A 221336-nucleotide genomic window follows, 5' to 3' on the forward strand; every position below is an offset into this window, starting at 1 on the left:
TTTTTCAATTTTATTTGATACAAAAAAAAGATTTTTAAGCTAAAATTTTCGAATTCTAATCTATAAGATATTTTTATGCAAAAACCATTAATAGATTTTTTGAAGACATGAAGAGCTGTAATTTGAATGCAAAATGATGTTGACACATTTATTCCCTGCGTGATTAGAAATCATTTCTGTAAATGCCTATGTATTTGGGATGTGAATTCCTGTGGACCCACTTCTGTGACCAAAGCCAGGCTTTACAGAGCCTGGGAAAACAATCTCCTGGGTATCTGTATATTCTTAGTCTGATTCCTTTTTTCTGATTTCTTCTCTGATGAATCCACGAGAGGGCACTACACAGCAAGAGTAATGCAGGTGCGTTTTACTGCAGCTTTCTGAAAGACAGCACCCAAATCGTCAGATTAAGGAGGTTGGTCCCCAGCATCATTCACTTTTAGTATTTAAAAAAATAATTTGATGTTAAGTCGGGAAAATTACTATATTTACTGTAATTTTTAGGTGAACTTTGTCTTCTGATGTTGAAATACATTGTTATATTTATTTCCTGTTTTCACAACTACAAGTTCTATATAATTATTGAAATTTGAAGCAAACTGGATTTAGAAAGTAATCATGATACTAAAGGTGCTGTGGCCATGATGAAATAATCCTCAAATAAATACAGTGAATTAAAACCTGTGAAAATTAGTGATAATAAATTATCAAAACAAACCCAACAACTGCTTCAATACTTAAGACAGAATTAGGCAACTACTGCTAAGTGCCTACAGTACATGCAGTTTTGTACTTGGGTAACAGCATTTTTGACATGGGTTGTCTCATCCTATTAAAAATAACATGAATACAAAGGTTGTTGCAGTAATTGGAAAAACTGAACTATTTAAATCTGATTAGAATTTCTCATTTAGACCCAAAGGCTTGCTGTGCTATATTTCTGATTGTACTTGCATTAATTAGTGATTAAACCACCTGTGCTTGGGACAATAGTGCACTGGCTGTGCAACGTGGTGGTGAAGAAAAGGATCCACCTGATGTAGGATAAAAATTCAGCATGTCTTTCTGATTGAATTATTTTAATTCTGTGTAATAATTGAATGAAATGCTTCTTTCCTAATAAAAGTTGATGTTCTGAATATCACTTAGCTAGTGAACTAAAAAAGCTAAGGATTTAAGCCAAAGTGGCAAATGGTTGTTTAAGCATTTCACAGATGTAGTAGGTATTTTTGTGTGATCCTGTCACTTTTCTTTCCATGGTAGAAGGTGTCACACCTCATTTGTCACACGTTAGGCTTGGAGTTTATCTTCAGTTAGAACAAGCCTGGAAACATTTCTAAGATACCTACCAGAGGTTCCTAACTTAGGCATTTTCAACAACATCAGTGTGAGCACTGACCATGATCTGCCTTGTGCAGTGGCCAGTTTAACCTTTGTGCTGGGCTCCTGCCTGAGAATGCCACCATAGCCATGACAACTGCATGGCTTGATCCACCTAGAGCAAGCTGCAGTGTGGCCCCAGTTGCTCATACGTGCTCTGCATAAAGGTGAGCAGTGTTCATTTTCTATGTCTACTTCTGATGCACCACAATTTGAACACTAGTACAGAAAGCAGTGGCTTGTAGAGGCAGGATATAAAATTCATGCTCTCCAGGAATCAGGTACGGGGAGCTTTAGCCTTATTTTCAGAGTTTGATTATGCTGTTTGAAGGTATAATTTATCTTTGAATTTGAGCTCTGCTCAGTCCTGAGAGCAGCAGAAATAAAGATACTACATGTCACAGCTTGCAGATGGAGAAATAACTGTTCCTTTCACTTCCTGCAGAGATGTGGGTTTGTGTCCCATTGAGCTTGCTTGCATCCTCTTCCACTCCAGGACCCAGCCAAGTGCATGTGTGTAAGTGTGTGCTTTTGGGTAAATAAACACCAAAGCACTCACAGACAGGTATATACACACACACTCACACTCTGCTTTGTCTTGCATATAGAAGGGGAGAAGGATGGGTGTTCAGACAGCAGGCTGTGAGCACGTGAAGTGTGGGAAGACGGTTTGTAAGGATAGTGCAGAAGGTAATTTTCCTCAATGAATTACAGCTGTACTGATTGCTGAGCAGTGGAGACAGCCTTGCCTGCCCAATGAGCATGGGGGTTATAAAAGAGTGGGCTAGTTAGATGAGAGTTAAGTGGAGTTAGAGTTTCAGAGTCTGCTGGCTGTGAGAAGGAAGGGACATGTGGCTGTACAAGGGGTAGACAAGGTAAGAAGATGCTGTGTGAGGCATAGACAGGGTCAGGCAGTTGTGTAAGAGACAGGTTTGGGTTAGCCAGTCATGAAGAAGGAAGCTTTGGATGTGAGGAGTCAGTGCAGTGTGGATCTGCCTGTGAGGGAAGGAGTTAATGCTGTGTGGAGTTACCTGAGAGAGGCTATGGAAAGTTTTTAATAAGAGGTTGGTGATGGTGCCAGTCGTGTCTGTCTTCATATAATTGCTTCAGTGAAGTATGCATGCAAGCTGCTGTTTCTTTACAGCTGGGATGAACAGAGGTGAATGCAAGTAGAACTGAGTGGTAGAAATAAGGAGTATTAAAGTTACATTTAAAAAAGAGATTAAAAACTAGCAGAAAGCCACAGGAATTGTAAGCATTTAGCACAACTGAACAAGTATGTGGGGGGAAAAAATTGGTTGTGTGCTTCTGCAGCTATATTAACTTAAAGCTGATTTCTGCACAATGTATTTAGTGGTACACACTTACTCCAGGCAAGAAGGGATGGTGGAAGCAGAATTTTTAGTAGTTGTGTGTGAACTTCATAAGGAGACCTGTGCTCTCTTTGCAGTAGGACAGCAGTTGAGAGAGTGGGGGCTTTCAGGATGGGTATGTAAAACTTCTGGGGAGAAATGCAAATGCCTTTCAGCATCTGTCTGTGAAAAATGCATTAGTTCTAGGGGAAGTAGGCTGAAGGATGTGTGTGGGGATCCTGACCAGAAGACCATGTTATATCATTAGTGATCCACAAAATTCAACCTGAGCTGTATTGCACATGCAGCTTTGCCTTCAGGCTGGTGCTGTGCTGCCTCTGTCTCTTGGCTTCAGGACAGATTCAGCCCACTCTCTGTGAAAAAAGAGCCTGCAGGCAACTCCCACCATGTACCAGAGGTTATGTCACCTTTGTGGCCTTGCCTTTATCTAAAGGTGCAGCAAGAAGTTCTCATGCGAACATCCTTTCTGTTTGACAGTAGAAATGATGGAGTGGTTTCCTTGCAATAAAATCCTATAATAACCCAAATTACAACATTCCATGAATGTTGAGCTCCACATGAGCTACGTGGCCATCAGAGAATAATTTGATGCTGAACATTCAAAATTGTCAGCAGCAAACAGGACCTAAAATTACCTTTATTTTTCTTCTCATTTTACTGTTATCTCTTAAGTGATACCTTACAGAGTCCAAGTGCTTGCTTTCTTTCTGGGATCATAACAGAGCAGCAACTTTGTGCAAAAAGAGGTGTCAGGTGAGAACTGGTTGTACATTACCTGAGTTTTCTGAATTATATCCTTGACCTTCCCAAAATGAGTGCCAAAATGTATTGAGAAATGTATAAATTGTTTCTTTGACAACTCTTTGGAACTCATGGAACTCATATTAGAGACTATTTTCCACAATGCTAAGTTCTGTTTTTGCCTTTTTTCGCCCAAATTGGTGATAAATCTGAAGGCATCAATGTTACAACTTGTAGACCTCATGAGCAGGGAAGGAAATGTTTAGCTCCAGCTTGCCCTTTTAGTCATGAGAGGACTGCATAGAGCTCAAGGTCAGCATAAAACCATACAAGTCCTGTGAACTGGTCCTGCAATTTATCCCTTGAAATTATCTCCTTTTGTAAGAACAAAATTCTCTAAAATTTTTGGCACAGTTAATTGGAATTGTGAAAAAAAAAATAATGAATGTATTTAAATAAGTTTTCCCTTGATTTTTTTGGACCAAAAAGATAACAGTAGGTTGTAGCTGAGAATTTGACTTCTATAACTTCTTTGAAGGTTTCTACATTATTCTTGGTAATTTAATATTTTCCTGATGTTCCAAGACTACAGTTCTAGTTCACTTTAATCTGTGTATGAATAATTGAGCAGTAGTTTTTATATAGTGTTAGTCCAGTAGAACTACTGAATGTTCCCAAGCTATTTACATGAAAGATGAACAGTTCTGCCAGCAGAAGATGATTAATCAAAAGAAATGGTAAATTATGTATGGCACTTACCACTTCTCCTTTTTCTCAATAACTGTTCAAGTGATAATGAGTGGCATTAAATATGGAGAAATAAATTAAGAAGTCCTTATAAAAATCAGGTAAAAATAGAAGTGATAAGATACTGTATTGTTTGAGACATATACTTTAATCTACGGAGATTTGATAGAAATCATTCTCCTAATCATTTTTGGCAGTATAAGTAGAATGGATGGAACACGCTTCAAAAAAAACCCCAAACTTTTCTAAGTCTTTCCTATTTGAAGTGAGTGAACAAGTTAGTATCTGGGGGTGAATGTGTTGAGGCAACAGTTTTATTTTTATCATGGTTTCTGTATGTGGAAGAGATACATTGAACAAGAGGGGAAAAACAGAAAAATAACTAGAAGAAGCCAGGAGCAAACTGTATTTGTACAGCTGGGAGCAAGAACAGGAAAAGGAGTAAGACCTAAGCCTCATGGTGCCATACTCTTAGTAACTGTTGCATTCATGACTACCAAGGCCATCATGAAGCAAAGATTGAAGAGAAAGATGATATATTTGATTAGACTCACTGACATGACTGAAAAAAGTGAAAAATCTTATTTAGACACACTGAGCCTTTTTCAGCTGTCCTACTCTCTACTGAAAGCAACAGCAATAGTAGCTAAAAAAAAAAGAATGATTACAGCAGTGAACTATTATGTCCATTCACTTCTAGGTTCAGAATAACCTAAATGAGGAATTTTACTTAAGGATGCTTGTACTAAATAGGACAAATTTATTTTAGCTCTGCTTTCTCAATAAGGAAGACCCTTTCCTTTGGATTTATAACATAAGTTATCCCTACAGCAGTTAGGTGGAAAGGATGGTTTTACTTCCTGAACAGAGCCTTTTCACCTATAGAGATCTGCATGTGCTTTTCTGGGGATCAGGATTTTTTCCTGTTGCTGTATTTGAAAGTGAGAAGTGTTTTAAAGCTGCATTACAAATCCATCTCTGCCTGTTCTATTGTGATTTAGATTTGAACTCTTGTCACTTGAGCTAAGAGATGTTGGATTGAAAGTAGCCCTGAAGCCATCAATCTGTGTAAGGAGCTCATGTGACACAGCATCATATGGTTACAGGTGCATGTAATGGCTATAAAGGTGCTGGGTGTGTGACTGCTGCGGTGCCCAGTCTGGAGTTTTCATGATTTAGCAGATAAGATCTGATTTTTTTTTTTTGATGGTGTAGTGGGTAAGTGATAGGTATGGGATGAATAAATCCTTACCTTTATAATCATCAAATCATAGAATGACTTGTGTTGAAAGAGACCTTTGGGTTTATGTAGCTCCCACCCACAACCCTTCCTCTAGACCAGGTTGCTCAATGCCCCTTCCAGCCTCAAATGCTTCCAGGGATGGAGGACCCACAGCTTCTCTGGGCCACCTGTTCCAGTGCCTCACCACCCTCACAGTGAACAATTTTCTTCTAATATCTAATCTAAAATTGCCCTTTTTTAGTTTAAGACCGTTCCCTGTTGTCCTATAATTACATGCCCTTGTGGGAAGTCTCTCTTCAGATCTCTTGTAGGCTTCCTTTAAGTACAGATGTGAAGGTAAAAGTGTTCTTGATTTGGCTATCAAAACTTTTGCATATACATTGTGTTCCCTGCATTCTTCTTTTACTATTACTGGCTAGCAATTCAACGCATGGGGAAAAAAGCCAGATATAAGTCTTCATTGTTTCTTAATTTTCCAGGGGATCATTTCAGAATACTAAGGAAATAGTTCAAAGGGGGGAAAAAAGCAAACAACTTGGGATCCAACAGCCAGTAGAATGCCAGCTTTTCCCAAAAATGTTTATTTTATTATTCTTGTAAACAATCTTGAGTGAGTATATTAAATTAAAAGTGTACAAAAATGAACTACTGTGTTTTCCTGGTGCCTTTGAAATATTTGATTTTGAAAAGGATGATTAAAACTAATTAAATATATTCAGTGCTTACAGTTAAAACCTGGGTTTTTTTTAATAGGCTGTTTGGCTTTCTTTGTTTTCAGTGGCTTGTTTCCCTTGGAGTCTACTCTTTCTTTTTCTTAATGCATTACTCTATCAAAAGATCACTGTTAGAAAGCATACATTTATATGACTTATATTACCGTTTCCTATTTGAAGTTTTAGTGAGGAAAACCCAAATCTGACTAATCAAATGCTTATAAGATGTAGGGTAATCAAAACTACTGGAGAAAGATATAATTTTCAGCTTTATTGGTGATGGAAAATTGAATACTTGCCAGCCTTCTACCCCCAATTTTTTTTAGACTTTTCACATGAGAAATGTTATCTTGACTTTTTTTCCAGTGACTCCCATGCAGTTTTGTTGCTGAACATGTCATTACATGGCAAGGAATGCCCCTTTGCCCAGGTTGTGTCCTCTCCCAGCATCTCGCCCAGCCCCAGCCTGCTCGCTCATGGTCAGAGAGAGGAACACAGAAAGCCTTGACCTTCTGCAAGGACTGCTCAGCAATAGCTAAAAGGTTGGTTTGTTAATTAGCTCCACTGCCAGCCTGATCCTGCACACCCTGTAGAATCTGAAAGCAGCCACTGCGGCTCCCATGCATTTTCATGCTTAATGAAGGTTCTATGGCCTAGTTATTTAAAAAGAAAATAAATTAAAGGATGTGAGCTCAGATTTAATTTTGCATTTATGTTGAAAACATTACTGTTACATGTAAAGAAAAGTGTGAACTTAAAAGCCTAATTCAGTTTCACAGACAAAAATGCATACTCTCTGGTGAATATGCAAATGCCATTTGTGCAGTTTTTAATTTCTTATCTCTTCAACTCTTGCTGCTATTAATTTGCATTGTCCAAAACTCAGAGGTTGCCTTTTTTTTTTTTTGTAAGAAGATGGAAAGAAAAAAAAGCTTATTGTTATTTAGGTTTTTAAAATGTTTTAGTCATCAGTTTGGAGATATAACCAAAACAAACACATTTTAAAATAGATGGTTCATTTCCCAGACTAGACAGCATTGGAAGACCTATAAATACACTGCATGTGTCTGTTCCTCTACTGGGAAATCAAATGACGTTGAAATATATTTTGAAGAGCTGTGATGACTGCTATCTTAAAATGCTGTGGGTTAATTTCCTACACATGTAAATCAGTCTGAAAGCTATGAAAAACGTGATCAAACAGCATCTGATACATAGCTAATGACCAGAGAGGGGCACTATCACCACTTCACTTGTTTTAATACTTCAGATGCTCTTAAATGTTGTTCTGTCCTAATTACAGTTGCTACAACAATATTACAAGATTGGCAGTGGATTGACTACATCTAAGACATATTTTCCAGTGGCATATCAATGAGCTCTTGTTCCTCCAGTTGTGTCCTACAAAATGACTCAAATAGTTCTGTGATTTGCTCAAATGTTCCTCATGAACATTTTTGATAGCTTTCATGTATTTTTAGTTCTGTGAACCATGGTGGTGATCATTACAGTTTCTGCTTCAAAGCTACTCTTTTATCACTCTCTAGTGCCATTAGAAGACCTCAATTCTGCATTTTTTTCCCGGGTTTTCTTTTGCATACAAGGGAGTCATATTCAAATTTTTCAATAAGCATAAAAATAATTGCACTGCCAGAAGTGCTGTTTGCCAGTTAGCTGATAAATTACCAGGGTAAACAAATAAAAGGATGTATAGTACCAGAACTGTACCCAGTTAGCAAGATCATTCTTCTGCTTTTATCACAGGAAAATCACTGTGGGAGTGACTGAACACTGGCACAGGTTGTCAAAGGGCTGTGTGGAATCACCATCTTTGAAGATATTCAAAACCCATCTGGGTGTTGTCTTGGGCAACCAGATTTAGGAGGCCCTGTGTGAGTGGGCATGTTGGATTAGATGACCTCTGGAGCTCTCCTCCCACTGCAGCCATGCTGTGGTTCTGTGAAAGAAAATATTTGCCTCCACACACAACCCAAACAAAAACCTCCATCAAATTTAAAATGAGCATATGCAGAATAATACAGAAAATACCACACTTTTATTATGCTACTGTATGGACCAATTTATTTAGTTTAAAATTGCATGACACAATCTAATGTTGGAGTTGAGTTTGACTTCTCCCCTAGGAATATCCTCAGACTAAGTAAATATGAGTTACATAGGTAAAATTAATGGTCAAATCTCTGCAACCTTAAGATGACTGCAGAATTTTATTTTACTAATGCCTAAAACCTCCCTAATTATTTTAATAAATACTCTTCAGTTATTATCACATAGGTTATATAATGTCATCTTTTTGTCCTGAAGGTGATGACTGTAAACACTTAGATAAATCTTTAAATTTTAACTCTGGTGATGCTAAGTATGCATTCAAGGAAAATTTAATACTTACACATATGGTGATGGGTGGATGAATGACATGGCCAGGGTCAGACATGGCTGATCAGTGCCATGGCAAGGGGAGTGTGCAGAGGGCATCAGTTCAGGGCTGGGCCTGGCTCTGGGGAGCCCATGACCAGGCAGAGCTGGGGGAAGCTGGAGACCTGGCCTCCTGCTGCACAACTGGAGTAGGGTGAGGGGAGCCTCATCGTTGGAGTGCTGGGCCAATGGGTAGCGTGGAGTGAGCCTGGGGAGTCAGGGCATGGCTGCTAAGGCTGGTAAAGGACCTGAGAAAACAGATGTCTTTGTACTCACCCTTGACAGAAAATACATGTTTTAATAGTCTTAACCAGAGCTTTCTGTCTGTGAGTTTTTAAAGATTGAAATGCCAAAGTAGGGTTGGTCATAATGATGAATTTGTGCAATAGAAATCCCATAAAATGCTGAAATGGCTGATGTGGGAAGGGACTTCTGGGGGTCCTTGGGTCCAGAGTGTCGGCCTGGACAGGAAAACCCAGAGCCAGGTGTCCAGGCATCCAGTCCTCAGCAGAAAATTCTAGAAAGAAAATGGGATAGATTTTTGTCTTGCCTCAGGTATCCTGAGCTCACTGAAGAAATCAACTGGGATGTTTTCAAGCAGTTAAACAGCACTTTGTGTTTCAGACATTTCCTTGTTTTACTCCACTCCTATGTGGTCTCTGATTTACGTCAGCTTACTGATTCCCTGCTGAATACATAATGGGTTTTTTTTTGGTGTGAACTAAGTTATATCTCACATATTTTTGTTCTTTATATCCTCAACACAGCTGTTCTTAGGCACATGCAATTCTAGGGGAAAACATCAGATATTGGACTTTATTTTAAAGGCTGATGATTTCCTTCATAGTAGACTTGCTTCAGAAAGTTTTCTTTCTCTGGTTGCTTTAGATTGGGGAATTGTTCAGTTGGTTGACATACTGTTGAATCATACAGAAGATATCCTGATTTTAGTTTTCCAGGTACTGTGCCAATACCTGAGCAGAACCTGCATGTTTTGGCTTGCATAAGTGCAGCTGTTTACATGGCTGAATTCCAGGTTAAAATCAGAGCAGGTATATTTAGCACTTGGTAGTTTGGAGGTGTGTTCTTATTGATTCTGCTTTCTTTTGTGAGAGGTTGAGAAAACAGGGAGGATCACAACAATGAAGGAGCTGTAATCTGTAGCAATAGCCCTGTACCAGCTCTATGGAGCTAAATGCAGGACAGGCCACACCAGCTAATATGGCAGCACTGGGGTGAAACAAGACACATAAGAAAGCAACTTGTACCCTCTTGAACAACAATCTGAGACTAAATTCCAGGTATAAGGATTCAACATGCAGAAAAGGTTTTCTGGCTAGAGAGACTTGGGGTACTTGGAGAGTGTGTGATACTGGGGGCACTGCTGGCACCATAGATCTGTGGTGGATTAATTACTGTCGGGTTACTGGTGCGGTTTGGGTGCAGATGAAGGGATATTTTCAGGATCTTTAAGAAACAGTGTGGTGAGACTCCTAAGTCTCTGGAGACAGCTGCTGTGTGAGGAGAAATGCTGAGGGCAGGCTTGTGGATTGGTAGGCTATGGCTGTGGAGAGTCAGAGAGCTGTTATGAACAGACTCCAGTGGGAGAATTAGTTGGCTTAAATATTATTGATTTGGGTATTGAGAAAGAAGACATGTATTGAAATACTCAGGGAAAACACCTTTCTAAGGGTTCAGTTCACCCCAGGTACTGTTTCTTCCATCTTCCTTGTCTTTACTTCCCTCATCACTGAGGGTTACTCCCAGTCCCTTTTGTGAGGTGATGGGTGGCAGAGGTAGTTTGGATCGGTGTGTAGCAGTTTCCTTCTACTGCTCCTTACTTCTTTTCTGTTGCTGCTTCTTAAATTTTTCCATTGATCTGTGCTGGTCTTATCCATGGGACTATGGCATATTGTTGGCTTATGTTAATGCTGTCCTTCAGAACCCCCAGGTCCTTCCCCACAAAACTGCTTTCTATCTCGTTGGCTGCCAGTGCTTGCTGGTGCTTCCATGCTGCAGGACTTTACATTCTCTCTTGTGGGAACTCCATGGGCTCTTTTTTGTTGAGGTGCCTGTGAATAGTGGCACAATCTTATGTAACCACTACTCTGCCTGATTTTATGTCTTATGGAAACTTGGGGAGGATGCACTGTATCCCATAATCCAGATTATTAATGAAGTGGATGAACAGTATTAGATCCAGTACTAGCTCCCATATATCCCTATAAACTCGCCTCCACCCAGACTTTGTGCCAGTGATGAAAACCCCGTGAACCTGGCAATTCAAAGAACCACGGAATGACGACAGGGCAAGGCAACTCTGGAAGTCATGTGTTCCAGCTCCCTTCAAGGGAACTCAAGTAGGGCCACCAAGAGCCAGTTGCCCATGACCATGTTCAGTTGACTCTTGAATATCTCTAAGGATGGATATCTCTCTGGGTAAGGTGTTCTAGGTCAAGCTCAAAGTGAAAAAGTGTTTCCTGATGTTCAAAAGGAATGTCCTGTGTTTAAGTTCATTGCCTCTGGTCCTGGCACTGGGTGCCACTGAAAAGAGCCAATTCTCTCTTCTTTAGAATAGAATTATCAAGGTTGAAAGAGGTCTTTAAGATCACCAAGGCCAGCCATCAACCCACCACCACCACTGTAACCCCTACAACATGAAACCATCACTCAGTCAGACAGCTCTTGAACATATCCAGGGATTGTGGCTCCACCACCTCTGTAAGCAACCTATTCCAATGCCTGACCACTTGAACAATGAAAAAAGAAAAGTCTTATATCTCATCTGTATCTCTGCTGTCTCAGCTTAAGGCCTTTCCCTCTGGTCCTCTCACTGCAGGCATGGTAGAAGAGACCAGCCTCTACCTCACCAAAACCTCAGGGAGTTAAGTGATGAACCTGAGCCTCCTCTTCCCGAGACTAAACAAACCCAGCTCCCTCAGATGTTCCTCATATCATAAAGCACATTCTTTAGTCCTTTCTCAAGCCCTGCTTCCCTTTGCTGGACATGCTGTAGCACCTTTACTACCTCCCTTCTAGTGTGTGTGCACATGGATGGGATCCAACCCTTTCCCTATCCTGAGCCTCCTCTTTCCCAGGCTACAGAGCCCCAGTCTAGGCTAAACTGACCTAGATATATATATAGTAGTGATACCAGATCAAATTCCTGTATCATGAAATGTGTTGTGTTCTATCAAGGAATGACACAATAAAAAAGATTTTCCATCAAAAAGAATGCAGGCCTTGGGATTTGGAGTTGTACTTCCGAAGTGGCTCAATTTCTTCATCCAGGTAATATGATCGTCCAAGGCTTAGTACTCTAAATCTTACTGCAATAATTCCTTTCATTTGCTTGATAAATCTCAGGTCACCAGTCCTTGCTGGAAGTTCAAATCCTGCATCTGGCATTATTTATGAAATTTATTCCATCAATTTAATTTATTTCACCAGGCATTTATTTATGAAGTGAAGTACCAGGGCTGTAGCATCACTGTCTCATAGGGAAGCCAAACTGCACTAGCAAGTAGTGTGCAAATCTGTGATAACTCACTGGGACAGCAGGTCTTACAGCTGTGTTATGTATTACCTCCTTTGTAATTTAAATAGAATCTTTTTTATCACAGCAATTTGAAAAGCAATGGAAAAGATAATCATTGAGGCAACATTATTACTGTAACAGAATAAATCGTTGTCTGAGAAGGGAAAGCCTATCAGATAAAACAATTTCCTCAGATTAGCATAGGTGTTGCTGTTTAGTTGCCTATGGTGAAATTCCTGCCAGTGTAGGATTGCTGCCCTTTACTGATAATGGTGGTTTACAACAGCAGCAAATTTTGTCTCTTTTCAGTAGGAGGTACTTTGTGGAAACACTGACAGGTATTTTTGACATTATGTGAGCAAGGAAGTGTGAGTTATGATGGCCCATGAGAACACAAAAACTACCAGAAAAAAAGAAAAGAACCTCTATTGATTTACAGGCTAGTGGCAGTCAAGTGTGTAAAGGGAGCTAATAGGTGGTGAGTACCCAGAGATGCATGTAGTGAAATGGCTTAATGGTGCTTGCACAACAAATTAGAGGTAAACTCCAGATTCAGTTATTAGGTTACTGTTTTCTGGCCATGTGTCTTCATGTGTAGTGAAACATTTTTAAATTGTGATTTTGTATTGTTGACAGACCATGTTTGTGTGCTTTTTAGCTGCACAAACATTTCTGCAGTTCCTTCCAGTGGTCGTGGAGCACCTGTGCAGGAAATACTCTAGAGTCCAAACAATGTCATAGCAGCTGAGTGGGAATTCTTACTGTGGAAAATAAAAATGCTGCTTCCACAGGAAATTCCAAATCACCTATTCCCATAGCTGCCATAATGCACTTATTGCTACATGGCCTTTATAGATGGCCATAAATGGTTGCTGATCTACACTTGACTTGTACTCAAATTACTGATTTTTCAGCACTCATAAATCAGTGTGCTGTCACTGGCAGACACATTTATATCCTGCATCTAGCAGGCTTTTGTCTTAGAGTGGCATTATATTGCTGCTGAACATAAACAGCTCTAATTAGATGTAGAATCATGCTTAACTTAGGTAATAATGAAGAAGAGACTAATATTGAGACACTACTCGATTTCTTCTCAGATTTCATTGCTTCTTGGCAAAACAAAAGCATTTCAAAATCAGCACAGCTGGCAAATTGTGCATTCCATTCATAAGGAGAAGTTACTCAGTGATGGATGTCATACCAGGCTGAATATAAGAACAACAGTGCAGCAGGGAGAGGGAAGTAATTCTTCCCCTCTGTCCAACACTTCAGGGGCTGCTGCTGGAGCCCAATACTCAATTTTGGGCTCCTCACTACCAGGCAGACATTGACATGTTGAATTAGTCCAGCAGGAAGGCCACAGGGTACAAGAAGTGATTGAGAGGACCAAGTGGGTTTGTTCAACCTGTAGAAGAACAGGCAGGGATGGTGCTGCTCTCTAGAACTCTCTACAAATTATGGAGAGATTAACCCACAATCTTCTCAGAGTTTCACAGTGGAAGGATGATGGGCAGCAGACACAACTAAGAATATGGAAAAAGCTGATGGTATGTGGGGGAGAAAAAACCCCATAGGAGTGGTAAAACACTGGATTAGGATTCCAGAGTAGTAGATACTACAAACTCAGTTGTGTAACTTTCTCTCATTATACTTGATTTGAGCAGGATGTTTAAGTGCGAGAGGTCCTTGTCATCTATACGATTTTTTTAATATATGTTACTGTAATAATTCTTTACTGCCTTATAGACAGCTCCCCCACCCCCCCATAAGGGTCAGGAAAAAGTGTTTTATAACTACAGATAAACCCACACCCATTAGACAAATCCTGTCTGATTGACATGTCTGCATTCAGAGCTGGTGATTATCTGGTCCCGCAGTGTAGGGAAATGAGGCATAGCCTCCAAATCTAGATTTACCTAAGCAAAGTATTTTTGAAACACTTGCATTAGTAATTGTACATGTGAAATAAAGGAACATTCTTATAGTCTCAAAGGACTGCAATCATCTTGCCCCAAAACTGGGGAATGTTGTTGTCTTGAACAGTTTCTTCCTGAAGTGCAAGGACTGTTGCTTCGACTGTCTTTCTTTCATTAAAAATAGCAATTAGCTAGTAACAAAAATAGCAGTGTGTTATTATTTTAATCCGAACCTTGGCACTTAACATCATAGGCCTTTTCCCTTATAGGAAGGGTAAGATAATAAACATGTACCAGGTCCCAGTCATGTTACTTAATGCCTGAATGGTAGTCACTTGGATTATACCACAAATATAAGGTTATTTTAAAAATTGATGTATCAAAGTGATTGTGTTATGGGCAACAAAATCCTGCAAGTTAGAGGAGCTGAATGAATGAGTTTGTGTTTTTAAAAAAAAAGTTCCACATCCTTGTTCAATCAGTGTTGCCTGAAATGAATTTGTATTACTGGGGTTGACATTTCATAGTTCATTGGGGACAAATGATGTGAATATATTAATAAAGTCATATATGTTATCATGATAGGTGGAAGTGAAAGGGAAGGTTGACAAGAAAGTGACTCAGAGCAAGCATTTAAAAGTATTCTACAAACATTTAGTATTAATGTGTAATCAACTAAGTATATTTATGAAGAAATTGTGTGGTTTTGTTTAGTTCATAGACTTTTTTGAAGTTATTTTTAAATTTTCTTTTTAATATTTTCTTTTGTCTACTTTTCTAGGAAAGAAAAGTACATTAAAATGTGCAGTAAAGTGTCTTTCTCATACACAGCTAAAATAGATAGGCTATAGTTCAAGTAGGGTTATGCTGTTAGTCCATATTTCATCTGGGTCTTTAATGGTCAGTGAAGTTAATGGAGTTATGTTGATTTATGTCAGCTGATGATCTAACCTTATATCGTGTTGTTTTGTGGTTGAGGCACATGGCTTGGCCTGCAGGCCCTAGTCTTGCTCCCTGTTTGGACAAATGAACAAAGAACATCCAAACATACAAACTGTAGTTTGTGAACTATCTTATTATAAAATAATAAGTTTCCACTACCATTCAGATTTCTTAAAAGTTATGCTTTTAAAACCAGAAGGTTTTAGTTCTTATAAAAATATAGTAAATGCATGCTGGAACACTCTGCTGTACTTGGTCTTGTACTGGGCATGTCCAGTCTTACTCTGCATTTCTGCTGATAAGCTCTAAGTTTTTAAAGCCTTCATTTTGGCAGAGGCTTCATCTTCTGAAAGCAGCAATCCTACCTAGGGAAGAAAAAAATACAGATTTTTCTCTAGTAGTTATCATTCTTTCAGCTCTTCAATAATGAAAATGCATCAACCATAATAAAATCCAAATTAATTTTTCAGCTTAAAGTTGTCTTTTCATGATTGATAGGTCTTGCTAGAGCCCTTAGTTTGGAATAGTTTCAACATATTTCTTTCTCTGGTCTTATACTCTGAAGGGTTGGAAATGCAAAATATCTGTTTTGGGTATCATCAACATTAAATCCCTGGAGTATAATAGCAGTTTGTTCTGTACTTTCAACTTTAACCAATGAACTCAGTATCTCAGCTGTTTTTTATTATCTGTGGAAGCTGCTGCATGGCAAAAGGAACTCGGAGAAAAGAGGAACTTAGCTGTCACGTACCTTATAGCACATCATAACTTGAACAGTCTGTATTTACTCTTGGTTTGCCAGAGACAGAGAGATGGTGCAAGTATTGGTTACTTAAAAGAATATGGAAATCTTGAGACCAGTCAAATGCTTTTTGTTTTGTGCTGGTATTGCCAGTGTGACTTGTGTTCTCTTACATGCATGTCTAGCTTGCTTCTGGACATCTGCTTTATGTTACCTCTCCTTGCCTGCTCCCCACCGTCTCTCTCAAACACAGATTTGGGAGCATAAAAATAATTTCTGACAAAGTATGAATTGAGGTCAGCTTTTTTTGGCATTGAGCTTAAAATTAATTCATATTTGACACTCAAGAAATTATAGCAAAATACAAAAATTTTTAAACCCAGTTAGAAGCCTGTTTAGTTTTAGATTAATTTAAGATTTTCAGTAAATAATGACAGTATCTTATGCTGCACATGCAGTCACTAGAAACGTTACTAGATTAGTGATCAATTTTACTCTTCCAAAAAAGATGAAAAAATACCTAAGTCACTGTCCAACAGTAAGATTATTAAAATACTTGAGAAAAAAACCACAACTTTTTTAACATCAAAATGAAGGTTTTTGTTAAATGAAATATTTAATGTGTATTAACCTGTGAATAACAATAGTAAGTCTTTGCACTCTGAGGGACAAAAGTTTCTTACTAGAATGTGATAAAAATACCTCTTGTGTCAAAGGTATTTCAAGAAAGAAAGAGCTTTCAAGTGGGTCTAGATGTAATGTACTTGCTAAAATATAAAGGATGCCTGTAAAAGTCAAATACAGATCTGTCTCATAGCTTGTACCAGCTGATGAATTTAATGTTCTTTCCACCTTCCAAGTCCTTCAAAATAGTTGCATATGTTTATATAACAGTTCAACAACTAGGGTTGAAAACTTATTGATGAGTTACTGCCTTGTGATTAAATATAAGTAAACAAACATGCTATACTCTTTAGAGAACTTTCTGTACATCAGCTAAAATTATTCCTGAAAGCTCTTAATTAGTTTCTTCTTATTATAAGATTGTTTTTATTTTTACCCTAAAGTAAACTGAGTGGAAATTCATTACACTTTTTCTTGTACTGTTCTTTGTTTGTCTGTTAGCTAAAAGCCAAAGAAGTGGCTGCGTTATTTTTCTGTCATTGTTTCCATATAAATCCCTGTTGCTCAATTTCTCTTTCGATTGCTCTGCAGAGATCCCATGCGCAGATCAAAAAAGGAGTTTTAATTGATCAGCTATGGCTTCTCTTACATGTAGAATCCATAGTGATGTAAAGATGGCTAGCAGCATAAAAGACCTTGTATTTGTTACCAAGATGGGTTTTCTGATATTGTATAAATGGTATTCCTCTTATTTCAGCTTGCATGGTTTATAATGAATTTTATTTACCATTTTATTTATTTATTTTATCAACTTCATACCATCTTTAAAAAGGTTGCTAAATAGCTAATGTGAAGAAGCTGTTATCAGATGTTCTAAAACTGAGGTGAAGTAATTGTCAGCAGCTGTTCTTTCTGCTCTTCTGCTTAGACATTACACAAGGTGAGGTTCTAGTTTAAATGGCTTTCATCAGGGTACCTAATTTGGGGTTGAACTTTGTGGAGACTGTTTTTGTTTTGTAATGGTGGTTTCAGGTAAGAGTAATTTCTTACTGAAATAATTAGTGTTTCTTGAGGAAGTCTTACCGTGCATTTGTGTTAGTACATGGTCTTTCAATACCAATTTAAAGTCAAAAGATACTTGGACTAATTCTGCTCCTGTCCTGGGATTCTGTGTGCATGCTGGCTCATGCTAGATAACCTCCTGAAGAAAAACCATCTGTAGTGATTGCTTGTCATTCTAGGCTTTTGCTGCAAGATTTCTTAAAGCTACAATTTATCCCCACAAGGAAAATCAAATACGTTAAGTGAAATGCAAGTCACCCTTTTTATTAAAAGCTATAATCTCTATATTTAGTTTTAGATTTGTTTTTTGATAAATTAGGTTTGGATCATGCATCAATAGTTTTTTCCATGCTAAGAAAAGCTGAATGTTAAGATTTAGTTTGCTATAGATGCTTGCTGTGTCCCTTGTGCTGGTGGGAATAAAATTATTAAAAGCCTTATGGATGGATACACACCATAATAAAACTCCTGCAAAAGCTTAGTGGTGAAGTCCTGTGCATTCGTACTTGGGGGAGCAATGTTTGTGGCAGCTTGGAGTAAAAAAGTCTGGTTTTGGGAAGGAGATCAGCTTGCATTCAGAATACCTGCAGAAAGCTTTTAATGATATGAACTCATTAATTATGTTGATGATTATTTTACAGTGAAGTTTATAAGTTACTATGCTTGGGAACATTTACATGTCTTAGTGGTTACAGCACCCCCATCTTTCTTCCAAAATGCCGTAAAGGAAGATTATAGAACTGATTCTTTTGGTTCATTCTGTACATATAATGATTTTTCTTTAAAACCTGCTGTTGCAAAGTTGGTTTGGTGTAAATTCTGTGGTGAATGAACAGACAGCAATGTGTCAAAAGTGAACTTTGCAGTTTGTTTACTCTCCAACACTTACTTCATAGCACTTTACAGCCAGTCCCATACATAGTGACCTTTTAATTGCACAGTATGGTACTAGAGCCACCTGCAAAGAAACTGCTTTTATTCTGGTGAACTTTTTTAGTCTTTGTTATCATATTTTTTGTATGGGCCTCTTAGTAATTCTTAAGGAGTTTTTGTTTGTCTTTTTTTTTTCCCAAATGTAAAAATTTATTTCAACTCTCTCTGAAAAGACAATTTTAAATTCCCAGCTGGACTGAGGAATCCTTTACAGTGCTTTAATACAACATAATGTGTCTATCAGAACACTTGATCTCATTCTTGTGTGACACTGGAGCTGTCTTGCATTGATATCCATCATCCAGTGGCAACACAGAAACAAATCCATGGGGTATTCCCAGAGACCATATGTGTCATGGCAGATCACTGAAGTTTAATTGCTATCATCTGTCATACATAAGATATTTAATAAGGAATCTTGTTCCAGATCATCAGATAGGACCACAAAGATGACTAAGGAAATGGAAGATCTCCTATGTGGAGAGGCTGAAGGGAGATGGGGCTATTCAGCCTGGAAGGGAGAAGGTTCATGGTAACCTTATCCTAGTTTCTAAATGCTTGATGGGAGGGAATGATGAAGAGGGAGCCAGATTTTCCTCAGTAGTGCCAGCTGGCTGGGTGAGAAGCAATGGTACACATTAAAAACCATGAAATTCTGATTGAACACAAGTGGGTTTTTGGTTTTTTTTGTTTGTTTGTTTTTTTTTGTTGTTGTTTGCTTGTTTGGGTCTTTTTTGTTTGTTTGTTGGGATTTTTTTAAGTGTAGAATAGTGGTCAAACACTGGCCCATGTTTCCCATAGAGGCTGTCAAGTCCCATCTGTAGAGTTACTCAAAACCTGGCTGGACAACCTGTTCTGTTGTCCTGGGCATTCTGCTGCAGAAGGGTTGGACTAGATTTGGAGATGTCACATCCATCCTCAGTTATGTATATAGGCCATATGTGTTGCCATATATTTTTTTTTAACAGGATTCTAAGTAGAAATCCAACTTGGGCTTCAAATACCCTTGGACTAAAACAGTTCTTTTTGCATTCCAGAGTTATAACATTACATGAGAACAGTATGATTTTTCTAGTTTCTCCAAATGAGCGTCTTTCCACATAGGGAGCAAGGATTGCTTTCTCCCACATGCTAGCATAATCAATACACTGTTTTACATATCACTACCTGTCTAAAATACAGAAACAAGTTATCTACTAGTCAAGTTTCCTGATACATGACAGTCTAAAATCAGCTGTTTAATTTCTTAAAATGTCTTGTTCAGGCTAAATTTTTTTCATCTTTTGTCTCTATATTCTACCTTTCTTCTACTTCATCATTTTTACTCAATTTTGGTGTAGTGAAAACTACAATTGGAGCAATTTAGCTTTTTCCTGAAACTAGGGGAAAAGAGTAATTTGCCCCATGTCTTTATTACTTCAAGCAGGTTGTCAGGAAAATTGGCTGAGCCTATAAGCACGTATGTTTTCCATAGATTGTGTCTGGTACTTAGAATGACTTTTCCTATCGTTGCACATCTGCAGTAGGTTTTGCTGGGTTCAGTGGCTTTAGATGAGTCATAAAAATCTCTTGTGTGTTGTCCCTAACGCTTTTGCTGGCCCAGATAGCTGGAGCTGCTTGCTTGAATGAAGGAGCATTGTGTGAGGGCAGCAGGAGCGTAAACTAGGACAAGAAGCACTTTGGCTTTAAGGTCTCCTGGCAGTGAGATACAAACATGTAAAGGGAAGGGATTCTTGATTTTTACTTCTATAGATGATGAGAAAGAGAGACTAAGCTGCTGCTCCTGCCTCTTTTAGCTGTCACCTTGGTTTGTGAGTGTGCATGGGGAATGTGACAACCAATGGCACACAGCTGAGGCTGAGAGCACAGGGGAATGTCTGAAATCAAAAAATGTAGTGGCCCCTTATTTCTGCTTTCCTAAAAGAAAGGGAAACTTTTGATGGGAAATTTAACAAGTTTGAGGTATTAGGCTATGATTGAGGGTAGGGTTGCCCCAAAAGGGCACCCACACACATTTAGGAGTGTGAAACAATAATGTGTTCTCCTCCAGTGCCTTTGAATCTTCTTTTCTGGTTATCACCTGAGAACATCATGGGGTCCAGTGGGTGATTAGAAGTAGCCTTCTTGATGCTAATGCGGCAGTGAAACACCTGATCTCCATTAAGACCAGGGCAGATGCCTCAGAACTTTAGGACTTTGGGAGTGTTTCACTGATGAAACCCATCAAGACGGTGAAAAAATTTTGAGCTGATCATCAGACCTGCTGTCAATTTTAAACAGGTTTTCTAAAAAATTAGGCTTCAGTGAGTTGTGTTTGGCTTTTCAATCCATCAGTCCATTTAAACCAAATTTACCAGGGTCATGAGATACTCAAAAATGTGAAGTTTGGATTTTCATGAAAATCACTGTCTGTTTTTGAAATGGACCAGCGCCATATTGAAGAAGGAGCTGTGTTGAGGTCAGCAGGCAAGCTCCAGGCTTATCTGCACATGCAAAAATGGCTGAGCAGGCTACATATAGCAGAGTTTTTCTTAGTAACTGCTGCTCCTTGCCTTGGCTTTATGCACAGGAGCTGTTTGTGTTTGGGAAGGGGAGGATGCAAGGAAGTAGGTCACTTTCAAAGAAATAGGCTTTTTTTTCCCCCTCTGCTCTTTGGGAAACCTCTTGTGGGAAGTGTATCCTCTGTTTTACAAAAACTGTCTGAGGCAGACTGTTTGATGATGCCTAGTTATCAGAACACAAATGTCTTTGCTTATTCTCTCTCACTAAAGGACTCCTCTCATTGCCTCAATTTGTTCTGCAGCTGTAGAAGAGTTTAACTCTCAGGTTTTCATTTTATTCTGTCCCTTTAGGATGCTGCAGGTTTAGAAGGATATTTGATATGGACTGTGTAAGTTTGAAGACCTGTATTTTCTTTCCAGTCACAAACTGAAGAGCTAGCCAGAGAAAACTTCAGCTTTCATCAGTGGTCTTAAAATTCACATGGTAGTGTCCTGACATATTTCAGTCTTCAAGAAATGAGTTCCCCTCATAGCTGTATACCTTTTTCTAGCCGTTTTAAATATCTACAGAATTATTTTTTATCCCTTTAATGTATCATGCAAATCTGATAGGCAGATAGGAAAACTGTCTAATGTGGAGAGTTTATAGCACTTTGTTTCAAACAAACAAACCAGCCAACCTAAACCCCCTCACGGTCTTCAAAGAACTTCTCTGTACCTGCTCAGCACATGCCTAGCCGTGTGTGTTTGCTCAGGAGAATATCACAGCTCGTATTTAAAATATGCATTGTAATATACATCTCGTGGGAAGGTGTGGAAGGGGAAGTTGAAATGGCTCTTTGCTGATGATAAAATCAAAACAAAAACAACTGCCGATTCCCCGGCCAGTCAGCTTGCTGGGACATTTTTATAATTCTTTTACTCTGTTGTTGGAGGTCTCCAATTAGCCTCAAACTGGAGCTCGCAGCTTGTGTGTGAAACAGGCAGCTGCTGGCACGCAATCCTCCCTGAAGTTGTTTCCTTTCCTTTTTCCTGAGATTTAGCGAGGGGGGGGAAGGGGTTGGAGTCACATGGATACAAAGCTTTTGATTAATGTCCAAGTCTGTGCTGCTGCGGAGGCTTTCCAACCTCTCAGCTAGCAGGGCGAGCTGGGAACCAGTGACCGCTCGTTTCCTCCGGGCTGTGTCCCCTTCCTGACGGGAAAGGAGCGCGCTCGGGGCTCGTCGCCTGCGGAGCGGGGCGAGCCGGGGCAGCAGCGCGGAGGGGACCGGCCCGAGCCCGGCCCCGCTGGGTCACTTGGCGGGGTCTTTTGTTGTCCTTGTCCGGAGCGCAGCGCCGGGAGAAGGCGCCGGGCTGGGAGCTCCGATCCTCCTCGCTGCACCATGACAGAAGAAAGCAAGGGGGAAGGCAAGGGGGAGAGCGGGAAGGACTTGGAGAAGCAGCTTCGCTTACGCGTGTGCGTCCTCAACGAGCTGCTCAAGACGGAGCGGGACTACGTGGGCACGCTGGAGTTCCTGGTGTCGGTGAGCGGGGCCGGGGCCGCTCCGGGCAGCGGGGCTGCAGCGGGGCCCCGCCGGGACAGGGATGTCCCCCGAGCTTGGCTTGAAAGGGACGGGAAAGGAGGGAGCGAGAGTAACAGGTCTTGAAAGAGCCGAAGAGGGGTCGCGCTTTGCCCACCCCGCCCGGATCCCCGGCCGCGCTTTGGCACTGGAGATCTCCGCGCGTGGAAGCGGATGGGGGTGATGTGTTTGGGTTCCCCCAAACCTAAGGGGTCTGGGGGCTTGCGTTCATTTTAGGGCACCGCTACTTCATTTTGGTTCCACTGCTTGGGATAGTGTCGGAAAGGCAGCGGTGCGGGGGGAGGGAGCAGGACGGAGGGGGTGCTGGTGTGCAGCAGCTGCTTGGCATTAAAGCCACATGTGGCACTCACTCCTGTCTTGTGATACAGGGTCAGCTGGGAAGGTACCGCGTTCTGCTGAGCTGTGCCCTGACAGTTTTAGCTTCCTCCTCCATTTGAATATCACTGTTCGTAGATTATTGGTGCCAGGTAATAACCGTATCAGAAAGGCAGGAGTTCTCACTCTCTCAGAAAGCCGAAGTGACAAATGATTGCAGAACAGATGTGGGCAGTGTTTCATTTGTCCTGATCTTGGTAGCATCAGTTTAGGGCTCTGATGTGATAAATGTGTCCAAATCTGCTGCTTCAGATTGCAAAAGTTTTCACAGTAGCCCCATCATAATTTCTCTCCTCCTGTCCCATTGAAGAGGGGAAATCCTTCCAACTGCAAACTTCCTGCTTTGCTGCCTTGAGAATTGTGGACTTTCTGCTTATTACCATGAAAGAGGAAATTCTTAAGTTGGCTGTGACAAGGAGAATAAAAGCACAGACATTGGAGTGAAATAAGATCTACAGAGTAGCTTATTTTCTCCATATGTTTATCCTCAGCAGAACCATGAAAAATGGTAAATGGTCCAATGTGTTGGGGTTTTTTTTTTGTTGGTTGTGGTTTTTTTAAGTTTAGGATGTATATTTGAAAAAGAGGCTATATGATTATTTTACTTGTTTCCATTTAATGATCAGGTTTTACCTATTTAAAAAAAGACAACCCAGCTCTTCTAAGGCAATGTTCTTCCATATTTTACCTTAAGCCACAAATTTGGTGTATGCTGGAGTCTTGGATTTCAGCAACTTCGAAGAATTTGTAGTATCTTTAATTTTGTATTCTAAGGTTTTAGACATAAGATATATGAGTTCAAGAAGTAAGTACTCAAATTCCCTTAAGGATCAGAATCTGTATGTGTTTCAAGTTCTATCCAGGCACTGAATTCGGTATTGTCTTTTAGTGGTTTGGATCAAGATGATCTAAATAAATCATGTGGAGAAAGGAAGAAGGGTTGGTGTTAAATACTTGGTTCTACATCAGTTTTTTAAATTCATTAATGATTGTGGACAGGGTTCAAGTGACAGTTCAGAGATGCAAATCCTTCACAGAAATGTCACATGTTCTGATTACACCTAAGTTTTGTTTGAGGAAACAACTTCTGAACTTTCCTTTGGTCTACCTGCTAGGACTGTTGTTGAGATCAGCTGTGATGGTGGATTTGAGGGCCACTGGATGAGGGCCAGTCTGGAGACAGTCACGCTGATTTATGTAAGCCGTCAAAACATCATTGCAGGATGGGTTTATGTTCAAGTCAAAGTTAACAGTTCCAGGTCATCTCAGTGTTGTCAATGGAGCTCATGGTGGTAGAAACCATGTTTCTTTTATAACTGAGAAGCTGAAGCCAGTTATAGTCTCCTTAAGAGGTTGCTCAGAGTACCTGCAGTTTTCATTGTAGTTACTAGGGTATTCACTTATATAAATATTCACAGGGTATTAACTTAGATAAATGAAAGAATCCCTGTGCATGGCTACAGAATGAAGAGGTTATAAGGGGGAAGTGACTTGCTGGTGTGTGTCAACATGGGAAATGGTTTGTTGGTTTCCCTACACTGAAACATACCTGTTATATGCTAGATTTATTTACATTGGAATTAAAAGAGTATTGCTCAGAACAAGTTTCTGGTTGTTTTTTTAAAGTCTTTTTTCCCCTCCACTCCTCTATGGTTGCTCATCCTCCACTTATCAGTGTAGTGCAAAGTATCTTGGTTTGACTTGTCAAAAGTCTGTAACACTGTAAGGTGCAAAGCAGAAGACTTGATATATTTGTTACTTTATTAGATAGAAGTAGCTGAGTAGTCATTCCCATGCAAATTTATTCACCTCTTTTTTGTCTTTATGCTGTGTAAATACAATATATTGTGTTACATCTGCACTCATCACAAAACAAATCTGAGTGAAAAGGTCTGGTTCTACTAATATTATTCTTTCCCATCTCCTGAATCTTCCAGTAATAAACTGTAGTAGTGTAGTCTGTTGAGATTTCAGTGATACAGAGCAATAACAATTTTGGGCCAATTGCAGTGAGGTATGTAAACATATGTGAGGTGGATAAACTTAACTCGCCCAGTAGTTGCAGCAATGTTGGAGGGAGGAGGCATGCACAGGAAATTATGAATAAATGCTTATACTTTTCCTTCAGACATTTCATTACATCTAGAGTGTCATTGCAATACCCTCAGTATTCTTTCTACCATTTCTTGAAAGTAACAAGTGATGGAAGAATTTATTTAAGACACTAAAACACTTCCAAAAACTATATATCTAGATGGAGGTTATTATTTTTTAAAATAACCTACAGTATTAAGTTTCTGTTATGAACACTTGGTGCTTTACTGGCTAAATTAACAATATAGTTTTTTCTACTTCTGGATGTTCTTGCTGGTGATCATACCATTTTCCCGAGGCAAAAATCTTTGTTTTCCAATGAAAGAGAAGCTTTACTTGCAAGAATAGAGGAAAATATTTTTTTCTTAGCAAAATGCACTTTCTGGAGGGGACAGAAAGCAACAGTTGGTGAATATTTGCACTGTCTAAAATAATTGTGTTGTCCAACTGTATGACTGAATAATTAATAAGTACCTCAAGTAACTATGCTAAAGATGCTGTAAAAAAGTGACGTTATGCCTCATTGCTTTGATTCTTTACAGCAAATGTCTATTTACTGTGATCTGTGTAAACATAAGGAAAATTTCCTGTGTTGCCCTATGAGCACAATTAGCCTGGAGAAAAGGAGACTGAGGGAAAACTTTTATCACTTTTTACAAGTACCTGAAAGGAAGCTGTAGTGAGGTAAGAATCAGTCTTATTTCCCCCACTAACAAATGCCAGGACAAGAGGAAATGGCTCCAGGCTGTGCTAGGGGAAGTGTGGATTGGACAGTAGGAAAAATTGATTCACTGAAGGGGTGTTCAGGCATTGGAATAGGCTGCCCAGGAAAGTGATGGAATCGCCATCCCTGGAGGTGTTCAAAAACATGTAAATGTGGCACCTGGGGATGTGTTTTAGTGGTCAACATGGCAGTGCTGGGTTACTGGTTGAACCTGATGATCTTGGAGTCTTTTTCAACATTAATGATTCTATTCTATGACTAACTAACTAGAGCAAAATTACATGAACTTTTCTAAGATTCTCATTGGTCTGTGATTTTTATGCTGGACAATGTGATTTTTAATGAGAGCTTTAAAAAAAGTTGGACTTTTTTTTTGTAATTTGCTGAATGCTTTTGTGCGAAGTTTCATTTACTGTGTAATCAGGATAATCACTTGAATCCTCAACATAGCAGTAGAAAAGTACAGTACAACTGTACAGTACACCAACCGCAGCTGATTATAAGCTACACTTCTGTGTGTCGGCAACTTTTCGTTCTTTGTTCATATATAAGCTGCAAGTCTGGGTGTCAGCAACTGTCTTGGGTTACAATACAGAGTGTGATAAAAGGTATCTATTCTATCACCATCTGTTGAGGGTGGGGGCAGTGATCCTAATCTCCGTGGGAGATATTCTGCTAATGGGCCATCCACTGAAACCAGGTGGGGCATTGTTCTTTATCTTTTCACAACCAATCCTTCCTCCAGCGAGTCATTTTCTGCTAATGGCCCATTGAGTCCCACTGTGTGACTGATAAAATTACTGCATCCCATTGGGAGTTGCTCCAGCCAGGGGGAAGAGCCCAACATTTCTTACCAAGATAAAAACAGAGGTTTTGGGACACTAAAGGAGCCCCTTTCTCCACTGGACTCCAGAGGGAAACAGGATTTCTCCACATTACCACTGGACCTCTGGAGGGAAACTGCACCTTCTGCAGGAGCACTGCTTCAACTGAACCACATCTGTCACTGCAAGGGGACTGCAACCACCATTTAATGGGACTGCTACCAACACCCTGCCTGACGGGGTGTCAGGTTGTACTCTGACTTTGTCAGGGTTTAGAGTTTGTTTCTTTGTAGTACTGTATTTCTATTTTAATTTCCCTAGAAAAGAACTGTTACAGTAATTTCACGAATACAAGCCACAGCAATTTGACAAAAATTTTGGTGGAAACCCAGAAGTGCGGCTAATACTTGGGGGCGGCTAATATGTGAATAATTTTCTGACATTTACAACCCCAGATGTACCAGCCAGGGGCGCCGAGCCGAGCACCTGCCAGTAAAAGCTGGCATTTCGCGACTGTTACAAAGTGTTACTCTGTTGCCCTGGCTCCCTGCGGGCAGCACGGGGGGCGGGGAGAGAGGCAGGAGAGCTCTCTTCTTCCCTCCTCTGCCGCAGCCTGGGTGGAGAGACGGGGGGGCCCCGCGCCACCATTGCCGTGGCTCAGGGAGGAGGAGGGGGGCTCTACCCCCGCCCGGCTGGCGCCGCGGCGGGATCAGGGCCAGGGCGAGCGGCACCACCGAACTGGGCCACCTGACCCCATCAACAGCCCCTAGCGGGCCAAGCCTGCACAGCCTTAGTTGAGCCAGTAAACCCCCCGCCATGCTGCGGTTCTGTTAGTATTTGGCAACTTTGTTGCACGCGGGTCCTCGCTGAGAACGACAGAGCGGCTTATATTCAGGTGCGGCTTATTTATGGACAAAGAACGAAATATTTGCCAACACCCAGAGATGCGGCTTATAGTCCGTGCGGCTTGTATTCGTGAATTTACTGTATTCCTAATTCCCATATCTTTGCCTGAAAGCCCCTTGATTTCAAAATTTTAATAATTTGGAGGGAGGGGGTTTACATTTTCCATTTCAAAGAGAAGCTCCTGCCTTTCTCAGCAGACACCTGTCCTCCAAACTAAAACAGCAACTTTTCATTCTTTGTCCATATATAAGCCACACCTGATTATAAGCCGCACTTTGGGTTCAAACCAAAATTTTAGTCAAAATGGTGCAGCTTATAATCATGAAATTAGTAAAGAGTTGCTAAAAAGTGACTAGTTGAATTTGTCACCTTATGACCTGATATAAGGCTTATTTCTTATGTTTGTGATTTACATTAATTGACCAATAAGGGCAAACCAAACCATAAACAATTTTAGGATGCATGTACATATATGTATGCATACATATATAAAATATACATATATATTTTCTGGAAAGAAACTCTATTTTGGAATAGAAATTGGAAATGTAATTTATCTGCTACACTTGATACTTCAGGGGATATCCGTGGATGTAGAGTTTTAATTTTCTATGGCAGAGATTGTTTCGCTGGCGCAGTTTTGTGTTCTGAAAGATTTGACGTTGATGGGAATAGAAGCAGATGTTGGCACTCCTGTCAGCCTTCCCCACTGCCTCAGCTGGGGTGACTAGTTAGATTCTTGAAGCAGCTGGGGGAAAAAAACAAAGCTAGTTTATTATGTAGACTATAGTATGGTTTACAGAGTCTCTCAGTGAATGTATGTTTCTGCCAGTTAACTCGAAAGTATCAGTTTGATTTTATTATATCCTACTGTACTATCTTCTGCTTGCACTAAAGTTTAAAAAATGGTTAGTTTTCTTTAAATGTGTCCTGTTAAGGGAAGCAGGATCCTTACTTTTCAATTGGTATGAAGAGATACTGTTTATAAGGTTTATTGTGCAGCCTTTTCAGTTGTCTGTGTGACTCCTTGGGATCTGTATTCCCCTGTCTCTTGGCTCAATACATATTTCTCTGATTGTTGAGCAGGCTAATTATTTGTTGAAGTGATTATAGTAATTGAGACTTCAGGCAACCTTCATAATCAAATTCAATGTTACTAACCCTGACTAGCAACAGAGGATTTATGTCATGGATGGAAACTCCTCAAGTGATTATGCTATATAATAAACTTAGATTTGGGCTTCCCACAAAAAGAACAATTTATAGATGATCTTTTATGGCTGTAGTTTGATATAAACAAAGTGTCTGTGTGTATTGTTTTTGGGTGCATGTCTATATATGTCACTGAATACCTTAAATTGGAAAGGTCCCATAAGGATCATCTAGTCCCACTCACTAAATATGTTATATGTATATCTCAATTATAGTGATGATTAGTGACTTCATAGTGCTTTTCATAATTGCATTTATATTTTATAAAAGGGATTTAAATGAATGGAAGGGAAGGGTTTTAGCTGGCTGCATTTTTTGATAAGGTTATGTGATTTCCTTTCTCTTCAGGAAAAGAAAAACAGCATTCTATGGCTACTTCATCATAAAAAGTCAAAAGGAAGTGCAAACACAATTACTATAGAAAGTCAATATCTTTTCCATTCACTTCCAATTTCTGCTGTTTTTAAACTTGCTTAAGTGTTAACTAAAAATGTGAGTGTGGCATTCTATTTTTATTTGACTTTGCTTGTCTATATCAATGGCACCACCTGTGGTCCCTGTAAGAGTAAGAGTAACTGCTTAAAAGCTGTTTATTTATTTGTGACCCCAGCCTCAAGGTTGAACAGTCTGCTTTATGGAGTGGATTAGCAAGAAAGATTATTTTTTGTGTGTGTGTCTTTACTAGGTGAGCACAGAATTCATGCAGTGTAGGACAATGGCAAAAAAGCAGAGTTTTTTCTAAAGAATTTTCAAGTACGTATCTTATCTTGTTTGGAATTGGAGGGATTTATGCTAGACAATGAAAAATGTTTCATACTTTTCAATGTATTTGCTCTTCCTGCTCTCAGCTACATTTAGATGGTATTGTGAAAAACTCTTCTTTAGCAAGAAAGGTGGTTTGTTGAGCTGTTCAGTGAAAAACTTAGAATACTGAAAGGGGAAATCTTTGTTCCATAGCATTTAAGAAACTTTCCTGTTCTTAAGACTTATTGTAGGCGAAGGCTTAGTCTTTTGAAGACTATAATATGCTTAGAAGTGTTATAAAACTTCATGATTTATCTGTATTTTTAAATAATATTTGCAGGGTTCCAGTTATTTCTTTGCTCTGCCTTCTAGCTCAGTCCTAACTCTCCTGGCACACGTATTTCACAAATCTGTAGTGTGAGCTGCAAATTTAGAAGAGGCTACTTGGAGGGCACCATTCATCAAAACATCCAGGTTTAAGTTATTCTGTGCAACCTAATGCTGCTGAATACTATGCTGTCTTTAGTGATTTCAGATATTTATGGAGACAAATTTTTCAACCCTCTTTGGTAGGAATTTTTGGCAACGTTTATAAATACCAAGCTTCAAAACTAGGTCTCCCAAGTTTGGTTTGTATTTATTTGGTAAGGTTAGCATGAAGAGCAATTTTGTCAATTAGATGAAGTCATTGTCACAGTATTACAACATGTGAGAAATCTAAACCATGTATCTCTAAAGTGTCTGTCCCTGTTTAGAAAGGATTTGGATTACCCATGAATGAAATACAGGTTTGAGCCAAGGTAATGAATTTTATTGAAGACTCTGCCATTTTTGTAAGTGTCTTGAACTTGTAGTCACATACTCATGCATATTATTTTTCAGAAATTTTGTTTAACTGTTTTTACTTTAGGACTCAACTATATGCTTTTTGATTTGGTTTTCTGTTTGGGATTGAGCAGGATTGTCACTGTTTTGGTGAACATGTGGATTGGTGTGGGACTGGCTACTCAGGAGGAATGCCAGAATGAAGATAGCAAAGTGGAGTCACCACTCCTGGAGATGCTCAAGAGGTGTCTGAATCTGGTGCTGGGTGATATGTTTTAGTGGTAGAGTCCTGTGCCTGGGATGGCACAACCCTGTTCACCTGCACAGGCTGGGAGCTAGAGAGCAGCTTTAGAGGTTACTCCGGGAGTACTTGTGGACAAGAACTGGAACATGAATCAGCATTGCACCCTTGCAGTGCAGAAAAGAACCAGCATCCTGGGACTGTTCTAGCAAGGGTGTTGTCACTAGGTTAAGGGATTTGATTCTTTACCCTCTGCTCTACATCTGTGAGACTTCTGAGAGTCAAATTTTTGCCCCCCTAATTGAAGAAATAATTTTGCCTACTAACTCAAGTCTGGGATGGACCAGCAATGTGAGGGGGGGGCAGGAGCATATTGCTGTGAAAAGGCTGAGAGAGCAAGGTTTCTTTGGCCTTGAAGACTCAGTGCAATTTTTATTATTGTCTACAATTCCCCAATGGATAGATGTGGGCAAGATGCAGCCATATTCCTTTTAGAGGTGCACAGTGGTACAAGGAGAGGTCATGGAAGATGGGAATTCTGATGTGATGTGAAGGGAAAAAATATTGCTTACAGTAAAACTGGTGAAAAACTGGTATAAGTTGCTCAGAGACTGTTTTTTATTTTGCTTAAAGGTTGTCTAGGCAAGATTGGACTACCTGTTCTAGTTGACACTACTCTGTTCAAGCAATTGGGCTAGATGACCTCCTTTCCAGCCTCCATGACTCATCAATTTGCAATTTATTGCCATGACATAAAAAAAGGCTGACTGCCTTGAAGTTTCAGCCAATTTCAGGAGAACAGAATTTTCAGGTTTGCATCTCTTTCCTTTATACTCTGAAATTGCAGTGTCAATGGCTGGCTGTACTGTTCAGCAAGCAATCATTCAAAATTCAAGAGAAAACTCAATTTTAGGGGTTTTTAAAAATTTCATGTGTTTTATTTTTGCTCAGGAAACAGATAATCTGTCACTTTTGTACTGTTTTCTATTCGGAGATGTCTCAGTGCATTGCTTTTATTAATAAATCAAGCCTATGTAGTTCTACAAATGGGCAACTTAGATCTTGATTTTTGGGTCCCTGTGGAAGTTTGTGCCAGTACTAGAAATATAATCTGATGCCTTGATTCCCAGTTCACTACTCTGACAGCAGAGTAACCCTTTCCCTTCATATATAATTGATGCTAAAAGAATGGTTGCCTACTTAAAATGTCTGAGAAGCTGCAAAGATAACTGTTCAAAGCCAGCTTCATTTTGAGCAAGCTTGATTGCTCCTGGGATTGTCTCATAGGCTCCTTACAGTTGAATTTGTGCTGTTGTAGGGACAGAACTGAGAAATTAGGGGTTGAGACTTATTTTAGGTCCCATGAGACCTCCAGATTGTCCTTTGTGCTTTTGGCAGTCTGGCTGCCAAGTCATCTGCACCCCTGATGAGCTTTCAAGTACAAGGTTGAAGAACATGAAGGGAATGTGTAGGACAAACAGAACTGAAGTGGGTACTGGAAAAAAGTAATATGTTGTTGTTACTGGGTGGCTTTCTTTATTCAGTGTAATTTGTGTGATGCAGGCCCCTTGACAAATTGATAATATCTTGATGAATAAAGAATCTAATCCTTGACCTTCCTCGAAGTTTTGTATGAATTCTCACTTCAAAATGAAATTTGTCTGTTGGTGCTGATATTTGTGCCTGAATTTTAAATACATTATATATATGTTGGCATGTTTACTTTCTAAATGAATTTTTGCCTATTATAGTAACTAGAGCAAGCGACCACTATAATTAATACGATGGTGAATTTACATTAAAAAAGTGTTTTGTCATTTGACCTGTGAAATAAATTGTTAATTTTCTAAGGTGGTTTAAAAGGAGTCATTCCTAGAGTGAGGGATGAATGTGTTCTTATGTGTTGACTTAACAATCCCAGTTGCTTTATGCCTGAATCAAATATGTTGTGTGACATATGACAGTGTGATTGATGTCTGGGATGCTATGAATTTGTGCAACAAGGCTGGAAAACCACTTCATTTTGTTGCTTAGTCTTTGGTGCTAAGTTACTCAAGGAATTTAAGAATATGGTGTAAGATATCTGGATTCCTGGGAGAAATAGCATGCTACAGCATGCTTTGAGACATCCTCTGACTCGATCTTAAAGACACACTGTAGTGTGAGTGTGGTCTTTGCTCTAAGAGTCACAGAGGCATTTGAGACTTAAACAGATGTGGCAGCAACTGAAGCTCTGCAATATATAGGCACCACTTTCATTAAAATGATACCACAGCCTGACAAGTTAGAGGGAAGAAAAAGTGGCACACAGCTAGAGCTACTGTTGTGTCACTTGTAAAATGTTTGACTGAATAGTTTGTATTTACCTTTTTGTTGTCTGGGAGAAAGAGCTATTTTGCAGAAGCCATAGGAAGCAGGAAGGCAATAAATAAGTCCCAATTCATAGAATGCCTTTGTAAAAATGACCACCCTACCTTTATAATGAGAGCTGCTTCCTTCCTGTTACTGTCTGTTGATTTTTGTTCATGAAAGGTATGATAAAATACCACTTAAAAAGGAACTTGCTGGATATGATAAACACCTAAAATGAGACATGCTGGAAGGAACCTGTGAATTGCTGTGACAGATTTAAGAAAAGGTCTATCCCACTTGCTGTGATTGTGGCCAGGACAGGTTTTAATTTTTGCAGTAGACAGGAGGAGGCATGGCTAGGACACAGAGATCATTCTACACCATCTCACATCATTGGTGAGAGTGTGAAGAAGGGAGTGTCTTAGGGGAGAAAGGGGTTCCTTCTGGTCAGGGTAGCATGGTGGAGGCAGTGGTCAGGTATTGCTGTTTCCACCTGAATCACTCCCCTCTTTCTCGTGCCCTCTGCCATTAGTAATGGTGTTGTTACTGTTTTCTTATCTCATTGCTGTTTTCAGTAAATTGTTCTTACCTCAACCTGTGATCTTTACCTTTTGTGCCTCAAATTCTCTTTTCCAGCCCACCACAAGGGAAGGGGGGAGCAGGGGCTGAGTGAGTCAGTGATGTGTGGTTTCAGTAGAAGCACTAAATTGGGGAATACCATTACTAAACTACAACACACAGTATTTTTTTTATAATGGTAAGCAGTAACATTACTCAGGGAGTTTTTACTTCCTGACTGGGGGCTGTCTCTCCTGAAGAGTGTAGGTGTAGTACCTGGTTGCAAACTAAGTGATTTCTGAGTTTGATTATTTTTGTATTTGTGTGTTTTTTGGCATCTGTAACTTCTGAATGTGTATCCCATAAAATTATTCCTTTTATGCATTTTAAATATCCTGTCTAAAAAATTTGCTGACTACTTGCATCACTATTTTTGTTGTTGGAAATCTAATTATTCTTTTTATGAAATCCCTTTCATATGTTCAATCATCTTTCACATTCCTTTGTGATGAGTTCTTCTGTTTCATTGATCTTCTGCCTATTTCTTTCTTGGTCTTTTGCATACAATTTTCAGAGGGCAAAAGCATCCCCAAACATGTGTAATAGATGTTTGAGGTACTGAATTATGACAAGAGGAGTCATAATTCAGGACCTCATACTTGTCATAATAACATCTTTCTTGACTGAAAGACATTAGAATTCTGTTTATCCTTCTGCAATATGTAGTTAGCACTTTACTTAGGCCCTTTTTCACCTCATTTCTTACCTTTGTATATCAAAAGTGGTTTTTAGAGATTGGGAAAGATTCTTGAAGTATGACTTGCAGCTGCCATTTGCTTTCTCTTACCATTCTGTTTTGCTTTGTGAATGGGGAAAAGATCTAGAAAGAGGTCTCAGTGAAGGATTAAGTAGCCAAGCAGGAAAAAATATGAACAGTAAGAGCTATGAGATTACAGTTCTGCGCTCTGCAAATAGGAAGGAGAAAATAGTAAGGAAAAATACACTAGCAAGGTAGAAAAGGAAGAAGGAAGGCTTATGAAAATTAGTTCTAAAAATGAAAACTTGCGCAAAAATCCCCTTTGAAACATGCCAAGTATGTGATGAGATTTCCTCATACTGTAGTGTGTGTGTTAATAGGACAGGCATCACTGGCTTTTGCAGTGTTAGATGAGATGCTGCTCATGGTCCCAGAAGCTAACAATCTTACTGGATGCTTGCTGTGAGTGTGGAGCAGTACAAGTGCAGTGTTTTTTAGACATCTTCAAATACAGCTTGAGGTGTGAAAATACCATTATCTTTGAATTTGGTTATTGTGTGCTAATTTGTTTTTATTTTATGATAAAGTATGAATTTTCAATAATTATCAAGAGACAATTGAGAATTTTTTATTGGAGAGAGCAGCATATGAGATATCTTTTACTGATAAAAGAGGTTAGCTAAAGATAACTCCAGGTTTTCAGGAGAGTGTGACTGATTGAACATCTCAAAAGTGCTAAGTTGCAGGTTGTTTCCATAATGTTGGAAATATCTTTGGCAGAGCTGAGGTCTTTCTGTGGCTTAGAGTTACAGCAGAGGGATATTAAGTAGAATTGCATCTGTTGTTTTCTCTAAGTGGAAAGGTTCATTTTCTATTAAGATGTTGGTTATGCAGTTCAGTTACACAGAACAACACATAAACACCGTTAATAATAATACTGGACTTAATTAATGGAAATAACAAAATTAATTAGTTTTAGATCACATTTAAATATCTTGTAATATACCTGGAAGAGTTTTTTTATGTGGGCAGGGGCAGAAGAGCAAAGAGCTGATAGCAATAACTTTTCATTTACTTTTGGGTTCATTTATCTCTTTGACACTGCATGAGATCCTGTTTATTAAGAATAATGCCTGGAAGTTGGCAGTTATATTCTGTATGAGTGTGTTAATTTCTTCCCATATGCTACGAGGTTGTCCTTACAGGAAATAAAGGGACTTTTTCCCATGTTTAGCGGTACTGAGCTGTTACAATAGTCAGACCGGACAGAAACAATGGGAAGGAAAGTTTCCTGTTTTCTGCAGATATTGAAGTGGTCTTCGACCCTTACCAAGGAAGATCTTTGGTTCCACTGTGACTGCACAGAGAACTGATTGTCATTGCTGTTTGAAGATGTTGTGATCTCTCTTGCAAAGCAGTGCTTCACTCTTAAATGTTTAAAGTCAATTTGCTGTCCTTTCTATCCATCTCAAATACATCTCAGTATTTGCACTTAGAAATAGCAAACTGACAGCAGGCAATGCTTCAAGTTGTCTCTTTATAAATACTCAGATATATTATGCTGTGTTTAGAATAGTTTTAGATAGGTGATGAAATAAAGCTTGGACCTGACTGATATCCTCAAAAGGAAAGCAGAGGAGAATATAAATGTAGTAACTTGGAAGCTTTTCATAGTAGTAAGGATTTGAACTGCAAAAATGAATCATGGTTTGTTTTTAGTCTACTGTGCCAGGACAAAATTGGGGAAGGCTGGTAAATCAGCATCTCGGCAAATACTCTGAAATTTTCATGTGAAGCTGAGGATAAATTATGCTGATACTGCTACAGTGTAAACTGTGATTTTCTATAGGTGGGGAAGGACAAAGACTCTGACTGGCCTCACAAAAAATACTGTGAAAATCTTTTGAGTCAATACTCAACCTGTAAGTTCAAAAGTGATTGCTTGTTTTTAAATTTCACGTACTTATGTTATAGAACATTCTCAGGAGTTGTAGGAGATGACTGTCAGCCATGATTAAAGATTATTTTAAGTAGAATACATGAAGATAAAAGTTGAACAGGAGCTGTACTAGTGGTAGAATTACTTCATAATTTCATTTAGTAGGCCACGTGAAGAAACTTCTTCCAAGTTAGGATTTTTTTAACAAGTAAAATTCTATTTTATAGTTACAGTAGTTTATAATCTGTTATACTGCCAATTTTTGAGTAATTAAGTTGACTAGTTACAACTCAATCTCTTGAAGTTTTTAACTTTGATATTGTAATGCTCTTTTCAACACCTACAATCCACTAAAACATAGGTTTTCCAAATTAATTTGCAGGGTACTTCTTCACTGGAAAATATTTTTGATTCCTTCACACACTTTTTTGGGTCTGTCAAAATTTTCAGGTGAATTGGTTAACAAAGCTTCTCTTGTTTCCCTCTCAAACTTATTTGGTACACAAATGCCACTTTAAAATGGCTATCAATGCAGGATTACATAAAATACTCTCTTGCCCTGACATTTAAACAGATTTTCTGTAGATTACTATATGGTATGTGTGAGCAAGTGATGCTGACAGTTGCTATATCATGAAAAATGATAGGACCAGTTGAAGTTTATTTGGTCATCCCGTGAGAAATGTGTCCTGGAACTACACTGGATTAATTAGTTTTCATCTCCATTACAGCAGCATCCAGCACAGAAAGCAACAATTTCTGCACTTTTAGATTTTGCTAATAAAAAAGCTTGGTATCTGGACCAAATGAGATATTCTTATTATAATAAGAAAAAATAAAATATTAAAATATGACCACCATGACAACCATTATGCATTTGCATATTGCATATCTTTGTAATGAAAAATTCCCCATATTTACTTGCCAAGTGCAATTTGGCTTTTGACTGCAAGAACTAGTAGATGTAAAACAGGGCTTTGACAAAACGTTATTTTGTGTCTAAAATGTTTGTTCTTTGTATGCTGTTGTCTTTCTTAATGTACCATGGCAATGAAAACTGTAATGGCTATTCCAGTCCTTTTCCTGTTGTTTTCCAGCCACCAGCTCTGGGATAATACAATACTCTGACTTTCCTATTTATTTCTAAAACATTTAATTTCACTTTTTATTGAAAAATTAAAATGAAAAACCTTTTAATTAACTTTTAATAAGAGTAAATATTTCTTATATTCTGACTAGTGGTAACAAATAAAGCATTTACTACAGTTATGCCACAGACTTCCAAAAGCAATTTACCAGTACATCACAGCAATTCTAGTTGCTGACTCTTTATTTCATTTCTGCAAATTTACTTACTTGGTTTTGTCTTTGAGGAGATGGTGGATGGGTACTGATAGATAACTGGACTTGAGATAGGTGCAACATTCATTGTCAACAGGGCAGCTGTAGCTTTACTGTGCACTACAGATGGGAAGCAAATAGTAGCATATTAAATATTCTTATTGTGGTATGAAGTCCAGTTACAGTGAAAGACTTGTTTTTTTTCTGGTTAATGAAAAATGTAGATGAACTGCAGATTTTCCACATGCAACCAAATTCCACTTCTAAGGTTTTAAGTGAAAATGAAGCATCTTAAAATAATATTTTTGGCCTTTAGAAAGCTTATGCTACTACAATAAACCCCAATATTTTAGGGGACTACTGTTTTCCTAAATGCAAAAATTCGTGAAAAGTTGCTACATCAGGTGCTATCAGTGTGAAGACCTGTCACATCACTTTATAAATTAGTTTCTACTTAGCAGATTCTGAGATACACTAGGAACAGAGGGCTAGATATATCTGTAATTCTGATTTACATGCCTGCACCTAATATTACATGGAGTCTAAGGCCATCATGAGCCATGACCAGACCTAAGATGTGAATATGATTAACATAAATTATGAGGTGGCCTTATTCTGTGCCCAGCTAAGACAAAGACCTGAGGAGCCAGACTGCTGGTTAAATTTCAGATTCTCCTCAGCTCTCCAGTGCTTCTGGTGCAGAGTGAAAACAGTTCAGCTGCCAACACTCTGCTACCCCCACCTATTCCACATGGGCACAGGACTTTGGGCCCCTTTGGCACAAAGGGGCAGGAACTTTGTCCCAGCCTCTGCATCTACTTTGATTTGATAATATTATACTTTTTTTACTGCTCTTTTAATAAATGCTACTCAGGACTTTGCCACCTGGGCTTGGGGAATTAGATACTGCTGCTCCTATCAAACAGAGGCTTTGATTTTTCTTAATTAAAAAGTCGATGTCTGGCTTTTCCCTTAATGAATGTCTTCAGTGATAACTGAAGAATGAAAATACATTTAGGTTATTCTAAGTTTTCTGTAAACAAACTTTTACACAACAGACTTCTAAATTTGTATGCTCATACTTAGGATGTCCACTTAAATGGAAAAATTGGGAAAATGAATGTTCCTTAGATTTTAGGGAGAGTTAGGGAAGGGGCTGCTACTGCCATTCTAATACCAATTTTCTTTTCAGGTTTGTTTCGGGGCAAATAAAGCTGTGCAAAATATGAATAATAAAATAATTATGGCTGTGCAATATATGTATAAGCATATGTTGTTATGGGGTCAGTCCTAACCTGAGGCATTTACTGGAGATGCCTATGTCAGGAGTTTATCTAAGCAGTTAATGGATGAAGACAAACTTGGGTAGGAGACTTTGTGTCTTTCCTTTTTTGCTCAGTTTTCAGTTACTGAATTAAGTTAAATACCCTTCCTAAAAGCTGGCTAATAGATTTGTCCCTTGTTGCTTTGTTGGTGTTATCATGGAATGGATTTGGATTGGAAGGAATCTTAAAAATAATCAATCTCCAACCCCCCCTGCCATGGGCAGGGAACCTCACTAGACCAGGTTCCTCAAAGCCTCATTTAGTCTGCCTTCAACAGTGGAGTTCACAACTACTCCTGTAGTGAGTAGTTCTTCACTCTCCCAGTTCCTGCTTTCACTTTCTGCAGCTTGGGTGATGGGGCTGGGATTCTTGCTGGTGAAGACAGGTAAAAAATGGCATTGAGTTCCTCAGCCTATTCCTTAACCTGGTAACCAGGTTACCAGTATCCTTCCTGAGTGGACCCACGTTTTTCCCTAGTCTTCTGTTGCTGATGTACCTAAGGAAGCTGGTTTTGTTACCCTGGATGTCCTTGGCCAGATTCACTTATGCCACTACTCTAACTTTCCTAACCATCTCCCTGACTGTATTCTTCTTGGGCTACCTTTCCCTACTTCCACCCTTTTAAAGCTACGTGTTTGAGTTTAAGGTTGTCCAGGGGCTACTTGTTCATCTATGCAGCTTTCCTGGCATTCTTGGCTGATTTCCTGTTACTTCAGAAGATTTCAGTCAGATTTTTCTATAAATTTTCAGCTTTAGATTTCCATTGAAAACTCTTCCTTATGCTGTGAAGAATTCCTTTATTCGTATTCAGGTTTTTTTTCTTTGTCTCTTCTGCCTGCTTCTATTATGAATAAAAGATAACAGCTTTTGTCACCTCTCTTTGGTAACCAAAAAATGAATTCACTTAGCGACCATGAATAAAAAGCTTGTTTCCAGAAGCGTACTTCATGTTTGTGTTTGAAAAGGCTTTTACTGGAGCTACTGTACATGCTCAAAAAAGCAAAAAGAAGTTAACATTATCCTGGAACTCTAGTGTCATAATGGAAGTGCTTTGTCTTAGTTTAAATAAATATTTACTCTGAATGTCCAAATTTACATTAGCTAAGAAGACTCTTAATGTGTATTGTAGATTGTGTATTCTGATACTAGTGCTGGATAACACATAATGGATAAGCATTCTCAGAATGCCAGAATTATTCTGAGATGGTGCATTCAGACTTCCATTATTTGGAACAACTGGAACTCAAGCCATACTGCTCCTGACAGAGGTGCCACTTGCTGTGGGGTGGGTATTCTGACAACTGGCATCTGGAATCAAAGATGGGAGGGAGCAGAGACTGAGGAATGCTGCAAAAACTGCTAGCCCTGCCAATAACAAATTGCAAAATAGGAGACTTGAGTGTCTGGAATTTTATTTTCTTGGCCCAAGCACTTTAAAAATTATGGTTAACAAAGTTTGAGTGTGTACCTACGGATACTGGAGGCTTTCTGTGGGTCTCCTGGAGTTGGTTAGGGAAATAGCATGAGGGGTAAATTTGTCTGCTAGTGACATGTCTGAATCTCTGGATAGTCCTTTCCAATATAGTTTGGCCTGCCATAATGCAAGAAAATGTGATGTGAAAGGCGCTGCATCCTTCTATTGAGCAGGATCGCTGGTACGAAAATGTAGCCAGCAGCCCTGACGGAGAGTGGGGGAAGAGGAGCAGGTTTTGAGGACCTCGGGGAGATAATTATTTTTTGAATCAGATGGAGAGATCTGGTTAATTTTAAGATATTACAGGGAAAATACAACAATGTGATAGGATGCAGGTGTTAAAAATATTTTAAATATAAACTGGTGCCTTTCAGAGATATGCTTGTGCCCTCTGTTAATGAGGGGTGCCTAGATAGTGCTTTATTGAATTAATTTATAAGAACCCCACTCATTTTATCTCAAGGTGTAAAGTTTTTAAGGCCAAAAGGGATTTTTAAAGTTCCATATTTTAATAAATCTATAATATTGAGAAAATGCAATAATGCTCATTTTGTACAGAACACTGGGTGTTAGCATCCTTCTGCATGTATTTAATCACTTAGCACAAATGAAATGTTTATCTTTACTGTTTTATGGCTAAGTCAGTAAAGTACATTTGCTTTTAATAAACAGATCCGATGCAAGAATAGAGTTTTCTGTGTGTTTGTTCAGGAAACTGGCACCTTCATATTTGGTAGGATTTCATTAAACATGAGGGAGAGGCAAAGTGGAGGATGCAGTAGGGTTATTTTCCTCATGTCAGAGAACAGGCTTTTGCTCTTGTGCGTGAATCCAGTCAGCTCAACCAAGTGAAAAGCTCGGAAGCGACCCGTGGAGGCTAATTAGAAGCCTCCACCATCACTGCCCACAGAATCTGTTTGCACTCAGTGTTCTTGGCACCCTGCACACCACTGCACTGATTTCACTCTTCATCTGCCACCTTTCTGCAGCCGCTGAGCCTGTTCCAGGCCAGAGCCCCTGGCTGGAGCAGGATTTTCCGAGTAGTTGCATCTCTGATAGCCTGCACCCTTTCAGTACCGAACCTTAAAGTTGGATTGGGAAAGAATTTGACTCTTTTTCCCACATGATGAACATGTTCATCAGGGATCAGGGGAAAAGGGTATAGTAGCATAAATCAACAGAATTATGAGCTGGGAGTGGATGATAGCAGTGGAAAGGGCGAGCAAGCAAGAACAGGCAAAAAAAGCCAATGAATTGTAAGCAGAAATCAATAGATTAAAAACACTTGAGTGCACTCTGAATAAAAAGATTGTACTGAAATTCTGAGTTTCTAGGTCTTGTTGTTTGTTCCTGGTTATTTAGAAATAGTCATGAAACACTAGGAAAGTGAAATTCCTTGCTCTGGTAAACTCCAAGGTTTACTTACATACTATTACCAGCAGGTCTTCTGAAGCAGTAGAGACTTCTGCTTTGAATGTAAAAGGCTAATGACTTATGCAGAGGTGAGTAGTATCAATTTACATGTCCGAATGTATGCTTTTCAGCTTAAACACAATTACTGGAGGTGTACTTGTGCTCATGGTAATGCAGTTCCTTTGGACAGAGAGGAGCAGGGAAAGATTAGACTTCATTGCAGTGCCAGGGACTGGAACTTCTGCTAAATCTGTTACTCCTCTTGGGTGATTTCATTGTCATCATGTATACAGATTTTTTTTCACTGTAGAATATCTACTCAGAGTTATAGATAAAGATATAATTCTTGCAACAGTATTATGAGATCAGGTACAACATGCCCAGTCCCTGTTCTCTCAGTTAACCAATATACTAACCCTTATTCTGCTTCCTGCCAAGGTTGTCTCTGCTTGACCAACCCAATTTTTTCGCAGCAGCCAGGGAATATGTTTTACTGAGGATCTATCGTGTGATGTGGTATGGGAGTGATCACAAAGTCCATTGCTTTCCCAGTGTATCCTCTCTCTCAGCTTTTGCCAAAGCACTTCACACTTCATCTGTAGTTTTGCCTATGGGAAAAAGAGATGGTGAGAGGTGGAGGGAAGCTTCTCCTGGAGTCCTACTGGTCCCCTGCTGGAAAAGGTTCCTTATATGAAGAAGAGATCAGTAACCTTCCTCTTGCTCTAAGTCAGACCTTTCCTTCACAGTTTGGGATTTACCTGTTGAGGTCTTGTAGCTGTAGGTTACTTGAGATGCACTACAGTATATATTTTTCAATAAAATAGGATGCTTTTTAAAAGTAATTTAGCAAAAGAGAAATGTTCATTAATGAAAAGTATAAAAGCCCAGGGGTTTAATTACATTTACAGTTTGAATGGAAACATATCTGCATAAATGCTTTGAGTAGACGTGTAAAAAGAACAGTTCTGGAATGGGAAAACTTGGATATTATATAGAGAAGTTTCTGAAAACTGAAGTGATAAACTTGAATTATGTGCTAGGCACCTTAGTATATTAATATTTTAAATGGAAGAAAACCATTAATACAGTATTCCACAGAAAAATGTTATTTTCCAGTTCTGATGTTTTAAATGCATATTTAAAGCTGTTCTAAGAGGTGCAGTCTAAGGACTATTTGAACATAGTTAAAGACTGTGGAAGAGAATGAAACAAATACACATCTGAAACAGTCATTGTGATTGTTCTTTGAAATTTTTACTAGTGTGTATTCCAAGTCTGACTCAGCTCTGAAGTTAATTAAATGAATTAATGGCAGTAATATTTAATACTTATAATGTAGCATTTATGAACTTTTTTTTTGTTAAATGAATGGGACCTCTATTACTAATTTAGAAGAAAATGTGAAATTATATTAACCTAATAGATTTTGTATAGTTTTGTATGTCCTGAAGACTCACTGGATGTGGTACTTCAATCAAAAGCACATGGCAGTCCTTATGAGTGAATAGAAGAATAGGGATTTTGCTGCTAGAGTAATTGCATGGGATTTGCTGTTAGAGTAATTGTATGGCAATAAAGTCGTGGGTTTGTTTTTCCTTCTTGATCAGTATGTCCTGACACAAAACCAAAGTCAAACCTTTAAGGACAGCAGACTGCAAAGCCTCTGGGGTCGGCAGTAACTTCGGAGAAGTATGCAGGGAGGTCAGAGATCAGTTTAGGGGCCCATTTATCAAGGGAATGAGCACGGGGGGCTCTGTCCCCATTGGTTCTTGAGTTGATTTAGAAAGCAGGAGTGAAAGCAACAGGATGGAAGGCGCAGCTGAGATCTCTCAAGCAGTGCATGGATGGCACTGAATGCCTTTCTGGGTCATGGTCCTTTCACCAGGGAAGGGCTGGTTCCCCAGTCCCCCCAGCAAAGGGAAGGGTGAAGGCCCCAGCTGGGGAGGAGGAGGAGCAGGGCATGTGGCTCACGCCGCTTCATTCACAAGCACAAGGATGGCAGAGGGCCCAGACTCTTCACAGAAGTCCTGCACAGCAGCTTTCAGTCTAAATTCATGCCACTGATTAGATGCAAAGTTTCTTTTCATTCACAGCAGCCAATTCGTTCCAGCGAACAGAGAAACATAACATAAAGTATAGAAAACACAGCCAGAGGTTGCCAATTCCTAGGCAGACTAAAACCTTTTTGCTGTAGCTGAAGTATGCTTATCATGTAGATTTTTCCCTCATCAGGACTTGTTTTCAAAGTTAAACACAATGGCAGAGTGGGCTCTAGTAAGCATTTGGTATGCTTTGAAACTTTACTGCCTAGCTAATTAATGTGATTGCAGTTTGAAGTATGGGCTGTGTCACTGTTGTTTCTGTAAAGAAAAAACTATGGAGAGTTTAGAATAAAGCTGTAATAGTCGGCATGACTGTAATCAGCTTTTTGTCAAGGTTTTTTTAACCTTGCAAACTATCTGTACCTGTTTTCACATGTAACATTTTTGTGTCCGTGCCTAATTAGAACTGTGAAATTTTTAATTTGTGGGCTGGCTGTTTTCGCCCCACTCCAAATTATGTTAATTACTGAAAACCTAATTGAAAGACAACTGTTTGCAGTAAGGAAAGAGTTCTGTGGGTAGAAGAAAATATTACAGAAGACCTTCCCATTTACTAGCTATTAATGCTCTAAGGATGAGTCTGTATGACTTAGAAAATGAATTTGCTTACTAGATCTTTATATATTGTGAAGCAAATTATCCTCTCCTGTACTGTCATTGCCTTGCTGGGTTTGAATAGGTTTTGTAGAGGTAAGAAAGTGAGCAGATTTTTTTCTCTACTTAGATGTCTAACCAGTCACTTTTACCAGTCACTTTTGAAATGCTGCTTTTCTCTAGTGTTGTGGCTTGTTTTGCATGATTGCTGTGGTGTGTGCAGTCAAATGTTGGGGTAATTTAGGTCTCAGTGATTTTGTGAAATGAAATTAAAGCTACAACAGACTAATTTTTGTCTTCTGAGCTTGACATCCCACTGGCTTGGTAGGTAAAGAGTCCCAAAACTTATTCCAAACTGCAGTCAGAAGCATTGAAGGGTGATACAGTTATGGGTTCAGTGCATGAGAAAAAATTAAGTATTTCAAGGAATTGAAGATGACGGTGAGTTAGGAGAAAAGATCTTAGTGATCTAAATTCATAGGATGAGCTAAGTACTGTCGTGCCCAATCGTTACTAGGTCTGACCAGAATAAAAGGGCGTTTGTTTATTATTGCTGTCTGAGGACATTCTTCTTCCCCTCTGTTGCACTAAGCTGTCTGCAGTTTCTTGTGCTGCTTAAAAATGGAAACAAACCTTCATCATTAAAATATTTGCATAGCTGTTTTGTTTAGTCCTCAACTGTACTAAAGCACAATTGAGAGGTGGTATTAAAATTATTTGCAACCAACAGAAAATATACTTAGGAAAAAGGACCCCAAAAAGTGTATGAAAACAAAGCAGTGCTTACAATAGTTCCCTGAATGATGATGATTAGAGTATTATTTTTGTGGTTTTTCAAGTGGTAAGAAGCGTTCTCATTGTTAGTGGAACCTAATTAAAAATAATTATGCTCTGGCATTTTCTTTTCTGATACAGTTTGGGCTGCAGAGGTTCTCCATGATCTCCCTTAAAGTTCAGGAGTGGTTTTTTTGTTAAATTGTTGTGGTTTTTTCCTCCAGATGAGATGTATTAAAGTTGTCTCAAACATGTTAATATATTTGAAATACAATGTGTTGCACCTCACGTGCCTTGAGTCTTGAACTGAAGGTCAGAGATCTTTGGAACCATATACATTAATTTATGAAGCTTAGTGTGATAGTAAAATTACCTGAATTTGTTGTTCCCCCCAAATCCAATGGCAGTTACAGAATTTCACCTGGATTTTTTCTTCATTTTCAAAAAATTGGGCTCTGTATACCCATAATTGTTTGGGGACCTTTTTTCCATTGCTACATGGAACTTGAAAAAATATTTATTTTCTTTGTTTCATTGCTGTATGATTATGATTTGATGGTTAAAAATGTAAACTAAAAGACAAATTCTGATGCACCATTTTTTTCCTTTTTGGTGCTTCAAAAAGTTGTAACCCCTTGCAGTACTACATGGATTACTTGTTTTTTTACCTGTAAGTTGGGGAACAAAATTTTCTAGCCTCACATTTTTGAAATTTTTCAACCTCTAAAACTTTTTTTCAATGTACCACCCAAGAATTTGAGAGTAAGACTATGTTGGTTGTTCTTGATGATGCCACAATTTCATTAAAGGAATACAGTAATTTCACTACTGTAAAGGTGCACTGGAGTATAAGGCGCACTTCTGGACGCTGGTGAATTTCCGAACTTTGTCCATATATAAGGCGCACCAGAGTATAAGGCGCACTTTTTGCTTGCAGTGAGGATCCGTGCACAACAAAGTAACAAATTAGTAACAGAATCATGCAATCATGGGGTTTACTGGCAGGTGCTCAACTGGGAAACGTTTTTCACGGATCAGCATAGCCTTTAACGCAGCCCCAGGCGCCCTCCCTGTGCTGCGGGCCCCAGCACTCCTGCCTGGTGCCAGCTGCTGCGGGCTGCCCTGGACTGCTGGCTCTCGTGGGCCACCCCAGGCTGCTGGCTCTCGCGGGCTGCAGGCTTGCACTTCCAGGTTGGCAAATTTCCAGACTTTCTCCTTATATAAGGTGCTGTGGGGTATAAGGCGCACTTCCGGGTTCGGACCAAAATTTTAGTCAAAAGGGTGCGCCTTATACTCGTAAAGTTACTATAGTTTAATTCACCAAACTTAGTTTCATTTTTTTTGAATGAAGCCTTGGGGTTTTTTAAGATGATCCAGAAAGCCTGAAGACTATGCCTTTAAAATTCAATGTGAGTTAGAGATAAGACCCATATATGTCACGCGTTGCTAACAGATAGACTTTCAGGTGTATTTGTCTTATCCAAAGAAAGCTGTTAACAAATGGCTCCAGCACAGAATTCCTGTACTCTGCAGGTAATGAGGAATGCTGTCTGTCCTTGATCATCATACTCTTTGCATGCACCAAACTTTAGAGGGCTGGGATACAGTTCAAGCTTCTTAAATGAAGGAAGTCCAAATTTATGCTTGAACTTAATGTCTTTGAAATTTGGCCCATAAGCAGATTATTAGCATTTGTAAGTATGTATTTCCTCTACTAATATTTCTGTAATTTCTCTTAAGCTTTTTGACTAAAAGCACTCTTAAATATAGTCAGTGGTATAATTCAGTGGGTAAATTCCTCCACATAGTTCATTAAATTGAGTGATTTGCTTGCTGATAGAACCTGTTTCTAGGAATGTGCAATAAATTTCTAACTCTGAAATATCTGATTTTTATGTGCTTAATAATTAACAATTAATTGTAGATATTGCAGATTATGGTGACATTAGGATATAAGGGATCTACATAATAGATATTGATAAAAATGCTCTTTGAACAAATCTGCTGCAAATCCTCTTGGTTCCAAGATGGTAAGAATTTATAATGGTTTTTCTTTTTTAGCTTGCAAGGAAGCATAAAAATGATTTTTAAATAAGGACAGTAATAGCAGCTTCTCTTACTGATACTATAAGCAAGCAATATAATATACCTTCATTTAAACTCCTTCATAAACTCCTTCATTTGCTATACCGATCCCCCTTCACAAAAAAAAAAGTATCTTTTGGCAGTACTGTCTTCCTGTGTCTACCTGTGAATTCTCCTGCAAAGGAGTCTTTGTGAGATAATGCAATCTAGCAAGAGATCATATTATTGTCAAAAGGAAGTAGGAGCTATTAGTACTTGAGAATAAGTTAATAAATGGTATAAAAAGTAAAAGATAGGCTCTGGTTGTGCTGGTCTTGAGAAAACAGAGTTAGCTTCAGACCTAAGAGATCATCTGTGATAAGGGATCTGTTGAAGGGATCATCTGTTGAAGGGATTGGTGTATGTGGGTCAGAAATCTATGAAGCAGATTGACAGGATGTCAAATACTTTATAGGTCAGATGAGGATTGTAGTTATCATTTGGCATTGCTCAGAAATACAGCTCTGTACTGGTTAAGAAGGTCATAGAAACCAAGTTCTTGCTTTTGAAGAAATTTGAAAGTGAAATTAAAAATAAAATACAAGCAATAATAATCCACTAGAGAGTTCCCCTGATTTTTATATAAACTGTGTATCTGAACTGATGCCTGGCTTCCTGGATGTGATCATAGAATTGCCGTAAGTGGTGATTTTAAGCCTAAACTGATTTTTTTTCTCACGGCATTGAATTCCTCTACTGTGTGGAGAAGGCAAATGGTGAATCTTCCCATTGCAAAGGCAGCTCTTTCCTGTGTGTTCTTACCTGGGGTGGTGTTTGTAGGATGAATAAACATACTCTGTTTTGCTTTGGACTTTTAACTGTCTTGAAGAAAATCTCCACATCTCAATTTTATTTGCTATTGCAACAGATGATATATTTCCTGGTGACTTTGAGTGAAAGTTCCTAGAAAGACAGTAAGATTTGGCAATAGTCTCAAAATGTCTTCTCACAGTTATCGTCACCAAAAAGTTGTATTTCACAGCCTTATGGATCCTTAATTTTTGGGACTAGGAATGCATGGAGAAAAATGGAAGGAAATTACATATCTTGTTAGATCAAATGTGCTTTTTCAGGAAGAATTTCTTCACTAAAAGGGTGGTTAAGCATTGAAATGGGTTGTTCAGGTAAATGGTGGAGTCACCATTCCTGGAATTGTTCAAGAAATAACTGGATGTGGCAATTAGTGGCGTGGTTAATTGCCATGGTGGTGTTTGGTCAAAGGTTGGACTTGATGACCTGGGTTCTTTTCCAAACTTTGATTCTATGAACCTGTGTTGTAACTGGGAGAAAATTATTACCATGTTTGGTTTTTGTTTTTAGATTTAAAGAGCTCTTTCTATATCTCTATGCTAAAAGTAACTCACAGTGGTCTGGTGCCTATAGGATTGTGACCTGTAAATTTAGGAATTAGGACCTGTAAATTTAGGAAACACCATACTAGCCAGTGCTACCACAGTTCTGTGGAAGCAACTCATTGGTATTATGATAAAGGTTCATGACTTCCATCTGTTTTTTATTGTAAATTCATAGTTGTTAAAGAAAATAAAGAAACACATGATATTTCAAAGTTAATGACATAAGAATCGCCATACCTCATAACCTTGCTCCTAATTTCTAAAGCAAAAAACTCAATATAAAATTTACTTCAAAACCTCACAGAATTATGTGAAAAATGAGTGTGCTTTATCTTTTGTGTATTTCATGCAGTTTAAAGAAAAAAATTACAATTCGTAAGAAGTTGGCAAGTTCTGCAGTTCACACCTGCTGCAAATTTTGTAAAAGAAAATCCATACAATTAACTTAATCCCAATGCAAGAACTAACCACTTTCCAAAATGGGCTTTTTCCTGCACCTAGTGCAGGCATGCTGAAACATAAGTGTAAAAGGAAGGTTTCTTAGTTGTATGCCTATGAAAATCTTGGACACTAATGGAAATTCAATTGTGCATGGGCTTTAAAACAGTTTGCTAAAAATTATTCATCTAGGATAGTAAGATTATTCATCTAGGATAGTACGAGTGCTATCAAGTTTCTAGCCCCAAGTAAATTCTTGCATTGTGGACATTATGATGATTTTATTCATTTTACATACTAAGTGATAATACTAACAGTTGTCATATGGTTTTTGCTTTTTCATCTCCTCTGCAGGACAGGAAAACCATGTGTAGTTAGTTGATATTTGTTTCAGGAAAGCTATGTTTTTTTTGGGATTTTTTTGCCTTTTTATTTTTTTAAATTTTTTTTTTAAAATTTCTTTTTCTTCATTGTTTTGTTTAAATACTCCTTTTGCTTTGTTTTTGTTAAGGAATGACAAAATCAAAGAATGAGTTCTGCGCTTGAGGCGGAAGGTAGCCAAGACAGCAATGTGCCTTATTTCCTGCAAGGACATCAGGAAGTGTTTCTTGTACAACCACTGACTATGCAGTCAGATCTCAGATTTTTTTGTTATGTTTTGGCTTTTTTTAAAAAAAATGTGAATTTATAAGATCATTACTTGCAGAGAGCTGTGTGGACCCTAGGGAGCAGAAATGTCCAACGTAGCCATTCCACTGAAGTTTTACAATCTGTTACATAATCAAGGCCCTGTCTGTGTGATTTTTGTGAAACCATATTGAAATTCTGTAGAGAAGGTGAATACATGTGATTTTTTCAGTTTATTTTGCTGTAGATCTGTGTTCTGCACATTCTGGAATTATTAGGCACCAAGGGCTTCATACCAGAGTATATTTACCTTTACGTGGGTCTATTATGAGCCTTAATAAGTGTTCCAGATGAACATAAGTCCACATAAGTGGATTTGATGATTTTGTGGCTTTAGTCCTCTCAGTTTTGATTCTCCTTCATGGAAGAATTAAGCCTTTTAATTGCATCTTTGCTGAACTCACTTTTCTTTGCAAAGAAAGCCAGTTGATTTTACATATTTGTGTCTTTTTTGCAAATATGTCGCAGCACCCCCCTTTCACTTCCAGCTTCTACAAATTCAATATGTAAAAAAATGTTACTGAAGGTTGCAAACAAGTTGTACATGCTCATTGTATTGTTACTAATGTGCTTCCGTACACTTGGATGAGGGGCATGATTACTGGTTTCCAGTTATTCAGAAACTGATGGTTTTTGCACTTGTATTGCCAGTAAACCTTAAAAAACCGAACCCCAAAATAAACAAGATGTCTTCCACCTCCCTCCCCCTCCCCAACAACCAATGACCAAAAAAGGAGGGGCAAGCAGAAAGCAGGAAAAGCACCATCTAATGTTTAGCCCTCTGGGGCTTTGCACATGCTTTGAAAAGCGTGGCTTGTAAGCCTTAAATGATTTAAGGATTGTTTTGTTCTGGGTTTTCCCCCCATGATTTGGTATTTTAAGATGTTACCAGGATAATCTTTAAAATTTAATCCAGAACACTACCTAAAAACATGCAGTTTTCAAACTGCAAACGTAATTGACTAATGCATGAAAGGGGATAGAAATACTTATTAAATAATGACATGGCATCACAAGCACTGGGTGTGTTCTTGACATTGTTTCAGTCAGGAGTGTTAGCTACCAACCTCTTGCTTTTGAGGTCTCTGACCTAATGCCTCTTTGAGAGGAGTATTCTTGTTCTTCTAACATGGAAAAAAGGGGTTGAGTTCCTGTTTGCATCAGCACATCCTTATTGTTCTGGCTGCTTTCTCCAGGTCTTCCTTTTTTTTTTTTAACCCTGTGACGGAAATTGAGTGAAACATTTATCAGGGCTTTGCTTTTATAGAGTGTAGAAAAAAGTTGGACCTTGAAAGTTTATACAGTCAAATGTGTTTTGATGAGGGGGGAAAAGGTAGAAACATGCTAGTTAGGTTAATATACTCTACTGAGGATTACTCTATTTCCAGAATACTACATTAAATTACACGAAAAAACCAGTTCTTTGTGTATGCCAAATATCTAATTAACCAACACTTTTATGAGCTTTGGAGGCTCAAATCTGATACCTTTAGCATATAGTCCTATGGATAAGGAAAAAGAGTAAATGTTGATGCTGGATTTTGCCTTGCAGACTTGGCTGACAGTTCATGTGTGAAAAATATATTTCAGTAAGAGTTTCTGTCCTTTCAAGGGGTGAATGACCAGTATAACAAATTAGCAAAGCATCTTGATCATGGAGTTTAAACCCAGTAAGGACCTAATCAGGTCCTTGGAATCCTGTAAGGGAACTTAAAAATATGTTCTAAAATCATTGTAATGGTCTAAACCAAATTCCAAAAAAAGCATTACGGTTCAGTTCATTTGTGAAGAGTGTCAATATTCTAACAAAATCTAGCACTGACACTTTATTTTTGGTTTAAAATAGTCTGGTGTAATATCATGTTACTTTAAATGGCAAGCATAACATTTGTTGAAAATATGTTGCTGAATTCAGTTATTTTCACCTGAGGATCATCTGATAGCACAAGATCTACAGGAGCAGGACTGAACCATGCAGACAGACTATATAATTTGTTAGGAAGGCCAAACAAGGGAATAAACCTGTTACATAAAATGGCAACAGTAATAGAAAATCGAAAACCTGGAAAAAAATACCATCCTAATTATGCATCAGTTAAATCATAGCCTGACTAGTTTTACCTCTAGGGCCTCCTCATTTGAAAGAGTACATTTTTAATCTGTGTAATCTGACAATCTGGCCTCCATGTAGCTTAGATTTAGCCAGTGAGAAAATATTCCACTTTGCAAATTTTGGTGGTTTGGGTTTTGTAAGAGAGGGTATTATACTAATGTCCCATCCATCAGCCTTTTTTTCCTGCATCCTTGTAATATTTACTTCTTTGGAAGGCTATTCAAACTGATTGTTGAAGAAGTCTTTATATGTTATATGATGGAATTCTAAAGAAAGTACTGAACTATTATTATTTCTTAGACTTAACTCTCTGACTAGCAGGAAGTCTGCTCTGGGCTTCTAAAGTCTTTGTTGTTGGTACCCAGATATTTGTCTTCCTTGGAAGTTCCAGGTCACTTTTAAATTTCTAGAAGTTCTGTTCGTATTTTGTACTTAAAGAGCGTTGATTTTATTTAGCATGGTAGTGGATCTGATAACAGTCGATGTAGTTGACTCTTTATCAGCTCCCGTGAGTGGGAAGACAGCTAACAAAGCACTTTATAGTGGAAATCCTGTATGCATACGCACAGTCAAAAGTCAACTTTAGCAAAATCTGATTTGATTTATTCATAAAGTGGTCAATAAACAAAATTTATTGCAGGATAAACATTGAAAAGACCATTATCAGTTTGCAAAGTCAATATTTCACCAAAATCAGTGACTAGGCATGCAGTTCCTTTCTGAGAGCAGGACTTGCTTTGTGGAAGTGAGGCCGAAGCAGACATGTAGGTCCTCCTGCCTATCAGAGTTGTTGCAGCACTCGCTCCAAACAGACACAAACAGTAAAGCTGCGGATGTTTTCCTGTGGTCAGAAATTAATCCACTGGCGTTTATGGGGATTGAAAAGAGCATACATAGTCTAAACATAGGAGCTGGAAGGATTGTGTCTACTTGGCTTGTCTCTAGTGCTCAGGAATCTCAAAAACTAGACACATCAGACCTTTGGTCAGATTTTACAGCACTGGAAATTTTGAGACCAAATAGCTTGAAGGAACTGCTGATGAGTTTTCTTCTGGAGATCACAGGACCTTTCACATGAACATTGAACCCACTGGTTCAGTACTGTGGGTCGAGTTCATTCAGACTCCATTAATTTGTCAGAATTACAAAATTCTACTGCCTAATCTAGAAAAGTTTTAAATAGCTCATAGCTCAACAAGCTCACAATCCATGAATTACCAGGAGCAACTTTATGCAATGACTTGCCACTGAATACAGAAGAGGTTTTGGACCTTGGAGGCCAAATCTGCCTGTTCTGTACTATACTGTGGGATCCCATGGAAAAAACAGTAGTCTGGTTTGTTCCTAGAAAGGAAACTGTGGGACACAAGATGTGAACTTCAAGAGTTAGATCTAGACTAAAATGTTCGATCTACATTAACGAGGAAATGAACAGAACAGGGCGTATCCAATAAGCAATAAGATCTTTATGAGGGGAAGGGAAGCACACATTCAGTTCCAATAAATGCTGAACACTTCAGGAAGAAAAGAGATTTGTTTTATTATTTGTTGTCATGTAATTCCCTGGTATGATAGTCTATGACCATCTAAGAATCTGATTGTATAGGAGTAGGAGTTAATGTTCTGTTGACAGCTTTGCTTGTTCCTTAGTTTGAGAAATTTCCAGATCTTTGCATTCTGCTTAAATGAAGAATGTGAAATAGCTTGAGGATAGCTGCCAGACTGACAACACTGCATTGAGACTTGTGCAAGGTACATTCAGAAACCCTTCTGGTTTCCTAGTATGCTGTAATCCAGAAAATTTTCTCTGAGAATTTTTCATGTGCAGAAGAAATTTGACAAAGAGAGACACTGTGAAGTTATAATATACTTATCCTTTTGCTGAAAGGGAGCATGTTATCAAATCTTTTCAAATTCATGTCTGGTTTGGGAAGTGAAAATAAAAATACAGATTATTGCAGAGTATTTAGAGAATGACCTAGTCCTGTTTCCTTGAACACAGTTTGTTGCATAGGTAGGTATTTGTATAAAGCCATGCTGTTCATTACATATAGGTAATGTGACAGGGTGTGTATTTCTAATTGACTTCTCAGTCTGATCTTGCTGCTGATCTGATCTTTTTCATACTTTAGCTTCTGAAAAAGCCCAAGGCTAAGACCCCTTACTGTTTGAAAATACACCAAAACTTGATAATACAACATGACAGGAAAACCCCTTTGGCCATTAAATCCTCCAAATACTCCTTGCACTGGCCTTGCAAAGTGTGTTGATGTATTGAGCTCTTAAGGTGTAGCTCAGCCAAGAGTAGCTCTATCCTATTTTTACTGAGGATGTGGCTTCAGTCTGGCCCAGCTTTTCTGCACATGGAGATTTTTTTTTTTTCCTTGTCAGGCTTATTTATTTGACCGTGATCTGGATGCTCTAAATCTTGCCTGCTTCCATACACTTACTCTTGTCCAGAAGGACTCAATAGTGTTGAGGCCTCCACCCACCTTTGTTCCTTAGGTGAACTCTGATTTTTAAAAATAGACAGGAAATTGTGTTCTTTTCCTCTGGTTTATTTCTTTGAATGACAGTGAAAAAGAAGTGTCCTTCTGTCTGAAAGGATAGTTGAAAAACAATATCTGGATGTCAGCCATCCTTTTGGAAAATGAGATGAGCTTTATAGTGCCTCCAGTAAGGATCCTGTGTCTTGTGTTCCTCCTTGGAACTTTTTGCGTCTGGAAGTTTCCACCCTCAGGTGGGACAGTTCTGTGCTCTAAGGCCCTGTCATATTGTCATTACTACTGACTGAAGGCTTTCTTTAGAAGGCTTTTCTGTTGCAATGGTTTTCTATTTTATATGGATACCTGTCCACTCCAGGATCAGAAGGATAGTGTGCAATATGTGCATGTTATCAGATTTCTGTTCACTCATATTAGTCCTGGATGCTGAGTTTCATTACACAGAGAGTAAAATGTCTTTTATGGTTACTGTGCTTTGTACATAATGACAGAGACTGCAGAGGAGAACAGGAAATGTTCCCTAATACCACATTAGATTTTGTCCCATGCTAATGTTTGAACTCATGTTATTCACTGATCTGTCTATTACAAAAGGGGGCACAGTTTTCTTTGATGACTATTGTATTTCAAAAGTTGTTACTTTGAAGTGGTCATCGAGGGAGGGCTTAGGAAATCATGGGTGAGATTTAAGTTTTTCTGTCATTTTGTGATAGCTGTAACCCCACTATTCCAGTCTTAGAACAGATTTTTAAAAACAGCACTGAAGTTACAGAAAAATATAAATTATGTAGTAAGCAGCATCCCATGTTGGTCATCAATGGGTTATTCTTGTCACAGAAATGATAGTGATGATATTAGTGCTGACACCATTTTGGGTTTGTGCTCTTCTGCACATTGGTTGCTGGCAATTCTGGTGTAGTAGAGTATTAATGGAGAGGAAATTCCATAAAAATGATACTAAAAATAGGATTAAAATATATCATAACATCCGACAAATAGTGGTCTTCTTGTAAACATTAAATCTTTTTGTTTGTTGGACCCACAGTGATTTTTCTCTTTAAATGAAAATGTATCAGACTAACATCCTGTTACCTAAATGTTTGCACTGACTTTGGTCAGCAAATGCCCAGTATGTTTAGGATACTTTTTGACATATGTTTTTGTTACCCCACTCTAGCCAAATGAGCCAGAGTTTTGCTTTTTCCCTCAAATTTGAGGGTAGATAGAAAGCTCCTTCTGCCCTATAAGACAAAGTATATGGGCTGGGTAAGTGTTCAGAGTATAGGCACTGAGGTTCCAGTGCTTTTGCCTGATTTGGAGGACATGAGTGGAAGGAACAGGAACATGGTATCAAAACAAAACAAACCAAATTATAGTCAGCAAACAGGATGATAAACTTCCTGGAAGCTTTTAGTTTATTGCTTAAGTTGATGTAATGATAAGTTCAGTTTGTGCATTTTTTCGAGCTCTTCTTTTTAACAAGAGCTAAGAATTCAACAGTACATACTTCTGCTTCACCATTTAGTTGCTGGAATTTATTTTCTGACAAACATATCTGTTTTAGTTGTATATCTTATTCTTTTAGTTAGTTGCAGTCTGTAGCAAACTTGAGAAGTCAAGACTAGCACTTAGTTCCATAATTCAGTCAAAGATATTTTAGGGATGAGGGCTGCTGCTGCTATGTAATTGGCCATACTATTTTAGGACAGAAGGTTAAGGTCAAATCTCTTGTGAATGATGGTTTTGTTTATCTATAGAGATAGTATCCATTCTGTAAATTATTGCACTGCAGTCTTCACAGTAGAAGAGGCTAGAAAAATATTTTGAAATGAAACTCCATTTCTTCTAAAAAAAAAGCCTGTGGAAACTTTCTAACTGTGGATTTGGCAACCTCCCTCTGTTTTTATCCCAGTTTCTTTCACATGCTGCTGGAAAAAAACCAAAGTTTAGCAATTAGTAATTTTTAACAGGCAGTTTGGAGAAAGTAAGATAAAGCCTGAAAGACCAAGCAATCTGCTTTTCTTTTGTCTCCCTTCTGACAGAATTAGTTAGTGTAGTGCCCGCTTCATTTGTGTGTGTGAAGTATTAGTTACTCTTCTGGGCTTGCACTTCATAATTTAAAGAGAACCCATCTTCCTGCAATTTTTTTTCCTCAATTTTTGATATAATTGTGAAAACTGAACATCTGGAGCAGTGTTTGTAGAGAGAACATCTTGTCCTGACCTCACTGCTTGCTTTGCCTTCTGCTGCTGATCGTTCCTTCATGCAGGATCTAAGGGAAGAAGGAAGATGAAGATGTTTCTATCAGGATCATGTAGAGACTAAAGACTTTCAAACTTGATCTTGATATTTGGTCTCTTCTTAAAGCTATTCCAGAGCTGTGGATCTGCTCCTGAAGTTACTTTGCCTTCATTTCCAAGCCATCCCTACCAATACATACATACAGTCCCATGGCTCAGATGAGTTGTGCCATCCCTAAGTGGTGCCACCCAAAACCTGCTCCTTAAAAGGGGTAAATCAGGCTTTCTAGTGCAGTAGCAGCACCTTGTAGTCAAGAAATGAGTCTGTGATCACAGTAGCTTTTATTATTGCCCAACAGATGAGCTTCTGCATGGCTCACTGTCTGCTGGCCCCGGTATGGCAAATTGTAGTGGTCTATTATGGAAACAAGGAAAACCTGCAGGTTTCCTCATCCAGAGGAAGCACAGACTGTAAGATCCAGAACTATGGAAGGCAGTCTCAAATATTGTTTTCCATCTATTTTTGGTTTCTTGATTTCCTGGTCCTACTAACACCATTGTTCCCTTGGGTTGTTTATGTTGTTCTTAGAAATCTGGAGCTTTGAATGGTTTAGACAATTCTTTTTTTTTTTTTTTTTACTTTGGAGAATAGGAGCTGAAAGTGGGTTGCTCACAGCAAATTCATGAATGAAGTAAAAATTATTAATTAAAAAATGTTCCATATCCTTATGTAACCTTATGTGGAAAGACTTAATGAGACTTCAGTCTGTGGAATCAACGTGGGTGTTTTGGTAAGCAGCACTGTGTCCTGGAATGAGCAGTATTCAGTGCTGTCAAACTCTGGTTGAGTATTTACAGATGGCATCTGCCACCAATGTGCTCTGTTTGTGCTTGTCTGCAGTTATAATGCAGGTGGTTTGGTGAGGAGGATGATTTGCATGATGCTGTGACAGCTGAATATCCTTCTCTTAATTTAAATAGTGACCCTTCAGACTGTCCCCATGGACTGATGGGGAGTGACAGTTTCCTTGTACTGATTTTAGAGGTTCAATATCTAAAAAATCCCTACTTCTCTCTGTTTCAACCAGAGCATGCTTTAAAGCTTTTGATTACAGCCTAAAAGAATGAGACTGTTATTTCAGGAAAAGGTAATAATAAACTGTGTCATTTCAGGGTCCCGGCATTTGAACAAAAAATTTCATTAAGATGGCAAAGAAAATGATATTATAATCAGGTTTTGTTTTCTGTTTCCCTGTAAAAATGAATGAAAAGGGCAAGAACAGCCATGCAGTCTGTGCTGCTGAGGAACACATGCTTCACAGACAGGGCAGTGTGTTGTGCAATTGTGCTGGGAACTCATCAAAGCCAAAGACAGGCCATAGACCTACATAAGACAAAAAAAAGAGCCTGTGCTTGAATAGCATAAAGAGAAAAGAAAGAACCAGCGAGAGGAGGCTAGCCTGTGAATGAATGAGTAAGGGGTTATTTCTCCCTAGTATGCATGTAGAATCCTGGTCCATATTTCTTGAAATTAGGAATTTATTTGACCGTGAGACAATCCAGCTAATGTGGATAACTTCAAATGGTGTGGCTTTACACCTACAGCTCTATTCTGGATATGAAGATGCTTCATTTAGTTTTCTAAAATCATCTACTTTGTAATCATTGTATCCTTCAAGACATGGAAGCTCTTTGATGGATGTAAATGGTGATTAGCATGTAAATATCCTGTGGTATAATTAATGTACAGTGGATGTACAGAAGTAGATGTGTAGATGTTTGCTTTATGTATAGCATAAAGGAAAAAGAGAGCTAATTTTTTGTCATCTACTCTTTTTAATAGTTATCAAACCAATGAAAAAATGAAAGATGTGAAAGATGAACTATGATTTGAGTTTGCACAGTTGAAGCATCCCATGAATCAGATACAGACCGAAAAATATTAATTATTGCTTTTTCATGGAAATTGGCTCAAAACCATATAGGCAGATGGAAATTCATGAGACCTTTTGTTTGTGTGAAGCTGTTTGTAAAATAATTTAAATTTTTGTATTATTGTTTTCTTATTGGAATGAACTAAGACAATTAACATTGGCATCTAATTTTCAGAAACCGGTAGTTTTCCCCTTTACTTATTTTAGTATTTGTGTAAAAAAGAAGAGTTCTGGTTCAAACTGAAAAACATTTAATACTTATACTGCATTGTTTATTAGATGATCATGGCATACAAGTCTATTTAAATGTGGACCTGTTTAAATGGCAAGCAATAGGAATTATCCAAGACATGTTTCCTCATGTAGGAAAGCATTCTGATTTCTACTGATTGGGGAAGAACTTAAATGGAATGTTTTGGCTTTTTTTCTGTGATCAGGAACAGGCACTCTATAGAAGTTCTGTATTCACTACAGCTTCCCTGCAAGCTTTGCAAAGAATTGAAATTGTGTAAGAAAACTGCTGTTTCATATTCTCCCTTCATTTGTGTTTTTCTTGGCACAAGTGTGCAAGTCCAAATGGCAGTCAGAATTTGCACTGAGTAGTGTTTGAGAGTATATTTTATTTATGCAACTCTGAAAATAAAAATTGCAGATCTCTCAAGCATTTTAATTCCTAATTAGCATCTAACCATATTAAACATTAAAGAAATTAATAATTAAGGACTGTGCATTCCAGTATTAGGAAAAAAGTGTTATTTGAAAACTGAGCATGTAGAAAGGGCTTCCATTATGACTGTCTGTAAATATTATTGAGTTTTCTCAGTTTATAGGTAAGAATGTTGGTTTGTTTCTCTGTTTTTCTAACAAGCTGCATTAATCATGAAGAACCAAATAATTTGTTTTCATTGGTGCTGAGTCAACTTTCTTCTCTTATTATTCAGATACAATAGGAATTAATACTTAAATTTAATTTCTGAATGTGGAGATGTGATATGTTATTAAAGGTTTTGTCCTTATAAGTGATGAAGATCATGGCTTCCTTATTTCTGATGGGTATTTTTGAGTCAGAAAAGTCACAATTGTCTTCAAATATGTTAATGGATTTAAGGATATAGGAGGTGTACAGAGAATGTCTTTCTTGTAATATTTTTTATATTTTAAGCTATTATTTCTCAAATGGGATCCGGAAATCTAAATAATTATTTTGGTGGGGTCATTTGTGACAAATGTGTTTCTTATCCTGTCCTCTCATGTATTTCTCATCTTTTGCACTTCCTGAAATTACTGATTTGCTTAAAGAAATAAAATTTGATGTGTAGAATTAGAGTTGTCTCAAAAATATTCTGGGAATGTTGAATTCTTCCTAATAGGTCTTCTCCTACTTAAAAAAAAAAAAGTTTAGGAAAGCTCTAATTTTGCAAGTAAAAATTGAATAAAAATACAATCGTTTTTTCCCAAATTAAACAGAATGAGATATGTTTGCATAAAAGAAGCAGAAACTGTAGTGTGAAGTATAAAGATTTCAAACACATGAATTCTTTTCATTGTGATTGCAATGTAATGGGAACATACTGTGTCTTCCAGATGTACACTTGCTCTGAGGTTTCCTAGATTCTTGTTTGGGTTTGCTGTAGTGGACACAGCTGAATTCACTGAGAATTCCTAACAAGAACCTAGTGTTCTATAAATTCAGGAAACAGCTGATTTTTATGAGAGGTAAGCTGTAATGGTAGATGTGATTTCTTTTCCATTTCAGCTTGGGTGATAGAAGATTAGTTGTGTGATTAGCAGTACATTATTCACTTCATGGCATACACCAACAGGACCATATGATGCATTGCCACAGGGAATTCCACATACATGAGAATGTTTTTTAATACAGGGTATCTTTTCCTTCAAAAAAACCTTCAAAATGTAATTAAGAGGATTCTTGGCATACTGGAAGTATTTTGTTTATTGATCTGGATGCCTCTTGTTTGGTCAGTTTGTTGCAATCCCAGCAGACTGTTCAGAAATTCACGGGGGTCAGGCCAATCTATTTTTTTGCCTTCCAGAACCTCTCTTGGTGATGCTGAGATTGGAATGTAACCTGTTTGTATTTTTAATGGGATAAAGGCTTGGCTAGCAGCAACCCATGTTACATAAAATATTTGCCAAAAATATTAGATGAACTGCCATCTGCTTATCTTGCAGGTGGGGATACATCACTTTTGCCATTATATTACTATTTACTGAAGCTCTGGTTAAGCTGTATTTTAATTAAGGAAAAATTTAGGTGCTATTCTAAAAGTTTTCTATATGTGGCATCAGATCACAGCAGCCTATGTGAACCATCCAGCTTCTGGATTGGTGTGATTTGGAATTATCTCAACTGTGAGCGTGTGGGTGCCTCCATCATTACTCATCGACCAATCTTCATCAAGAGCATAGCTAGTCCTTGTAAGAGCAGATTTCCAAAATAAGGGTACTAGAGATCCTTATTTTAGTGACAGAGACATCTGGGAAGAAAAGGAATAGATGTCTTCTGAACAGGGCCAGGAAAAGGTTGTACTAAATCTTTTTGAGAATGGCTTCAGTGCAAGGAAGAGGGTGGAGACATCGGACATCCTGCCTGGCTGTGTGCAACTGGACTTCAACTATAAATCTTTTTCTTTCATCGGCAATGGAGCTGAAAGGAAGGAAGGGATCAAAAGTGAAAGCTCAGGTGATTTTAGAGGTGGGGAACATGAGTTTAGGGGGCACTTCCTTGTTAAAGGAGAGAACTGACTTAAAAGTCTTACAGAGCATGAAGGAAAGAACAAGATGTCCAATAAAAAGTTGAAAAATATCATCAGTGACCACAAAATGCAGAAAAGGTGATTGAGATACAGAAGAGGACGAGGAAAGGATTTTTTTTCTCTACTCTTTGAAGTTTTCTGATATGATAGAGACAAAAAAAAAAACATGATAGAGAATGGTTCAAGATTATCCCAAACCGTGTAATCGTATTAATCATGTATGAGAAGATTATGAAGATATCTATTTTTTCAAAGCAGTAATTTCTGTATGTGTGTGTGTACTTATGAATTCATGTTTACTTTAGGGAAAGAAGTCAGGGATGCTCTTTCAGAGTGATGCCCCTTAGAATGGAGAAATGGATTGTTTGGTAGGTTGTTATCTACAGAATGGAAAATACTGCAGATGTTGTCCATCTATTCCCTCTGTACTTACAGGCCTTAGAATATGAAGCCAACTTTTAAAGTAGCTCTAGGTACAGCAGGGAGAAAGAATCTATCTGACCTTGGCTGATGCTCTCGCTGCTGGTTGTGATTCATCCAGTCCTGAAGGCAAGATGGGAGAAACAGGTGGTGCCTCAGCTGGTGAATCACTGGAGAGAGAAGAAGAGTCTTTTGTTCAGCAGCAGAAGCCAGCCTGAGCAGCTACTGCCACTGCTGCTGGCACAGGTTAATGGGAAGAGGAGGGTCGGAACACAGTGTTTGCCACAGCTGCTGCTGCTGCTGGAGTCTTCTCTATTGATTTTTGTGTTTTTCCTCCTTGCAGCAAAATCAAACAAAAGTGCTTCAACAAAACTGGCTTGGTGTTTTCTTGTGGGACTTGGAATTCGATGTGCATTAATTATAGTGTGCAAAACTGCTGTGCTAAATATTACCTCGATGTCTGTGAACTGAGTTAGCTACAACAGGCTAGCCAGCTATGATAGGGAGCAATTTTCTTCCCAAGTGTAGATCCTCATGTCCTCTCTAGGAGCATTTGGAATATTGTGAAAAGACCAAAATATATTCCACCATCCAGGTGCCTGTAGTTAAACTAAGAATGTAAAGAGAGAAACTGCAAGTATTTAATATTTATATTTCTAAATTTATGAAGATGAAATTATTATCATAGACACAACAAGGTTGTATAAAAATATAAACATTTCCTTATAGTGGGTCCCTTTATAGGATTTTGTCTTTGACACTGTGCAAAATAAAATTGTATTAATTTTTAATGTTCATAACAGCTAGCTAGCTTTATTCAGAAGGCTTTATGATAGGTTGGGCACTTCACCTAAACTAGTTTTTCTAAAGGAAAAATGTGCAGGAAATTGCCTTATTAAAAATAGATATGTATTTTGCAGTCCACCTTGGTTTTGTTTATGACAGTGTAGATTTAAGGATAGAAACACTGTTAAAAGAATTCTGAGGGGAAAAATCAATAACTATGTAAAAATTCTTTTTAAATTTTTTTTTTTTCCCCAGATAAAACCCAATATTTATTTATAGGTTTAATCCTAAGTAGGATTGTTACTTTCAGAAAGACAATTATGTATCTTTTGTGATCCAGGAGCTCTGACATAATTTCTGGACTTTTTATCTGTAAAGAAGGCAAAAACTCTTTGTGCCCTGGGAGTCTTCTGCAGGCAGACTTCTTTGTTTTCCCTGATTTCATTCCAGATGTCAGAGAAGTCATTTGTGCTGTTGGCAACTCCTTGTGCTATCTGTAGCAGTGGTAGGTTTTTGTTTTGATTTTTTTTTCAATAACACACAGAGCAACCATCAAGAAAAAAAGCCCCACCAAACAACAAACAATGCAACTCTTATTTTGATAAGACCAGAAGTCAAAATCCCCATAACAGGAACCCAGTGTGTGTTCTCTGTAAAAAAATGCTGCTTCACAAAATGGCAGCTGATCAGCAGACAGGCAAAAACATTAGTGTTTATTTGTCATAATGAACGAATTGTTTTATAATTCTTTGAATTTGGATTGTCAGTGTTTTATGATTTATTTTTCATGCTCATGCCTGTTACTTCCTTTATGGTTTTACTGCAATGTCAGGTAAATGGTAAAATAATTAGAACAGGGACTAGTACAGAAAGTATGTACAATTTGCAGGTAATATTGCTATTATTAGCATGGGATCATCTCCAAATGATTCTTTACCTCATTTCTCAAAGGTAGAGGTGAATTATTCTTCTCTATACCACCATGGTACAGGGGCTCTGAGTCACAACCAAAAATAGAGGCATTTTTATGTTCCTAATAGGACCTGAATGGAGTCAGGGAACTTTACCACTAAACTGTTATCTTATATATTTCTTATGTAGTTGCTCCCCTATTCCAAAGGACTTAGTAGGAACCCCATGTTTTGGTCTGCAAGTTTGTCAGACTTTTAAAGATCTTGTAAAGACTTGTAAAGATAAGATTTCTTAATATGTGGCTCTCCATATTTAGAGCTTAATCAGCATTTTGGAGCATTTCTTCTCCAAAGCAGATATACACTGATCATGCAGATGCCGTTTTGTGTTAATGAAATTTCCAGAAGGATGCTTGAGAAAGTTTAGGTTTGTAATTTGAATGCCAAGCTTTGTGGAGGCAGGAGTTGTGGCACTCTGAGCAAATCAAGAATATTCCTAGTGACAGAGTTTTCCATAAACAGTTTTAAAAACTGACAAACAAAACTGGGTGTTGTTTTTTTTTATGTGGGTAACATCCTCCTTTATATTTGCCTTTCATCTGGTCTTTGAAATGTAGACTGCTCTTTGTGGTACCCAGCCAAGTTGCTGCTCTGAAATGTGAGGAGATCTCTTAAAAGAGAAATGATCAATAGTCCAGCTGGCAAAGAGTGCCAGGAATTGCTGATTGCTGTGCTGCAGGGTTGAATCCCTATCCTAAAGCAAGGTATATAGAATGCTGGTGGCACAAGGTGAAAATCTAGAGAATTACATTCCGTTTTTACCATATGTCTTTGCTGTTATTTGAGAAAATTAAGAACTGAAAGGAAGCTAAGGGAAACTCTGGAATCCACTTGAAAAGCTTGGAGAAGGTTGAGGATCCATGCCTAGGTGACATTTCTCTGGGATCTTGGAGTTAACAGATATTTGTTATTCTCTGTGTTTGATGTAGTGCAATGAAACTTCTACAGTAATGTAGATGAATACTGAAGTAACCTCAGCTAGGTGTAATGTATACTCCAGTAAGCACAGGTGAGTCATGACTTACTGACGTGTGTTTGATGAAATTGTTTAAAGAACTGATTTTTAATTTTGGTGATTTTTGTTGGTTTTTTGCTTTTTTGTAAACATGGGAATCATGTATGAACAATTGATTGATTGGTCAGTCCAGGAGAATGATCCATTCTATTGTTTCCTTGCAATTTGTAGTTGCATTGCTCCTTCATGTGTAGTATTCAGTAATGAGTGTGGACTTGGAGTCTCATACTTGAAGTATTGGTAAAAGTTTTTGAAGGAACTCAGTGCTATTTCAGAGGAGTTCCTGACGTCTTGGTTTGTTTTAATTTTATTTTTTGTTTTTCTGTGTCCATTTCTTCAGTGAATTGTAAATTGGCTGAGATGTCCATTCTACTTTTATATATGTACATATGTAGTTTTTCTGTGGTTAATTAGAGTTTATGCAGTATGTTTTCAAAAGCTTATATAATTTTTTCCCATTAACTGAAGAGCTGACAGCTCCTGAGTAGTTTCTGTCCATCTTTATGTATTTTCCTTTTAAAGTCTGTAATTTCTGTGCTAGATTCCTCCTTACAGTTGTATCTTCCAATTACCTGTTTTTTTCTCTGTTTACTAATTTTTGCAGAAATGCTCATGATTGTTCTTGGTCGATGCTTAAATAATTCTGGAGATTTTTTGAGTAGTCAGCCCTCTCTGAGATGTGTGTGATATATAAGTTCAGATACATTAGTCTTTTCATAGTTGCAGTGCTGGATTGAGGTTATTTTACACTGAAAAAGCAATTACTTCTCCTTCCTCCTGCCTGATGATGGCTGTCCATTCTCCCCAGCAAAGTACTAGTGCAGAGGTGTTATGTGTGGGGAGTCTGCTCCAGGAAGGGAGTTGATAAGGGGATTTATGTTCTGGAAACCTGGGTTTTATCAATGCTGTGCACTATTCACTCCACAATGTGTGAAGTCTGCCAGGGATCAGCCTTGGAGGTAAACACATACATCCCTACCTGGACTCCCCTGAATTATCTTAACACTACTGTGAAATTATTCCAATTATTTTGAAATATGTGCAGTTTTTAAAACTTCATGTAAGTGGTTGAATATCTAAAATGGTCACATGCATTGATTTTTGAGACACAGCATTATGAATTTTTTTCAGGAAGCAAATCTGCAGTGATAGAACAATGGAATGCTGAGCAAGCTGTTCTAGTGGAAGGTGTCCCTGGCAGAGGGATTGGGGCTGGATGGTTTTTAAGGTCCCTTCCAACTCATAGGCCATTTTATTATTCCATGATACTGTGAACAGGTGGCAAATCTTAGGGAAAAAACTCATGACTGCACTACCCCTGCAGAATGAGTACAGCAAAATATTACAGGAGCTTACAAGAAGTTGCAGGAAGGGACTGAAGTTGTCCCAGGCCTCCCTACCTTAATTAGTGATTTGTGTCTGGGTTCTGCAAAAGTTTGGATTTTCCTTGATTTATTTTCTGATAACCTCTGCAGATGTGATGTCTGGGACAGTGCTGCTTGGACAACTGTTTATTGCAGCTGATATATTCTCTTCTTGACCTCATGACTCCCATGTAGTGTCTTGAATCACTTGGGAATAACTAATGCCTCAGCCCTCAGTTCCTTCTTAGTTTCACCATCAGCCAACTTAATGTTCACCTTCCTTCACAGTTACAGGAAATCAAGGTCTTTTGAGATAACATAAGTGGAGATGAGCAGTGTGTTTGGTCTGTGGGGAAATAATGTGAACAGAGAGAAATCACAGACACTAAAAATAGATGTGAGTTTCAGACGTAGCTTTTATGATTCTTTTTTCTTCTTTGATTCTACAGCATGTTTAATGGTGTTGCATGGTTTAGTGAAAACTTCCAAAATTTAACTGAGAGTTGTGCAGGCTTTCACTCTTTGTGGGATTGTTTGTACAGGTAACGCACGCAGTAAATTTGCCATCACCTCTGGGGATATTCTTAGCAAGAAATGATGTAAAGGGCTGTCGTCCACCATCAGTTAACTGCTGCAAATGAGTTAATGGCATTTTTTAGCACCAGTAAAACATTTAAAAGAAAGCACAAATAGTCAGGAAAAAGACGGGCTTAATGAAGTAGAAAATCTACATCGTTGTAGAGAGTGATAGGAAACATACAGTCTGCTGGCAGCATTCCAAACTTAATTCACATTATGTCCTGGATAACTAGATTTGACTCTTCAGTAATAAGAATGTGTAATGCCAGTTACATAGTCCTCTTCAGCAGAGAAAGGAGCATTGCTTGGGAATGAAAATGCTGAAGTCCCAGCAGAGGGCAAAGAGGGTTGCTGTGACTGCTATCTTTCCACAGTTATTTATTGCCTCTTTTATGGAATTTGCACCACTCCAGAATTTAGATGAGCTCATGTACAGTGTACAATGCACAGTGGCTCAGAGCTAAATGCTTATGAAAGACATGACATTTGTGCACTTGTGGTGCCAGGTTTTAATGACTGAAGAAAATGCATGTCTGTGTGAAGAATTATCAACATAAGATTTTAGTCTACAGTGTAGATATTTTTAAATCTACCAATATCTTTGTAATGAATTAATAAAAATTAATTCTGTTCTTTGTACTTGGGATATTTATTTAGGAATTACTTACTCTTCACATCTAGTTTTTGTGACCAGTTCTTTAATGTGAAATAAAAGAAAACTTACAATTTTGTTATTTCATTGGTGGTATTATTAACTTCTCATTTGATCACTGGGGATTAGATCCTTGGGGAGGGAGGAAGGAAGAGTTTTCGTTAAGCAAAACCAGGTGCAGCTGACTGTTGTTTAAGGCAATTTACTTTACAATAAGTTTGATAATTAATATGTCTGAAATCTAACTTTTGGTTGCTATGGTAAAAGTTGGATGACATAATAGTATCTCCTGATTAGTTTCATTTGGAAATTAGCAGCTTATTTCAGCTTGTCTTGTGCTCAATTTGTAAAGCAATAGAGTGAGATTTTGAAAATACACTTTCCTCTTGCTTGATTGTGAGTGCAGGATGGAAGTGGTACCTCAGAGAATGTTCAGTTCCTCAGATTCATTAATATTTTACTCTTTTTTAACACTATGTAGATAGGTTTTTCTATCAGGACTACTAAATGATTTATAAATAAAGTTCTTGTTTTAGATTCTGAATAATATTCTGATGTGGCTCTATATCCAGTTTGGGAAACAAATTAAAGCATAACATGCCAGAAGTTGTTCAAGTCTTCCTGAAATAACTTTTTCCTTATTTGTCTTGTTTCATGCAGGCTTTTCTTCACCGAATGATCCAATGTGCTGCAGCCAAAGTGGATAAAAATGTCACAGAAGAAACAGTTAAGGTTGGTCTCCTAATTGCATTGTTCTTGTTTTGTATCTGATGTTTCACTTATGTATGTTTTATTCTTTTGCAGATGTTGTTTTCAAATATTGAAGATATTCTTGCAGTTCACAAAAACTTCCTGTCCCTTGTGGAGGATTGTTTACAGCCAGAACCTAATGCACAGCATGAAGTTGGAACCTGCTTTCTGAATTATGTATGCTATCTTTTATTTCAACCTTTTTTCCATGTTTTTCTTTTATTCTTTGCCTCTGTTAATTACAGTCATGATGATAAGTGTCATGAAGCCTAAATATGATTTGGTTCTGTAGTGATAGGTATTTTGAAGTTCATCTCTTGATTATTTTCATGTCAGCCCCTGCCCCAAAAAAAAAAAAAAAAAAAAAAAAAAAAAAAATAGAAAAAACTGATAGGAGGACAGTGAAGAAGTCAACAAACTTCTGTTGTTTCATCATTTTTATATTCACCAGATCAGCTCAGGCTGACAAACTGAGCCCTGCAACTTGGGCAAAGCTGTTCCTATGTATTAGATGGAGGTATAAGGTTACATGCAACAATGAAAGCAATACTTGTATTTTTATTCCAGTTATGCAAAAATGTGAATATTGAGTAAAGAATTGTATATACTGGATGAAGTACCTCCATGATTCTGGATTGTGAAGACATTTTATTTCCAACAACTGCAGTACCTCCACAAGTGTGTTTGTATCCTGTAGTAATTGGTTTCTAGGAGTAATTTTTTTCCTGTTGGAGCAATAAAAGGATGTTACTGTTACAGAGCTTTGCAAAATGAGGACAAATTAGTTTACTTTCAGTTGTAGACCTAACAAAAAGTCCAGGTTTCATTGTTATCTCTGGTTAGAGTACCATTTGTTTGCTAAGTCTTTAATTATTCATTATGGCAGAAGAAGTCTGTTAATGGTTAGTGGAAACAATTTACAAAAATTGAGTAACATCAGTTTTTAACTCTTCTGAAAAATGGATCATATTTGCAAACAAGTGTTTGCAGATAAATTGGATAATGATGTCCACAAATTAACCACTCATTTTGCATTTTCTTCATGTATGTTTTTATCCTGTGTGCTTGTGGTAGTTCAAGCTTTGAAATATTTCAGCTAAACCTTATGAATTTCAACAAAGACAAATGTAAGGTGTTGCACTTGGGAAAACACAATCCAGGGGTGCAGCACAGGCTGGGATCTACCTAGCTGGGAGTCAGCTCTGTGGAAAGGGACCTCAGTGTCCTGGTGAATCACCATCCCAGTATGAGTGAGCAGTGTGCTGCTGTGACAAAAAAAATAAAGCCAAGAGCAAGCTGGGTTGCAGCAGTGCAACAGCAAGGGCATCACCAGCAGAGATAAAGAAATCATTACCATTGTCTGCTCAGAGCTTGTTAGGTCACAGCTGGAATTCTGTGTTCAGTTGTGGTCCCTGCTATGCAAGAGATGTGGACAGTCTGGACAGGTTTAAGGGAAGACCCACAAGAATGAATATGGTAAGTGTGCCATGTGGCTGCCTGAGAGAACTGGATTGGTTCAGACTTGAGAAAAGAAGGCTTAAATGAGGCTTTATCACTATGTTCCAGTATTCAAAAGTTGGCTGCAAAGATGGAGACTCCCATTTTACAGAATCACATGGGTAGTATGAGGGGTAATGGTACAAGTTTCTCCTGGGGAAATTCCAGCTGGACACCAGAGAAAAATTTTCCACCATGAGAACAATCAGCCATTGGAATAATCTCCCCAGGGAAGTGATGAATTCATCAACATTGGACACATTAAGGATTCCACTGGACAGGGTTCTGGGCCATCTTGTCTAGACCATGCTTTTGCCAAGAAAGGTTGGACCCAGATGGTCCTTGAGATCCCTTTCAGCCTTGTTTTCTATGAATCTGTGTTTGAAATTCCTAAGTGGTGCTCCCAGACTGTTCATAATTTGAGTCTAGACCTCAAATAATAAATGTATGAAGAAGAGCTGACTTTCTAGAATGAAGGCCGTATTAGCTATTCAGCTTTGCAAAGTGTTGATTCCATGTTTTATTAATTAAAAAAAATCAAAATGACAAGTGAAAAACAATGTCTGTCTTTGTTCCTGCAGAAAGAGAAATTCCGTATCTATGATGAATACTGTAGTAACCACGAGAAGGCACAGAAAGTTCTTCTTGACCTGAACAAAATAAGAACAGTGCGGACGTTTCTTTTGGTAAATAAACTTTGAACTGGTGTTCTAGCTTCATATTTTTTGATGGGCCAGTGAATTGTTAGGACTGTCCTCTCCACCACGTAACAAACACACCTTCAAGTGGTTAGCAGACAGTTTTAGCTGGGGGTGATGTTTCCAAAGGAGGGAGTGGCTAAATAATAATTTCACTGCTGCGCTTGGATCTATGGATAATACAGCATTAGGCAGTGTGCCTTGAACATGCTGGCCAGGAGACAAGGGTGTGAATCTCTAGAAAGGATAAGGAATAGGATAAAAGAGACAGGGAGGGATAGGGAAAGGAGTTATAGAAAGGAGCTGAAGGACTCAGCAGAACTTCTGAAGGGGAGGTCCACGTTCTGGTACTGCAGCCAGTGCTGTTGCTGACAGAAAAATCTTTTGTTTTGGATCATGGAGTAGCCATTCTAATCTTAGACACTGACTTAATCTAAGGTTGAAAGAAACAGCTCCACAAGTAGTATTTCACTTTATAGGACAAGTAAGGAGGAGTTTGAAAATGTTAAGTGTGATAGTCCTCATGGTTTTTCCAGCAAAACCAATTTCCATGTAAATATTCAGTTTACTAATAGTTGATTTGAGTTCTTAAAAGAAAGATTCAGTGTGGAATGATTTTTGTGCTTCCTCCATGGTGTCCTGTGGTCAAAAGGTCAGGATTGAAATGCATAGCCTACTGTATTGGAACTTAAATACCTGAGGTGGTATCCATGGATATGCTATTAAATTTTGGAGTGATCAGATTTGATCACTGTGTTTTGGGAGTCGAGAGCAAATGACCCTATCAGCAAAGCATCACAGATGTGTTTGAGGGGAAAAAAAAGTTTCTGCCAATGCTGACAGTATCACAATTCTTATTTAATTTTATTAATTACTTTCAGCATGCGGTAGGGATTCAGTACTGCTGTTGACAGAGTTCTTGGTGAAGTCCTATTGCAGCTCACTAATGCTCTGAAAAATGCCAGATCTGACTCTCCAGCTGCACTTACTTACAGCCAAGTTAATGAGCAGTGTGGGAATTTCCTTATTGTGGGAGATGCTGTGTGACATGAGGCACCATCTGCCTTTTAACTAAGAATCTCTTATACAGAAATGGTTATTCACAGTTAAAAACTGCTTCAATGTTGTCCTACTTTTCCTCGGTGGTTGACACAGTATCCTTCACCTTGTCCCAGACTGAGGAGCTTCATGTAGGTGGTTCTTGTATTGGGAACAGCACGGCCAGACTAAAGAAGAAAGGGTGAATTCTGACTGCAGAGGCAAAAAAGCAAAATACTCTGAAGAAAGATTGCAAAGAGCTTGTTTTGTGACAAAGGAAGCCAAATGTGCCATTGTGGCAGTTCATGATGTGTCAGTGTTACGTGCTCCGGGGCATGTGCACAGGGCTTTCTCATCTGCTTTAGGTTCCTCATAGATTTGGGCATGTCTGTAGGATTAAGTGGCAGCAGTCTAACCTAGCGAACAGGATATCTGACTGTATGATTTGAAAGCACAGTCAGAGCCTTCTGGGCACACCAAAGGGTTCAGGTGATTAGAGTTGTGGTTATCTATAAATAACTGGGAGCTCAAAAGTTCCTTTGAGTATAGAGGCAGATGTTATAATAACTATAGTCTGCATTGCCATTATCTTACTTGGTCTCTATCAGTAAAGCTTTTGTGTTGGCAGGTTAGGTGAGATCCTTTAGGATAAGACAGAAGCTGGTTAAGCATGAGTGCAAAGCAGAGACTTAAGGGTGGGTGTGGAGATCCCCATAGCAGCACTGGTTGTAGAATATGTGTGTTGGGTGGCCACCCAGTTGTGCAGCCTCTGTTCCATCAGCAATGTGTCTGCATCCAGATCTGGGGTCTGTCGACATCTCATCTGGCTGTCTTAAGCTGCTTTTGTTTAGTGTTCTCAGTTTAGACAACTTGTTCTTTGAAACTGAGGATTATCTCATACCATTGCATCACAATGCCTTCTGATCTCTCCATAAAATAATTGTCATCATAACTTTAGGTCTTTATGTACTTACACTGCAGTTCCCACAATTCCAAATATTTGCTGTGATGTCCTTTGTGTGTTTTCTTATCCCCAAAAGCCCTTATTCTTTTCTCTCTCTCAGCTGCTTTTATTGGGTCCTTCCACCCAATGTTTAATTTACTCTCTGCTTTCATAATCAGATGTCTTGTTGGAACTTTTTAACAGCCTTTTGCCCAGGACTTAAGGATATTTTATTTATTGCACATCAAATTTAAATATATAAGCATGAAAACGGACCATGTTTTATTTGAGGTGTGTATTAGGATGGTCATGTTCAAACATTCAAACCATCTTTGATACTACTTAATACTGCAAACACTTTTTAAAAACAACGGCTGTACTGGTCACCCTGAACTATTTTTATTTTTGTTTGTGGAAGTCTGAAAGCACATTTTGAGCATTTTGTTTACTGTCTTTTCGTTTCAAACTTTAAGAAAAAGTTCTCTTCATCAGACTGGATGAAGAAGGTACTTAGGCATTCTGCCTTTGTGTCTTCCTTGTCATGTGTGATAGCCTGTGCATGTGTTCAAGCCTGTACTTTTGACAGTCATGCAAATCTCACTGCTTATATATATGTGTATGTGTGTATATATATATATTTACACAGTTTATACTTTAGGCAAACAGTGCTGCATGCCTATGCCCTTGTCTTTATTTCTGGTAATTTTCTTGGGATTTTTCAATGATTTGTGAACCTGTTCCCACTCCAGAATTGCATGCTCCTTGGCGGACGCAAGAATACAGATGTACCCCTGGAGGGATATCTAGTGACACCAATACAGAGAATATGCAAGTATCCCCTTCTTTTGAAGGTACTTACAAGATTTTTATTAAGGACTTTATACTTCCTGTATAAAACTGGTTGCTAAGCATGTTTCTGAAATCCAGGAACAATCTTTCTTCGCAGTGAATTATCTCTTTATTAAGATATTGGACCCAGGCTTGCTCTCATTAAAGCTGGTAGCAAGTCTTCTGACATCAGTATTAAAAGAACTGAGGAGCTTGCCTGGATGGAGATGATTAGCTCTGTTCTGCTTGTAGTTGTAAGGTTGCCTCTCCATTGTTGGACAGAAGTGAGCCATTTGGGAGAGTTTAATGAGTCTAATTTCAGCTGGATTTAATCACACCGTTGCTTAAAATGCTTGGGATAGCAGAGTCTGTTGGTGAATACTTTGATCATGCTAATTTACCATCAACAAACTGAAAATGAAAAATATTAATGGATTTTTTTCACAAGAAAAACTATGGAGTAACAATAAGGTACTGTAAATGGTTTTATGTACAATTGTATGTTTATTCTTATCATATTGTGATGGCTTGAATCAATGAAAAATGTTAATGTGGTGATGAACCTTAGATATTCAAACCTCTGAATTTGTAATATACCATGTTAGGAAAAAAAAAGTAAGTATTTTATGCAAATCATTGCTTAACAAATTAGGATCTTGTATTCCTTATTGTTCCAAAATCTGAGAGGAAAACCAGAGCAGATACTACTCTAAAAGCTACCTGAAAAATCATTATTGGACACAATGCATATGTGAGTTTTGATCTGCAAGATTGCCAGTTGTGAGGCATAGGACATAAAAAAATCTAAAAAGAAACAGGTTAGAATTAAAGTTTTTAAAACAAATTAAAAATAAAAACCATTACAATGAAGTGTGAGTCATCCAAGATAGCTGTGGCTTTGTAGTTGCCTTGGTCTATTTTGGAATTATTTTTCTATTCTATTTTTGAAAGGCATACAGATAAAACAGGGAAAAGTGACTAATGAATTACTCTAGAGCAATGAAAGGAATATATCAAGAAAATTTAAATACAGGGTGTGGTGGCAGCAGGGTTTGGGCCTTGCTGAAGGCTGTTCTCAGTCAGCCCAGCTGTAAATGGGTAGTTGGTAGTTTGAGATGGGAAATCTCAAACAAATGCTGGTGACTGCACTTTTGTTTATCAGCAGGGCTGCCAGCACTGTCTGAAATCAGTGAGTCACCTAAGCTATTGTTCAGTGCTTTGCTGCATTGCACAGAATAGTGTAGAGCTAAAGGAATGTGTTTTCTGCCCTGTGCTGCAGGAAAGGCAGGTGTTAATTTTGACATGAGCGATCTACTGTTTTTTTAAGCAGAATTGTTATCCTTGCTCTTGAACAGTTGTATCCTGCAGAATAAAAAACAAACAAACCCAAACCCCAAAGCTCAATACGAAGAAACGTTCTTGGAGGAGAAAGTAGCAAAAAGAAGAAACATTTTTGGAGGAGAAAGAAATGCAAACCTCTTCCTGAATCATGATGATTATTTATTGTTAATAATTAGTTACCCTGGATTTTTAATGTTCTACTGGAACACAGTTTAAGAAGGGTTACTGCTTTTCTGCTTAGTAAAAGGGAAGACTGGCTACTTTTTGTATGCTGGTTTGGCTTAAGTCTCCTGTAATGGACCTTTAGAGATCAAAGACTGGTTTCTTTTTTCCTTTTATTTTTTTTTTCCTTTTTTCCCCTCTTTTTCTATGTCTAAATAGGAATTACTGAAGCGGACTCCAAGGAAGCACAGTGACTATGCAGCTCTAATGGAAGCTCTCCAGGCCATGAAAGCTGTCTGTTCCAACATAAATGAGGCCAAGAGACAAATGGAAAAATTAGAATTTTTGGAAGAATGGCAGTCTCATGTTGAAGGATGGGAGGTACTGTCATTACTGTCATTAAGATTTGTTGCTTTCTATGTTGAGGAGGGAATAACAGCTTTCAGCAAGTATTGTTGCACTGTTTTTGTGATCCTGAGGTTCTGTGAAGTCCACAGTTCTGTGAAATCAGAGCTTTTGAGATCTACTCTGTGAATTAAGTTGTCTATGACTGAGCAATGCTATATGAAATAGCAGACTTTAAGGAAGGATAGTTATTTAGCATTTGTATTAACATGTATCTGTGCACACAGATACATCTACAAATCCTGATTTAAATGCTGCACATTGGTTGGAAAAAAGTTTGTTTATTGTTTATTATTGGTTAAGCATTGAGTCTGTAAGTTTTTGTCAGCTTTTTGGTAGTCTCTTAATATCGGCTGAGCTAAATTAATTTAAACACATTCAATGGAATCTGAGATTTGTGGGGCTTTTTAATGGTTTGCAAATGGACTTTAGTGCTCCAGTCAAGTTTTGTGAGGTAACCATAGGTCTGGTTCTGAGAGTCTTACGCACCAACCCAAGAAAACAACAAGGTCAAGTAGTTGTACCACCAAAATCTTACTTCTGAATTATTCTGAGCACTATAATTAGTTCATATGGAAAGACAGGTGCAGATAAGAGTATATCTTTAAATGGCCTTGGATGTTTTTTATTGACATGTTCTGAGCTGACTGCACTGGGGTGGAAGGCAAGCACAAATGAAGTTTTAATAGAGTAAATATACAGCAAACAATGTAACCATATTCAAAACTGAGTTTAATAAACAAAAAGGTTTTTTTAAGAGGCAGATTTCAACATGAAAGTAGTTCTTTGCTTTTTTGAATATTTTGCTCAAATATGCTACCTCTCTTTCTGAGAAAGCTGCTTAAGAACTAGAGGGAGAGGTTTTATCTCTTTAAGGTTTGTGGAAGACTTGCAGACTGGGAGATGTAGCAAGAAAAATGTGCTTGTTGCATGTTAGTCTGGCACTGAAGGATCTCAGTCTGTATAGTGGGAAATTTCCTTCTTTGGTGCCAAGGAAAGAAAGGGTTAGGGATGTGGATGGGACACTGATGGGACACTGAAGCAAAGAAAGCCTTAAGGCAGACCTGTCTGAACTTTAACTGAGAGAGTTCCCCATGAAGTCTGACAAATAATAATAAGAACATTGACTAGAATAGACAGCTTTTAAGTAGATATTTGTGGTAAAAAAAGAAGAAATAAGGAATAGTTTCTACATGGCTCTGTTCCCTCCCTACACCTCCTGATTTTATTGGACCTGCTGTTTCTTAAACTTTGTTATGCCTAAAGATGTGCTCTGGTTCTGCAGTAGTGGGTTTAGGTTTCCTCTGTCATCCAGAAGGATTCAGCAGAACAAGCCATTATCTGAAAGGAGCACTGATCTGAACAAAGATCCCCCTAAATACTATCCCTGACACCACATAATTATTTCTTGTGTGTGCCACACAAGATCTCCTGATCAGTGGACTTTTGCAAACCTTTGATTTGTTGTTAATTGAGTAGTGTAGGAAGATCTGGTTCATTCTAAATGTGGATTAAGAAACAAATTTTACTTTAATCAAAATTCTTCATGTTTTCTCAGTGCATTATGTGATTTGAAAGTTTCACTCCAGGTATTTTTTTCCTTGTGTAGCAGCATTTTCAAGAAATGCTTTTCTATTTCTGGCCAGTCATCTCATGCTGGAGCTCAGTGCACTGTAATGGTTTTGGTGCATGAGGGTCACTATGAAATACCACTAAAATTCACTGTGCATCATGAGAAGGAATTTTAGCAAGGAGAAAAGTGATATAATTGCTGTCCATATTCAGACAAAAATTTCTGCATTCATTTATAACCCTCTCTCTGAAATAAATTAAGTCCAATTGTATTGCTTGTAGGATTTTGAAAAGAAAGGACTAATATAAGGTAAAATTCTAAATGTTCTGATAGAGAGGAGGTCTAGTTGATATCACTTAACAGCTGATTCTTTAGGCTAGGTGAAAATGTGTTTCTTATTGTAATTAGCTTGAAGTTGCTGTCATCAGCAGTAACTTGGGAAGGTTAGTGTATCTGAACATTTAAATGCATTGGAAGTGTTTGTGTGATAACCTCATGGTAGAAGTAATAGCAAATTAAGTGCTGAATACTTAATGGCAAGGAAATTTGCTAAATAATCCTATTGCCTATCACCACTTTATTCCTTCTATTATTTTAAACTTTTCAATTAAATTTTCTACTGTGCTACAGTGATTAAAATTCTTCTGCTTGCTCCCAGTGTCTGAGTCATAGATATTTGTCAAATCCTTCTTAATGAACACACTCAAGTATAACGTTACATTATTATTAACTCAATGCATTATTAGTCATATAAGTTGGTTAAGAACTTACTGTTCTCAAACCTGAAAAGGGAATCCACTTTCCTGCATCAAGTTCCTTTTGAACTCTTGGTAAAGCATCTGGTAGGAAATATGGTTGCTTTTGGAAATGTGTTAATGAGCAAAGGTAACAATAAAGAAGGAATGGTAACAATATGGACATAAACCTTTGAAATGGATTTATTCTCTCTGTACTCAGAATGTATTCTCTACTCTGTAACAAAGTGATTTCCTACCAATCTTGGTGGTTTTGTTTTGGGGATTTTTAAAATTTTTTTTCCCCCACCTCCCCTTTTCCTAGGTTTCATTTGAGGATTTCACCTGGACTCTTGAAGAGTCCCATTGTCTCAAAATAGGACATTTCCAGTAGAGTTATGTGGTATTTATTGTATTTTAGTTGATTTGGTTTGATATCATATGGCAACCACAGGGTGCATAATCTGGCAAAATTGCCTTGATCTTAATATGTGCACCTTTTTCAGACGTAGTATAAGGTTAGTCCTTGAAATGATAAGAATGCCAGAGCATGTATATGAGCTAACAGTATTTTGAAGGATTCCCAACAACAACTACAAAAACATAAGTTCCTGAATGCAATGTTTGAGAGTGGATTTAATTAAATAAACATCTGGTTTTCTGCAATGCTAAAAATAAAGAGGCAAACTTGTTGGAGATTTCCTTCCAGAAGGAAATGCTTAGCACATTGCTTGGCCCCAACTAGAAGGGAAGGGAAAAAAATAGAGACTATTTTTAGAATCTGATCAAAGCATGACTTGAATTCCCATACTTAAGTGTCATAAAATGAAGCTTGTGTTTATCATGACAAAAATACAGATTCATGGAAAAAATGGAACATCTGTTTCAAGAAAGATGATTTTGAATATAATGACTTTCTCACTTAATTTCCTAAGTGGTTTAATTTATTGGCCTGAATTCAGAACTTGTGTAGGTGGCTGTCTCAGCTGGAGGATGGCTTAGCAGCCGAATGAGTCTTTCAGTAAAATTTGTGTGGATGTTTCAGTAAGAGGAGAAAATAAAAAATTGTTGCATTTGCTGCAGGCTGAACAACACAATCTGAGTCATAAGCCAACTGAGTGACAGAAGCATGGGGTATTCTGTTCCTTTGCATTCCAACATATCATCAAGTAATATTTTACCAGAGATTTCTGTCTTAAGCTCTGGAAATTCTAGCTTTTCCACACTTTATTTGTGCCCTATGTTCATGTGTGAGTACAGAAGAGTAAGTTAGTATTAGTCTGTAATTTCTGACTTTTATCACTATTAGTGTACTTGTCGCTGACTCAGTACAGACAAACCTCTCTGCTTGACAGAAATTTGTCCAGAATATACAGATTTTTTTTGTAACCAAAAATACCAACCCATGCTGCTTTTTGTCTCAGGATAATAGATGTAATCTTTTAATGTCAAAGAGGGATATTTAATTAAATGAGGATGAGGGAGGTTTTGTTTCAAATTTCTTGCTTATCGTCTCTCTCCTTCAAGTGTTTTTATTTTTTGATATGGTCATGGTAGCCCACATTTCAGACCTCTTGCCTGAGCTGTTTCCTTAGTTAGAATCATAGGTGTCTGACTGACAACCAAAGGTTTTCAGAAACCAATTAAGCTAAACAACCTGCAGGCTCCAAAATTTTATAGGCTTTTAATTTCCATACCAGCTATCCTCAGAAGGCACGGAGTATTTGATCAGGTTGCTACCCAGAGAGGGGGATTGCTGCACAGTCCTTAGTGACCCAGTAGGACAGATGGAGGCAAAACTAGTCCAGATTCACAGTCTAAGTCTGCTTTGCAGGTTGTTTTTCCCCCAGCTGAATCATTTATATGGTTGTTGGAAGATGATTGAAATGGGATTGTTTCTACAATACATGGCATTTTCAAACTGACAGATTACAAAAATGCTGGTTTCACTGAAAGTAGCCCATGATTTCTACTTACAGGTACTTTAAATATACAGAAGCATGAATAGCATAGTAGTAGTCATTTTACATTCAGGTTGAGCAACTCTGTCATCTCCTCTTACAAGCACTGAGTTTAAATGTCCATGAAAGCTTCAAAATAGCAAATTGCTTTTCAAGTTCAAGTTGCTCATATTGGAAATTCCTATGGAAGTTTCAGGGCAAATGCTTAATGAAAACATTTAAGGGTCAGAAGATTTTTGTAATACTTGTTCCAAAAATATTGTAAGTAGTGTAGTTCAGTTTTAGCTGTGCAGCAGAAAGTCTCAAGCTGCAGCTCCATACTTCATGAAAACTTGTTTTGGTTGTCAGCCCTTTGAATATCACAGCACTTGTGTGTGCTCTCTGCTTCATCCTTCCTCAGGCATGTTTTTCATCTCTAAGGGATGTGGTGGAGAGCAGTGCTCACCCCAGATGTAGAAACAGCAGTGCTTTCATATAATACACCCTTCCATTTTTCTCTTTTTCAGTTCCATGCCCACCCAAAGTCTCGGAACAGACAGATCCTAAGTATTGCATAGACAGGGGATTTTTCTGCACTAGCAGTGTTATGTAGGGCAACAAGATGTGACTTCTGATCCTGTTTGTTTATTCCCTTGGACTTCAGCAAATAAAACAGCACTAACAAAATTCACTGACCTACGATCACACCAGCATGGGTTGTGAGCTTGTCAGAAGGTATCTGGGAAGTGACAGTAACACTGTTCAGTCTTTGGATGAAATGTCTCTGAGAGAAAAAGGTATCTCTAGAACCTTGTTTTCATTACCTAGCAGTGTATTTTAGAAAGGGAAGAAAATTAGGAGGATAACATTAGCAAAGGGTAATAATGTGAGACAGATAACCCTCACTGCCATACTGTCACATTGAACTGGAATCACGGGTGAGGCAATTTGAAATGTCAGGTAGCCTGAATTGTATATCCTTAAAACATGTATTAAATGTGTTATTTTATGACATGATGCTGGCACAGTAGCAGATCTTGTTAGGACTGTTGGGAAAAAGTTGCATTTTTCTATACTGAAAATGAAATTCTTCAATAAGAAAAACTTTTTTTTTTCTATAATCCTCTCTATGAAAAAAATCCCATCTGTTTTAGAAAGCTGAAACTTCTCGTACAATTCTGAAGCCTTAAGCTGGTGTTTTTTGGCTTCCTTACAAAAAACTAGTATTTTTCTGCAAAGTTGAAGTTTTGTGTAAAAACAAACCAAAAAGACAAACCCTTTTAGAAAGTATCCAACCTTTTAAAATGCAAATCGTAAGTAAGTAATATTCCAGCAAATTTGAAACACAGAATAAGATGTTGTTTTCTCTTTCATACACAAAAGCAATGAAATGGAATGGGAAAAAGTGACCTGTTTTTCTGTAATTATGGTCAACAAGCATTACATGCAGCCCTAATTTATGCATCACTGAGTGTGCTTTTGAAGAGTTTCAGTGTTTGATTTTGAATAAAACTGTAAAATCAGCATGCTGGTACTGATGCTGTCTGCTGTCTTAGGAAGGGAAATACGTTGTAGTGGCTACAGGTGACATCCATCTTTGCCTGGTTTGATCACTTGATCCTGAGTGGAAGCAGGAGTGGTTTGTTAGTACAGATCCTGAAGTGGCTTTGCTTAGAGACCTGGACTGTGTTCCAGTGTGATGGTTGTGCAATCTCACTTATCTCTGTAAACAGGCTGCATTCTCCTTAGGACAGTGGGAGCTATTGCTCAATATTCACAGCTGTGACATACAAAGGATGAACAGTAGGATGAAGAACTGTGAGAGCAGAATGCGTGACCGCTCCTTGGCTCTTAATTGAATCCATTTTTCTTTGGACTACTGTGGTTAGATCAAGAGGAGGAAGTACTGCAGCTATCACATGCCTAAACCATTCAGAACATGTGTAGATGACAGGAGTGTCCTGGCTTTTGCAGGTTTTCCAAGCTGACTTTGACTCCCTCAAGTCAGGAAACTCTTCAAACCCTGGGTGTATGCTTGATGCAGCCAACAAAATAGATAATATAATTATCAATAGGATTGTGTGTCTGGATGGACATGCACATTGACAGCTCTGTCCCACAGGAGCATGATTTTTGAGACTAGCAAAATGCACTTCAGAATTCAAGGCAGGCTTCCTTGAGAGGTAAATTTCTCTTTATAAGATAGAGAAGTGCCATGAATTGTTCATAAAATTTTGGTTTTGAAAATATTTTCCTTCATTAAAGTTACTTCTCTTTCATTATGAAAACTTTTATGAAAATGCCTGATGCCTTTTCACATGAATGATCTGTCTTTAAGCAAAAATGAGGCATGGGAAATTTCATCCCAAACATCTAAACTTTACAAAAGTTCTGATGTCTTTGGAGTAGGTTGGGAGGAGACATAGGAGTCAGTCCTAACTGCACATGCCACTCTTAGCTTTGCCCAAGTTTAATATCTTGCTGTTTTCTAATTTTTGGTTTTGTGCTTAGTTTAATCTGGTGTAGAAGTATCTACTCTTAGTGATGTTCAAGTCCCAGGTTACTTCATCTTTCAATTTCATCATGGCATAGATTATGTCTTATAAAGCCCCATTTTCAGACATTTCTGAATAACATTACTGAAGATAGGAGTTATTAGATAAAGTTGGCCTGATTTTCAGGAGAGGTCTTTGTACAAAAGTAATATAATTTGGAAACATTTTGTGATTTAGCTGTATCTATTCACAAAGCTGGTGTTAAATAACATTGCAGGTTATTACATTAAATTACTATGACTTGTTTTTTTTAGTCTTTCCAGAGAATCATTATACTTGTGAGCTTGTGTAAGAAACATTTCCTTAGTTGATGCAAAGTACTTCAATGCTCAGTAAGAGAGTAATCTCTTTCCACTCAATTTTAGGGGTCCAACATCACAGACACATGTACAGAGATGCTGCGAAGTGGACTGCTACTGAAAATTTCAGCAGGAAATATCCAAGAGAGGATATTTTTTCTTTTTGATAATCTTCTTGTCTACTGCAAAAAAAAGCACAGGTAAATGATTACTTTCAGAAAATAATGTATTTTTCTCACATAGGTAATCATGAGTGTGCTGTTCCTTAAGAACCATGGCATAAAAGTTAGCATTTTTAGAAGGAACTGATCAACCAAAAAGAAGTGTATTTAATTCAGACTGTTGGAAAAAATTTGTATGGATGCAGAGGAATCCTAGTGGTGAAGTGAAAAAGAATGTGTTTTGTCAGCCTTCCACAGTAGGTTATATGTGATGGCCTCACTCTCTTCTAGGAAGTGTAAACAGTCTCAATTTTTAGTTCAGACAGATTAGTATTGTAGCTTGTGCAATAAAATAAATCTCTACAGATTCAAGAGTTCCATGCCTTACATTTGTAATCAGGGAAAAAAAGCCAGAAAGCTGCTGCTTGCTGCATTCCAAAGAGCAATTCCTTAGTTCAGCAACAAGCTTCTGCACACAATGTTGTGAGAAATGAGGGTTCTCCTATGTACATACATCCCTCTTTATGGTCAAGTTTGTCTCTTTAATCCAGAAGTAGTTTTAGAGTGACCACTACACATTACTGGGTAGATATTTGATAGATTCCTGGATACATGATACATCTCCTTTTAAAAATTTCAGGTATTTTTTTTGACTGATATTTTATCATCCAGCAATTACAAACAAGTTGCTGGTTACATAGAACCTTTTCTGTTGTCCTCCACTAAGTTGCAGTTTTTGTAGCCATAATCTTGCTAAAAGGCACTATGGGACAAAAATCTCAAAATGCATGAATGGTTGTCTGTGGTTTCTTTAGTTTTGAACAATCGCGTGCTTGGCTGGTACCATGGTGGCATCTCTGCAGATACAGGTGTAACTCAATTTAGAATATAATTTCAGAGTTTTAGATGGGAAATTAATTTATTATTTCCATCAAGATACTTCAAGTATTGATTGGCAAGTATGTAAGGAGAGAAATTGTACTTTGGTAATTTTACAAAAATTGCCCTGCCTTTATGGTTTGAGATATTTCATGCAATTTTAAAGCATCCTTTTGTGACAGAATTGTGTAAACATGGAATTCCATACTTGGGTTTACAGTTTTAAAACTCAGTAGAGCTATTGGATTTACTCACTTTGGAAAGAAAAAACATATGCTTTGTGCTTTATGCTGGTTTTGCTTTTTTGCCTTTTTTGTATTTCTAATGTACTACCCAATTTTCAAATAATAAATTTATGGTTTAGCAGAGTTACTCATAAGGCAGTAATGAAGTAGTGACTGAAAGGCAGCTAATTTTCTGAAAATTAGTAACTCTTTGGAGTGAATGAAGGTCAAAATTCAGGAGATCCCTAATTCTTAGGAACTGACCTTTGTTCGATATACAATATTAATTATCGTCATAGGCAAAAATGGATAGACAAAGATTCTGGGACAAAGGTTCTCCAAAGGCATTGGCTTCCCTGGGAGCAGTTAAAGAAATGTGAATTCCTTTGGAATATATTGCAGTAAAACTGCCACAAAACTTCAGCAATCCTTAATTACAATTCTTGGTTAACCCTTATGTTAGGAAGGAAAAATGTCTTCATCCGTCCCTACATAGATCCCATTAATGATGCTGATGTACCTAGGTCAAGATTTGTATCCAAAGATGTTCTCATGTGATTTTTTTCAGTCGCACTACCCCCAGGCTGAATTTCTAGACTAACATAGGGAGACCACATCAGTTTGGAGGAAAGGTTCTCCTTTTCCTGACTTTGATGGCAGACAACAGCATAGAGGTACCAAAGTGTTGGAACAGAGCTTTTACAGAGTGAGGCTTTCCCAGTGAACTCTCATCCAGGCAGCAATTTGCAGCTTACTCCTACCAGCTGTAGCATCTTTGCATTTCCATCAGCACCATCCCATTCAGCAGCAGTTTCCAGAGTTCAGTTGCACAGGTATAAAGGTGTTGTAATCCTTACAGTGATCTCCAGGTGCTGCATGCACAGGTAGCAGTGTAGAAACACAGCAGAAGGGAGTGGATGACGTGCTCCTCTGCTCTTCCTTTTTTCAGGAGGTTGAAGAACAGCAAGGCATCGACAGATGGCCACCGTTACCTTTTCCGGGGCAGAATAAACACGGAGGTGATGGAAGTAGAGAACGTGGATGATGGAACAGGTGAGAATATTTGTGTGGCTCATTTACAGAGTTGCCTTTTGAGGTGCTGAAATCAAATGCGGCTTCATAATTTAAGGAGAATGCTCCTTATATTTAGAAAGAAAGAGGAAGGTGCTGCTTTAAAAGCACTATCGATTAATATTAAAATTCTACTTCTGTGGCACATCATTGCTTTCACCCATTATTAGCTGGGCAGCCATAGATGACTATTTTATGCTTACATTAACAGAGTAATAAAATAAGGTGACATTTATTGCTCAACTGAAATTGCAAATTGAACTTCACTTTATAGCACTTTTAAAGAACTTATCCCTAGGTACATGGTATATTTATAACAGCAAGTGGAAAACCTACCTCTGTTGGGATGAAACACTATAAAGGCTGAAATTGTAACATAAGGAAGGTTTTAAAAAATATCTTTAGAGATATAAACCATAAGATGACTTGAAATTTTCCTGACATGCATTAGTAAAGTGAAAACCCAAAGTATTCCTAGACATGTCAATTTTTGTTTTAGAAACTTTAGTTTAACCTTTGAGCTTAACAAAAATTACTTTTTCTTGCAATTAAAATATTTTGGGCTTTTTTAATGTAAAGCTAAAAAAGTGTATGTGGAACTGCAGTGGCATTGTAAATATGTAAGTCTGGAGGGAATTTCTGAGTTATGTATTGCTTCTCCTGATATTCTAAAATAGTGTTAGGTTTGTCCTCTGCTATGGATTCCAAGCATTTCTCAATGTAATTTTGTTCTAAAATTGAGTATCAGTAACAACTTTTTTACTTTTAGGTAAGCTTCATAGCAATTGAATATTTTTTTAAAATTAAGATTTATTTTTCTATTTTTGAGTTTCTTGAGTTCAAAATATTTTGCTCACTTCTTGTTTTACAGAATAGACAGTAGAATTGACTTGGAGAACAAATGGACTATTGTTCTTATTGCAACAAAATAGTTTATTGGAAGTCTGTTGTCTCTTTCCTCCATCTCATATTTTAAAATCTTTCACCCTTTTTTCAAATGTTGTGTTTTTATTTTAGTATTTCTTGTTTTATAATTTTATTTTTGTTCTTTGGACTTTGTTTCCATCTTGACTGTTATTCACATTCAATTTTATAAAGAAATTACATTCATAAATGTTTGAAATTCATAGCTGAAGTGTCTAGAGCTGAAATTTTACTGGTGCCAGAATAATACTGTAGTGCTGCAGTGTGGGATGTCTGCTTCTAATCCTAGGATTGTTTGGCTTTTCTGAAAGCATTATTTTTCAGTCTTTTCATTTGTGTTCCAGAATAGCAGAGCAGAGTGTTTTGTGCAGTGCTGGTGCCTATCCCATTGTATTTTATACTGTATTAATGTCTGAGAGTAGGACTGATAATTACTTTTTCTGTACAGAGTTTTATCTTACCATTTCTACAGTTTCTTAAGCATTCAGAATTCACATCTTGTTCCCCAAAGCTCTTGCAATGCTTCTTGGTTCCATGAACAATGTTAGCACTCAGCTGTTTAAACTATTGATAAAAATGGTGAAAAATGCTGAACAGAAGGTAGAGCACTGTGGTGTCACACTTGATTCATTGTCTTTGCTTGCCAGACATTTTTTTGTAAGAACTCCTTGGCATCTGTTTTGGGTTATGTTCTTCACCAGGTCCACTGATTTAGTTAGTGATTTCAAGCTATCTATGGGTACACTGCAGTGAATTTCTTCAAGCCTCTTTGAGTTTAATATATTTTATGCAATATTCTTTATCCAACTATTCCTCTTTTCCAGCCTGTATCCTTGCCCAATGTTTAGCTTTATTTGTATTAAATCTCAGTGTTTTGTTTATGCAAAAAAGAGAGTTGATTATTTCAGTCTTTCCTGTCATGTACTGTTTGACTTCCTTTCATTTATTTTCTTTCATCTTCCTAAATGTGCTTTAGAAATAAAAGGCAGTTTCCCTGTTTGCATCATGTCACTTTCTAAGACAGCATCTCTTTGCTTGTAAGTGTTAACATTACCATGTCCAGAGGATTATACCCACCTTCTTCCTGATGAATATCCCAAAAATTCTATAACTGTTCATCCCCACATACTGTCATGCATTTAGTGTTGGCTTTAGAAAACGTTTCTTTGATCCTCTGTCTGTCCTACCTTTCATCATTTACTTACTCTAGCTATTCAGTCCTTGGTCTTTTTAACACTGTTCATTTTCCTTCCTGCCTGTTTTTTTCTTTCTCAATGAATCTTCAATTATAATGTGGCAAAGCACAAATAGTCTTCCTCTGTGCTCCAGACGCCAGTTGTCAAGTTTCCTTCAGCCACAGGAAATTCTGCTACTGTCCCCATTTCCTATAGCCTTGCACCCAGGCCTGGGGGGTTCATGCTTCCTTCCCCTTTGCTCTCCTGAGCCGTATCAGATCTCATCACTTTTATATACACATTATTTCCAAAATCCATACTCCTTTCCACACTTGTGCAACAATGTTAATAGTTGTGTTAGTCTGATTTCTGACTTACTAGGGTTGGTGGATGCTCAATCTCTGGAAGCATTTGAGGTCAGGTTGGATGGAGTTCTGAGCAACCTGATCTAGCTGAAAATGTTCAATGTTCAATGCAGTTTATTTCTAGGGGTCCTTCCAACTCAAACTGTGCTATGTTTCTTCATACCTGTTTTTTTTCCCTTATCACCACATTTTCTGCTTTTTCTGTTTTCAGTTTATCCAATATCCTAAAGTATGTATTTCCTTGTAATTACTGCTATTTTATCCCTCCTTTCTGTGGTTCTCTTTGATATAGGGAAACTTCTGCATTAATTCCCTGGCCTATGACATCTTTCTGCCTTTTTCTTGTCACCCTCCCCTTTTTTAAATCCAACTCTACATGATCTTTTCCTTTCTTGTGAGGCTTCTGCATTCCCTCTCCTCACACAGATATTTTTTCTTTCGCTCAGATCATGATGTCCTTCTTTAACCTTTGTCTGCTCTGCTTTCTTTACTGTTCTCCTTTGTTACACCCAGATGTCTTGTTTCTCATCCCCTGTAGTCATCTGTGTTTGAACTGTAACCCAGTACTATTCTGCTGCTTTCTTTTTGTCTCACTGCATTCCCAAGAGGAGTCATATGGTTGTCCTAGTGTCAGTCACATTAGCTTTGCATGTGCTTTTTTTGGCATTGTATTATTTTATTCTCTTTAATCATCTATTAGCTGTCAATTTCTGTAATTCGTAGTTCACAGTGGAAACTCTGGGTGCAGAGTGCTTGTATATTCTTATCTGTGCAAGACTCTGTCATGGACTCCAGATGTATCTCTTTATAGACATTAAAGATTACCGAGTCTAGATGATACTTCTACTTCCTTACTGCAGATTTTGGGATCCCTGCTCACTTTATATAAGGAGCCATGAAGCTCCAGGGAACAGGGCAACTGAGAGTGTTTGCTCTCAGCATTGATAGATGTAGGAATGTAGTCTTCGTTGTTTGTGAGTGGAAGCATAGAAATAGCAAAACAGATTCCCAGTGTGGTTTATTATCATGCTAATGACATGCCTACAGAAATTAACAAAGCTTTTTCTGAAAAGCAATTTTTCTTTGATGAAATTAGGCCTTGGCTGAGCAGTATAGTTGGTGTGAGCTTTCTTTTTTTGTTTCAGCACCATGAAGCACTCTGCTTTTTCTTGATTGCACTGATTAAAGTGGAATGCATATTACTTATCAGGGCAGACTATTTATGATCTTAAAAATAATGTGGCTACACAACCACTTGCAAGTATTAGAAAGGTGGTTTTATGGTAATCATATTCTTTTTTCTGTACCAGTTGCTAAAATTCAGTTTTGAGAGAAAAATGCATTTCTAAAGGCATTCACCAACCATTAAATGAAAGATACTTAGTTTATGAAGAGAAGCACTTGAGACTTGGGAAATACCAGATTTACGTTTGTCTCCAGATTTATGTTTGTCTCTCTTTCCTCTCTAGTCCTAAAATGAGGCATGATATGGAGGAACACAACATGATAAAAGTAGCTGCATCAAAAATTATACATGGAGGATGGTAGTTGATATTGTGCAGCAATTATTTCCTTGGTATTTCTCAGCATTTGTGCTCCCAAGTACCTCCAAAGAACTTAAAAGTACTTCAATACAGAGACTCCTCTTTATTATTTTTAAGGGAAGAAGAAAATTATTTTCTATATGACTGCAATGACTTGCTTCTTGTGCAGCACGCAAAGATAAAAATCTTGAATTTTGAACAGTATATTGCAATTCCAATTACAAGCTTTAATGGATTACCAAATCACATTAAAAGATGATGTCATCTTTCATCACCTTTCCTAGGGAAGTTGTAGGTTTAATGATTAGTTGATCCTGCTTGTTCAGACTTTGCATGGTGCAAACAGCAGTCTTGTGCTCTTCTTCCTTCTGTAACCCTTATGTCAGGTTTGCAAATTGTTTGTTTAGCCTGACTGGCAGCTGAGATTGCATTGATGTGAAGAGTGTCCATATGAGCAGAGCAGCTGGGCAGCCAGGACATGCACACCTCCTGGCTGGCCAGCACCTCTTGACTAGATTTTGCCCAATAGCCAGTCCGAAGAACTTAGGAGTTTATATGGGATGACAGTGTAATGCTGAGCTGCTCTTGACTATGGGTATGGGTGTACTGGGGAGAGAAATTGCTCGTGGGAGCTTTGGAGAATTGCAGGGATTGTTCCCCTTCATGGGGAATGTGAAGAGCAAAGGAAAGCAGAGGTGTTGCAGGTAGAGACAGAGGCTGAAGTCAAAGTGGGCATCAAGCAGTGCGTTACTCCAGCAAAGAGGGACAACTGCTGCCATCTGCCTTGTCTCGCCTGAGCTCAGTGCCCTCTGTACACATTAGGCAGTCACAGCACCTAGATTGGTGACTGGGCGTTTCACAGAAATCTGTGGCTTTGTGGTGGAATGAGGTGAACGTGGTCAAACAGCCGGGGTGCTCCTGGCCCTGCAGTTACAAATCCTCAGGTGCCGAGGAAGCTGCATATTTTAAAAGCCATCTCTGCACTGAGAGATTCAAGTGTCTGGACACACCTTTTTTTTTTTCTGAATTAAGCTACTGAGTTGATACCAAATTTTTTGTCCAAAGTGAGAGAATCTAAATCTATTTATGAGTTTGAGCCCTCTTTTTTTTTTTTTTTTGGCCACAACTTTAACTGCTATGGTTCAGTGCACCATAATAATTTCCCTACAAAATGTGTCTTGTGATGATAGATATACAGTAAAAAAGAGCAAAGGAAAATTATGACCCTGTAGTTTTGTATGTGTTCACCTCTAACTTAGTAAATAAACAAAGGAACCTTAACTTTACTTCCTCCAGTAGTGCTTCTGCCTCTGATCTCCAGGGGTCTGCAGTCTGTCAGCTGAGAGTTTCTGTCTGAGACTTATTTCTTGTCCTTGACTTTTGGGACTGATCTTCTAAGAGTGCATAAATGGTATGATGGGTAATTTTCAAGAAACAATGTTTTTAAAGAAACAAAGGATAGTGTCCATAGGCTATGCAAATAAAGATATGATAAATAGGTAAGTGGCATAGACACAATGTTGGAAAGATAATTAATTTTTTTCCCCCTATCATAGACTTGCTTGCACATTTTTACATGCTTTGTGTACTAGAAAGTTTTGTTGGTTTAGAAATTAGCCATCAGTCTCATGATTTTCTGGTAGTTCCTGACATTTCCCAGCCCAGTACACAAAGCTTGGCTGCTTTCCATCTAATTAAAATGCAAAGTTATTGAAAGGATGCGAGCATGTCTGCTGAGATTTATGATAAATCTTAGCAAGCATTTCAGCAAGGGTTTCAGTTTCAGAAAATCTCATCTCATCATAAAAAATAGGGCTGAAAAATATTTGCTAAAAGAAAAGCTGTGCAGTTATTGTGCTAGTTCAGGGTTGGCCTTAGGACTCTTTTGCCACTTAATGGAAGTTCGTGGTGAGAAAATATTGACCTTTGATCGTTCTGAATGTTTTGTATTGTAGTTGCTAACTCTAGGTTTTTAGTCTGTGTTTTATGAAAAAAAGATTATTTCTTATAATAAGACATTTATGCCTCACAAATTTTCCCCAGAAAATTAATGTAATCCTAGTGAAGGATAGTCAGGGGCTTAGTTTTGGAACTTCTGAATGAGATTTATGGACCAGCATGGTAAAATTGCTATAGAAGTAAATAAATATACAGTAAAAAGTAGTAAATTGTTTGATTTCTATACCATAGATACTTCTACATGTTAAGTGTCAGGACTTCTAGTTATCTGAGAACACCAGCAACCCTTACCTCTATTAATGTGCCCATTGAGCATAAGGCTGTTAGGGGACAGATTTCAGGAATTATACATTTGGTTTTAGATCAGAAACCACTTTATTATATATCAGTTTGTTTAAACTAGTTAAGTGTAGATATTTGCTTATTCAGGTAACCAGTAAAGAGGCACCAAATATCTGTGCTTTGATTACTTGTGAAATTGAAATTGTATTCCCCCCCCGCCCCGTCTATTTAGTCCATTTTTACATTTAATAGTAAATCAGTCAATCAGCACAGCAACTCTTAGCAATCTGGGGGACAAAAGCATAATGCTGCTTGTTTAAGGAATTATTTATTGCAATTTTACACAATAGTACTCCAAGTACCGTTATCTTTTCTTTTATAGGACTCTGCCTGTTTTAGTGTCGACTTTATATCTTCTTGCATATGCTCGGCAAATCCATGTTATCCTTTACAAAGGACACTTTTTACTAAAATTAAAGCTACAGTTTATTAAGTTATAACGTAGTTCACAGTGGCACATATAACTTCAAACTAATTTTTATTCTTCTGTATTTTCTGGACTTTTAGGTGTGGGGATAAGTTTTTAGTAATTGTGGCAACTATTGCTGTTGCTTTTTTTAAGAGTTGGTGTTCTTTAAGCAATTTTATCTATTCCCAGCTGACTACCACAGCAGTGGCCACACTGTTATTAATGGCTGGAAGATCCACAACACCGCAAAGAATAAATGGTTTGTATGCATGGCAAAAACCCCTGAAGAGAAGCAAGAATGGCTGGAAGCTATTTTGAAAGAGCGAGAGAGAAGAAAAGGTAGGTCAATAAACTTTCTTGTGTTGCTCTGCCAGAAAGCCATACTGTATTTTTACGTTGAGATATAAAGCAAAACCAGCTGGTAGGCAAACTTGTGGTGTCAGGTTCAGCTGAAGATTTATGAATACCAGCCTGGGAAAAATGAATCAAACTTGTACTGGGAGGGGCATAGTATCTTGAATCATATATGCTGGTAGTAAATGCTGTTTGAGAAATGGGGAGATGATTTAATCTGTGATTTTACAGCTTATCCTCAACCAGTAAAATTTGTCATAAACTCATTGAGACCTGTGTCTTATCATGGTTTGTGGTATCTGGGGGTCTATCCTAAATGCCTTGTGGGATTTGTATGCACTGATTTTCTTTGTCACTGGATTTGAATCACTGAAGTGAACCAGCTTTCTGTGTTGAGTCTTAATGCAGATGATCCAAACTGAAATGGTACACAACACACTCACAACTCCACCCTGCATGTATTGTCTCCTACCCAAGAAAGTAATCACCACTTCCAGTCACCTTTGAAAAAACACTATCTTTCTGGGTAACTGAATTAAAGTGGAACGATGCTTGGATGAAATATAATCCTGATCTCAAATGCAACCACGAATAACTTTGTGTGTTCAAGGTGAACCCAGCACAAAGTAGAAGCAGGGAAAGATGACACATCATCCAGATGACACATCTGGAGCTAATTTGATTTGCAAACTCAAATATCCTAATTAGTAATGTTATTTGGAACCTTGATATTGAAAGAAAATATGACCTTGGATTTAAATATTTGATTTTCCTGGTTTTTGTAGATTTTCCGTCACCTGTTGCAGTAAATGTTGGTGTGTGCCTCTGTTGTAAATGAACACTAACAATATTTTCTTTGGTCTTTTAAAGTTGAATACTGGATATTCTAGAATCTGTTGTAGGACCAGAGTTTCAAGGGCATCTCAGCACTGGCTAATCAGCAGTGTCATCTGGAATTTGTAGCAGGAAAGCTAAAAAGTTGCTTTAGAGGTCTAAATTCTCAACACTTTTAAAATATGAAAAACTTTTAAAAAATGAAAAAGCATTGTGGTAGACATGCAGAAAACCCCAGGTTTGTCTGCTTCTGCATAGAACCTTGTGTGGAACTCACTAAAATGTTTTCAGTAAATCTTATTTCTCTGTTACGTTTCATATCTCCCTTAGGCTCTTAATGCTTTAGGTAAGAAATACAAAGAGTACAGTAATTTCACAATTACAAGCCGCACCGTTTTGACCAAAATTTTGCTCCCACACCGGAAATGCGGCTTGCACTTGGGAGCAGCCAATATGTGAGTAATTTTCTGACATTTCCAACCCCGGAAGTGCAAACCAAGGTGCCGAGTCGAGCACCTGCCAGTAAAACCCAGCTTTTCGCGATTGTTACAAATTGGTTACTCTGTTGCATGGTGGGTGGAGCCTGGCTCTGTGCAGGCAGCACAGAGGGGGGAAGGCGGGGCAGCTCCCTCCTGCTGGCCCCGTGGCCTGGGGGAGAGATGGGGGACTCCCTCCTGCTGCCCCAGTGGCCTGGGGGGGAGGCATAGGGCTCCCGTCCCCGCATGCTGCCACCGTGGGTGCCAGCGGGCTCCCTCCCAGCCTCCTACCACCGCCACAGGTGCTGGCGGACTCCGTGCCCCCCTGCCACCACGGGGCAGCGCCGGGCTGGGGCAAGCAAGCCCAGCGGCAGCAGCAGCTGGCCCCAAGTGGCCCCGCCGAGCGGCAGTGCCGAGCTGGGCCACCTGGCCCCGTTGGCAGCCCCAAGTGGGCCGAGCCCTCATGGCCCAAGCCGAACCAGTAAACCCCGCCATCCCGCGATTCTGTTACTATTTGGCAACTTTGTTGCACGCGGGTCCTCACTGCGAACGACAGAGCGGCTTATACTCGGGTGCGGCTTGTGTATGGACAAAGAACGAAATGTTTGCCAACACTCAGCGATGTGGCTTATAGTCAGTGCAGCTTGTAATCGTGAAATTACTGTAAGTAGTAGTATTTTATGTGGATGAATTCTTACTATTTCACACTAATCAACTGAGCAGCTGGTAGTCGAAATGAGTTGGAGCTAAACTTTGGCAAGCTGGAAGTCTGAGGTAGCCATCCCAAAGCCAATGCTTGTCTTAGGATTTTAGCATCCTGATATGTGGAAGCTTTCAGGTCCTGATGCTCTCAGTGGGTTTGCCATCAAGGAGACAACCATGAAATGAGGAGGAGACGAGGCACACATAAATTCAGATTGCAACACAGAATTGTCAAAACCCAAAGAGTTGGAAGACTCAGCAATTCAATGGACTGAGAGAAACTAAACCTGTACTTTTACTTGGAATCCATGTAGCAGAAGCAGAACAAAAAGGAGACAATGCCCTGAATTAAGTGATCTAGCAGAATTTTCAGCTTTTGTAATAAAATTATAAACTAGAACCTCTTCGTAGATTGTGTTTGCTTGCTGAGGGAAATAAAGGTGTATTGGAAACTTCTTGCAGAAATTTTCTGTCAATTTGACAGCTGTCCTGTAAACACCTGAGGCATTCAACTAATTGGAAATTTATTTCAAAGGTGGTCATATTTAAGACTGATGATGCTGTGATGACCTTATTTGAAAAGTCAGTGCAAATAACAGCATCAACATCCTGTAAGCTCCAGAAGTATAGTACTAAAGTTTTCTTTTCCCTGGGTTATTCCAAGTTTTATTTGTTTGTGCGACATCACTGCTATCTGGTTCATGGATAATCAGAGACAATCCTTATTCAATACTTAGTGCCAAGTACTACTGTTAGCTTCTTCTCATGACAGACATATTTCTTCGGGCTGTATTTTCAGAACTAAAAAAGTGCCAGACCCTTACTCAGATGGAATACAATAGAATGACTTGGGTTGAAGGGAGCCATAAAGATCTAATTCCAACTCCCCTGCCAAACCTGAATGCTTTTGTGGAAAAGGGGTGAATTCTCTATGTGAAACTAGCATATACCTGAAAGCTTGTTACTACTGCTAACTGAAAATTTGAAAAATATTCCTGTAAGTGAAGTTCTTTTTATTATCACATGGTAAGAGCAAAACCAAGGCGCTTTATTTTAAACTTGTGAACACATGACTACACTCTTGCAAATGTTCATATACTGAAGTCTGTTATTACTACAAAATAAATGGTGATGTCGGTAGAGTAACAATTTAACTTCCCTGTGAGAAAAATATCTTTTGGTTATGCTTTATGAAGATCAGATGTTCATGGTTTAACTTGATTGTGAGAAAATAATGGAAAACAGTTCTTTAACGATCTTTTTGTATGTAAAATATCAGTATTGCTTCTCATTTCAGGGAAGATACTGAAATATAACAGCAATGTCGCTTAATAAAATGTTAATACATTTTTGGCAGGTTTAAAATTGGGCATGGAACAGGACACTTGGGTGATGATCTCTGAGCAAGGAGAAAGATTGTACAAAATGATGTGCAAACAAGGGAATCTCATCAAAGACAGGAAGAGGAAATTAACCACTTTCCCCAAATGCTTTCTTGGAAGGTATTATGTGCATTTGATAGCATGAATTTTTACCATCTAAACCCACATTTTATATCTTCTTTGGGATTCTGCAGAAACCACACTTTATTTGTAATGTCTGTTAGGCCTATTTGCCTCACAGAATTTAGCCAGAATGTAAAGTGGTCTGCCTGAAATTTATAAATGTGTACTCGTTTTTCAAAGTAGTTCTTTAAAGAGAACAGGCTGCAAAGGGCATAATAAAAATATGGAAATGCATCAAGTGAATTGGTTTCTCTCAAGAAAAAATTCCCAACTTGTTTAATGCATTTTGTCTCTGTAATGACTATTTTGGGGTGTAAAATTTCATTTATTCCACCTAAGTAATCTTTGTCTCTTAAAATGGCTCCTGTCCTCTTGCTTGAAGGTCAGGAACAGAGTTACTAAATAAGGTTTACATGCTTAAATTATCAGGAGGATTTTTATAATGCCTTATTATGCCTATGACTTAAGAAGAAGGAAAGAGATATAGATGCCCTAAAAATGTGTATATGAGAAAAAATCATTTGGGGGACAGAAAGGTTATCACTTATTTCATTTGGCCATAAGAGAAGTATGGAAACTTAGGACCATAAGTGTGAAAAGCATTTTTATAAAAGAAAGTGTTTTGCACAAAATGTTGTCGAGAAGATACCACTGGGTTCAAAAGGGGAAATAAACCTTGGGAGATTCTTATGCACTGTAAGAAGTGACAGAGTTGAAGAGAAATGAAATTAGGATTGAGATGAATGATTCAGTTGTGGTGGAATCATGTTTCCTCAGTGAAGCTGTGAATGCAGGTGAAGAACACACTCATGGTGAGGAGCCATTTAAGTCTACCACCAAAAGGCTTCTTTTCACTGTTATCTTTGGAGTGAACTGTTTTGAAGAATGCTTCTGCTGGTCCCAGGGTCACGACTTAAAACCCATGAATGTGAAGGTTGCACTGCCTCATTGCACTTTTCTTTTCATTTGTAACATGCACATCTTATGTGCTGCAGAACCAATGTCTCTGAACTGCATCAGCTTTATTTAGGTAGAAGCCAGGTATTTTCTGCACATGAATATATACTTGGTGTATATGCTCCAGATGTCAGTATGTTTGACACACCTTGGAAGTGACAAGCTGCTGTTCTGTCATGCTGTGGTTATGTTCTGCCATCACAGCATACCTGCCCTGGGCAGGTGCAGTAGGAATGCCTGGAACTGCCTTATATTGGTCTGTCTGATCAACTGCAGCTATACTAGTTGTTCCAGAAAACATGGGAAATCTTTACTGTGTGCCAGGTTAACTTCAAGCATGGAAAATTTCCAAGCAGAGAAGACATCTCATGGGAAACCATAGGGGGTTATGTCAAAGTAATAGAAAAGCTGTAGAGTGAGTTTTTAAAAAGGTGGTACAACATTGTGAAGGTCATTGGGCTAAAGAATCATTTAGCAGACTCATAAGCACTAGTAATGGAGAGGGACATGCAGTAGATCTGGTGGTATGAGATGTAAATTTTGTTTTCTGTATCTGTTTTACAGTGAATTTGTGTCCTGGCTCTTGGAAATTGGAGAGATACACAAATCTGAAGAAGGTGTTCATCTTGGCCAAGCTTTACTAGAGAATGGCATTATTCACCATGGTAAATATAGTTAGTTTTAACTTATTTGTTTTCAAGATAATTGTTGTAACTAGAATTGTTGCAACAATGATTCTGTTTGAAAAAAAGATGGTCTTGTTAACACAAGACAGCTTGTTGAATCTGCATTATATCCTTTCAGGGGCCTCATGGGGCCATTACCCATGTCCATAGCAGATTTACTGGGAAAGGTTCCACTGATTTAATCAGATTTCCTCTGTGCTGTTGGGATCACAGCATCAGGAAAAGGGACCTAGAGAAAAATTGCTGTTCTCTTGTAAGCAAAAAGAAATTTTGGGGAAACAGAAAGGTATACTGCTTATGAGGATTCTAACCTTTATTGATGCCAGGCATTTTAGGGAAAGGTGTTCAGCTAAGAATTTTACATGGCAGTGAGTTACAGCTGGCTGTTTTGATAAATGTGGATGCTCATCTATTAGATGTTATGAGTGGAGCTGATGAGTCTGTAACCCAACAGTTTAATCTTCTGAATTTTAAGGCCTTCACTACACTGTATAGTTTCTAAAATGGATATTTTGATGCTGAAATTTGCAGTCAACTCTCTGCATTTAGCTCATTGTAGAGAGTAGTATCACTGAAATGGTTCATTTTTTTTAGCCGGTAAGGTGGTTTGATTTCTGCAGGTAATTTGCATTGGCAACATTTTTCTCTTACTAGAGCAGGTCCTTCTCTCTGTCATTATTACAACCTGTGGTCTAACAGGACCATAGAAGCAAACTGGAGAAACTTCTGGTTTTGAAGCCATATTGTACAGAATCACATGTGACAGGTACAGTCACACAAAACAAAGCTGTTAAGTTAGTTACCGTTTCATCATAGATCCAGGGTATAAATTTAGATGAAATCTTTGATTATATACTTTTTAATATTTCTGTACTCCAGCCAGCAATTAATTTAATACTTTAAATTAAGCTCTTTGCAATGATTTTAGTGCCCTCGACTGGAAAGAAAGTGGGAGAAACATAGTGCCAATGAGCTGTGTGTGTTTTAAACATATGCAGAGTAGGAGGAAAAATATTAAGGCTGTTCATCAGTAGTCATGTAGTCTTTATTTCTTTAATGTCAGTCTGCTTGATTTTTCTCCACCATCATTCGAATGTCAGATGCTATTATGTTTACTACACACACGGAATTGTTTTCAATGGAATGATTCAGTCACCATAGATTCTTCTCCTGGTCTTGTAATTTATATCCTAAATACACCCATAGATTTTCTCAATGCAAAGTTAAATGAATATTGTGTAACTTCATGAGATAAAAGGGTAATTATATTAGACCACAGAAATGTGAGCCAGACATGCTATTTTGAATAGTGAATCCAGCTGTGGTTCACTGAAAATAGCATTCCTAAAATAAAGTTGAATGAACCATCTGTTTTCACAGAGAGAGCAAGGGAGGAAGAACGTTTGGCTGTTATTTACATTGCAAATATTGTAGAGGCCTTTGTTGAGAGTTTGCATATTCAGTAGGCTTGCCATTATTGTCACTGTGCTGGAGTTCATTCTAGCAGTGACAGAACCATGTTGTGATGGACATTGTACTTCCTGATGTGTGAACTCTGGCAAGTAGAAAAGTAACAGTTTTTCCTTTTTTTTTTCCTCCCCTCCACTTTTATATATGAGGGGAAAAATCTCTTTGTATGCTGCTATTTTAAATCTACCCAGTAGAATTCTCTGATATCTGAAACGACTGATACCAGTCAATGGAATGAGGTACTTTGCCCACTCGCTGCAGCTGATTAGAGATGGAAGCCTTGTCTCGATGGATTAAGGAGCTTTGTTGTTACAAAAATAAACTGGATATCAGATAGTTTTTAAATGAATAGGTATTTATGTGGCTGTGCAGTTTCTTGGACTGATGCAATGATCTAATTTAAAATTACCTTGGCAAAAAAATTAAAAGAAAAGACCTCAATCAGTTCCCTTTTCATAGTGTATGCCATATAAATACCTATCCCAGCATAAATGTAAGTACAGTGTTGAAAATGACACACACAAACCAACTTGTCTTTTCTTATTTTAGTGGTAACGCAGCTTGTTGTGAGTGTATGTGTTTCAAACCCAGTATGTTCCAGCTCTGTGGAGCCACTCCCTTAGTTCCTGGTGCACTGTGGTTAGTTGGGACTGCAGAGACAGAATGGTACCTGTGCTCCTCAGAGGGCATAGCCTGGTCTGTTTGTCATAGGCATACAAGAAAGGAAAGGTGCTTTCCCATCCTGGTTCTCTCCCAGCGCATCCCTGTAAGAGTGAGGAATAATTTGGCTTTAGGCAAAACTGTCTTGATGGTGGCTTTTTTATTTTCACAACTTGCTGGTCATAAAGAGCTCTTTTTATATGTTAATCTATTGGAATACATGATTTTTCTTCAACAGTAGGAATATTTTTTAATTACAGAGCTAGAAGACATCTTTTTTCCTTAGTTAAATGGTCACAGTCCATTAAAATTCGCTTAGATACTTACATTATGCATTATATGTGAAAATTTTGTAGTCTGTATCTCATGTATTTAGAGGCAATGATACGTAAAAGAGCTTACAAATTATTTTGAATAACCACCAGTTCAAGGCAATTGGAATAGTGTCCTGGGCTTTACTATTAGTAGATATATCAAATGCAGGTAGAGATGTTATTTTGCTCTTGCAGAAGACACTGGTGAAACCACTTAATATATGAAGTTCAGTTTTTATGTCTGTATGTCAGATGATGTGTGGAAATACTGAGGAGCTTGGAGGAGCATGAAAAAGACACAGATGGAAGGCACATCACTATATAAAGTTTATGATGCCTAACTAAATTTTTGGAACAGAATTATATATGATGGCTTAATCACTTGCTATGGGAAGGCATGCACAGAATTACCTAACTCTGTCAGGTGTGTTACTCTGATAAATGAAGATATTACAGCACCCTCCTTTATCAGTTGATGACATGTAAATTGACTTTCAAAATTAAAGCTTACAACAGCAAGCAAAGCTGTAATTAATGAAGTAGTTATCTTAGGATGGTGATAATGCCTAATCCTGTCCTCAGCCATCAAATGGATCAGCTATTTTTCAGAAAGATTTGCAGCAGTACAGTTTCCAGGATACTTTTGTGTCCTATGATAGGACTTGTTTTGACAAAACGCTTTTACTTGTGGGGTTTGTTGCTGTAATCTCGTGAAACTTTGGAAGTCCACCTGTTAAGATCCTTTTCCCCAGGTTTTTGGGGAAATAGATATCAACATCTTCATAATTGCCAGTCTCTTGCACTTATGAGGGTATGAAGACGTTCCTCTCTCCTTTGTTCCCACTGCAAGATTGGTCAAATGTGTTGTGAAGTGTTAGTATATTTACTGAATCATCTGAGATTGGCCTCATCAAAAATGGGGACAGAAGATAATGTGGAAAAATAATATGAATAATTGCAAAAATAATCTTATTTGGCTATTTGCTTAATAAGCTTTGCACAAGCACTGAAGACTGAAAATATTCAAGTGCCTGATTTTTCTTGCTGTCTCCTGCCTGTCTTCTTTATTCTTTGCCCCGTGACTTGAAATTGTTTTCTTCTGTACTACTGAAATGTTCTAAGGAATATTGTCACCAGTGGCATAAAGGAGCTTAGGGCAGATGATTTAATTTGACTTCCTGGCCAAATCTACCTATTTTGAAATCTACTTATTGCTGTATTTAGGGCTCTTATTAGAAGAAATGATGCTGACCTTTTTCTCTCTCTTAGGTTTCCTCAGAAAGTCATCTAACAATGGTTTTTTTTTTTTAATTTTTAATCTAGTTACAGATAAGCACCAATTCAAACCTGAACACATGCTTTACAGATTCCGATATGATGATGGAACATACTATCCCAGAAATGAGATGCAGGATGTGATCTCCAAGGTACAGAATAAAATAGTTGCTATTATTAGGAAGAACACATCAGAAACAGAGATTCTGCTTGAAAAGTAGTGCTAGATTTGCTGGGATAAACAACATCCCCTCACAGTTGCCACTCTATATTTATGTGAATCAAATTCAGTTTTCCATTTGTAAGCTCTTGGTAAGTTTTTACACATTTTCAGTACAAAATGACAGTTTACTGGATGTAGTTATAGTTGCTATTCACTGGTTTCATATACAGGATGCATATGATTCTGGGTGGTCCTGAAGCTGAGGTTCAGCCTATTGTATTTTTCAGTCCTTCTCATAGATGTGAAGATACATTAGGAAACTGCTTTCAAATTTCTCTAAAATCTGAGCGTCCTTTATTAGTGCTCTAACAAGACAATAAATCTATAGTCACATAGATGTTTAAATATAATAGGTGATACTACCCTTCTATGCTACTGAAAACAATGAAAAGATTGATCTAAGCTACCTTTAAACTCATCAGTATTCAAATTTGTCATGATTTGGAGTCAGTAGAAAATGTCTGCATTTGGGTATTACACTGCAGTATAATTTAATTTTTGCTCCACTTGTTAATGTAAAGTGCATCTAGAGAAATCTACAATACTGAACTCCAAGGCAGAGCAAAGTAGGATGGAATCTAATTTGACACAGCTTTTAGTCATTATACTTGCATATTGCAAACATAATTGCTTTTTAGTTTCCTAAGTAATACTAATGTGTTTTTCTTTTTTAAAATACAATTTTCTGATGGCCGTTTCTTAAACTACTCCAGATGTATAATTTATTGGTTTTTAATAGAAAACATTTCTAATCTTTGAATCTTTTTGCATTTTCAAAATTGATTAGTTATAATTCTAATTTGTAGGCAAAGTATTGATGCATGTAATGAAATGCAGTAGTTTTTACTTTAATTACTCAGAATAGCAACCACTGTGTAGAATAGCAACCACTGTTTGGGACAACCTTAATGCATGGAAGCGTTGATTTATTTTTTGTGTGCTTTTCTTTCTAAGTATATCAAACCTTCAGAGTTTTTTAATGCTACCTTTAAGCTACTCTGTTTTGCATCTGTCTCAGTAAACTTAGTAACCTAAGATTGGAAATGTTTTTGTTCTCATAATTTATTCATTAATGTTGTTATCGGGAAGCATTGTTTTGGCACATGAAAATACATAGAAATTTCAACAGATCTTGTTACCATGTAAATGAAATCTATTGACAGCATACAGGCTTCCTTACTGTGTCCCTGCCTCTTGTCTGTGATGTGAAGGTGTGGTTAACTCACCACCTCTCTCTCTTTAACAGGGTGTACGGCTGTACTGTCGTCTTCACAGTCTCTTTACCCCAGTAATCAGGTGAGTCCAATTGGGAGGTCCTGAGGGAGTAATTTGGAAGAAGTACATGATGTGAGGATGCTGTGTTTGAATGTAGGAACCTAACCCATCCTTTGAATATTGGTCTTTTGAGAGTAATCAGATAAGATTGAAGTGCTAGCAAGACAAAAAGCATAACTGAACCACTAAATGGCTGCCAACTCTGTTCAATAGAACTTTTTTAATGGACTTCTAGAGCCTCCTAGGTCTTGGTGGATATGCTTATATGCTTACTGTAGATATTAGTGCACTCCTTTACTAACACACCATTACCTTATTTAAAGAGTCCCAGCTGTAACAACACACCTGCCCTTATACTTCAGTGACAATATCACCCAAATAAGATGTGATCAGCCTCCTCCTTTATGTCTGCAAGAAAGACTTAATTTTCTGTTTTTTTCCTCCAGAGAAAACTTCTCAACCCTTAATTAAGTGCTCAATTCATGCTTGCACTAACTTGTTTATAAACTACAAGTATATTTTTCTCTTTCTTCTGAGCCTTTGTTTGATTTTTAAAAATTGTTTTGTGTTATTTTGAACAGGGATAAAGACTATCACTTGAGAACTTACAAATCTGTGGTTATGGCTAACAAATTCATAGATTGGTTGATTGCCCAGGCAAGTAGAAACCTTTGGATTTATGTATGTTATACATTTAAATTCTGATTTAAAAGCTAGTGATATGTCAACAACAACATAGAAACACTTTGTGTAGGGGTTATTAAAACTGTGTGTGTAAGTGTAATCCTCTTAAACTAGTAAAGTAATCATCTGTCATCAGCTGTGCTTTTCATCCCTGTTGTGCTTATCTTCCTTATTTGAAATTGAATTGAAATGTTTTGATGACACTTAGCTTTGTGATTCAGTATATAACACTGTCCATGGCTTAAAATGAAATGAAATAAGAAACCCTATATTATTAACTAGATGAGGAAAAGTCAGTACCAATTTGCCATCAATTCCGTTTTGTTTTAAATGAATGAGAAAAAACAATATGGTATCCTGTTAACTCTATCAATATGCACTAATTCCATAAAACAAAAGTTGAAAACTTCAGTGCTCATTATATTCTCTTATGTGCAATTTTTATGGAGAGTGCATTCTTACTGAAGTATTTTCCTATTTATTTGTAATTATAGAGCATTATAGCCTATGAAGTTCTTTTCCAACCCATAGTATTCTTTGATTCTATGATAAATGTGCATATCCTGGTTTATATATATATGTGCTAGAAATGTATACATAAAGGTGGTGGCAAATGTAATCTACAGCAATTACCAACCCTGTGGGATTGTGCCATTGTGCACAGTTTCCATTTTGCTAATATATAAAAATACATTTTAAAAATGTGCTGTGTTTCAACAGGGGGATTGCCGGACAAGGGAGGAAGCTATGATATTTGGTGTAGCTCTTTGTGATAATGGGTTTATGCACCATGGTAAGTAAATACATTCTGTACAAGCTATGCTTACTTTCTGTTTAATCTGCACAGTTGGAAGGAAATGCAGGGGCTGATAAAGATATTACAGAACAGATGGAAAGTTCTTCTATTGTATCACTAAAGAGATTGATGCTGCAATCTTCAAGAAAAAAAATAGCTATTGTGTACTCTGAAAATTATATCAGTTTTATAGCACATGCTGAGGAATTCATCTGCCAAAGGATTTAGTGGGGGCAGTTTCATTAGTCACTTTGCAAAAAATGCCTTAAGAAAGTAATGTGTGTTGGCACTGACGAGACAATAAAACAATGTAGGAAAGAAATGTGAGATTTTGGGGGAAATTACAGTAATTTCACAACTATAAGGTGCACCTTAAAGCCTAAAATTTTTATTGAAACCCAGAAGTGTGCCTTATAATCTGGTGTGCCTTACCTATGGACGAAATTTGGAAATGTGCCAACCTGGAAGTGTGAGCCGCGTGCTGCCCGAGCCACGAGACCCACGCCAGCCAGCTCCAGGGGTGGGCAGGAGTGCTGGGGCCCGCGGCACAGGGAGGGTGCTGGGGCTGTGTTTAAAGGCTGTGCCAATCTGTGAAAAATGTTTGCAAATTGAGCACCTGCCAGTAAACCCCGTGATTTCGCGATTCTGTTACTAATTCATTACTTTGTTGCGCGCGGATCCTTGCTGCAAAAAAAAAGTGCACCTTATAGTCCGGTGCACCTTATATATGGACAAAGTTTGGAAATTTGCCTACACCCAGAAGTGCGCCTTATAATCCGGTGCACCTTATGGTCGTGAAATCACTGTAATGAAGTGTGGAGGAGCATGACTTCAAAAAAGTGAAGTGGTGACAAGGGGAGAAAGTGGATTGGAGATGAATGAGAAAATCATAAGGACAGCAAAGAACAAAGAAGGGAGAGGAGACCAGAGGTATGTGGAGCACCAAAATGAAGGTGAACAAAGACCCATTTAGTACCATCAGAGGGAAGGTTTCAGTGAATTGAAGTAGTAGGTCATTTGCTGAAATGGAAAGAGGAAGAAATTTCTTTTATCAGCTTGTTTAGACAAGGGGTTGGGAACATTCTCTCCAGTATTCTTCATTCTTTTTCTTTTGACTTTTGAACACAAACTGCACCCACTGGCTGTTCTGCTTGCTTCCACATCCCCAGCAAACCTGTTTCTAGTTCTGAACCATCTGGAGGTTGCCAGAACTTGGTGGTGAGCATCTTCAGCTGCTACCCAGCAGAGCTTTACAAAATCATGTTTTAAAATCTCTTTTAGGAAGAAAACTTGTGGTTGGTATTTTCACTAAAACTATTTCAGGCTAATATATTTTTCTCAGCTTGGTGGAATCCAGATGTTGTAGTTGAAAAAATGAGCTTAGTGATACCTATCCCTCTATAATGAATCCAAATAACAATTGTGTAGGTTTTAAGATTTCCCTAGAGTCACACACACAAAAATAGTTTGTTAGCATTCAATATGTGTATGCATGCTCAGTATTTTATGGTTAATGAAAGACATGATATTCAAAAGTTGAAAAGAAAATAAATATTAATATGTGTGGGTTTCTGTCATACAGTGTTAGAGAAAAGTGAATTTAAAGATGAACCACTGCTGTTCCGTTTTTATGCGGATGAAGAAATGGAAGGATCAAATATGAAGCACAGACTCATGAAACATGATCTAAAAGTAGTGGAAAATGTCATAGCCAAGTCATTACTGGTGAGTGAAACACCATCATTGTGTGCTTTGGTGAGTAAAAAAATTGGTGGTAGTGACAATATATTAGGACAGTTTATTGTTATTTACGGTTGACATACTTCAGTTTTTATTAATGCTTCTCTGAATAATATTTTAAAAAATTATTTTACAGATTAAATCTAATGAAGGAACCTATGGTTTTGGTTTAGAAGATAAAAATAAGGTGCCAATTATTAAAGTGGTGGAGAAAGGATCAAATGCTGAGGTATTGAATATTATAAATTATAAATTATCTTCCCTGTTATATTTACTTGATCACAGATGTATGCTTTGTACATCATTTAGAAAAGTCTATAGTAGTAGAAGGTGACAGTGGACACTTACCAAGAAAGCTGTACCTGTGAAACTTTTTCCCTTGCTTCCTTTTTCTTGTTTTGAATTGTTTTGTTGTATTTTTGGTTGGTTTATTTGTTTTCTTATTAATTTTTTTATTTTGTTTTGTTTAAAATATTGTTCTGACCATTGTCTAGCACTTATTTTCTGCTAGCTGAATTTTCATATTGAGTGGTGACATAAGTTGTCAATTGAGATTAACATTGGTAGAATATGAAATGGGTATAGAGATAGTCTGTGAGTTGCAGTTGATATATTTCATAGCAAAGGATGTATCAAGCTTTGGATAAAGTCTGGAATTTGAGAATCTGAATGAATAAATTATAGTCTTCCTGTTTGGTAGCATTGCTTTAGATTCTCTTTGGGTTAATTAATATTCTACTGAGCAGCATGGGAATCTCTATACATGTGAAGATAAAGTTCGATGATCTTTCATGAAAGAAAAACTTGGACTTAGATTTCAAGGCTTTCTAAATCTCATGGTGGAGTACAAGTTTAAATTATAAATAGACACAACAAATGAATAATATAAATCAGCCACAAAGCTAAATAGGGTGATTTCTAGCAGTCAGGTTCTGCCAGTGATCATCTCAGTGGCACTAGGGCTTTGCCCATACCTTGAACCACTCTTTGTACTGTTCTAGTTCAACTGTTATGGTGCTTTTCTCATTAGAACAAAGTTTAAAAACTATTTTGGTTTAGAACTTACCAGATATTCACTTACTGAAATATTAATTGGGTCTTTCTTTATAAAAAGAAGCTTTAGTTCCTTTGGAAAATGGTGGATGAAAAATGAAATACTGTCATAAAATAAATAGCTCAATCAAAGCATTTGTAATTACTAAAAAAATAACTGATATTGTAAATTGTAAATTTTGATTAAGACTAGGTCTTGTATTTAGCTCTCTTCAGCATGAGTGTTTACCCTTCACATGAATTTAATCAGCTTTAGAAGCATTTTTGGTGTAAGTCCCTTGTGCATGGTATGTGAAGGAGTCATAAAGAATGAAAAGAAAATGTGAATGTCATTTTTTCTATTGGGGCTGCATGCCAGCAGAAGAAAACGTAATGTTAGTGGTTATAAAAAGCAGGCATATACACAACTGTTGTTATTTTCTAGATGGCAGGCTTGGAAGTTGGGAAGAAAATCTTTGCCATTAACGGTGACCTGGTTTTTCTGCGCCCCTTCAGTGAAGTGGATTGCTTCTTGAAAGCCTGTTTAAACAGCAGAAAGCCCCTGCGGGTTCTTGTGAGCACTAAACCTCGAGAGTAAGTTATCATTCCTTTGGGAAATTTTACAAACAATAACCAAAGTGAATTTTAAGACCAGTGGAACTTCAGAGAGCACCACTGTAAAGGATTTTAAAATACTGTATCTGATCTGACTTTGCAAAGTCAAGCAATTTGATTTGCCTTGTTTTTTCTTTTATCCTATTTGTGAGTCAGCAAAAGAATCACATGAGTACTTTAAGTCCTCATCTCAACCACTTCAAATACACGCAGGTACTGCAAGCTTAAATGAAGTCTCTTTGACTACATGGACAATTTTGACCACTTATCTCTCATTATGTGTATTAAACAAATTCCTGTGTCTGGGGATTAGTTGCTGGTTTGGCATCATCAGGCTCTGTGGTCTCATGGGCCCCTTCAGCTTGTGAGTTGGTTGTGTAAACAGCAGGAGGAAATAAACAGCTTCTCATCTTTATGTAACAGATGCATTTCTGAGCAGTTTTGACCATTCCTACCTAAACACAAGTTTTGTTTTGTAGAAGAAATACGAAGTGAGGCCTAATAGGTGGGTTCAGTACATATGTAAATAAGTATAGTATATTAGTAAAGTTAATGCAGTTTTTGCTAGGTTATACATAACAAAGAAGAAGGAGACTAAGAAAAACTTGTCAGGAATAATTTTTTATTCAAAATTTGCAGAATAAAGAGGTGCCATCCTCTGGTACCATACAGCATACAGAGTGCGTCACTCAGAAATGGCTCTGGTTAAGTGATGGATTGAAGATCTCTTTTTCCTCTTAATAAGCAAAGGTGTCTTGAGAAGTAAAATGGTACCCAGAACTGGAAAAAGAGCAAAGAAATAAATAAAAAGGCATAAAGATGCTTATCTGGACTGATAGTCCGAGACCTGCTCCCACTCCCAAACCAACAAAAATAACAATTAAAACATCCCCCAGACTACAGGATTGTAGAAAGCATAAAAGGCATATCTTGCCCTTTCTTTAATGCAAACCTTGGTTTAATTTCTGACTCAACTTGTGAGTGAATTTCAAGGTTGAGAGAGATGATCTAGTGAATGCAGAGCTTACAGGAGTCAAATTTGTTTCTCAGTGTTCCCTGCTTTTTTCATCAGCTGCTGCTAGCACAACTGAGTTCACAGAAGACAGTTCTCTCCTGAATCCTTAGCCTAAACTGCCAGTGATGGGCTTTCATAGTTCATTTGCATGTTCTCAAAGCAGTTTCCGAATACAATCATATGGATGGTATCAGTAGTTAATATATGAGTACATTAAATGATGTTATACATACAAAATGCTTCAAGTGAAAATCTATTAATCTCTATATATTATTATATTTTAAAAAAATATATAGACTTCAATGAAGTTTGGATCTTGCCTCTGATGATAATCATCTCCAAATGGCTAACATTATGTATACTAGAAAAAAAAAAGAAGTACAAGAAATGATGCAATTCTATTATTCAAAACTGCCTGTAAATCAAGTTTGTTACAGTCCAAATGTATTTTAAAATCACTTTTCAGCATCAATTTGAATTTGTTTGCTTTTGCAATGGGAAATGTAGCTTGGGGCAAAGATCTCTGAAATAATAAAAGAGCTGGCTCTGGATGGAAAGGCTGCAAAGTTAAATCAGTGCACTGTTATGCATGATCTAACTAGCTCTGATAAGGGCTAATGCAGCTGTGTTGCTTTTTGTAGACCCTGAGCTGATATCATGAGGGTATGCTAGGTTACTTTGGGCGAGCTCAGTGCTTAATTGTAAGAAGCAGATGTGAATTTTGACTCTCGGAACTGTGTTTTTGTTGGTTAGGTTTGTCAGTAGGATTATTACTCTTGTCCTTAGACCAAGCAGGAGTGCAGCACAATGTGCTTACAAGCCATGCAAACAGCAGTGGTTGATTCTTACCTTACAAAACTCGGCACTTTCTGTAGCTGCTCAGAAAAACTGAAACAAAACATTGTTTCAAGAAAACTAAGCAAGGAGAGGCACAGTTTTGTGAGAGTGCCTGATGCCTCTTTGTGAGGCTGGAGACTGCAAAGAGTTATTTTGCAGAAAGTGTGCTGTGTTTGAGGAGCTGTGCTGCAGGTGGAGCTACAGGAAGAAGTGAGCTGGCTATGCAGTGTTTGAGTGAATGAGCAAAAGACAGATCAATTATTTTCAGCAATGCTATGGTCTCAGACTCCCAGGAGTTTTGAACCTCCATTGTGCTGAAGAAGCAGATGGACTCAGAGCCCTGCAGAGTAATTAATCAAAGGACTGTTAGCCGATGGTCTGTTGAAGATGAAGGCTGGAGGCACATCACAGCACGTGCAACAAGAAGGTTCCTCTTTCTCTGAATTTGGCAAGCAGGAGAGTTACCTTTTCCAGCAGGTATGGATCTAGAAGGCCAAACAACTGATGAGGTGTGGGAAGATCAGTCTGAAAGGGTGGGGCCTCCTGAAACAACACCACCTGCACCCTGCATCAAGACCTCCCGTGTCAGCAGGAAAAGAAGAGTAGCTGTGATAGGAGACTCCCTTCTAAGGGGAATGGAGGGTCCAATGTGCAGACCTGACCCAGCTCACAGGGAAGTCTGCTGTCTCCTAGGGGCTCGGATAAGGAGCATTACTGGAAAACAATCCCATCTAGTAGGGCTCTCTGATTACTCTTTGCTGTTGGTTGTTCAAACTGGCAGTGGTGAAATACAACAGGGAAGTCTGAGGGCAATTGAAAAAGACTTCAGTGCCCTGGAATGATTGGTGGAGGAATCAGGAGCACAGTAGTTGATTTCATTGATTCTTCCAGTAACAAGGAATAATATCAATGGGATGAGGCAGATCCATCAGGTCAATGCATGGCTCCAAGGCTGGTGTGAGCAGAAGAATTTTGGGTTTGTTGACCATGGGATGATCAACTCAACACCTTGTCTACTTAGACCTGATGGGATTCTTTATTTCACAGTGAAAATGTCTTTGCAGTTGTTGGGGTCCGTCAGTACTGGTCAATTTTTAAACATTACCTCCTGAGGGCACAGGAGCAGATGATTTCCAAATGCTGGAAGTCAAACAGGTGAGGTAGAAGTCTGGCTTGGTTGAACAGGAATATTCTCTGGAAATAAACCTAAAAGGGAAAGTGTATGCCCAATGGAAGCAAAGTCAAGTGACATGGAAAGAATACAGAGATGGTGGTCACCACTTCTGGAAGAAAATTCATGTAGCCAAAGGTCATCTGGAGTTGAGGCTGGCCAGAAATGTGGGGGAACAGTAAGTTTTTTCTAGTGTATTAATGACAGTAGTAACTTTGACCTGTTACAGGATGAGGATGGTCACCTCACAAACAGGGACAGGGACAATGCAGAGGTGTTTGATTTGTTCTTCACCTCCATCTTTGACTCCTTTGGGTGATGGACCAAAGGAATCTCAGTGCCCTCAGCTGGAAGACCATGAGTGTGAGAATGATCAACTCCCTGAAGCTGCGAGATCTGCTGCTTCAGCTGGATCCATACAAATCTATGGGTCCTGATGGTGTTTATCCGTGAATCCTCAAAGGGCTGGCTGATGTCCTTGTAAAGCCTCTCTTGATGATTTTTGAGTTGTCTTGGGAATCTGAAGAGGTCCCAGCTGACTGGAAGCTGGCAAATCTTGTCCCAGTTTTCAAGAAGGGCAAGAAAGAGGACCTGAGAAACTACAGGCCTGTCAGTCTCACTTCTGTGCCCGGTAAAGTTATGGAGAAGATTATTCTGGGAGCTATTGAAAAACACCTGAGAGACAACACAGTCATTGGTCACAGCCAGCGTGGCTTCATGAGAGGAAAGCTCTGCTTATCAAACAAAACTTCCTTTAATGACAGGGTACCTCAATACATCTGCAACTTCCTTGGGAGCAAAAAAGGAGAGGCAGACATTGATCTCTTCTCTGTGGTGACCAGTGACAGGACCCGAGGGAAAGCCCTGTAATTTTGTCAGGGGAGGTTTAGGTTGGATATTATAAAAATCTTCAGCCAGAGGATGGTTGGGTACTGGAACAGGCTCCCCAGTCAAGTGGCCACAGCCCCATCCTGACAGAGTTCAGGAAGTGCTTGGACAGTACTGTCAGGTACAGGGTGTGACTCTTGGGGATGGTCCTGTGCAAGGCCAGGAGTTGGACTTGATGACCCTTGTGGGTCCCTGTCTACTAAGCACATTCTTGATTCTGTGAAATTGTAATATGGATCTAAGCTCTGAAGTCTTCTGCAGCTTGTCTGATCAGACCTGCTGTGATCTCTGGTCCCCAGGCTCTGTCCTCTCGGCTGGGAGAGTCTGCCTGCCTTTCCAGGGCTTTCAGTGTTGCTGTGCTGTGGCAATTTACCCAAATATCAGTCATTTTGGGAGGAGTTTTAAATCCATGGTGGTGTTTTGATTATAATCAGCATATTGAATTTCCCTGTGAAATAGATTGTTAGTGCTGTCTCAGCTTGCTCTTATTTCTGGTGTTGGTTGTGCAGGGTATCTGGAATATGAATGCTGCAAAATCTGAAAACTGATTTGAGTACGAGAGCAGGGTTTTACACCCTTGTAACCTATGTGCTGCTGAATAACAAAATGCTATCTTTTGCTACATTAAACATTAAATCTTTGCTTGTATCAGGACAGTGAAGATTCCTGACTCTGCAGATGGACTTGGATTCCAAATCCGGGGTTTTGGCCCGTCTGTTGTCCATGCTGTTGGGAGAGGTAAGCCATAAGGGCTGTCAGTGGTATTGGTAAATATACATTTAATATCCAAATGACTGAGTTGAGAAGTCAAGATTAGGTCCAGTAATCCATCTTAGATTTTTATTTATCCCAAAATAACAAACTCAAATGTAATTGTTTTGTGTACTTATACTCTGTAAGCTTTGGATACATCTTCCAACTCTTTTTTTTTTAAATTGTAGGAAAGTTAAGTTTTAGCTGTGCATTCCTTATAGATTAAGGAGTAGCTGAACGATGCAATATTCACCTTGTCCAATGAATGGCTGTTGGGAACCTGTGTGTTAATTTGGTGGGTGGCTGTGTGGTTCTGCAATGTTTTGAAAACATTTTACAAAAAAATGTGCTTTCTACGAATCTTTTCAAGAGTGTTAGTGGCTTTGTCTTAGTAATTGCAGATGTTTAATGTGAATACTCTTTTGGGATGTGATTTTCAGATGCTTGCTATCCTAACTCAATGTCTTTGAGCAGTGCACTTGTGCTAAAAGAAGTTGAATGATTATTTCTTGTTGTCTCATGTTTATGGTTAGAGCAAGCTAACTGTATTTTCAGGTATTGTGGGAGAGTTGTGTCTCTTTCCCCCCTCCTGCCTTTGTAACTGAGGAATTAAAAGTGAACTGATCTGCAAAACAGCCAGATTTGAACAGAGTTTGATGACTTTTTTTCTAGGCTGTGGTGCCAGAAATTAGATTTTCAGAAGAAAGACTAATAAACTACAGACTTAGTAGTTGATGTGATAATTATTTCTGCACCTGGATTTCAAGTCAACTGCCTATCATTATTCATTAAGCACATACTTTATTCCAATTAGCCTCAACAATATGCAAGTGCTTGCATATGTGGTTTGCTAAATCTGGAAGATTTTAAGCATGTGCTTAAATACTTTGTTGAATTGGGACCTTGGGGTTTTCTGAAGAGAGATTTAGGGGAGGTTTTTTGAGAGAGAATTTAATAAGATGTATTTATATGTTTTTTTTAAGTCTTTTTGAGGGGAGGGGAGATTGCAATAGCTGGTAATAGTGTAATTTCCAATGACTTTCTTTTATACTAGATTTTAAACACAGCTTTAATCAAATAGTGATGATTCCTGAAAGGAGGGAAGCTCATGTATATTCTGTGAGTTATTTCCTTGTCAAATACTCTCAACTGACAAGTCATGAAGTCGTGACAAGCTTTCTATTTGTCAGCCCTGCAAGTTCAGTCTAGCCTTTTCTTTTGTAGTCCCTAGCTTCTGCACTCCAGTCTGGCAGTCTCTAGGCAGTAGAATTTTATTTCCTTGGCACCTCTGTGGCAGTATCAAGAGACATTAGGAGGCAAATGTTCATGTAGCTGGAACTAAGGTTATATTCCAGCAGGCTGCCTTTCAGGAGTGAGTTTGAATCCCAATGAAAAGACCTGGAGACAGCTGCTACATTTGTAGTGTCTTTCAGTCAGTAGATTTTCCCAACATGGTTATTCCATTGTGAAAATAATAACCTCACCAAATATTTTATCTTGCTTAAAGAGAGTGTTTTGTTTTGGTGTCATGTCATGTGTGTTGCCCTGTCCCACCCTCTGATAATTTAATTTGAGATATTCTACTTACAGTAATTTCACGAATACAAGCCGCACCAATTTGACCAAAATTTTGGTGGAAACCCGGAAGTGCGGCCAATATTCCGGGGCGGCTAATACATTAACAAAATTCTAAAAGCTGCCAACACGGAAGTGAGAGCCCGCGGCAGCCCCAAGCCAAGCTGGAGCCCGGCCGGCCCCGGCAGAGGTGGGAAAGCCTGGCAGAGGCGGGACCAGCAGTGTGGGGGGCGGGCGGCAGAGCCTGAGCCAGCAGGGCGGGGCAGGGGGGAGGCAGAGCCCGGGCCAGCAGGGCGGGGGAGCCCGGGAGAACTGGGGCTAGCAGTGCAGGGGAGCATGGCAGAAGCAGGAAGGCCGGCGGGTGGGGCTGCCTGGCAGCGGGGGAAGCCCAGCAGAATCGGGGCCAGCAGCGTGGGGGAGCCCGGCGGTGCGGGGGCCTGCAGTGCCGGCCAGGGCGAGGAAACGCGGCGGTGGTGCAGATGGGAGGGGGCGGCCGGTGAGCCCGGCGGCGGCAGCCCGGCGGCGGGGCTAGCGAACGCGGCGCGGCCGGCGAGCCCGGCGGCGGGGCTAGGGAACGCGGCGCGCCGCGGCCGGCGAGCCCGGCGGCGGGGCTAGGGAATGCGGCGCGCCGCGGCCGGCGAGCCTGGCACCGGGGCTAGGGAACGCGGCGCGGCCGGCGAGCCCGGCGCCGGGGCTAGCGAACGCGGCGCGGCCGGCGAGCCCGGCGGCGGGGCTAGCGAACGCAGCAGCGGGGCGGTGCTGACGGGAGAGGGGGGCCAGTGAGCCCGGCGGCGGCGGCAGCACCACCCGGCCAGCCCCGCCGAGCCGTGGCGCTGAGCTGGGCCACCCGGCCCCGTCGGCAACCATGAGCGGGCCGAGCCTTCCTGGCCCCGCCCCGAGCCAGTAAAGCCCGCTATGCCGCGATCCTGTTACTAATTGGCCAATTTGTGAAAGCTGCGCACGGATTCTCGCAACGAACGAAAGTGCGGCTAATATTCGGGGTGCGGCTTATCTATTGACAAAGACAGCAACATTGTCGAGGCACCGGGGGTGCGGCTTATAATCCGTGCAGCTTGTATTCGTGAAACTACTGTAATTATCTTTGAGATCTTGATTTAAAACTGTAAGGCCCTCTGCTATAATTGTGTTGGTAGGGAAGATGAGAATAAGTGCAATACCTTTGGAAGTGTCTTTGGAATTTAGATATTTCACTCCATGATTAACATGATACTCTTGTATGCTCTTATAATTCTTTATGTATTGCCAGAAACATTCTGTTTTGTATGTAAAATTGAAACACCTGAATCAAACAAGAAGCTCATGAGCTTTGGTCATATAAAAGTAGGCAAAGTTGTAATTAGTGACTTTCAAGGTAGAGTCATTTTCCTTTTAAAGTCCTTTTTTTTTGAGGACATGGATTACATTTTCGTATTGCTAGTTAATGTTTGTTGTTTTATAAAACAGCCTTTAGAAAATTGTCTGGTCTCTTTATAGAAGCATCTGCTTGTAAACTCCATTTTCTTGGAATCCAACTGGTCTACAGAAGTACTCTGTGGTCAGGGGAAGTATGTAAGGATCAGTCTGACCAGGTTTTCATTTTTTAAAAAAAGAGTTTTTTTGGACTGTAAGCTTGAAAGTAGATGTTTAGAAAAAGAGCTCTGCTAACTATGTGGGTTTTTATTAATAGGAACAGTGGCAGCTGCAGCAGGTCTCCACCCTGGCCAGTGCATAATCAAAGTGAATGGAATTAATGTCAGCAAAGAGACTCATGCCAGTGTTATTGCTCATGTCACAGCCTGCAGGAAGTACAGGAGGCCAATGCAGGTATGGCTCATTTGGTGCCCTTGCACATTTTCTTCTAGGTTTCTCCTTTTGGTCGAAGTTAACAGTGTGGTGTTTATCTCTGTTAACATCTGTTGTGTTTGGGTGGGATGAGAGGAAAGAAGAGGTGAATAAACCTGAAGGGAAGCCAATTGAAATATAAAAGCTGAAGATTGCTCAGTGTGATGTTCAAAATCTGCTTAGTTTCTGCACTGAAATAAATATCGTAGGTAATTTTTATATGGTGTTTTTAAAGGGCTGTTTCAAGCATTTCTGCAGTCCTATGCAGAAAGAATTTTGAGGTATATTCTCATCTTGATGGAGAGGGAATCTCACAGCTTGCTGCCTGCTCAGCAGCAGAAGAATGAACTGCATAAAACTGATCTCCCAGAATTTTGTTACACTTCAGCACACAGAGAGCAGACTGCATATATTCCATCCATAAAAGTCAGAGTTCTCATTCCCATTGCATTCAAGTCTTGAGAATAAGCATATTTTCGAGGACTCAAAATTTCCTTTTTTTAAATGCATGCAAATTTTGTTATCTTTGCCATGTTAGTTAAGGAGAAAGTCTCAAGCTTCCAAGACACAAATTCAAGAAGGAAAGCAAACCAAGCTGGATTCCATAATGTAATTTTCCAATTCTCTGCAAATTTTTCATAAACTGTGAACGAATATTATTAATTAACTTCACTAACTCTTCATGAATGTGTTTACTGAGGAGAAAAATCCAATTAAATAGTTGAATCCTTCTCCTACACCTACTGCATAGTAACAATATTTATATAGTTAGAACTGGGTCATATAAATACAATCTTTATGAAAATGTTCTTGGGATGTTTGTATTTAAATGATAATACAGAATTGAAATTGTTACACAGCGTATTGAGATCAAGCTCACCTATGCTTTAAAGGATGATGCACTCCAGTAAAGAGAAAATGTTCTGTTCACTAGTAGCAAAACTGGCTAGACTAAAAGATAAATTAAATTCATTATAGCTGTTTTGTTCTCTCTGTGTACAACTATAGACTTCCTATGGATATAAGAGACATTTAAAGACTGTTGATTAATATTGACTGGTGTGAATGCCTTGACATTAAAAAATTACTTTAACTTTGTATAATAACTTGAAGTTTTTTATATAAAATATTTATTTCAGTTTTAAAAAGTAGCTGATCATATTTCAGCAAATCACAGATAACTGAAGTTGCTCAGACAGACAAGAAAAACTTCATTTAAGATGCAGTGTTATCAAAAACTATGAGGGAATTGTCTAGACTGAAGTAAACGGTAGTATTCCCACAGGTGCAAAGACAGCTAAAGTTTAATTTCCTATTTGGAAATTGGGTGGGTTTTTAAAATTATTTCAAAAATGACTGTGGATTTCTCGTATTTTGTAAGTACAGTGCCTACAGCCTATAATTTAATTACCAAGAATATTGCAGTCTCTCCTGTGGTTCCCAATTGCATAATTGAAAGGGAATCTTTTTCTATTTCTTATATCTTTTACTTCTCAGGGTAAAAAGTCTTCCTAATCACCTGGAGGATGAAGCTTCATTTCAGATTCTTTCAGTCTATAGTTGTGTAATTTCTGTTGGACAGCGTTTATCTTCTATCTTGTCGAATAAAGAAAATTGAGACCAGTTTTTATTTCTTGTAATTACAATTTCTTTGCAGTGACAGTAATTATGATGTGATAGATTGATGTTTGGTTTGTTCTCCTGTAATGATTTTGAAGAAGGTTGCTCCAAGTCATATTGCATTAGATTGGCTGTTAAATTTTGGAAAAGAGAGTTCCAGTTTAAGTAGTTAGTATTTCCTGTTAGAGATTGGCATGGCAGTCTTAATGCTGCCAAGCAAGTCTGTTAGAGTCCATAACTAAGCATCAAACTTTGAGGTGGTTCAAGCTTCTAAGAAGTGTGGATTTCAGAAGTGTTCCTGTTGATCAACTTCTGCACACTTGTCTTCCAACAATCAACACAGTGCTCTGAAAGATAAGATTTCTTATTAAAATATTTCATGCCATTGAGTGAAAAGCAAGGCATAGATGAATCCAGGAAACCTAGAGAAACCATACCAATGGGGTAAAGATGGAAGCTGAATGTTGTATTTTAGCAAAGGATAACCGATTGTATTTGGTACTTTGTGTGAAGATTTTAACATTCAGCCTAAATTTTTGCTCTCCTTCCTTAACTTTGAATTCTTCCACAAACTTCTTTTTGAATTCAGATCTGTCATAACCATGTTATTTTTTCTGCTGTAGCTGTTGGAAAATGAGTGATTAACTAACTGTCAAGCTTGTTTTGAAGTGTAAGGGACAAAGAGTAATCTGGGGATGCCATGCTTGATAGGACCTTCCACAAGGGTATGATGGACATGAGGCTGACTTACAGACTGGGTAGAAGATGTAAGACACACACGTGGCTTCTTCAAAGGTTATATGACCCATGTATGCCACCATTCCTGTGCTCATGTATCAGTCAACCACAGAAGATGGTGGAATTCTGGAGCCTATGGTTCTTTTCTTTTGGAGGAGTGCAGGGGGGTGCTAATCCATGGGAAAAGTTTAAAAAAAACCAAAGAAGTATTACTACACTAGTAAAATATTTATTATAAAGGCAAACAACGAGGAGGGCTCTAGTATAGGTTCTTTGTGGAAGTGGCACATGGGTGATAGGTTAGCATGACATTCTCTGTCTTTGGTTGATATTCCATAACATTTGCCATCAGCTTTGTGGATGCACAGCAGATTGAGCAAAGCAAAAATTAGTTCTTTTTTTCCCCCCCTTGGTTTCTTGGAGAAAAATATTTTTCAGTCTGCAATTTGATTTGAAATGTCTTAAATTATTTTTGGCAGAGACATGAAAATTATGGATGTCATACTGTCACAGACTTCATACGGTCTCATGACAATATATTTTGAAATAAAAAATAACTTGCCAGAATTCTTAGGATGGTTCTACACAATGCCAAAATTCTCTGGATTTTTTTTTTAACTTAGGTCTTAAAAATAGTGAAATAGTTGCTGTCAGTTGCATTTGCAAAGCTTTTCCTAGCTGTCTATTTTTTGTTGTTTTTCTAGCAAGATTCTATACAGTGGGTTTACAACAGCATTGAAAGTGCACAGGAAGATCTTCAGAAAACAAACACCAAACCCTCTGGAGATGATGGAGGCGATGCCTTTGACTGTAAAGTGGAAGGTATGTGATAGTTGTTTGATCTTGTTACTGAGAATGCTATTATAATACAAGGAAAATGTAGGCTGTGGGTTTGTTTGCAGAGGGAAATTTTGAGCAGATCGTAAGATGTATTTTACATAAGGATTTGCTTTCTTGTGTATTCTAAACATACATATTTAACATGCTATTCTTTGAAAATTACTATCTTTCCCATTTAGAGAAAATAATTCTGTGAGCACTTGGGGGAAAATCTGTTTATTTTCATTTGTAAGAAACATAAACCTAGGCATTACCCGATTTATTTTCACCACTAGTAATCTTTTATGACAATCTAGATATATTAGTCATTACTGCATGGGAAATAAAAAAACAATTATCTTTCAGATTATTTTCAGGCAATTAACGTTTAGATAAAACTGCATTCATATGCAACTTATAATTAAAGAGACAGTCAACATGTGAACTGTATTTATGTTCTCTTCATAAAGCAATTATTGTGGTTTCATTTCTGAATGCTGACAGTTTTCATAGTGATTTTCTCCTTCTTTATTTAGCAATTCTCAGTTTTTCCCTTTTTGGGTCTTTCTTAATGTTGCTGGATTACAAATGAAATGGAATTAGCCCCCTTTAATAGCTGTTTGTAAAGAAAGAGTACTGCCTGTTTTGCAGTCCAGTATTTTAACATCTATAAATCTACTGGTGTTCTGATTTTTATATTGTTCAGCCAGGTTTTTTAATGAATGTTTTTCAATAGAATGATCAGAACATATCTCTTTCTAGAATATTTGCCTGTGTCCTTTATAGTTCATTTAGTGGCCAGGGCTGATGGACAACTGATTTGTGTCACTTTATTTACTCTAGAAGTAATTGACAAATTTAACACTATGGCAATAATTGATGGGAAGAAAGATCATGTGAGTCTGACTGTTGACAATGTTCATCTGGAGTATGGAGTGGTTTATGAGTATGACAGCACAGCTGGAATAAAGTGCCATGTCTTGGAAAAAATGATTGAACCAAAGGGATTTTTCAGTTTGACTGCAAAGGTATGAAATTTTTTTTTAATGTTAATGCTTATTGTGTTTAATACTAATGGAGAAACTTGTGTCTTTTTTTACTCTTATGATTATATATCTTTCATCTGATACCTTATAATTGGACACCTTTATCTCTCTGATGTTTTGGAGAATGATTGTGTGCTCAGGAAACAAAATGAGTTATGTTGTCATTATAAATTGAGCCTTTAAAGCTAAAAAAAAAATTAAAAGATCTTCAAAGTCTTCAATTCTTCCTGCCTCTTTCCCTTATTTCTGAATTATCAAACAAAACTCAAAAGAAAATCAAAGATCCATTGAAATATCTATAAAGGTTTTATACTACCCTCATCCCTTCAACATGCCTTTGATTTAGTTTTCTCTCACCATTATAGCAAGGCTTTAGTTTTTGCTGACCAGTACAGCTTTTTCTGTGCCCTATTTCCTGGCCTTTTTATGCAGAATATACAAGACGATAGCACTTCATTTTCTTTTATGCTTTTTCAATGTTTTAGTATTCTCCAAAACCAAAGGTTTTCTAGAAGTAATGAATGAATGAATGAATTCAGCAGCTTTGCATAATATGTGCTGATTAAGTAAATACAGCAGATAATGTATTTCAGAGGAGCCATAGTGGGTTATATTAGCAGGAAATTAGTAGGAAATCCATTATCAGACAGTGTCATGAGAAGCCAAGCAAAAATACTTATGGGTATAACTTAGCAGGGAATAGCTTTAAGAAAACCTCTTTGCATCCCAAGCTTCATTCATTGTTGTTGTGCACCATTTTCTGTAGTGTTGTCAGGCTTTTCAGCTTTATAAGAGATGATTAGTAAGGCGAAATTTCAGTCAACCTGATTTCATAACATACTTCTCTTGTTTTTATTATCTTAGATTCTTGAAGCACTGGCAAAAAGCGATGAACATTTTGTGCAGAATTGCAATAGTCTCAATTCCTTAAATGACGTGATCCCCACTGAACTTCAAAGTAAATTCAGTGTCATTTGCAGTGAGAAAATTGAGCATATCTACAGAAGAATCTCTAGTTATAAAAAGGTATGACCTAAGCATGTCCTAAGCTTGATTATATTTGTCTTTTAAGGGAAAAACAGGGGAATGTGGTACAGTTTGAATAACTCTTCAGAGTGTCTATGGTAGTGACAAAAATGTGACTGAAAGTTATTTTGAAGCATGAATGCCTTAATTGAGTAATTGTGTCAATTGTTTTCAAGCAATTCTCTTTCTTATCCCTTTTTTAGGCATTGGGTAGTTTGTATTTTTTCTTGTTTGCTGTGTCCAGTTATAGACACAATCAACTGCATATTTCCACAAAAGGGCCATCATTCTTGTAAATGCCTTAAACCAATACTCTAGTGAATTTGCAGATGTTAACCAGAAATGTAGCAATAATAACAGAACTTTTTTTTTCTTTCTAGCGCAACTCAAATACCAAATTTTAACCCTTTTATTCAGCTTTTAGGCCCTAGCATAACTGTTAATAGCAATATCTCTGTAAATTATTAGCTTCGCTTGGTTTAATAAAACATAATAGCATGGAAAAAATGGAGAAGGTGCTGACTTTCATATGCTTGAGATCTAAATTAATGATATGTGAATGAACAAATAGCCTAGACTATGACCTCTAATTGCTGTCAGTGCATTTCTCTACAGTTGTTTAACCAACCAGAGTGTAAATGAATCAACCATTTTGCCATTTGCTAATGCACACTCATTTTCTCATCCAGACTCCTAGTTCTTCTCTCATGAAACCTAACTGTGGGGATGTGAATTACTTTGAAGTAGGTTCAAAATGGCTCCAAAAGAGTGGGTTTGCCCTGTCTTACCTCATTTGGGGATCTGAATTATGACATTTACAGACTGGTCTGTTCTGAGAGATTATATATTAAAAAATGAAAAAAAAAAAAACACCTAAGGAAAAGAAAAGTGAATATAGAAGCTTCATACATTTGCAGACACTGCATTTGAAAGAGTAAATAATGATTTTTTTAGTTTTCACAGCAAAAGTAGGAAGCACTGTTAGGAATACCTGTATCTTCAGTAGTCCCTAGGACAAAGGCCAAAAGGCAGCTTGTCAGACTTTTCCAGGTGCTTTCTAAAAAGAAATGGAGTAAACTGAGTTGAGTCAATGGAGACATCAAAAGAATTCTGATACTGCTTTAGTAAACGTCTGATCTCTTCATCATTTGCCCCATTTACAAAGCTCTATATTTCCAATTTGATTAAAATTCAAAATATCTTTCTAAAAACAAAATTCATTAGCTTTCAGATTAATAGTTACTGTTCAAGCAACATGCAGGTGATTTATATGTTTTCTGTAGCTGAAAAATTTGAGTATGATATACAACCTCTACAGAGGAGGCCAAGACAGTAAATCAAATTTTGTTGTGTTTGCTGGATGTGAAAAAAAAACATCCTCAGGGAAGTTTTCATAGTTCTTACACTGTCTAGAAGCAAGTATTTTTGATACAGACTGCACTTAAAATCTCATCTGCTCAAGAATCAGTAGTTTCACAGTTACAACTTTTAATGACAATTAGTAATGCAGTGGATTTCAGGAATAGATATGTCATTTTCTTGGCAAGGTAAAGGTAACCATAGTTACAGGAGACTTTCAGAGTGCCTGAGCCCAGCTTGGCTCCTGGTGTTACTGTGAAAGTTCGAATTCTATAAATAAAAGTCTCGTAGATTTCTGCAGTTCCTACTATTATTATTATCAGAACATTTTGCTCTTAATAGACCTCGGTTCCAGTGCCATGAGTCCCAGATGTTTCTCAACACATATATGAAAAGAATTTTGGTCCTGACTTATGACCTGATTAAATCATAGCCAGCATTTGGTCTCTCTGGAGCAGGATGTGTGGGAGATTGAGACATGAAATATGCAGAAGCATTTTCATCATTGAATGTCCTTAGTATCCTTTTTAACAATTTGTACATTCTTCAACCTTTGAACAACTCCATAATTGGATTTCTTGTAACGCTCCAGATCTTGTTGTGATCTAAAGATTTAAATGTAATTATCCCAACAAGTGTTCATCAGACTGAAGTAATATGACACCAAAAATAAACAGAAATTTAAGTCCCAGTACAGAAACATCTTACTTTGCAGAAGGCATGTGTCTTAATTCAACTGAAGTGTTAGTAAAAAGTTGACTGATTCAAATTTTTGCTGACATTTATTAGTGAAGAAGCTGTGCAAGTTAACTTTGAAAATATTCTTATGCATGACATGAGCAGTAGTTCATAGCTGAAGTAGGTCTGGGCAATATTTTGACTGGAGAGATATTGTAATTAAAATACTGATTACATCTTCTCAGAAAAAATTCTTCCCTAACAATAAGCTGCACTGGAAATGACACATATTGACAAAAATCCTACTTGCGACTGACAAATCTCTTTTCCAATTGAAGAACTTGATCGCATGACTTGATTCTGAAAGTGTAGCTGCTGAGCATCCAGTTCAGTCTTCACCATTTTGGGTTCACATCTTCTCATCTTAAAAACCAAGTAACTCTAAGCCTATTCATGGCTCTGCACAAAATGTAAGATGTTAGAGTCAAGGAATGTGGCTAAGCACTGTATTAGAATTAGACCATAAAAAAAACCACTCCTCATTGCTGAGCTGACATATAGGAGGGAGAAGAGGTGCTGGGCTGGGAAAGTCTGTAAAATGCTGCTTTTGCAGTTTTTATATACTAGTGCACATCAGCTTCCTAATGTCCCTCAAAATAGAAGGATGGTTGAGGTTGGAATGAACCTCTGCAGGTCTTGTCCAGCCAACACTGCTTAAGCAGTGACACTTAGAGGTGGCTGCCCAGGACCATCTTTGAGGAGGGAGATCTGACCTCTCTTCCCTGAACCTCTCTGAGCAACGTGTGCAAGTGCTTGATCACCCTAACAGTGCAAAATTGTTTCCTAATATTCAGAGGAAACTCCTGTGTTTAAGTTTGGGCCAATTGCCTCTGGTCCTGGCCCTGGACACCACTGGAAAGAGCCTGGCTTTGTCCTGTTTGCACCATTCCTTCAGGTATTCACATACATTGATGTGTTTCCCCTGAGCTTTCTCTTCTCCAGGCTCTCAGCCTTTCCTCACAGGAGAGATGCTCCAGTCCCTGAATCATCTCAGTGGGCTCACCTTCACTGGGTTCTCTCCAGTATGCCCATGTCTAGTTCTATGAAGCCCAGAGTTGGACCCAGGACTCAAGGGGAGCCTCATGGGTGCTGAGGACAAAAGCAGTGTCACCTCCCTCCAACCCCTGGCAGTGCTTCTCCTAATGCAGGAGGATAAGATATAATTTAAAAAAGACTTTCCAGAATAGGAAATCCAGAATTCATACTTTTCTGATTTTTGTCTTCATTATAGCTTCAGACAAAAATTTCATGAATTTTTGAAAAATACTGGCTTGAAAACATTGTCAGGTGTTTATAAATGTCGTGAGCAATACAGCAGTTCCAGACTTGCTCCCCAGAAAGACACTTAATATTTTATTACTTTCCGTGGGAAATCAATTCTATTTCTCTGTTACAAAGCTATTTACTAGTTAAAATATCATTTGCTTCAAAAAAACCCAACAAACCCTTGAAAATGAAAAATGAAAAATAGTCTTCTTTACCTTTTAGAGAAAGATGGGAATTACAAAGTCAAGACACCTTAAATCAAGGGTGACTGAGATATTTTAAGTTTTTATTTTCTAGTCAGGTACACAGGTCTTGTTAGCTAAGTGCGGACACAAGAACTGATAATCAAAATTTGGTTTTCTTTCTTACTTCTAGTTTTCAAGAGTATTAAAAAACAGAGCTTGGCCTACCTTCAAGCAAGCCAAGTCAAAGATTTCACCACTTCACAGCAGTGACTTCTGTCCAACCAATTGCCATATCAATGTGATGGAAGTGTCTTACCCTAAGACCTCAACTTCCCTTGGTAGTGCCTTTGGTGTACAGTTAGACAGCAGAAAACATTCTTCCCATGAAAAGGAAAATAAAAACACTGACCAAGGTAAGTCAATTGAGCTTGAGAGAGCTACTTGCAGTGCTTCTGATAGAGTCTTAAAAAGTAATTAGTTTAGGTTCATAGCCAAAATATTAAGGACAAGCCTTCTTGAAATCACTCTACTTTTGATTCTTAGTTTTATTTAGAAGCAGAATAAAGGGTAGTCATAATTTCACAATAACTTTTTCCTAAATAGCTTGACTTTGAAATGCAGATAAAATGCAGAATTAAATAAGTACATGATTTTTTAAACAGAAAAAATGTTTCAGTGTCTGTTTGGTATTTTACTAACTTGAAAATGTGTGTTGAATAAAAGATAATGGTGAAATCCCTTTGGATTATCCCCAGGTAAACTGAATCCCATGATTTATGTCCAACATACCATTACTACTATGGCTGCCCCTTCAGGACAGTCCCTTGGCCAGCAAGAGGGCCATGGTCTGAGGTACCTCTTAAAAGAAGAAGACTTAGAAACACAAGATGTCTATCAAAAATTGCTGTTCAAATTACAAGCTGCGCTGAAAGAGGTGGAAACCTGTGTCTGTCAAATAGATGAGTAAGTAAATGCTACCATCTGGACTTGCCTTTAGTTTTTCCATTGAAGATAACGATAAATCTGGGAAATGCTTTTGTTTAGCATAGGAATCAATGCTGACTTCAGATAGAATAGAAATAAAGAATTTAAGTGCAGGTAATGCTGTATTTTGATCTTTTTCGCAACATGCCTGATTTTTTTCCCCACAGTTTGTAGGTTTTTTCCAGTTTGTGGATTTTCTTTATAATGTAGCAAAGTTAATTAATTTGAAGTGAGGAAAATGTGACGCACACAATGTCACCTATGATTTCACTAAGAATGGAAACAAAGGGCAGAGGTATAAAAACAGCTTTTATTGAACTCTTCAGGTGTTGCTGAATAGTCCCACAAATTAATTTTTGGGTAAGGCATTACTCACCTATAGGGAGACCATTAATTTGTTAGACATTTTTCAAAACCAAATTGACCTTGGGGAAGAGCTATGAATTTAGGGAGAGCCACCCTTGAGTGATTAGGACACTTGGCTTGAACGTGGGAGACTCAGAGTCTCATCACAGTTAGTCCTAATTCAGGACAAGGATTTATAACTTGCTTTTTCATTTGCAAAGTGGGTTGACTCCTGGGTTATTTACTGTCTTGGGATAAAGATGAAGAAGGATAAGAAGTATTTAGGTTTTGAAAGATGAAAATGATGAAAACATGAGAAATTAATTTTGAAAATATAAACAGCAAATTTTTTTGAGTTTAAAAGACAATATGTTCTTTGAACTCTTTAAACTGTTGATCTCCATTTTAGAGAAGTAGTGTATCATTGTTTCTCCTGTTATCTTGAAGACTGTAGCGTGATTTGTCCTCTGTGTGCTTAAGAATGGGATTTCTTTTTTTTACTGTTCTTGTAGTAATACATAACTGTAGTGTGTCACATACTGCAATGAGAATGAAAGCAAGAGTTGACTCAGTCTTTTCAAGAAAATGTTGTTTCCAGTGCCTTCACATAGTTCTGCTAATTATCAAGCTGAAGATGAAGTAAACTAATTGAATTCATGATAATTTCAGCGCTTGGATGCACTTAGAAACAACTGTCTTTAAAGTCTGTGTGGTCTCTCTTCCTCATGGAAGTAAGAAAATTATATATGGGATTTTAGTCAGTATTTCAGGAAGTTCCAGTTGCCAGTATGCCACACCTTTCCTTTTTACTCCCTTGAGCATGTGATGCAAAAGCACAGGAAATTCTGAGCCTTTTTGTGTACAGGAATATATGTACATCTATACATATATTCATTTTAAGAGTCATGCAGTTTTGACAATAAACACAAGGGCTCACTTTTTTTAATTCCTAAATTTTCTGTACACTGACCTTGTAGCTGGTCTTGTATAAGGTACACAGATGTATTTAACAAATTTTACCTTTGGCTGATTGGAAGACTTTTCATGTTTTATTCCTCATGGACATTTAGTCTGCCAGTGAGTAATTACTGTAGAGGAAAGCAGTTCTATAGAGGAAACAGGATAGCCAAGAGACCTACTTATAAGTGCTGAACAGGGAAGAATGTGCAACTCAGAAGTATGTGCTGTATTAGAACGTAGATACTAATTGACCCTTGAGATTTAGGATTTAAGAAACGAAAGATAGTGTGACACTACATAATCCAGTGGCTGTACTTTAATTAGAAATTTTCGTACTTAAACATCTGGGAGGAAATGCTTGAACATACTAATTTTGTGGTTTTTATAGAGATAATTTTTCTATTGTGGCATAGTAACAATAAAATTGATGTCTTTTTTTTCTGAATTGCTTGTTGTCCTAAACAATCCTTACTATTTTAATATTCTTCAGGATAGATAATATGAACATGGTGTCTATCACAATTTTTAATTTATGTTGATATTGTGTGACAGAAAAATTGGACTACTGAATGACTGTTTGGTACCCTTTATACTTACTGTTGCAAAACTTCCTCATTCATGTTTCCAGAGGTCTCTGCTCTGTGTTGAGGTCAGTACTGGTCTGTGTTTCAGCTCACAAAATCTTGGGGCAGTGTTATCTGCTCAACCTCTGCTGTCTGCTAGTGAATTGAAAAATGAATGTTTCATCTGAAGAGAAGGTCTGTGACAGCCTATGGATAATGGCAAGGGAACATTTAAGAGAAGATTTTGTACTCCTAGCATTGTCTGCCTAAGAGTTTATGTGATGGTTTGGTGGGATAAGTGATATAGTACTGACAGAGAGAGAGAGAGAAATACACGCAGAATATGTATCCACATTCCAGAGGCTCTCAAGGCTCCACTGTGCTGACATTCAAGTAGTTTAATGGTTTCCCAATAATCCTTTGGTGGTGCTGCAGATACCCCATGTTGCTCCTAGGTGTTACACAGAAATAAGTCCTTTTTCAAATTTTCTGTATGGTGGCTCTGTTGTTCTCGGTTCTCATGTGCTCAGTGCTCTTCCATGATCCCAGCTCTTTTTTGGGAAGATGTCTTTGGGAGCATATGAGAGGCTTGAACATTTTTCAAGCCTTTGAGGAGTGAGGAAAAGGCAGAGAAGGTCAGAAGTTGCAGAAGGGTTTTGTTACTACCATTTTAAATTCTTTGACTGACCATAGCAGGTTTTGTTTGTCAGGGTTGTGTTGACTTGAGTTGCAAATAGGAGTAATTCCAAAGGTGAGAATTTTTGTTTAAGATTTAAATTGCTGTTTCATGGAAATACTCTTCACAGATACTCTCTGTCTGTTAGTTACTATTCACACATGTTTCTCCTTTGAGAGCTAGATGTGTAAGGTAATTTTGTTTGAGGTAGGCCCATCTCTGCAGAAAACGTTTTGTGTTGTGTTTAAGAAGAAAAGCAAAGTATATTTAAGCATGATTACTGGGGAGGGGATGTATCCAGGTTTTTATTTTAAACTTCCTGGACTGATTTTTTAAGAGCCCATCAGTAACCTCAGTAACTTCTTGCTCCAGAACTTAGTAATCCAAGGTTCCATCTTTCGTTCATGGTAGTTCAGAAAAACTTTTCCTAAGAAAAAGAGCCTGCCTACTGAGAGAAATGGAATAACCCCCTAAGGAAAAAAAATCTAGCTACCTTAATCAGTCTTTTACTGAGCTCTTGGCAGCAGTGACTAAACAGTCACATAAAAGAAGGAGATATAATAGTCTGTCTGTCTTGACAAATAATTGCTATGGGGAAGATATTTTCAGGAGCTGAAATTGCAGTTCATTATGCTTGTTTCTTACTCTTGATTATTTTCTTGCAAAAACAAAACCCCCAAGAAGTTACTAGAATGAACTTTTATTTTTAAGTGAATGACAAGAACAAGCAAAATTATAGATTTATCTTTGTCCTTGTCTTTCAGCAGGTAAACTATATTATCTCTTTGGAATGTGCAGCGTAAGAATGATCTGCCATGAATTTGTTTATTTTTTTTTTATTCCCTTACATATTTCTTACTAAGAAAATAAGTTTTGCAGGTATGAAGAACTGATTTTCCTAGGGTTTCTGCTTCCATAACATATTTATTTTAGGACAAGTTCAAAACCACATACGCTCTAGCACGAGATTGACACTGAACACTGATGTAAAATACGGGCCCTGTCTCTCTTCCTGTACTCATGGAATTATGCTTGCCATTGGCTGGAAAGTGACTGGAAAGAACTGAGTTGTGATTTCCTACTGAGACAAAGTGTTAAGGCATAATGTAGCCAAAAATATATCAGTCTAGTGGAGGGGTGAGTTTAAATTCAGGTGAAATTATACCTTTAGTATAATTTTTCTGTATTCTAGTTGCAGTTCAGATCATTCAACTATATGAGGGATAAAATCTGCCTATACCCATCAGCAGCAAGAATTTTATGTAAGATCTAAAATGTCTGGATCCTACCATGTACTTGGTAGAAAGTTTTCCAGTTGACCATTCTGAGAGCTCCTTCAATAAAACCCAGCTACTAAGTAATTCAAGGGGAAAAAAACCCAACTTATTTCTGTCTCCTCTGATTTCAGGTAGTTAACAAGTAGTTTTTGCAAAAAAAATGCTGCTTTTGAAAACCAAGTATTACTTTGAAAATGTGATTTTAATGGCGTGTTTAGCAATAGGAATTAAAGGACAATTGCCCATTATTGCTGTTCTGATCTTGAAAGTAAATTAGAGCATCTCAGTATGAATTAATCATCCAAGAATATGAATTTTTCACTGCCAGTATTTCTGCATGTTCTAAATGTAGCAATCTGCACTCTCTCTGTTCTCTCTTCTTGGCTGGATGTCACTTTTGTGCTCGTCACAGACGCTTGTATATTAATCATCAGTTTTACTAGTGATAATGGCTTAGACACTTTGAATGTCAGGAAGTACAAGGAGATGTTAATAAAGATCTTTAAAATGCCCTAGTAGAATAGTCTGTGGTGCACACTGGCTTGTCTTGTACAATAGTAATTGGGAAAACACACACTTTTCACAGACGTACAGTTTCTTTCATTTGTTTTCTTGATTCTTGCTAAGAAGTGCAGGATTCATATTTAAAAATAGTTATGTTAATATGCAGTTTGACCCCAAGTGTACAAAAATGTGCTGTATTTTCTCCAGCTGGAATCATTGCTTTTCATACATGATTAAGTATTTGGTAAGGTTAATGGGTTTCACTGTTAGACTCTCTAACAACAGAATGTGACACTTCCTTCCCTTGTTTCAAATAGATATTGACTGAATTAAGATATTCCCTTCAAATTTTATAGAATGATAGTTGAAGGATGATGATGAGAAAAGTTATCCTATTGCTATCTCACTTTTGAAAAACTGAAATGAAAAATGAATTTGCCTTTTTGTTTTTTGTGTTTCACAGCCTTCTTTCTTCAATAACGTATTCTCCCAAATCAGAACGTAAAACACCTGAGCCTTTAATACCAGCAGACAGTGATAATGAAAAGGGTGAAAGGAATGGGAAGAAAGTCTGTTTCAGTGTAACAGGTGATGAACAAGAAGATTCTGGTCATGATACCATCAGTAACAGGGATTCTTACAGGTAACTTTATTAATAATACTTTTATTTTTCAACTGAATCAAATATGGAAGTTTGTAAAGTACCAAGTGGTTATGAAGACTATTAGAATATGATTCTGACATTACTAATGGAGGAGTAACTATCCTCAAGATGTGTAAAATAAAGTCTTATGAGTACAGATTAGTTATTACATCTTGGTTGCCCAAAACTGGATAGGGTATCACAAGCAGATATGTGACACTTTACATAAGGTACCTGTCTTATAAAAACCAGAAATAACTTGTTATTATGTCTCCAACAACAGACCAAATATCTACCATGGAAAGCAAGATGATAGAGCCGCCATTCTTCCTGATCCAAAGAAAAACATACTGTTCATATATATATCAGCATATATTTCTCTCCTCCTTTGCTCTAAATAGTGTAACATCAACTCACCTCTAGAATTTGTAATGCATCATGTTTACTGTGGATTAAAGTACTAAGAATTTTGAAAAGGAAGGAGTAATTATAGCATGTATAGTTCTTATATAGATTATACTCTCTTGCTTAGAGGGAATTGGTTAACTACATGATATTAAAATTAAATTTAAATTTTATTTGCAAGTAACATGAGGGCTCATTATTTGTTCAGTATCATAGTTCATTATTATGCTCAGAAATTAGAATCTCAGTAGGTTCATAATTCTTCTACAGAACCCTGTGTTGCTGAGATCTCTTTCTAAGCTATATTTGATTACTGCAGCCTGGTAGATATGAACTCTTCATCGGAGTAGAAAGAGAGCCATACAGACATAAATGCACAGATAATTTGCACAGATTAAGTTTGTCTTGTTCTTGATATGGTGAACACACAGGCAAAGTTCATGGTCCAGCAGAAGCGCGTTTAGAGTTTCCTGCATGTTCATGATGCGTCAAACTGACTGTTCATGAGCTGCTCCAGTGATGTGTGCTTGCTGCTTTTGGGAGGTTTCCCAGCTGGCACAGGATTTGTATGTAGAGAAAGAAGGTGTGACCCAGGACATGAGCATCTCTTCATTCAAAATATTTTCTTTATTCTGATTCTTGTCCTTTATAGTCCATTCTGGCTGTGTAGGAATAATAAAACCTAGGGTTCCACATACAAAATAATCATAAGATTTTTGCATTAAGGACAAGCGTTGGAGTGAGATTAGAATTATTTTTCTTTGCTTACATAATTCTATTAGTCAATACTTAAAATCTCCATCTCTCATAATGCCACAGTGATTATTAGTGAAACTGTGTGGCTAATTTCAGCCATTATAATGCTTTCATTTTCTGTAGTCTCCTTCTGAACCTTACAACACAAAAATCATGCAGAATGATACAGCAAATACATCTAATCTGTTTCTCATTTTCCTGTGTTTTATTTTCTCATGCTTTGCACAATCCTGTTTTAATTAACCTTCATCTCCCCTTTGGAGACTTTAATAAGTGAATAGAGTTAGTTAGAAAACATTTCTTAATATCCAGCCAGAAATTTTTAATACTCCTTGGGACTGTTCACCCGCTATTAGGAACATGTTGTTACTGATGTCTTTTCATCTGCTTAATGGTTATGATTGTAATTACATCATATTGCTTTATTTAAAAGTTTAACTCATTCACTTACCTTGTTGACTACAGGTCCAAAACATGTATTTTAGCCAGCAAATGTAAGTCACTCTGCCTAAATTAGTGAAAAACTGCTTCTGTATCTACACAAATAAGGAGCACATGTATAACTGCAGTGTTATTTTGCGAATGGATGTTTTAATCTTGGTGAATGGGTACACCCAAATAATAAAATAAGACCCATATCATTATGTATAAACATCCCTTAGGTACACTTTTACATTGTCTTACATTCACTTGGGTTTTTAAGACTCCCTCTGCTGGATAATTACTTAAGCATTTCCTGCATTGAAATGAAATTATTTTCATCTGGCTAAATAATCTGAAGACTTTGAATTCAAATCTTTCTTCATAGGATTTTTAGTACAAAAGTCTATGACTTACTCTGGTTTTGCTGCAGGAGTAGGTATATCTCCATATATTTTCTGTACAGAGCAAATTGTTTTTGAGAGAGAAGAGCAGGAAAAAACCCACAAATTTAAATCCCAAAATCTCCCCATTAGACCAATGTGGATGAAATTTTGTATGCATGGAAGTTTTGACTGAAGCCACAGATGTAAATGGCTGTACCTCTCTAGAAAACTCAACAGCTGAAAGAGATAGGATCATGAACTGTTTTGGCTGGTAAGGAAAGTAGTTTGTAATTTGACTTTTGGTGCTACTCAAATGAAGCAAATCTCTTGTAAACCCACAGTGAGACTCTGTTATGCAAGTTGTAAAGACTCAATGTTTATATTAGCTATGGACCAGGAGAAAATGTGCAGTAACTAAAACATTTGAGGCTACAGATTCAAAAACTGCCACTCATGCAAGAAAAGTTGGTTGTTTTGCATTCAAAGTCTGTAATACTCTTCTGCAAGTACTTGTTCACAGGTAAGGGGAGGGGAGATAATTGAAGCATCTATTTTGGGAATACAGTCTTCTGAGTACTACCAGGACTGCAAATTAAATGAAATACTAAGCACGGGGATTCTTTATTGTGTATAAAGAATTACACAGACCATCTCATCATTAAATTGAGGATGAGAAAAGAGAAAGAATTTCCATAGCTTTTTTTTATACAGCCTGTGTTAAAGGACTTAGCTCTATTTCTATTTTGTTTTGTGTTTTGTTTTTCAAGTGACTGCAACAGCAATAGGAACTCAATTGCCTCTTTCACCAGCATTTGTAGCAGTCAGTGCAGTTCTTATTTTCACAGTGATGAAATGGATTCAGGTATGTTTGGAAAAGTAATCTATGAATCTGTCTTCTGTTTCTTTTATTCAATTTTATCATTTTCATTTATCTGGCAGTTTTATTGTTTTTATTTTAAAAATAGCATCCTCTTTAGTAATAGAAGTATATAATTTTGCTTCTGCCTAGCTAGTGCTGCACTTAGGAATCCTTCTGTAAAAGATAGCCAACATTCCATTATGTCTGTGAATAGACTGTGTTAGAGCTCCTGGAGTCACTGCTTTTCATGTCTTTCATGTCTTGACAGTGCATTGTGTTGCACAGAGTAAGAGCATTTTAGGTGAGTGTGGAATGCTCTCCTAGCCAGTGTCAGCACCTGGACTGCAGGATATGGCTGTGTGTGTTTGTAGGAAGGAATGTGAGACCGCATAGAGGCACATTCTTGTTTATGCCATGACAAATTAAATTTAAGTAATTGCAGCTGCTAATAGGAATGGGATGGAATTTAACTGCATGGAGAAGGAGGTCATATACTCAGGGACTAATAACAAAAAATATTTGCTCTAAGCTGGGAGTTTATCATTTGGGAATGATTTAGAAAAAGAAATAACTGAGCATGTTGGTTGAATATGCCCCACCAGTGAGGCCTGGCCATTGAGAAGGCAAACTTTTATTGCTCGTTGTACCAGGAGAGATATTTTCAATTGGAATGGGAAAGTATTAAGACATTATGCAAGGTATCTGGGATACCATGTGAATAATGCAGAGTAATGTGAGTAAGACAGAATTTAATTTCCAGAAATGATATACACTTACACAGCTAAGCTAACACAGAGTAAAGGATGAAGGACATAATGAGTTAATAAAAGAGGAGACCCAGGGTCCATATCTTCAGCTTAAGATAAAAATGAGCTGATATACTCTTGTGCAATGTCCAGCTGAAGTACCAGCTGAGGTTCCTAAAAGAACATGTGTTTGCTAGCCAAGCACAGATATAGTGCTTTAGATGACAAATACTGCTGTTCAGTGAAACTCACGCTCTCTTTTAGCTTAATTTTCAGCTGGTTCTAAAGTTAATCTGGCTAACTCCAGATCAGGGCTCCTGGGCACTGTGCTCTGGTACAATTAAAATCCTGTGAAGAGGTAGAATGGTTGCAAGGACATCTAAAGGAGCTAAAATTCAAGGAAAGGAAAGTGCTGTAAAGTGTTTTACTGATGTAAGAAAAATGAGTCTAGATTAACCTTGAATAAATTTGAATCATAAATTATCAAGTGGCTACTTCTTGTCTGTCACCAACATCAAGGAGAAAAATCAGTTTTAAGCTCAGTTTTTCAACATTTTTTGAAAGAGTTTGAGGTATATCACCTGTTGTCTGAAAGAGCAAGTGGCAGGGCAGTGACCTAAAAGAGTCCTCCTCCTTTGCACTTTCTTAGGAAACAATGTGGTATATGCTGTTAAAAGCTTCATATCAAATACAAGATTTGGGTGCTGTATTTTTGCTGAATTACTAAAATCTCAGAACCATTTAGTTAGTAAGAGTATTAGGAGTGTGAATTATCTGTAGAGTCTTTATAAAAACTTTACACTGAATGCATTTCAGTGACTCTGTGATCTGCTGCATTGGGTTTACACTCCTTGGCCATTTAGTCTGGAGTTTAGTATGTTTACCAGAAGAGAAGAACTGTGTGTTTTGGTCACAGAACAGTTGAGGTTTCAAGGGACTTTTTGGGATGATCTTGTCTAGTACCCTCCTCAAGCAGGCTCATCTAGAGCAGGTCTTCCAGAACCATGACCAGTTGGGTTTTGAAAATGGTCCTATCTTTAAGAGCTGTTTCTGCATTATCAAATAGCTAATAAATGCAAAATACATGAGGGAGAACAGTTACAATAGTTCTGACAGTGTCAGCATCAGTCTGTGTGCAAAGCAGATTATCTAAACTGCAAAGGTTTTGGAAAACATGCTGAAGTTTCTAAACAATTTCTTATTTTAAAATATTTTTCAGGTGATGAGCTTCCCATAAGTGTTCGAATCTCTCATGATAAACAGGACAAGCTCCATAGCTGCTTGGAGCATCTTTTTGGTCAAGTATGAGATTATTTTTCTTGGATTTGACACTAATGTCTGTGCTTGAGCTAAGATGTCTGTAGAAAATACTTCTTTTTAATTTTGCTTCCCACTGTTTACTGGGATGGTATGTATTTACTCATTTCCCCTCAGTTTTCTGTAAATAATCCAAAACTGCAAATTAAACAGGTCCTTAAATTTAGTCTAACCTTCTCTAGTTTGTTACTTTAACTAGAGCCATTAGGATCCAAAGTTGCTCATCAGTAGTCCACATTTCTTACAGAAAGAATTTCTAATGGTTGCTATAAAAAAATATCCTTCTCACAGAACCTTGATCCCAACAGGTAGATTCCATTGCCAATCTTTTGAAAGGACCAGCTGTGATGAGGGCCTTTGAGCAGACAAAATACTTTACACCTGGACGAGGCCTCCAAGGTAATGTTTAATTCTAGCTATGAGAATGAAAAAGCAGCTTGAAGGGTACCTGGAAATGGCTGTTCACTCCTTGAGCTGGTGTTAAAGAACTGATTTTGCTTAATCGTGGTATATTCTGCAATAACTGATTGTTGAAGTTCATGTTAAATAGATCTTACTTCTTAGTGGAAAACTTGCTCCTTACATTTTATTACATAATGTAGGAAAAAAATTCAAAGTTAACTCAATTGTACACTCTGAACTGATTTCATATTGCTGAGGTTTTTGAAGCAAGAAGCAGGTTTTTTATATTGCAGGTGTTTTTAATACATTTTTGTTACAACTACTGAACCCATTCCTGATCTATTTTATTACTAATGCCAGATTTTTATTTTTTTGTAGTTATATTATGTTTGAAGTTGCTTTATAAATAATCTGTGATTTATAGTCACAGCAATATTTATGCCAAATATATACTTATGTAAGTATTACTGATTGCTTAAAAAGAAATACCCTGTGTGTAAATTGAGACCCTCTACTACCACTTTTGTGGTTGCTTAAGTCTAAGGGTATAAATAACCATCTAGTGGTAATCATAAGTGATGAAAAATAGAAAGGACTTCTTTCAGTAGACTTGAGTTTAAAAAAAAGAGAGAAGTTGAATGGGAAACTGAATGCTTTATTAATATCAATAGTAAGATGTATTGACCCTACACGTGTCTTTTAGCAAAGAATACTGGTTTTAGGTGGCCAGAGGGTGTTTTTTGTCCCAATTATGAGGTTTTACAAAGCCTGAATTACTACCTGCTAAATGACTTTGCATGAAAGAGCACATAACTTCCTTTTTGCTTTTTTTTTTGGTGGGTTTTTTGTTTGTTTGTTTTTTAGTAAATAATTTTGGTTTAAATTTAATTTTCTGATTGAAAATATTATGCCTCTAAGAGTTCCAGGTTCCCAGTTACTATGCACCTTCTGTGTTATGTACCTGCTTCAGGAAGAATCATATTTGGGGATGCTGCTCACTCTCTCCTTAGACTTTAGCAGGGAGCTTAGACGGCTGTTGGACTTGTCAATGTAGCTTTTACTAGAGTTAAATAAGTTGCCAACTCCTTGAGCAGTGAAAACATTTAGGAAAAAACAGTGTCTTACTGTGACTTTCTCAGGAGAAAAGCATCAAAATACTATTTTTGTCCTTGCTTAGAGTTTCAGCAAGAAATGGAACCAAAGCTCAGCTGTCCAAAGAGGCTACGGCTCCACATCAAGCAAGACCCTTGGAACCTCCCCAGCAGTGTCCGGAGCCTTGCCCAGAATATCAGGAAATTTGTTGAAGGTTAGTAAGAACAACATGATCATAAATAAGCACTTCACTAATGATACAGAGGGAGGGGAAGGGGAGAGATAGAACTGCGTCCTGCTGCTTCTAGGCAGGATTTGGGGAGCACATTGTAGTCTAGAGATAGGTTGTACTCTTAATAACAGGGTTAGTGGAGTTTATCTCAGCTGGCTTGTAGTTACCCTGTTGGCTTTAGATGCTGAAGAAAAAATAGTCTCCTGAAGAGAAAATAGTCTTCTGACATGTGAAAACAAAGGAACCATATGTTAGATGTGGTAGGTTTTTCAGTTGCTACTGAAGTTCAGTGGGCTTGACTGATTTGTCACAGAACTTCATGGGACTGATACACCGAAGTCAGGCTTTTATTGAAATAAAACTATTTTTTTCTCACCGTCTTAACTGGAAAGATGAAGACTCTGCAGCTTTTGTCCTGTACTGCGGTCTTCTCTGTGCTTTTCTGGAGTCATTATCTCTCCTTCTGCTATAAAGCCAAAGTTTTCATTTAATCTATCCCAAATGATGCTATCACTCCTCCTCCTCTGCCTCCCTTCCACCACATAGAAGTTACCAAGTACTCTGCTCCTCTTCACCACCAACTGACAGTGTGCACTGAGGTTTCAGGCTTTCTTCCCTGTCTTCCTAAGAAAGTAACTGGTCTTTTCCCTTCACAATATCTTGCCTGTAATTCCTGCTATATTTCCTGTGCTGCTTGATAAAGAAACAGAAATAAAGAGTAAGGTTAGTTTTATAAAAATGCTTGTGCTAGGATTCTATGTGGGAGCAAAAGCTTAGGACTAGCTTTAAATTATTTTTGTGTGTGTGTTTAGCTTCTTCTGTTTGTGGGCTGGTTGCTACAGTGTCCCTTAAAGAAACTGTTAAATATCAGACCAATGGGAAAGAACTTTGTGATAAGTTTTGTTATTATAAACTTTCAAAAACTAACCAGCCAAACTAAACAAACTCTTCCCTCTCTGACTTGGCATTTCTGATTTGAGATACATCATATTTTCAGACCCTGGGTTAGAAAATTATAAAAACAACTACATAAATGTCTCCTTTTTGAAGTCAGTCACAGTGGGTTGACTCTTCAATGCTAAGAATAATCCTTTTAGTTTAATGGTGGCTATCACTGAGTGAAAAATTAATAAGTACTTTTGAATCCCTTCTTCAGCTTAAACTAAATTATTTTCAAGTATTAAACAGGGTTCCTTTCAAGGTCAAGGAGGAATGGAAATGTGTCATGAACATGTAAGGACTCTTCCTTACCCCCTTTGAGAAGCTAAGTTCACCAGACCATTTTCACATGACTTGTTTGCCCATGAATAGAATTAGTGGACCTAACCCATTTTAATGTTGGTCATATGTCCTCAATACTGAGATGACATTATTCAAAATTTTGTGGGAGAGTTCATCAAAGTCCAAATGACTTGCTGGCTCTTTGTAATATAAAAATTATTTTTTACTACACTCAACTCAGTACTGAGACACAACCAGCAGCTGGATTTAACTGAAATCAGATGAACAAGAAGCAGGTTTAATAATGTTTTTAACAACAAAATTTTCCCTTTGTATCTTCATTTCTTGATTTCTTCCTTCCTGTCTTGCCATCATCCATTGTGTTCACAGCTGCTCTGGGTACCTGGGTACCACCAGTACTGCCCTGAGCTATTTATGGCTGAAAACCTAACACATGGTACAGAGAGTCATCACCCTATTTCTCCTCTTATTCGCCTGATTTAGAAAAAATCCCCAAAAGGTGTCACCTAATATGACTGTTTAGTTGGGCTTATGAGAACGAGTTGAACAATATCCTGGGATTTTAGAAGAATCTTCCTGTTTGTTTTTGAGTAAAAGGCACTATTTCAGTAATTGAGGAAAGCAGATACATTTTTCTCTTCTAAGAGGAAGTAGTCAAAGGAGACCATGGATACAACTTCACTCACTGTGGGCAAAAAAATGTAATTAAAACCTCCAGTTCTTGTAAATATACTTAACCATTATTGCTCAATGCTAAAGTAAGGATGAATAAAATAAATTAATCTTATTGAAAACTGTGTCATTTTTCTTTTTATAAAAGTATCACAGGATATTGTAATTTTTTATTCATTGTTCTGTTGTGTTGCAGAATCTATTAAATTAAATTGATTAATGCATAAAAGGAGACATGGGAGCCTCACAAAGATGCAATGTTTTAAATCCTAGATACTAAGGTTCCTATTATTTACTTTGTTTAATAAATATGATGAAATGAGAAAACTCAGAATGCCTTGAGGATGATTGCTCTGGTCTATCAGTTTTCTGTTTATTAGTGTTAGAATTGGGAGAACTATTTAAAAAATCCATGTAGGTTTACACAGATTAAATAAAAAAAAGAAAGAAAACAGAAAAAATACAACCAAACCTTCCTTGACAGTAACATTAAAATGTAGCTGGAGATTGCTTTGTCTCATTTCATTTGCCTTATCATATCATTAGAGAAGAAAAAATTTCAATGGTTACAGTGAAAGACCAGCCTAGAAGGCAAATCTATTTGTTAGCATTGAAGAGTTCTCTGAAGAAATATGCAGATTCTAGGAGGATTTATCTGGAGTTAAGTAACTAAAGAAAAGAATTGAAGTTATTTCTTGGATTGACTGGGCATAATAAACTGTTAAACCAGTAAAGCTAACGATAAGTTGCTGGCACAGGCAGATCTTTGATTTTGGTGGAGAGGGCAACAGTCAGGGCAGGAACTGGACAGCCACCAAATAGAGGAAGAATAATGCAGGTAAATGATTGTAAGTCTGTGTGAGATATGTAACACCAGAAAGGGAAAGCACAGGAGGAAAAGACTGGAGTAGGAACCAGAAAAATGAACAAGATGGATGGAAAGAAAAGGACTCAAAAGCAGAAGGATGTAAACAAAATAAAGAGAAGAAAACATTTCTGTAATTGCAGAAAATGTAGGTAAGATTTTTGATCAAAAGAAGAGGTGTTCTGGAGCAAGCCAGATTTCTAACCAGCTAGTCCTGTAACTATATGAGAAAGTGCAGTTGTTTTTCTAGCACCATAAAAAAAGTATGTCAATTCAAATCATAAACCATGTGTGCAAATTCTGTCTTTTTGAAATATTTTCGGGTGTGAAAAACAAAATAAAACTAAAATCTAGCCTTTCCTGGCAAAGATCAGAATAGCAGAATAATGTGGGGTTTTTTCAATAAAGCACAAAAGGATATTTGAAAGTAAAAGAAACTTGAAGGCATCTTGCATTACAAATCAGAATCTAAGAGAAACTTCTAGGGAGTTATTCTTTTCCATACAACATATATCAAGAAGGAGAGTGAGAGATTCCACAGGTACTTGTTGAAAAGCACATGATTGTCATCCAAGGTTCATTCTAACCCCAGGTAAGCAGACAAATAATCTAAAAAATAGTCTTTTGCCTGTGGGTATATTTTGAAGCACAGAAAACTTATAGCAATGATAAAAGAGAGTTGCAGTGTCCTGTGATTTCCCCATAAGCAGGAAATCATTATTTATAGATGCCTCAAATTCTTTTGAATTCAGAGATCCAACAAATCTTATCTAAAACAAGCTGCAAGTAATACCCTTGGTGTCTCTAAGTTACTCAGATAAAAGCTGTATTTCCCAACACTCTATTTTCAGTTACTAAGTTATGTTCAGTCTCCAAGATGCCAGGTTATTAATCTCTGTAAGGTGTAGTGTTTTCTTTTTCAAAAGACACAAGGCTAAGGCAAAGACCTAGAACCAGGAATTTTCAGGAATAACTAGTAATTTTTAACGACTACGTGTTTGTATTTGAGATACCGTGGCAGTAAAAGTGTAGAGGGAAACACATTTCCAAATTATCTTATTGTCCACGTAGACAATTTCAGGCTTTTTTGTGCACTGAACAGGGCTTTGAATAGGACTGCAGAGAAACCTAGGTATGTAAAAGAAGGTTTGGAAAGATTTGGAAGCATGAGAAGTAGTGTTGTGTTCCTACTAGTAGTACAACTGTAGGACAACTGATGTGCTGAAAATTTTGCACTCTCTAAGGTTATGGCCGATTTTGACCTTCCTGTTTCTTGCAGCACTGGTTAACACGTTTAAATTTGTGCTCTGGTACATAAAGATATTTTTGGGTATGAACAAAAGAGTACAAGAGAAGGAGAAGAAAAAATTAAGCTAATGTGGGCATTAATGAGAACTGGTCTTGTTTTTCAAAGTGTTGGGACTGGAACTCTTCATGCATGGACTTGCTCTGGACAGATGTTACACATGTGCTCTGAGATAGCAGCTGCCTTTTCATGTGTTTCTCAGTGATGGTGCTTTTGATTATTATCAGTTTTTATCAAGCCATATGCACAATTAGGTGGAGTTGAGACTCATTACTGTTTTGTAGGTATGAATCAGCATTGCCTAGATAGAAGTTGGAGTTAAGCTGATATGAAATGAGAAACTAAATGCAATATTATGTCGATGTAAACACTTTTTAACTATTACCTCAAAATATTTTTTTCTTTTTCTTTAAGAGGTGAAGGCACGAATACTCTTGGCACTTCTAGAATATACAGGTAACTCTGCTTGTTTTGGGAGGGGGGAAGTGAATGTGGATGGTTTGAGATGATTTTTGCTTGTATAAACTATATAAACTTACAGAAATAGTTTGTTTACATTAAGGGGGGAAATCTCAGATATGGTAAAACATGATAATCAGCAACTTCATCCCTCTGTTTAGAGTAAGGATTCCTGAAGAACATGATTTCAGATATTTTTTAACAAACACTGCACATTCTTTTTTTTTTTTTTTTTTCATTTAATGCAAAATACCTTATCTGGTCATTTGCTCTAGATCTTGGCAGATAAAATAAGTACTGAGCACTCAGCTTTTGCACGGTGCCTCGGTCGTCTTTCTTCCTTGGGCGTTTTCTTCTTTGCTGTTTTTCTTTTCATTCCCATCTGTTTCCAGATTTATATTGCTATTTTAACCCATGCCTTTCCTTTTATCTCTTTGTAGACAATATTTAAATTCCTCCTTTCTGGAAGGACTCTGATTATTCTCTATATACATACATAGAGCATGCAGCTTAAAATACACAAAATAGGTAGGGATGTGTGTTTGCAAAATTAATACCACTGAATTGGTGTTTAAAAAATATCTATGGTCCAAGTTTCCCTACAGTTTGTAGGGGCCTATAGATTCAAGTGGGCAGTCCAATTTAGCTGTAAAAGCTCATTATTTTGACCATCTTACAGCACTGCATGAGTACATTATTTAAGTATCTTTGTCATGACACAAAAGAACAATTTAATAAAGGGAATTATAATCTTTCTTTGTTGTCAGATTTCTTCAAAATATTAGAAAATATTTTAGTAATTCCTCATTTATCCTAAAATCAGAAACAAGTTGGGAAAATGTCCTAGACTTGATTTTTTTAAAAGAAGTTTTCCCTATTTATGTTGTTTTGTAAGCTGGTAAACTCTCTAGTTTATTTTGTATAAAAATATTTTTGTAAAAGGACCCCAAAGTGCTCTTCTATTCAGTATCTAATGTTCAAGTAGTGTTAAATGAGATTTAGAAATGTGTTTGAGACACAGGAGGGCTGCTTCAGAAGCAGGAAATGCAGAGGAAGCCAGCTGTTGTTAGAGAGAAAGAGATGAAATTCAGCAAAGTAAAGAAACAATGTGTGTTGGGCTCAAATCCTTGGCTCAAATTCATATTACAATCCACTGCTGTAATATGAATAGTTTTTGACCATGGAGAAGCCAGTGGGATTTTTGGAGCTGTATGTAGTTTTTAAATATGAAAATTCTCTCTCTTCTGGATTTACACAACTTGAGAGAGACAGAGAGATTGATTTGAACAATAAAGAAAGAAAAAAAAAAAAGGTATTGAGTCACAGTGCATAAACAGTAGTGATTTGACTGTTTATGGAAAATATTCCCAAGGTTCTGAGAAACTGTCAAATAGAATGGAAATGATAGCAAAGGAGTTCACTATTATCAATAGCTGAGGAAAAAACTGAGGAAGATCTCAGAAGAAAATAGACAGAATGAGGTTACTTTGAGAAATAGTTGGAGTCCAAAAAAGCACATTTTTAAATTTGGTAGTAATTCTGTGAGTACCGAATAATTTCTGCTGACTTATCCAGTCATCAAAATTCTTGTCAGCACTATAGAAAAGTAGGAAAAGGACCTAAGCTTCTTGGAGGCAGAGCAATCTAGTAGCAGACAAATATTTTAGGCTTCAGAAAGACCTCTGTATCACCTGGTCTGCTTCTCTTGCTCTGAGAAAGATTAAGTCTACCTGCACCATTGTGATTGATGTTTGCCTAACGGCTTATAATGATAAAATTACTTAAAGACCTTCAGAAAAGAGGACAAGAAAGAAGTGCTGAATATTTATCATCACAGTTTTGTTCTTTATTGAGAATATGTTTCCCTTTCTAATTCTTTTGACCTTTAGCTAATCTAATACATGTGCCTTCAGAATTAATTGGTAGGTTAGCTAGTCCCTAATTTAAATCAGCTGCTAATGTTCCATAGCTATCTACCTACAGACCTATTCTGGACTTTGCTGGCACCATAAATATCACCCTGGATATGTGATGCTGCTCTGTACTTATTTTATAGATTCACCTTCATATAAATTTTATTTGGATAGATTGTGTTCTGATAGCAATGTTGTGCTTTCCAGTCTTCAACTGCCCTCCCCAGCTGGTAGTTGAGGAGTTGACCAGATGATGCAGTCATGTTAAGAGCTTCTGACTGTCCTTGTTTTCTGATGGAAAGTAAATGTTCGTGGGCTCAGCTTGCTCTCACATTGCAGCTGAGAACTGACTTGCCTATGTTGTTCTGTGACATTAAAAGTACATAGAATTCATGGCATGTACATTAAAATCTGTGAGAGAAACATACTTTGTTCATGAAGAAATACTTTAAATTCCAGATTTTAAATACACTCGTGCAATTTTAGGATTAGAAAATAATATTTTAATGAGGAAAAAGGCAATTTGGGTCATGGAATACTATTAACTAGAGATAAAATCAGGCTGTAAACTGGTAATTTGCTTGACATTAAAATGTTTTTTTGACAAATAAAAAGAATTCCAGTCTAGTTTCTTTGCTGTTAACTAATCTCCTGCTTAATTTTGCTTTTCCTCTTTTCCTTTTACCCCGCACAGACAGCGAGATACAACTGAGGCGAGACATGGTCTTCTGTCAGAGCCTGGTGGCCACAGTCTGCGCGTTTTCAGAGCAGCTGATGGTGGCCTTAAATCAGATGTTTGACAACAACAAAGAATATGAAATGGAGACCCTGGAGGCCAGCAGGAGGTGGCTGGAACAGATAGCCAGTGCAGGTCTTCTCCTTCATTTCCAGTCCCTGCTCTCTCCAAACCTGGTAAGACTCATGGCATGCTTGGTCAGAGCCCCTTTTAATTCCCTGAACCAGGGACATTGTTAAATAGTCTCAGATGTCAATCTTATTTTCTGTGTCCTTTGTGCTTATCTTATAGGTATTTTCCAAATATCTGTGATTCAAATAATTGCAGATTTGGGGAACACTTGGTTATGATATGGGAAATAATTTTTCCACCAAGACAGTGTTATGTTTGCTTTGGGTTAGCAGATAGTGAGTTTACCCTTGACTCTCCATTGCTGTTGTAGCTCTTCCCTGGGAATGAATGTAGTACAGTAATTTCACGAGTATAAGGTGCACCCTTTTGACTAAAATTTTGATCAAAACCTGGAAGTCCGCCTTATAATTTGGTGCGCCTTATATATGGACAAAGTTGGGAAATTTGCCAACCCAGAAGTGCAAGCAGCGAGCTGAGCCGCGGTGGGGGCGGCCCCGCGAGAGCCGTGCCAGCTGGTGCCAGAGGCGGGCGGGAGTGCCAGGGCCCGCGGCAGGGGGTGGGCGCCTGGGGCTGCGTTTAAAAGCTATGCCGATCCATGAAAAATGTTCGCAAATTAAGCACCTGCCAGTAAACCCCGCGATTGTGCGATTCCGTTACTAACTCGTTACTTTGTTGCACGTGGATCCTCGCTGCAAAAAAAAAGTGCGCCTTATATTCCGGTGCGCCTTATACTCGTGAAATTACTGTATTGGGTGATAAGCAGAACTTCATTTTGCAATAAGTAATAATGCAAGATAAAAAAAATACCTAATTTAGGTAATTTTATCACCTTTCCCCCTAAAAAAACTATAGGTGTATAGTAGTTGAAGGAGTAAACACGCTGGTCTGTTTTGCTCCTGTCACGTGGAAAATCATTGTAGCCTGTCAGAGTAATTGGAAATCGGCTGTTTCTTCACAAGGCTTGGCAAAGAGCCATGGCTTAAGAAGCAATTAAAAATGGGACATGGCTTTGTAGTCCCTTAATCCTCAGTTATCCAAAGTGCTTCTTTAGCTATTTAAGATGCTTCTCACACTAGTCTGATTCCTGCTAACCAGAGAAACTGTGAAACAGTCTGCATAGCCTGCTCCGTGACAGTCTTTTCTACCTCTGGAGTTGCTCACTGAAAATAAAATTCCATGTAAATAGCAGATGATATTCTTAGTATCAATTATGTTCTTCCCTCTCCTTGTCTGTCTTGGCAGCAAATTGCTGACAAGTTGACATAAGAAACTTTAGAGGCAGAAGAAACCAATACAAATAAAGGTACAGTAATTTCACGACTATAAGGCGCACCCTTTTGACTAAAATCTCCCCCCAAAACCGGAAGTGCGCCTTATAGTCCGGTGCGCCTTATCTGATCTACAAAGTTGCAACATTTGCCACCCCGGAAGTGAGAGCCCGTCGGCATCGGGGCCGCCCCCGCGCGGGCCGTCCCGCCGGCATCGGGGCCGCCCCCGCGCGGGGCGGACCCGCCGGTATCGGGGCCGCCCCCGCCGGCATCGGGGCCGCCCCCGCGCGGGGCGGACCCGCCGGTATCGGGGCCGCCCCCGCCGGCATCGGGGCCGCCCCCGCGCGGGGCGGACCCGCCGGTATCGGGGCCGCCCCCGCCGGCATCGGGGCCGCCCCCGCGCGGGGCGGACCCGCCGGTATCGGGGCCGCCCCCGCCGGCATCGGGGCCGCCCCCGCGCGGGGCGGACCCGCCGGTATCGGGGCCGCCCCCGCCGGCATCGGGGCCGCCCCCGCGCGGGGCGGACCCGCCGGTATCGGGGCCTCCCCGCCGGCTTCGGGGCCGCCCCCGCGCGGGGCGGACCCGCCGGCTTCGGGGCCGCCCCTGCGCGGGGCGGACCCGCCGGTATCGGGGCCTCCCCGCCGGCTTCGGGGCCGCCCCCGCGCGGGGCGGACCCGCCGGTATCGGGGCCGCCCCCGCCGGCATCGGGGCCGCCCCCGCGCGGGGCGGACCCGCCGGTATCGGGGCCGCCCCCGCCGGCATCGGGGCCGCCCCCGCGCGGGGCGGACCCGCCGGTATCGGGGCCGCCCCCGCCGGCATCGGGGCCGCCCCCGCGCGGGGCGGACCCGCCGGTATCGGGGCCGCCCCCGCCGGCTTCGGGGCCGCCCCCGCGCGGGGCGGACCCGCCGGTATCGGGGCCGCCCCCGCCGGCATCGGGGCCGCCCCCGCGCGGGGCGGACCCGCCGGTATCGGGGCCGCCCCCGCCGGCATCGGGGCCGCCCCCGCGCGGGGCGGACCCGCCGGTATCGGGGCCGCCCCCGCCGGCATCGGGGCCGCCCCCGCGCGGGGCGGACCCGCCGGCTTCGGGGCCGCCCCTGCGCGGGGCGGACCCGCCGGTATCGGGGCCTCCCCGCCCCGCGCGGGGGCGGCCCCGCGCGGGGCGGACCCGCCGATATCGGGGCCTCCCCGCCGGCTTCGGGGCCGCCCCCGCGCGGGGCGGACCCGCCGGCTTCGGGGCCACCCCCGCGCGGGGCCGGCCCGCCGACATTGGGACGGCTCCCTTGCGGGGGGTGTTAAAGCCGCAGGGATCGGATCGGCTGCTGCGCGGGCGGGGCGAAAGCCCCCGGAATCACGGCGGTCGCCGCGCGGGGGGGGCGAAAGCCCCCGGAAACACGGCGGCCGCCGCGCGGGGGGGGGCGAAAGCCCCCGGAAACACGGCGGCCGCCGCGCGGGGGGGGCGAAAGCCCCCGGAATCACGGCGGTCGCCGCGCGGGGGGGGCGAAAGCCCCCGGAATCACGGCGGCCGCCGCGCGGGGGGGGCGAAAGCCCCCGGAATCACGGCGGCCGCCGCGCGGGGTGGGCGAAAGCCCCCGGAATCACGGCGGCCGCCGCGCGGGGTGGGCGAAAGCCCCCGGAAACACGGCGGCCGCCGCGCGGGGTGGGCGAAAGCCCCCGGAAACACGGCGGCCGCCGCGCGGGGGGGGGTGAAAGCCCCCGGAATCACGGCGGTCGCCGCGCGGGTGGGGCGAAAACCCCCAGAAGCACGGCGGCCGCCATGCGGAGAGGGGGAAAACCGCCAGAATCGGAGCGGCTGCCACGCGGGGAGGGGGCAAGCAGCTGGAATCGGGGCAGCGGCGGCACGGGGCAAGCCTGCCGGCATTGGGTCACCCGGAGCGCCAGGGAACTCCCGGAACAGCGGGGCCCTGGGGATGCTGCACGGAGCGGCGGTGGGCATAGCCCGGCCCTGCCGGGTACAGGCAGGCCCGGGAGCCAATGGCTGCCGGATTGAGGCGGGGCCTCGGCCAGCAAGCGTGCGGGAGGAGCTGGGGGCGGAGCCTCGCTGCAAAAAAAAAACCCGGTGTGCCTTATAGACCGGTGCGCCTTATCTGATCTACAAAGTTGCAAAATGTGCCGGCTCCCGGGGGGTGCGCCTTATAGTCCGGTGCGCCTTATGGTCGTGAAATTACTGTATTCCTAAATCACAGTCATAAAATCTTAGTCTATGCTGTTGCTGGAGAGCGCTGACTCAAGCCAGTGTGACCAGCTACCTCACATGGGTTTGCATGGGTATGTGCAGCTTGAAAATCTGCAGATAAAATCACGGCCTCAGAGGCTCTTTATCCACATGAGGAGCATGTGAAGAAGGCACAGTCTGGGAAGCTTGGACTCATGTTGTGGGTCCTGGATGCTTTTTGACAATGTGTTGCACCAACAGGTGGTGCAATACTTAAGAGTTCAAGGGTAAAATTCCATTGGTGCCTATCTAATATTTTTCCATGTGCTTTGTTGTTATGTTATCACAAAACAACTGTTGCCTTTACAGCTCTGAATAATGGTATTTTTTCTTTCAAGATTGCAGTGATTTCCTTTGTAGTGAAAGTGTGGGCTACTCAACTATTTTCACATAATCAGATATCAGCAGTATGCATTGTCCAATTGAAAATAAAGTTCAGTCTTTTCTGCCTAACAGTTCTCAGTTGTTAACCAAGGGAAATGTATTTAAAGGAAGCTTTTTCAATACCTTCTCAGCATTATTTGGCTTACAAATGATCTGTGTTATTTTAAACAAGGGTATTTGAAGGAAATTGCACTCATTATGGCCAGAGTTCGGTAAAGAATGAGCAGTTGTGCAAGAGTTTCCCACGCTGCTCTATTCTGCTGACAAAATCACTCTGTCCATAAACTTCATAAATTGAGCCAGAAGACAAGATATTTCTAGCAGATTTGCTTTTTCATAAATACAAGGGGGAATGGTATTTCACTATGTAGATCAGGGAAAATAATGGGGTTTTTTCCTTCTATTCTATCACGCTATAAACTATAATTTATTGTCAATTTATGGGAAGCTGTTTATTATTCTTTGCCATCATACTGTTTCAGTTCTTAGAGGGGGAAAAATGCATGCTTCAGATTTCCTTTTGGCTCTTGCTATTCTAAAGAGCCAGGAGAGGGCTGTATAAGGAATAGAATTACTTTAAGTGATTATTGATTTAAGCTATAATTGCTCTGCATAGTTAACTCAAGGTAAATATAATTGTAGATTGCTATTTTCCTTTTTAAAGGTTCAGATAAATGTCTTGAGAAATCCTGGATCTCTTTAACTATCTCTAGCTCAGGGGTACACAGAGTGAACTGTAGGTGCAAATCAGAGTATTGGCACATCTATGTACTTGATTTCTGCCTGGAGTTTTGTAGATGAAGTGCAAGTCATCCTGAGCTATAATTTCTCTGAGCTTCTGGTTCAATTATTTGTGCTTAGAGTGGACACAATGAACTCTTGTACATTGTTCATAAGCGAAATCCTAAAGTTCTGGAAGTTTTAAAAGAAAATAGTTTAAAAATTACACAGTTTTCACATTTCTCTTCTATTGCTTAACAAGATAGACCTGGTGGCAAGGCAATGTGTTAAAATCTGGTTTCTTACAGAATAATGAGAGAATGATTTGATTGAAAGGTATGAGAAAAAATGGTAGCTATAAATTACCTATTAATTTACTGTATGGTGTGATAACATTCATTTTAATAACCTTGATCTAGTAATAAAAGGGAAAAGGTCAAGAGAAACAAAGATATTCACCTAATCTAGGAGTTAAATAGGTTATACACTGCAGCAGTGAAATGTTGTGTAACAGTCTGTAGTTAATTTTATGTCTTGCTCTCTTATATTATTTCTGGTAAGGAAAACATCTGGCTGAAATGACCTTTCCAATTTTTATTTTGCCTTTTTTAGGCTGATGAACAAGCTATGCTAGAAGATACACTGGTTGCATTGTTTGACTTGGAAAAAGTTACTTTCTACTTCAGACAATCAGAGCCAGAACCACTAGTTGCAAGTGAGTAATTAATGCCTGGGTTTTACTGGTTTTGTATAATTTTTTGTTCCTAGAACATCACCTCCCACAGGGAATCTTATATAACTTGGAATTCTGAAGAATAAGTAGATGTACAGCTCTCCTGATATTCCTAGATGTACTGAAATACAGCTATCTTCGGTGACAATGCAGAATCATTATCCGGCAATGTCAGTAACCTTGGGGGCAAAATTGTTTGCTTAGCTGAACTTTCCATTGGGAGTATGTGACTGCATCAGGAAAGTCCCTGGAAGACCCAACTGTTTTTTAAGAAATGTGTAAAAATAGCTTGAAGGTCTTGGTAGGGAAATGCAACCAATATGAGATGAAGAAGCATAAATCACATTTTATTTTCTTGTGTGAAAAATAAATAACTCTTTGTAGAGTTCCTTGAAAGGACATGGCAGGCACTATTTGGATTGCTTTATATTGGGCAAGAAGCTTTCCCTGAGCCCTGCTGCTGCAGATGATCAAGGCCATGAACCCTTTCTCACAAAACTTGCCCAACTCAGCAGGAAAGGACTGTCTTTGCAGTCTGCTGTTCATACACTTTGCTAATTTTCAACCATTCCTTTATTAACATATATTCAGCCAGTAGATATTTTCCTGCAGTGAACTTGGTTTAGTGAGCAAAAAGGCCTCATTTTTTTCCCTGTCTCATAAATCCCCTGGGAAGGGAGGAAAGCATGTCTGCTTCACATCAAGCCCTTCTGAAACAATCCCTTTGCTGGATTAAGACCACACTGGAGAGAACTTCTGCAATAACCGAAACCAGACGACACAAAGCTACTCCACAAAGCTCCCAGTGCACAGGAGAATTCAGTAGCACAGGGCTGATAGTCAGGTAGGATTTAGTCTGTGTAAGACTATAGTTATTTTGGTTTGATTCAAGTAAGGCCCCTGCTCAGAGTGCTTTTTTTAAAAAGAAGCTCTGCTAAACCAGGTAACAACATCGAAGGAGGGCCCCCTTATGAGGAGTTTATCCTATGCCTCTGTCTTGAACTGTTCATATTGCAGGATCTTTCAATTGAGGTGTCTGTGCTAATAAATGGAAAATCCATGTGTTCAAGAATTGTAATGAATTCTGTATATTCTTTTGGTTTAAGTGCTGCCACCACAGTCACTCTGACTATGCATACAGTAGTCAAGAACTGACAATTTTTTTTTTCACTTATGATTCTGCATAATCAGTAAGAGAAAAGAAGTCTTTTTCTTATTACCATAAATATTGAAAAATGTTCCTTTTGAACCTCTACCATTTATGTACAATGTGATTTATGCTCACAGTAAAAAAACTCTATGTTAATAATAATGCTAATGCAATTCAGTATGCTTTGTTGTTACTCTTTTAAACTTGGAGACTTATCTGTGGAAAACATGTATAATGAAAAATACTGATTGTTGTGTTGGCAGTGATTTTTTTTTTTTTATCTAACTGCATGAATTTTGTGTGCAAGAGTTTCTGGAAAAGAATGTGTCATTGCTTACAATGAAATTGTAACTGTATTTTTAGATGTACCAATCACATACCAAGCAGAAGGAAGCCGGCAAACACTGAAGGTTTACTTCTACCTTGATGGTTACCATTTTGAACAGCTTCCACAAAGGCTGAAGAATGGAGGAGGATTTAAAATCCACCCAGTACTTTTTTCGCAAGGTAACTTGAGATTAAATTCCCCTTGTCCTGCTTCTTTCACATAATAGCTAACTCTCTTTAAACTTCTAATTATTTACTCTGATTTGAGTCCTCTGTAGCCATAAGAGTACAATGCTTATATTTAGATGTTGTTTAATGTGGGCATCTATTGAGGACTTTGAATAAAAATGTAAATGGAAGAGATTCTGATGTCTGTAATAAAAAATAGAGGCAAGGTTATAAATGTCTAAATTTATGCCAGTTACATGATTCCAACGACAAAGACTGAATCTTCATTTATCAATATTGTTTTGTTCTTTTTGTTCTTTTTAGCTGTTAATGGACAATAGTCAGACCATGAAACTTGTTCTTAAAAGTGTTTTGCTTTTCAAATGCTAACGTAATCTTTTCCCATTACTTCATATTTGAGGACTAAATTGTTATCCCCCTGAGAATTCTGTCTCCTGAAAATGTTATGAAGAGTTAAATAGCGTTTTCAGGCTTATGTAGTTATTGCTCTGCAAACATTACAAAGTGAGGAATGGTGGCGCTGATGCTCAGACTGTTCATAATTTACAGGCAGCCTGCATTAGCTGCAGTGTCATTACAGTCATCAGGGGCATGAAGTTTGCTTCACTGAAATGCTGAATGTGAGCTGCTGATTGCCTTGAGCTGCTTTTGATTTCACAGGGAGCTGAAAATACTCCATACCTTGTGAAAGGCTTCCAGGGTCTGTGTGGAATAGGAAGTCAAGCATACAAATGAAGTTTTAGAGGGGAGCTTGGTCTCTGATAGACAGGGAGGATAAAAGGAAATAGTGCACAGAAGTATAAATAAATAGCTGAACTTCCCATAAAGTTAAAAAGCACAATTTTTATAAAAATAAGATCTTTGGAATTTTGTATTTAGACAAACTAGTGAAGACTTCAGTGGTTTTCTTTTGAACAGATTGATTTCAGTCTTAGGGAAAAATGAGCAGGAGGCAAATTTCAGTAGAGCAGACCGAAAAAGCACTTCAGAGAGAACAGAAAATACCTTGGTTCAGCTGAATTCCTGGAAATACGATTTTTTTTTTCAGATTGGGGAGGGGATTTGGTGTACTATGAGATTTATTTAGCAAAATTTTTTCCACTTCTGTTTCCAATAGCCTGAAAAAATTTAATTCTTAGGATAAGTATCTCTGTAGTCAGCTAAAGAAAAAGGATGAGGATCCATTCAAGTGTTTACATCTGCTTAATATTTTTCAGTACAATGGAAAGTTTCTTCTTTCTTTTATCATATCACATTTCTTTAATTTTCAAGGATTATCCTCTAAGAAATTCCATTGGACTCCAAGAATAAGAAGTCCTGGATAAGTCTTTAAATCCTCGTGTTAAAATAATTATTTGAGGGTTTTTTACCTCATTAATGAGTGGATTGGGATTCTATTTTTTACTTCTTTCCTATGAGGTTTGGCTGACCTGCCATCAAACTAATTCAGTAGATTCCCATCTGTAACTGAATTTTATTAGTGACTAATGTAGAAATCTTATGTAAGTTTCTCTGTGAAGTGAATTTTTGCTTCCCTAATCTAAACACAGCTAAGTTGTTTCCTGCCTAAAATACAATGGTTTATGATATTTTCAAAAGGAACATTTAGAAAATCATGTTTTCGGAATACTTTGTCAGAGGCACTGGTCAGAGCACATCCAGCTGTTTATCTCTGTGTTTCTCTATTCTGAGTGTCGTTGCTCTGTGCCTAAAATTACAAGTTTACATATTTCTATGATTGGCACTATAATAGTTTTTGAATTTTTTTGTTATTTAACCAGGCTATATTATCTATCCCTCCATTTGTAAAAAATCAGATTTGTTCAATCACATACCCAACACTCAAAAGGATCCTGGTTTGCAGGACTGGGGCTAAGGATGTTGAGATATTGCTATTGGCATTTAGATTTCTCTATTTCCTACATTAGACTTAAGATCTCGGCAATAAACTTATAGATAGTGTTTAAAATGAAAATTCTGTTTATTTAAAATTGTTACATAGTGTCTTAATCATGAATAGTTTTGAAAGGTTTTTTAGTTTTTCATAGAGTGTTAGAATAATTCAGATTGGGAGGGACCTCAGGAGTTCTCTATTCCAACCTCCCAGTCATAACAGCAACAGCTGTGACATGAAACCAGGTGGCTTGGGTGTCTAACAAGTAGGATCTTGCAAGCATCCAGGGATGGAAACTGTAAAACCTCTTGGGTAGCTTGTTACTCTACTTGACTGCCCTAATGGTAGACAAGTTTTTTCTTTCTATTGAGTTGAAACATCTCTTGTTTCAATTTGTGTGGATTTTCTTGTTATGCCAGCTCATACCATTGTGAAGAGCCTGGCTCTTTATGTGGCCCTTCACTTGGGTGTAACCCACTGCTTGTCCCAGTTTGGCACTAGCTGCAAGTTTGTCTTTCCTCCTCCATGTCAGAGATAAAGACACTGAACAACAGAGATACCTGTGATGCTCAGCTTGTAGTGAGCCCCTGGGCAGACCATGTCCCTTTAATTGCTCTCCTCTGAGTCCACCCACTCTTCCAGGTGGCTTTCCCAACCACTTATTCTGTGCCTTCAGAACGTAATATCCTGTCTTGGATTGAAGAATACCATAGAAGACATGTTTGTAAGGAAGGCTTCCTTATAAAAGAACTTTCTGATATATTGGGTGGAAAAATGTTGAACTCTTCAGGGACAAAGCACCCAGCATGGGAGTCCCTGCCTGCACCTGTGAGCATGGCCCCAGAGAGGCAGAGCTCTGTGCTCCTGCCAGTCCTCACAGATGACTGAGTTTCCCGGTTGGATAATCTAATTGAATAAAACCAACTTCGTGCCAGTAAAATAAGCAGTAGGGATTATCAATTCTGTTTGTGTTAGCATGCTGTTATAAATGGAGTTCAGTGGATATTTTTGTTTGAGCTTTCTGGTGTGACTTAGAACCAAAGAAGAATCAAGTCTGGCTCTTGAAACAATATTTTTCGCAGAGAAGTAGAATTACAAACTGTGAAAGCACAGAAGGGGAGTGCAATTTGCATGTTCTTTCACAATGAATGAATTATTTATTAACTGGTCATATTAAGCAATACAAGCAGAATTAATATTCTGTGTGCAGCTAAAGCTGTAAGGCAGCAGCATGTTTCCATGAAAACTCTGCTTATGGCTTGCATTTTCTGATAGGGTGATGAGTTCTTAGAATGTGTTTGGATTACTAAAGTGCCAATGTTCCTAATTGTAAAGCCATTTATTCTTCTCCACAAAAAAAATCCTATTTCACCAAGAGTTGGGGTTTATATTATAATGTAGTTGACCTCTCAATGTGAAGATCTTAATATTGCCAGTCCAAATTTTCACGAGAATCCTTTCATTGAAGTTTCTGTTGAGTTCCTGCATTTGGTGAAATGAATACAGCAAAGGTGGACACAGACGAGTATTTGACTTCACTTACCTTGAAAAGAAACTTCTAGACCATTTTCAAAGATCAAGCAAAATTTGCTTTACTTGATCTACAAGAAAGTATTCACATTATCAGTGGGTATAACTAGAGGAACCTCTAGGTGAGGTGTTCCACATCTCCCAAAACTGGGCTTCATGAGAATTTATTAGGTCTCCCTCTGTGAAAGTTACATTGATCCTTTATTTCCTCTACCCCAGCTCGTTCTACTGTTTTCTTCCAGGATATATCAGAATTAAACCCCACATTTACATTCAAAAGGCAGTAATACTTTAATTAAAGCAAAGAAACTCAACTTAGTGCTCTCCTTTGTATTTTCCACAGGGCAAGAAATACAATTTTTCTTGTAAATGAAATCTTTAAGAGGGATCTGTATGAATTTCAGACATAAATGGAAACAGCTCAGCAATTCATAGTAGGGTCACAGCCTCAAGGTTAAAAAGTAATTCACTTGTCTGTGAACAAAACTACAAAGAAGGCAATTACTAAATATTTAATACTGATCTTTCTCTTTTCCACTCTCTCTTTTCACAGCATTGGAGAGCATGGAAGGATACTATTACAGAGACAGTGTCTCAGTGGAAGAATTTCAAGCTCAGATTAATGCTGCCTCACTAGAAAAAGTCAAGCAGTATAACCAGAAGCTACGGTGGGTAATAAACCAACATTCCTGGAATTAGCTTATAGAGTTATGTTTTTCAATTCAGTTTCTGTGACACAGCTATAAACTGGAATGTGTTATATGGTGGTTGGATTTTGGTTCATGATTAAATAAGATCCAAGATTCATGATTCTGACTTTTCTGATTTCTGCACTGTTAAGTTACTTTTACAAAAAAAGTTTTCTTTTGAAAGTTTTAGCTGTAATAGCTTCCAGGTTTTTGTAATAATGCATATGGAAAAGGAACGTCTACTTGATCACAAGTGGAGTATCGAATTGCTGCACATTATGATCTGATTTTATAGACCATATATACCTAATTTCTGCAGAATAGGACTTGAAAAATAATGTTGTTTTCCTGCTTTCTTCCCACACCCCACCATACTAATGGGAATATTTGGATACCTGCATCAGTGTTGGCTATGGATTATAGAGTGCATACTTGCCAGTATATGTAGATATTATACAGCTGTGTACTTTGGTATATTTCATTAAGGAGTTTCACATAAAGACAGAATTTCTATTACACAAAATAATCTATTAATTATTAAGTAAAGTAAGGAAAATGGGTACATGGATCACTCTTGTGTCTCACTGTGTCTGTGCAAAACACCTGTTTGAATATTCTTACTTGCCACGTGAGTTGAAGAGTGCAAATGGGTGTGGTGAAGCCACATCTATTTGGTAAAACTACAATCTATTCACTTTTAAAATTGAATTGGATGGAAATGTCATTTCATCAGGACGATTAGGCAGTTTATAAAAACAGCAGAGAACAGGAGTTTAAAAAAGCTCAAGGATAATGGAGAAGGGGGAAGAAGATAAATGAGGGTCTCTTTGCAATTCCTTCACCTGTTGGTCCTCTCTCTGGAAGGTTTTCTTCACAGATCTTGCAAAATTATTTATCTTATTTGTTATTAAAGCAGTGGGATTTCCAGATTCTGTTTTGATCTAAGTACTGCTATATCAATAGTGATTTTAAAGTAAATTATAATCAGTGAGTACGGTTTTTTTTGGGGTTTTTTTGGTGTGACGTCTTTGTCAGTGCACTTGTATGTCAATGACAAATATATTTATTTAGTCTGTTTTCAATCTCTTGTATTTGCACTTCCTATTTGGGAGAAAAAGTGCCTCCTGACTATTTATGTGACAAGGTTTATGTTATAAATCATTTTTACAGAGAACTTTGGTCATGCCAGTATTTGGCCTAGATGAAATCAGTTAGTGTTGGAAAGAGATTCTATCAGTTAGACAAGACTTTGTGTTGGCTTTTTTCTATGAATAGGACTAATTTAACCTCCCATGAAAATCCTTAAAATAAATCTTCCTGACTCTATGCTCTAGTGTTCCTTGACCTTGCTTACCTCATGAGTTAGGTCCTCCCTCCCTTCATGCTGTGGCTATAATGAGGTACATTCCCCTTTAGAGTTTTGTGACTCACAGCTCTGGTGAGTTGCTACGCTTCAAGGCCTAGTTTTATAAGAAGTTACCATGACAAACTTATCATTAACAAAATTTACTGTGGGTATCTGCACCCAGTCAGAACAGGAAAAGAATTGATGGTTTTTTTCAGCTCTCTAATGCCTGACTAGAACATTCAGTAATTGATTTGTTTGCTTTCTGGTGAGTTATACCCATTTCTTAAGTGCAGCACAAACAGCTTCAGGAAGTGACTGACAAAATGTGAAGAGGAAAAACAGAAAAGCAGATGCCTCATTCTTGTTCTGCTGTTTGCTAGCCTGTGTAGGTGTTTGGCCAGGAGAATCTAATGAAGTAACTACAGCAGCAAAAGATACTAACATTTGGGTAATTGCTCTAAAGAAGAACAAAAAAAATGAAATTGAATGTTCCTGGAAACATACTCAAGTGCAATAATACTTTATGTGTAAGAAATCCTCTGTGCAGCACCTCTTAATCAGTAATAAAATAAGTCATTTGAGATACAACTCATAAGCCATTTTTTCTCCATAGAAAAGGAATGTGCTGCTTGCTTGTTATACGTCCATGTGATGAACATTTCATAATCTCTCCATCATACAGCAGCCAAAAGCAAGTGGGAACAAGAGCTATGGAAAAAGCAGTGGGAGAAGAGCATGGGAACTAGTGGGAAAGAAAATGTTTGGCAGTGACTCTCCAGCCAAGGCATCCATTGATGAGAACTCAGGAAACAATTTCAGCTTCTCTTATTCCTGATGCATTGAGTTAATAATGCTTCAATAATAATTGCAAAAAAGAGACCCCTTGGCTGTGTATAGTCCCAGTTGCAAACATCCATGTTGGCCTAGCTTGGTATATACCAAGCAGGAGAATACATTAAAAAATGAGTAGTATCTTTGCTGAGCTACCATCTAACTTCATGTAGTAAAGCCTTGTTAAAGTTTTAGTACATAGAATATTTTTAGGTGATGGATCTCATACTGATGTGTGTTTAAAAGGATTAATATACAGATTATTTATTTGAATAAATCAAAAGTTGTATTAGGAAATTTTTAGTGGATTTCAGGAAGGATAGCCATTAAATCAAGAAGCTGAACCTTTGCTTTTATTGCAGAGGTCATTCATAATTCTGGAACTCTGACCAGCGTTTTCACAGTATCAGAGCTGATGCAATAAATCCAGGTGCAAAATTGTCCCTCTTGACACTGATTTGAGCATCATAAGAGCTTCAGTCTTTCATGGTTTTTGCTTTGGGGCTTCTGCAAATGCTACCTCAGCTATGAAATAGTCATTGATAAGATTATCATTTTTATGAGAACGCATGAAAGACAGTCGAAAATTGGTTATAGAATTTCATGCTTATGTGAAATGGAGGAAATGTCCCTCCATCTTCTATAATGGATTTAACCCTACCTATTTGAATCTTGTTAGCAATATAAGGGAACTTTTATTCTAAGATAAGCTCAAGTTGAGTTCTTCTACAATTCCTGAGGCAACATCCTCTACACCAGCAGTATATAGGAAGTTCTTTATTGAAATAAAGATGTTATTTAAAGAAAACCAACAAAACAACCAACACCTAGTCTATGAAATTTCAATCTGCTGAGAAATATTCAGCATCTAACCCACAATTATTTTTAATCATGCTGGATTTTTTTTTTCAGATTGCACTTATATTTATAGTTTACCAATTCTGTTTCTGTGACATTGATAAGGAAAGAAAACTTATGTTCAAATTCTGTTTGAGAACTGAGCTGGTGTTAGTAGTTGTCAGCAATGTAAATTTAACCTGATCAAATTGTTTCCTAATGAGAAGCATTCAGTACATCCAAGTGAAAGTGATTAGGTGAGCAAATAGCTCAGCAGTTGACTAAAAAAACCTGTGTATCTGACCACCATGGAGGTCAGTGTTAAGTAAGACCTGTTTGTATTCTCCTTCCTCCTCCCACTTGGTACTCCTTGACTTTCAAACAGGCTTTTTTCATCCTGAATCAATCCTTTTGCTGTTACAGATACCACACATTATTTTACTTCAACATTGCAGGACACAATGGCATTCAGATCCATAATTACTACAAATGCTGATAGGAATAACAAAATCTCACACGTGCACTCTGTTTAGTCAGACTGCTTGGTTAATTTAAGTATTGTCTTGCAAGTCTTGAGTTATGTAATTCTAAAAAACACGAGGGTAAACTTAAAGCAGTAATGCTTCAAAATTACAATTTAAAAATTATTTAAAATACATTCTGTCCTTTGAGTATGTTCTTTATAACTGGCAAAGGTCTATTTCCTGCAGTAGGGTTCAGTATTCTAGCTATGACTGCATTGCATAGAAATAAATCTTACGGTCCTTGCTGTGATGGTCAGATTGGTTGTGATGCAAGCCCTGGAAGCTGGGACAGACCCTGACAGACAGGGTAGCTGCATGGCCATTGCATGTTAAGTCTTTGGACTTAACAATGACTTCAAAGTAAAACATTAGTTGGATATAAGAACAGTTTTTATCCTAAGAGATGTAGGGTTTGGGGTTAGCTTCCTGTAAACCGTAAGCCATTTCTGAAAATGGAATTTCAGTGTCAGAATGAAAACTTCTGTAATGTTTGTCCAAGTTATCATAGGTTTGGACTTGCTGGCCCAGGATGGGAATTTGAGTGAGAAGTAGGAAGCTTGCTCTTTTAGTCTTCCTACTTCTATATTTGATGTTTTATCAGATTTTTTTTTTTTTTTAACTGGTGGTTTTTTTTTTTTTTTTTTTTTTGTAGTGTGAATTCTCATTCTGGGTAAAAGCTGTCCCTCCTATGACATTCTATTAAAATGCAGTTTTCTACAGGTGCTTCTGGTTAGCTGCTTCATCAGAAACGACAGAAATATTTGTACTTTAAGAGGTTTTTTTTCCTGGATATGTCTGTGCACATAAGGGATGTATCACAAAGGCAGAGAGGATGTTCAGGACACAGGTCATTCAGCAGGATGCAGGGCTGTGGCTATTCCAAGCCTACTTCCAGCTTCTGCAGTGTGCTTCATTTCCATTGTTGACTGTAAGAGCAAACTATGGTGGTCTATAGGTGCTGAAAACTGCACGTCAATATATGTGCTTGGATTCCAAAACTGTCTATGCAGATAAGTTTTACCTAATAAGGAATTAGAGAAGTTAATGGTTTTTAGATAGGTGAACATTTTTAATGCTTCTTCAGAACTGTATGCTCACATTTAGATGTCTAAACACCTTCAAAATTTGTTTTCTGATGCTATGGTGCTTAGGATCGGGAACGTACAGAGGAAATGAGAAAAATAATAGATGAAGGTGAGGTCAGGAGAGTTCTGCTTTTCCATTAATTTTCTCTTATCCCCAGCATGGCACTTTCTTGTGACACCCCTGATTGTATGATGACCCAGTTCTTTTCTCCAAAGCGAGGATCTTGCTGTGGGAAAGACAGCTGAGGGTTGCTGTACATCCCCGCCACTGGTGTGGGTGCTAATTACCAGTGTGTAGTAATTAACTTGCCTGTGCATCAATAGAGAAAGAAGTCTGGAAAAAAATGTTCCTTCCTTCCTGCCTACCATTCTGTGTGATTTGGAGCTATTCTTTGAAGTCAGCTGTGTCCAGGGTTATTGGCAGCTACTTCTGCAGTTTGTTGTACAGCCATAATAGAAGAAAAATGAAAGCAAGCAGTAAAGGGGGAAAAAAAGTGGATTTTTTTGGAAGTTTTCTTGAGTTTTTGTTGGGTTATTCTCCCTATGTTGCTTTTTTCTTGGATATCATTTTAGGAGGTAAATGCAAGTCTGTTATGCTAAGGAAGCAATTATAATCAGTGAATCTAATGACAAATGATTTAGCTAACTACTCTCATTACATTGAACGTCTGATTACACTGAATGTAGTATCTGTAATTTTAAAGACTTTCATTTACAATGTAACTTCAAACAATTTTTCTGTCTGAAGCCTCCTGTATTTATTTTATGTCATAAGTAATCCTCCACAGAGCAATGGCCAATTTAATTGAATTTTTTATTACAATTAATGAGATTTTCATGTTGTTGGATTTTCTTGTTTCTTTTAATTTTAAGAAAGATAAGAAAAGGAAACTATTTCAGCCTCTAGAATTTCTGCAAACATGGAACAAAATCTGTCTGAGGAATGTAACATCTTTTTTATTTATACACACATGTATATGCGCACAACAGCTTCTCAAGCTGCAGGCTTCTTGGCAGGACAATATTTTCTGTATCCTGTATAATTTAGTCAAGGCAGAAAATAGATGTGATGGCACTCATGGCTTCAGGCTGAACTAAAATTCTCTAATAGTTGCTTTACTATAAATGAGTTACAATGACATAAAGGATCTATCCACTTAAAGGTAGTTAATTACTATTAAAGAAAGAACTTGTTTGTCTCTGAAACAAAATGATGAAGCCTCAAGGCAATACCTGCATTATCAAAAAGGCTGGATCATATATCAATTCCTGTAGTAAATACATTACAATCTGCCTTAAGGCTGACAGACTCTTTGCCCCACTGTTTCCAGTGGAAAGCTTTTCCAAAGCAAATGCTCAAGTGGTCAAGAAGCTTATGTTGCTTGTCCTTGTGCTACTCTTGTCCTGTGATGGGTCTTTCCTTCGTGTCTGTTCAGTTCAGTGAGCAACATGTTAATGAGCACCTAACAGTTTCTGTCATTGCCATCACATTTAGAAGAGTGACGTGAGTTAGGGGTTTCAGAGAGTGATTCTGTGATATTTTCTTTTTGTTACAATAAGATATTTCTAAATCGCATAGAAAAATTGCTTTCCTGTGTTCAGTACTACCTATTTGATACACAGCTTTGTGTTCAAAACAGCAGCAGTAAAGCTGGATTGCAATACTACATAGACAAATTTATCATGTATTTTATATGACTATAAACTTTGGAAATCTAATGACTCTTAAATTTTTAAGATGCGGTTCCAAATGTCTAGAAATTTATAACATAACTCTCTCTAAACGCAGAGTCTTTATGAAAGAGAAATTGAAAATTAAGCATTCACTCTGAAGGATATAACGAAGAAACAATAGCTAAGTTTGTCTCCTGATGAACTTAGTGCGAAGTTAGATAGAACAGAAATTAAGATTCATTGCATCTAAGTGAAGCAAGACCAGAGAGAGAATAGAGAGATCCTGGGAAAAGTAAATTAGATTTGTCTAGCTGGTCTAAAATATATTACCAGACAGCTTGAATTTAGCTTTGGGATTTTTTTTCCCTCTTTCCATACTGTGCTCATTCTGTGAATGTAAATTAATTGTTTCTTTAGATTTTTGACAGAATAGGATCAGTATTCGTTATCGGTAGTGTTCTGTATTGAAAATTATGAGTCTTGATAGGTTATATGTACTGACTCTTTGCCCACTGAGGTGCACATCAGGTTCATCCTGCTTTCTTTATCTGCTGGAAGCACAGAGAATGTGTGTCTGCAGTGATCAGAGGCGGAGCCTTTTTTTTTATTGCTTGTCACTGATAGGAACACAGCCCAAGCCTGCAATAGTCAAAACCCTAAATAAATTATGAAAATATTTGGCATGATGTCTCTTTTAACATTGTATTCCATGTCTGGAATATCAGGAGCTAAAAAGGAGACATCCATTGTCTGAAACAGAAATGTGGAAGCAATTACTTAGCATTATTTGGTTCAGTGTGGATTTGGATGTTTTGACAGTGATGGGAGAAGCGGGAGGGCAGCTGTGGCTGGTCTGTGGTTGAAGAACTTCCCTTTCACATCACAAAAAGGGTGGTTTCAAATGCTCTTGAATGTAGGTAGATTCTGGAAAATAGGTGAAAAGTGGTCAGTGTTACATAGAGTAAACTGGATCTTTTTCTCTATTTTTTTTTGTCATACATGACTTTCTGTCTTGACATTTCTGTGTTCACATTTATGTAATCTCCTGCTTTTGCATTTACAAAGGTTTAAGAGTAGGGCTGTGAAAGGCCTGTTTCAATAGCAGTACTGTTGCTTTGCAAGCATCCTCCTCTGTTTCTGCCTCAGATACTTGCGCTCATTCTGATGCCAATTGCTCAATATTCCTTACTCAGAGGCTGAAGATAGTTTAAATTGATGGGAGAACAATATTTTAGCCGGATGCTGTAGTTTTGCAAGAAAATGAGGAGCTTTATGAAGATTCCTCCCCTTAGTTTAAGAGTCTAGTTTCTTGGAAATTTGGTTTTCAAGAGCTGAAAGTCTGTGTCCCAGCTATACTCCCAGTCTAGTCCACTAAAGTAGATGGTTGCCAAGGAAGTCCTTAAGTTTCTTTTTTTGAAATTTTCTTAATATCCCTCCCCACTTGTAGGTATTTAAATTAATTATGAACTCGTTAATTTTTTTTTCTCTTTTCTCTGTATTTTTCTTGTCTCACCATACAGTCACATCCCCTTCACCAAAGCCTGCACTATTCCCCATAGTAGAGGGAATAATTGTCCTGTTGTCCTGTTTCCAGCCAGGACAGGGTTAATTTTTGCAGTAGCCAGGAGGGACAAGGCTAGTACCTGGCTTACCTCATTGCCAGGGGCAGGGAGTCTCTTCCAAGGAGAAGAGGTGCCTCCTGGTACAGTAAGTGTGGTGCTGGTGCTGAGCCACAGGGAGCAGTCAGGATGGCATGGCTGTGGTCAGATTGTGGGCTCCACATAGAGTATTTTTGTGTGGGAATCACACAATCTCTTGTGGACAATTTTGTCAATAATATTATTGCTGCTACTGTTTGTTTTCTTGCCTTACTGCTGTTTCTAGTAAATTGTTCTTATCTCAACCTGTGATCTTTACCTTCTGTGCCTCCAGTCCTCCTCTCCAGCCTAATGCAGGGTAAGGGGGAGTGAGTAGTGATGTATGGCTTGGAGTGCTTTCAGAGGGAAGACTAAATTGGAGAATACCCTTCCTACACTATGACATCTGTAGAGTTGGTTTGCCACTTCTTGGTGGGGGTAAGCCAGGAGTCGTGGAATTATTTAGGTTTGGAACAGACCTTTAAGACTGAATCCAACTGTTCAACCAGCGTTGCCAAGTCCATCATAAACCATGATCTTGAGTGCCATATGTCTGCATCTTTTGAATACCTCTGGGGATAGTGACTCAACCACGTCCCTGGGCAACCTCTCCCAGTACTTGACAGCCCTTTCAGTGAAGACATTTTTCCTAATAACCAACCGACAGTAATTTCAGGAGTGTAAGGCGCACCGGGGTATAAGGCGCACTTGCGGGTGTTGGCAAATTCCCCAAATTTGTCCATATATAAGGCACTCCAGGATATAAGGTGAGCTTTAGTTTGCAATGAGGATTATAAGCCGCACCATTTTAACTGAAATTTTTCTCCCAAACCGGGAGTGGCTTATATGTGAACAAATTTTGGAAATTTCCCAACCCGGAAGTCCGAGTCAGCAGCAGCCCCGAGCCGAGCCGGAGCCTGGGCAGCAGGGCAGTGGCGGCGCAGCACGGCACTGCCCGGCCCCGGGGGGCGCGGCGGCGGTGGCAGCGCCCGGGCACGCCCCTCTCCTTCTTCCCGGTGGCAGCGGCCAGGGACACCCTTCTCCCGCTTCCCGGCAGCATCGGCCAGGCATGCCCCTCTCCCTCTTCCCAGCAGCAGCGGCTGGGCACGCCCCTCTCCCTGTTCCTGGCGGCAGCGGCCGGGCACGCCCCTCTCCCTCTTCCTGGCGGGAGTGGCTGGGCACACCCATCTCCCTCTTCCTGGTGGCAGCGGCCAGGCACACCCCTCTCCCTCTTCCCGCTGGCAGCAGCGAGCAGACCTGGGGCCGCTCCCTGGCGGCCGCCCTGAGCAGGGCTGAGCCAGTAAACCCCGTGGTCACGCGATTCTGTTACTAACTGGCAACTTTGTGAAAGTTGCATGCGGGTCCTCGCTGTGAACAAAAGTGTGGCTAATAATCCGGTGCGGCTTATATATGGACAAAAACCTAAATGTTTGCCAACACCCGGACCTGCGGCTTATAATCAGGTGCGGCTTGTAATCGTGAAATTACTGCAACCAATTTGTAACAATCACGCGATTGCGTGTTTTACTGGCAGGTGCTCAATTTGCAAGCTCAGCTCAGCCCGCAACTCACACTTCTGGGTTGGCAAATTTCCAAACTTTGTCCATATATAAGGCGCTCCAGATTATAAGGCGCACTTCTGGGTTGGGACCAAAATTTTAGTCAAAAGGGTGCGCCTTATATGCATGAAATTACTGTAATCCTCCCCTGGCACAATCTGAGGCCATTCCCTCTTGCTCTATCACTTGTCATGTGTGAGAAAGAGGCCAACCCCACCTCATTATAAGAACAACGATAAGGTCTTCCCTGAACCTCCTTTTCTTCAGGCTCAACAGCCCCAGCTCCCTCAGCTACTCCTTGTAAGGCTGGTGCTCCAGGCCTTTCTCCATCTTCATTGCCCTTCTTTGGACACAGGTCAGCACATCAAGGTCTTCCTCATAGTGAGGGCCCCAAAACTGAACACAGAATTTGAGGTGTGGCCTCACCAGTGATGAGTACCAGGGTGTCAGGACCTTACCAAAGGTTAGGGCTTACTAAGTTGCTGACTCATGGAATATAAGTTACATGTGATTAGAGCCAAATTTTCTATTCTGCACTTCAGTTTTCACAATAGTTGTGAGAGGTCAAAATATTACTGTATATGCTCTTTGACTATTTAAAGTCATGGTACTGTCATGAAGCTTTTCAGTTGTTAAAATTAAACCTTTCTGTAACTAGTTAGGGTGCTGGTGGCACTGTACATAGGATTGTGTTACAGACAGAAACTAGGAGATGTGATTTAAAATTGCCAAGTCTTAGCATGGGTTGAGAAGGTAATTATACTTGGTAATTTATCATTTATTGAGATTTGCCACTAGTGAAAAGAATACATGAAATAGTTTGCTATATATATCTAACAGAGAATGGATACATTTATTACAGAAAAAATTGAATTTTTAGATATATACTATATGTATATAAATGTATTTACAAATTTATATTTATAAATATATATACACAATAAGCATGTTATATTTACTTGCACCTGTATAGTTAAAAACTAGATGGCAGAACATAGAATTTTTATTAATGAAATACAACAGTATGTATGTGTATAGATGCAAAAAATACAGAGATACTGTTTATCTGTGTCACAAATATGTGCTTTTCAGTTTGAGCTGAATAAAATAGTTAGGCCTCTGTTGTGATGTGTCCTTTCTCAGGTTGCTGACTGTTCTTTTCTACGTGGTCTTGAATATCTTCTGAGGGATAAAAAACCTAGTAGAATTAAGTACCATTTCCATGCTTCTGTTGAGGACAGTATGAATTAATTTCTATGTTTGCCACAGTGATGTGGAAATAAAAGGCCAAGTTCTTCTGTACTACAACATCAAAGCAAAACTTTTCTAGAGCAGAACCATCAACCCAGCTACCTCTCCCTATCCAATATTTCTTTACTATCCTTGTATTTCAAAGAATAGATTGGCAGTACCTAGGATAACCCTATGGGCTTACTGGCACAAGAAATTGAGAATAAGACTAAACACTTGGATTTGCTTGAATTATCTTTTTGTTCTAAGTTACTCAGGAATGTGTGTCTCTGCAGGTCTGAAACCTTCTTAGGGTACTATTTGCAAAATTTCAATTCTCAGGACTTTATATGCATCTGTGTCAGTTTTGGAGGGTACCCTGTAAAATGCCTCACTAAGAAAACATCAGTACTTCTGTGTTTCCTTTGTACTCAGGTACTGGGAAGACATCTTGGGAAAGCATTTATCTTGTGTGAGATTTTTCTGTTTGAATCCTAAGATGTTTGTTACCTTATCCCAGTGTTATTTTTCCCTGAGATACTTATCCCTGTTATTTGACACTGCTACATAAGGGGATATCTTACAAAAGTCGAACACAACAATAGTCCTCAGTAGATTTATTGTGTATTGGATTATCTGCCTTCCTTTTTTTTTTTTTAAAGGAAAGCTTTTCTGCTGTATCTTAGAGAAATTGCAAGGCTGTAAAAGCTAAACTAACATCACATTTGGAGACAAAGAGCTATGATTTCATTCTGGTTCACTTCAAATGGATTAGAAAATATTGCCCAAATTGGGCACCATGCCAAGACTGCCATTAACTTTTCCCATAAAATATGATTAAGGACCTTAACAAGCATTTAGTAATTAAGTGAAGTGGTTTGGAAATTTATATGCTGTCCACAGGTTGTCATGTTCTGTAAAATACTGAAGACAGTTTTTATGAAAAGCAATAAAAATAAAGCACTTGAGAAACATCTGGGAGTGTTATCTGATGGGGAAGGAATAGTTTCACTTGTAATAAGATATTTTGATATTTAAAATGAATGTTGTACATAGTTGATTTTTTGTTTGTGTTCTTTTAGGTTAATGAATAATTGCCTGAATTAATGGAGTAATTTCTATAATCATATATCCCATTCTAGTGTCCATGTTCTTCATTTTATACCCTGGGTTAATTATTTTCCATATACTCCATTACTTTAGTGTACTGTTCCATATTTGGTTTCTGGTTTCATTTAATGCAGATGAATTTGCTGGAATAACAGTCAGTCCAGAGGGATGGGATTACTGAATAGTCTCTGAATGAAGGAGATTTTCCTATTGTACGGCAGGAAAAAGCAGTATAGGCTTTCAGTCTGATAATGTTCAGTGGAGAGCAGGGTGAAGCTTTGTTTTGTAGCTTTGCTAACAAAGAGAAGAGGTTGGTCTGTTGCTGCTGAGGTAGCTTTTATGTGCTGTGGCCACTCAAAGTGATTTATGAGTAATTTTCTGTACAAACCTCTTTTCCTTTCAACAGTGCCCAGCTTCCTTTGGTACAGAGTGCATTGTGGATCATGCAACAGGCTTAATGGAATAACAGAACTAGATTAGCTTTGCTGTGCTTTCTGAGGGAATTAATTCAAACCTCAAATGTGGGAGAAGTTTTTTTTCAAAACTACAAACAAATAAAAGGTGGATGGATTTTTTAATCAACTGAATTATTCCAGATTATTGAAGAGTAACAGGTATTCAGATCTGCAGTATGCACCCCTGCCCAGCAAATGTGCAACAACGCAACTTCTCTCCTAGACGAAATCATTAAATAAGAGGAGGAGCAATTTTAACCTTATTAACATGAAACAGTGCTTGAATGATTGGGGGATCCAGCTCATCCTCTTGTTTGAGAGTTAGGATGCAAGGAAACAATTTTTTCTTTGTGTGTGTGGTGGGGTTTTTTTTAATTCTATGTTTTTTTTTTTGTTAAGGTTGTTATTTTCATTTTTTTCCATATTATAGAGCAACTGAAATTTGGCTGCCAAACTCCTTAGTCCCAGTCTGGATTGTGGCTCGTTTGTGACCTTTAGTCAAGTCAGTTCCTTGAGCACACACAGTGGAGCTAGATCACAGTGATACCTTGATTTTATCACTGGAGAATCTCTCTTTTTTCCCTATGTGTTCCACAGTTCAGTTGGATTTCTCTTGTTCTGTTTTATTTAAATGTTGCCCAGAGTTTCTACATTAGTAGCTGTTGCCTGGTTCTCACTGGTAGGTAGAGAGGCTTACCAAATACTTCTATTTTCAGCTGCCACAGGAGATTTTAGGAGCAGTACAACCAGCAGAATGAGTTTTGTGATCAGAGAAATGTGGAATGGTTTGGGTTAGACAACCTTTAAAGATCATCTGGTCCAGGTTTACTGCTGTGGCAGACTTGTGTTGCTGCAGAGGCAATAAAACCTGTGATCTTATCACAAAGATATGTACAATATTTACCTGTGAAATGTTTAATGATAGCTCCTCTGGTGAACAATTAAGTTGTTTATAAATTGGAAAGTTAAAACAAAAATTCCTCTAGGGTTCCTGACTTGAAGAAGACATGTATAATTCATATTTGTCCCCTGTAGGGTTTATGCTTTTTTGTTTAGTTTTATGTTATGAACATGTATGTTTCCTCTGTCAGTACTGTGTTTCATGTGTTTCAAGGGGATTCTGCTTTTATGGTACTGCACTTACATACAGTAGATATAAAAAAAGCTTGCAGAATGCGAAGCTCAGGCACTGTTTGTATGTCAGTTTTCCCAAAGTCACTCTTAAAATCTATACAGTTGCCACAGACTTTTCATGTGTAGCTTTGTTAAAAATCACTTTCAGATCGTGTTTTTTTCTGGTAACTAGACATTAAAGTTTTGCACTGTACTGTCAAAGGGCAGAGGGACAGTTTTTGTCTCCAGAACAAAAAAAAAGTTCCTTATTACTTTAAAAGGAGTCATAGTGCCTGTTTATTATTGTATTACTCCTTGACCCTCTCCTACCATAAGGTAAAAAACCCTCCAACCTTAGGATGATGTCTAAGAATAGTCCCTTGTAGAAACTTTGTTCAGGACTTGAAACAATTAGTTTTTGCCTTACTCTGTCTGTTTTTTCTTTCAGGGCATTCTACCTGGACAAGTCAAACTTGCCTCCAAATTCAACATCTAAAGCAGCTTATATAGATAAGGTAAATACAAATGTTAAGTGCCTAATTAAACTCTGTATGTTACACACTGTGTTACTGAGAATTTCTTTATTCCATCAAAAATTCCACCTGTGTTTTTGGGGTAGTTGCTGCCATGTTGTTTCTTTATTAACAGGTGTGGCAGGAGGGTATCTGTATTTGAGAAGAGGAATCATTACTTTCCTTTTTCACTGTGCTTTCAGAGCAATGCAACTGCCCTAGGAGCATATGGGGTAGGATGGAAGAGGACAGGTACAGGCAGAAATTCTTTCTTCTGAAAGCTGGAAGTGCTTTCCCAAAATAAATACCCCTTCAGCATCCTGCTCAGAAGACATTCTTCTGAATCTTCTCATTTAGGCTTTCTTCAAATGCTTTCATCTGTCTTTAAACCTCTGTGTCTGAGAGATCCCAGGGCTATAAAAATTCATTTAATGCTCTCTTCTCTCATTGGAGAGTTAATTCACGTATTGCACCCCAGTAGGGGGAATAAAGAAATTCCTGGGGTCTTGCCTACAAAAGTGATTGAGCTACTGTGGCTTGAGAAACAACAGTGCTCATCAGCTGAGCCCTATGGCAGACTAAAATTTTCTGTCAGTATCATCCAGCACTGCTGTTAACAGCCTGGTAGTTCCTGTTTCTTGGATCCATACAGGACTGCACACGAGGGAAGAAGGACATTCGCCACTCCTTTCCTGGGGAGTCAGCAACTTGCCTAGCACTCACAGGTGCAGCAGGGGATGTTTAGCTGTGAGGGAAGGGCTTGTTACCCCAAAACCTTTTCCTATTTCAGCAAAAAGTTCAAGGGCATGAGAAAAGCATCTCATAATCCACATCTGACCAAGGGATGCTAGGTTAAGCTAATGCATTTCTTTCACAACTGGAGCAAGCCAGGAGTTGAGTGCATGATCCATTTTTGGCTGTACCTTTCTCTTTATTGTCCGTAGCTCTGCATTAGCAGATGACACCAGCTAAAGTCGATTTAGACAGATGCAAGTTAAACCAGTAGGACCTAAACCAACTTAAATCTGTACCCAGGTTTAAATATGCTATTTGTTACAGCTGATTTTCTTGACATCTATGCTTTTCAATGCAGTAACTATCACAGGACAAAGTGAGGCTGGCATTTCTCTAATTAGTTAAAACTGTCCTTAGGGAATTTAATCTGTCTTTTGAAAGATTAATTCTTTGAGTAGCATGGGGGTTTGCTGGAAACTTTAAGTGTTTCTGGGATTTTGGAATTAGGTGGTCTGAAAATTCATATTGTGAGCATCTTATTTACACAAAGCACCATAAGATACTGGTTTTCATTGCTAGATCACTTTTGAAGGCTCCTCTTCTGACACAAACTTTGCACTTGAAAGCTGCCTTCTTTACTTAATTCATTCTTATTATAGTGATGCTAGGATTATGCCAAGTCTTGCGACAAAGTAAACTGTTCTTTCTTGTATGTTTTTGCCACATCTGTTAATTTTTATTTTTGATGTTCTAAGACAGAATTAGGAACTAGATATTTGATAAATAAAGGACTGTTGTCATAAATGTAAGCTGATTTTCTCAGCAAGTCAATTAACAAGTCTTGGTATCTATATGTGTATGGTAGTAAGTTGCCTCTTTATGACTTCCCTTCTTTTCGCAGTCCATCAATGGATACAGTACTCATGAGTAAATTGATTCTATTGAAGTGAAAAACACTTCCATAGGCAGGACTGGGAATGAAACAGTCAGTGATGGGAAGAACTGAAAAGCTTTGGAAAGCTATCATATGTTGTGTAACAGAAAACTCTGTATTTTGTGTTTATGTCATGGAATTTGGCTTTCTCAGCCAGACCTGGCTTTCTACCTGCATCTCAGATGACCTCTTCTGTTAGACTATTTCATGTGCTCTCAGGAGCAAATATTCACACCTCTCTCTCTCCCTCTCTTGCAGCTGATGAGGCCTCTCAATTGCTTGGATGAGCTTTACAGGCTCATAGGGTCCTTTATCCGATCCAAGCGCACGGCTGCCTGCGCGTACACGGCCTGCAGCGCTTCCGGGGTCGGACTGCTCTCCGTGTCCTCGGAGCTCTGCAGCAGGCTTGGGGCTTGTCACATCATCATGTGCAACAGCGGAGTTCACCGGTAGGACAGGTTTTATTTCCTCCTTTTGTTGCAGTCAGTCACTCTGTCATTGCAGGTTGGAGACTTGTGCTGGTTGTGCATTGGAGGCAGCTGGGGGGAGGGCATACACAGAAGGTTTTTTCCCTGGGAACTTATGGGAGATGATGGGACCAATTGGAGACTGGTTTGGTTGTTGACAGCCTGAGAAACTAATTGGAGAAGTTAGTTTGCCTCTGTGAATTCACATTTTTGAAGCAGGAAAGACCCCAGGAAATGAACTAGAACCAAGACAAGACTGCTGCTCTTTTAGAGATGGATCTTACACTAAATATCTAATATCTTACATGAAATGGCAAGTACACTTGATAGATTTGTGGTGAAATTCTAGAATTGTGTTTACAGTGATTGACAGAAATGGACAGTACAAGTTTTTTGGTTTGTGCAGTTTGTTCCTCATTCAAGGCAGTAAAAGGCAGAAATCTTATTTGCTAAAGTAGAAAGAGGAATGTTACCTAGATGAATAATACATTTGATATTGAACTCTAATAAGGCAAGAAATGCTGAAATTTGTATGGTATGGGGAATAATAGTAGAACTTGATTCAAGGAAAAAAAAAGAAACATAAGATATACACTTTTTGCAGGTAACACCTTATGATAGTGTTTCAGCCTGAAGGACAGTCCATGTGTTTAACAAAATACAAAAAATAGATTGATTTATAGTCAACTGAACTTTGTCATCAACCCCAAGACATTTAATAGAAAAATATATATATGATAGCATCATCACAGACCACTCTAGTACTTTAATCATATATGCCACAGGCAGCAATGTATTTATACTCCAGCTGGGTAGATTACAATTTTTTGGGACAGTGTGCCAAAAAAACAAAGATTAAAATTGGAGAGGGGGAAAAACCCCAACAAATAAAAGAATTAACAGAACAAATAATCTGATACTAGAAATATGCTCTTTTCATAACAATTCCAAACTGTAGATCAGAGGTAGCAGTATGTTAAAAATGCTGCTTAGTTTCTGATCTATGCAAGTCCTTATTTTGGCAGACTTGGTTACCAATACCTTGTATTAGAATGAGCATTACTTTCTCCTCATTTTAAGTAATATCCTTTCTTCCAAGGAGTTTTGAGGAGGGGAGAAGAAAAAAGGCAATTGCAACATAAGCTGCAATGCAGATTATCCAGCATGAAATAAAAGGAAAAACTCCATATACAGCCAAAAATATTAAGTTGTATAAAGACAGTGTTGGCTGTTTGAGAGTTGGTGTATTACTCTCTGTCAATGATACAAGGGTACATAACATACTGTACACTGTACGTAATTTTAGGGAATAGCAGGAAAAAGCTTTGTTGTGTAACACTAGTCACTACATCAGGTGAAGATGCAAATACTATCGAGCATGGGCTGTCATGACACTGTTGTTTCAGAAGACCATGATGCTATGTAGCTTTTTTCTTTGTCTTGCTTTCAGTTTCATATCTTACGTCATCAGAAAAGACTTTGGGCATAATTCTGATGGAGGTTTTCTAAGCTGGAAAAGATTGCCTCTGGATTTGATCACCGTTTCATGAATTTGTCAGCATGTTTGTGCCAAAAATTCTGATACTTTAAGACTGAAGTCAGAACTATTACTCTGTAATGTGTGGGTCACAAATTATTCAGAATAATTTGGTGACTGAGTAAAAAGTGGTTTGCTTAAATCTGAACACGAACTGTTCTGAGATGAAAAGTAATTATCATCAAATTTCTGCTCAAAACTAAGGCTATTCAAAGGTAAAGACTTCTAAAATGTCTATATAAGTGTATTTAAAATCCACAAAATTTAGAAAACCAACATATTGATTTTAAAGACTATATTATGAGGATGGAAATGAGATCTAAAAGTGTTGTGTGGGTTTCTGTCTAGATGTTAAAGGATTCATCATCATCATCTATTTACATAAAGTAAAGGTGCAAGATGCTTTTCCCTAAAACATGACTAGTTCTACTTTGCAGTGAGTCCATTTGAGTTTTGGTACAAGATAATGGTACTTCATTTGTGCATTAATGCTGCGTTTGTGGTGACCATCTGTTCAGAGAAAGAAACAACTCTTGGCATTATCACAGATATTTCAAGATAGGCCCTCCAGGAAAAACAAATGGGCTAGTTGAGAATTTGTATAAGCAGGGGTTTGTACCCTGAAGTTCAGAAGAAAACTCATGTATTTAGAGACAAGAAGGGATTCATTCACTCTTCTAAGGGAAATAAGTCCCTTTAAGTGGTTCAAGCTAAGAAAGTTTTTTAATGACAATTTCCTGAAACAACTATTGCACACGCAAACGGGATGGATGAAGAAGTTTTTCCTTAGCATTTGGAATAATGTAAAGTCACTTCATGTACTGTTTCCTCTTTCTGGTCTCCTAGGCCACATCTCTGCAGTCCAGTACTAAGTGGGCTTTGGTTTGACATTCTGAAATTGTCTTTGCCCAGACAGAAAGCTTGATTTGTTTCCAGCTAGTAGGTTTGCTCACTGAATTTTGTGCCCAGCATTTCTAGTGCTAAATTTTGCAGTGTTTTTGTGAACCAACTCCCCTTATGGCTCTCAGAGCGAAACAGTTTTGCAGCAACATAAAATCCCATGAGGAGGACAGAAGAGGAAAAAGATGCTGGATATGATCAAGTCCCACAGACCTAGAGGATTTTGCTTTATGCCTGCAATCTCGAAGGCTAAATTCTTCTGTTTGTTGGTGCAGCATTTCATCAGGGTAGATAATGTTGCAAAATAATGCTCCTTAGCTTGTTAGCTAGTTCTTTACAGTTCAAGTTACTGATTTTCAGTGAGAGGATATTTATCTCTGGTTGTATTCAGCAGTGTATCCAGTTTTCTGTGTTCCTAGAAAAGAACTACTGTGAAGTCCATGATTGCGATCAGTTGCACAACTTCACGTTTTGTAGGACTGGATCGATGACTCCTGGCTGTTTTTTAGCACTAGGCCACAGATACTAAATGAGTTGAAAACTGGTATTATCTACAGATACTACTGGATAAACAGACAGGGAAAAGATGTGATTTTTTCTTGCACATTGATTTTGAAAATCTCATTTGTCAGTCTTGCCAGCTTAAAAATGAAGCTCAACTTGGAGCAAGGCTCTCCCACACTTTTTTTAAAAAACCCTCACTTTGACAATTTCCATGATTGGTCTTTAAGGGAGCAAATGTCTGACAGTCTCTGGAAGAGTACAGGATGCTCTACTCATCAGTGTCTTTCTTTTGTTCACGGGGAGTGGGAGCTGAGCAAGGCATTAATCTGTCAAAGTTTAAATATATTTAATAGAATTTAAAATACATATATCTGTATATTCACTCAATGTACTCATCTCCTGCTGAACTGACTGGAGAGCCCTTTCTGTGTTCGCTCAATTCAGGTGTCATGGATTGACAAAGGGGCAGGGGGAGGTTCTGACACTGCTCCTGCTAACCAGAAGCAAGTCCCAGCTAGCTTGTGAGGGAGGTGCTGGGTGACAGTCCAATGCAGAAGAGGCCAAGAACTGTGAAATAGCAGCTTTGTCTGCTTTGACAGTGATTGCTGATCTCTGGATCAGCAGTGTCTTGGTTTCTGACTTCTCTGTGATCCATATTAAATTGCTTTTTACGCTGCACTAGGCTAAAACAGCTTGACAGAGTTCATACTTTTATCCCTATATCCAAGATAATGCTGGGGATTTTGAATTGCTGGTGATTGCTTTTCTTTGATTTTTATTATGACAGTATGTTTACCAATTTACATTGCAGCCTGCAATTCTATATCTGTTTCAGACAGCAGTTCTTTTCAAATACATTTTGAGCACCAGAAAACCAAGGATGGGGGAAAATAATTCCCTTTAACCTTCACTGTCCTAAGTGATGTGAGTGCTACAAACCTCCCCTTGGATTATCATAAGAGAACATGCCTTGTTGATCAACAAGAGGAACACAGCTCTAAATTAGTTCAAGAAATCAATAGTTTGCATTTTTATTTTACCTTTTTAAATCATTCATAATTATATTTCTGCCAACCAGCTGTCACCCTGTAAACAATTTTCTGCTTTCTTTGCTTGTGTTCATTCTGTTTGAAGTTGCTATCAGTCTGTACAAATGCAGGTGATGAAAGACACTTTTAAATTTTATTGAATCACGATTCTAGCTCCTGCTTCAGGGAGAAGAGCAAGACTGCACTGCACAGACATGTCCTAGCCTCCTTCCGTGCCAAAATGAAATTAGGTGCAGCAGCTGCAGATGTCTGTTCAGGGACCATAGGCCTTACAGGCTCAAAGGAATCATTTAAAGCATCCAAATGAAACATATCCCAAGTTTATTTAAATTTTTGCATTTCCTGGAAGATCAAGGGAAAAATCTTCTATAATCTTGATAAAACCCAGAAAAATCAGAGTCTTATTTTCTTTTCTGAATTTTAATTTCCCCCGCAGAAATTCTCTCCTTAGTGTTACCATCCTTCAAGCAGTGGGGTTCTGGCTGGCAGACACTTGGCTGAAGGATGAGGCAGGTTTTGCCAAGTGTTGATTATGCTGTCTCCTGTAGCTGGCAGTGATCCTGCAATCCAGCTAAACCTCCTTCATCTTTCACATTGCAAAGCAGAGTAGCACCATAAGCTGTCCATCATGACCAGCTGCCTTTTTGTGAAATCAAATGAAACAAGGTGAAAAATAGGTACTCTGAATTTGTATTTATGACATTCTATCATAAGAATTCTTCCTTTTAGATTCAGAATTTTTCCTGGAAGAATTTAGTTCTGAACTCAACGAGTGCATGCCACAAATAAAATCCTTGGAGTTTTGCAGCTGTATTTAGGCTATGAACTCCCCAGTAAGAAAGCTTTCGGGGATCGATGGACTACTTTCAGGAGACAGGTTAGCACAGACTGAAAAACTAATCCATACCCTTCTCCAGCCATCTGGTCTCAGCTGGGCTTTTAATCCTGCTACTTTCCCATTTAGTCAAGATTCTCTTCTATTTTTTAAGTGGTAGCTCTGTTATGTCTGTCTACAATTAGTGTATTTTTATGATACCATACCCACTGAGGCATAAACAAACTTTGTATAAAATAATTTAGGATAATAGAGTATTACATTCTGTTCTTGCTACCTAAAACCAACTAAATACTTTTGAAATATGTGAGAATTTGTCTTAAAATAAGCAAGACATTTAGCATGAATACTGTTCCTGCAGTAGTAATTGTTTTATTTTGCTCTGCATTTGTCTTTCATAGGCAATCTGGTACATTTTTGCTTTGTCACCTCTAGTATATTTAATATATATACTGGATGAATTACAGTCTTACTATCCTCTTGCATGTTTTAAATTCTGAGACATTATTTTGTTTAAAAAGCAATCTGAAAATGCAGAGAAGTGCATTAAATTCACTGGAACAGAAAAGATGGATCTAAGTTGCTACTATTGTGGGTTTCAAGGTGTATTTTTTTCTATTTGGTTTTCTTTTAATATTATGGATGTTTAGTAGCAGGGTTGACATGCCATGCTATTACTGTGCTCTGTAGAATCATCCTTTCATGCTTCAGTTCCTGCACAATCGCCTTGTCTGCAATACAGGTCTTTGAAATTGGTGTTTTTCACGCAAAATCTTCTACTTTACAATATAAATAAAATAGGACCTCTCGAACAACCTCAAATTAAAAACATAACCAGATCTGCTTTAATTTTTGGCATAAAGAGAGGTAAGTAAATAGCTTGAATTATTACAAGACAAGAAGTAAATTGTGTTTTTTAATCAGATTTGCCTACCTACTTACAGAGGAAGAAGCCTTTAACGGAAAAAACTTTCTGCACAGAATGAAAGACAATGGCCAAAGCTGGGGCTTCAGATGCCTTTAAATCATGTTTGTTTATTTTTAAGTATGATGGAAAATGAGAAAATAAAAGGCATGGAATACTTCAAATTTTTGGAAATGCTATTCTCCCATCAAGCAAAGAATATTTAATAGTGAAATTGCTTCCTTGTGACATTTCCAGCTGACTAGAGGTGCTAAGATCTTACAGGAAAAAAATTATTGTGAAAAGATACTCCCTGCAGTTTTTAAACACTGACAGATGATGTACGGTGAAAAGAAGTGCCTTTTTTTTTCTTCCTAGTTTTTCTTTGAAAATCTCTCTGTTTTAAAGAGGTAGCATAGTTACTTTTATTTCTGGAAATAGATTGGATGAAAATAATCTTTCAATCTACAGGAAAAAAAAATTAACATTGCCTTCTTTGTGTTTCATACTTTATTATTAAAAATTACTAATATTAAATCAAACACCCCTGATGAAAATATGTTTGTAACCTACAAAAGAATTCATTTACCAATGGTAGGTCTGATATATCACTAATAGATACTTACGTCCCAAGACTGGTTCTCTGGCTTGATTAGTTCATGCCAGCTACTTCAGTAAGTCAAAAATGTATTGAGAATTTTGTGTCTGAAAATATCTGATAGAGCTGGGTTTGATTATCCTGGTGTAGGATGGTGGATGTATGCCTGATAAGGGAGTTGGGATACCTTTATTCTGAGGTTAGCACAACTGTGTAACCACAGTGGTGCCTTTTGTGAAGGAAACCCATGCATGCTGATGCTTAATGGATAAAAGGCAGAAAATCCCTTTAACACAGGCAACACATACCCATTCTGTGTGGTGATGGTGTATGTTCCACAGACAATAACTTTTTGAATTGTTGTTTTTTATTCAGAGTGGAATAAATACACTTCATGTGCATAATAATGGCTTTCTGTATGTCCGACTGGCCGTTGGTGGATGGGTTCCATTCAACACTGATTTTTAAAGTAGTGGTCTTTCTACACTGGCAACATCTCAGCTTCAGAAAAATTCATAAAGGGCCTAAAACTAAGTCCTGAACTCCAGCAGAGTTTACTGTATTTTTGAAATATGTAGTTTAGTGTATGAACTTCATGCTTATTTTCTCTTTAATACTTTATGGCTGGCCAAATTTACCTCTGTTGAAAAGCAATGGTGTTTAGCAAAGTTTCAATATGTGGGCACAGAGAATGCAAGCTTCAGTTTTACTTGCATGGAGACATATTCCCACCATGAGAACATCTTAGAGCTTGTGGGAGAATCTTGAATTAGGCCTGCCTATACTTTTTTGCACCTATTTTTATAGTCCTGAACAACATTAGTTTCCCTTTTTAGTTTTATTGTGTCTATTTTTTTCTTCAGGTTGTTCATCAGAGTCAGTACATATTACCCAGCCATTGCTACTAATTATAAACAAATACCTCAAAAAAATTTTACTCCAAAGTGATTTACTTTAACACTAAGTTTTTAATTGCTGCATGCACTGACTTAAATAATATTCCTTCTACACATATTAATTTAATGACAGCAGAAAAAAAAAAAAAAACTTGTAGTGTAGTTGGTCTAAAAAGTGGTAAAATGTAGGAATGAGTAGCTTATGATGTACAGAAAGAAAAGTAATCAAAATAATAATGGCATAAAATTACATGTTGAGTAGAGGCTTTAGATTTTAATTAGACTAAGCATACATGCACCCTTTTCATTTTTTTTCCTATTCACATAGAACATAATTAGTTTTGACATCTCTGACTGTGGTAACTACTAAACCAATTTGTTTCACCTCATTTTTGTACTCAGGGCATTTTTCTAAGGGATATTTTGGTGCATTTTCAGTTGTAGAATGGCTGAAAGCCTAATTGAAACCTGAGAATGAGTTGGATGATTTAGATCCTTTTTACTCTGGTAACCTAGATATACACTTTGCTGCATGGCACCTCTGTAGCTAGTGAACACAAACTCTTTTCCTTTCAAGTGACATTAGACAAGATGTTGAGAAATAACCAATTTCTCAGAAAATTTCAGTCTGTATTAATATTTTACAGCTCCATTTTTCAGGATAGATGTGCATCTGTCCAGCCGATTTGCAGCCCTTTAGTGAAAATCACATCCAGTCAGAAACAAATGGACTATTGGTGATAGCAAATAATTTAATCTTACTTTTTCAGGCATGTTCAGAATGGTTTGATCCAGAAGTTGTTTGAAAGTTTGTATTTAATCTTCACATCAATACTGTCATGACTGATGGGAGACTGGGGATAGCAGGCAGGAGCAGGGAGCAGCTGCAGCCCCTTCTGTTTCTTGGAAACCAAATGGATGAAATGAGGAATTCTCAGCCCTGTTGTCCTGGGAAATCCAAATGTCTCTGCCTTGCTGTTGTAATCTGTCAAGGCAGGGAATTTGTCATTCTAACTGACATAAATTCTGAGATGATAAATTTGGGTCTTTTGTTTTTCTTGAATAAAAAAAAGGGTGAGAGGAAAAGAGAGGGAGTCAGAGCAAATTTTGATTTGTTTACACTGTAAAATCTATGGATTTGGACTTTATGCTTCCCATAACAGAATGTTATGAGGATTTTTCCCCAAATGTTTTCCTTGTTTGGCTTGTCTGGGCTGGTTGCATTCAAATGACAAGGCTACTGTCAGAGGTCAGAACTGCTTCCAGAATGCTTTGTAAACTTTATTACCATCTGTTTATCAGCTCTCAAAATGTGGGGGAAACGTGGATTATTACTTACTGCACATATTTGCTGACAGTCCTTGATACTGAACTTTGCTCAGGCCACCAGAAGAGTCTTACAAGATGGAGAATAACCAGATTTCAAATTGTTTAATAAAATTTTAGAAGTTACACTGGTTTAAATTTGCATTTCCTTAATCTCTCCATGCTTGGCAGCCCTATTGCTGAGGTACTTCCAGTTATGACTTTTCCATGGTACCATCTGATGTTTTGTGTGTGCATTTTTCTTTCACAGCAGGTGTCTAGGGCAGTTTGATTTGTGAAAAGGGGTATGTACTAATTAAAAATACTCTTTGAAGAGCTGGGGGAAAGCACCAGTATGTAGATAAATGAGTCACTTCAGCATGGACTCATGGAAAGTTAATATGCTCAGTTTTTATTTGAAGATGCCATCTCACCAATCTGGTGCAATTAAAATGACACTATATGCATGTTGTTGTTTTTTTATTAAGAAAGTAATAGCCTTATTTCATAATCACAGGACAAAAGCCATATCTGCAGTTTATATTTAACTCTGCCATTCATCAGACCTTTTACACGCCATAGGAGGAACACAAAATCTGGTGATATTAAATTGCACCTCTAATGAAACAGTATATTCAAATGCAATCATGTCTCTGATGCTATTTTAACCATTTTTAATATCTGTTAATGATTAAGAAGGTTTTTTAAAAGACAAAATGAATGTCTCTAACCTGCATTATTCTTGGATTTCACCTCAAATGTAAAATGTTCTATGGAAGAATTGTGATAATAATTATCATCACTGCTCTCATTGTGTCTTTGCTACTAATTTCATAGGATAGGTAAAAATACTATCCTTAGAATTGCCATTCTTATATGCCATGAAGAGACATCTTCAATTTTAGCACATGTGTTTCAGAATTGTACTACAGTTTTTGCCTACCTCCATAGCAGCCTCTAAAAGAGATCTTTGTTATGCTGTTTTACTCTGTCTCTGCTTTTCCCACTCTGGGTATGTCTTCATCTACACACTTGGGAGCCTTATTTCTGAATCACGATTGTCACAGTCCAAATGCAGAGGCCTCGTAATGCCCCTGATTTTCAGCCATTTCATCAGGCTTTGGATAGGGAGCAGCTTGGCAGTCTTTTTCAATCACAAAATTGCACTTAATTCTTCAAGATGACCTTCATTTAGAAGGTTCTTTTGTTGGTTTTGACTCATGCATGCAGAATATAATTTTTAAGGTTCTTTCACTCTTAAGGGTTCCAGGAAGATGGGATTTCTGGGAAACTTGGTCAGGAATTGCTTGCTTGAGAGCTGTACTTTGAACACATTAATACACATTATACCTACTGAGAAATTTTTTGCTCTTTTTATTTGGTTTAGATTATACTGTCAAACTACATTTCAGATACTTATGCTTTTTTCCACTGTCAGTAGAACAAAGCCTCTTTTGCAGTCTGCTCTTGAAGGCTGGATGTTTAAATTTTGGTGCTGGCAAATATTATGAGTATGTATTTTGTGCAATATTTCACTTTTCAAAGACAAGATGAAAACAATGTTTAGAATTTCTAATCTAACGTTTGGCTATCTTACACCTTAATCAAACACAGAAAAGATCAATACACTTTTGCTTCAAGTTAACTCTGAGGTCAGTGTATACAAGAAACTGGGGAAATGAAAATTATCTCATTACCAAGGAAAATCATTTGGCTTATAAATTTTTAATGAAAGGCCACTAATAAAACTGCAGATCAAACTTAGTAACTTCTACATTCACTTCTGTGAAACTTTTTGCTGTCCAGAAATTTACTTAAGCAGTTTTTAAAATATGTCAGGGTTTTGGGATTTTTTTCAGTAAGAAAATAAGTACAGACACATTTTTCCTCCTACAGATCTTCTGCTCAGCAAGATAAATGTTTGATTGAAACATATTGTCTGTTCTGTGTGCATATTATAAACTATGCAGAACACTTTGGTCAGGATTTTGCCAAAAGGGTGCTCAAAATTATATATTAATAATGTGTTTTATTTGAATTAATAATGTGCTTTATTATTTGGACTTGAAAATTACAGCATTTGTCAGGTTCAGCTGAGGTAGAACCATTTTCTGTTCAACCCATCTTTCTGGTTCAAGAGATTTGATTATTTCAGTACTTTGGTTGTGAAGAGAAAAATCATTGAACAACTTACTGGTGCAGAATAGAGCCACTCTCACCTCTTGGGTGAGAGCAGCCCTCAAACATGTTCTTTCAAAAAGCACTGGTTTCTACTCAGGTATTTTGTCTTTATCCATGAGTTTACTATAGTTTTGGTCTTGGTTGCATGAGAAACTAAGCATTTATTTTTGTCCCTGTGATGACAATGAAAATCAGATGGCATGTCCAGAATTACTTTCCCTATTACTTCTTGCTTGGTATTCCAGCCGGTTGTCTGTCCTGCAGCATGATCTTTAGCTCTGAAACTTTTCTGGTTGCTCTGATACAAGTGACAGCCTTTCTGTCAGATGAGGTATTACAATCAGTATTTGTCCTCAAGTGTTTATTTGAAAAATATTGGTAAAGTGGCACAGGACAGTTCATTTGAAGGAATGCAGTTTCCATTTTTTTCTTTTTTGAAAAGGGTAAATCTCTCTTAATATTGCACTGTGCTGATGTGCCAAGAGAATGACCAAGCTAAACTAATTGTAAGAGATTGGGATCCTGGTACAAAGCCTTGGTCTGCTTAAGAGTGGAGAGTGAGATACAACATGCGCAAACCACCTGAAAAGGGATTTATACAATTGCAAAAAAAAATTTTATTAGGCTGTTACTCTCAAAGTTGTGTACTTGCCAAGCCAGTTTTTAGTGTAGGTTTTTGTGTGTTGTTTTTAGGGTTTTTTGGGAGTTGGGATTGGTTGTTTGGCTTTTTTTCCTTAAGAACAAAATAAAACAAATGCATTTGATTGTATATCAGCAGGAACACTTTTTATACTCAAAATTTGAGCAACATCATACTGTTCAGGCTAATGCCTGCATGGATGAGGAAGGCACAGAGGGCATGTTTATAATTTCATAGAAATTATGATTGATTTAAAAGCAGTTGTTTTAAGGGGATACCAGACAGCTGACCTCTTTTCCCCTGCAGGTGCACTCTGAGCGTCACCCTGGAGCAGGCGATCACGCTGGCCCGGAGCCATGGGCTGCCCCCTCGCTACATCATGCAAGCCACGGATGTGATGCGCAAACAGGTGAGGCGCTCACTGGGGGGACACCTGCACAACACACGTGGACATCCAACAGGAATGACTCCACCTGATTTACTAAAATATGAGTATTGGTCTAACACAGATACTCAACTGTGATGGACAAAAGACGACTCTCTAAAAATTTACAGTTAGAAAGGGTATGTTTATTCAGCACTGGGCAGCAGCGTGGAGTAGCCCCCTAATACGCACTGCAAAATTACAGGTGGTCACAGAGTCTATTTATTGACAAAAGGTTCAAACAAATACATATTCATAATACCAGCCCCTCCCATCCCCTGCTTCCTGTGGTAATTAGCCTGAATAGCTATTGAGCATGTGTGGTTGGCTTCTTGAATTAAGTCGGGGTCGTTTTTGTGGGGAGGGGTCTTAAAAGGAGGCAGTAAGGCAAGTCTTCCTCCCCCTGACCTTTTCTATCAATGACAATACAAATAGCTTTTGGGACAACTCCAGTTTTGCAAAGAATGAGCTTCTGGTTGCAATTGTTTGTGTTCTTTGGACCTACCTGCTAGTTTCATCCTTTCCCATTGCAAGCACAGCTAAGCAAACATAAATTGACAGGCAATTAATTATTTAAGTTTCAGGTAGCTATCTCAAGCCCAGTTTCTTCTAACTTTTAACTAAAATGCTAATTTCTTTAAGATTAGTGTTTCACACCAAGCATTCTTTAGCCTCCATCCTAATGTTGTGCAGTGTCTATTTGAATTCTCTTAGTTTGGGTTCTTTGTAGTTTGTGTTTTGGGTGCTTGTTTTTGTTTTGTTTGTTTTTTTTTTAATTTTCTTCCCTTATTGTTGAAAGTGTTTTATTTATTTTTTTTTAACACAGAAACAAGCCATTTTTAACCAGTTGTTTTCTTTCTCTTGTGATTTTACTAAATGATTTTTGTATAGCAACTGCCTTGGTACTACTCTTTAGATCAGAGTAGTCTGTTGAGTAAGATAACCTTTATTTTAACATATATGATTAATAAAAACAAGATTATTAACTCTTGTCAGTAAAATGTGACTCATGTACTGAATTAAGGAGAAGTGTAGAAGGGAAGGAGTACCATATCATTGTTTTTAACTTTCAAGGCAAGATTCCTAAGGACAATGTCCTTATTACAAAACAGTGTTTTTCACTCTTTGGTCATAATAGGATATTAAGATTTAGAGGCTGTTGTGGATAGATTACCACCTCAACATGAACTCTTGGTGCTAAGGTAAGCCAAAAATACTGGATTAAAAAGTAGTAGCAACTGAAAATGGGGGATACAATTTATTGTAGTAGCAACACATTTTCGAGAATACCTTGTTATCAGAAAATGCTTTCAAAAGCATGTATCTTGGAAGGAATTCAAAGGAGGAACATGAATGGTCCAGAGGTTGTTAGACAAAGCTTATAAACCAAAGATTAAAGAGCTCAACCTGTTCAGCTGATGAAAGAGAGGTTGAGGGAGGACTTAATCGCTCTGCAGGCATATGGAACATATAGCCCAGCTTGTGGTAGCTTTCAACCTTACAACAAAATCATAAGCAAAATACAGGATGCACTCAATCTTGAAGTGAAAAAAACCATAATTAAATATTGTAAAAATTAATCACAGATAAGACAAGGTTCATAATGTCTAGGTTCTAGATGGCACCTAATTAATCATGTTAATTAATTTTACTATATATTTTGTGCAACAGTCACAGTTATGAAAATGATTAAACAGCTGTACTTTACTTCTGAATTGCTAGACAGAATAATATGTGTATGCTAGATGTGACCTTTTGTCTGTTAAAGCAATTTTGTAGGTAGTGTCAGACCATAGATTTGCATCAGTTGTATGTAAGCATTGTTGCTGAGCATGGGTACATCAGAGTATTTAGTCTCATTTGTTTTTTGTATTGGGCTTTCACTTATTTTGGTGCACAAACTAAGTTTCTGTGGTGAATAAACACTCTCGAGATTCTTGAGTAAGATCATGTACATCTGCTCAGGAATTACAGCTTTGATTTGAAAAGAGGGCTACTGCTTTATATGTATCAACTTGCATGTATAGGTTGATATGTCTGCTCCTGAAGTTTTAGACAAAAGGTAGATCTGTTTATTTTGCAGTCAAAAAATACGGTTGTAGGGGTTTGCATAAATCTACTTGTAGGATGTATTCTGTGAAATTGTACATTTTCAAAATACAGATCTAGGCCATTTAAAAAATGCTGATTCATTTTTGCATCTTGTGCAGTTTATTTAATGAAAATTAAAGACAAAGTGAAAGAAACTGACATGGTTTTGAGCAGATATAGATGTACTTGCTCAAATACAGATGTGAGAAAAGGCTTTTTGATATGAGGCTACATTCTTTGAAGTAAAACAGCTGGTGATCAATAGCTGTTCAAGGCCCCAATATCTCAATACCACACACAGACACTGCGAAAATGTGTGCTAGTATATCTAGACTTTTTTCACACATTCTTTCTCTTGCAGGAAACCACTATGGCATTTAATAGAGTAATAGTCTTTTGGTGTAATTTTCAATTGGTCTTGGAGTTCAGTAGTAGAAATATAATCCTCCATTAAATTCTAAATGTTTTGGAGTAATTTCAACAACTCACTGTGGTACTTTCTAGAAACCTGTTTGGATTTAATGTTTAAATTATCTGTAGGATTTAATTGTCAGGATCATAATGCAGGCCATAAAACTTAGAAGAAAAAGGAATAAAAAGGCTTCTTGGGGCTTAATGCAGAACATTTAGTTAAGGGCAATACATGTGCCTTTTCCACATAAAACAAACAAAAAAAATTTGTTATCCCATTTACACACTAAGCCTTTTGTGGAATAAAGATATTAGCCACAGGGAGGTGCAAGTCAAAGGACATCTATTTCATCTGTTACTCAGCAACATTAACTCCTATCAGTATCAGCTTTTCACAAGAGGAAGTTATCTCTACTCGAAGCTGATGTGTTTTCCATCTTAGTGCACCAGTACTGAATAATCAGAGACACCTGATTGAATGGATAACCTCAGGAATAATTTTATTTTTTTAATTTAATGAAGTCAAGATTGTGTTGAACAAGACTAATAATAGCTACAACTGTACTGTTGGAACAATGTTCAAAGTAATTGTCATGTCAGTTATAATAAGATAACAAGCACCTGGTCTGTGAGACCTAAACAGAGGAGACCAACTTGTGAGAGTGGGTGTCAACTTGGGTCTGTGGGAGGGCTTTAGTTAAGAGGTTTTTGGTTTATTTATAAAATAGAGAAAAAATTGTCAAAGCATCCCAACTATCTTTTGGTAGATTTTTTTTTATTTATGTATATACTCATGTAAACATATGCACACACAAAATACTATGTAAAGCATCCTGGCAGCAGTGTAACTTCAGGATGCAGCAGAGTGGAGAGGAGCTGCAGGAGGGCAGAGAGCTCTGAAGAAAAAAGGTAACTAAAAGGCTGATAAACAGAAAAGGCCAGAATAGAATTTATGTTGTCTTTTAAGTGACTAATCACGTTTTCATGCCTTTTTAAAAGTATAATAACAGCACTGTATTTTAAACCCATCAGGGAAGAGACTGTTAGATGTGTTGGTTCCAAATAAAGATGCGCTGGTGGAGATGTGGTAGTTGGAGACTGTTTGGGGCATCGTGATCATGAAATTATAGAATTTTCGATATTTGATGAAATCAGGAGGAACATCAATAAGATTTTTACACTGGACTTCCAGGAGCCAGACTTTGGCCTGTTTAGGAGACTTATTCAGAGAGGTCCTTGGGAAGCAGCCCTTAAAAACAAAGGAGTCCAGGAAAGGTGGGCATGCTTCAAAACAGAGATCTTGAGGGCACAGGAACAGACTGTCACTGTGTGCTGAAAGATGAGTCAACGAGGAACATGTCCAGCCTGGATGGGCAACAAGGTTTTGAAGGAATTTAGGAATAAAAAGAGGATGTATCATCTTTGGAAGGAGGGTCACGTCTCTCAGGAACTATTTAAAGGGGTTGCTAGGGCATGTAGGAAAAAAATTAGGCCAAAGCTCAGTTCAAACTTAATTTGGCAACTTTTTTAAAGGATAATAAAAAATATTTTCACAAATACAGTAGTGGTAAAAGGAAGGGTAAGACCAGGCTGTGTTCTTTACTGGATGTGGGAGGGAACTTAGTAGCTGCAGATGAGGAGAAGGTGGAAGTGCTTAACGCCTCTGTCTTTAGTGGGAAGGCTGCTTGTCCTCAGGACAACTGTTCTCCTGGGATGGTAGATGGTGTCAAGGAGCAGAATGGTCTGCCTGTTATCCAGGAGGAGGCAGTCAGAGAACTGCTGAGTGCCTTGGATGTTCATAAATCTATGGGTCCAGATGGGATCCACGCCAGGGTGATGAGGGAGCTGGCAGATGAGCTTGCAAAACCTCTCTCCATCATTTACCAGCAGTCCTGGGACATTAGCGAGGTTCCAGATGACTGGAATCTGGCCAATGTGACACCCATTCATAAAAAGAATGGGAAGAAGAAACCTGGTCACTTAGCCTGATCTCAGTATGTGATAAGGTTATGGAACAGTTTATAGTGAGTGCCATCACACAGCACTTATAGGATGGCCAGGGTATCAAACCCAGCCAGCACAGGTGTAGGAGGGGTGGGTCATGTTTGAGCAACCTGGTCTCTTTTTATGACCAAGTGACCCACCTGGTGGATGTGAGAAAGGCTGTGGATGAAGTCTGCCTGGACTTCAGCAAGGCCTTTGACACTGTCTCCCACAACACACTCCTGGAAAAGCTGTCAGCCCGTGGCTTAGACAGGAGCACTCTGCTGGGTTAAGAACTGCCTGGATGGCCGGGCCCAGAGAGTGGAGGTGAACGGTGCTGCATCCAGCTGGGAATCTGTCACCAGTGGTGCTCCCCAGGGGTCTGTGGTGGGCCAGTCCTGTTCAATATTTTAATTGATGACATGGATGAGGGTATTCAAGTCTTCCATTAGTAAATTTGCAGATGACACTAAGCTGGGAGCGTGTGTCGATTTGCTGGAAGATAGCAGGGCTCTGCAGAGGGACTTGGAATGGTTGGATGGATGAAGTTTAACAAGTCCAAGAGCTGAGTCCTGCATTTTGGCCACAATAACCCCCTTCAGTGTTATAGGCTGGGGATGGTGTGGCTGGACAGTGCCCAGGCAGAAAGGGACCTGGGCGTGCTGGTCAACAGCAGGATGGACATGAGCCAGCAGTGTGCCCTGGTGGCCAAGAAGGCCAATGGCATCCTGGCCTGTGTCAGGAATAGCGTGGCCAGCAGGAGCATTCCTCCCCTGTACTCAGCACTGGTGAGGCCACACCTTGAGTGCTGTGTCCAGTTCTGGCCCCTCAGTTTAGGAAGGACGTTGAGACGCTTGAGCACATCCAGAGGAGGCAACGAGGCTGGTGAGGGGCTTGGAACACAAACCCTGTGAGGAACGGCTGAGGGAGCTGGGGTTGTTCAGCCTGGAGAAAAGAAGGCTCAGGGGGGACCTTATCACTTCTACAACTTCCTGAAAGGTGGTTGTGGTCAGGTGGGGGTTGGTCTCTTTCTCCAGGGAGCAACTGACAGAAACAAGAGGGCAGAGTCTCAAGCTGCACCAAGAGAAATACAGGTTGGATGTTAGGAAAAAGTTTTTTACAGAAGGAGTGATAAAGTACATGGTCTGCCTGGGGAGATGGTGGAGTCACCATCCCTGGATGTGTTTAAAAGACTGGATGAGGCATTGAGTGCCATGGTTTAGTTGAGGTCTTAGGGCATGGGTTGGACTCGATGATCTTGAAGATCACTTCCAACCTAGTGATTCTGTGAGTCTGTGAATAATTCTCATAAGAATTGTACTGATTTAGAGCTTTTTGAAAGAGAATCTGTTTTCTCTATGTGACTTTCTATCCTTAAATTAGTGTGTAGCTTGAAAATAAACCTACAGTTTTTAAACATGGCAATGAGAATACTAGTTCACATAGAAGAGTTCAGATTGATGATGTCTCGGAACTGCCATCATCTTTTACCAGTGCTCTGGCAGTACCTGCATGCAGAGGGTAGCAGTCTAGAATCATGTAGCACAGCTCTCCCTTATGCCCATGCGAGACAATATCAATTAAGAATGTAATTGCAGAAGTATAAATTAGCAGTATATTGAAATAGAAATAGTATAATGATGCTCAGTGGTGACAAAAAGATATCATGTAACAAGTTGCTAGTAATTCTTGGGGGCTTCTCCTCAAAATAAGAATTTGGTGGTTTTATCTAAGGTCTAATTTGTGCCCAAACTAAACAATAAATTGTGTGATTATATAAAGCTAGACTCCTTTTAAAATCAATGAATTTGATTTATTATGTGATCAAGATACTAAAATTAGTTTGTCTAGTGAGTGATGCAAATAAAAATAGGCTGGTTTTGTTCTCAGAGGTATTCACAGCACTGACGTCCAGGATCAGCATGTGATTAATTTAGATTGTTTTTGCAAATACATGTATATTCTGGCTCTCAGTGATTTAATCACGTGCCAGTCTCAGCAGTCTGTCATGGTGAGGTTTCTTTATCATGATAAAATTTTAGAAAATGGCACTGAGAAGAGGCCACTGGAGGTGCAAAAGGTCTGGACTCAACATTAACTGAAAGCTACATCTATCCATGTGTCATTCCTGACAGACATTTGTTGTAGCTGTTCACAAACTTCCAGTAGGAGGACTCCTGCACAGTGCTTCCCATGTGGTCTGTTCCAGAGTTTTCTTAACAATTTCATTAGGATGCTTTAATTCATGCCTCATTTAAGTGGCTTTTTTCTTCTAAATTTTCCCCTTCAATTCCCTTTTTCTATCCAGTATACCATAAATGTAACAACCAGATTTTCTTCCCTGTTTAGCAGTGGACTTTTAGCATTTTAAATGCCAGAAATGGGGCATCTAGCATACCCTGACCAACCTGTTCTTGTGTTACCACCCTCATAATAAAATATTTCTTCCTTATATCTATTCTGAATCTACCTTTGTTTAGTTTAAAACCATTAACCCTTTTCCTATTGCTACAGCTCCTGCTAAAAAGTCTGTCCCAAATTTGGTTATCATTTCTCTGAGAATCCATCACTTGGTTGATAGAAGAAATCAGTTGATCTGATCAGTCATTTTTCAGTTGTGTTTTCTTAACTAATCATTCTTTCTATTCTCCACTGAATTATTTTCAAGTCTTTTATTAAAGATGAGCAGTAACCTTGAAGAATTATAAATAATCTTGCAGGACTTTGTGATTGAGCAGTAAAATAGTAGATGAAAATCAGCATAGATTACTCTTAAGTGAAGAACACTGGTGAAAAAAAAAAGCCCTAAGTTCACATTCAAAATAATTGACTGTGAGCTTGCCATTCCATTTAATGTTCAAGACCTCAGGATATAAGGGGAAAACTCAGCTCAATTTGCAGCAGTTATCAGTAAAGCAGAAGTTATAATGGTTTGGGCAGGGATAGATGGCAAAGTAGAAATCATGCTGTCATGACCCTGCATTTGGAACGATCTGATGTTCTTATCCCTTCTATAAGGGTATAGCATAATGGAAAAGATTCAGAGAAGGTCAGAAAAAAACTTACCAATTGTTGAGAAAGGTTTATAGACAGAACAGAGGGAAATACAAAATAATATAGGACTGTTCAGATTCATGAAGGGGGATAACAGACTTCTAAAGAATATGTGTCACAGGTAGTGACTGACCATTGTCCTCACCTGTGCAGAACTAAAGGCATCAAATAAAACTGTCAGATTTAAACCAAATTAAAAGAGTGGAAAGCTGGAGAGGGACTTTTTACAAGGGCATGTGGTGGTAGGGCAAGGGGTAATGGCTTCAAAGTGAGAGTTGGCTTAGATTGATTCTTTATTTTAGAATAAATTTTATATATTAAGTTTAGAAAAAAGTCTTTACTGTGAGGGTGGTGAGGTACTGGACGATGATGCCCAGAGAAGCTGTAGATGCCCCATCCCTGGAAATATTTGGGGACAGGTTGAATGGGGCTTTGAGCATTCTGGTCTAGTGCAAGGTGTCCTCACCTATGGTGGGAGGTTGAAACGAGATGATTGCTAAAATTTTAGCAACCCAAACCATTCTCTGATTCCTGATGTAGCAAGCTAAGACTGTACCAAAGATGTGGATCTTTTGCAAGGTTAGTGATGTGGATTTATTACTGAGTAAAGATGAGATGGGAAAGAAGAGAATCACAAAAGTTGATTAAATACATACTTGTTGATGAAGAGAGGAAGTATTGAATGACTAATGACAATTCTGGATGAGTTTCTGGGGAAAGACATATTTCTCATCGTCTGTAATCATGTGACTTTGCAACTGTTGGAGACAAAAAATCTTACTGAGATAGTTGCAGCTATAGTAAAATAATTTTATATTCTGCCTTGAGTTTTATATGTACTCTGGTTATTTTTTCTGTCTTTATCACCATTTTTTTGCCTTAAAGAAATGCAAGGACACAGTAGGTTTTTGTGTCGCATGTTGATTTACATACAATTTGAGAGCCTGTGTGTAAACAGCCAGCCTTTTAAATGTACCGTTTCAGCCCATGACTTTGTCAATTACCTGTGTACCTGATTTCAGTCAATTGAAAAGTCTAGTCTTACTTTGTGTCTAGAACCAATTATTATACCTGTTTTATATCATGTGGATCTGGAACTGCAGCTCCGTTAGAAATATAAATTTTCTTTGATGCTTCATGTCAATCTAAGATTACGCAGTAAGACTTCTAAGGTTATGCATTTTTATTATGTTATTTTGTCCTGAATTTACAGAGTACAGGAGAAATAAATGGAGAGTCAGTATATTTACTACTGACAGAACAAGTAGTTTTCATCTTCTTTAAAATTATAGAAAACATAGTGAGCCTACCAGATATTTCTTTATTATGACCACTTTACATAAATAAAACTGTACTTTAAGAGCTAGACCTCATAATTCAAAAAGAAATTTTACTAAGTTCTTTGATATATGTAAGCTGGTATGTTTGCAGAAGAGGGTGTTTTCACACAATAGTTCATGGTATATGAAGATTGAGCATGTTTTATTCATTTCCTCCTTACTAGATGAGTCAGTGAGACAAAAGTACTTTCATTTTTGTTTTTGAAAAGATCAATTGAGGTACCAACTTTCCTTTTATCCCTGCTTTAAGCAGGGATATTAGACGAAACAATCTCAGGAGGTTCCTGCCTATTTGTTTGGGCTTTGTATTTTAATTCTCTGATTAGAAAGGAAGATCAGGACCTGCATTTTTCTAATCCTTATTTAGGCCATTTTTTGTTAGTTTTATTTAGTATTTTCATAGAAAACAGTCTGTAATATTTGTTTGTTCAAAATTAAATAAGTGACATGTCAGAAAAGAACTTTATCTATGACTTCTACATGGAATGATGATGAAAGTCAAATTGAAATGAGATGTATTTGGATTGTTTTAAATGTTAATTTTTTTTAGGGTTCTCTTTTAAATTAGCAAGATCTGTATGTGTGCATTTATTTGGTGACAAGTGGCAAGATTTTTGTTTCGTTATTGCTTTAACTTGTTCCTTACCTTAGAAGATAATAGCTGTTTTGGGAGACGAAACGTGTTAGTTAATTAATTATAATCAATAGTTATTTTCATCTACAAATCTCATAAAATTTCCTAATTTATTGTGGGAAAAATGAAGTAAAATTGTTCTTCTTCCACAGGGTGCGAGAGTACAAAACACAGCCAAGAATTTAGGAGTGAGGGATCGAACGCCACAGTCTGTGCCAAGGTAACTGATTCTTTGTGTCCTAGGCCATGGTTTTGTCTACTTTGTGCCAAATTCAGTCCTAGCTGCTCAAAAGCTAACAGTAAACATTGGCTATATTATGCTCTAGCTGGTAAGATTTGGCTCTTAATGTACATAAAATTAGTTGCACTCTAAACCATACAATTTTACTTCAAGTGATCAGTTGCAGAAGTTCAGGCTATGTAGCTCTTCAAAACATGCCCATTTTTGAAAAATGAAACCTAGTTCATGTTAATAGTGAAAACTGGAGTAAGTACTTCATCACCCGTAGTATTTAGTTGGTTTGGGTAAATACTCTTAACAAGATCCATAACCCCATTTTAATGAAATACTGTACCACAGTATCTCAGCAAAATTGTGTTCTAGTTGCTTTTGGGGATGATGTAGTCTTTCTTTGTCTATTTCTGAAACATGCATTACAGTGAAAAATGGGCTGTTCTATATTTATTCAGCTTTTTAATGTTGTGATGGATTGCAGGTACCAGAAATGTTTCTTTAAAAGCACAATGCTTAAAAATAAAAATAACCAACCAACCACGTTCTTAATTTGATCTTAAAATGGTTAGTAATCCAGAACTAATTTAAACTGGGTATTACCAATTTAAACATAATGTTTTTGTTAACTAATGAGAACACATGGAATGAGCTAGACAGATATGTTAAATACATAACATATCCACTGTGGTGTTTAAATTTCAGTAAGGAAATAGGGAATTAGTAAAACCCGATAGAGATGACCATGTGAATGTGATTAGCTCAGAGGCAGTCCAGGACCAAGCATCTCTGATCACTGTTTTGCCTTGTGGGAATCCATGGCAATAAAGTAGCATTTTGATACATTAAAACCAATTAAAGCATTACTGGGAGAAGAATTTTCATGTTTGGAATAGTACGATTTGGGCCTTAAATGAACTCCTTCATGATATAATTCTGGAGAGAGCCAAAGAATTCTTGCAACCCAAGCTTTTCCCATCCCAACATGACACAATATTTATCTAGATTCAAGAGATTTTGTGGTAAGGCAAAAACCTAAGTTCTCAAAAATTGAAACTTAGCAACAAGATTTTTTAGCATTGCATCGGTGGAAAAAAGACTGCCTCTTTCTAGCTGAAGCTCCCACAATGTAGCACTGAAATGCTGAAGAAGAATTATGAGAACATGGGATAAACAGATGTACCAAGCATGTCACCTTGCCAGTGAGCAGCAGTAGCAATGTCACAGGAATATTCCAGATCTCTGTGGTCGAGGCATTAGATGCACAGGTCAGAATTGTGATCAGCAGGATGCTTTTTGATGTATAGCTAAAAAATACTATAGCTTCTCAGATCTCTGCTTTGAAAACAATTTTGTATTTGGTTCCATTTAACATCACTTGACAGGGTTCTCTTGTCTGCAGCTGCCACTGTTTCTTGATGTTTGTACCATCTCAAATAGTTGTCCCATAGATATTGACCCAGAACAGGCTATTTCTGGTCTATAGCATCTTCAGCAACTTCACATTTTTAAGGATTTATGCAGCCTTATTGTTAGTTTACTTCACAATTCCTTTATATCACTTGCTCTGAAGACAATCTTAGTGATTACTGCTATAACCTGAAGAATACACAGACCTTAGTACTTGGGGCTGAGGTTTTCTGCACTTTGCTCCGTAGAAATTAAATATTGCTAAAACATCATCCAGTATTAACCCCACTGGAATTACTCTAGATGAAATTCTGACTGTAATTTTATCTGTCTTTTGACAGCTTTGAATATTACTGCTTCATTATGCCAGCAGAATCAAATAATTCAACTCCTGTTTATTCTTCTCTGCTTCCTTGTAAAGGAATAAAGATCAGACATTATCCTCTCATCAGTATAAAAATATGAGATATATGTTTATTGCTTATATATAGATCTAAACAGATATTTTGGTGTCTGCACAATGTGATCTTAAATGATTGTTTCTGAATCTGCCATATGACTATGTGGAAGAATCCAATGATCTTCAGACACATTATGGTGGAGATTTCTCTTTGCTATTCCTTCAGTGATACATTTTCCCAGAGGAATATGTGTAATTCTAAATGAGATCATGTCTATGGCTGGTTCTAATTGCTGTGGCTTCAGAGGAGATACTGTGTGCTGGACAGAAGTACAGAACAAAGGGTGTGAGGTCAAAATGATTGCCTTTTATTTCCAGGATTTCTATTGTTAGGGCAAAGTTTCAAACATTGTTAATAACCAAGTCCTTGCAAAAGGGGTTAACAGAAGTCTAAAAACCTTTATAAAAGCAGTGACTATTTCAATCTGTACTGAGGTAGTCATTTGAACCAAATCTTACTGCTGTTCACTTCACCCATGAAGAAACAGAGAGTTTAAAATCTACATGGTAGTGTCACATGTCTGGCACCTGTCTTAGGTGCTTCAAACAGCATCAGTTCTTCAGGGAAATATTTTTAGAGTGAAGTTTGACTGGGCCAAGACAAAACAGAATTGGAGATAATTGCATTCACCAAGCAGCTTTTCCAATTGAGAAATCCAGGCAACAACTGATAATAGGATTAATGAAGGCATCTTCAGTGCAGAAATATGAAAATTTTCTATATTGAAATGTGTTTATAAGACTGCTTATAGATATGTGTTTTAATGATTCCACTTTTAATGTAAACAATTATATTTAAAAAGAAGATTTTATTAGTTTTGCATTTATGATATTAAACTAAATTCAGTACCTTTTGTTTTGCAGCGCAGAAAGATATAGATTTAGTTAATGTTCTTTAAATTTACTCTTCTTAAAAGTGACCAGGTTCTCAGAATAATAATTGCTTTTTTTGTCATTGTCAGATTATACAAGCTGTGCCAGCCACCACCACCTGTTGGAGAAGAATGAGGAGATCTGCTCCAGAAAAGAACCCAGTAATGGCCTTTAGGATACTGGGACTATATGACAAAAATCCAACTGCACTATAGCAGTATGTCCCTGCAGCTTTGATAAATAAGAAAATAAATCTTTTACTCAGGACGAAGAAAGAAACACATTGGCATTGAAAAATGTCTTCCCAAAAGCATTTCTGAAATCTGTGCACTCCACCCTTATACACATAGGATAGTACTCTTCCTTGGGAATTTTACACTGGAATCAGATTAAGTTGATGCGTCTTGTTTAGCCACATGAGAGGTATAACCAGCAGTTTGAAAAAGGTCTTGTTCAGAGGGAATGTCTTCACTTGTACACTATGCAGAATGTGTTCTTGTGGAAGCCTAGATAAACTAGGCTTGATAATGAGCACGCACTTCATATGGGGCCCTTTGCACTTGATAAAGCTTTTTTTTCCTGTCACCATCATAATTTCTTGGAATGTTGACTTAGCTGTTTCAAGAATATAATGTGAAATTTAACGATAGAACGCTCATTTAGAATTGTGTGTAATGGCTGCAGGCAGCTGCTATGGATGTGTGCTTGTAATCAGTAAACTCAGCCATGTCTGAAGCAGTGCTTGTCACACTGCTTTGGAAGGAGGACCTACATGACATAGGAGTGTCTAATGGTAAGGCATACAAGGTAAAGTTCTGCCCTTCTGCAGCTGCCATTATAATGAAGGAGTAGTCTGATCCTCATCCATTGTTAGGCTGAGTTTCAAACTCTAATAGATGTTTTACATTTACATCTCTGCATTTCAGAGTTTTCCGGAGTTGTGTATATTCTTCTGTAGCACTACACTAACAAATCTACGTAAGGCAGAGATGAGTCAGTGTTGTTAAACTGGAAATGACTGGTTGAAGTTCAAGCATAGTTTGGGATTTTGATGTTTTATGCTACCATTTTCCACATTTTGTCAGAATTGTTTCATATAGCACCTCGGTTCTTTGGAGAGGTAATTGTTATAGATTTATTTTGGAATTGTGCTAACTATTTAGAGAGCCCAGGGAGAATTTGTCTGCATTTGGCTGTTCTTTTGGCCAAAGGATTGTCAGAGAAAATGCCCCCAAATGAGGATTTATATATGAACACATTTAAACAAAAACTGTATTCTGAAATAGTTCTACTTGTAGCATTAGCTATGTACTCCATCAGAGCAAGACACATGCTTTCTGAATAAAATTTATTTTTTGTACAACAGTGGCCAGTAGTTATGCTGTAGCAATCAAACCTCACAATATAATTTTTGCGTATGATCTAAATATTTATGAATCTATCAATCTATAATAACTGAAAATTCAAAAGGATCTGAAGGATCAAAAGGATCTTGAAGAGAGTGGGGTTTTTAAATACAGGATCTTTAGGGAACTTGTTACTTTTCTCCAAAGGAGCAATTAGAGCTCCTACCTTTTTCAGTATTCTAAATGTTTTTACACAGACCTTGACTTTGCTAAGAAAATAAATATTTTTATATATCCACAGATATATATGTCTGTGCATATATATACATTTCAACATGTAGTCATATAAATTACTGGTCCTACCATAAATTGAGAATGTTTGCCTTAAACTATAACAAAGACACGCAGTAATCAACTCTACTAGTCTAGTAGCAACTTCACCTTTGTGCTTTAAAGTTTACTGTCCTTCACAGTTGCTGGAAGCTATTGAACTATAATATTTTTGATTAAAAAACTTAGTACACAAAAGCAAAATAAAAATTAAATTACTTTTAAAGGCTTTGGTCTAGCATGACCTAATGCTTACACATAAGAAAGAGCTATGTTTTCTATAATTGCGGTTCTATTCAGGATCTCATACTTTCAGATGTGTTTCATTCAGAACAGCAGTATTGGCTATGGTAATTCCTGCTCCAGGCAAAAGCACCAGGAATTTCAGTCTCTGCTTGTTCAGACATCAGAAGTACAGAGAAGCCATAAGCACCTCAAGCCAAGGGCGTGCCAGTGTCAGCCCCGGCTCTGAGCTCACATCTTCCTGTGAGGTTTCCCCACATGAGGTTTGATTTACTATGAGGGAAGTCAGATGTCATCTGCATGGAGCTGCTGAGCCTGTATACAGTAAAATAACCTAGAGGACAAAATCTGCTGCATGCACATGCATTATTGTAACTAGTCATTGCTTTTTTTTTTAATATAGAATTGAAAATGGTAGAAGTGCAAATAGTCTTCCTGTATAATATGCTAATTCCTTGTTTCATTTTGTTGTTGAAATCATGAGATAATAGACATTTTTAAGGGACAAATAGTTATAAGCCAGTCACTAGAAAAAATTCTTTAGCTGTGGTTTCATGAGTGTGCATCAGAAATCTTGACCTCTTATTTTGGTATATAACTTTTTGGTCCTTTATTCTTTTTTGCCCCCTCTAGAAACAATTTTAAAAAACCTATTCAGCATTATGAGCTTTATTGGCAACCCATACTGCAAAGTAAAGTGTCCATTTAGTTTGGTATCAAAGGAGCTGAGAAACTTAAGTCCTGGTTTTCTGGGATTACAGATAGTACATAAAAATATGATTCCACAGTAACACACAGAATTAGTGAATTAATTACAGTTATTTCATGATTACAAGCCACACCTAATTGTAAGCCGCACTTCCAGGATGTCGGCAACTTTTCGTTCTTCCTCCATATATAAGCTGTACCGGATTATAAACCGCACTTTTGATCGCAGTGAGGATCTGTGTGCAACTTTCACAAAGTTGCCAGTTAGTAACAGAATCGCAGGATCGCGGGGTTTACTGGCTCGGCTTGGGGCGGGGTGGGCTCAGCCCGCTCGGGGCTACTGACGGGGCTGGGCGGCCCAGCTGCTGGCTGGCGCAGGGCTTGCTCGCCCCCACCCGCCGCCTGTGCCACCGCCGCGTTTGCTCGCCCTGGCCTGGCTCTGCCGGGGCCAGCCGGGCTACAGCTTGGCTTGGGGCTGCCGCGGGCTCGCACTTCCGGGTTGGCAACTTTTAGAACATTGTTCATATATAAGCCGCTGTGGATTACAAGCCGCACTTCCGGGTTCGGACCAAAATTTTAGTCGAAATGGTGCAGCTTATAATCGTGAAATTGGAAAAGATCTCTGGGATAATTGTTTCCAACTTATAGGTCGAGTCCAACCTATTTTCAGAGAAAATGGGGCATAAATGACCCACTTACTGTCTGTTAAAAAGTGGGGACCTGATTTCTCAAAACGTTCTTCAATGGCCTGTATGAAACGTTGTGTAGTATTCAGATTGCTTTTCTTGTCCCCCTGCTTTCAGAGCACACAGCACATTCTAACAGCATTTTATTGCATTCTAATAACATTAAATGGACTTTAATAAGTCCATTCTTAAAATATAAATTTTCATATGTTCATTATTAAAGCTGTTTATCTTTTTTGGTATATGTATAGGACATATTTATTCAAGATGCACTTGCAGAGCAAAAAAAATCCATTCTCATCACAGTATGTTTATCCTCTTTTAAACTCACAGATGACAAGAAGAGATGACCAAGAGTGATGATTTACAAGAATTTTATCACCTATAGCTTCTTAAACCTTTGCTTTGACAGAAATGGGTTATATAGCCTTTTTTTTACAACAATGTGCTGTACTGGTTTAGGGAAAGCATTCTGTATGCAATTTTTACTTTTTCACCCAAGGCAAGCGTAATTCTTCTGGGAATAAATTCAAGGATCTAGAAGCATACATTACCAAATACTACCATGATTCAATGCTAGCCTGGGAAGGGAGAACTGTAGGCCAAGGAACAGCTGAGTTGCCAGGAGTTGCCATAGCATCCATGCTTGGAGAAAACATAGATTTTGAGTAGACCTGATGATACTTGGCCTTTGTAACCATCATCTATGAATAATAGGATGTTAAATAGTCTTTAGTCTATGAAATGGCCACTGATTCAGTCTAGTTGCCCAAGTTGGTTATTCTTTAATACCTATTTTCCATGTAGATTTTAAATGTAAATAAATAAATATAAAAATGTATATAGTTCAATTTTTCAATATCAAACTTTGTGTTTATAGGTATGTTTTAAAGTAAATATTCCTACTGTCAGCTGAAGCAACCAACCAATTTCATGTCCACTGAGACAGCTGGAATCTTTAGTGGCTTTTTTGGGTAGATTTCACTGGGTTTTAGCAAATGCATCAGGTTTTTGGATTGGTTTGTATTTGTTTATTTTAATGCAGTCAGTAGTGGTCAGAACTGCTCTTCTATTGGTTTAGAGCCAAAATAATTAAACTTCAGTCAACAAGGATTCACAGTAGTCATACTTCATTTCATTTGTTAGAATTGTTTAATGGAAAAAAAAAATTAACCACTTTTATTGATCTGTTTTTAGCCAGAGAACACAAGCAAACATGTTTTATTAATTCTTTGTCAGATGTAATGTGTACGTGTGTGTGTATATATATGTGTATGTATTTAAGACAATTGCCTGAATGTGAGTATACACATCATGGTTAAGCATGATGCTAAAAAAAAAAGGAAAGTGTCTTTCATTTATTTTCATTTAAATGAGAAAATCAATAGCTGTAGTATATATCTGCATATTGTTCTGTACTTTTTACTTTACAGCTCCTTCATGGATGTCTGCCAGCATTTTACGCATATTTTGCACTATTTTTGTTTAACAGTATGAAAAGAGCTAATGCATTGCCTTATGTATTTTATCTCTGTACTTGATAAATGCAGGTAGTGCTTTTCTAATTGTACTCCAACAGTACTCTGGCATTGGTAAATTAGATGTGCAGTGCATACCTGACTCAGGATACCTGGATTTTTCATCGTTAGGTTTTGAAGTATAAAAAGATATTGAACTCATATTTTTGTATGCTGACAATTGTGTAGGGTTTTTTTATATACTGTATATATCAATCAAGTTTTCCTAAAGACATTTTGTTATTATTAATGTTTCCCTTTTCCTGCTAGAAGATGTGGGTTTTTGTTTTCTTGTTACGTATGTATAAATGAATATACAGCATGCACAGTCATGCAGATGTTAACACCGGTGAGAAATTTCAGATTGTCCAGAGGCTAATCAAGCTTTTTTTTTTTTTTTTATGTTCTTCTCTAAAAATGTATATCTCCATACTAGAAATCTGCTTTAGAAATAACATCTACTTCAGTTTGTAAGTCCAAGAGGTTGTTCAAAGTAGTTGGGTCATTTCTGCAAGTACTTAGATTTGGACTGTCATGGGAATATCCGTGAGATCTTCTGTGTGTATATGTGTGTCCTATCTGCAGTACCATACACCAGATTTAAAAAACTAAGCAGCCTTAACAACTTCTTTACACCCTGTATATAGTGTACGTATTTGGTTATACTTGCGTTACGCTTTAAAAATGAACTTAATTTCTGCATTGAGTATTGCACACACTTTTCAAATTAAGAATATATTTTGTAACATCTCATTAAGCACAAGAGACCATTACTGCTTTGAAATATTATGTGTAAGTACAGCCATACACTGAATGTCTCAGTCAAATTTTGTTTGGAAACAATCAAACTAGCAGTTCTGTGGGTAGTTGAGTTTGTTGGAAGTAAACTTTGGAATGAAAGATCCTTGGAATATGGATTTAATTTACTTTTTCCTTTATTTTGTAAAGTGCCTCTGTAGCATACTTGGAATCAGTTATATCGATTTTGGGTAAGACTAATACTGTGTACTTTTAGATCTATGGTTTATTTTTTTAGTTACATAGTAAAGACTGGAATGTTAACAATGTATTACAAAATGTCAGAGAGCAATAAAACTATTCATCATATGGCCACTGTAAACCTCTTTATTTGTAAGCAAGAAGTAAGTTGGGAGGGAGGGGGTTGAGGGTCTTTCGCCCTTTCAGTGTGCCTACCTAGGAATTCCCCTGTAGGAGAACAGAAATTAAACTTCTAGAAATAAGTGTTTCTAATAGGAATATCTTCTGCAAACCTAAGCCCAACCTAGGCTCATTGCTGGTAATTGAAATATATCTTTAGAACCATTAGAAAACTGGATGCTGCATGAGCAGAAGCCCCTGGCTTTGGGCAGCTGTACTTTGTGAAGGCTGGAAGAGACACAGGCATGAAAATTGCTTTCTGGCCCTGTGCTGCCATCACTGTTCCACAAAACTCTGAAAATACCCACCATTTCTGCACTTCCTTCTGCTTACTGCTGTGCAGAAGGCTAATCTTAGAAGCACAGTGTGGAGTGTTGTACTCCATGTACTAAAAAGCCACCAATAAATGACTGATCCTTTAGAGGGATCTTTTGGGATGCCAGGCGATTGAGGAGTTGCACTTGTTCAGTTTCTTTTGTAGGACTGAAAGCTGATTAATTATTAGATCTTGCAGAGCAGTTATCTCTATGTGAAGTGAGTCCTGATTTTTACATGATTGTTGTTATCAACAGATGTTCAGGACTGAAAGGAGCAGTGGAGACTGGACAAAGAGCAATTACAATTACTTTGTAAAATCCCTTTTGTTTTCCATCTTATACAAGCAAGGAGAAGGATGTAAGTATTTCTGGATAACTATTCTTGAAAGATAGATTTTTTTTTCCCCTTCTATATATTTCTCTCTCTAATTTTGTGAAGGAAGGCAGTGTGGAATGCTAAAGTATTCAGCAGCAGAAGTGACCACAGATTTACAAATATGGTCTACTTTTCTACTACTAAAAGTGAAGTTTCTTTTTTCAGTGCTCCTCATTTCTGTGGTCTTGCTGCCATGAATAGCTCAGAAATAAAGTCCAAAGAATTTTTTTCTTGATCAATGTATACAATAGGAATGAATAGTGCTTTGAAACAACTGCTGAGAAAGATAATCAATTACACTATGGTAGTACTTGGGTGTCCAGTAATATTACATCTTTCATGAGAAAGCATTGCTGTCATCATGATTTGAAAGTCAAAAAGTCTTCAAAGTCACTTGATACACTTCCATGTCAAATGAGCATGGTGTGAGTCCATGATTCAAAAAAGATAATATATCTTTGCCTCCCATCAAAATATGTCTGCTAAGCTTTGACAGTAAAGACACTTCCTTTTAAATGCTACTCATAAATTTACTTTTAGTATGTATTTGATTGCTTTGGAAGTTTTTTTAATAGCTCATTATGTCATGCAGAAATAGGATAGATGAAGCTCATAGTTGGCTTATACTAATGAAGTGGAATTGCTAAGAGTTACTTCGTTCTTGCTTCTAGAATCTTAATTCTGTGAAATTACTTTCCCAGATAGTACTTGATTCCCTGCCCCCACTTCCTTATTTCCATATTCATTTTGCTCTGTAGAGCTGCCAGGATTCTGAGGACACTAAAATGCCCTAATTGTCCAAAACAACCTCACCCCCGCAGTCACTGGCCATGTGTTCTGGGCAGCATTTCAGATCAGGCCTGGGCAGCTCCTGTCAGCAGCCTTATATGGCCAGGGTGAACCTTGAAACTTGGGCTACGGGTCGCTTCGTCCCTAATCCCATCTTCTGCTGCTTTTGATAGGACTTTCTGGAGGGACCCTGAACCTGCTTCAATATTTTGCCTTCTCTGATCATCCCCGGACTGTCAGCAGAGCCTTTTGTTTTCCAGGTCCTTTCAGTGGGAGGCCACTGCACTGTGTTCACCCTCAAGTGCCAGCTTGTCCTCCTTCTGGGAGTGGACCTGCTCTTGCTGATTCCCAGGAGGAAGTGCTGGTACAGGCTTGTCCATGTGTAACATACTCCTGACTTGTGTTGTCTTGAAGCAGACCAGTGAGTTAGATTAATGGAGAGGCAGGAGGGGAAGGGGAAATGCCCATTTCCAGTCACAAGGTAGATGGGAGGCTTCTTCAATTGATTTTAATCTTGGGACTAAGGGTAGCATACAAGTATGTCTATATCCCTTATTTGGCAAAAAAATTTGAAAATGGATCTCCAAAATGTAATCAGGATGGGAGAGGGGGAAAAAGACACTGGGTACTTAGGAGGAGTGTAAGATAAGACAAGTGCTGAGCAGTGTAAACACAGTAGTGGAATGTCCTGAAGATCTGGCTTTAGTTTTTCCAGGTATTTAACACAGTTGATGTTTTATAAACAACTGCATACTTTATAGAAAATTCAATATGAAATGTTAGAATTTTAACTTATATATAGATTTTTTTTAAGCTCTAGGTTTTAGCTAGTCATTAATTATTTACAGTTCTTTATCAGGGCAGGCAGGAGGGATTTTAACATCTGGAATAAATAATCAGTGTCTTTCCTTGTGAAGTATAACAGCCTCTAAAAGTAGGAGGAAATTGTACTGGATATATTCTGGGAGCATAATCAAATGAAAGGGACACCAATAGGTTTTGATTCTGCTTTCATTTAAATGAATAACCAAATTTTCATTGACTGCAGAGAATGAATCCATAATACCAGCACTATTATGCCAGACCCAGACTAGCTTAAATGGCTGTCAATGTGTTTAGTTCACCTAATTAATGAAACTATTCATGTCTCAAGACAGAAAGCTTGACTGGAAATGAGAAGCAGACCACATGTAATCAATGAGGTTTTGTCATCAACCAGCCATAGAGTAGGTCTAATCAAACCAATACAGGACATGACTGCAAGCAAATGAACATCAGCACTGTATTATCTACAGCCAGAGCATCATCACAAAACTTAATGACAAAGTATCACCCAGATTAAGACGGAAATAATGTCTGATGCTAATCAGCGCTACTTGCTAATATTGTAATACATTTCAAAATATGTTGAGTGGCAGCTGAATTCAAAGTCAAGACAAAGTGAAGCTTGATTGAATGCTTAGCAATATATTAGATGCTATTCCAAGATAGGAAAATACATAAAGCTTTTATACATTTAGAAGTTGAGTAGGTGTTTGGAATTTTGACAGCACACCCTGGAAAATTAGTAGCTTGGGAAACAGGGAAATAATTTCAATCATGTGCCAATTTTAAAGGACATTTGTGGGCCTGATAGAGACAGAACAGACAGTAGGCTTTCATTTCTGGACTAATTCCCATGACTTTGACAGAAGGCATTAATATTTGAAACTGTAGCATAGGACTAAATTACATTATCTGGGTATTCACCACACAACAGTCATGAGGAGAAAGAGAATCTCATTTAATCTTAGGCCTTATCTTTAAATAAACACAAATTCCCTACCTAATCAAAACTCCTATTTTTATATCTAATGTGAGAAAAAATCAATAAATGTCTCTGTACTTTCTTCAGTAACAAAACAAGACATTAAAGGAGATTTTAAGAAATATTTCTTCTATTTAATGAACTCATTTATTCAGCCAGGTGAGATGCCTTTCAGAGGAACAGTAGAAGCTCATATTCCAGTCACACCGATCATATGGGTTTATTGTGCCTTCAACACCTCTCTTGGTGGCCACAGTATGTTTGGAGCTCCCTGTATGAGCACTTTTCTTAGTGGTGAGCAGTCAGGCAAAGAGAGGACTCTGAAGATGTAGGTGTGACTGAAGTGCTTTCTACTGAGATTGTGGTAAAAATGCACCTTGTGCACATTAGTGCTCTATGATCTAAATGACCTTATGAACAAAATGAAAAAAAAAAACCCCTCAGTTCAGTGTCATGAAAGTAGAATATGAGCCTTCCTGATAATCTTTCATACATCTGACTGCCAGAAGAACAGGGAATAGATATTCTGTACCAGCTAGAATACAAGCAGGACAACAGTCTATATGGTGTTTTAGAATGAGAAGGGCAGAAAAAACAGTGGAAATTCCTACTTTCTCCCTAAGTATTCTCAACATTTATACTTGCCTTAGGTCACATTAGATCAAAAGAACTGGGGACATACCCCTCATGATAATCAGGATTTCAGTAAATTTCAAAGCAGTTCAAAATTTTTTCCAAAGAAGTAGAAAAATTTATCTAAAGTAAGGAACTCCTTCTACTGTTATTCTACTGAGTTTTATTTCTGTGTTTTAAAATGCTAATAATCCCTGTGAACCTTCCTTAAAACAGACTCAGTGGGGAGGACAAAGAATAAACCAGCATGGAAAATGGACTCTCCTCATGTTCAAAGGAAAGAAAATCAGAGATGCTGAGGGCTTTTCAAATGTGCTGAACCACAACCATTTTCTGTTTCATTCTGAATTGGCTTGAAGCATGTCATGGGGCACTGCTGTCAGTGCAGTGTGGAAATACACAGCTCTGAAGGGTTTTTTAAAGTTGTGAAACATGAAAGCAGGCCTGCTTTGAATGTGATGGGGTGAAATGGAAAAAATGTGCTTCCTTTTGCCCTTCCTGTTTAACTATGCTTCTATGGGAAATGAGACTTTTTTAACCTAAATTTTAACAGTCTGTCTGCTGAAAAATAATTTGCTTTCTGCATCCTGCAGTGACAGCTATGTAGTGTTTCAGCTACTGCAGAATAGCATGGAGGTGTGCTAGGACAGACAGAGGAGGTGTTGGGGTGGTTCTGCCTTGCACTCTTGTTAGTCCAGTACTGTATATCTGTATATATGCTTTATAGCTACAGCAGGAGAGATAAAGAATTGCTCCTTTTCTAGAGCACAGCCAGGGCACTGGGGTGCAGTTCTGGGATAAGCATGTTCACAGGAGTGTATGCTGTCTAGTTTGGACTAAAAACTTTCAGTTGCCAGGCCAAAAACTCTTAAGAAGATTTTTATACCTCATTTGTGTTAGATGTTATAAATGTATGTACTTGGGATCAGGCCTTTGTTTCAGATTCCAGAAGCACTTAGGTGAGAATTAGACTGCAACCTATTTGCCTACCAGCCCCCTAGGTGGACCTGGAGCAGAGCTACAGTCACTCAGGACTTTTTTTCAGTCAGAAGGGAAGGGAGGCATCTGGAGATTTTAGAGAGGCTCACAAGCCATTTTGAGCAACATTGCCATTATGGTATAAGTACTGAAATTGTACTATCTAAGAGTAAAATCAGAAATTGTGTCATGTTTTTCAGAAGTGGCTTGGGACTGGATTATCAGAGTATATACATATATATACACATATATATCCAACTGGTGTTAAGATATGAATCAAAACTTTGGACTAATTTAGGAATTAGTGTCAATAAATTCTAAGTGTCCAGATATACCCATCATACTGAGAACAAAGCTAATGCTCCTGTCCATTAGCAAACTCCAACAATTTTCCAGTGAACACATAAGTTCTTCTGGTTTTTTGTAAGAAAAGTCTTAAATCCTTTTTATGAGGCATTTGTATTTGGTTACCTAATCATAAACACAAATACTTTTAAAATTTCTGAAGCCTAATCCAAAATATTTCCATCATAATTAGGCATCAGAATGCTTTTAAAAATCCTACCAGGCTATCTGCACTGTTTCTAAAGGAGAAGCTTTAAGAATCTCATCTAGATGACTAAAAAACGTAACATGAATGAAGTAATATTCATGGTGTCATTATCTACCCTCAGAATAGAAGTGAAATACAAATTCTTATAAACAAGCTTGATCTTTTACTTATTGATCTTTCACTTACACTTATTATGTATGCACATTTTTCACACTCACATGAAATTCCAGTATTTAAATCCATTCACTATGTATTTGTCTAATTTGGCTTTAGTCATTGTTGAGAGACCTTTCCCCTTAGCTGCCAATCCCAGTGTAAGGCAAGTTGTATTTAAATGCTTACTGGCAAAACAATCAGTTATTCAAAGATTCTGGTTTATATTCAGAACTTCTTCTCCTCTTTCTTTCAAAAATGTCCTTGAATACACAAACGTCTCAGCTAAACACTTAGTGACAGGCTCTTTGACCAGCTCTCACTCACTGTGAACTTTATTATTCATGCTGCATTTGCACTACCACAGCTTCCCAGACACATCAACTATCCAAAGATTTTTTAAAAAATTGTGCATAATCTGGAAGATCAGAACTCAAGTCAATTATTTATTGAAACATTAGAGATGGAACAAATCTCCAACTAGTTTTCCTTGAGGATAATGAAATGTACCACAATAATCTGAAAGTATTGCTGGACAATTGTCATATTTATCTTCTTCAGTCCTTTAGGCACTACATCATTCTTAGATCTACCTGGAAATACCACATATATTTTCCTTAACCTATGGCAGGGGTGTAACTAAGTTAGGAAAGGAGCATTGCTCATTACTATGAAGGAATTAAGAAGCCTTTTCAGACCTAACATGCACTTAAGTATTTACTTAGGGTAAATCCCTAATCCATTGGAATCTGTTCTGCTTCAACATCTGTAAAACATAAATAATATTTTTCCTTTGACCTTTAAGGTTTTCTCTTTCCTCCTCATAAAAGCATTCAAATTCAGCTTCCAAGCATCTATGTCCAAGTTTTTGATGCTCTTCATGCCAACCAACATTTGAATTCCTGATATTTGCACCAGTAAACTTCCGTAGTCAACTGCTGCCTGCCTGCCTGCCTGCTGGCTTTGGGGCATGCCCAAAACTATGCAAGTCTCAACCACAATCTAGTAATCTATTTAACTTCTTTAGAAACACAAAGTAGACATTCTCCTGCATATTTGATTGCAGGAGCTTTGCCAGAATACAAATGTCAGATCAGAGCTCAGACACAACCTTGAGACTGAGGTAGTATAACCAGGTCATCCTCCAGGGAATACAGCCCATATGTGTGTGTTGATTTTACTATGACCAAAGGACAATATACAGTTCCATGAATGAGGAAGAGGAAGATCTGTGTCCTCTGGACTTTCTGGAGAATCAATAACTTTTCAGAAGCACCAACTGAGAGAGGGGCTGCAGTAACAAATCACTCAGTTCTTTTGGCAGAGACTTCTAGGAACAGCTGAGCCCCAATTATTTCACCACATAACTATAGATTATTCCTATAATAAGGGCTTTCATGGACCAGACCTGCCAAGTCAGGCACTTGTCAGTACTCTACAGGCTACTAAGTTAGTATTTATTCTGAAGCTATCAAAGGAGAAGCTATGCAATTTGCTGAGTCTATAATTCTGCTGGTGATAATTAGCTCTGCTTTGCCCTAAATGTTCTAACAAATGGGTCAGGTGCAAAAAAAGAAAAAAAAAAATTCTCAGCAATATTTCTGTATTCTGTCTACATAGTAAGAAAAGTAAAGTTTTACATCAGTGTACTAATTATTTAGCATGGTCTCATTCTCTAAGCATACAGAATCATCTTTTTTTATTAAGTACCTCCAAATTAAGGTAATTGGCAAGGAAGTAAAGAGCAGCTGAGGAGGAGGGGGAGGGAGAGGTAAGTAAACTGGTAAGATGAGTAGGGTCTTTAGACAGAGGCCATGCTCAAAATTCAGATCCAATGGCAAAACGTTTTTGGCTTCAGGTGCCTCTAAATGAGCCTTCATTTGAATGAGAAGATGAGAGAAAGCTCTCAATCTGACAAATGAAACTACAAGAATGATCAGAATGGCAGTAGAAAACATTTCCAAGTTCAGTTCTTACATTTCATGGGGCTTGGAACCTGCAAGTATACAGAACACTGTATATTCAGGAAAAATTTGATTTGAATCGGGTTTGGATTGAATTCAGGGTGACTTTTTTCCTCAACAAATTTGCTCAGATAATAGCTTTGTAGTCTTACTATGATTTGGGCTGAGTAAATTTTATAAACTGTAATTCTGTAATTCTGCAAACTCAGCCAAAACTTAGGTAGAAATTTCAGTGTAGTTGGACTACAAATGCAAAAGCAAGTCATGGAACAAAGCAATGTGAAGAACAGCAAGTTTTATGTACTAAATAAAACTTTAATCCAGGTAGAGGGTGGTCTGCTTTGCTTATGTTTCCTTTCTCTTTTTTCTCCAGTAGAATTTGTTTAAAATCAAATAACTTTACCTGGTGGAAACAATATTTTTTTTCTGTGATAAAGAAGATATTGATAATCTTCTTATGAGACAAGTACTCTTGACTACTGAAAAACTCTAAAATCAAAGTAACTGGGATTGAAATTATGAAAACTGTACATAGGACTGGCATTGTTAATTTGAAGTGCACTCCTAGATTTTTAGTGAAGCATTTAAAATATAGAGTGTCACCCCTTCTATAAAAAAAATAAAGATACCTTTTCATTGTCGCACAGTATTTTCATAATTCTCAGATGTGTCTGCTGTTACAGATTCTACTCCCTGCAAGAAGATTCCTGGCTCAAACCTCAAGTTTAAATTAAAATAAACACATGAATAAAAATCTACTTCTTACAGTTTTTTAATTTCAGTGGTTGCAAAAGGAACTAATATGAATGGAAGCAGTTGAGTTGTCACATCTTGTTATCCCTAGAGGAATTTGCAGGGATCTATATTCAAGTAAGTTGCATTAATTAAAGTTTCCTGCTACCTATCTCAGAAAAAAACCTCAAGGCTGGCATCTTAGAAGCTGTGAACAGGTTGAAAATCATTGTAACTTGTCATTTGAGCAGACTTGATAAGCATTTAAATAAAGCTGTAAGATGGAAACTGCATCAATCGTTTCAGTTTTTCAGACTCTATTTGGGAGTGATTCCTAGAGCTGAACACTGGCTAATGAATACCAGAGCTTTGTTCTTCAGAGACAGCTACATGCCTCTAAATTAGATTGGTGTTATTGCCTCAGGAAAGGAAAAGCCCTCAATAGATTAAGGAGTTTGCTATTCCAGTGGTTCTAGAGGCAAACACCTCATCCTTCTATGGATTTGCCTTTTGTGCAGTGTAAGTGTTAGCAAAGCTATTTCTACTTGGCTCTACTGAAGCAGTAGAGGAAGGGGTAGTTAGTTTAAAGTGTAGGTGTGCCTGGCTCTAACTCACTTACATCCCAAGTAACTCCAGTTTTATTACACCTTGTTGAAATACTAGTCATGGCACTTAGAATGTCAAGATGTTTGTTTTGGATGGAATTTATAATATAGAACTGAATCTGGAATTCAGCATGGTCCATGGCCTCTTACTGGATGCAGGAGTACTTTGCATGGCTTTGAATATCTAAATGGAGAACTCAATCAAAAGTTCCTTAAGCCTTGAGTGAAAAGGAGTAAGATTTAGAATGCTTTTATTTCTGAAAACAGTCTGTGTAGCCCAAGCTCATGAGTCTCTGCAGGGCTGTGTTTTAAAGAGTCCAGAGTATTTTTGCCATTTTCATATTTAGGCTTAAAGCAAAAAAGCTTCTTGAGGAAAGGCTTTTTGCAGCATGACGGCTATGAATATAAAACCAAGCTGCAACTATGTCTGCCAGGTTTTTCTGGTAAAATGAGTCACTGTCAATATCGCATCTTGCATCTCTGTTCTGCTTTGTATAAAGAAACAACACTTTGAATGCTCTTACTGTAAAGGTTTCTTTGCCAGGCAGAAGGTAGGATTTTCTTTGATACTCTAGTAACTATTTTGTTAAATTTTTCACATTGAGAAGAAGGTTTATATTTTGTATTTTAAAGAAAGCTTAATTTTCTAGAAAATATACATAGCAATAGAAAAAGATAATGCTTATGCAGGTTTTTTTATGGGTGATACTTTTTTATGGAGCAGCTCCATATACTCTAGAGATCTTACAAGACAGCAGCATCTGCTCATTATGATCAGATTTTGAGGAGTACTGATAAAGAGACTTTCCACTGATTTCATCAATATCCCTGCAACAGACAGTTCCATCTTGGTGCAAAACTGAACATGAAGATATAAGGCATATTGTCTTATGAGAGACTGCCAAATTAAATTAGTGCAAGAAATAATGTAATTAAACAGATTAAAATATAAAGAAGTGTAACAGAAAAATAAACTCAATAAATTTTTCTACCAAGCAATCACAGAAATGCATCCTCTTTTGCAAAGTAAGATTTTTCTAGAACAAGCCTCATTACATTGTTATTCTATTGATTTCTGTAAAGGACAGTTCTATAAAGAACAGCTCATTGTGCAAAATATTAGCCCTAACATTTTTTTTTCTACATATTGCTAAACTGAATCCAAAGCCTTTAATGAAGAAAGCTGCCACCTTATACATTTGAGGTCAACAATGGGACAGGATCAAACTAGTTGTTTCTGCCAAACTTTAAAACAACAAAGTATTTTTGTAATGCATTTTGCTTTACTTGGGATTTTGTTTTTAAATATTTTAGCATTTTCTAACTTTGCCTTACTTCACACAATAGTTACGGGATGGGAGTCAAGACATGTCTACAACCTGTAGAGAGTACAGCAGAGGAAGACAGGTCTGGAGCGCATGGTAGACAAGGTAAGGTTGAAGAATTGGCACTCATTTAGCCTCATGTGGAGGGGGTTGCAGAAGATCCTTCTAATAAGCTGAAGCACAAGATGTGATGGTCAGAAGATAAAATATGGGAAATGCAGTGTGATTAGTGTTTCAGGAAAAAACATGCTTCACCTTAATCCCAGTACATTCTGCCCCAAACAGTCTGTAAAATTCTGGAGATTTTCAATACTCAGCTGGAAAACCATAAGCAGTTTGATCTAACTTTGAAGGCACCATGGCTTTCATGTCCCCTAAATTGCTCTGACTGCTGAGTCAATTGCTACTAGATGAAGCCCTCAGCCACCTGCATGTTCCTTCCAGTCGTGCTGTCCCCACCACACTGGTGGCCAGCTGATCAGTACAAGCTGTGGGTTGTAGACTCCACAGACTTCCTGCAGGTGCTAGATGTTGTGAGCTACAGTCTAAAATATGTCTGCCTCTTAAAACTCTTGCTAGGAGTGTTGCACCGGGAGTATTCAACAAGTGGCACTGCTCTGGATTCAAACTTTGTGATGGGAAGACTGGTGACAAACTGCTCAGTGGTTGGATTTCAAAGACCAGTTGTTGCAGAAATTTTACTGTCTACATAGCAATGGCTCATCCTCTGCAATGGTGGAGTCTCAGGAAAGACAGACAGACTTCAAATGGCGTGGACTCCTGAGCAGGAGGAGGAAGAGGAGCAGGAGCAGGCAGCAGTTAGTTCTGTACTTCACCTGGCAGCCGTGGATACCTCTGGCTGTGCTGCATCCCTGAGACTTTACAGGTGCCACATGAGCAGCCTCTGCGCAGGTGTGAAGAGATGCTTGGTAAGGGGTGTGCCAAGCTGCACTGCAGCTGCTTGGCAGAGTGGATGAAGCCAGGGTGCTCAACAAAGATCTAGTCTTTAACTTGACCTTCCCATAAGCAGTTGGGCTTTTTGCCTTTTTATGGATCTCAGAAATAATGGAGACACATATTTATGGTTCTTTCCATGCCAAGAATGTGAATACATGCCACTTATCCAATTATTACTATTGACTCAAATGTGGTGAATGTGTCAGCAATTTCATTTAACTGTCAGATGAAAGAAAAAAAAACAATATAAGAGTTTCTGGATAAAACTATTAGATGACAAAGTAGAATGGTAAATGCCATTTTGAAACTAATACTACATTTTCAGGCTTTCTCAAATATTCCTGACATCTACATGGGAGCTGAAAGATTAAATTTACTGTAGTAAATACACTTAGAAAAAGCATAATGAAGAGCAAAAGTAGGAGAAACAGGGCATTCCAGACTACCAACTATAGTCAAGGACCATCAGGTAGTTGCTACAGTAGCTACTTGAACAACGAATATAGAAGAACTTTTTAACTGAGAAGTCAGAATATCTTTACTATAATAAAAAGTTTCACTCCCAGTACATAAAAAAAAAAAAGAGCTGAAACTAATCTTCTAAGTTTTCGGCCTGGATGAGAGATGGAGACCAGAATTCCAAACAAGAGCTTAGAAAGAAGATAAGGTGTGTATATAAATATAAAAAGTATTCAAAAACTTAGTTTTCTTTGCTGACAATGAAAATAGTTAACAGGACTCCTTAAGAGAATGCAGAGATGGAAATGTGGCTAAAATATAGCCTCCTCATGAGGACTGGAAGACTCCGCTTCCCCTCTTTTTGGAAGAGTCTTGGTATCCTATTATTAATTTTTCAATAGGTGGCTGAGATACTGATGATAAAGTATACATATATTCATCCAAACAGTGTAGCAACCAGTGACAGCACAATGATTCAATGAAACTCAGAGAGCCAAGAATAAGTATTGCTTTCTTAACTAAGTATTCTAAAGAAAAATGTACTTTAAAAAAAAAAAGTTGGTTTACTCTCAATACACTTTTCTTTTAAATGTTTATCTCAACTATAAATCAAGCAATTTTTTTTGTTTGCTGTTTGTTTATTTTGGTGATTTTTTTTTTTTGTGCAGTCTTTCACACTGTAAATCATAAAGAATGTATTTCCTATGTTACAGATATGGCTGAGTTTTTCTTTGGACCACAGAATGGCTTAAAGGATGTCTCAAAACCCTTTTTAACCCTAATTTTCAAAGCTGTTATGACATTCTAGCATGCACCTGAGCTTGTCCTGACCCACAGCCTGATAAGAAAATACATTCAGTGTTCATGTTGTATTATTTGGAGGTTTGCACATCTGCTGGCATCAACAGAAAAGCTGGCATCAATAGAAGAGAAAAACTCACTCTTTACTTTGAATGTTCAAAGTTTTATTTTGGAGCTGACAGTATCCGGTCATTTAAAACAAACATAAAGTTATTTCAAAAGCAACCATTACCACAAAAGTGGGATTTTTTAAGACTTTAGCATACTATTTTTTTTTTTAGTTTGTGTTAAAGTTATGCAAAGTAGAAGTTAAGTGCGAAGATATAAACTTTTGTCTGCTATATGTAAGAATGGGATAATTGAAATCAATGAAACTATTTCTGTCTGCTCTAAAATGTTATTTCAACTTAAGCACTTTTTAACACAACTGTATGTGCATTGCAGAAGTAAAAATTACTGTCTGCCATGGCTTTTGGGGAGATTGTTGCTGTGTTACCTACCAGGATTTTGCATAAATTGTGTAGAGTATAAGATCTAAATACAAACGTGTAGATTAGGGGTGGGGGAAAGAATGGAAGGTTTACCTTGTGTGAAAGTTGTAATTGAAAACAAAAAGAATGGAAAGTTCCTACTCACATTCTGTTGTAAATAATAATAGTTGGCCTAGCCAATGAAATATGGAGACTTTTCAAATTAACTGTGCTTTGGTGTTATTTTTTCAAGGCACTTATAATCAGACATAGAATCTTGCACTTTTTAATCTCCTTTTTCATTCCTCAGGGATCATAAATATAGTCATACATGTAGACACATCTGTACATGTGTAGACACAAATACAAAAATGTATGTGTGTATGCACACACACCTTGGCTTTTTTTTTTCTTTTCCATTTGTCGTGTTTGTCTGTGTGGCCTGGTCTCACATTTCTTGAGATGCAGACCACTCAACTCCTGATGACTGTGCTTACGAAGCTACAGGATTCGTAAAGTTAAGCACATATATAAGTACAGTAATTTCACGACTATAAGGCGCACCCTTTTGACTAAAATTCTGTCCCGAACCCAGAAGTGCGCCTTATAGTCCAGTGTGACTTAGATACGGACAAAGTTCAGAAATTTGCCAACCCGGAAGTGTGAGCCGCGAGCCGCGGGGGAAGCCAGCAGGGCTGTGGCAGCTGGGTGGAGGTGGGCCTGCGGGGCCATGGTGCTGCATCTGCTGGGTGAAGGCGAGCCCGCGGGGCCATGGCAGCCAGATGGAGGCAGGCCCACGGGGCTGCGGTGCCGCAGTAGCTGGGTGGAGGCAGGGCCGCAGCCAGAAACTGTGCGGGGGGAGCCGGCGGCGGATCCTCACTGCAAAAAAAAAGTGAGCCTTTATAGTCCAGTGCGCCTTATATATCGGCAAAAGTTCGGAAATTTGCTAACACCCAGAAGTGCGCCTTATAATCCAGTGTGCCTTAAAGTCATGAAATTACTGTACTTCCAAGTAACAAAGACTTGTGTATCTCTAGACACTTAAATGTAAACATCTGGATAGAACTTTTATTTAATTTTGCAATTTCTATGACTTCTATTACAACAAGGCTGATGTAATTACCCCTGTGATCCTACTAGCCTTGACTCCCCTAATAGATACTGGAAATACTTTGCATTACATGTAATGTGGATTGCCACTGAATTGTGGTAGGCAATTTCTATCTCTGTGCCTTCATAGTTTGCCTGTTGTGTCTTTACCTAGAGTTTCTAACCATTCTGAACTATGTAGTGAATCTTTTCCTGACCAAAATTTGTTCAGTTTGTTATCACTTTTTAATTACTGAATTTTCCTTCTCATTTGTAAATATGTTTAGGATGTTTTATATATTATATGATGTCAGGCATTTTTTTTCGAAGTATCACGTTCTCCAGATGCAGAACTTGTTTGGCTTTCCTATACAACACCTCCAACAAAGCAAAATCTAACTGCCACAAAAAGCATTAGTGGTATAAACGTGCCTTAAAAGGTTTTACAGATTTTTAAACTAACATATATGCATATTAGAGGAAATGCATACATGACCAATGAAATTGAAGGTGATAAGTAGTTACAAATTTTGTCCATGTTATCTGTTGAAATAACTACCCAACGGAGACACTGAAACTTTAGTAGATATTGCGCTAGAAGTTTTAATCCCACTTGAAAGAAAAATATTTTTTAAAATTTATCTTATGATTCACCTTTCCAGTTCTCATATTTATCAGTAATCTTTTACCAAATTCCATAAGCTAGTTATTGTTTTGCTATTAGGTTTTTACTGTATTCTCTGTCATATTCCTGAAATTCCTACCTTTATTCACCTTGGATAGCTCCTTTGTCCACAGGAATTCTTGATATATGTGTGAATGTAAACTTTTATTATACGTGTGAGTGGTAATAACATAACTTAAATAAAACCCTTCTGAGGAAGGAAGTTGAATTTCATCAGGAGCTGGAATCCACTCTTCACCTCACAAGGACTTTGTGCAGCAATCTAGTACCTTCTAGATCACTTGGCATTAAATCATGTCAGATTGATTCTCAAGCTGCAAATCACTAGTTCAATCTTCTGATGCCCCTTGTAAGGATTTTGGATGAGCATCCAAACCTGGTAAGCCTGATCTAAATTAGTTTGTATGAGCTGATAAGATCACAAAACAACAATAACTACTGTTCATTTCTGCCACCATGAAAAAATACAATGACTATATACAAAGGAAAGCCATAATTAAATAATGCTAATTACATTAAATAATTAAATATGAACATATCATAATACCATCGCAATACCAACAAGCTGCAAAATAAAATACTCATTTGTAGTATAAAATTATGACAATAGCTGTTCACCGTGAATCTGAAAGTTCATTCTGACTGGCAGACAGAGAAAAGAGGGAGACGCAGGCAGAGAAAGTTGAGGTTTTTTGCAGTGACAATAACACCTGTGAAAGCCAAACACTTTCCTACCTCCTGGCTAGCTTTTGCCACGTTCTGTGGAATGAACATATAAATGCCCTCATGCATAGACCAGAAGAGTTATTGTAAAGGGGCTGCCTGAAAACTCTTAGATTTTAGATCTTCTTTAATTGGAACTTTGAGGGGTTTTGCATATTTCTACTGCAAATATAAATGTGTGCTCCATTGCATAACTGAATAAGACAAGGCCAATCCAAGCAATCTGTATCTTTGCCAGGTCTACACAGATGTAGTAGTTTTAGTAGTTGTTTACCCTATTTTAACTTACAAAAAGGGATAAAACAGTGGGTGAGTGGAAAGTTCACAACATAATTTTTAATGCATTAAAATGTACATTTTTGTTTTATAAAGAGAAACATGTATACGAAGGACCTTTACTACTCTTCAGCACATTACAACTTATTGGAGGATTTCTACTTTGCACACGCCTTTTTCAAATGCTGGTAGAAAGTAATACTTTTATACAGAAAAGTCAGGCCTAGCAGTCTTATGGCCTAGTCTAACACAGAACAGGAAAGTTGTTCTTTCTAGAATCCTGACCCAAGAAAGCTGAAATTTCTGAAAAACTAAAAAGCTCTCCTGCATTATCTAGGAGTGAAGCTCAGGGGAACATATGCAAAGTGCGGATAGAAAATACAGCACCACAGAAATGTTTCTGTAACAAGCAGCAATATTTTTTTCAGCTGGATTGCATGTTTCAAAAGGTTTCAGACATGTTTTAAATGTGATTACGCTGTGGCTGTCACTTTGCCAAAGTGTTGGTTAGCATTTTAAGAATCTTTTGGGAGGCATATTAATATAAGACTGCAAATTTTAAATGCAGTTCATTGTACAGAATGTATATGAAACCTATTTGATTCCTAGTCTGCCACTAGAGAATTTTTTATCTGTATGTCCCAATTTCTCATTTTTATTTTGTCATTAGGATAGATCAAGCACTGCAATTTATATCTTCCCAAACCTCAGTTCCACTCCACTTATTAAAAGCATACTAGCTCTTCTTGCTGCATGCATTTTTCACATATTTTATATCTGATTTTATTGTAATCATTCACTTCTTAATGTTCCTTTGGCTTGTAATCTTTTTGCTCTGCTTGGCATGCATCTTGGACTATATCCAAAATAGTCCCCAATCTTATTTTCCAGTAGCTCATATGAGGAAACACAAGTGATTTTATCCCTCAGTTCATTGCCACTGTTGTATTCCATGTAAATTTTTTTAGTCATCCTGTAATTTTTATTTCACTTACTTTACACATTTAATGGAAGCTCTGTAGGAATTATGAACTAATCACTTTACAGGTCACTTTTATGTCCAAGCAAATTATAAGTATTGCTTCTCCTGCCCTGAGTGATCAGTGCTAGTGGCAAATCTTATTCTCTGCAATTGTTGAGCTCTAAGAAAACGTTATTTTTTCATCTCTAAATCAGATGGGAGATAATTTTGTCCATTGGGAACTTAATCCTTCAGTTCAGGCTGGACACTGAATGCTGCATGTGTCCTCATACTCTCAACTCTCCGTGTGGGCATAAGGCAAGGCTAATTTACAGCCTATGAAAAGAAAGGGTGTGTTTTAGGGCTCAAGCAGTTTCTTCATCCCATGTTCTCCTGTCAATTCATTTTGCAATGATACTCTGATTCCCTCCTTGCACCCCTGCTGAGCACTGATGGCACTATGGCTTTCTTTAATCCTCTGTGGGGCTCTTAACTCCATTACCACACAGACTTTATCCTTTGCCTTGGAGTCTGAGGGCAGAATTTCATATAAGAACATTATGTCTTAATCCACTAATTTTGATGTATATAAGCTTCTCTTTCAACAGTCTTGTAATTATATTATGTTCTCATAAAATAAACTACAATTACAGTCAATTTCCTGATTTAGCTACTACACAGACCAATTGCATTATATTTGTCTTTAAACATATTGTATACATTTGCATTTTTGATATGTTGTTTTTCAAGCTTCTTGAATGTGAACTGAAATGAAATTACACTCTGTTTTCCACTTGTAAAGGAAAATGTTTTCTTTCCATTTCCTTCCTTTTCAATGCACTGCATTCTGGTTTCTCTCCTGTTCTCTTTAGGTATTATCCTCACAGGAGGCAGAAGTAATTTCAGTGTCTTTCAGAAATTGGAACCAGATAATTTTGGAACATAATGTTGCAGGTTTTTGTTTCTTTGTTTGTTTGTTTTTGATATATTGAAAGAAAACCCGGAGAAGATGTCCATATGCAATTCAGCTTTTGGCTGGAACGTACTTGTATAAAATGGGGTTATAATGGAAAGGGGATTCTGTTTGCAATAGCAGCTTGTTCAGATAGCAAGAAAAATTAACTAGAAGGTTAATACTTCTTATTGCTAATTTACTTTTAAACTAAGGAGAATTTTTTTTTTTAAATGAGATTTGGTTTTGTCATGAAACAGATTTTAACTTGTTAACTTGTGCTGATGTATATAATATTGGAATCCCTGTTAAAATGCAGTAGAATGCAATTTATCAATTTGGACCAGTCAATCATAACTCTAGAAAGAAAATATATTTCTGCATAATGTCATTATGGTCATGCATAATGAAACAACTGGACATTCATTTGTAAGCTAAAAATAAGTAAACATTTTCTTGGATGCTAGCAAATAAATGATTTGGAGAAACATCCCAAATATTACTATTCCAATAAATGAGGCAGAATATAAACTTTTCATCATTGTAGACTATGAAAAAGGTAAATGAGGACACAAAGAGGGAATAAGTGCAGTAACTGAGATTGGAACATTCTAGTAAAGAATGGTGGAGAAAAGGACGATCAGAGGATTTCAACATCAGTGCAACTTCAATACTAGTGTAGAAGTGAATGGAGCTTCATGATGGAGGAGGACACATTAATTCTTTCCATAGAGTTGCTATTGGACAAATAATTGTTTTTCTGACTTAAGAACCTTGAGTAGAAAGGCAGAAATGGTGATTCCCTGAAACAAAACTTTACCAGTGTTGGAGACAGAAGACAAAATTAATAACTTCCTGATGAAATATCTCCTAATGTCATTGGAACAAAGTTTTACTGAAGCTCATTAACTTTCTTATAATTGAACTGAAAAATCACATCTGCAGCAGGTGCCAAACAGTACAGAAGTATCCTTAAAGAGACTGCTTTAAAGAAGTATCTTCACTACAAATGTTTCAGTGTAAAGCAGATGAGAAGGACATAACAAAGCCTAAAGTAAGTAAAACTGAGATTCCTATCATTGGAACCCACGTTAGTGTCTGGATTGTGAAAAGTTAGGGTTGACCCTGGAATATAAAATTTTTTTGGTGGCAGGAATGCTTCATATACACCAAAGAAAAAGATAGAAGACACAGTGGGATATGTAAGAAGCCTTTACTGATAGACAGAAAACTCAGAGGAAAGAAAGAAATGGGACAGAAATGCTGATTTTACTGTAGGAAAATGCACTGCCAGTGAACATCTGGATTACTTTGTGTGATGTGCTTAGGTTCCAAAAATGAATAATCTTTATTTCTTTTTCACCCCCCCCATTCTTACAGAATTTGAAGAGTATCCTTACTAATAAACAACAAAGACGTAGATAATGCACTTATCTACTCTGATAGAAAATTTACTCATCTATTCTGAGTAATTCTTGATATTAGTAATAAATTCTAAATAGGAAGTGAACAGGGGGAAAAGAAATAGCAAAACCATGAGTAAGATGGGTTCTGCATTCCTGAATGGGCTTTTGGATAAATTGTTTATCAGAATGCTCACCACCACCTCCATCTCTGTATCAGTCCAGATAACTATCTGAATTGATTCTCCAAGCCTTTTGAAATGTTCCAAATACCACTCTCCTAAAGCTCAGTAACAGCAACTTGTGTACATGCTCACAGTACGTTGATGATACTGCCAATAGTGTTATCTTTCTTACATTTTCTTTGGTTTGAACAGACTGCTCATTCATGCTTTTTTTTCCCCCTCCCAAGTGCAGCATATTGCTACTTTAAAAAAAGGCTGCACCAACAAATCTGGCAGAAACATAATTTTAAAAATTCCTTCCAAAGCTTCAGGTTTTCTGTTATTTTTACCTGTTATCTTTACTGTGGAGCTGATACTAATCCAGTCTCTGTCTTACAGGTGTGATTCCAAATCTCTTGGAATATTTTCCTCCCTTCCTAGGTACAAGTAGATAAATGTGTTGTTTACTTTGTCATTTTGACTAAAGTGTCATCATAACATAGTACAGCAAGCTTGGCAGAAATCTTTTTCTAATGAACCATGATACCTGGTGTACAACCCTTTCCACATTCTCCAGTGAATTAATGTGGTACAATGCATGATTCTAGTACTTTTCTCACTCTGTTTATGCTACTTATGTACTCACAAAGTTACCTGCCTTAGTGGTTTCCCTATCAGTTAGTCTTTATGCTTCTCTCCATGTTTTTTCAGCTTCTGCGCCATCAATTAGATATCACCAAAGTCATTATGTAAATTCACAATTGTGAGTATTTACTTCTTTTTAAAAAACCTCTCCTCTACAGAATTTGCTGAAAAGCCTTGAAAGCCAGAAAAATTGTGACAAATTTCTTATGCTTGTCTTTGAAAATGTATTGAAGTTCCCAAATTACAGTTTTGTAAATCATGTACAAATGCTTACCTAATAATTAGAAAAAAAGTTCTTGCTGTAAAGAAAGCCACTATGCTATGGAACATTATGAAAAACATTAATTCTACATGGGTCAATTGGCATGAATATACCAAACAAAACATTCAAGACTGACTTCACAAATCCAACCAGAATAGAACTGTGTAAACACTCATAAACAATTCATGTAAACAGTCTAGTAAGAAGATTTAAAGTAGATCTGCCAGTGATTACAAAAAAAGTAAAATCTTAACTAATTGTTATAAAATACAGTTAATAGTTAATTGCAGTATTGTTTATAAGCATTGGATTAGCATCTCTGTATGTGGTTCATATTTCCATTCTTTTATTCTTTTGAGGGAAAGTTGGTACCAACCAATTTACTATTTTTTACATACAGTCTGGAATTTAATTTTCCTGATAAGAAAATGACTCAAGCTAAAATATTCCTGTGAAATAGACAATACATCCCTCTATTTGCATGAAAAAAGTTTCCAGCAAAATAGCTGTCTACATATTTTCATAAAAAAGCTTAGGCACATAGGTAGTCTCCAAATGAGCCATTCAGTTTTGCTGCAGATAATCCTTTATTTCCAAATTGTTTAGGACAATGAAGCTTATGAAATTTAAATTACTTTATCAAGTGCTG

At 38.1% G+C, this 221336-nt stretch overlaps 1 protein-coding gene across 1 annotated transcript; it reads left to right on the plus strand.

Annotated features, from left to right (window-relative positions):
• The first annotated feature begins 22018 nt into the window (after nt 1-22018).
• Nucleotides 22019-195980, plus strand: PREX2 (phosphatidylinositol-3,4,5-trisphosphate dependent Rac exchange factor 2). Its single transcript, XM_033054999.2, has 40 exons — nt 22019-22417; nt 67668-67739; nt 67812-67934; nt 69836-69940; nt 72683-72784; nt 74484-74645; nt 81837-81970; nt 83984-84087; nt 91013-91162; nt 94547-94691; nt 96216-96316; nt 100105-100208; nt 101526-101575; nt 102136-102211; nt 102959-103031; nt 104617-104759; nt 104911-105003; nt 106252-106400; nt 110985-111070; nt 114348-114484; nt 117565-117682; nt 118523-118707; nt 119590-119751; nt 123490-123712; nt 124055-124262; nt 129072-129251; nt 131986-132080; nt 134043-134125; nt 134449-134539; nt 135720-135848; nt 140366-140407; nt 143018-143235; nt 148409-148511; nt 150043-150186; nt 154173-154287; nt 168160-168226; nt 170151-170341; nt 182015-182117; nt 191798-191865; nt 194710-195980. The coding sequence occupies exons 1-40, from the start codon at nt 22277-22279 to the stop codon at nt 194753-194755; spliced, it is 4821 nt and encodes a 1606-aa protein (XP_032910890.1). The 5' UTR covers nt 22019-22276; the 3' UTR covers nt 194756-195980.
• Nucleotides 195981-221336: the final 25356 nt, after the last annotated feature.

Source organism: Catharus ustulatus, chromosome 1 (genome assembly GCF_009819885.2).
Source record: "Catharus ustulatus isolate bCatUst1 chromosome 1, bCatUst1.pri.v2, whole genome shotgun sequence".
Lineage (NCBI taxonomy): Eukaryota > Metazoa > Chordata > Aves > Passeriformes > Turdidae > Catharus > Catharus ustulatus.

Excerpts from the sequence above, each read along its gene's own strand:
- PREX2 (XM_033054999.2), top strand. The coding sequence starts at position 22,277 with ATGACAGAAGAAAGCAAGGGGGAAGGCAAGGGGGAGAGCGGGAAGGAC. Across the intron at positions 124,263-129,071 it reads TGTGTCTGTCAAATAGATGA|CCTTCTTTCTTCAATAACGT; the intron begins GTAAGTAAATGC and ends TGTGTTTCACAG. Across the intron at positions 134,540-135,719 it reads ACCTGGACGAGGCCTCCAAG|AGTTTCAGCAAGAAATGGAA; the intron begins GTAATGTTTAAT and ends GTCCTTGCTTAG.